Source organism: Momordica charantia (assembly GCF_013281855.1).
Source record: "Momordica charantia cultivar OHB3-1 chromosome 8 unlocalized genomic scaffold, Mcharantia_2.0 BLBB01000008.1, whole genome shotgun sequence".
NCBI classification, from domain to species: domain Eukaryota; kingdom Viridiplantae; phylum Streptophyta; class Magnoliopsida; order Cucurbitales; family Cucurbitaceae; genus Momordica; species Momordica charantia.
This window is the reverse complement of record NW_028275166.1, coordinates 3699952-3938422: the sequence shown is the minus strand read 5'-3', so window position 1 is coordinate 3938422 and position 238471 is coordinate 3699952. Positions and strand designations below refer to the sequence as shown.

Below are 238471 nucleotides of genomic sequence, written 5' to 3'. Positions count from 1 at the left end.
TATATATATATATATATATATAACAATGAGATTTTTTATATTTTTCATAAAGTTCTTAAACTTTTAATAACTTAATGGATCATTATCGATATACTAGTTGTATTATCAATACGAGTATAGAGCAACAATTAGGACATCTTGTTCATTTTATTGAAGTTGGAGATTCAATCTCTCATCTCCACGTGTGTTGTACTAAAAAAAAGAACATACTAATTGTATTGATTAGAGAGTATGTGACGTGGCTGATGGATTTATAAGGAAAATGCAAAGTCTCAAATATTATATAAGAGATGACAATTATCTTTATTGGTTGATGCATTTTAGGTGAAACCAAAAGCAAAGCTGCAAGGGTTATGCCTAAAGCGGACAATATAATATTATATCATTGTAGAAATATTCAGGATACTAGGGGTGCCATTGTCTTTAACAAGTGGTATCAGAGTCATGGTCTAAACTTAGTTGTATCGATGAATCATCAAGTGCCGAACAAAGAATTGGTGTATCTCGAAAGGTGTAGTCATGGTGTAATCGTTTCGGTCCGAGAGTAGACGGATGAGTGACTACTTGAGGGAAAACTCGATTGTACATTGTTTGAGGAGAGGATTGTTGGGTTTGTAAGAGAAATGTAATCAAAGTCTCACATTTGCTTTGCTAGAGAAATGAGTGATGCATGGTATATAAGAGACGATAATTATCTTCATTGGTTAAAATCATTTGGATGAAACCAAAAATAAAACCAGGACTATATCTAAAGCGGACAATATCATAACATTGTAGAGATTCTAAGGGTACCGTTATCCTCCCTGGCCTTAAACCATTTACATATCTAAAAATCAATTCGATTTTTTATAAAACCAAAAGGAAAAAAAACCTATAAAATTATCATCATTGGTATAAATCAATAATCATTACATCATGGCACACGTACAGATTTATCATCCCGTAAATTGTTACGGCCATAATCGCTGTTGTACGAATATCACCGTATACAGTTCCGCAGCGAATAATTACCATTATCCTCAATCCAACAGAACCGAATCAACGGCTCCAAGTTCGAATTACGGAGGGATATTTTTGGGAACATCGAAAAAGTGAATTCCATTGCCACGTCAACAATGACAAGCTGGCAATGGCGCGTAAGTTCCACGCGCCCAGACCCCCCCCCCTTATAAAACCATCTCCCCCGCCCCCTTCGTCCTCAACGCGTGCCGTTTCTCCATTCTCTCCCTCTCTCTCTCTCTAAGCTCTGTCTCGAAAACCAGAGGTTTCAGTAAAGTTAACGATGAAGAAGTGGGAGAAATACGATCATAAAAACCCATCTTTCTCCTCCAGTCTTCTCGACGAAATCTACCGATCCATCGACGACGGAGAGAAAAATTCCGCCGGAGAGATGAAGTTTTACAGAGAGACGGCGACGGCAAGGAAACAGATCAAAAGCAGGGCATTTGAAGACCAAGAAATGGCGAATCTCCGGCGGGCTTGCTTGATAGAGAAATGGATGGAGAAGAAAGTCGGCGAGAAGGCCGAAATTTACAGAAGACAAGAAATCTACAGAAAATCGCATCTCGATTACGACCACGATCGGGATGCGCTGTTTTTCAGCTCAACTTCGAGTTCTTCCGATTCCAGCTCCGGCGGACTGTCGTCGTCTGACACCGAATCAATGTTCGGAGCCAGATCGTTGACACCGTCGTGTTTTGCCTCGTCGAGACTCAAGGCGATCCGCACCGGCGCCGGCAGAAGAACGGCGGAAACAGAGAGGACGAAGAAGACTCTGTTTAAAGGAAAATGCGAACTCCACGTGTTGGACGATTATTCGCCGACTCTGAAGTCGAAATTAAGTGAGTTGAAGAAGGTGAAACAGCCAATTTCGCCGGGGGGTCGGCTCGCCGGATTATTGAACTCGCTCTTCACGGCCGGAAATTCCAGAAAGTCGAAGAACTCGCCGGAGGCAGAGAGGAAATCAAAGACCGGAGAAGAATCGACTTGTTCCTCGACTTCTTCGTTTGCCAGATCGTGCCTGAGCAAAAGTTCCGCTTCTTCGAGAGAAAAACCGGGGAATGTGGCAAACAGAACCGTCCGATTCTGCCCAATCAGCGTCATCGTCGACGAAGATTGCAGACCCTGCGGCCACAAATGCCTTTACGAAGAAGACGGGTCAAGTTTAATGCCGGTGTCGATTCCAACCGCCTGGAAAATCGGCCGGTCGCCGGCCGGCAAACACGAGGACAAAGACGTAAAATCCCAAATCACAGAGAAGAGCAGGAAAGCAGAGGACGCAGCCAGAGAACTCCTGAAGAAGAACTTAAACGCCAGAAATTACCAAGACTTCGTAGACGACGACGGCGACGGCGACGATTTCGACGACGGCGCCAGCTGTTCGAGTTCAGATCTCTTCGAGCTAGATCATTTGGAAATGATCGGGCAGCGACGGTACAGCCAAGAACTTCCGGTGTACGAAACAACCCACGTGGAAAAAAATCGCGCCATTTCCAAGGGCTTATTACTGCCGTCTTAAATCAAGTCAAATAAATTGTGTATCATGAATTATGATCTCTTTGTAACTTAAAAGAAAAATTTTCTTGCAAACGATTCAAGTATTAAATGTTGTTCAAGCTTCAACCACACAAAAATGGGAAATTGGCAATGGCACCATTTTGGGAAGTGGGTTTGTCTTGGAATCGAATTGTGACAATGGGCAAAATGGGTGAAAGAAAAGAAGACCATTTTTGAGGAGCATGTGTGTGAATTATGCATCATGATCCTCCTCTTTTGAGGAGAGAGAAGGGAAAAAAGTGATGGATCGATCGATTAAAAACTATAAAATAGAGGGAAAAGGGGGAAAATGGGGATGCGTTGTGATCATGGACAAAGGCCCAAGAAGTGACACAAGAGTGAAGAGTGAAAAGAAAGAAAGAAAGAAAGAAGAGAAGAGAAGGAGAAAGATTCGAGATGGTAATCACAAGCAAAATGAAAGAGAGAGAGAAGAAAAAAGGAAAAAGGAGAGATGTTAAGGCCATGGGAATAGAGAAAGTGAAGATAATAAAGCTTTGTGCTTTCCTTCCCTTTCCTTTTCTTCCTCTGGAATTGGACTCTCTTGCTTCAACATTGCGTTAGCATCTCCACCTCATTGTTTAACCCACAAAAAAAAAAAAAAAAAAAAACCATTTTCAGATCATATGTTCTTTAAAATTATGATTATTCGGGGCTGATAATGCTTTTGTTTTTAGTTTCCCTTTTTAAAAGTTAGGCTTATTTTCTACAATTTTATAGGTAAAATTTTCACTTCTATTGAAAATATATTTTCAAATCAAAAATGAAAATACGATTTTGAAAATGTTTGTGAAAACTATATAACAAATTAAAGGAGGAAAATTAATAATAATAATAATAAAGAGGAAAAACTAATATATCTGAACTTAATTAAAAAAAAAACAAAAATTGAATTCGTTATTTGAGATACAATCATTTCGATATGTCTATTATGTATCCAGTTGGAACATAGGTATCTTGACACGTTTTTAATTTTTCTTTTAATCCCTCTTAAAAAAAGTGAGTTCTTAACATTGTGATTTTTCTTTAAATCCTAGTTTGAATTTTGAATGCTATACAATGTTTTCAAATTTGTATGTTCTTGGTTGAAATTTTGTTAAAGATTTCAAAAAATATCTTCAAAACTATAAAATTGGGCATCGTTTTTATAAAAATAAAAAAGAAAATAAACTTGTTCGTTATCAAATATTGTTTAAATTTTTTATTTTAGAAGTTCATATTTGTGTCCATTTAGTCCCTAAATTTAAAAAATATTTGTATACCTCTTGAAACTTTTGAGTATAACTATTTTTTTTTCAAAGGTATATTTAGTCTTTCTTGTTATTAACACCATCTTCAAACATTAAAATGACATGTCCATAGAATCAATTTAGTTACCCAAAATGAGCATAACTCAGCGGTAATTAATATATATAATTAAAAGATTATGAGTTCGATCTCCCACCTCATATTGTACTATAAAGAAAAATTTTGGTTAAGCTTATGTAATGAAACTAATAAAAATTTAGACAGAAAATATTACACTATTCTATAACTTATTTAGAATGAATGGTGTTCATTGATAAACCTACCAACACTTTTATTTTATGATCTTAGATTTCGCGTTAAAGCTTTAATTTCTTCCGCATAATGCTTTAAAAAAAAAAATAATATGCATGCAATTAAAACATTACTGTAAAATTTTATTCTAGATTACATGGAAATATATACCATGTACATGAAAAAGTTGTGGCCAACGAGTAGGAAGCTAGCTGCAGTACGAAAATAATTGAGACCCACATGATGATAAAATGATAATCATGCACGACACGCGTACGATACTTTATGTTAGACAATTATTTGAAAATTGAGGCTCAATTATGGTATGTTTTAATAATTCATGCAAAAATAAAAATATTGAACGCGTATTTATGATACTATTCATAAGTTTTTTTTTTACAACGGATGAGTATTCGAACTTACAATATTTTAGTTAGAGATACATTTTAACTCGTTGTATATTGTGATGAAACTTAAGAAAATAAGGAAAAATAAAACAATGACTCATATTATCCATGAAGGATTAATATAAATTATCATATTATCTATTGAATTGTCAAAGCGAACATAGCTCAAATCTAATTTCAAATGGTCTTTTTTTTTTCTTTTTTTTGACAAAATTTCAAATGGGCTTGTAAACAAGGAAAAGACAAAATAAGTATTAAGAATTATTATTAAATGTTTGAATTGTTTTTGGTTGGGAAGTGTTGAAATTGTGGGGAATCGAAGGGCAATGATTGAGAAGAATAATGAAGGGGAAGGTGAAGAAAATTTTCAGTTTAGACAGAGGGACCTAACCTATAATTGGCTTAGGACCGAGGAGGCGACCCTATAATTTCTTCTTTTTTTTTGGACCATTATTTTTAATTTCTAAGAATTAATTATTTGATCGGGAGGTCTCTTGTTCATTCTTAGATTTCAATTATTGTGATGTGAAATTAATTTGCATCCATGGTCTGCTTTGCTATTTATATTGATATTTAAAATTACCAACTTTGAGTATAGTTTATTATTCAAGTTAATTAATGTATACCTATAAGTTGAAGCATCTATTTCATTTAAAAATTATTAAGTTTGAATAGGGCTTGACGTCTCAAACTGACAATTTTTACGATTCAGTCGATTTATCAAACAACCAATCATACTATTTTTTTTTTCAATTTAATTTTTTTATTTATTCTCATATTTTTCATTATTTTTATTCAGTTTCCCTTGTATATACTATTTTTTATTTTTGTTATCAAATTTATTGTCAAAATAAAGAAATAAAACTAAAAAATAAAAAATAAATCTAATAGATATATTATTGTTGGTCGGTCGAAATGTGGGAGTGCAGTGCAGGACCAACGTTGGCTTGATCGTTCCAATCCGTGGGATAGATTTTGTTGAGTCTCTTACTCTTAGGTTTGAAGAACCTTTTTACTTCCTAAATATTTATATATATATATATATATATATTATTTAAATGATTATATATATATATATATATATTATTTCAAAATCTCAGTTGCACTTTTTATGTTTATATTTTTTTTGGAAAAAAAATAGTTTTCAAACATTTATTTAATCTATAGGAATTCTTTTTTTTATCTAGTTTATAATAATTTCAACCATTGAATTCTAATTAAAATTACTACTTTCATTAGTTTTGTCTATTATTATTATTATTATTATTATTTTCTAATTTTGTTGTTTGGCCTGGGCATTCTCATAGCTTGAGGAGCCATTTTTGTTTTCTTTTTCCCTTTCTGTTTTATCTTGATTTTTTTATGCTAATTTTTTCATTCCAATCATGTTAGAGAGAGGGTGGTCTAACTCGTGGAAATAATTATAAATTATATATTCAAAACTACATCTATTTTGAAAGGTTTACTAAAATTAAAAAAATATTCATGAAGAAAATGACGGTATCGATCTGTTCTTCCTAAATACTTGGATTTAGTACCAAAGAATTTCAAGAAAGAAAAATGTTAGTGAAGAATTATAGTTCTTAGGAAGGGAAAAAAATGTAAAAACAAAAAACATTTAGAGGAGGAGCTCCTAAAATCAATTTTTTCTTTTCAAAATTTAGCAAGAAAAGAAAAAGAAAAAAAAACATTTCTAAAAAAGTGAAAAATGAAAGGTAAAATAATAAATAATAATAATAATAATAATAATAATAATAATAATAATAATAATAATAATAGGAATGAAGAATGTTGAATGAGAGAGGGAGAATATTGCACTTTGTAGGGAAAAGGGAAAGCTGAAAATGAGGTGGGGGAGTGAAAGGAAAACTCGTAGAAAACCCCTTCATCGGGATCGTCAACCATTCTACCTTCTGTCTTTTGCTTTTCCCTCCATTTCATTTTCCACCCAGCTGACGTGGCTCTCACTATTCTCCAAATTGCCCTCCACCCATCCTCATTATTTCATTTTTACCTTCTTCTTAATATCCTATGTTGCATAACAATTTTTTTTTCCGCGATCCTCCCTTCCTATATATTGTACTAAACAAAATTAATAACGTAGATCCAATTTTTTTTTGTCTGAGTTGAATAACATTGTGACAATAAATGACTTGAATTTGAGACCTTAAAATAGGTGGTACCTCAAAGCTTCAAAGACTTACAGAGACACGAAAGCTACAAATACTATCATAAAAAATAAAAAAAATATAAATATAGAATTATAGTGACAGTTTAAAATAAATTTAGTCTAAAATTATAGATCCAAGCGTAGGTAAATCGATCAAAATACTTGTTATTATTCTAAAAATTGATGATTCCGACCCTATTGTTTAACTCAAAAACAAAACATAAATTTGAAATTATTTTGGAAAGTTGAAAGAAATATTTTTTACAATCTATTATACAGGGTTTTTCCAAGCCCATCGTTATTGTTGGGTTACAAGAATTTGTGGACGGCCCAAGTGCCAAAATTGCAAGGATCTGAAATGGACCATATCTGGGCCAGGCGGATCCTTCTTTTGGATCTTTTTATTATTTTTATTTTTAAGATATATATTTATAACACAACATTAAGTTAAGCTCAAGTTGACTCTTCATCTGGATCAATTCATTTAACCAAATAAGCTACTTAATTTTATATTATACAAATATTTGTTATAAAATTCATTTTAGTCTACAAAGTTGTAAGTTTATTACATTTTGACATTTAATCTTATAACATATCAAATTTAGTTATTCAGCTTGTGAAAATTAATCAAGTTTTTGGCATTATTGCTATCAATTATTTAACACATGAATGATGTAATTATATAAAGAATGTATAAACGTGTTAATATATACATATATTAAAATCATACCAGCTAGTTGAAATTGGGCATAGGGAAGGACAAAATTTGATGGCAAATTAGTGAGTTCAAGAAAATTTAGAAACTAAAATAGATATTTTAAATTCAAAACTAAAATAGAATGAATCAAAAGTAAAAAATTGAAATAAGATTTAAACATTTTATATATATTCAAGGTACTTGTGTATTTAAATGTATATCGCTGCAGATGATCGGATGTTTTTGTGAAAATTATATTTTGAAAAATAAATTATAAATATATATAGAGAGAGTTTCAATATTTAAAATTAAATAATTGAATAGTATCATAGGGAAGATATTAATTTGATATCAAATAAATTAGTATATGAAACATTGAATGTACTATTTAATAAGTACTTTTTTAGTACAATAAATTAGAGTACGAGAGTTTGAACTGTCGAACTCAAGTGAAGTAAAGAGGTTAACTGTGTTCGGGTCATTAATAAGTGAATTAAGGAAAAGTAATTCTCACGAAAACATAGAAAACCCATCCATTCTAGTGGGAATATCTTAAATGTTCTTCTCATAAGAAAAATATATTAGAAACAAAAGCCAAAAAACACTACCTCAAAGCAACACGTGAGAAATCCCATTTGGACGTTCATCCAAGACAGCCTTTCGAAAGTTTTCCATCCAAAAAGCTTTTTGCGAAAGAGTGATTAAGCACTTCACTTTAATTTTCTTCTAGTAAAGTCAAGTTTCACATTTAGATTACAGGTAATTATGTTCTAATCGGTTCACCAACATGAGTTTAATTCATTTTAAGATATAATTAAAGTAACATTTTGCAAACTTAGAAGTCTAAATGTTCATCCCATCCATTGTGGATAGCTTCAAAAAAAAAATTAAGAATGTAATTCCAATTTGTTCTTCAATAGATTGAAAATGGGCAAAGAATCAAGTTCCCAAATAAAAAAAATCATAAGGTGAGTTTCACGTGCTTTTTAGTTTTAATTATTTTTTTCTTAATAATATTTTTAATCATTCATTTAGCTATATTTTCGAAAAGTATATTTAATGATAAATTTCCCTCGTTTTTGATTTTACTCACTATAAATGTGTTTATTTCAATCGATTTTTTTATAGATGTTGTAGGTTGAAAATGTCGATAACAGTTAACTATTACCGAAAACATCGAGATGTAATAAAAGAATAAGATGGAGATGAGGGAAGTGACCGAGAAGAAAAATGAAGAAAGAGATAGGAAGAAGAGATATAAAAGTAAAAAAAAAAATTTGAAAGAAGAAAATTAAAGAAAAAATGATAAGGGAGAGAGAAGTAGATTGAAAAAAGAAAAGAAAAGAAAGATGAGATAGAAAGAGAAATGAGAGAGAGGGAGAGTTGAAAGAAGAGGGAGGGAGCAAAAACTAGAGAGAGAGAGAGTGAGAGATTTAAGTAAATAAAAAAACAAGGAGAGGGAGGGAAATGAGGTCACTCACGTGAATCACGTGAGTTCTCACGTCAACAGAAAGCCTTAAACATTTGGTTCATCCATTAGTTTTTTTTTTCTTTTTTTTAGCAACCACGGTCAGGAATTTAACTCACAACCTCTTAATTCATCAATTAGTTGATTTTTATTAAAGGTGTGACAAAATCACTTTTGTCATTGTGAAATTCACTTTCTTTTAATTGATCGTGTTTGACAATTTTAAAAATTGATTTTAGGAAAACATTAAATCACTGTAGTGATTTTTAAGGAATCATTCGGTGGTAATTTTGAAAAATTAATATTATTCTTAAATTTCTTTTTTCAAAATTATTATTTCTACCATCACTCTCAAACACACTCTAAGTACAAGAAAACTAAATAATTTAGAGTGTTCTGATCATTTGATGTCAGAAAAAAATTGTTATAGTAGATAGTTAATTATCATGAAGTTTAGATTTATTCTCTCAATTTACTCTAGTACGAGGTTAACCTCGGTGCCATGGAACACAAAAATTTAGAAATTGTCAAAACAAAACGATCAGCTCAAATGATGAAATCAATGATCATTCAATTCCTATCCTAACTTTGTCAAATTTTACTTTAATCAATTCCGTTTTCATAATCTAGAATATATTAAAAGTATAATAGGATTTGCAGCTTACCAAATATTTATGAAAATATATGTCAAAGATAATTTTCTACTAACTCGTGATGCATGTGTTTTAGTTGGATTGCACAAGATTCTTGTTTTTTAGTGTGAATTATTTCACAAAGATTCAATGATATTATTTTGTCTGTCCCCCCAAAAAAAGATTTATTTTGCTGTCAAAACAACTAAACATGAGAATCACGTGGGTTCCTCCTATAAGCACGTGTTCATGGAATCGATCTTCATCACATCACAGGGATTTAATGTTTTATTTAAGGGTTAGTGCCAATGACATGATTTGAAAATTAATATTTCTTCGCATCCAAAAGCCACATCGAATGTAGCTGAATTTGATGATACGAACTAATTTTTATCATATATTTTCGTTTTAATCAAATTGCACCTAAATTTGAATAAATGTTGTACTTTTAACTTGAAAATCTATATATATGTACTTTTTCATACGAGACCAAAAAAATATATATAATAAGAAAATTATGCGATTCATACAAGACGATACTAGATCTATTTTCTTTTTAAATTTGTAAGCTTTGACAATATTATTTAATGATCAATTTTATATATTAAATAAAACTTGTTTTTGTGCAAAACTTGATTTTCATTAAATTAGTGAGTTTTTATAAATTTTTATATCCTTTTATTATAAATGAGCCGGTGAACTAATAAAAATTAAATAAAGGTTATAAATTACCCACCTTATCTAAATTTAGGATTTAAAGGGACGAAATTAAAAATTTACTATGAAATTTGATAAAATTTGTAAATTTTACGGATAAAGAATTCTTTTTTCCCTATAATTTTATAGGGGACTGTTTAATGGTATTTTTCATTTTTGTCATTTTCTTATTTTTACTTTATTTTCTATTTATATATCTTCATATTGAAAAGTGGCAAAGATTTAGTTTTCTTAGTCTATATATATTAATATAAATATATAAGTGAGCTTATGCAACATATCTAGTGGCAACCTACTCCATCCAACAAATAATAAGAAATGCATTAATTTATTCTCTATAGTGAAAAGGAGAGTAGTGAAAGTGCTTACATTTCTACAACAAAAATGTGTAATTTAGCTAATCTTATTAACAAAGACATATTGATTATTGAACATTACATGATATTCATGTAAATTACTTTGAAGAATTTGTCTCAACCATAAATGACTAATAAAAATATTCTTTTAATTGATTGTTGTGGTTAAATTAAAATAAACAATGAGTTTTTTTATAATAGAAACTGGAATCAGAATATTTATTTATTCAACCTAGGTGAAGATTCGCAAATAGAATGAGCTCATCAATCTTGTTCAAATCCTATGTGAAGAGGGGACTCTGTCTTTCATAGGGGAGCTTTGAGAAACGTTATCTTACTATTTCAGGCTCCATACATGGTATGTAGCGAATTTTAGGTTGATGACATTCGTGTTTTCATGTCGATATTGAGTTGGATTTTCGCTTGATCAATTTGAGATGACTTTGTTCAACATGTCTCAATCTCGACTTGTCCCAGTCGAGGTCTAGACACGTGCTTTCAAGCAAGAGGACCAACATTCCATCCATAACATAAATATCTATTTTTTCTTACACTGAACAAAATATTGTTGTAGTAAGATTTAAAATGATGCCAATCAATCATTTTTTCTAAATTAAAAAATGGCTAATTTAGGTTGGTCGAAGATTTTGCTTCGTTGGAGAATTATAATTTTGGTGGTGGAAAATACACATATTTAAGAAATAAAAAATGTCAATTGCGTGAATGAAAAGAATTTTTGGTAATTCTTTAATTTGAAGCTAACCGTCGGATCTACCAACCACCTACCACCTCGCTCTCTCTCTCACAGCTCACAAGGGGAATAATCCACTACTACTATTCATCGTGCACTCCAAATTCCCATTTATTAATAAAATAAATTCAAATTATAAGGCCCATTTTCACAATTATTTCTAAAAAGTTGTGTTTATTTTATATCCTTAAAAAACATTTTCGAAAACCTAATTTTGTTTACTTGTGGAATTTGGCCAAAAATTTAAAATTTTAAAAGTGACTTAAAAAAGTAAAGAAAAATGTGCTACCTGATTGATTTTTTTTCTTTTAAATCTTTTCTTATATCTACCAAATACTTCTTTGTTTTATTTAAATTTAATGAAAAAGTGTTTACAAAATCATTGCCAAATTTTAACAACTAAAGTAAATAGATTTGGTGATCAATGTAGTCTTTCTAAGTGAAAAGTATAATTAAAAAATCATTCACAAAGAAACTTAACTTTAAAACAAAACAAAAAAAGTTAAAAATGAAAATTTTATGGAATGAAGTTTAAACAAGTAAATGGTACAAATTAAAATTAAATTTCAAGAGCATAAAGATAAAAATATATAATCTTATTTTAAAAAAATCTAAATATATTATCAAAATCAAACATGGCCTTTTTTTAGTGTGTTCATTATTTTCCTTTAACCTTTATATCAAATTAACAAATTTTAGATAGAAAATTTACTTTAAATTTGTTTAAATTTTGGAGGATGATACATAAACCCACCAATAAATTGTACCTAACGCTTTTTTTATTCGTTTGAAAAATTATATCTAATAATAATATAAATGAGAGTGAGGAATAGGAACTTTAAATTGCATTTAATGTCTAAATAGAACATTTTAACTAATTCAACGTGTTATCATCCATGATCATTTAACATAATAAAATAAAATAAATATAAATGAATTTTATGCATTTTTTTTTTCTTTTTGTCAAACATCATGAAATAAATACATTGAAATTAACTTAATTTAATGTAAGTTGTTTTTTTTTCCCGGATAAAGTAGGATCTATTTAGAAATTTAACACTTTAAATTAGGTAGTTAATCGATTGTACTTTAAGTTTAAACAAAGTTAATTTATACATGGCAAAAAAATTTTAAAAAAATTGCAAAAAAAGAGAGAAATTCACGAAATTAGCTAATACTGTAAAAATAAAAATCAATGGAGTTCATGGTTGTGAGCCAACTAACAGGGGCCACGTGGCTGGATGCTGGATCATCCTCTTTATTTCTTTTGCGGTAGCTCTCCGGTCCTCTCAAGTCTCAACTGACCACGCTCACCTTCCTTATTTAAATCCCAATTCAATATCCTCCAACTTCCAGCACTCAATTTCCTCTTCCGTCGTATTTCTCGCCGGACCACCGCCGGATTCCACTCCCCGACTCCGAGTGAGCCTTCAGGTAGGTTTTCTGATTGCATTTCTGCCTCCGATACTTGTTTTGTTTTCGCCGTGTTTATTTACTTTTAATGGATTCTGGCGCCTTTCTCGATCTGCTTCCTGCTTCTATTGGATCCGAATTTATGTTTTCCTCTTAAACATCATGTTTTCTCGATCACGTTTACTCGGTGGTTTCAAGTTCCTGCTGATCTTTGAGACATCGTGGTTGCCGATCTTTTGCGAGCCAATTGCTGCTTGCTATTGAAATCGACTGAGATGTTTTTGGAATAAAGGTGGTTTATCTGAGCGTTTGATCTGGTAATTGAATGGATTGAACTTCTGTGGTTTTTGTTCGGCATTGATCTAAGACGGAGTTCTATAATTCCAGCCATACGAGTTCAGTAAGCTTGTGCAAAAACACCTTAAATGATGTATTCGAGTCGGATTTCCTAATCGAGACATTGCGCCGTATGCGTAGAAGGATCAATCAATCTCAATCTACTGAGAGAGCAGGTTAGAAAAGGCATTACGTGAGAGCCTGCTAGGTTTGGGCTTAGAGTGTTGTACAGATGAAAAAGAAAAGCCATAATGCTAATTAGACAACTCAGAGGATGGACTGTTTAGGATGAACAAGTAATTAGGATAATAACAGAAATGGTTGATGTGCGTGACCATTCGTCCGAGCTTTTTTTACAAGCCTATTGTTAAATTCGATTACGCTGCGATGATTCAATTTTATCCGTTTTTCTTCTTGAGCAGAAATCTGGCAGGTAGTAAATTCGAAGTACTATGTTCCTTTTCTACCGTCGGTCAGTTCACTGATGCAAGTCGAGTCGTTGGATTCTTCGATTTTCGGAGATCGATTTGTTGAATGATGTAGCAAACGCGATACCCTTTTCTGTCCACATCCTACGCTTAAACCTTCGATAGCCTTGGTTTGTACTTTCTAGGCTAGTGTCTTTAATGCGCGACGAGTTTTTGTTAAAGTTACTAATTAAAGCGAAGAATCATTTCGTTACGAGTTAGGTTACCAATCTACTATTCCTGAGTAGATAACCGACTCTTGCGGTGAGGGGCAACGTGTTAGGGAGAGTACATTAATGCTGACCTGATTTCAGTAATTGCTTGCATAGAATCTGTGCATAAACCAAAAACACTTTCTTTATTTAGTTTTTTGTTTTACTCTCATTTGAAACTTTGTTCTGTTAGGGCTTTTTTTAGGGAAAAAAAAATAAGTGAAAAGATACGCAGAATCACACTGCTATTTGCAGGTCCCTTTGACGCTCACCATGGCTACCGGACAAATATTTTCGCGCACGACACAAGCACTATTCTACAATTACAAGCAACTTCCCATTCAACGGATGCTTGATTTTGACTTCCTCTGCGGTGTGTATTAATTTTTGTAATTCGCTGCTTTCCCCCCTCTTATTTTTCCAACTGTTATTCTCTACAGGATGTATCAGTTCAATACAGAGCTGTGACAATGAATGGATTGTCATATTAGGTGGGTCTGGTTTATGTATCCTTAACTTGTCTGTTTGACTAATTTGATAGGGAGGGAAACACCATCAGTTGCTGGAATCATCAATCCTGGTTCTGAGGGATTTCAAAAACTCTTTTTTGGTCAAGAGGAAATTGCCATCCCTGTGCATTCTACGTGCGTAATACTTCTCTTATTCTTTTATAATAACAACTAGTTTTAACCTCTTGCTTTCATTGATACGTAATTCTAGATATAATTCTCAAAATATTGTTCACTATTTTTGGATGGTTTATAGTACGGGGAAACTGCTTGTAAATAATTGCTACCGTACCCAATGCCTTTTCATTTCCAAACAATGACGGATAATAACTTCTAATGCATGGATTCAAATGATCTTCTTAAATTGAAGGTTCATTAATCGGAGATAGTTACCTATACAATCTTTATGTTCTTTTATCTCACATGCAGAAGCTGTTAAAGTTATTACTGGCTTAGAACAAATGAATGTAGCGTCCTATCTTCTTTTTCATTCGTTTTCAGGATTGAAGCAGCGTGTGCAGCACACCCCACTGCTGATGTTTTCATCAACTTTGCATCCTTCAGAAGGTTAGTGATTGTTGTTTAATGATATTGCGATTGAAAGGAGTTTTCTGTTCCCACTTATTATTAGTTTGTACTACCATATGTGTAGTGCTGCTGCGTCATCTATGGCTGCTTTGAAGCAGCCTACCATCAGAGTTATAGCTATCATAGCTGAGGGTGTTCCAGAGTCGGACACCAAACAGTTGATTGCATATGCACGGGCAAACAATAAGGTAAGGAACGTTTCGATGCTTCCAGTGATATTGAGCTGTCCTAGCTTTAGTAACAGAAAAGCATATATGTTTGTGATCTTATGTACATCTTACATAAAGCCACACACACAAACCAAATTGTTAGTGATGTACAGAAGAACAAGAAGAGAAATGGAGTAAGGGTCAAGTAGTGGGACCTATCATTGAACTTGAATGATTTCTCTTTGCTTAATTCAAATGCAGGTTGTTATAGGTCCAGCTACTGTTGGTGGCATACAAGCTGGAGCATTTAAAATTGGTGACACTGCTGGAACAATTGACAATATAATACAATGCAAGCTTTACAGACCTGGATCTGTTGGTTTTGTCTCTAAATCAGTAAGCAACTGTCACCGAAATCTTCATCTATTTTTTCGTAACATTTTGTTGTCAACTTATTTCAACCAAATTGTGCTCTTATGCATGGAAGTTTGATAGATTTGATGATGCATAAATAAATTTTTGTGGCATTCTAGATGTTTCAATTTTTGTGTTAATGTGTTTTCACTATCCATTCAATATTTTCTCCACATTGACCAACTTTTTCGAACAAGTCAACGTTTTTCTTTTGCATTGTCAGATCCCATTGCCTTCTTCAAAATAGTTAACCTACTAAAAAATGAGGCTGTTTAATAATGTGTAATGCTGCAGGGTGGAATGTCTAATGAAATGTACAATACTATTGCCCGTGTTACAGACGGAATTTATGAAGGTAAAGTTCACAGCTACCTCAGTGATCTTCTTGTAGGGCTGTTTTAAAGCAATATTGATCAATCCTTTAACTGTACAGGTATTGCAATCGGAGGGGATGTGTTTCCGGGTTCGACTCTTTCTGATCACATTTTGCGGTTTAACAACATTCCACAGGTATTATGATTGACATCGTTTTGAGATATCTTTCAATTTAGCCAACCGTTCGAGTCATGAATAGTAGGGGTTCGTTATAACATTTTATCAATTTATCTAATTGGATGCTCCTGCACTTTGTCCTTTGCATTCAATATGCTTTTTTTGGCCTATTCTTTAGGTTAAAATGATGGTCGTGCTTGGAGAACTTGGCGGTCGAGATGAGTATTCTTTAGTTGAAGCCCTGAAACAAGGAAAAGTTAACAAACCAGTGGTGGCCTGGGTTAGCGGCACTTGTGCTACATTGTTTAAATCTGAAGTTCAATTTGGTCATGCTGTAAGTTGAATCTGGAGTTGTTCCGCTTACTGTATTGTTATTGTAAGATACGTTTTGCTGACACATTATTTGCTCCCTGAACTTCATAACAGGGAGCAAAAAGTGGTGGTGAGTTGGAGTCTGCACAAGCAAAAAATAAAGCTTTAAGGGAAGCTGGAGCCATCGTTCCCACATCATATGAGGCCATTGAAGCTGCAATTAAGGAAACATTTGAAAAATTGGTAAATTTTCACGTTAGGACTTTCTTCTGTGATAGCTATTTTTGATCATCTTGTTCTCATCTTCCTTGGGGAGGACGAATAAATGTTCCTCGATTTTATTAGTTGCAACTACCAGATAATTAAGTTGACCATCTGACTTACTCCTAGGTTGGAGATGGGAAAATTTCTCCAGTAAAGGAAGTGAAGCCTCCACAAATTCCTGAGGATCTTAGCTCAGCAATTAAGAGTGGAAAAGTTCGGGCCCCAACCCACATTATTTCCACCATTTCTGATGACAGAGGTATGCTTTCAACTTGATGACAAGATATTCTTTGAGGGTTTAAACTTTAATCTGTTATTCTTCAGATTTTAATCATTACTTTTTCGAACAAAAGGTGAGGAGCCAAGCTACGCTGGAATACCAATGTCTTCAATTGTTGAGCAAGGCTACGGTGTTGGGGATGTTATCTCACTATTATGGTTCAAACGCAGCCTTCCTCGATACTGCACCCATTTCATTGAGGTTGGTAGCAAATGATATGGAATTAATGATCTCTTTCTACCGAAATTTCTTGAAGAATCCCAATCTTGTCAGTTGTCACCAATTCTCCTCTCCCCCAGCCTAACAAACTGTACAAGGCTAGTCCAATTTTATACTTCTTGATTTCTGGTGAAAATTTAAATTATAGTCTTGGGTTGAGGTTTGACAAATTCGATGCGTAGCTGTCGACTCGCTTCTTTGTTTCTGATTATTAAGAAAATATAACAAAGATAAAATAGGAGCTTGTTTTATAGCAATAGCAATAATAATTAAGTGTTGTTATTCAGATATGTATCATGCTCTGTGCGGACCATGGTCCATGTGTATCTGGAGCGCACAACACTATAGTAACAGCAAGAGCTGGAAAAGACCTCGTGTCCAGCCTAGTCTCAGGTATGTTATTACTACTGCGATTTGTTTTTCCCGTCGTCGAAGAATATGTTTGAACTTTTTTAGGTCTGGTTTTTGTATAATGAGGAACTTTCTGGAATAGGTTTGCTTACTATCGGCCCTCGATTTGGTGGTGCCATTGATGATGCTGCTCGGTATTTTAAGGATGCTTATGATAAAGTAAGAATCTCTTTACTGCTAAATTTTGAATTGTGATGGTGGCTACGAGTTTGTACCCTGGAAGATTCTATGATGCTTCCTGCATTTCTGCAGGGTCTTACGCCTTACGAGTTTGTTGAAAGCATGAAAAAGAAAGGAATTCGTGTGCCAGGAATTGGTCACAGGTACACACTGATCACTGATGGTTGAGTGGTTTAAATATTTTACCTATTAAGCATTTGATTGATCCCCATGCTTTCTTATTAACACATTTGGATTCTTGGCCGAATTTCAAAAACAAAACCAAGTTTTAAAAACTTTTTTTGTTTTTGGTTTGCTTCTCGTATACAACGAGACAAACAAAACAAAGAATCATGTTTTTGTTTTGAATTGTGGATTGATTATTTTGGTGTCTGTTTTATGGTTTGATTGGCGTAAAAAAAGGATAAAGAGAGGGGACAACAGAGATAAGAGAGTGGAGCTGCTGCAGCGGTTTGCAAGAACACATTTCCCATCAGTGAAGTACATGGAATATGCTGTGGAGGTTGAAACTTACACTCTTTCAAAGGCAAACAACTTGGTTCTTAACGTAGACGGTGCAATTGGGTCTCTTTTCTTGGATCTTCTTGCCGGCAGTGGAATGTTCAGCAAACAAGAGATTGATGAAATCGTCCAGATTGGCTACTTGAACGGCCTGTTTGTGCTCGCACGATCCATCGGTCTGATCGGGTGGGTTGAAATTCCTCTCTTTTTCTTTTAAACCTAAACGAACTTTTTAAGTTTCAATCTTTTATCGAAGTTTAGTTTTTATTTTCACCTAATTGATTTCTCGTTGGAATTGAAACTGGCAGACACACATTCGATCAGAAGAGATTGAAACAGCCACTATACCGCCACCCTTGGGAAGATGTTCTCTACACCAAATGAGGAGCTTCCAGATAGAAGGAGCAACAGCAATCATTTTCAAGAAATATCAATTTTTGTATAATTATTATTAATGAGACTGCTATTTGGCGTTTTTCTTCTTCTTATTTTAGTTCTTTGTTTTCTTTTTCCTCTACCCATTTTAGAAATCGTATGTGTAATGCCTCTCTAAAATTTTCATGTTTAGTTCATAAAAAGGATTGTAGTTCAACTTTAAAATAAATTGTTATTTCTGATGTATTCTCTCTTTTAGTGTAACTGAATACTAAGCTGGAATCAAATGTGAGCAGACCACAGGCTTCATACATTGAATATCTTAAGTAATAAATTGTTAAAAGCTCGATTTATAAAAATTATATAGGTGTTGGTTTGATAATCAATATTTAAAACTAAACTTCTGAATTGAGTTATTTGTTTTATAATTTATTCAAAAAATATAAATTTGTAACTAAGCTAAAAAACTAAATAAATAATTTGTTTTTGAATTTTGGTTAAGAATTAAAGTGCATTTTGAATAAGATGAAAATAAACACAGATACTGAATAAGAAGGCCTAATTTTTTAAAAATAGAATCTTAGATCTTCTCGCACATGAATTATTTTTGTGATTTTTTTTTTTTTTTTTTTTTTTTTTTTTTGCAAAGGTGAAAACATAATATTGATTCTTCATCATTTTCTTTTTAAAAGAGAAATATGATAAAAATTATAGGTTCAAGATAATCAAGAAAAAAAAAATAACAAGGAACTGAATTTGAGAACTTCTTTGACATTTCAAAATTTTAAAATCAGTTTCATTTAGGAAAAAAAAAAAAACAAAACAAAAAAAATAATTAACCTCATCAAATTGGACCTATATAAAATAATATGTTAGTGGTGTGAAATAAACGTAAATATATTTAACAAATTTCAGTGTTGCATACTCACATTGAAGAAGATCGTTTGAGCTACGTTGAAACCTCAAATTCTCCTGATATTCAGATGCATTCTACTGAATATGGAGTAAATATCATAAAATCGACTCCAACTGCTTCAGTTCTGGGTCTACAATTTCAGTTTCCTCCTCTTCTGGGGAACTATAAGCATCAGCAATGGCCTTCCCTTTAGCCAGGACATCAGGAGGAACAGTTTGAAGGAGCCTGTAATACAGGAAGACATTTTGAAGGAATTTGATTCTTTAATCACGTGTTCTTGCTGGCTGCTCTATATCTCAACATGAACTGAAAGGATCTCAATTTAACAACCTACTATGTTTTGAACTTACAAACTAAGTCTGCATAGTTTTGGATTATGAAGTTGAACCTGCTTTTGTATGTATTTATCACTGATTTTGGGGTATATAAACCAAAGTCTATAAAACTCACTTTCTCAGACCAGACAATTACTTTAACAATCATCGGATCCTATAAACTAAAAACAAGCTACTTAAACTCGATTTTTTTTTACTCATTTTTCTACAAATCCAGGTACAGACAACACTAATTTAGGTTGTTCAACTTTTTGCCTCATATATTTTGATCATTTATCCTTACTAATGAATCAAAACAAAGAATTACCTGTCTAGAGCAAGGACGGCAGTGTCAATATTGGCCTTCATCGACTCAATTGAGGCTCCTTGATCATTTCTTGTGGCACGTAAAAGCGAAGAATCGAGTTCTTCCAAGGCTCTTCACAAGTTCAGATGTTTACTTGAGTTAGAAATAGATCATTCAATGGACGCAAGAAGTTTAAGAATCGGATGGGCCGTATCATTCAGAATAAAGTACTAGCAAGTGACTCATATCATCAACTACCACAAGCAGCAGAAAACATGAGCATGCTCCAACGCCCACGTTTTCTGCTATGTAAGAAGTTGAGATCATCAGTATGTTCTGTTATCACACTGTCAGTCTGATGCTATGATTTTGAGGTTGAATTTGACCTTGTCCCCAAAATCACATTCCTCTTGACCCAAAAGATGCTAAAGATCAAATAAGAAAGAACCTGAGACATTGATCAACATTGTCGAAGGCAATGTTTCCATTTCCTTCCTCCGAGGCATACTGTGCAACCTATTGTTGAAACAAAATTTCCATGACTCTTTATAAATTCATGAAAGGAGAGAACTCAAGAAGAGTAAATGCGATTGAGAATAGACAGTGTTCCTGCAAACAACCTCCTATATATTTACTAAGCATGATAAATACAATGAGGATTGCATTGGAATCGAACTCTCAGATAGCAATGAGGACTTCATATATGCCGTTTAAATGAAGCAAGCTTGTCTCAACGATCAAATGCAATTTGTCACCACTCAATCCAAAAGTTTAATGGATAGATTAGAGTAAATTTAGTCCTATCAATATATTATTTCCTCATAGGTGAGATCAACACACGGATTAATAAATAAAATAGAGAGAAAACAATATTATGAGTTTGATCTCATGATTTCAAGCTTCTTTTCAACATATTCTTTAACGAAAAGAATTGAGTAATTAAACGCTTCACAACAGTAGCTAACAGAATTCAGTAATAAACTCCTTAACAGAGTAAGAAAAGGAAAGATTGAATATCTAAATGCTTCAAGATCAAATGGAGAACGGAAACTTCAAAGAGAAGAATAAGGAATAAGGAATATTCAAAAATTCCAGAAGGCTTTCAACTTACTGCTCGAATGTTTACGCGAAGGGATGATGCAAGTCCAGAACGCAAGAGAGATCGGCATGTCGCGTATTCTGGTTTACTACTTCCCAAAATTTTCTCTGCGATCGAAAAAGGAATAGTTAACATTACATACAGTTGCGTCGATAGCAAACATGTAAGTTTGTACTAGTGAAATTTTGAACCGCTGATCAAGTCTCATCTCATACAACTTATATAACGAAACAAGCAATGCAAATTTGTAACTAAAAGGTGGACACAAAATCCTTGAAACTACAGAAATGCAGAAGATATCTTGTTTAATTACCGACGTCCTTGAATTGTAACTGCGTCAATATGACGGCTGGAACATAAACTTCAAGCGGATCAAGCTTTTTCCTGAATAGAATGTATCAGAATCAGTTTGATGAACCTCAGCTGACAGAAAAAGGATCAGACTAATATCACACGATCGTTTACTTCTTCACGTATTTGTCCATAAAGCTTCCTGCAGAGGCATCTGCAGAGAAAATATCAAAAAGCACGATTCAGAATATCAATCCATCGAGTTTTTCAATTTTTGGCTCATGCAGCAGGAAAGATATAAACAACATATAATTCAATGAACAGAACGTCGCATACGGTCAGGAATCAGGAACAAATTTGAGAGGACGAGAGAGATGGAGAACAGTCGCCTACTCTCCCGCCAATTGTTTGGCAATGCGCACCTCACTCGCCAGTGATTCTTAGTTTCGCCGGCGGCGAATTTCGACGGTAGATGTGGAAGAATTGAGGCGGAGGATTTGAACTGCTCCGAACTAATTAGCGCAGAAGTGGTTGGTGTCGCCATTGACGATAGGACATTCAGACGATCGTTTTCCCTCTCTCAGTCGCAGCCACGGAGTGGTCTTGCGGAGAAGATTGCGTCTCATCCATTTTATCCAGTGCTATGTTCCTCGCGCTTCGCGGGCCCTTTAAAACCCCGGTAACATCGCGGCCCAATAGCCCATTAATAAACTGCCTTTACAAGCCCGGTGACATAGCGGCCCAATAGCCCAAGAATAAACCGTTGACATCCCAATATCCCAAAAATTTTGAAAAATAGCCTCAAATAGCGAATTTATTATATACATAGCTAATTAATTGATATATTTTATTTTATTCGTTTACATTTTTATCGTGCATGTTCTCGCTTCTTAATACCAGTAAATGATATTAGATATTAATTGTTTCAAAATTAATTATAAATGTGTTAGTTTACGAAAAAAATTTGATCATGGAGTGATGATTTGTACGATTTGGTTTCATGTAATATGATAGTCGTTAATTTATAATATTGACTATATCCATGATACAAAATTGATTTACGTGTATGACTTTTTATTCCATACAATTTTTTTGTAATGTCCTTTTCTAAGATAGAAGGTTCAATGCTGAACAAAAAAATTTATTTATTTTCAATATTATTTTTTTAATATTTTATGTTAATTATGTAAGATCTAAAGCCACTACTCCTTTAGCAAGTTTTGGTTCTAACTCATTAAGGTTCATTCAATTATGATATCAACCTTAGTATTAGTACTCAATAGTATTTGAAACATTAAATTTTACCTTATCCCATTTGAACTAACAAAAACTGAAATAACACATCGAAGAATAATTGAATAATATTCTTTAACAACTAAAGAGTATAGAGTACCCAACTCACTACAGTCAACAAACTAGCCTTTTGAACTGAAAACCTTGCAGAATAATTTGAGCTTATCTAGATCATCACACTAATATATCCATTACACCAGTAATATCCAATATTTTTGTTTACCTTTGCACACAGAAGGAAGGGATTTCCAAAACAGAATGTGGAACCAAATCTGAAAGTTGAAATGACTATTAATTCCTTTCCAAACAGATCATACAAGGGGTTGATGAAATTCAGACTAAGTCGCTCCTGGATCCCTACCAGTAGTGTAATACTAATCACATATGAAACAGAGATGATGACAAAGATGATTCGTGACATTTAACCAAACCATATAAACTAAATTATATATGAAACGGGATGATAATCAATAAAAGCTAGCGTAGCTCTATTGGTTAAGACTTAAATTCTCTTACTAAAAGGTTCGAGATTTGAATTACCACTCCCACGTGTTGTTAGAGCTAGTTTTACACCATCTAAACCAAATAGTTCACAGTACAAATGTTGATTGGTTTTCTTAATCTGGGAAAAGACCACCTCTAAAGTGTTTGTTTTTGTTCTTCTTCATACGCGGCAACTCCCACCGTTCAGTTGCTTGAATCCAACCCCGTGGCCGTGTATGAATTTTGCAGTCGCCTCAGTGTAGATGTGAGTTTCATTCAACAACCTGAGGATGTCAAACAGGTTGAATGAAACAATGCTATAAATCAATGTAGAACACACAGAGTTTTCATCTTTTGTTTTGTTTATTACTCGAACTGTTATCCTTATAACTTTATGAATCTTTTATACCTTTAATCAGTTTTGGGAGAAATTATGATGGACTTACGCTAAAGAAACAATCTTGTTCATAATGGTGGAGGAGACGATTGAGGCACCGGTTAAATAGAGCAACTCTCCATCGATTCTTTCCTGAATTCTCTTATCCATTTCCTCAGCTTTTATACAGAAAGGATGATCCGATGCCTGTTTTTCAAACAGAAAACTCAGCTCACGAGTAACAAAAAAACCAGACTAATTTTCTGTTTCAGCCAACAAGTTCAAATAAGCTTCTAATTTTTCTCATACCATAACCCAGCCCCATGTGTCTGCAAAAGATGGTATGTAGGCCGTGTAAGCAATCACATCTGCAGCAGCAAACAGAGAGAAAAGGGTTATGAAATCTGACATTGGCTTCACACAAAATGGCTTAATTATTCACTGCTGAGAGATACTTACACTTGAAGGTCTGTTTGATTGTGTTGTAAATTGAGGTAAAAACCTCTTTGTGGGTGAAAATGCCGGCTGGTCCTGCCTGAAAAACCTTAAATTTGTCAAACCTTGTGTAAAATTTGCCTGTTTTAATGCACTAATTTTGGCAATAAAAGATTGGCAAACCTGAGTTACGAAGATGCCATTGTCATGGAGCTTTGGTTTGACGATTTCCTGGTAAAAGGATTTGGTGTAGAGCTTGTAACAAGGTCCATCTTTAACTGGGTCTGCTAGGTCTCCGATTATGACATCAAATTTCTCGTTTCTCGTTTCCAATTCGGCCCTTTTGTCAACAAATGAAGAAATTATTCCCAGCTTATCTTTTAATTAAATAATTTTTAAAAATAAATTTCAAATCTCCATTTACATAATTAAATTATTGCGTAGAATCTCATTTAGTTGGGAAAAAAAATTTCTAAAACCATCTAATAAATATATATATTAAAAGGGTGGAGCGGAGCCGGATGTGGAACACTTTATCTCCATTTTGTTATTTTTCATCTCCTTCCCTATTTGAGTGATGGGACAAAATGTTCTCCATCTTTGGCCACGAAAAAAACGAACACTCCTAATTGTCAGTTCGATTTAGAATATTAAACTTTTAAGCACGTGTGTGATAATTTTATTTTATCATCTCTATATTTTTACCAGTTAACTTTTTTCAATATATGGATTTGTTCTCAAAATATTTTTCTGTTTTTTGTTTTAAAGATTGTTTTTTGAAAGGGTAATAGAATCATTAGAACTATTAGAACTATTGTTATGGTATAGGTTGAATTTGCTATTTACAAATTTATAATTTTGAAAGGAATAAAAAGTTCCCTCATTCATAAATTTATATATATATAAAAAAGAAAAAGGTCCATAAATGAAATTGCACTAAAAGAAAATTTAAAAATTTAAAAGTTATCCAAACATGATTGTATAGAATTTTTGTTTTAAGAAACAAAACTTAATTTCTTTCTTTTGTTCAATTTCTAAAAATACTCTTGAAATTTTAACAAAATTTTAAAAAATATATATTTTTTAGTACAAATAAAAAATAATTTTTGAACTATGTTCTTATAGTTTTCGAAATCTGACTCTAATTTTTTAAATAATAGAAAAACAAAGTAACTAATTTACCTGGCATCGTTTATTAGAAGATGAAGCTTCTTGTGACAAAATGCTTCCTGATTCACAGTCAAATGCTTGCGGCAGAAATCCACCACATCCTGCAAGTAACCAGGGAAGTGGATCGAATAAAAAATTAATTAATTGATTAATTAAACTGAATGAATGTTTTAATTATTTAATGAATACAATTACCTGATCAATATCGCACATAACAACTTTCTCTGTTGATTTATGTTTGAGGACTTCCCTTGCTGCTGAACCTTCCCCACCTCCCATTATGAATACATTTTTCGGGCTGCAAAAATTAAAAAAAAAAATGAAGATAAAGTTAATTCCAAAACCAGAAGTTTCATATTTTATTTTATACCTTGATTATTCCTTTTTTCATAAGTTAGTTTCTGAAAAAAAAGAAAGGTGTAAGTATAGATTGTTAACTCTATAGTTTTTTCCTTTTTTTTTGAATTATGCTCAAGTTGACGGCTTTCTAGTTTATGTACTTTATGAATAGCATGTAAGTACTCTCAATAGCTTGCAAAATAAATTGCTATAAATATATCATATATATTAACTTCATTAAAACTAACTGTTTGAATAGTATGATATATAAATTATTTTCTTTAGTACGGAGTATGGAAATTTGAACCTACGAAAAATGAGTATGTCCAAATATTGTGAGTCATTCTCATGTTGATCATATTAGCAATATAATTTACAAACTCTTTACACTAATTAAAGGTTTGATTAATGTTTGTTTAGATGGACTATAAAAATACAACTCCGTGACATTAAGTTAAATTAAAAACATTATCATGTGAGACATTTTCTAATATATTTCATTTAATATTAAAAATAAACTGAAAAAATTATCCGTGAACATGAAAACAGAGATGGAAGACGAACTTTGAGTGGCATAATAGGGGTGGATGAATCAAGCTTTCATGATACACGAATTCATCGGCTTCAGCACTCTGCATCTTTCCGTCGATCATCAATGCCTGCACTCAGCCGTCTCACAAATGTTAATCAGATGATCTTATCCGGTTCCGACCGAATTGAACGGAAACGGAACCGATTTTCCGGGAAAATTTTCAGAAATCGTGGAAAATAGCCAAACAGAATCTGAATTCGGAACTTCATAAACTCACCTTGCCAAAACGCTTGGTGTCTAACAGAGCGATGTCCTGGAACTCGCTGGTTCCCTTCTGCAGAACGCTGAAAAGAAGAGAGGGATTATGAATCGCCGCTGAAATTCAGAGAAGATCTGGAAATATGCAAGCAAATCAATACCTGTTCAGTGCGAAGGACCATTTTAGGTTATCGTCGATGATTTCTTCGAACCAATGGCAATCGCTGCCATTGCTGATTACTGCTTCGTGAGAAGAATTGCCATTGATGTAATTGGATTTGTCGTCGAATTTTGAGAAGCCATTGGTGTGGGAACTAAGAACTGCCGGGCCCATGGCGTTGGTGGTGAGGTAATTAGGAGCGAAGAAGGAGAATGAGAAATGGGAGTGAGAGGCAGAGGTCTATGAAACAGGGAGGTGGAAGTTGATGGGGGATTTCTGGAGATGGTGGTGAGATCATTTTATAGCTGCAGCCTGCAGGGGATTTTAATTTAATTTTTTTTATTATTATTTTTGAAGCCCACTTTTAATTTAATACCCTTGATTTGGCAAATTTTTTATTTAAAACATAGTTTTATGGTGCTTCACTTTGGCTGCCATGTCAGCATTTTTTAAATGTGTAATAATTCAGTTCAATATTTGTGCTTTTTTTTTCTTTTCCAAATTTGGTCGGAGGAGGAGATTTAGGGGTTGTTTCACATGTTTGACAAATTTGTTTTTGAAAACTCTTTTTTAAAACTGTTTTTGGATTACGTGATTTTGAAAATAATTTTTTTTTATCTTTTCAATGTTTTTATATTCTGAATTTAAAATTTTAAAATAATATAGAATCACATTAATAAAGATAAAAATTTTGATGAATATATTATATCATGTTATTAATTCATTCTATTTTATTAAAACTAAAAAAATGTAAAATATAATATATTGTAAATATATAATATTGTAAAATAATAATTATACAAAATTTGTAACATATATGTTTAATAAATCAATTAATAATATTTTAGATTCAATTAAATTCTTTTTTGTTTAGTACTACAGGTAGAAGTTGGGATCGAACTCACAACCACTTGGTTAGAAATATATGTCAAATACCACTAATATCTCACTTTAGCAGGTTCAACTAAATTATAGTTGGTAATCACCAGTTTACAAATATAATATTAAACACCTAGAACAATTTTTTAAATTGAGATTCAATTTACAAATCTAATACTAAACACATATCTAAAAACACTTAAAACAATCATGTTTTCATTGAATTCCTTGTTTTTCATATTTCTATTTTCAGATTTCCTACCAAACGCACTCTATACTTTTCAATTGGTAAAATTTTGTAGCACCAAATACACTTCTTCTCTGATTAGAATAATTGAGATTTTAAGTTATGTGCCTTTTCATAACCCAATTAAATGCATTATCCATTTGACATGCTACCTGTAAAACTGTCAACCACTCTCCACAATTAGCAAGCCTTGCAATGGGAGTCAATGACACATCTCAAGTGAACACATCAAATCATCCATCCTATTTGCATTACTACAGCCTCAATCAATTGATTGCGATTAAAAACTATATATTATACAATCCATGTTGCCCGCGATTGTGTTTTTAATTTGAATCTCTCAAGTCTCAAGCATTACATTTATATTATATTTATGTTATGCTCCTCACTTCGTGTTTTTAAAATCACACTTTAGGCCAACACTACATCATTCTCTAATACTACAATCTTCTCCCAATTTAATTAGAATTAAACACAAAAGTCCTTTTTATCAAATAAATAAAAGAAAGAAAGAGTTTTATCTCGGTAAAATTCACTTCTACTCCTAAACTATATATTGCATGCGTAATAACCATTATCTTTATTTCAAAATTAATAAAAAGGACATACCATAACATTTTCTATTAAAAAAAACAACAACAACAGCGGAGTTCCTTTATTTACAGCAATTTATTTAAATATTCTAATATTGCACGAAAGTACAATGCAAAAATAGAGTAACACATGTAGAAATGTGTTCTTTTTAACAACTTTTCATGAAAGGGTCGGCAAAGAAATCTTCACGCATGAATCCATTAATCTTTAGCCATTTCATTTAGCGCACAATTGAGTAGAAAATTCTCTCAAAAATTAAAACAATGTTATAAACAATGATAGCATGTTTTTTTTTTCTTTATCAAAAAAAAAATGATCACCAAAAAACATTGTTCCTTTTATTTTCCATCATTTTTAATTTGTTAGATTGACTTCAACTCATCCAACAACTATTTATTTCTCAACTTTGTGGCTAGAGTAAGAAATTATATATATGCATTGAATATCTCTTTCCCCACTAGTCGTAATTATCAACATTGATAAGAAAAATGTTAAAAAGACAACCGACTTTCTCTATATTTCTACAAGAGTATAATATTGTTTACTTTAGACATAAGTTTTCATTGTTTCACTCTCAAAATATCTCATACCAGTAGAGATTGTCATCATCACTTAATATTCCATAAATCTTTTCTTTCTCAAGTCAAATGTTAAACTTTAATTACACTTAAAAATCTTCCTCTCGAACAAAATATCACTTTAGCACATCCTCCTTCAACAATCATTCGTTCGTTCCCAACTAACAACGAGAGCTTACTTTTGTTTAGTACAACAAATTGGGAATAAGAGTTTTAACTTCTGATCTCAAGGGATGAAATAAGTACATGTCAATATATTAACGCTGAAACTATACCTCGTATTGTCAATAAAAGAGTTTACTCTTGTCTAAACCCAGTAGTACGTCCAAATATGACATAACCACATATCACATTGTGAGATATACCTAGTGTTTTATCTATCAGTACACGCAGCTTGATAGAGCTCTACTTGCTCACCCACTCAAACAATTTTTATACGATATGAGAATTTCATCTACAATTACATGTACTATAAATCAAGACTCACCACTTGTTTTTGTCAGGACTCTAAGGATTTCACCGACACCTATAAGTTTAGACCATAGGTCTAATATTATCTTCCAAAGAAAATTCATCCTGATCCCCATATTTTCACGATATGATATATATTGTCCACTTTGAATAAAAGTTCTCGTAATTATGATTTTCAGCCGATTTGAGACTTTGGTTAACAAAAAGAAAACAAATAATAATAATAAGAAAGAGAGAATTGATGTGGGGATTGAGGAATAATTCTCTTTCTTTTTTTTTTTTGGTCCCACTGCCACAGAATGTTGGGATATAGGATAGGGTTGGAGAAGGCATGTTATTGCAAGCGTGGGGTGATTCCACTATCAAAATTTTGTTGGAAACTCCACTTTAATTTTAACTACCTACCACTCTCTCTCTCAAAAGATATTTTGTTTGATTTTAGGGTTAAATGGGTAATTAAGTGTGTGGGTATAGAATTTTAATATTGCGATGTGTGTGTCGTGTTCACCAAAAATTCATCTCAAGTTGATAAGAGAATTCATCCTTATGACATTAGCTGATAAGTTGGCTAGGTTGGACCAATCAAATTATTAAACAATTTCATGAAAGATTTTGCGATCGTGATCGTGTTGTGCTTAAAATAATACTAGAACTGTTATGATTGCAAGGAGTAGTACAAATACAAAGTCTCAATATTGGATATATTTCAAACGTCTCCAATATTTTGATTGATAATATATCTTAATCAATTGAGTTGTGGTTAGGTTACCGATAATTTAGTTTTCTCACGTGAAACGAAAATTAGAAGTAAATGAAAAATTATAGTGTTGATGGGAATTATGTACATATAAAAAAAATAAAGGGGTGGTGGGGGAGCCAAACCAGACAAGCAAGCGGAAACGAGGCACTGTCCTTATGGTGGGCTGTGAGCAGTGTCGTATGGTAGGCGGGCGGGTTCATTTCAATCGTTTTCAAAGTTTTGTTCTTTTTTTTTTTTTCTTTTTTTTTTCCTTTTTCTTTTTCTTTTGTGTGTTGCATTGAAACTTGAAAGGGGATCTCGCTTTAAGTCAATCAGCCATTGTGGGCTCCAAACAACAAAGTCAAAACCTTTTCCTAATTATCCCTCCTTTTAAAAGGTCAACAATTTTTAAGGAATTAATCGTCCTCTTAATTATTTTCAATTTTTTTATGGTACAAATTCGGTTCCTCAACGCTTAAAAATATATAATAGGTCTTTGAACTTTTAATTTTGTGTCTAACAGGTTTTAAAATTTTTAAAATATATCTAATATGTCACATGTAATTGAAAGTTCAGTGACGATACTAACGTAGAATCTTATGTCTAAGCTATGCTTGATTCTGGTAGGGGGAGAAGTCTCTTTTTTTTTTTTTTTACTTTTTCCAATGGATCAATTTCTTCTCCCCTATTTTTACTTTTTCCAATGGATCAATTTGCCTATGGTTGATTTTCTAGCATTAATATTTTTCTTCAGCTTTAAGATGTAGGGGCTGCATCTAAATAGGTCCTAATTAAGTTACTTGAAGCAAGGATCTCCTTACTTACTTTCAACCGTTTATAAATTGATTGGATACTTTTAAAATTTAGAGATCTATTAGGGCACAACTCTAAGAGGCGGTTTGGCTCATGTGGGGTTTGGTTTAGGATTGGTTTGGGGTTGAACACACCCTTATTTATTTATTTTTTCTTTTTCTTTTCTGTTTTGTTTTCATTTATTTCTGCTCCTATTCTCGTGTCATTTACAACATTTTATTTAAATTAATTTTTTTACAAAAAATAATAATATTATCTTTTTCTTAAAATTTTTTATTCTCTTCATTTATATATATCGGAATAGCAATGGTTCAAAATAAATAATATTTGATTCTCAATTATTCACGTTAAATAAATTGTTTGATTTTAATAATACGCAAAGTAACAAAACTATTATCTCTGGAGACAACAAATATTCAAATAAAATCTTACAGTATAATTTAAATTTTCAAAATTTTAAAGTAATAATTAAAATTAAGTAGATTTTCAAGTTTGATCCAACAAAAACAAAGTTTAAAAATTGAACTTTAAAAACATACTTTAAAAAATGTTATGAAAATTTACTTAATGATATAATTATGTAAACTACTTTCTTTGTTCCAATAATTTTTTAAATTAGGATATCAATCTTATATTTTGTTCCAAATTATTGTGAACAATTTGATTGTGTTTAAAATTTAATTTGTATTGGGGTCCATGAATAAAAAATTTAAGAAAATTATTGTTAGAAAATATATAAATGAAATACAAAATTCAATATGAATAAATTAATTGCATCGTACAAAATTATCTACAAATTTAATTAGATTAAATAAATGGTTTAACATTTTGCTAAATAACAAAGAAAAAAAACAGCTAAAAAAAATCAGATTACCCAAACCCAGTCTATAACCTCAAACACAGATTAGTGATGTCAAACAGGTGGGCCAAATGCCCCTAAAAGTTCGAAAACCAAACTTATAATTTAACCTTTCTTTTTTCTTTCCATCATAATATGTGTAGAACATATTTAAATCTCTCGTACTAGACTAAATAAATAATCAGGCATGCGAACTTTACCTCGTCCATTCATTAATTATAAACACATTTAACAAAACTTAAAAAGGTAAAAAAAAAAAAAAAAAAAGTTGTCCAGAAAATCATAATCATAGGAAAGGAAGAACAGAAAGGAAAAAAGGAAAAGTTCACACGTATGTGCACACATAAATAAATAAATGAATGAAAAAAAGTGGCATACTCTTTTTGAATGAATATGGAAGGTTTGGTGTTGAGAGAGCTGTGAATCATTAGCCAAAGCGACAGAAGGATCAGGCGTGCTTTGGTGCTGTCCACTACAATTCAAAATATGTGAGAGATTTTCCTTTTACTCCCATTATGATTTATGCACAATTTCCATACTTTTCGTTACACAAATTCAATTGGGATTTCACTTGAGAGAGGACTGAGTGCCCCAAATCTGTCTCAAAAAGTGGGGTGCCTCATTAGTGGTTTGCCGTTATGTTGTCTTCTTCTTCCTCTCCACCTCGCACCAATTAATTATTTTAATATTAGGAATAATTGGGAGGAAGATTATTTTAGATATACGAAGATAATATCTCTATTGGTATACGAGACCAAACTAGTTTTTTTAAAGTTTTAGCTAATTTTGTTCACGGGTCGAAACTACGAAATGATGGGTAACCTATCGCCTTTGTCTCTTTTGAATCGGGAAGGGCGCGAAATGTTACGTGATAGTGACGGTGAATATTGGATATATTTGACCTCATTTAATAACTATTTCGTTTTTTCACCTTTTTATATTTTTTAAAAATTATGTTATTATTATGTGTTCAAATTTCTTTAAAATATATTTGGATTATTCACCTAATTTAAAAAATAGAAACAAATTGTCAAGCTAAGCATTATTAGTTGATGAACTCATTAAGGCATATACAAATCTCAATCTCCACATATTGTTCAACTGATTAATTAAAAATAAAAACTACTTTTTTTAATTTTTAAAATTTAGCTTAGATTTGAAAATGTTTTTGAAAAGTAATAGCAAAACAAAGAAAATATAAGTGAAAGTAGTTTTAGAGCTTTAGTTAATTACAATATTTTTTTTAATTTTTTGTTAACTTTGCACAGCCTCTGAGTTACTATCTTTATTCTTTCTCTTAGTTTGTTTCAAGTCTGTGAGGTGACTGAAATTAAAGTAAATTGGGTTTCCTCAAAATGAAGCGTTGTGATTGGCCCATTTGTTTAACTGGAAATGGTGGAATAATGTTATTATTGTATGGCAATTAGATGTATGGATTCATCAAATTACTGTGTGAATAAAAAGGGATCAAAATCAAAAGATATGGACGAACGCACTTGAAATGGTTTGGTTAGTGCTGCATCTTCTCCAATTCCAATTCCGAGTGGGTTGCTTTTTTCCTGAATAATGAAAGATAAAATCAAAAAAGAAAAAGAAAAAAGTGCTATTAGATTAATTAATATTTAATAATGTGGACGGACATCCACATTATACTGAGTACTTTGTATCATTATCACGCACACTCCTTGAGGGAATGTATCTAAAACAAAACCAACCAACCAAAAAAAAAAAAAAAAAAAGATTTTGTGATGTTAACGTAAAAGTAAATTAAATGGTGTGAAGTTTTTGATAAATTCAATCTGTGTGCAAATAATTTCCTTGGTTTGTTTCTGTTTAGATTTCAGAAATACATTTAAGTGAATTTAGTTTACCTAGTTAATTAAGACATTAATCAATAAGTTTTCTAAATATGGTAAATTTAAATTGTGTATTCTCACATACCCTATAGATAACGAGGTCTTAAAGATGATTACTTGAAAAACAAAAGATTAAGATATAGTTTACGTGAGTTTGATGGGTTAAGGTACATTTATCCAACTATGAGGTTGAGAGTTCGAATCCCCTACCTCAATATGTTGTATTAAAAAGAAGTTCATGTGAGTACTCTAAAAGTGGACCAAATTGCAAGTAAAAAACATGACTTCTAGGAGTAAGAAGAAAAGTATCGATGCCGACCTAAATTGAGTTTAATTAGTTAAAAAATAAAACATATATAAACAACCAAAAGAGATTTAGTGTTTGAATTCATTTCCTAATAACTCACAAAAAGAAAATAATAATAACAATAATAATCTATCAGAACCAAACGCAACTAATAATTTACATGAAGATTAAAGTCTCAAGAGATAAGTAACACTTGTTATTCATTCATGGTAGCTCAACTAACAAACAAAGTTCAAAGTAGCTCAACTAACGAACTTCATATAACTTTCAAGTGTCCATGGTGAATGGTCGGTTCAATTCCTCTCAATACCCTTCTAGTATTTGTCTTAATTAAAAAACTAATAATTGTTGCGATTGATACCTATAACTAATATTTAATACTCATTAATTAATATTGTTATGCAAGAACCGAACTAAGGTGGGTGGATCACTCCAAATCCGTGTTGCACTAACGACCTATAATAGAATTTTGCATCGGTGTAGTGTTCTCTCATGCATACACTCTACTTGTTCAATTATGTACACACCGAAACTTAAGTGGGTAATTAGTCCAAATTTATATTGAACGGAATCAAATAAGGTTGCTGGGAAAACAAATTTAACTAGCTCCTCCTCGTCCTCGAGGTATTTAAGTCGAAACTCAGCACGTGTCTCAAAGCAAGAGGGCCACGTGTGTACCTTTGACTTCAATCCTAAAAAATATATATCCCAAAATGTGTTGGTCTCTTGGAGATCAGGGAAACCGACCCCAACACAAAAAATGAATATTATCAGTAGAAGAAATATAAAATGAAAAATGATTCAGTGGAGGATTGGGATAGCGACGATAATGACCTGAGAAATGCAATTCATTAAATTAACAGAAGTACAACAATATATTCCTCGGGGCCAGCGGCCGATTAGTCATTGAACGGCGAGTAAAGCCTCCACCACCCAATAAGATCTCGAAGTATCGCCGGGGGCCACGTGGCCGCATCGCCGGAACGGAGTAGAAAATAGAATACTCGGCGGCCACCAGACTGCGCGCGCGCTGCGGATTGTGTATTACCAAATTAAAAGCAGAGAAGGAAACCTTATAATAAATGAATTAGGCGGCTCTGTTGCTCCAATCACCGCACAATTGTTTGAAGCTGGGCGAACACAGATAAGTTAATTAAGGGAAATTGCAAAAATAAAATAACCCAACAAAAATTGGATTACAAGGTAACTGACCCCTTTTAAACAAATAAAATGCAGAGGCATTTATATGTATATAGCAAATACCTTCCTATACTTAACACCAATAAAAAACTCACAGATATTTAAAAAAATATATATATATTTTTTATTTTTTAGTTGATTTTTCAAATGTGGCAAGTAAGTATCACTTATTTACCGCCATGAACATCTCAATATTATTACTTCTCTTGACTGAAATAATGTTTTTCTGATCTTTTTTAGTTTATATATATAGTAGTAAAATTACTATAATATCTCCGCGTTAAAAAATATACAATTTAAGGGTAACAATGATGCGTTAATTATAATGTCAAAGTGAGTATATAACTCAACAGTAATTGACATATATATTGTACTAAAAAATGACGTGTTAATTAATCTCGAGCCTATATCAAAAAACTTGTTCATACACTCTTAGAACGAGACAAACATTGATTTCTCCAAAAGAACCAGCAAACCTCGTTAGGAAATCAAACTGGGAGGTAAAGATTTCTATGCCCCTCCCTTTAGACTTTTGAAAAATGAATGGTAGCGTGGTTGGTTTCTAGTTTTGAGTTAGTTTAAGGTTTATGTTTTAGGTTGGTTTTTCTCCAAAGAGCGGATAAATCCATTTTGATTATGTATTTGGAAGAGACGGGTTTAACATTTTCTAAAATTAGAACTTAGCCTGATTTTAATTTCGATCATCATTTTGAATTAGACGGATCCATTAAGCCAACTGAGAGAGGATTATAAATGAATTTCTTTTTTTTTTTTTTTTACTGGAGATTGGGAATCAATAGACTTTCCATAGGACACATTTTATCGAAGAGATTTATCACCACTTTAACTAGGTTTGTCGCTAAGAATAATGGCACACAAGCATAGGCCGAATGTGATTTGCATCGAGTCTTGATGTATTCTAACTACAATTCTAGTGATGATTCGACCACGTTTATCCCATCAAGGTCCCACCTGGATTGGTCATGAAGTCCCATTGATGAATCTTGGATAGGGACTTCATGACCAATCAGGTGGGTTCTCCAAGAACTTCATTTTAAAAACAAGGAGATGGTTGAAAGAAATTAAAAAGAAAAAAAAACATTGAGAAAACGTGAAAAAAAGATAATGGTGCTACATTCTTCAAGAATTTAAACTCCTTAACGTTAAAGTAAATGTGGTGAAAAAGTGAATTCTTTTCAGAACTGAGGCACTAAACCGTGCGAAGAAATGATGAAAACGTGTTTATTGAGAGTATTATATTTCAAAATTCGTTTATAAGAAATTGGTAAAAATAAATAAATAAATAAAATTTGGTGAGAGTTTATTATGATATATTTAATAATTAATAAATGAGATAAATGTGTATTCCTAACATTATCGAATGTCAGAAAAACTTAAGTGTGTTTGGCTTGGTTAATGGACTGACAAAAATATGAATCCAGAAACAAATAAAAACGAGTTATATTCCATGTTTCAAGTATCTATTTTATGGCAAATTCAAAAATTATGTTGAATTTAAGAATTTGAAACTATGGTGGTGGCGTGTTCTTGTACTAATAAAAATAAAATATTTCTTTCAAAAAATAATAATAAAAAAATAAAATTATAATATATAATAAAATTATTGTTTTAGTTGAGTTTGAAAATTTATGAATAGATATATGGATTTTAATTTTAATTATTTAAATTATTAAAAATAGTATACAACTTTAAATATAATATTTTATAATGTATAATATTGTTCTTATTTTTATTAAAAAAATTCATAATTATAATATTGTAGTAAATATTTTAAATCTTACTTTTGCCCTCAACTCATACATTGTATACGTATATAATATATTTCTGTCTATATATATATATATATATAAAGTCCTCTTCCATATTTAAAAAAGAAAAATGTAGAAATTTCAAGTTTTATTCTTTAGGGAGTCATTTTTTCTCTTTTAAATTTGCAAGAATCATGCCGTGTAAGTTTTTTATTGGTCAGTTTTAACATTTATCAATTGTAAAATGTTAGAACCTAAACTAATTCGAAAGTTTATAAATATTATATACTAAATTGAAAATGCTTTCAAACATTAGTAGACTATAATATATATTTAACCTTTAATCACTCCAGTTTGAAACTAATTTCTATTTAACCTTTTAAGTTCAAAGGGAACTTCAATCCTCAAGAACCCACACACAAATATGATGCAATGGTTTAACGCTAACAAAACTAACATATGATGGGGTAGTTTTATTAATCTTACATTATACGTTCTTCTGTCAATCTGGTTAAGACACGTCTCCTACAAAAATGTTATGAGCTTACGCCTCATATGTTATACTAAACCCATATGTTATACTAAAAAGGAAAAAAAAAACAGTATATCATTTCCCTCTGTTTATCTTATTTTATCCATTGTTATGTTGTTATCTTCTTTCTTTCTTTTTTAATAAGTACAACATGTGAGGATAGAGATTTCAAACTCACGATTTTTTATTAGAAATAGATGCCTTAACCACAAACTATGCTCAAATCGGCCATTGTTTGTTTTGAATGATTATCTATTATTTTAATTAAGGTTTCACTTAAACACTCAACATACAATGTTGATAAAAGTAAGAACTTATGAAAATCAAAATTAAAAGTTGAAAGACACAATTAAGACATATTAAAATTTGAAAACTAAATAAACACAAATGTTAAATTTCAAATTATTGATGATATACTATTCAACATTGACCAGTGACCCACCGTCAAAATTAAAAGTTAACGGACTCCTCCAGATCCTAAAGACCTGATCCTTGCATTTTCAAAGTAGGAGTGGAGTATTTAATCATTAATAAAAATAATAATAATAATACTCACCTCTTAACCGATCAGAAAAAGACTCCTAATTTTTTACAATAGGACAATTTAATGCAAAAAATAAAATAAAATGAATAATAGTAATAATAATATTAATATATTAAAAATATATATTTTTCTTTTTCTCTAAAAAAATTAATTAATAGTTGTCAAATTTTCAAATTTTTAATAGAGTAAAAAAAATTCATGTTAATCAGTTAAAGAATAAGCAAGATTCTTTAAAGAAAATGCATGGACAAACAATATACAAATTGAGGTAAGAAACTAGAAATTTATTTCGACAGAATAACTCATACAAACAAGTGACTAAACAAGTTCCGAGTCACCATTTTGAAGAGTGATTTTAAGGGTGAATTTAGTATGTCTTTTAATTTAAGCACTTTTTTTAGATAATCGAGTCACTTAGACTCATCACTTTAAAATCATTTTCTGAATAATTATTTCTCGAGCTCTTCAAGTGTTTTTAAACGATTTTGATTTTTTTAAAATGTCTTTTATTTATTACGAAACACTATAAATTTCTTCAAAAATCACTCTTAATCATCTAAATTTACTTAGAAAACTATACTAAACACATTCTAAACTAGTAACTCTTCCAAAAGAAAATGTTTATAGAGAAATATTTTTATTTACAAAAATACTTTTCTCAAAAGTCATTTCAAATATGCATCAAATATAACATTTCTTTTTATAAATTAAATAAAGAAGCTTAATCTTTAAAACCATAATTTTAAATTAAAAGAAAAAAGAAAAAGACAAACAAGTCACCAAATGTTATTTAAGGAATTTAGTTCTACTCCAAATTTATTACCAGAGCTTGTGGGCATTATTAGAATTCATACTGTAACAAGGGAATTTTAAAATTGAACTAAAAAAAAGTGAATTTTAAAATTAAAAATAACTCAAAAAGTAATATTGTAACTAAGATATAGCATGAGGCATATTTAGATTAAGTAAATCAAATTATTAACAATAAACCATTAATTTAACTAGGTCAAGTTTTAATTAATCAATCATACAGCTGGCTAAGTACTTTTACTGTCATCAAATTACAAATTAATTATAAACATGGATTTATTATCATTAAGTACGTTTTACTACTAAAAATAACTACTCACCCTAATGTCAGATTTTCCTTTCTAAGTAACCTTCTATAATTTTCAACAAAAAAAAAAGGAAAAACTCTTCTATTCCTTTTTTTATAAGGAAAAATCTCCAATTCCTGAAAATATTAAAATAACTTTATTTAAAAACAATATAAAATCATTATTTACTTTAAAGAGAGAAAAATAATAATAAAGTATGTGTGTGTATATATTATATATATAAAACCATTATTTAAGAAGATGCAAGTCACAGGATGGCATTCAATCTATCCATAAGAAACGTACCTTCAACTGCTTCAACAATCTCTGCTTACAAAAATTTGGCATAGCTTAACATCCGTTGCTCCATGAATTATGAACTTGTTTGCTAGCTTCCACACTCCAAACTAAAAAGGTCAAGAAAAGTTAGTCACACTATTACATTAGCTTGTCAAAAGGCCATCCAAACACCAATATCTGGTTATTAAACAAGACCAACAAGTTCACATTAGAGTTAATATATTCAATAAATAAAATTAAAAAGAAAACACACACACACACCACACTCAATCCGAGACTTGCTAGTCTAAGGATGTTGAACAGAAAGTATAATAAATTCTAATAGTAAACCATGGTATGCTGACACGGTTATGTAGCTAAAGAAGATAGAACGCCAAAAATATGTAACATGCTGTACCTATACATTTTTACCTTAAAATTCAGATCTGTAGTTTTTCACAAACCTTTTTTGTTTATATTTATGATTGCATTCTTCATGATTATCATTTGGCCTACCGACCATTCGCGGATGATCATGAGTCAGCTCATTACGCTTAGAACATCTTGATATGAAACCAGTCTCTTTTTGCAACAATTTCTGAGTATGTCGCTTCACGTCGACCTCAACTGTATTCATTTTGGCTTCCTTCTCTTTGCATCTTTTATGGTTATTCGAGCTAGAACGACTCCAACATTCACCTGTGCCCCCACCAACTTCCCTGAAACAGCTATGCTGATGTCCAGACCTCTCCTTAGTCAGTGATTTGGTGCTGCAAGGCAAACCTTCTATGTCCAACTTTAATCTGTGATTGAGTCTATTTATCATTCCATCTTTAGAAGAATGAGAACTCTTCCTTTTCTCGTCATAGAGACAGTTTATTTCGTACTTGGCATTTTCTCTACGTGGATGTTCCTTTTCTTCAAGAATTCTACAGTCTCTTGATCTTTCGTCCCACTCATATTGGCATCTCTTCTTAGCAACATCATCCTGTCCCTCACTCCCATCCTCATTTGTGAAAGACATTCCCCTGGTCAGTGAAAAAGTAAAGTGAAAAAATAAAAATAATAACAGCAATTTACATAAATGAATGGAAATTGTCGATTTAAAGTAAAATTTAAAAACAAAAAAGAGAGAGATAGAGAGAGAAGAAACAATTGATGCTTATAATCCGACACTGTTAAAATATTTCAAATCCCAACTTTTGACCAAGCTTTCAACAAAGATCCGAGGAAGTTCATGATAACTAAACAAAAGAAATGATATGATTTGAAAATAATATGTTTTGGAAATTTCTAAAAGACTGAGTGTTCTGGGAAAACCTAGAAATAAAACCTAAAAATGTAAAATGGAAGCATTGTCTCATATTAGTGTCTTTTCCATCCGTTTGTTGAGTTTGAGATTTTGGTCGTTCAAGACTTTCGTAAAGGGAACTCAAAGTTCTGCACCTGGAAGGGCTGGAAGCCGCTCAAGTGCAGTGTGTGTGTGTGTTTTTACAATGAAAGGGAAACCTAGAATTCCATAAATGCAATGGAACATACCAAAAAAAAAAAAAAAGAGGAAGCCTCCCGTACCAATAACAAAGCCGCTCAAGTGCAGTGTTGAGTATTAAGAAAAATTTCTTAACATGTGTATTCAGCTAAAAATCTATCACATAATCAATAAATTAGAAATATAAAACAATGCATAATTAATAACTCTATATAGGCCTCAGAGATATATATAGTTATTAATCACACATTGTTTTATCTTATAAAGTAGTAGAAAAGTTACCTCCTCGTACAATTATCGGGTATCTTCCTTACTTTATTACAGTCATTTACGTCTATGAATTCCGAATAACGAGGGCAGAACTCTTCAGTTTTCCCCAATGGTGGAGCAGTCATGCCTCCCATGCCCATGAATCCACTGCAAGGTCGGAGAAGGTCACAATTGGTAAGTATGGAGAAAAACATACTTTCGTTTCTGTCTGTGAACCGAATCATTTTGATCTCCAATTTTCAAAAATGAACATTTCAACCCCTAAAAATTGTTCAAGTTGGTCTCTAACACTACTAGAAATCAGGTTGGGCATCTTCTATAACATGCTGTTGTTAATCACTATTAATTTCAAATTTACTTATTTAGCTTTTCTTTTATAGGAAACAGAAACGTGTATATTCATCAAAAACAGAAAGAAGCAAAAAAGGAGATGAGATACCCAAAACTTATTTAACTATTATAATTAAAACAAACAAATAAGAAATTGTGATGTAAACTAACAAATAATATACTCTGGTATAATCTCAAACTAATTAACTAGTCACTTAATTTAAAATTGACAATGTAAGAAAAGTCATCCATATTAACACATCAGTCAGACTTCTGTACCTGTAACTAAAAAAACAGTAATTCTAGGAACCAATTCGAACCATTTCTCTCATAAAAAAATTTCAAACTATTTCTCAAACTGTAAGGTTAATGTCATTGAACCACAGAGACCAAAATAAATTATTTTTTTATGAGACAAATTTCCTTAATTAAAGAAATTTATATAACTCGTAATCATGAGGGAAGAGAGCAGCATTCCAATTGAAGTTAATATGAGGTGGGGACAAGTTACAAAAGTCTTTTTAACTAGAGCTCCAAAGATAAGCTACAAAATCATTGTTATGCCAAAAGGTTTGCACTATAATTCCTAAACATGTTGGACCAAAAATGTATTCCTTTATACAATCTCATAAACCCAAAAACATCGAAATTTACCTTGGGACAGGATATCCACCATAAATACATGCCCAGTAAGAATTTGCTTCAGGTGCCATCGGTGTATTGAAAGCCATGGGACAGCCATATGGGTTTGTGAAAGTGTTGACATGATGCCAAGGTAATGCATAATGTGGCGTAGCTCCTGAAAATATAATATTCAACACAAACTTAAACCCCCTCATAGTAAAGATTCCACCAAATTTGCAAGATATACACAGAGTCTAACTCATTACCCATTAGATGAATAGGAGGTGGCTTTGAAGCAACTGGACAGTCTCTAATGAAATGGTCCAGAGAACCACACATGTAACAAGCACGGCCACGCTGATTCAAGGGTGAAGTTCAAGATCAACTTGATGCAAGCCCCTACATAAACCAGAATCGCGAAAGGCAGTGGAATATTTACCTTCTTAGGTCTTCTAAAATCTGTAAGGTTCTGGATTTTGCCTGGTATATCTGCAAGAACAAAAGAAAATTGGCAACAATGAGCATATAATTTTTAGCTGCAAAGAAAATATCCATGTGTATATCCTACCAAAGGCATTACCCGGCACTTCATGCTTCCCAAAAACAGGCTGACTTTCCCCTTGACAATCATCAAAAGGAGGAAGGTCTTCAGGTCTACCACCAAAATTTTCAGGATGGCAAGATCCAGATTCTGCTCCAGCAACTTTAATCTTCTGAGGCAAAGTGAATTATAATGATGAGTGCCATGCACCCAAATGAAAGGAATGGACCTAAATGTGGTTTACCATATTTCTTTTTAATGATGAGTCATGGACGTAATCCACCACTTCTTGATTAAAACCACTACCAGTAGCATAAGACAAACAAGGCATGTCTTTTCCTTCAATTCTTGATTCTTCATCTGTTTTAGGAGGATAGATAAATGATTATACACTAAAACCTATTAAAGTACATTCAAATATAATTTTTCCACCTGGTGCATTGTTATGACAAGCATTATCTGAGTCGCCCATCAGGATCTGAGACTCAAGGAAACGGGCAACATTTTGCCTAAGAGATAAATTTGGCAACAAATCTTCTAGTTTATATTTGGTAGATGAACACTTGGGGCACTTTGTCTTTTCCAGCAGAACATGATGAATGCCTGTACCAGAAATCAAAAGTTAAATAAAGTATTTAATAGCAAGCCAAATAATAACCACAGAGGAAGCCTGTCACTCTTAACATCTGACAGGTCACGAAACGTACTTCTCAGTTAATTAATGGAGGAAGTAATGGAAACATACAAAATACTTTTTCTTAAACCCATCCCTGAACCAATCACAAGATATTCATTCAATCATATTCTCATCCACGAGCTTAGATCCTCTATTATACTGTCTCTCTAAGCCTAGGATGTTTGGTGGTGGTAATTGATGAACTTTGCAAGGGTTTAAGTTTAAGGTAACAGATTAGTTGGTGGTATTACTGGCTTCTCATTATCAGGTAAGGTAGTGGGTCATCGGGAAGTGGGTGTCAGATTTGGTAATATTTTTCTTATAAATTTAGCAGTTTTCTCTAGTGAGGACTAGTTTTTGACATATCAACAAAACTCTTCAAATTTTTGTTTCCCCCCTTGCTCTCCCCTGTCCTTATCCCTTGCTTTTCTCAAACCGTCAAACGTAGACAAAAAGTCAATGACAGTGACCTTTATGCTCTTGATTGAAAAAATTATGAAATAGTCAACAAGTCTGGTTATAGAAGCAGAGGCATTCAGAACTATAAAAAATTATTCCAACTTTAATAACACCAAGCTATTCAAGAACACGTGACACAGATGTGTACAAATTTCTTGTGCCTAAAATCCATGTACTTCAGACAGCCTATGAGATTAAAATTAGAACTATTGTCTAACCATACAGCAATTGGTGGTCTGTATAATCATTTTAAGGCCTTCTACCACTGCAGCCAACTCTTAAAGGTGTGAAAAATCATTTTTTTTTTCCATCATATTTTTTGAAAACATTGCAGCAAAGATTTTAAGAACAAGATGTTGAAAGATATCATTCACAGAATATTTCCAAATACAGAGACTATAAGAAATGTAAACATTAAATAATGAGTTCCAGAAACTTACACTTCTGACAAAAACTAAATCACAAATATTTCCAAATACAGATGCTATGAGAAAAGTAAAAAATGGGTTCCTGAAACTTACATTTCTCACAAAAACTATGCTTACAGAAACCAGTGATTACAGCATCCACAAAGAGTGAGTTGCAAAGAGTACACTTCAGTTCTGAAGGTATTTCACAATTATGAATCGCTGGAGCCAAATCAACAACCAGTCTACAAATTCCAACAGGTTATACAAGTAAGATTATCAAAGCAAATAACCAAAACCATTATTAGAGCGAAAGACAGTAACTACATATCCTACTTTTCCAGACCAATGTCATCGCCAATATTTAGGTTTATGTTCGTTTGCAGCTCAGTTCCTCCAGCTGTTGTACCGTGACCTGAACCTAAACATAGTGACATTTAGATAAGAAAGGGATAAGAAACCAAAAACATCAAAAATAAAATTAAAGTACCTACCTCCTTGAATGGCCTCACTGATGGCACTTCCTTCAGGTTCAATATAACCTCTCTCGGTCTCCTTATAACATCTGAAAACACAATAAAAGATTTCCCGTTGAGTAATCAAGACTGCAAATGATATATTTGATAATAAAAGGGAAAAAATAATAGAAAAGTACAACCTAGCAGCATCATTATTTGTACTATTGTAAGAAATGGATGAATTTGCTTTGCGAATAGGATATAAGTCTACACCAAAATCATCAAAATTGTCCGTCTCAGCAATCTGCATGTTGTCCAGAAAGATTACTAAGACAAGGAAATCAAAACATAAGACAATACAAGTTAATCATTTCAAGAAATGATGAAAGTGATTCCAACACTTAAAAATGCATGTGCTATCCTATGAACCAACCGAAGCATTGTTAAAAACTTGTATCCTTGATCATGACAATACCAACAGGGTCAGTTAATGGATGAGACCCCATGTAGGACTTCAAAAAATACACGATGGCTATCAATATGAAGAGCATACAAGTTGAACTCTTATTCAACCTTGTTGAGATCTGTCCAGATATAGTTTGAAGTTCTCAATGTAACAGATAGAACAAATCATACAACTTCAAATAGTCCTCTTAAAAATTAACCAAATAAGACATCAATTGAAACCATGTTGAGAAGCAGAACCATATAATTATACATTGTAAAAAATCATTTCCCTTCATCTAGGAATGATTCTAAATTTCTGAGAATAAGGCAAGCATAGTAACATCAAGCGTGAATGTCACAAGATTACATGGAATCGGCTGTCATTTGGGTTAACTATATTTCCACCAATCATGACAAAATAACACTCAGTTCCACTATCTATAGACCAAAAAAGTAAGATCATAGCAACTGACAAAGAAAGATACTAATCAACATACCAATGGACGAGATGAATTAACCATGTCAGTGTCTTTGACTTGAAAATTCCCAAACAAGTCGCGATGCACACTGCATTACAGTATCATTATATGGAAAATCACCGGTAATTTTCAGTTAGGATTGAATAATTAAAATTAATTGGAATTTTATGGATTCATATTGAGCTGCGTAAGGTTATATATAGCAGTAACACGGCGTGAGAACTGTTGTAGCAGAAAAAATTTCAGTAAAAGTAAAAGACATCACTCAAAAACACAACGGATTTTGCAATAACGACGATATAAATATGGATGCGGAGGCATGCGGATAACGTATTGGGGTTTTCAAATCCCGAAACTACAATTATTGTCATAACAACTCAATTCAGAAGAAATGATATCTTACACGTGTGCATTTGAAGGAACTGATCCCGCGGGAACTCTCTTGATTATCACGCATGAACCACTTGGAATTTCAAATTTCTCGTCAACTAAATCTGGAAAATAAGGAGTATCAGGAGGAATCTTGAACTAAACACCTTCCGATATGATGGAGTTACCCATGTAGAAATGTACTGTACTATGAGAACCAGGGATGTATGGGACCCCGAAAGCTAAAACAAATAGAATCTCAAAGCAAAAACGTCTTAGCTGCCTAATTCCCAGATGCATTAACCATGTAAAGAAGTCGTTCGACAAAGAAAAAACTCTTAAGGGCCACACAGTGCTATGAACTGAATAAAAACGAAATGGTAGAATCGAAGGACTCTTCAACTTAAATCCAAAACACGCCACCACTAGAGGCAGGGAGAGGATGGAATACCTTGACCGGTTTGGGCATCGGAGAATACGAGATCGAAGTTTTTGCAGGAATCGAGGTTCTTCATGCGAATAATTTTGGATTTAAGATCACCAACTGATATGGAAGGTCGACCTTCGATATCCACCGAGTCGAAGTTCACCGAGCTCCTGAACTTAAATTGGATCGCCATAGACGAAGAGAGAGAAACTCAGATCATTAGAGTTGGAGAATTCGGTCCTCAAAGGAGCAGAGATTTTCTTAATATCAGAACTCAACCGCCACGCTTGCAGTTAGGGCTCAATTCGGATGATCATAAAAATTGCGCGGGTATGACACTCCAAATGTGATAAATAATAACAATAATAGTAATACGTACATGTTTCTGATTTTCCAAAAAATAATAATAGTAGTAGTAACGATATAAAAAATATTTTAATTTCAAAATTAAATTAAAGTAGGTTATTAAAATAATATGCAAATGCATAGCTCAGCATATCTCCCGATTTTTTTTAAATAATATTTTTATTTAAATTTAATTTTAAAATAATGCTACATTAATTGAAACTAATTCCAAAAATAATGCTTTTGAATTTAGTCTCTCACTTGGTCGTCTCTCGACCATGTATTGAAAGCGTATCTCGAGGTCGTTTCTTCACGGAATGACCTGGATTCTTAAGGAAATAATAAATATTATTATACATTATATACTAAAAAGTAGAGTTTTGTTCACTATTTGATAGTCGAAAGAGCAATTTTCTTCTTTCACATTTATTAAAAATAAAATAATAATAATAACTAAAAAGTTGATTAATTAATAGTAAAAGAAAATAACCTGTGTCATTTCGAGTTCATGTGAAGTGAAGGAAGAAAATTGTACTTTTGTCCACTGCACCACTAATTGGTCCAACAAACAAAAATATACTTTTTATTATATAATGTATATATTATTTATTATTTCCTTAAGAATCAAACTTGTCCCACGAAGAAACAACCTCAAGATGCGTTCCAGTACATGGTCGTCGAGACGACCATGTCTTGATTTAGTGTCATGGTCGTCTGACAACCAAGTGAGGGACTAAATTCAAAAGCATTGTTTTTAGAATTAGTTTCAAAAGAAGTATGTAATTTTATTTAATGCAGCATTATTTTAAAAATAAGTTTAAATAAAAACATTATTAAAAAAAATACTATATCCCCACTTTCATAGTCTTCTCTTGGAATAATTTCAAAAGCATTATTTTTTAAATGAGTTTCAACCAATGCATTATATATTTAATATGTTTCAAACGAACATTATTTCACAAATAAATTTAAAAATAAGCATTATTTAAAAAAATTCCAAAGTATCGAGAGATGAGGGAGATATTTTTATTTGAAGACAAATTTAGTAACAGTGAAAATGTTTATAATAAAACACAAATTTGGTATAAAAAGTTTTTTATTTATTGAGGTGGTTGAAACTTGGAAATTGTATTCTCTACTTTTTGTTCAGTACAACTAGGAAGGATCCACAATTCGGGAATCCTCCTCAGTTTAAAAAGGCTATCGGATATGCCAACATATGAATGAGAATATTAGAATTTAGAAGTAAGAATTTTTTTGTATTTTTTTAAGGAAAATATTAGAAGTAAGATTTATTATAAATGGCACATTAATTCATATTTTGGTCGTTGAAAGAAAAAAAAAAAACTAATATTTTGCTAAGGAGAGAGCTTCTGTTAAAAACAGTCGATTATTTCAAAGGAAAAGAAGACAAAATTTACATAAAAATCCTTTATAATTTCAGAAACACAGCTCTAGAAATTCTACTACATGTAAAATCTATACACAACTTTTTTATATTTCTTAATTGCACATCACATAAGCACGTGGTAGAGATGGAAGAAAGTTGGTAGCCCACCAAATTGATTGAACACTACTTGACAGTTTAAAGTACACAATCAATAAAATTGGCACAAGCCACAAGGGCGTTATCCCATTCTCCCATCAACCACACTTTACAATAGGCAAGAACAACGAAAGAGTGTCACAGTTTAAAATGAATTAAGCTCAATTAATCAATGCAAAACCTGAATAAGGCTACCTTATCGAGAACCATCAGCATTTCTTGTTCCAATTCCCTGAAGTCTTCTCATCCATTTATTTTGTGATGTGGTAAGATCGGCAGAACCTTTCAAAGGAGTAGGATTTGCAAGAGACGTATTTGGCACTGGAAGTTCAGCAGGAAGAGCGGCGGCGGTGCTGGTAAAGGCGTTTAGGACCAGGAATGCCAATATTGGAGATAAATCGAGTGTCCCTCCAAGTGGTGGGATAATCCCACGAAATATGTTCAAATATGGGTCGCATAGCGTGCTGAAAGTGAAAAAAACCATGACAATTAGCAAAGCAACCATTGAGGAGCAAACACCCAATATGATGCAGAGGGTCGAAGCTAGAAATTTTCGTAGAAGGGTAAGATTTTACCTTAATACGGATAATGGAGAGAAAACACTAAAATCTAGACATTCATATATACTTTTTGTAATCTAAGATGAACTAAGTGGGACTGGGAGGTTGCCCCTCTCCTTCTTTCTTCCCTTCACCCCTACCAATGCACACAGAGATATTTGACAATAACTAATAGCTATGACTTTGAGGTTGTTTGATCAACTTCAAAGCTAATTACTGTTTTCTAAAATATAGGAACACATTTTTCATCCATAAATTTTATTTGACAGAGTAGTTTTGAAATATTGTTTATGAAGCAAAATATAACACATGACAGGAACAATAGCCTGTGATTTGTGAATTTAAATGTGAGTTTTATAAGCATGAACTAACATGGATTGGTGAATTCAAAATTTAAATAATATATAGTTCAACTTATAAATCACACAAGCCAGACGCCCACTGTAATTCTTTCCATCTAATTTCAGGCTGTAAGCATATATGGCCGATGGTTCGCTATGTTCAGTTCAAAAAATGTCATTCCAGGCTCACGGTCACTCGAATATTGTGAAGACGAATATATATATATATATATATATATATATATATATATATATATATATATAATTACAATAATAATAGTAATGTCAAAAACAAATAAAAGGTACCTTAGGGGACTAACAATGGCAGGAGGTGTGTTCGGAAACCAAGTCAAAACTAGCCTGACGACCAACAGTGTGTTGTAGATACTTAAGAAATTCTGGATACCATTAGAAACTACAATTCCTGCCAACGAATCTCCAGGCAAAACTGCAGCAAAATTGTGGCTGGAAAGAGCTCTGAAATTCCTGGAGTTCATACAGTGGATCTGAAATAAAATTCAACAGAAGTACTGCGGAAATTAGAAAATCGAAAACCCCGGGAAAAATTAACCGTAAGAAGTAGGTCATATTCTAGCTGAAAATCGAACTGTACAACGGATATAAGTACAAAAGACAGAGCAATTACATCGGAAAGTAGCATACATACACGAAGCAAATTTCACGAAACCGTTAGAATACAGGTGGTAACATGTAGTTAGCAGTTACCTGGTGGCGGAAACTCTGGAACTCGGAAGAAAGCGAGAGCAGTTTCTTCAGAAATGGATTCTCGGAAGCCAGTGAATGAACAAATACGATGCACTTTTCAGCAGTTGACGCGAAAGATTCGTGGAGGTCGCGAAGAAAATTACATGGAGGGCCGAAATCGGCGTGCCTCCTCCTGGATACTCCAAAAGCTGTTTGAGAAAATGCCGGAGAGAATGACGACACGCAATTTGGAACGAAGTTGAATCCCGTAGACCTCCGTCTAGGGTTTAGAACTGACGACTCGTCTGGAGCCATCTTGCTTCGCTCGTCTGTGAGAGAACCAGCCGAGGAAGAAGAGGATAAAGGATTGAAGAGTGATGATCCTGAAGCAAACACCGGAGCTCTCTCCCTTCCTCGAGTGGGCCGTGGTTTCTTAGCTATATGCAATTCTGATCCAATCGACTGGCCCAGATAACAATTATGAGCCCAATCCATAAGCCCATTATTTCCGGCCCAATATATGGCATGCCACTTGTCAAAATGGGTGTATCATTTTAACCGAGTTTTAGCTTCGTTAAACTGCACCTTAAAATTTGATGAGAATTATAGTCTCATCCTCAGCTAAAGTTGGTATTTTTACACTTATCAAATAAGAACCACACCCCTTTTGGTGGGGATACAGCTGCGTGTTTGATTTTATTAGTTATTGTTTCCTACAGTTACCATAGCTTGATGTTCATGGCATGCTATGGAGCCTCCATCGCGTCAAGGGACCAAGTAAGACATAACTACCGACACATGGCTTTTATTTCATGTCTTTATTTTATCATGGTTCAAATTATGGTATCCTAATTGTAGATGAACCATGTACAAAATTATTTAGAATTTATATATCTTATGCAACAACCTCGAAGGATGAGGTTATCACAAAATTACGTATCTTTTAATAAATATTAAATATGATACACGAACAAATATAGCGCTATCACTACAATAATTTGATTCTCGATCTTTTTCTTGGATCACTTCACAGTCTTTTCTTTCAATCGAGTTGCAGTTGGCCACGTTAAAATAAAAAAATGGAGGAGGAGGGAACAAACTTCTACTGGGGTTTTTATGTCAAAGTGTAGGTAGTCCACGTATTCATAAACATATTTATAAATTTGAATAGATGATAGATTTCGAACATTTATCTCATGTTAAGGTATAGATTGATGGAGTTTAACATTTATGGTGAAAATTTATACGATTAACTAGATTGATGGGTAACTAATGAATTTTCCTCTTGTAAACAAATCAATGCATGGGATATGGTGTGATATGAAACTATAATTATTTTAACGTTACGAAGTTTTAAAAGTTAGTGTATCGTCTTAAAATAAATTGTTTATAAAAAATGACTACATTGTTTCTCTTAATGTACCACGACTATAGCTCAACTAGTTAAGATATATATATATATATATATATATATTCGAAAAAAAAACGTGGACTCAAATTCGATATATTATACTAAATGTCACCAAATTGGTTTTTAGTTGGTCTAGCGTGATTCTATAATTTTGTCATCTATGTCATATGGTATTTTTGTAACAATTAAAACTAATGCTATATATAAAAACACACAATTTTTTGTGCTATTTTTCAACAAACAAACAAAGTTATTCAATCTCATTATTTTTACATCAAAATAATAGTGATTTTTTTAAGACAACATAGAGGGTGAGGTTCGAACTCGCAACCTCTCAAATTGAGATATAAGACTTAAAATAATGGTGATGTATCCAGTAGGCTACAAACAAACCACGTAATGAGCCAATTAATATTAATAAAAAAGCACTAGATGTCCAAATAAAGTTATTTAATGCACCTCATTATTAAGATAGGCGATTGAAAAGAACATGGAGAAGTTATTTATTCCCACATTATATAACTTTTTTATTTGTTGGTTTTCTAATTAATTGGTCCATTGAAAAAAATAAATAAATAGAGAAAGAAAAAACCTATAGAATTTACAACATACACTCATGTTCAACATAGTTCATGTGGTTGTCAAAGCTATAACAAATCGTAAATGTTTGTTTGTCTCAACGAGTAGCTCTAGAAATTTCAAACAATTACTTGGACAACGAGATACATTTACGTACTATCAATGTTAATATTGGTATGTTTGAGATGACAATCTCGACTCAACAAATCATTTATTCTGCAATGAATTAGTGGCATAAATCCCCTTCATGATCCGTTCGAAACAAACATAAATATAAATACAATTATGAAATAACTAACATTCCTCGTATGAAAATTGTTTCATAATAGTCATAACTAAGTTACAACCAAATTAAAAATCTCATCGTTCGAGATAATGATACTAATAAAACAAAAAGTATATAAAAAGCACAAATAACACTAATAAAAAAAGTCAACAATGTAACTAGAGTAGATAATCATAAAAAAAAACACATGTATGTCATAAATAATACATAATATGATACTTATTTATGAAAATAACTCTCCATAACACTTTATGCCCTTTTTGTCTATAAAAAAAAAAAAACTCAAGAAATCTAACTAATGGTCCTAAATTAGAATGAAAATGATCACGCTAAGCAGTAGAACCAACATAAAAAATGAAAATTTTAAGTAATCGGGTAACAAAAAGATAATTGTTTGGAGGAGAATGAGACAAAAGTACGAACATAATCATTTTAAAATTTCAAAATTTCAAAACCTACTTTTATATAAATATCAGTTGGCGGGTAAGACGCTCCCAGTGGAGCGCGTGGGAGTAAAAAAAAAAAAAGATTTAGCAAACGGAAAATAAATGAGGATAAAGGGAGCCGTTGTTGAACAAACCGCCGGTTAAAAAGAAAAAAGAGAAGAAAAAAAGAGAGAAGAAAAGAAAAGAATCGAGTCCATGTACTGGGAGCAGTAGCCGGTGACGTGTCGACTACGCTATAAATATCTTGCCCAGTTTCTCCGTTTAATTTTTCTGGGTTTTTTTTTTTTGAGACTCAAGTTTACACCTGTTAGAGCGGGAACCCAAAGGTTTTTCCAAAAACAATGCCTCTGCAACACCATTTTTTCTCTGGCTCTGTCTCTATCTTGTCCATTCTCCATTATTAGGGTTTCGATTTCAAATTCTCTTCGTTATAGAGCTTTTGATTTCACATTCTTTTTGTTCAAGCTTTGTCTCCAGCAACCGAATATGAGCCTACGCAAGGGCTCTAAAGTCTGGGTGGAAGACAGAGATTTTGCTTGGGTAGCAGCTGAAGTCCTCGACTTCGTTGGTAAGCAAGTGCGAGTTGCAACTGTTAATGCAAAGAAGGTGATTTTCCCTCTCCTTCTCCTCGGCGACTTTTCAGAATTTTGACGCCTTACGAAATGATGCTCTCAACTGTATTTTCTGCTGGTCAACTGTAGGTCTTGGCTCTTCCCGAGAAGCTATTGCCGAGGGACGCGGACGAGGACGACCATGGAGGGGTGGACGACATGACGAAGTTGACCTATTTGAATGAGCCTGGGGTGCTTTACAATCTTCAAAGAAGATATTCTCTCAATGACATATATGTAAGATATAGTTACACAATACTCTGAAGATGGACAGATTAGTTGTTTGTGCGAGTTTTGTCTTTAAGATAGTTAATTATGGCTAAATGTATACTTAATTATAATTTATCTTGGTTAATGAACTTATTAGTTATTTTTTTACCACAAGGGCAATAGTCATATAATGGATTGGATATGGAGGTTATTTGAGTATTTCATCTGTGTAGTCTTATGTCTGACATATGGTGCGGCTTCTGTTATAATTCAATGAATTAACACCACAAAGTTTAGCATCCCTGTTATCAATTAATGGAATGTTGTGAGTGCTCGAGTTCAACAAGCAGCTGACTACGTGAGCACTATTATACTATGCTGGGAAACTTTTACTTTGTTGGCATAGATAGCTTATTTGCTAAGCTGTCATTGAAGCACTTGTACCTTTAGTACACGTCGAAATCCTAGCTTATTTACTCTTGAAAATTCATTTATATAGCTCTGTGCCTCCTTATATCACAATGTGATTGGATTTCAACCTTTATTCGTAATACAGGACTTCCTTCTTGAATCTTCTTTAGGTTTTTAGTGTGGTCAGAACTTTACTTGATTGTTAAGTGGGACCCATACTCTTACATGCCATGCTTAGTTGGATCTTGGCATTTTAAGCGAAGATTATGCTAAAAGAGTTGGTAAACCTAGAAGTGAAAGACAGTTAATTTTTCAAATATTTGCTCATTGTCGAGGTTATAACAATATAAATATGATAATGTCTTGTCAAGCGAGAATCAGGGCAGAATTTTTACTCTGGACAAATTACTCTATCTGCCATTTTGGTTGTCTAGATTAATACTTTTTATTTTTTGCCATTTTTTTTCCTGTCAGACATATACCGGTAGCATTTTGATTGCTGTTAATCCGTTCACAAAGCTTCCCCATCTATACAATGTACACATGATGGAGCAATATAAGGGAGCACCTTTTGGGGAATTGAGCCCTCATGTATTTGCGGTTGCTGATGCATCATATAGGTAGGCCAAATTTTAGGAAAAGAAATTTAAATTGTGACCCAGTTATATATGCTATTGCTATGTTTTTTGGGGGGGTTAATATATTTTCTTTTCTCTCACAGAGCAATGATTAGTGAGGGTAGAAGCCAGTCTATATTGGTCAGTGGAGAGAGTGGGGCAGGGAAAACTGAGACAACAAAATTGATTATGCAATATCTTACGTTTGTCGGAGGTCGAGCTTCAGGCAATGACAGAACCGTTGAGCAACAAGTTCTTGAAGTGAGAGTCACTATATGTTAATCTAATTCTATACTGTACCATTTTGATTTAGATTTGTTTGTGGTCACCATAATTTTCCTGGAGGAAGTTTTAATTAGCTTAAAAACAGTGATTTTTGTTGCAAATAAGACACGTGAAATATGTTCTGGATGTATGTATTAGGACTGATCTTGCAGCAGTTTATTTTTCATTTAAAAAATGATAAACTGTTCATTTACGGCAAGAATGTAGGTTTTTGATGTAGTTGCATGGCATTAAATTTGCATTTTTCATCATACAGTAGTAACAACACTCTGCAAGTTATGGTATCAATGCTTTCACTTTTTGCATGTTGCAGTCAAATCCTTTACTGGAAGCATTTGGTAACGCAAGGACGGTAAGAAATGATAATTCAAGGTGGGTAAAATTTTTTTCTCGAACTTATTATTATTATGCACCTTATTTTATTATTAATTTTTAAAATTGTCATTGCTCTGAGTATCATTTACATTAGACCATTTTGAAGACTGGCTCTGCTGGTTTATGAATCTTTTTACCCCTTTACATCATGCTAGTCTGTAACCACCAACCACCTATTTCATGAGATTTTGTTACATTTTCTCTATCATTCTTCATCCTATGCTTTTTGTTCTCAAAGAGATACAATGTTTCATTCTCCTTTATTTTATGAGCACATGAATAGAAATGTTATATTGCTCAATGCAAGATCACCAAGTACTTTATTGCTACTGTGTATTTAGTTTTATCATATCAAATCTCATACTTTTGTTGCTTTGCTATCTTAGGTTGTTATACCTATCGACTTTTCCTATTCATTGACGATATAATGACCTTATCATTGTCCTGGTGCTTGTTTCTGTTGATTGCCTTTTATAAGGGGAAACCCTGTTTCAAGGTATAACATTGAATGGAAATATATAATCTTGAGACAAGGGGATACTTGCTCACCCCAAGTTATTTAGAGAAAGTATTTGGTAGGTAAAATGAACATTCTCCCAGTCTTAGGAAACAGAATAGCACCAATGCATGAATAATGCTAATAACCTGAGGTATGGTAGTTTGCATATACTTCTGTGATGGTTTATGTCGATACATTAGTTTAAGTTGACTCAAGATGTTACTACTCATTGGCTTGTTTTGTTCTTTTTTGATCACAGTCGTTTTGGGAAGTTTGTTGAGATCCAGTTTGATGCAAATGGTAGAATATCAGGTGCTGCAATCAGAACTTATCTTCTGGAACGTTCTCGTGTAGTACAAATCACGAACCCCGAGAGGAACTATCACTGTTTTTATCAGCTATGTGCATCTGGAAGGGTAACAACTTTCCTATATTCCTTATGTCTCATTTTAATTCTGTTGTTGTCATTGTTTGTTTGTTTTAAATGTTCTCTTCCCTAATGTCCGTGCTTTTACAGTGTGTTGATTGCTTGATTTCTTAATGAAAATATTGTATTGATGATATATCATGCTTTTGATGTTTAGCGTATTCTTGAGGGAAGTCAATATCTTTTCTTCTTCTTCTTCTTCTTCTGTTTCTTTTTTTTTTTTTGTATTCATGTTTAGGATGCAGAGAAGTACAAGTTAGACCACCCAAGTCATTTTCGGTACTTAAATCAAAGCAAGACCTATGAATTAGATGGCGTGAGCAATGCTGAGGAGTATATTAGGACAAGGAGGGCAATGAATATAGTTGGTATCAGTCACGAGGATCAGGTTTGAGAGAAACAGATCAATATAGGTTTTTCTTGTCTTTTCATGGTAAATTATACATGGCACAATTTCTTAATGTGTTCTGGTTCTATCATCTTATCAGGAAGCTATCTTTCGTACCTTGGCTGCAATTTTGCATCTGGGGAACATTGAGTTTTCTCCTGGAAAAGAATACGACTCTTCAGTCTTGAAGGATGAAAAGTCTACCTTTCATATAGGGATGGCTTCTAATCTTCTCATGTAGGTGATTGTGGGAAGCTTGGAAAAATACTGATTAGACTTTATCAGATTACAATATTTTAAATTAAGTTTGTAGTTATTGTTGCCTATTTTTTAAAATTTTGTTTTTAAGTCTTACACAAAAAAATGTATTCATGGTTTTAACTCTTCTTTTGATAACTTCCCCTTGTTTTTTTAATTACATTTAACCTGGTTCCTTCTTGTATTTGTGTGTGTTTTGTGTGTGAAATCCATTTAGCCAATATTTTGTTTGGGTGTTTTGCAATGGATGCACCAACATTTGCGTTGAGTCTACTCGGTTTCAATCCCAACTTGACATCACATAACTTTCGCTTGAGAATTGAGTGTGAAAGACTAGAGGTAACTCAAAGCCATATCTGTACTAACTCAAAGCCATATTTGTACTAACTCAAAGCGGTATCTGTACTCTTATCTTGATCTTGGTCTTAGATTAAGACTTGCATCTAGACTCAAAGAGGGTGAAAAGCAACTGTTTATTATATCAACACTTATGGTACAACCTCAGAATTGTTGGGTTAGGTTAAATTACCACTAAACTCAAGAGCTTATGTTGATAGATAAGAGTGTATTTAATAAACCTTATATTCTTATACTATATTAAATTAACATGAAATACAAAAGCTTATATTAGGATATATTTAATTTTTTTATACATATTCTTAACAAGTCGCACTTCATTTGGCTAGGTTAGGGAAGATAATGGGAAGAACTTGTCTAATTAGCTGAAAAAAAACTCGAATTTCTAGCATGTATGCAATGCATTCGACATTCCTCCAATCCCAAGTAGTTCCTTTTTCTTTGCTACCATCGTTCAAACATTTGTTCTTCCCACATTTACGTCCATAAATCTACATTAGTCCTCTCCCATAATGAATTGCCAAAAATCATGTCAGTCCCAGTACCTATATTAGGTGCATCATGTAGGAATTTGAGGCCCGAAATTGGAATATTTTTTGGCCCTGCTTTTGAAATATGTTACTCCACGAGCCTTTCAAGGAAAGGTGTACCTTTCCGTTCCTCAATTCTTGGCACCATCCACTTTGCTTCTTCCCTAATGATGTTATCTCAGCTTTGGCCATTTCAGCCTGTATCTAATATACCCTATAACTTGCCTCAAACCATGCCCAGCTTTCCGGGCCATCCAATCTTTGCAATTCCACTTTATTTTATTGATGATCAAGCTTTGATGGTTGTGATTAATTGCGTTGACTGTGTTATGAGTGCTCCTCCAATGACTTTTTAGTTTGTTTTGTCAAAATCGTGGACATCTATTGCATTTTGTTTAGGGCTTGCATTGGTGAACTGTGTGACTACAATCTACTGCACCTTTTAGGAATTTTACGATGACATGCATGGCTGATCTCTTTCCTTGATGTATCTTTTCTGCCAATTTCTAAATATGCGTTCTCACAATTAGGTGTGATTCCAACCTCTTGGTCACAGCCCTTTGTACTCGTTCGATTCAAACTCGTGAAGGAATTATTGTTAAAGCTCTAGACTGTGATGGTGCCATTGCTAGCCGGGATGCATTGGCAAAGACTGTTTATGCTCGTCTGTTTGATTGGTGTGAAGTACTGCAACTTCAATTTGTATTGACTTACTACACTAATTTGGGCCACACCTTTTCATGTATTAGTGCTTTTTTTTTTCAGGCTTGTTGATAAGATTAATCGGTCTGTTGGGCAAGATTCGAATTCTCAATTTCAAATTGGGTTATTGGACATTTATGGTTTTGAATGCTTTAAGGACAATAGGTAATCACCTTACCTCTGGCACTTATTTTTGAACATTTGTTGTTGCACTATCAGTCTCATATAATTTATTTTAAAATAAATGATTTCATAGTGCATTGAATTTGAAATTTAAAGTTGGACAAATCTTTGGTTTTCAAATAAAAACATCAATAATTTTAATGTTCTAAATAAAAAAGGGTAATCATCAATGATTTTTTTAAATTTTGTTTACAATACTAATTTAGTGATAAAAACTACATTAGATTTATCATTTTAATACTCTTAAACAATTAAATATTAATTAATTATAATATATTTAATACATATTGATCGTTTAGATATTTTAATGGTGACATTTATTTGAACTCATTAACAAACTTCATTTTTTAACATAGCAAAATACAACTAGCATTTCACGTGCGATTATGGACTAGTTTATAAAAATTGAGCCTCCACTTCGTATTTTGAAGTTGCTACTTATCTTCAATAACTAATAGGATGTTGCTGTATGGTGTTTTGAGTTTTTTCTGGAACGAGATCTTGACACTTGAAAAAATTCTTATGTCTTGCATGGTTCCTGCCCTTGTAATTGAAACTGTACCTATTTATTAGCTATTAAAATCTCTCATAATGCTTCTTTTTATTTTAATTTTCTATTTCGATGCATCCTTTTAGCTTATAGGATTATTTTTCTTGTCTTTACACAGTTGGAGTCAAGTATCTATCCAACTTGACTGCTCAAAATTAATTGTTTTTCTAGTCACAGTTGATCTTTTTGAGTTGTGTCTTGGTATACCATTGTTGTTATCCATCGTTCCATTAACACATTTCTTTCACACAGTTTTGAACAGTTCTGCATCAATTTTGCAAATGAAAAGCTCCAGCAACATTTTAATGAGGTGTGAAGCTTTGTTCTTTTTATTACATCTTGCAGATCATAGATAGTATTTGATATTTTCCACTTGTTTCAGCATGTAGAAGAGGGTCATGAGTGTCGGGGGGGCTAGTTCTCTCTCGGTGAGGATAGAGAGGAAGAAGTTTGTGTTTAGCAAGAGAGATTTTATAATGGTGGAGGTTGAAGAGTGCTGTAAGGACCAAGTGGGAATCATCAAAGTTAAGGTTTGTGTTGGGGATGATAGTGTGGGTGAGAGATTGTCTTGCAGTTCTCATCTCTAGACCGAGGGTATAATTGTTCTTCAGGAGGTGGTGTCTTTCATGGGTTCAACCAATCTGTAAGTAGAGGGGTTGCTATGTTATTTCTATGGAGCCTTTTAAGGGTAGAAAGTCTTCATTGATTATCCCAAGGAAAAGAAAGGGGGCTGGAGGTTGTTATGGAGAAGCTAGATGGCTTGTTAACATATGCTCCCTCTTCATCTATGCCTAGTCGCCCTGTTGCTGTAGTTAAGCCTTTCGTACCGTCCACTACCTCATTTGCTACTTTGCTTAAAAATTGAGAAATAAAAATTGAGAGTTAGGGGTGAGGGATGGAAGTTTGTATTTAGGTGAGGAAATTGACTTTGCCTTTGATGCTGAGATGTGTGTGTTAGTGGCTAAGAAGAAACCGTCTGACCCCTGGTTGAGTATGAAGGGTAGAGTAGGTTGTCTCGAGAGGACTTAAAAGATTGAACTGTTATGTGGAAACATGGTTGTCATTTGTTGTAGGGATTAAAAAACCCACGAGAAGATGTTAGTTTTTGGGGGTGGAAGGCATGGATCTGGAATTGCATCAGGTTTGCTAAATATTCCATACTTATTAATGATAGGCCTAGAAGCAAGATTTGGGCAACTAGAGGGCTTTGAGAGGGACTGCCTTTCTCATTTCTTCTTTTTTGAGTGGCGGGGGACATTCTCAGCTGGATGGGTTCAAGGGGGTGGATAAGGGTGTGATTGGGTTGGGGGTTTTAGGATTGGGAAGGATAATTTTTAACATCTTGCGATGGCAATTTTATGGATGATGCTATCTTCATCCATCTCAATTAGATTCTTTGTTTTTGAGTCTATCTCATGGTTGAAGATCAATGGAGGGAACTACTTTGTCATTGGCATTAATTGTGATAGGGGGAAGGTAAGTGGTTGGGCTTCTTTAGTGGATTGTGAGGCAGGTTTGCTTCCTCCTCTTATTGGGATTTCTCTTGAGCATAATCCTAGGTGTTTGGCATTTTGGAACCCCATCTTGAAAAAATTTCAAAAGCATTTCTCCTCGTGGAAGAGAGCTTATTTCTCCAAGCAGGTAGGTTAACCCTCATCCAATTAGTCCTAGAGTGGTATCTTGTCTTACAATACTTCCTCTCTGGATTTAAGCTTCCTATCTCGATTAGCAAAAATTTGGAGAGAATTTTTAGAGATTTCTTGTGGGAGGGTAGAGGAGGCGAAGGGTCTCATCTAGTGAACTGGGAAGTCGTGTTGAAACCGATAGACAAGAGGTTTGTGAATTGGTAATTTGAGGCTTTGTAACGAGGCTCTCATTGCTAAATGGCTTTGGCACTCTCTTTGGAGGTTGATTCTCTATGGCATAGGGTTATTGTTAGCAAATACGGGGTCCCCATCCCTTTGAGTGGGCCTTGGGTTGGGGTCAAAAGCGCTTTCAGAAACCCCTGAAGATCCATTTCCTCTGGAATTCCTTTCTTTTCTTAGTTTGTGAAATTTGTTGTGGAGAATGGTCTTGGAACTTCTTTCTGGGAAGACACTTGGTTGGGCATCACACCCCTTTGTTCTAGATTTCCTTTTAAAAGGGTGTGGCGCCAAGCCAAGTGTCTTCAACAGGCCTTTATACTTGGTGGAGCTGGTGACTGCCAAATGTTAGTGTGGGCTTCCTCATAGTTTGTTTCTTAGAAAAAATCTTCCCCACTTTTATGTGATGGACCTTCTTTCTTTGTTAGGAGATATCTTTTTGGATTTGGGGGAGGTTTGGGTCCCTAATTCCAAGGGGTTTTCCTACCGCACTTATTTCAGTCTTTTGTGTGATCCTTTCCTCTAGTTGCCATTTGTTCTCCTGTGGTGTGGAAGGTCAAAATTTCAAAGAAGGTCAAATGTGTTGGTTGGTAGGTTTTACTTCGGAGGGTGAATATAGTCGAGAATTTTTTTTTTCCGGTGGTGGGGCCGGGGTGGTGTTGTCTTTGTAGGAACGCGATTGAGGATCTGGATCATCTCATTTGGGGTTATCAGTTTGCTTGCTCTGTTTGGTGTTGCTTCTTCCAGGTGTTTGGTGTTTGCTTGGCTGGGAGTAGAGATCATAGGTCTATGGTGGAGGAGGTCCTTGTGCTTCCTCCATTTAAAGATAAGGGCCAGAGTTTGTGGCAAGCTGGTTTCTTTGCAGCCACGTGGGGCTTTTGACGAGATAGGAATAATAGAACTTCTAGGGATGGTGGGAGGAGATATGGTCTTTGGCGAGGTTTATGACTCCACGTGGGCATCCATCTCTAAGGATTTTTGTAATTATTTGTTAGTTCTCATTATTTTGGATTGAAGTTTTTTTTAGCCCCTTGGCTTGGTATTTTGTTCTCTTTCATTCTTTTCTCAATGAAAGTTTGGTTTCTCATTTAAAGAAATACTTCTTTCAGCATGTATTTAAGATGGAGCAGGAGGAGTATAGCAAAGAGGAAATAAATTGGAGCTACATTGAATTCATTGACAACCAGGATGTGTTGGATTTGATTGAGAAGGTTTTTTCTTATTCCTCTGTTTTATTTTGAATCTCATTTTCCTATTTATGGGTTGATTCCTAGGTTACTGAAGTTCAAACACATTTAGTATGATTTTAGACCTGTTCAACCTTTATTCTTTGATTGAGATGGAGATTCTGTGCATAATTAGGGTTGCAAGGAGTGAAATTAAGAATGATAGTTAACTTGTATTTATATAATTCTCAATTTTCATGATCTGGACTGCTTATTGAACTTATAGTAGTTGACTTTTGTGCTTTTTCATGTTGATTTTAATTGATGTATTTAGTTTAGAGAATCTCTCGGGAGGCTCATGGGGTTCCCTTTTACCCCAGCCCTTTGGCTGTTTTTTGCGCCTTTATTTTGAATATATTTGTTCCTGGTTTCTTATTAAAAAAAAGTTGAGAGAATCTCTTTCTCACACTTACATGTTCACGCATGCACAAAAACATATTTCCTTTCACCCGTTTTCTCTTTCTCACACATATTTTCTTTCTCCTGACTATTAATTTATCTCTATGACTTGCAGAAACCTATTGGAATCATTGGTTTGCTGGATGAGGCTTGGTACAGTTTGAGTTATTCAATATCCATTGGTGCGTGTTAACTATAAATCATTCTTCTGCCCTTTTTCCTTATCCTCATTTTCTTTTTCTTGCAGTATGTTCCCAAGATCAACCCATGAAACATTCTCAACCAAATTATTTCAGAATTTCCGTACACATCCACGGTTGGAAAAAACAAAGTTTTCAGAAACAGATTTTACCCTTTCCCATTATGCTGGAAAGGTGTGTTAGTATTTCTATATAAATGTCTGACCTTATTATTGGAAATGAATATTATTTACTTCAAAAGTTCATTTAGGTAAATTTGCTGTGTTTTTTAAACCTTCCTGTAGGTCACTTATCATACAGATACCTTTTTAGATAAAAATCGTGATTATGTTGTCGTAGAGCATTGCAATCTGTTGGCTTCTTCTAGATGCAGTTTTGTTGCTGGCCTTTTCTCTTCCTTACCAGAGGAATCTTCAAGATCATCTTATAAATTTTCTTCTGTCGCTTCAAGATTTAAGGTGAGATTTTGAAAATGTTTTTAATCTATGTACCCTTTTGTACCCCTTCTCAGCATTCTTAGCGTTGGTTAAGCTTTGCTAATTGTAATTTTGAGGTAATGTATTGGAAAAGATTTGGAGTTATTTAAGGAAAGAAAGTAAGAAGACGTTTGAATAGTTGGCTTTTGGAATTTATTCAAGAATGCTACTGCTTGCCCAAGAAGAAGATAGAGAAAAGAATGACTTAGTAGTTAGTGCATAAATGCATGTTTTCATTTTAAAGAAAAGTTTGTTTCTCGTTAAAAAGAAACAAGTAAAGCTATAACCATAATGTCGAAGTGTTTGGATAGCTTTTTCTTTGAGTAATAGAAATTTCAAAATTTTGCACCTTGTTATTTGAAGACTAAATACTTACTAGAATGCTATATTTGCTTATTTGTTTTGTTCTTTTTGCTATCTTATTTGGTCTATATTTTCACGGTGCTAATAGCAACAACTTCAAGCCCTCATGGAGACACTGAACTCAACTGAGCCCCATTATGTGCGCTGTGTGAAGCCAAACTCTCTTAATAAGCCCCAGAAGTTTGAGAATCTAAGCATTCTGCACCAATTACGTTGTGGGGTCAGTTTTCTGGAAATTTGTAAACTTTTATCTTCTTGTTAATCTCAGACGTGCAGATAGATATATGGTTTATCCATATATTTTCTTGAGTTGTTGCATTCGCGTGGACTATTGGCTGTTTACTTGGTGAGGCTGATTTTAATTTCCAACTATTATTTTTGCACTCACCTGGGATTTTATTATTTCTCAATTTAAACATGGTATTCTGTTGTACCCTCTATCTGTATTATAATAATTAACTTTTTGTAGGTGTTTTGAGTAGGAAAATAAAAATTAATAATGATGCCTCATATGGATAACTTTTGTTCCACACCCATGGAATTCACAACCCTTTTTTTTCCCCTTAATCCGAGCTGCTAAAATTTTAAAAGTTGAACCTGCTTACTTGACTGGTAGACATATTATTTTAACGCAAGTTCTATTTAGCAGACAAGGAGAAGCTTCAGTCAATAATGCTTCGTGGAGGAAGGCTATTGGATGTTTTTCTTAGTTCTATTTTTATGAAAAGCTTATTAAGATATGTGTGCATCTTTATATTGTGTGAACTAGATCACTAGCAGTGTTGAACATTGTCGTTAAGAAATAAGATTTGTAGCTTGTGGACAACTAATTAGTAAAAATTACAAGCTATATGGAAAATATATCTTCAAGTTCTTGAGACAGACAAACGTCCGATTTCTAGATTTTTTTCCTTATGCATATGTTCAGGAGACACTGAAACAATATCTTTCTGAGATAAATTTTCAGTTGGGCTTTTGAAAATAGGAATAGGGAAGATCGTTAGATATGATAACGATTAAGAAAACCTATGATGTAACATGAACCTTCGCTTAGTTATATGGGTTATTTTCTTGGTGTGTAGACCTTCAATTTAGCCATTTTTCGTATAGTTAGTCTGGCTTGGCCTTTTCTGTTGGGCTATCCTTTTATGTCCTTTTGTATTATTTCATGTTTTTTAGATTCTCATAAAAATTAATGCATGCAGATGGTTATATGAGTTAAGTGCAACAACATCATGTAGTTTTTAGTTTTAATTGTATAGGACACAATGTAATTTTTCTTTTACTTGTTTGAGTGAAGGGTGTTTTGGAGGCTGTTCGAATAAGTCTTGCAGGTTATCCCACCAGAAGAACTTATGCAGAGTTTATAGACCGTTTTGGTTTGTTGGTTCCTGATTTATTGGATGGAAGGTTTGTCTTATTTGTAGATCATGCATCTTGATACATTTTGGCCAGGTTTTATAATCATTTTGGTTTTTGATTCTTCTGTTTTATGTTAAAAAAAAAACCACGTAATTATTTGGTAACAGTTTTTTATTCTGCTTTTTTTTTTTCAAAAAATTAAACATGGTTTTGGTAATGAAAGTTAAGTTTCTTATAAAAAAAATCAACATGATTGATAATTGTTATTTGTTTTCTGTTTTTTAAAATGTTGGGGAGAAAAAGAGAAAAGTTAAGAAATTTTCAAAGAGGGAAATAAAAATTATTTGAGAGAAATGTCAAATAGAAATTTTTAAGAGAGGTTAGATAGAGTAAATTAAGAGAACAAGAGATATGAAAGATAAATTAGGGATAGGAAGGAAAAGTTATAGAGGAAAAAAGTTGGACATAGAGAGATATTGTAGAGAAAGATAAGTTAGAGAGAGGGAGAAGTTAGGGAGAGAGATAGGTTGGAAAGAGAGAAATATAAATTAGGGAGAGTGAACTTAGAGGGAAGGAAGAGAAAATTGGAGTGTCAAACATTTTTTAGCAAGAAAGGTTAGGAGAGACATTAAAGGGAACTTTTTTTTTTTTTTTTTTGTAAGAAACAATTTCATTGATGGTTTGAAATTACAGAAGTCCCATTCAAGGGATTACATGAAGCACTTACAATGGGCTAAAATGGAAGTGTAGCCATAGAGGTGAAACAAAGGGGAATATTTATACCAAGTAATAACTAAGTAAACTATAGCCTCAAAAAGCCTCTCATTAGGAAGATCTTTATCATTGAAGGTTCTGTGATTTCTTTCTCTCCAAAGTGATCCAAAAGAAAGCTCTGATAAAGTTAATCCAGAGTAATTTCTTTTCCATTTTAAATGGGTGGCCGATGAGGGTGGCTTCCAACAGAAGAGGGGGGTCTGCTGGCATCCTCTAGGCTGCACAGAACTTTTGCTTTCCTCTAAGCTGCCATCCAATTAGAAACTTCATCATCTAATCATAAATAGAACCAGGAGCACAAAAAACTAGCCCAAAAATAGAACCCAAATAGTTTCGAGCTTTAGCTGCAAAATCACAATGCAAGAACAAGTGATCCAAGCTCTCTTCGATTTTTGAACAAAGGCTACAAACTGAAGGAGATAAGGCCCAATTTCTGAACTTCGTTTGTAACCTCTCCTGGGTCTGAACTTCTATGAACCAAGCTCCAAAGGAACACCTCTAACTTTTTAGGAACACTAAAGTTCCACACATACTCATCAAGGGGGCTGTCAATATTCTGACAGCTTTACGAAAGCTGATTTGGAAGTAAAAGCCCCTGAGGGATCTAATGACCAACTCAATTTATCCATACCTTGACCGAGACTAACCGAATCAATTTTACCAAGTAGACCCAGCCAACTATTCACTTCCCAATCAAAAAAACCTCTTCTAATGGCAAGGTCCCAATCTTGTTGGTTTTCATTCCAACAATTAGCTACTGTGGCATGTTGCCTCTGGAAATATTATAAATCTTGTGGAAAGTCGGCTCTAATGCCAAGGTGCCTTCGCTTGTTCGAAAAATTCTTTTGTTCCCCACTATCCTAATCCTTCAGAGGATTGCTAAAATAAAATCTTCCAGAAGAATTTTTTTCCCCTTCCTTTTGTGAAGAATTGGCCCACAGGAGAGTGCCTTTGGTAGTCAAAATCAGATAAGACCCACCAGTCTTTAGAGATCTCACAACAAAGGGTTGACGGCACATGCCAGTTAGGGCTCGAGATGACAGTCAAGTTCCTTTAGTGCAAAAGGTTGCATGTATTAACTTTACCATGCAAAAGAGACCACACACAAAAAAATAATTTTCTTGGAAACTTGAATTTCCATATCTTCTTGGAAACCAATTTAGGGTACTTCTTGCACAAGAGAGTATTGAACAAAGATTTACAAGAACTGTGGCAGCCTCCAAATGCTACATTTTACAGTCCCTTTGATTGCTAGGAACAGATCTCTTGATAGTGGTTTGAAGGGAAGTCCTCTGTAGCCCATTCCTATATTTTGAGAAGCCTTTTGTTTATTTATTATTTTCTAAAGGAGTGGTACAACCTTTTAGAATTTAAAATTCCCACTTGAAACGTGTCTTTCTACTTGCCTTTTGTTTTTCTTCAAAATATGAAAGTTGACGCCTTTGTCATTCTCTGTTTTCTCTCCGAGGTTTCTGTTTTTCTTTTGGCATGATGATGAAGTCTGCTTAATTTTGTTATTGCAGCTATGAAGAAAGATCGATTACAGAGAAGATTTTACAAAAGTTGAGTCTAAAAAATTTTCAGGTAAGTTGCCATCTGAATCCTTTCTTCTAATTGCTCCTATCTTGAATGCGTATGCAAATGAAAATGTGAACGTGAATGTGAATGCATGTGATGCATTAAGGAATAATATGGAAAAATTGATGTTTGAGTTCTGTTCATTTTCACTCAGTAATGTGAAATAATTGTTGTAGTATACAGTTTCATGTTTCTTCTTGGATATTTTTGTTTTATAATTGTGCCTTTGATCTTTGTATTCGTACGTGTGGGCCTGATGTGTTTACTTTAAACAAACATGCAGCTGTGGAAATATTTACCTACTTTCAAATTATTATTATATTGTAGTTGGGTAGGACCAAAGTATTTCTTAGGGCTGGTCAAATTGGCATTCTGGATGCTCGAAGAGCTGAAGTGTTGGATAGTGCTGCAAAGTGTATTCAACGTCGATTACAAACATATCATGCACGCAAGGATTTTCTATTGATACGCTCTACTGCAATTGCACTCCAAGCATATTGCAGAGGTTATTTTACTTACTTTTATCTTCAAATTTATCTAGCGTGACATCCCTTTATTGCTTCTATGGATGTCCTAAACTTGGTTGGGCTTCTCTTACCCATTCATTTATTTGTTATTCTTAGCTTGTTCATGTCAATTTAAGATGGTAGCAATCATGAACCTGAACTGGCTTGTTCTATAGTTGTTTTGTATGGATTACATCATTCAAACAAGTTGACTTTACCATGTCTTCAGCACGTGGCAATTACCATTTGATGACAGTGGATTCCATAGGAATATATATGTTTTATAATTTCTTGTAGTCACTGAAATCTGGTCTCCAGCTGCGCTCCATTCTATGTGTTTTCACCATAACTTTTCATGGTTAATGGGATTTCATTTTTTTTTTAAATTGACGTCTGCCATATTATCAATCCCGATATTGCTTGTTAGAAACATCAATTTAATAAGCTTAAAGCACCAGAAAGGGTACCAACCACATCTTACTAGAGAGAGGAGAAAGGAGAATTGATAAGACATGTTTGGAAAAGAAAGAAACGTATTAGAGTACTTAATTGTAAAGTTAGAAATTAGCATCTCCGTTTGGGGTTTTACCACTAGCCCCTATTTCTTAATGTATTATCAGTCGGATAATTTTAAAATTTGACCTATTCCTTAAAACTCATTTATGACAAATCTGACTTTCCTGTTAAATTTTAATTTTGTTGCAACTTCTGGTTGATTGACATTAAAAATGATCGAAATAGTGGGTAAGGTAAGGTGACCACGTGTTTTCAAATTGATATAATTGGTTGCCCCATTTGGTACTGACACTGTGTACTGTGATGTAGGCGCTAGTTGATTAGTCACTTCTACTATAATCTCACCTAGTAATAGTAATTTCTTATGTCAACTTACGGAAATTGGCAATAACTTGTATCTTTGAAAATTAAGAGCTGTCAGTTTGCCTGGTCAATTTGGATGCGGTTTTTTTAATACTTTTGGGGTTTCATTGATGCTTAGTAGTGATTGTTGGTCGATGGTGGAGGAGATGTTGTTTTATCCTCCCTTCTATGGTAAAGGAAAAGTTCTTTGGTAGGCTTGCTTTTTTGCTATTTTGTGGTGTATTTTGCTGAAGTGAAATAGTAGAGTTTTTGGAGGGGCTCAGAGGTCTTGTGAGGAGGCTTAGGACATCACTAAATTTAATACCTCTCTTTGGACTTCAGATTCTAACTTCTAAGATCTTTTGTAGTTATTAGTTAGGTGTTATTCTTTTGGACTGGAGCCATTTTATGTAGGTTTGGGTTCTTTTTGGCTGGTGGTTTTTGTTTTCTCCTTTTATTTTTTTTTATGCTCTGATTTCTTATTATAAAAAATAAAAAGAAAAATTTCAAGTTACTTACCACTTTACCTTGAATAATTTGTATGTTACCACCCCAACCAAATAAGCTAATACACAAGGCATGAAATGAACGTAGACATATTTTAGCTATGTAGGTTTAGTGATGGTTTATTCTATTTATAGGATGCCTTGCCCAAAGGTTTTATGTAGCAAAACGAGAAAGCGCTGCTGCTACTACAATTCAAAAATATTTACGCAGGTGTTCCTTGAGGAATACCTACCTGGAACTCTATTCAGCTACTCTGACCATACAGTCCAATATTCGTGGTTTTGCTACTCGCAATAGGTTTTTGCATGATAGAAGAAACAAAGCTGCAGTATTAATTCAGGTAAATTAAATTATTTTACGTGTTAGCGGTTGTAGATTTTTTTATTTTTAGTTTGTATCTTAATTTGTACATATCATTGCAATTCTTGATTAGAATGTAGGCTTCAGTTATGTTTATTGAATAAAGTAAATTGTTGTCATTTCTTTTTATTTTTTGAAAACAAATTACTCATTTTTATTTTGGACTGACAATAAATGGTCTGTTTCTTGTAATTTGAAATCTAAGGCTCGATGGAGGACATTCAAGGTTCGTGCTGTTTTCCAGCGCCACCAAGCTTATATTATTGCAATACAATGTCGATGGAGGCAAAAGCTTGCAAAAAGGGAACTTCGAAGACTTAAACAAGTTAGTATTCAGAGAGGACAAGATGAAAGTGATGAGTTTTATGAGTAATGTGGGACTTAAATAATTTTATATTTTGAATTTCTTCATTGCACCTTTTCTTTTCCTCTTTTGGCAGGAGGCTAATGAAGCTGGAGCATTGCGTTTAGCTAAGAACAAACTTGAGAAGCAGTTGGAAGATCTTACATGGCGGTTGCATTTGGAAAAAAGATTACGGGTATTTCTACTCACCTTGGATACTGGTTCACTTATTTAAAACAGTTCCAGCTAGAATTATTTCCTTTTGATGAAAATGTTTCTGAAAAGGTTTATGTAAATTAATTATTGTTGTTGATGTATATCAAAAGTATGTATACTTTTAACGTGGACCCCCAGAAATTAGTATAACAAAAAAATTCTTGAAACCGAAGTGACACAAGAAACTAGAAAGACAGCTGCATTTCGTGATTGTAATTTTCCAGTGCTTGGACTGCTGATTTATGTCTGTTATATATCTAAGTGGTTTGCTACATTTTTGGTTTTTGCTATATTGGCCCTGACGTGGGATAGATTCTTCTTTCTACATTTTCCCTTTTTATTTGTTCTCTCTTTCTCTCTCCGTGGACTTATTTGATTTTGCATTCTCGATGCTCTTGGTTGGTTAGTAGCATCATTTTCTTACAGATCAGTGTTGTGAATGCAGGCTTCCAATGAAGAGGCTAAGTCTAGCGAAATGTTAAAATTGCAAAAGATGCTAGAATCGTTGAGGCTGGAGTTGGATTCAGCTAAATTGGCTGCAATCAATGAGTGCAACAAAAATGCTGTGCTGCAGAATCAAGTGGAATTATTGGCAAAGGAGAAGTATGCTTTTGAAAGAGACAGTGTAGCAGTGGCTGAACTAAAAAAAGAAAATGCTTTCCTAAAAGTGAGTTTTGCTATTGACATTTCTGTTAATATGGTGCTCTTGATTTTGAGATAATAATATTATTATGATATATTCAAGTATGTGCCATCTAGGTCTTCTTATATAAGAGAAAGACCCACTACAACATAAGGAAATAAGAAAGACTAAATATTTACAACTAATATTTATAAATATTGGAAATTCCAGCAGGTTCTTCTCGTGCTTTGTGTCTTCTGCTATGATTCTTGGAGTACTGTTTTTCTGACATTTCCATCAAGATTGAATAATTAAAGATGCATATAAGACACTATATGACAATTTACATTAGTTATGGCTAATTCTGCCACATTTTTCTTGCATTGGTAGTATGCCTTCTCTCTCTCTCTCTCTCTCTCTCTCTCTCTCTCATTGGTAGTATGCCTTCTCTCTCTCTCTCCCTCCCTCCCTCCCTCCCTCCCTCCCTCTCTCGCATTGGTAGTATGCCTTCTCTCTCTCTCTCCCTCCCTCCCTCCCTCCCTCTCTCGCATTGGTAGTATGCCTTCTCTCTCTCTCTCTCTCTCTCTCTCTCTCCCTCTCTCCCTCCCCCCCCCCCTCCCTCCCTCCCTCCCTCCCTCCCTCCCTCCCTCCCTCTCCGTTTCTTTCTTTCTTTTCTAGCTGGTTTTTTTACTATGCATGAACATATACTATTGGAATCAAGGATTTTATCTATCATGTGACCACCATGAGAAACATTTAGAATCCCATGGGCTGGAACTCTTTGGCCTTGAAATCTCCACCCAGGGAAGCCTTAAAAGTTCTATCTATCTCCATTATGGCTATAGATAGACACAAGGATGAAGCTATTGTATGTTGAGAAAAACTGAAAGACTATAATTATGCCCTTTATGTTAGCTATAGGAAGTAGTAAGACTGTTAGAGTAACAATTGCCTTTTTTAAGTTAAATGACAATTGAATCAGAGTATGGGCAAAAGTCAATCTTTCGAGTTTTTCTGGATTTCTAGTATTAATTTCAAGATTGGTCGTTCATGAATTCTCGTAGAGTGCTATGGATGCCCTGGAGAAAAAGAACTCAGCTCTGGAGGTTCAGTTTGTTGAGGCACAAAAGGATGGTAGCAACACAAATGAAAAGTTGCAGGAGGTTGAACAGGAATGCGTTAAGCTTCAACAGAATGTGAAAAGGTGTTATTCTTGAATCAAAACATTAAATGTTGTTTTTTGTACCACTTGAGTATCATGCCTTCTCTTATTTTTGTTTGGTTTCCTAAACAATTTTAGGTTAAATTACAAATTTTGTCCCTATGGTTTGGCTTAGTTTCAATTTGGTCTTTGTAATTTGGTGTGTTTTACTCACCTGAAAAACCTACTTATTCCCTTCTACTTTTTACTTCGTCCTAAATCCTAGTAAACTAACACAATTAGCCAAATAGAAAGTATCAACTCATTGCTGCATTAAAGGAATTTCTCAATATGGTAATATTAGGAATGACCAAAATTAAAACTTTTACAATTATAAAGACTAAATTGAAACTTTTTAAAATCATAAAACTAAATTGGAACTATGTCCAACCCATAAGGACCAAATTTGTAATTTAACCGCAATTTCATCATGGGTTCTTTTGAGGTTTTCTATATGTTACACCTTACTCTCCAGTACTTTTTCAGTTTTTTTCCTACCACATCTGAGTTCTTTTTCTACTTTTTGTTTGAAAATATAGTCTTGAAGAGAAACTCTCAGTTTTAGAGGACGAGAATCATGTCCTGCGACAGAAAGCCTTAAGTGCAACTCCAAGGAGCAACCGAGCCGGTTTTGTAAGGGCATTATCGGAGGTAAGATATTTTGTGAAATAATGTATGAACAATCCCATGTACTAATTTGTACGTATGAATTATATATGACTTTTCATTTGGTAATATAACCTACTTTTGCTTCATGACTTAGTGATAAATTAATTTTTCTGTGAAACAGAAATCCTCTGGTGCGCTTGTCCCTCATGTTGATAGGAAAGCTATATTTGTAAGATAATATAATATTATATGTATATAGAGGTCCAGTTTATTGCTTTGCCGAGTTATCCTTCTGAAAAAAAAATGTTTGTTACAGGAGTCACCAACACCTACAAAACTGGTTGCTCCTTTTTCACAAGGCCTTTCTGAATCACGGCGACCAAAATTAACCGTAGAGAGGCACCAGGTTTTACATTTTTAATTGAATATTCAGTTTTGAATTTAAACTTTCCATTCATGAAAATCCATGGAAAAATATTTATGATAAGTGGTAGCCATTTTAAATATCATATGGTGGAAGCTTTTCTATGGATGATGATGAGAAACTTTATATACAGGAAAACTATGAAGTCCTTTCTAGGTGTATTAAAGAAGATTTGGGGTTTAAAGGTGACAAGCCACTGGCTGCTTGCATCATCTACAAATGCCTTCTTAAGTGGCATGCGTTCGAATCAGAACGAACAGTTATTTTTGACTACATAATTGAAGGAATCAACGATGCTCTCAAGGTCATTCTCTTGTTTCAGTCTTTGACATTCCTCTTCACTATCTTGTGTCAACAATGCTTTAGTTGGATAAAAGTTCTTGAGCTGACTCCTGTATTTTTTTTTTCTTTTCCATCCTATGTTTACTTATAGTTTTTAAATTTGTCTATAATTGACTCAGGCGGGGGATGAGAACGTTACCTTGCCATATTGGTTGTCAAACGCCTCTGCATTACTATGCCTTCTACAAAGGAATTTAAAGTCAAATGGTTTTTTGAGCACAGCTACTCAGCGTTCCTCAGGTTCTACTGGCTTAGCTAGCAGGATTACTCAGGTGAGCTGAGTATTTCTTTTGAGTTTGTGATTTTTGCTGATGCAAGGGTTAAATGATTTACTCAGGTGAACCGTGAATGTTACCGTCCATGTTGGTACAAAGAAAATTTTTTTAGACTTGTTTAGAAATTTTGATCTTGCTAGGATTTCTCGTCCTCTGATTAAATTGTGTTATGTACGGTAAAAATATTAACTGCCGTTTTGTTTTCAAGATAATAGTTTAGTCCTGCTCCTGCCTCCATATGTTTATGGTGGAAACCATTTCTTAACCTAATTGAGTTGCTTTATCTTTGCACTCTTTGCCCTTTCTTTTGATGAAAGCTTTTGTACGTTCTAAAATAATGCATCATATTAAAATTCACCCCATCTAGGACAAGTATAGACCAATAATGATGAGAAAATACAACTACTTGTTATCAGAATCATTCATTTAAATTCAACCACTTGTTATCAGAATCAAAATTCACCCCATCTTTGGCCTATAATTCAGCATGAGTTTCTAGTTTTGTCATCAAATGAATTGAAAAATCTGTTTTTTCTTTAACTTTGTGGGTGTTTTGTAATTTTCATTCATTTAAATGTTTTTAACATTTAACTTAATAATAGCAGAGAGCCTTTTTTGTAATCTTTGGCTTTTAGGGGTTTTATCCCAGTATCCCTGTCTATTGTATCAGCCCTTTTGATGATGAAATTCTCTCGGTTCTTATAAAAATAATTATTATTATAATAAATAAATAAATAAACTTAATAATAGCGGAGAGATTGATTGATTCTTGCCAAGTGGTTGAAAAATTAACATGTTTCATCAATGGTAGGAAATGGTACTAGGAGAACTCTCATAAGCGTTGCTTGTTTGATTTTGGTGGAAGGTTTGTATTTTTCCTTCAGCTTACTGTTTCTTGTTTCCATGACAGGGACTCAAATCACCCTTCAAATATATTGGGTTTGAAGATGGGATTTCTCATCTTGAAGCAAGGTATCCAGCAATATTGTTTAAACAGCAACTAACTGCTTGTGTGGAGAAGATTTTTGGCTTGATCCGTGATAACTTGAAGAAAGAATTATCTCCATTGTTGAGTTCATGTATTCAGGTAACTGTTCTTGTCCCTGAATGAGAATCATATTGATTTTTGCATTATAGTCTTGTGAAAGAATAAATGAACCCACTTGGTGAAATGTGAACTTGGAGCTCGTTTAAATACAATTGGTAGTTGAGTTTCAGGATGACTAATAAATGACAAATTGGAGTTTATATCTTCAACTTATTTATTTCAACAATTTTGTTCTGGGTGACATGGCTTTTGCTGGTTTAATTTTAAGATTTTTCAAAAGACTAGCCGAAGCATTTTTGCAGTCTTCCCCACTGAAAAATATACTGATTGTTTGCATTGAATTCCTTTGTTGGTTTCTGCACTCTAGATTTTAATTGTATCCATTTGAAGCGATGTATGTTGATCATTCTTTCTGCATACTTTACATCGTTGACTGCTTTGTTTCCCTTCAAAGATAACACTGATCTGCATTTTTTATATTTTTCCATGCCCAATTTAAAGTTTGTGGGGAAATGTTACTGAGAGTAGGTTTGAAATGAATATTTTCTGATTAGCACCTAGTTTGTTGTTAAATGCTTCGAAGAGAATGTTTTCAAGTAGTTTTTACAATTATAATGGAAGCAACAAATATAGCAATTTTTTTTTTCGTATATCACTAATATACCAATAAAATATATCACTAATACACTGTTTTTGTATTATGACAAAGTTTATTAGTGATATTATATCATTTATATGCCATTTTTGTATCATTGGTAAAATCTATATTGATATACCTGTTTGATATCATTGATAAAGTATACCATTGATATATCTAATATGAAGTAGAATACTGATATACAAGTTATTACATTCGGGTCATTTTTGCAAAATATTCTATCACGTCTTATAAAAAAAAAACAAAATATTCTATCACGTGATAAATTTGCAAAAGCCCCCTTTTTAAATCTTCAAAAGTACCTTCTAACTATAATTTTTTTTTCTTTTATCATATATTTATGATATTCTATGCTTGCCTATTGTCTGGTCTTACTTTATGGACCCATTTTTTTTTCTTTTTATTTGTTTATTGAAATTCAAGATATACTCTTTTTATTGTAAATTGTAGCCACTTTTCTTTTCAAGTTTATGACTAGCTTCCTTCTACATTGATTTCTTCCTGTTGTCTCTATTTTAATTGCTAGAATTTCATTTTTAGTAGTCATTATGCACAGGTATTGGATAATGCAATATTTTTTGTTTATTTGTCAGGCACCTAAAGCTGCACGAGTACATGCTGGGAAGTCCTCTCGATCGCCTGGTGTTCCTCAATTGTCTACAAGTAGTCCATGGGATAACATTATAAAGTTTTTGGATTCTTTGATGAGCCAATTACATGAAAATCATGTATGTCTTTGAAATAATCCTCGTGATGTTTGATTATATGATTTATTTAGGTTTTATTTTTGCATGAATACATAAAAATATAAGATCAGAGGTTGAGAAAAAGCCTTTGCTATGTAGATTTTTAGTTTAGCTGGTGTAAGTGTTGAAAACCTTTTTACTTTTAAAGATGTTCCAGCACATTTTAAGAAAATATCGGTAGAACTAATAAAATCTGGAGATTTTCTATTATCCTACTCATTAACAGTTTTAAGAATTTCATCTTCAGAAAGGGTGAAAAATCCAACCAACCCTCTTAAAACATGAGATTGGGATCCAGTTACAACATAGATATCTATGTATTCATCATATTTGTGCCATAGATATTTTGCATATTCCATGAATTTTTCTTTGTATATTGAGTTATGTTCTTTCACGAGTTCATGTATTTTCAAGTACTTTATTTTTGGATAAAAACTTAATGATTCGACTATTAAGCATGAAAGAAGCAGATACAAGCAGCAAAAATGTTCCATGGGTTCCTGACCTTGTGCTCTTTATAGGCGAAAGCTCTACCAACCTCTCCACCCAGCTCCATCTACCGACTCTTTCCTTTATTTTTTTTCATATTCCTTGGCAGTTACTTGAGCAATACCCATGTACAAGTTTAATACACAACAATTATTCAACTTTATATTTACCTTTTATGTGAAGGGAATTGATAAATTGCAATCTGTTTTGCTGCATTCTTATGGTTTAGCTAGTAAATATGTGAATTTTGGGATTGTATTATCTGTTGACCTGAAGAATGCTTGTCAGGTACCATCTTTCTTCATTCGTAAATTGATTACTCAGGTGTTCTCGTTCATCAATATTTCACTTTTTAATAGGTATGTGGTTGTATTTCTGCCCCTTAGGCTGTAATAAACTGTTTATTAAATCTGGACGTGATGTTTTGTTTCAGCCTTCTTCTGCGACGTGAATGTTGTACATTTTCAAATGGTGAGTATGTGAAATCTGGTCTTGCAGAACTAGAGAAGTGGATTGGCAATGCAACAGATGAGGTAGTGAATAAATACTATAGTTGGAGTCTTGGAGAGTATTAAAATTTCTTGTCCGAAATTGAATGTTTAACTTATTTTTTAAATTTGAATCTCTGTAAACTGTAGTATTCAGGGACCTCTTGGCATGAGCTAAACTATATAAGGCAAGCTGTCGGGTTTCTGGTATATATGCTTGCTGTACTACCCTCCCTCTTTCTCTATGGTTGTAGAACTGTGGTTAATTATGCCATTTTGAATTATACGTAGGTAATACATCAGAAGAGAAAGAAATCACTAGAAGAGATACGACAGGATCTTTGCCCTGTATGGTCTTTACTCTTTTATTTGTTTGTCTGATATATTCATTGGCTGGCCAATAATTTCATTATTACCGGATATCTTGAGGAATCATTACTATTGGAACTTGGCTCTTCTTATGTTATGACTACTGAACAGGCATTGACAGTGAGACAAATTTATCGTATTAGTACCATGTATTGGGATGACAAATATGGCACTCAGAGTGTGTCAAATGAGGCAAGTTTTATTTTCCATTTCTAGTTGCTTGGTGAAGTTTGTTTCTTGGCATCTGTGTTAACTGTTAGCATGTTTTTAGGTGGTCGCTCAAATGAGGGAAATTCTGAACAAGGATAATCAGAACTTAACCTCAAATTCATTTTTGTTGGATGATGATCTAAGGTAACTTTCTTTTTACCTTTTTTTTTTAATTTTACCATATAGTGGTTGGTTAAATTTGAGCTATTGTTTCCCTAAAAGCTTGGATGCTATTAACCGAGCCGGTTTCTTTTTCTTTTTCCCCCTTTTTGTACATTGATGATCCTTTTAATCGTTGTATATTGGTTGCAGCATCCCATTCTCTACTGAAGACATAGATATGGCCCTTCCCGCAATTGAACCTTCAGACATTGAACTTCCCACTTTCTTGTCAGAATATCCCTGTGCTCAATTTCTGGTCGAGCATCAAAAGTAGTTAGTTAGTTTACACGACACATAAACAAACAACTATCCTGACAGAACCTCATCCTCTTCCTACCCGGGATTGGCCGTCAATATGGAGCCCAGTAATTTTTTTTCCCCCTATTCATCATGATTTTCAAACTTGAGGTCGAGATTTGACAATGGAGTAGCAAGACAACCGTACTGCCCAGGAGCTTGACCAGCTATCCCCCAAATACCCCGATGGTTGATTTTCGACATTGCTCAAGCTTTGTGCAGATGAAAAACTGGTCTCATTTCCCTATTCATTTGATTAAAGTAGTCGGTAGTATATAGTTGTTACAGAAATAGGAAATAGATAGCTTAGCTAGGAAGGCTTCCATTTCTTCAATTTGTAAATGATTTCACTTGGAATCCATTCGTTGTATTATGATGCTGGAAATAGCACTGTATGTAAATAGATGTAAATCTAGGCCCCCCCAGCATTCAGAAACATTGTTAGGTTCTTATATTAGTTTGAATATTTGCCTAATCCCCAGCGAATGTGACCCCTACCTCACATTTTTCTTAAATGTCTTTCTATTTTTCGTTTGAAGAGATTTGAATTAACCACCATAGATAGATGTGTTATATTTAGGCTGGACATTTTCTCTATTGCATGTGTTAAAAGAAAAAAAAATGAACTACAAGCCACATCTTTGAGATTAAGCTATTGTCTAGTTGCTGAATTCCTTAACTACCATCTTCATTCATCATCTTTATACTTCTGAGTCAAGAAGTAAGAAATCAGGAATAGAAGATGAGATGATATGCTCACATGTTATGAACACTCTTCAAGATGAAATTGTCAAATTTTCGCAGGATTATTTTTCTCTTTTCTTTTCTCGGGTTCAATAAATATAGAGATGGATATCAAAATGTCTAACTTTTAAGATGGTAATAAATGTCTCATTTATTGAACTATGCATGAATTTGCAATGCAAGAAAATTTTTAGTTTTATGATAGTGTTAGTAATTTTGCATATTACTATTCACAGGAAGAATGATGTGAAGGTATAATATGATTTAAGAATTATATATCAGAAGGATAAATAAATTTTCAATCAAATTATCTTAAAACAAAAACAATCAAATAAAACTAAAGGCATAATAGGGCACAATTAAAAATATGCATCCCTTCTAAATTCAGTTTTACTTTATGTGAAACAACCCTATAAATTCTAATTAGATTGAGTTCTTCCAATTCCATTTTTAATCGTCTACGTGTTCTTCGTGTACCTTGAATTCGATCGAAACCGCCATCTTCATAGAATTCATTAACGACGGACATCGGCACTCCGTTATGTTTTATTGTCATTTGTGTCGAATCTTCCCCTGAGAAAAACGTCCCTGTAAATTTCCTACGACTTTATGCACCAAAAAAGGAAAAAGCTCTCAGATTTCTCCATTTGCTCTTCAAATTCTATTATCGTACAGATATCGATTCGAAAGATCGACTGCAATTTTCTTAATTTTACATACAAAAAATCAAAACAAAGATGCTGTCGAAGTAAAGCTCGTTAACAATTTGAAAGAAAATGTATTGTTGGAAGAGACCGATTTGTCGATAGTCGGTTTCGCAAGGTCAAGTTAGCTTTGAATTGATGATGATCAGCTTTCATGGGGTCACGGAAGCCCTGAGCTACTGTATATCGGCCAGGGAGTATGATCGCCAGGTGGGGTATTTACAAAGAAGATGAACTGTAGAAGCTAAATTGCTGCGAGAAGATCGTCCGTTGGGGTGCAATGGAGGACGAATCGGTGGTGGCGATCTCGAATTCAGATCGTCGCTGCTGTGGCTTCCAGAGGTGTACATGGCGACAGCCAGCGCCAACGAGCTTCGACTTGAACTGATCGGCCGCTTCGATATGCCGCCGGCGATGAGGTTAGATGCAAGAAGATTTCTCCGTTTCCGGGAATAGGCATTCTCAGGCTTTGCTATGTCTTTAATGGTGGCGGCAGAGGAAGCTTCTGCCAGGCTCGTGAAGGATTTGGATTTTCCGTTGTAGAAATTTGAAATTCCTCTCCTGCAAATGATTCACGAGACAATACAAACTTGTTAAAACTCAACGGAATCTCATCATCAAAGCCGTCAAATCGAAATCGATAGGCGATCGATCAAGTTGCCCTAAATCTAGAATCCATGGAGAAGAAGAGAAAGAAGAAGAAAAAGAAATTGAAGATTACTTAGAGGAAAAACAAAATACAAAACACAAGCGCTAACCTCATAGGCAAAACTTCCTCCAACGATTCCATTCCTAGAGGACCTTTATAAGAGCTTTCCGCCTCATTATTTTCCCCGTCGTCGTCATTATCCGACGATTTTACAGACAAACCACTGTTTTCTCCGATCGACGACGATGAAGACGAACTACATCTATCCAACTCCTCCGCCGGCGCCACTGCATCACCGACGGCAGCCTCTCGTCGAACTACCGGAATAATTCCCGCCGTATTCAAGACGGAGCAGTACGACGGCAAGCCGCCTTGCGAGAAAACGGACGGCGGAATCCTGCTATTTCTATCCAAAGCAATTGACATGATGGCTGTTTCAGAGAGAATAATACCAAACCAAATGGATGAACGATGATCAAAACACGCCAAAATGGCTTCAACTGTAGACAATATATACCGAAAGAGCGAAGTTGAATATATGGATATGATAATTTAATCAATGGAGGACGAAGACCGCCATGGATTGCATCCGCAAATCAGATTCAGAAACTGGGATTTTTCACTGGAGAGGAGAGAGATTGTCCAACGATGAACAGACAGCAATTTATATATAGAAACGTGAATTTGAAATAATTAATGAACGGAAACAGTAATATCATCTTCGATCAGAGAGTTAAATAAAAGGATAAAGAACGCAGAAAGGGAAAGCCGAAGGCCTTATCCTCATCTGCCGGGCTTCCATGGATCACATTTATTTTTCTGATAATTTTTGATATATTTAGCGCTTATCTGCTGCCTGCGCTTCCACCACACAATCATGTACCCCTCTGACTTTTCTACCCTCATTCAATTTTCTCTTCTATCCTAACCTTTAAATGTGTTTGCAAATAAATAAATATAAATAAATGGCTACAAATCCAAAGCCATTTTAAAACCAACTCCAACCAACTCAACTCATCATCTTGATAGTAATTTTTCTCATAAAATAATTTCTAGGAATTATAATAATAAGAGAAAATAACTTATAAACAAATTATATTTTTACCTTTTATATAAATGGAAAGAAGATAAAATAAGTTTAACAACGAATTATACTCAGATGGTAAGAGGAAAAAAAAAACATTCTTACTAAATTCAATGTAAGACTAAAAAAAGACTAAAGTTGTAAAAATAATTCATATTAGATATTTATGGTAGATTACGATAAAAGTATATCAAAAGATTTAAACGAAGAAAGGATCACAAAATAGTACGTGTAATAAAAAATTGACGAAATAGTCAAATTATTGGTACTTTAATTCTTAAAACTTAAAGAAAAATCGATAAAAAAAAGTCAACGATTCGGAAAATCCCAACCATCCATCAGATTGGGAGAGACCACCAGAATACAGTAGACCTTTTACCCACCAGATTATTTACGGAGGCAACGTGCTTTTTTTAATGATATGTGCCACGTTGGCAGTTGGAAAAATTTAACGGTGCAGAGGCCGACACGTTGCAGCTTCTGGTCGGTCACTGTAGGAGAGAGAGAGATAGAGGGTTCTTGAATTTGGATTGGGTGGACTGACGTGGAAATGACGAACCGAAGCGAGTTTTGGTTGAGCCTTATCCAAAAATTGCCCTCACGAACGTGGGTCCCACGACAAACCTCCACTCTCCGCTTTTCTCGATAATCAATATAGTTCGATTCGAGTCCTCCCGGCGACAACTGGCAGCTGTCCGTTACAATCCGGCTCGGCTCCACTCGGCTTAGCTGTCAAAAAATCTTAAAAAAAAAAAAACTAAAATCGTGTATAATTCATTCACCTCATTTCTAATTATTTCAATTTCATAAAATTATTTTAGTAGAATAAATAGGAAGGAAAATTTAAACTCACAATTTCACTCGCTTCAATTTTTTTCATTTTTTTAAATATAATACGTAGGAGTATAAATTCGAACTCATGACTTTTTTATGTTAGAAATTAATGTTTTAATTAACTGAACTATGTTCACGTTGGCTTAATTCATTTTAGGCATAAAAATAGAATATAAGAAACAATATTGTAAGTTTTAAAAATATTATCTCAAAAAACCATTGGATGCAATTTAAGAAAAGAATATAACATCTGTCGGCACTTTGAAAAAATAATAATAATAATAAATATATATATATATATTATTATATATAAATATATATATGTATGTATATATTTATATACATATATTATATAAATATATATATGTATGTATATATTTATATACATATATTATATAAATATATATATAAACCAGTGGGCGTTTATCAGATTCCCGGGGCGTGGAGCGTGCCGCGTGCGCTTTTTGAACTGAAAAAGGAAGGTGGATTTTACAGTAATATCCCGAATCAAATCTTCTATACGGAAAGTGGGCCCAATAATAATTAATCGAATGGGCCCACAAGTTTACTGGGGCCCATGAGAACCTTTGAAGGAAGGTTATTGGGCCACGTGGCGAAGTGCTTCCATCTAATCGGGAATAATCTGGCAGGTGAACGGTCGCTTTCAACCCATATAGGAAGCTGTTGGAAAATTATCCCACAGCCTGCCTTTCTTTTTTCCTTTTATAGTTTTAATTCAACTAAAATTAAACATTTCGTCAGTTTAGAAATTAATCATTTTCCAACCAAAAAAAGATCTTCTAAGTCCCAACGAAATTTTTGAGAGAGTTGTCCTCCTTGTACTTTATTTTTAAATTACAATACAATATGATATATTTATAGCAATTCAATTTTACAAGGTTAAAAAACAAGCTATAATGCCTCTCGAATTAAGATTCTTTTAACATATTTAATAATACATGTGTTATCAAGTAAAAGTTTTATTTTTTTAACATTGAACTATCAGGTAATTTAAAATCTCACGTGGTTAGTTTCATTTTTTATTAGTTTTATAATTATAAGGGAATAATTATAAAATAGTTATTTTCTTTTCTTTTCTCCCTACATCCAAACAACACAAATTAGTTTTTGAATCTATTAAAATTTATTTGGATTCCAAATAAATTTGAAATTTGAAATTATTTTTTCATTTTTTAAAATGTTGAAAATTTAAATCCTCCTTCCTCTCCCTATTTCTAATCTCGAACAAAATATAAATCACTTTGAAAATTGACAACATGAGCTTATTTAACTGTCAATACATCAAGTTCATTTTGAGAGGTTTTATCCTAGATCTTCACATTTGTTGTATAAAAAAAATCACTAAATTTTATTTTGAAGGGAAAGAAAAGACCAATTCGTCAAGTTGATGTTTTGTAGAGGAATCGCATGAAGTAGAAAAAAAACAAATCCTATAAGGTAGGTGGCCATCATAGTATTTGAACTAACTCTGATCCTTTTGGACCAATGAATCATCCACGGTAGTTGTAACCAATTATTAATGGTAGATGTTTTTTTGGAGATGTCCGGTGGTTTTCTTAGGATTTTTTATCTTTTGTGTTTTTATAAATTTTTGTGTGCTTGTTATTTTATTTGTTTGCAGTTATAATGGTTAGAAAAAGGCAATTAACATTTTACCTTTCATTCTAAAAGATGGTTAAATAGTAATTTTTCTTCGTTCTCTTATACATATTTTTTAAAAACTTTTTAAAATCTTACACAGTACTATCTTATATTTTAAGATTTAATTAGGAAAACTTAAAAAAAACCTATTAGTGTCTAACTCTAATAGCAAGGTTCTTAAATAATAAAGGTTTAAATCCTATTTTGACTTTTATTCATTAGTTTATATACTTTGAAACGTTTATTTTGATTTTGTATTTTTTGTCATTTTATTTTATTTTATATATCATTTATTTTTAATTACAAATTCAATGCGACACTATATTCCATACATTTATTGAAATACAACCATAATTTTGTATAAAAAATGTATTTATATACATAATTTCTATTAAAAATTTTTAGATAGGAATTAAAAAGATTAGTAACCAAAATAAACAAAAAATACAAGGACACAATTATTGTATTCAAACAAAAAATATATAAAAGTGCGATAAGTAGGAGAGCGAAAATATAAAATAGAGTTAGCCCTTTTTTTAATTATTGATAAATATTACAATGAGTGACAAACAGAAAAATCTGTTACGGCTCTACTTCCCAGAAAGCATCAATCAATCGTCTTCTTTGGCTGCACAGAACGAAAAAATGCAAGACCACGAAGGAAGAAGATGAAGAAGAAGAAGAACATCGCAGAGAATTGTTAATTTCAAAAACGCCTAAAAAACCAGAGGATGCAGAGAATTAGATAATTAGGGCTCCGATTAGGTAAATTTGTGGGCGGCGAGCTTGGCGATGACTCCGACGGCGAGGGAGTTGGTGTAAGTGACGGGCTCCGTCATCGGCGAATCCCAACGCTTATCGACGAAGTTGTCGTTCTTATCGGGGCCGCCGAGAATGGCGCCGGTGAGCTCGTTGGGGTTGGGGGTGTTCTTGTTGAACCACTCCACGAAACTCATCGGGCAGCTCACTTCCGCGTTCGGCGCCAGAACCGGCACGGAGGCGCCGCGGTGGTGCGCCTGAACCGGCGGGTTGTTTCCGAACCCCACCATGTAAGATCTCCCCAGCGGGTTGATTCCCAGCACATAATCCATCTGCGCGCACCCGTTTCCGATTAGAAATCTCAAACACAATTAATCGCTAATTAAGGCGGTGGATTTTGTGGGTTTGATTACCTGTTTCTTAGCGAAAGACATGAGCTGGGTGGAATCGAACTGCTGGTCGGCGCACTTGACGGTCTGTTTAAAGGTTGCAAGAATGTCGCTGTAAGCACTGAACAAGAAAGCCGTTCCTGTAACGTATTGGGTGTTGGCGCCATCTCTCATGTGAATCATTCCTCCTGGGGATACGTAGATTTGGTGGTAAGGGCTGTTTGGAAGATTGGAGCATATGTAACTATCCGCCTGATCCTTCAACGTCTGTAATCCCTTCTCTCCCTCGAAATAGAACTGCAATTCCACAATTCCTTTTCAGAATTTGAAACGGTGTTGTTGTAATTTGATGAAATTTACCTTGGAAAGAAGAATTTGGGCGCCTGCATATTTGAGGTCCCAGCTGAATTCCGCTACACTCCCAGTAATGGCTTCTTCTTTCACGTACTTCAGATACACTGGCCTCTTGGTTGCGATGTATAGCCATGTCGCTGCCCACAACAACTCGTCCTGTGTGTCGGGTTTGTAAATTGAATCCAAACAAAATCTCATGTTCGAGCATGATTCATATTATATGGATGAGTATAATTATCTTCGTTCTACCAGGGCTATTATGAAATCAAAATAAAGCCGTGCAAAACAGACGTATAACTAGAGAGTTACATACATTGTAGCCTGAAAAAGAGCAATAGAAGGGGCACTCTCCATCATAAGTTCCTTTGTGCGCTTTAGCGAACTGAAAAAGCTGCAACAGAGAAGGGGGGAACAAGATTACCAATTAGTTAAAATTACCTGATCCCAGAGGGCAGAACTTGCAAATTTTGTGTGAAGTAATGAAATTAGTACCAATTTTGCTTTGTTTAGGAGTCTACGAGCATAGGTTTTATTGACGCTTCTGAAGACAATGGAAGAAGACGCCATGGCCGCGGAGGTTTCAGCTGCAATTTCGGTTCCGGGCGTGTTGTTATCAATCTGCAGCACAGTTCTTGGCGTCTTCATATTCTCAGGCCTAACCCAACACTCATGATCCTTCACCGGGTCTCCCACCTTCACCATCAAATAAATAATTTAATTTCATCAATGTTTTGTTCATTTCAAACCAATGTCAGGGCAAAAACAGGGGATGTCCCTGTTACCTGAACATAGAGACGATTGCGGCGAGAGCAGGCCTTGAGGAAATAATCGGTGCCCCATTTGATTGCGGCTCGAACATTTTCCATTTCGCCGGCGGCTTCGATCTCCGCTTGGTAAGTCATGGCCGCCCATGACAGAGTTGTAACCGTGAAAGCCATCGGAAGTCCGTACTTCACATTGTCGCCGGCGTCGTAATACCCTCCCTCAAGGTCAACCTGCAAATTCAAAGCGTGTTAAAATCAGAAATTTGAGTTGACAGAGAGAGCGGAGAAAATGGAAGAATGAGCAGACATTGGCGAGTTTGCCGTCGTCGACGGCGGAGTCGCCTCTCCAAGCGGGGCGGTGATTGGGAGGGAGCTTGCCGGACCTCTGAGCTTCGAGGAAAATGAGGGCCTTGCTGAGGGCATCTTTGTAATTCAATTCAGTGGCATCAACCAGAAAAGTTTGGAACAGAGCTAGAAAACCCACAGCAATGGCGGTGGTAGAAAGCTTCATCTTCAAGGCTCCCATGGCGAAGATCGAGATCGAGATCAAGAGGGATGGTGGATTGGTGGTGAAGGAATGAGGGGAATGGGGGGAATAAAAGGGGGAAGGGAAATTGAATTGGAGTTATTGGGGTGTTGGGTATATGCGGTTCGGAGAAGGGTGATTCAAAATTGGAAGGTTTGCGGTTGAAGATTAATGGAGAGTTGAGGTCTGAGAATGGCGGAGAAGTTAAAGTTGGTTGGAAAGGGGACAACATGGGACGTTCCAGATTCTAAGGTTATTTTCGGAGAAGACGATGTGGGGATTGGAGAAAACTCTGGCCGCCCCACTGTTTTAGGTTGGTCATTTCTTTTCTTTTTGGCTGTGTTTAAATCTTTTGGTTGCTAATTAAAAATATGGTGAAATTCATTCTCCTCTGGAGTCTATTTAAGTACAGGCTAAAAAATGAATTTGGTTGTGAAAATTTCAATTTACACATAATAAAGTTGGTCTATTATTTAGATTGTTATCAATGTGGTAATTTTTATCTTGGACTTTAATGAGTATTGCAATTTTATGTTTTGTTAGGGTTATGCTTTTGTTTAAAAAAATGATTCTTCAATGAAATATAGACTTGGTACAAAATTAATAGGATTTTAGTAAAAATATATTAATGGAGTTGAATTTGTATTGAAATTGGTGAGTCTTTTTTTTTAATTTATTTAATAGTTGTATGAGTATAGGACTTTATTTTGTGTGCTGATTTGTTGGAGACTTTATTTTGATTGTAGTTAGTGAGACTTTTACTTTCTACTTTTTTATTTCTATGTTAAAATTAAATTAGTGGGATTTATTTAGTACAAAATTTTTATTAGATTAGTATTTGAACCTCCCAAGAAATATATCTTAATTGCTAGATTATACTCCTGTTGGTAATTAAATTAAGTTGGTACAGCAACCTACTACAAAATAGTACATTTATTCGGGAAATAATTTAACCAAAAGTTTATTTATTTGAGAGTGAAAAATGTTCATTCCACATCAATAAATTTGATGAAATCAAAGTTACTAATTCCTTTTCTAACGTAGAATGAAGTCAAATAATCCAACTTCAACATCTCTCAACTAGTTATGTCCTAAAATTTAAATGTTAAAATTATAACTCTATGCCTTATATATAGCTTGAATTTATTAAAATCATTAACAATGTAACACATATGTAATATTTGTTTTTCACTATTTATTTTAACTTAAACTTTAAGATCTATATATATATATATATATAATCAAACCAATTGCGAATATAAAACACCAAAAAATACCAAATGATCCATAACCGTTACACAATATGGGGCTGGGAATTGGGTATGGGTATGGGAAAGGGAAATTGAGAAGTGTCATTGAGTCATCATAAGCTTAGAAAAATCAGATAGGAAAAAGTTAAACATAGGACCCATTTAAGAAACTCTTCACGAGACGATTGAATTCTGCAGGAGATTCAATCTGAGGCACATGTGAGGTTTCCTTCATCACCTCGAGCCTCGTCTTCTCGCCAAGAATCCTGCAAAAAAAACACGTTGGTAAGTCTAGCCCTACTGAAATTTCAATATCGATCGAGTCAATAAGAGATCTTATCAACTTTTCCATGTATATGTTCTATTTTTATTTTCTCAAAACTTTTTAAAATGAGTAGGAGTTTTTACTCCGATTATATATAGGAGAATGAAATAATTGTTCTATCGCTTACTCTTTCAGTTCTTTTGCCATTTGCAAGGGAAATAATTGATCGTGATCTCCCCATATTATCAAAACCTCCTGCACATCAATTCGTTCGCTTATCAAGTTAGGTAAAAACATCAATCTCTTTTAAAATAACCTTTTTTTTTTGTTAAATATGGTTATCTTTCAACGAATGTCAACGATGTAAAATTATCAGTCACGTTACCTTTTAATTTGATATTAAAGAAGAGAAATGTGACGCACCTCGGAAAGAGGAGAGAGATTGAGGGTGTCTTCCCTTCCAATTGTGAGTGACTTGAGGAGTTCAATCTTTTCCTCCCTGTTTTCCATGTACAATTTCTGAATTTATACACACAAGTCATTATTTCCATACACTATTTAATTTCTGAATAAAAAATGGACCTATAGTATAGGGACAAGAAGCATAATTTAGCTAAAGAAAAAAAAAGATTATCATATATATGTTGCAAACTATATTAATTAATTCCAAAATAATTTAACCACCATGCAGACGCAACTTGCAATGTTATTAATTTTTTTAAAATAAGGTCAAACCAAACGTCACCCAATTACCCCAAAAATTAAAATAATATAGAAAAAAAATGTGGAAGGTTTTCATTTCACCATCAAAGGAAAAGAAGCACACACATATCAGATCCATGCAAAGAGTCGTCGGGGACCATAGGGGCAATTATTTTTTAATTAAAAACTTAAACCTATGTATTAAAAAAATATAATTTGTAGAGATTTATTCAATTGGTGAATGGTTATAGAATTTGATTTTGTATACATTTATTGATTTATTGGGATTCATTTTTCAGTGGATATTTAGGGGTTTTGACGTTTCTTTCTTCTTTTTTAAATTAGTGAAATTTTTTATAATATATATGGTAAAAAATGACAATTGTTTTTTTAATTAAATATAAATAAATAAAAGCCGACTGATTTTAATTAAATGTGACGTAAACTTCGACATTAAATAATCCTACCAAAATTCACAAATTCCAACCAAAAAAAAGACTAGCTCTAATTTTAAAGAGCATACATGTCTTATAATTCAAATTATTTAAATGAATTTTTTATTAGAAGATAAATTTTGTCAATATTTTTGGTAAAATTGATTTTTATTCCTTTTTTTCCCCAAAATTTGAAATGTAAAAATATTTTTGTCCTTACATGGATAAAATCGTTCAAGAAGAAGTCGGGCAACCTTCTGCCTACTTCCTTGAATACGGCCAGCTTCATTAACGTCCGTAACTGTTCCGCCGTCACCGGCAGCAAAAAGTCGTCGATCTTCTCCACGTTTGCTCTTTTCAACATCGCCTCGTTATCTTTCCGTCTCATATTGACGCCGGAGCTCGCGATTATCACCTTCTCGATCCTCTCCGGCCAAAACCTAGCCATATGGTACGCCACAAATCCGCCGTAACTCGTCCCCATCACCGAGTATTTCTTCACGCCGATCTTTTCCAGAAGTTTTCCCACTGAAATCGCCTGAAAAACCTCCGTTCTCTCCGAGGATTTGGTCGTGGAGCCCCCGAAGAACACCAGGTCGGGGACGTAGACGTCGAAATCATCGGCGAGGAATTGGACTTGCTTACGCCATTGCCAGATCGCCATCGGACCGAAGCCGTGGAGAAGAACCAGGGACCGTTTACCGGTCGGTTTATTGGTGATGATCTTCGGGCCCCAAAAGGCTATGGTCGTTTCGTTGTCGATTTCGACGGCTTGACCCGAAAGGCCGGCGGCGGTGAAGCAGCGGCGGAGATAGCCGCCGTACAATGAAACGAGACTGAGAAACGACGGCCACATTGCGCCGATCTCCGATGGGGAGTGGATTATGGCGTGAGGTTTTAGGATCCAAGTTTTTCAAGTTTCAACTCTACTTGACCTTTTTATTTATTGTAAGCTATGAAAACACGGAAGAAACATGGGCCATACGCTTGGCCATGACCTTATATAATAATGAGTATATATATATATATATAATAATTAGGAGAATTTATTCGGTATGATTCAAAAGTATTTATTCAATTTTGGTTTGTTTACTCTTAATTAATTTTGGTTTATTTTAGTCTATCTTCTTTCAAAATATTGATTTTGATTTCTGTACTTTTTAGTTCCTTAATTTAATTTTTAATCTAAATTTTGCTTTAACAATTTTAACATGACATTGTATTTAATATATTTTTTGAAATGTAATCACAACTTTATAGTAAGAGATTCATGGTATGTATAGAATTTGTATAAAATTTTACAAATAAGGATCAAAATGTTCAATTTTTAAAATTACAAAGACCAAAATGAATATTTAAGAAATAAAAGACTAAAATGAACCAAAGTTAAAAATACATTGGCAAAAATAAACATTTCAAAATATTGGAACCAAATTGAACCTAGTATAGGCACTGAATAATATCTTAACGTCAAATATATAAGAAATGAATTTAAAATGTATATAAAATAAGTATTTTTCTTAAATTTATAAATAGTTTAATTTGATCCATTTACTTTTAAATATATCTTTAAATTTAATATAAAATACTATTTTAGTTTTTATTATTATTCATTGTTAAATCAAATTCTCTTGTGAGAACTCGAAAAAATGTATTACATACTGTATTACATTCGTTACGTTTCTTTTTTTCTTCTTTAGAACAACTTGTTAAGTTTAAAATAATTTGTCGATGCTAATTAACTACTACAAATTTTTTTTAGTAAAGAGTTAAAAAAATTAAAATATACTTATAAGTTAAAATTGCTATTTCCATGCAATATTTTGATAAATTCAAACGCTTTTAATGGTTATTATATTATGGAATTAGTTGAAGTAGTATGATGATGATAATAATTGATTCCATCTTTAAAGAGAACAAACTAAAAGGGAGTGGGCACAATAAATTGATCATGCCTAGAATGGGAGAAAGTCACTCCTAAGGGCGCGGCGGGTATTTAATTTCACCTACTGGTGACCTACCTTGAGAAATTATTCTTCGTACCATTAAATTTAGTATATGCCAACTACCAAGCTCCTTTTTTTAGTATGAATTCATTTATAAACCAACGTGCCCTAAATAAAATAATAATACTTGTCAAAACTGGGAGCAGTTCAGCAGTAATCGACATATATCTCAAATCAAAGAGATCGTGAGTTTGATTCTCCATCACTTAGTGCTTAATTGGTCAGTTATTTTTTAAAATATTGATAAGCAATCTACTAATAAAAATTTAATTTTTATTTATTTGGCATTAAAAAAGAAAACATTGTTGTTTTGTTTCTCGTTCTCTTAAAAATTAAACTATAAATAATAAGTTTTACAGAAAATTAGTTATAAAAAATAAAAATAAATCTCCTTAAAAATATTTGGTGAAACAGTTATAATTAACATCATCAGAATACAAGAACAGTTATTCTAAACGAAAGCATGAAAATGTTGATTAGCAAATATCTACCAATAAAATTGTGTTGAGGTGAGGTAGGGTGCGTCTTTAGTGAGGTCCGTAGGTGTTGCTCTTTGTCGGATCTGGTCAGCTTCTCCTTCACTCACTGTGAAGACAATATCGTAGCTCACAGACTAGCGCAAATGACAGTTGTCAAGATCACGTTTGGATTGAGGAGGTTCCATTTCAAATTATTCTGATGGTTCTATTTTCCTTTCTTAGTTGCATTCTGATGCACCGGTAATAAAAAAGATTGTGTTGATAAATATTGTTTCTGGTTCCCTTTTTATTTTTTGTTTGTTTACGGTTCTCTCAAAAATTAATTTTCAAAAATTAAAAGTTTTACAGAGAAAAAATATTATTTTTCAAACAATGCAACCAATAGCTATGAAAATTGACATAAACATACTAATATAAACTATATCTTTACATGTGCACGCTTATGTAATTTGCACCTTTTTTTTATAAATGATATAATATACGATGATATATTTGGTCGATAACCAATTGAGCATTATTATATATATTATTATTTTTTATTATATATATTGTTTATTAATTATCATGAGTGACTCATTGGTTTAAAAGATTAAGATTAATTAAGAGGGAGTGAGTTCAAATCCGTATGGCCACCTACCTCCACTAACTATTAATTATCCGTTAAGAGTTATTAATTAATGTGCATAATTTATAAATTTCAATAAGGGATGATTCTTTAATCATCCTGACAATATTAATTAATAATGTACAATTTTATACTGTACTGAAAGCAATCAATTTTCTCTTGTACTAAAAACCAATTTTCTATTTTTTATTTTATCTTATTATTTTTCTATTTTTTATTTTTTGAAAGAGATTAATTTTCCATGGCTGTTTTGTGGATGAAAAATGATTTCCAGATATTTTATTCCTACTTTTTGGAGAGAATTCAACCCCAAAGTTAGAATTTGAAGACGACTATTTCAAAAATTTATCGTGGCATGAAGGTAAAGAATAATGCAACAAGATTTTTCCTATCCCAAGAAGATAGAACGATGAATGATTTTATACATTAAAATCCAAAGTTGAAGATTGATGATGCCTTGTCTAAATTTTACACATTCAAAACGATTAGAAATGCCTCTTTCTGCAATCTTATCTGTCAGACTGAAATCGAAATTCAGCAGCAAAAGGGGATCGATCTAATGTATGGGTCTCTGCCCCCAATTTCTCATACCAATACCCAAATTCGGCAATGAATTTCCTCAATCCCACATGATTTTCTTCCCCAATCATTATATTTTACCGTCTTCCTGCACGAATTTCTTAGGTCAGACAAAATCAAAACAGATCTGGAAATTTTCAAATAGCAGAATTGAACCACAAGGACAATCGATTTTGCGAGATCGGGAAGAAACCTAAACGGTGGATTTTATAGACAATGAAAGAAACCACAACCATATCGTAATTGAAAGGAGCAGGAATAGCAATTGTTTCATCTGTTTGGTAAACCGAGGGGAAGAACTAAGCACAGGCACAAGGATTTTCAACGCTAACAGTAACGTCCTCGCCGTCACTCCTGAACGCTAAATAACCAATCGCGAGCCCTAAGACAACAGCAACGAAAACTCCGCCGTTGAAGGACATGATCGCCAGCATCAACAGGTAACCGATCGCGGAATTGACTCCGAAAAACAGCGCTTCGGCAAATCTGGCGGCCGGCCACTTTCCGGCCACTTTGGATTGGATGAGAGGGACCTCGATTGCCGACGGCGACGGATTTCTACACGAAAGAAGCTTCAAACGGATGCGGTAATTCTCCGAGTACTGGTAGAAAACAGAGACGATGAGACAGGCGAACAGGGAGAGGAAGTAGCTCAGCCATGAATTGGTGCGCCATGAATTGATCAGGAGAGTCACCTCCTTGCTCCAGTAGAAGGTCATGTGCATCATCTTCGCTCGATCTCTGAAACAAGATCTACAGAAATTGAATCGGAAATTTAGAGAGAGTAGAGAAGGCGATCGAATTTCTACAACGGGTTCGGATAAGGGAGCGGACGGAACAAGGAGGTTTATTTTGCTTGGTTTGTACTGTGACTTGCAGTTGCAGTACTCGTGTACGATACAGCGACATCTTACGGAAATGCCGCTGGAGACTTTCGTTAATTACGTTACTGCCATTCCGTTTTATTGGTTCGTTGCTTGTTTTACCCGTCCAGATTCTTCTCATAAAAAGGGTAGTTTGGGGAATAGAACACGGTCGACGGTCCGTCAAACTTGTCCAAGGGAAATAATCATTTTTAAGCAAAATTATAAAGGTTTAAAATTTATTTTAGTTTGTATTAAACAAATTATATTTTAGTTGTTGGAAGTTTCACTTTTTTTGTTCTTAAAATTTAAAAAATATATTTATAAAAAGTCTTTAACTTCTAGAAAAGGTAACCATTTTCATCTTTAAACTTTAAAATATTTAAGATTTGTTGATCACAGTGCTCAATTTCAATCTTTTTTATTTTAGTACTTGGTTCATATATATTAATATGTTAATACGCATTAATATGTTAATACGCGTACTCCAAATTGTGTTAGTAATTGTTTAAATCAAAATAAAAGTCAGGACCAAAATAGTAAGTTGATAGACTAAAATAAATAGTTTGAAATTTTAGAGACAAAAATATGATAAGCTTTTAAAATCCAAAAATCAAAACAGATGGATTAATTACAAATTTGTGTCTAATATTTTTAAGTCGTGTTGATTATAATTTTATAGTTTTTAGTTATACGTTTTTAAAAATCATGCTTATTTATTCACACGTTTGTTGGCATATTTTTTCATGTTCCTATAAATATATTTGAATTTTTCACTAAATTTAAGGAAACAAAAAAAGTTTTTTTTTTTTTTAAGACTACCAGTTTTCAATTTATTTTTACTTGGATTTTAAAAATTAGGTAGAAAAGTTATCTATAAACTTAATTTAAAAAAAAAAAACAGACCTCTGGAAACAAAATAGATATATAATTGGAGGCAAGTAATTTTTAATCTGAGCATTAAAATTTTAAAATTCTCCATTTATAACAGGTGTTTTTTTTATTTTATTTTTTTTTTAGAAATGCCATTTATAACAGGAGTTAGCCAGCATAAGAAAGTGACGTTGAAATTTATACTAATTTCTATGTCGTCTTGAAATAATAATTGAACAATTAGGGATTTATTGAATTAAATTTGTTTAATTTCATTATTTAATATGAGTACAGGTGTCATTGCAAGGCATTTTAACAGATTGTGTGACAGTTGCGAAGTGCATGCAAAAATGAAGTACAAATGTGCAGTACAAGAGATGATGTCAAAAGCATTATGATATATCTAACAATATAGTCACATATTGTTATCTCAAGGCTTGAAAAAGTAATAATATAATAAACCACAATATTCGTCTAATACAACTGATAAAATTAAAACTTCGGTTATCGAAGTTTCCATTAGGGTAAAAAAAAAAGATCCAAGGGATGACAATTATTTCTGTTCAGATATTTTGGATTAAATCAAGAGTCAAGTGACGAGAGTTTATATCTAAAATATAGAATATTATATATCTAAAATATAGAATATTATACCACTGTAAAACTATAAAATTATTTATTTTTTCATGAAATAATCATGTATCAATAGTCAGCTCAAATTAAGTTAATTAATATGTACTCTGGAAATAAGAATAAACAAACATGATATTTATTAACCAAAACGAGCATAGTTTAGTGCTAATTGATATATATAACCTCAAATCACGAGGTTATGAGTTCGATCCCCCACTCTCACTTGTACTAAAAAAAACATGACATTTATTATATAATATGCATAGGAGGAGGGAAATGGATAAAACTTGCTCCTCATTAGTAAGAAACAATATTGCCCCTACCACCATTAACTATTTGACAACTAATAAGCCAAGTTTTTATCCGGAGAAAATTGTGTATTCCATTTTTTCTTTTAGTTAATAAAATGTGGGGGTGAAGTTGAACTTTTAACCTTATGAAAAGGTTACACATGTTCTCATAAATTTAAAATACATATTTTGTAGTTCAACAATTGTGGGGTGAGAGGAGAATGATCCATCAATTTTTTTAGATGGTATTAATGCATCATTATTTGATTGATTTTAAATATCAACAACGGTTAGATCGGATACCAATGCGGACTACCTATTTCAATTGTTGTGCTTTCTTAAATTGCATACCTATACAAGGGGCCTTTTTTATTTTTCGCAAAGCTTGGCTAAAAGCCTGATTTTCCTAAATATTGGCTCATTCGGATTAGGTTTATCGTTGGATGAACTGCATTGCTGATATTGACCCCAAAAAAGAAAAGGTAGGTACAGCTAGTCCGTGAACAGCCAACCATCGCACTGTAAAAATGGGATAGGTTTTATCTATCATCATGGGGTCCTCCAAAAAAGATCGACTAAATTCATCGAGTTGTTCCGGCCAATTATTAATAGAATTCCTTGTCGGCTCTCTGTAAAATACTCGTTTGGACGAAGTCTAGTAGTCTAGTAACACACAAACAAAAGACAGTATGACTTTTACCTTTATCATAAAACTAAAAGTCAAAAGTCAATTAGTGTTCAAGAAATTCCTCCATATTATAGAGGTTAAGTTCAAATTTTCACCTCACAAGTTAAATACACAATATAAGTGATTTTATAATATCTTAGTAAAAAAGCTTCCAATTTTATTAAAATGGTATGACTTTGAGGTACAACAATAATACACCAAATGATATGACTTGAGGTATATCATGTTAGTATATCAGACACTAAAGGATTAGACTATAAGGTATATAAAAAATAAAATGAAATAAATATGATGTATATTAAAATGAGAGAAACTTGAGGATAAGTTAGATTTTTGTATATATTCTCGATGACTTGGGTCTCTAAATTGTGCAATTTTTCCAATTGAGACGTGGATGCTAATTTTGCAAATAAAATAGTATTTTTTTTCCCTAATTTCGCAAATGCCCCTAATTTTAATGACATTTTGTAAATTTATAATTTGTCAAAAGGACAAAATTGTGGATTCTCATATTTCCCATTTAACATAGCAATAAAGATAAAAGATTTTCTTGTTTCACAGAAAAAGATAAAAAGATAAAAACTTTTCTCAAAACCCGGCGAGCGACACCTCACTCCGCCGGTTAGACTCTCAACTTTGACTGATTCTCCGGCCACAGAACATCAGTTCATTCATTCTTTCTGCTGCCCGCTTTGTTTTACATTTACTCCGGCGGGAAACAGGGAGCAGACAACGGAGACTTCCGGGAGAATATAATTATTTTCTTGACGTTCTTCCATATTCTGTTAGGGTTGCGATAATTTCCCCTTACTTTCATCTTCCCCAGCAGGTAGCATTTGCAAATAATTTTTCGTCATTCAGTTGGTCATCAACGTTTGACATGCACGACCTCGAGGAGCAAAATCGCAATGGTGCACGCAAGCGAAACTTCAGTGACATGGAGCCCAGTTTTGCTTCTGATTTTTCCGATTTCAAACAACCCATGGACAAGGGCTTCATTCCTAGAAGGTTTCTTTACATTTATATTTTGTTTGATCAATTTCATTACTTCCTAAATCCCTACTATTATTTTTTCGGCTTAAACCTTGGTGCATTGTAGGTACCAAACGGAGGTTTTTGAAGTTGGGATGAGGAGAAACACCATAGCGGTGTTGGAAACAGGTGCTGGAAAGACCATGATCGCAGTGATGCTTATCAAAGAAATTGGACTAACTATGAAGTCCAGTGGTAGTAAGAAGTACATCATTTTCTTGGCGCCCACCGTTCATCTGGTTCATCAGGTATGCGTTTTAGGCTATCTGTTTTGTTGTTCCCAGCTTGGAAACAGATATATTATGTATAATCAGGCCTATGTCTTAGTATTTTCTTTCGAAAGTAATGTTTCTGCAAGTTTCCGACGGTTCATTTGTATTTTAAAAACTTGGTTGTTGCTGTTATTGCAGCAATTTAACGTTATTAAAGCTCATACTGATTTTGAAGTGGCGGAGTATTATGGTGCCATGGGGGTCGATGATTGGAGTTTGAAATGCTGGGAGAAGGAAACAAGTGAACACGATGTATGTCTTTTTTTTTACCAAAAGGCCGTATAACTATGTTTACATACTCCTATTTTTAGCGTTGGTTGCTTTTGATTTTTGCTTTCTAATGTGTTACTGTTGCAATCTCCATCACTCCCCTGTTTTTTTGGTCAAGCATTAATGTCTCGAATGCCTTTCCTCTTGAGTACGATCTCTTTCATGTGTAATGTAATATTATTAGAAAGAAAAGTTTACAACAATTTTAAATCTCGAGGCCTATTTGAGCATAGGTCAATGGATAAGGAGACATCTATTACTATCCCAATGATAGATTGTTCGATCTCCGATCCCACTCAAAAGAGAAAAAAAATCTTCAGTTAGTGCCGTCGATTCAGTTTCTTGTTGGAATTGTGCACGGTTCTTGTTTTTATTTATTATATATATTTCCATTGCACATATCTCCTCCCTATCCGGTTGGATTTTGAAGCAACGTTACCTAATGATAAAATTTCAAAGCACTACAGTCATTTGAAAAAAAAGTGGACAGTTTGAAGAACGAAGATATAGGCACCTGTCATGTTAATTAACTTAGTTTTGAAGCGGTATGGTCTAAATTAGAAACAAACTTTCATAGCCTATCATTGCCTAAATCTTTACCAGTTAAAGGTAAAGTTAGATTATAATATGCTCATAAGATAAGTGAGTTTCCTGTTAAAAAGAAAATTATGCTTATGAGTTGTTCAGTTCAGTTGAGGGGATGGGCCATCTAGTTGCCGTCTCCATTGAAATTAAAAGAATACGATTTGTTCACAATATTATTGATATGGACCATGATTGATACAAATGAATTTTTAAATTGGTTCCCATTTAGTGTGTTTTCAATCTTTGAGGGGAAACAGACTTCACTTCCAAACTATTTAACTTGCAAATATCTCCAAGCCCAATCTTGTGTTGATTCAGGGTATTATTTCTGTATCGTTTCATTTGTAGTTATTGTATAGGTACTTGTTATGACCCCTCAAATTCTTCTCGATGCACTGAGAAAGGCATTTTTGAGTCTGGGAACAGTATGCTTGATGATCATTGATGAATGCCATCGTGCTACTGGTAATCACCCTTATACAAAAATCATGAAGGTTAATATCTCTGCTGGGAATTTTTTAACTCTGTGTTTTGTGTTGTGCCTGTATTTTGTCATTTTTTTTGTTCCTTTTAGTGGAAAAAAATAATTTTCTTATCTTATTTTGGTGAAGGATTTTTATCACAAATCTGACAACAAACCAAAGATTTTTGGAATGACTGCCTCACCTGTTATTAGAAAAGGTATGATCTCAGGGTTGTCAAATATCTTTGGTAAATATATTATGTTGTGTGTCCATTTTATTTCAAGTCGTGCAAATATCATATACATATTGATGTGAATTGCGTATTTTTGTTTTATAAGAAATGTAAGTTTCATTAAGAGAGATGGAAGTATATGAGAGAACATAAGCCCACATATTATTTCCCTTCCTTTGAGAGCTTGTATCCTTGAACATTTTTATTCCTTTTCATATCATCAATAAAAGGTTTGTTTCTTGTTAAAAAAAGGGTGAAAAACTGAGAAAGACAAGCATGAAACCCCCCCCCCCCCCCCCCCCCCCCCCCCCGAATAAAACAAAATTACAAGTTATCCTTCAATTATTTTTTTTAACAAGAAACGAACTTTTCATTGATAAATGAATTTGAACATTCAATGAATATGAACATAAAATGTTCAAAGATACAAACTCCAAAGGAGTGAATGATTCTGAGACACTATATTGCTAAACATGTATAATCCTACATTAGGGGTTTCCTCTTCCTCCGATTGTGAATGCCAAATAGCAGACCTTGAAAGTATCATGGATTCCCAGGTACTTCAAAAGAGATTCAATCAATAACCTCAGTATGGTAAACAGGATTTTATACTCAAGTAACTCTGGTTTTCTGATGCAGATTTATGCTATTGAGGACAAGAAAGAAGTTGAAATATATGTTCCCTCTGCAAAAGAAATATGTATATTTTACGAACCAGCAAAGTCTCCAAGTATGGAGTTGAAGTCAAAGATAGAAGCCCTGTGGTTCAAGGTGTTCCTATGTGATGCAATTATCTAAATTTAACTTATATTTTTCTATGTTTATAGTAATATTATGGTGATTTTTTTTCTTCAAAATTATGTGAACAGTTCGATGCTTTGTTGTCAAACTCACAAGGGGCAGTGCAAGTTCATTATAAAGACGTGGACAGCAAGCTTAAGCCACTGAAAAAACGACTGTCCAGTGATCATTTAAAGATCTCTTATTGCCTCGACGAACTTGGCCTTATATGTGCTTATGAGGTACGATGTGCTCTAATGCGATTTATTTTGTTTTCATTAGATTGTAGTTTCAGAAAAACTAGCGAATGGAGTTGTAAATGGGAGAGGTAGCCTGTCAAACAGTAAGTAATTAAGCCATTTCATTATGAAGCATTGAAAATCAATGAATCTATATAATCTTTAAGATGATTTTGAGGGTACTAAAAAAAAAAAGGTGATTTTGCGTAAAGTGGATTGAGAATCCTATTGTGGTAGACTACTCCCTTGTAAATTTCATACATCAATGAGGGATTATTTCTTATGAAAAGATTTAGTAAATGATAGAAGATGGATCTTATATTAGTGTTACCCGTTGATAAGACCAAGATCAACAAATCAATAGAAATCTATCAAATCAAATCCTTAACTATGAGGAACTCATGTGAGTGAACATCATTGCATAGGCTGATATGTATTTCAAAGAATGAATATTCCTTCTTATCACAAAAAAGAAAAAAAGAAAAGAAAAGAATGAACGAATATCCGTTAAGCGTGCCCCCAAGAAGGCATACATATCTGACAATTTGAACTAAGTTACTGCAAACATCATAAATTAAAAAGTAAAAACTAACATGGATAGCCTTACTGCATCAATTATAATTAAATTAGAGCCGTCAGAATATTCAGATGATATTTTTTTTGGATAGGAAACAAATTTCATTGATAGCATAAAATTTACAAAAGAACAAGATCTATCCAATGATACAAAAAACTTCTCCCATTGGATATGAGAGAATTCAAACTGTAACTATTTAAATTAGAGCCATTAGAGTACTCAGATTATGTCAAAGCCAATGATGCATATAATATTTAATTTTCTTGAATGACACACACCAATGAAGGAAATTCTTACCTTGATTGAAGCCTAAAAATTCCCCAATAAACACCGGGTTTAAACATATCAAGCGTACTAATCGATTCTAAATTCCATTTTCCGACAATAAGGTGTAATGATTAGTATAAAGGCCATACAACTAAATCCATCAATTTTCCCCATTTAATCTTTCTTTTCTTCTTGGGAGTTTGTGTGAGTATGCCACATAACAGAACTCAGATTAAGAGTCCTGGATTTATCTGGTAGGATATTTACTGTTAATAAGTTGAGACTTGAATGCCCTTCGATTATTATCTTTATATGTTGCATTCTCTTAGTCTGATTTTGTTTTTGCAAGATTTTTTTTGTCTGATTTGTGTATTCTCTCTATAATTTTTGTAGGCCATTAAAGTTTTATTAGAGAACGTCAATATTACAAACGAGGAATATGAGGTTTTTAGAGAAAGTTCTTTGCAGTATAAATGTTTCCTTGAGGAAGCATTACTAGTAATTGGGGAATCATTCCCACTTGGTATGTGACTAGTTGCTTCATTCAACGTCACTGCATTATCAAACTATTTTCTTGTTTTATACCTCCATTGGAAGTCAATTTCATGCCGTTACAATTAACTTCATATGACGTTGCCTAATAAGAAACAAAATTTTTATTGATGAATGAAAGAACTTATCCCTTTTCATTAGAGTTTTTGTAATTAATTTATTTTATTAGAACCGAACTTTCATTAAGATAAAGGAAAGAATGTATAAAGGCATATAAAAAAAACCAGCCTAACAAAAGGAAGCCCAACCTACAAGAAGGGGCTCAATCCACAAGAAGAACACCTAATTGATAATCGGAGAACTCCTAAAAAACCAAGGCCTACAAAGAAGTATTAAATCTTATAAGCTCCCAGATAGCCTCCCAAGACTTCTCCAACCCTCTAAAACAAGAAATGAGATAAATTGGGTACAATTATCAATTGATTTATTGAATCTGAAAATAAGAAACAGAATTCAGATTGCTAACCAGCTAACCAAAGTACCAAACGTGCCCTAACTTTCCCATGTAAAACCTGCCAGATAAAGAGCTTAATCTTCTTCGGGACTTTAACCTTCCAAAAAAGATTTTCTATTGCTATCAATGTCAATCCACTGTCTCCCTATGTACGAGCTTTTGGTACTTTTGGTCAACCACCCGTTTGAATCCACCCCATAAATGGCAGCAATTACCCTGCGCCAAAGACTCTGAGTCTTCAGTGGCAAATCTCCAAAGCCATTTAAAAAGGAGGGCCCTGTTCCTCTAATGGAGGGAACCCACACCTATACCTCCCTGCTGTTGAGGCAACGAAGCCCAAGACCACTTCACCAGATTTCTACACGGTCTTTATCAATTGTAATCCACTACCAAAAGTTGCATCTCTTTTTTGCTGCTCACTGCTTACTGCTTTTGCTTCCTGTTTCAGGAAATGAAAATGTTCTGAATTTTGGTCTTGACATTTGGAAAGCGGTAGATTTGGGCTACATTTCTTCTAAGTTATTTGAACTTCTCCAACTTTTTGAATCATTTGGGTAAATACCAAGATATTTATGAACCATCAATTTTGCTTCTAATTTTCATTGCTTAATTGCCTCATGTTTTTGTATCAGAGTATCTAGGCAGGTGTTGTGTCTCATATTTGTTGAAAGAATAATTGTAGCAAAAGTTATTGAAAGATTTGTGAAAAAAGTACCCAAATTATCTCATTTTACGGTTTCATATGTGACTGGATGTAATTCATCAGTTGGTGCACTGGCACCAAAAGTTCAGAAGGAGACATTGGAGTCATTTTGCCATGGCAAGGTGTTCATTTACATCATTCAGATTTCATTCGGTTATGGAACTCTAATTATTTTGTAACTAAATCCTTCCATTGTTTGCAGCTCAATCTTTTATTTTCCACTGATGTAGTTGAGGAGGGACTTCATGTACCAAATTGCTCATCTGTGGTACGGTTTGACCTACCTAAGACCATTCGTAGTTATGTACAGTCTCGAGGACGTGCTCGACAGAACAACTCCCAATATATTTTGTTGCTGGAGAGGTAAGACCTTCCTTGTTAAACTGTTTTTCTCGTGTGTTGTTGATATTCAAACCATTATAATGCTTACAGAGGAAATCTGAAACAAAGAGATCAGCTATTTGATGTCATGAGAAGTGAGCGATCAATGACAGATGCAGCTATGAGTAGAGACCCTGATGCATGCATTTTGAAACCTTTTTCAATTGTGGAGACAGATTGTTACATTGTGGAGACAACTGGGGCATCGGTTACTGCAGATTCTAGTGTTGGTCTCATATATCAATACTGCAAAAAGCTCCCTGGTGATAAGTACGGATCATCATACCTTTTTAATTGTCTTAACACTGGTTTTCTCACAACTTAAGCCATTTCTATGCTTCCATACCATGATGATTTTGGTCTATCAATCACCACTATATTCCCTTGTTCTCTCTTTTTTTATTTTTGTCAACTGAATTGAGTCTATTTAACTTGTGTTCACATGGAAACAAATCGGAATTTATAAGGAGTTGGTTAATCATGCTTGACAACATGCAATTATTGTGAGTGCCTATTTGTTTTCTGTCGGATAGATCACAGGCCAAAATATAGTTAGAGCCCTTATGTGTTTAGAGCTTATATATATATTTGTGATATTCGTGTGTCCATACCAGCTTGCACGCACTTTGACTAATTACGGGCCAATCGCCTGACCCTACTAAATTTGGTTGACAAAGAAACTCATAGGATATCAAATCCTAGATAGGTGGCCACCATGGTTCTAAATTCTTTGCTATTTAGATTGACTCTTATCGACCACTAGGTCATCCCATGATGGTTGTGTCTAGAGCTATATTGAATGTAGTTAATATGAAGTTAGTATTTTATAATGTTTTTGATAGTTGCCAATTAAAAGGAATCACATTTTGATTTCTTGCTTTAAATTATAGATATTTCAGTCCCAAACCAATCTTTCAACTCTCATATGGTGAAGGATCATACGAGTGTCGGCTAACTTTACCTCCTACAGCAGCTTTTCAAAGTATAGTTGGTCCTTCAAGTAGGAATTCTAATTTGTCTAAGCAGCTTGTATGCTTGGAGGCATGTAAGAAGCTGCATCAATTAGGTGCACTTAATGACCATCTTCTTCCCTTGATTGAAGAGATATCAGAATTTGACACAGCTCTGAAAAGCAACGTATCCACTTCTAGAGCAGGTACATATCCATGAAGCCATATACCGAGTTTATTAATGACTGTTTGTATGGCACACCCATAAAATTGTCATACGAAGAATGGTCAAAGAAGTTTTTCCAAGCAAAAAAAGCATACCTTATAGAGTTTCTGCAAGTGAAAATGTGTCGATGGTACTGCATGGACATTACTTGTTTATATATTTGTGGGCATCAATGGCCTAGGAGTTAGCTTATTAATTAAATTATTCAAATTGTATATAAATAAGATTTGTATGATATTTTCTACTCTAGATAAAATTCTTTTCTTGTTAGAAAAGAAAAACTTATTTGAAACCTTATTATACTAAATTAAAATTTGACATTACTTGTTAATATATTTGTGGCCATCGATGGCCTAGGAGTTAGCATATCAATTAAAATTTTCAATTTGTACATAAATATGATTTGTACAATATCTTCTACTATTGTCCTATTTTTCTATTTTTTCTTTGATTTGTGTGATTCAATTTTACTCAACCTATATGTATCTCTCTTTTCATCAATCAAATTTCTAATTTTTTCACAAAAAGAGAAAAAGAATAAGACTTGAAATTGTATACGTCGCTGGTATTTACTGTGAATTTAACTGCCAAGTATTGTTAGCACTGTTGGGATATTTCTGTACGTGTTTCTACTACTTGATTATTGGCCCTAGCTAGGCGTCCTTGGCTAATCTCCTTTTTATGTTCTTAATTTACAATTTGATGGCACTATTTTTGGTTCTTAAAGGAACAACGAAAAGAAAGGAACTGCATGGCAGAACGGCCATTGGAGCTTTATCTGGAACATGGGGAGAACTAGTTGAAGGGGCCTCTTTTCAGGCTTATAAATTTGACTTCTCCTGTAGTGTTGTGTATGAGATTTATTCTGGATTTGTTCTTCTGATAGAATCAAAACTAGATGATGATGTGGGAAATATTGAACTTGAACTTTATTTACGATCAAAGACAGTTAAGGCTTCTGTGTCTTTTGGTGGGCAAGTTCATTTGGATGCCGAGCAGGTAAAACATATATCAACTTCCATCATCTTCTCCATTCTCCACCATCAGAGAATTGCTTTTAATATGATATCATTGATACAGATAAGGAAAGCAAAGTGCTTTCAGGAGCTTTTTTTCAATGGAATGTTTGGGAGATTGTTTATTGGGTCAAAATTAACCGGAGGCAAGAGGGAATTTTTACTTCAGAAAGACACGAAGCCTCTTTGGGTTACATCAAACATGTATTTGCTTCTACCAGTGGATTTGACGGATGCTTCAAGTCATGATTTATGGAAAATTCATTGGAGAGCAGTTGATTCTTGTGTCTCTGTGGTTGAGTTTTTGAAGAAAAACTCATCTTTGGATACTGAAAGTAATTGTGGTGCCTTACCTTCTAGGAACAACTCTGCTGAGACAGGGAGCAAAGCTGCAAGTTTAATTCACTTCGCAAATTGTGTGCTAGATGTTCATTCCTTAAAGGACTTGGTGGTATTGGCTATTCATACTGGAAAGATGTACTCAATCGTTGAAGTTGTGAGTAACACATCTGCTGAGAGCACTTTTGATGGGAACAGTGACAGAGCCCAATCTGATTACATTAACTTTGCTGACTACTTCAAAAAAAAGTGTGCAACTTCCTGTTCTATTTTCTTATGTGTTGCTTGCATTCCCTTGGTTTTCATTACTCTTCTTTTGAGCTGTTAATGACTGCACTAGGTGTCCAGGTACGGGATTACACTAAGATATCCACAACAGCCTATGTTGCGTTTAAAGCAAAGTCATAATCCTCACAATCTACTTGTCAACTTTAACGATGAAGGTTCGTCAACTTGAGTTGTAACGATCTATTGTTATCAGATTATTTATTTAATTTTTTTGGTAAGAGACAATTTCATTGATGAGTGAAATTACAAAAGGGAGGGATGATAAGGCATCCCTTGTTACAGATCTATTTTTACAGATTATATTTTAGTTTTGTACTCAAGCTCAAGTTCTAGAGTGCTACTTTGTAAGTTCACACAATAGTTCTTTAGTTTAAAATTATGTTTCCTATATTATAATTTTGAGAAGGGCTCGAGAAAGAACACTCAAATATCTGTATTTAAACTTCATTGTTATTTAGCTTATGTAGGATACTATATTGTCAAGTGTTTCATTTAAAATTTTCTGTTGTGTACTAAAAAACAGTCCTCATTTTTTCGGTGTCTCACACTTAAAAAAAGCTCCATCCTGATCCAAATGCCTTGGGCAAGGGCCATTCTTTTAACCTCAATGCGTTTAAACTACTGTTTGCTTTTTGCTTCTGCATAGTACTAAGTTTTCCCATACTTAAGTATGTATCTAGAATTTAGATATTCATCTTCAATCAATTTTTAAACATGCCCCGTTCGCATTACAAAAGAACTTCTAGATTTTTCTTGTTAGTTTCTCTTAAGTATAGCTTTTGTTTTTCTTCCATTTTCAGGTACCTTGATAAATTGCATGTTTTTCTTATTAGGACCATTCATGAATTGGATGATAGTGTTAGTCAGGTCTTGTATGTAATAGATGAACACCTTGCAATTTTAGGATACACACTCTTATTAAAGAGATAAGAAAAAGGACACCATTTTGTCCCTCTCGTATATAGGGCTCCAATTAAAACCTTCTAGAAAAGGCTTAGGAGTAGGTAGGAGATACTCCCAGTGCATAAAGAGATAAGAAAAAGGACACCATCTCATCCTCAATCTCCTTATCCCCACTCATAATATCACTTTGCAGTGTTTTACATCGGAACAAACAGATTGAGGTCCCTCTTGAAATCAATAACCCAACTACAATTAGTTCGGTCCCAAAAAGATCTTGATATAGCATATAACTAAGAAATCTCTAAGAATTCCTCACAATTTTTAAATGTCAAAAGTCATCACATTACTGCTGGAAGCTGTTTGACTATTATGGCTATCATGGAGTTTTACCAGGGAGTGTTAATGAGTATTCGATCCATTTTGTGTGGAGCATGCCTTCATAAGGTAGGAATTGGTTCTGTGGTTTAATGCTCTATGGATTCTCCATTGGATTGTATAAGAATCCAAGCAATGTATATACTAATGTTATTGAGAGGTCTCAGAGATTTTTGTAGGATAATTTCGTTTGGTGGCTTCTATTTGTGTGGGTTATCTAAGTCTTGGTGTAATGATCCTATTTCTTCCACAGCCAAGGGCGTGTCTTTGTAAAGGGTAACTCAGTAGCCAACATCAAAGTCTCAGTAGTCCATTGTAAGGGTGTCTTTGGGGAGGGTGTTTCAGTAGTCTCATTAATTTGTTCATGGTTTTGTTAATATATTTTTGTATATTTTATACTTATTTTCCTATTAACGAATAAATTGCTTGGATTTTTACGAAAAAGAAAATGCTTTGCTTGGATAAACTTTGCACTGTGAACAATCAAATATCTAAGAAGTCTATTTTGCCACTTGGTTTTAGAAAATTGTAAGTAATGTTTCTGAATTTTAGTAAGTCAATATTGTCATGTAGGTGAGACTAGTGATAAGTTGCAATCTGGCCATGCTTCCAAAAAGCCCCAAATGCATGTCCATATGCCTCCTGAACTTGTGGTTAGCATGGATGTTCCAAAGGGGGTTTGGAAGTCAACATACTTACTACCATCTTTGATGCACCGTTTGGAATCTTTAATGTTAGCTAGCCAGCTTAGGAAGGAGATTAATTATCATTCGAATAGCCTCTGTATATCAAGCTCATTGGTGAGTCCTTTTTGTTGATGTGCACTTGACTTTGATTAGTTTTTATGAGCCATTCATAATATGATTGATCTGAAACATCTTCGTTACTAGATTGTGGAAGCTCTTACAACCCTTGGATGTTGCGAGAGTTTTTCCTTAGAGCGGTTGGAATTGCTTGGTGATTCAGTTTTGAAGTATGCTGTGAGCTGCCACCTCTTTCTCAAGTTTCCTGAAAAACATGAAGGACAGTTATCTTCTCAGCGCCAACAGGTTATCTGTAATGCAACCTTACATAGGCTGGGAATAAAGTGCAAGTTACAGGTATTTCATCTCCTGTGGACACTGATGTCCTTGACAAACTTCTCTGTTGCTTCCTGTGCTTAGTGCGTATTCACAATATATACTCATGTTGTCTTTTCAATTAAGTATCTGGTACAGTTACTTTATTTTCTAATAAATTAGTTTCTACTTTTAGCTACTAGCTAAATCTGTAAATTCTGCCATTTGTCCTTCTAAATGGATCTGAAAATTTTTGTTTGAGGGGGTCTTGGATGTGCACTTACGATGGGGAGTTTGCCGGCCTCTAATAGTGGACAGTTACCTTCTATTATATTTGCCTTCCCCATAGTTCTGTTTGTTTGCATCTTTGTATACATCCATGATATGTTCAATTTAAAGATTCAGAAACATCCGTTTTTGTACAATATGGACACCATAAAGGACACAATTATGCCATTGACATGTTGAGGCATAAATTTTCAAACAATTAAGATTTGGGCATGCATATTGACTTCAAATATAATTTTGTAAGAACTTCAATTAAAACCAGAAATATATAAACATAAAATGACAAGTAACGATGCAGCTGAGCATCCGAATCTATATAATAATTCAAATAATGAAGTTGGATTGAAAAAATAGGAGAACACCATATTGATAGGTGCTGCCTCTTAGCTAATTAGCTGACTACCTAATAAAGCAACTAACTTTTTTTTTAACTAGAAACAAACTTTCATTGATATTATAAAAGTGAAGAAAAAATTTCAAGGATACAAACTCTCAAAGGAAGCGAAAAAGAAACAAACAAACAACAAAGAGCAAAGCTCCCAAGAATACAAGAGAATAGAAACAAAGAAGAACAAAACAACTAAAGTTCTGACAAAATGGCGATCCGAAAAACCAAATACCACTAGCTTATCTCATTGGAAGAACTATTGAAAAGCCTTCAAGTTTTGTATCCATTCTTATATCTTCACGACATATTTTTTCTTCCGAGGAAGGTACATTGTCCTCATTTGTTTAATTTCTGACTTCTAACTGCTAGTAGGACAGGTAGCTAAATTCTACCCCATAAATTTGATAACTCTGAACTTGCTACTTTTGTTACACACACACACACATTAAATTGTAACTGTTTCTTAATTTTATTTTAAGGGATACATTCGTGATTCTGCATTTGATCCACGTCGGTGGGTGGCACCAGGACAACGTACTACTCGCCCTGTTCCTTGTAAATGTGGAGTGGATACAGTAGAAGTTCCTTTGGATGACAAATTCTGCACTGAAGATCCAAAAGTCGTTTTGGGTAAATGCTGTGATAAAGGACACAGGTGGGTGGTTTCAAAAACTATAGCCGACTGTGTTGAAGCCCTTATAGGGGCCTATTATGTTAATGCTGGAATTGATGCTGCACTCCATGTGATTAAGTGGCTCGGAATTGATGCTGATCTTGGTGTATCATTAGTTGTTGATGCAATTACTTCTGCATCTCTGAGATCCTGCATCTTGAAAGAAACTGAGATTGAAACCTTAGAGTCAAAGATTGGATATGAATTTGCTGTCAAAGGATTATTGCTGGAGGCTATAACACACACATCTGATCAGGAGCTTGGTGTAAATTACTGTTACCAGGTAGTCAACGGAATTCATTACTCTGTCACGTATGATGTAACTGACTGTACTCACTCTCTCTCTTCACCCCTTTATAGTGTTTGTGAGTAGGGAATGGCTTGATTTCAGTATGGGGTTTGGACTTCAATTCGAAGATATAAATTGAATTATTTTTATGATTTAGTGAGCATAATGGTGAAGATTTTGCCAATTGCAACCAATTTAACAGTTGAACTTAAGTTTTCTTTCTCCTTTATGTTATATGTTGCTCCAGTAAATCTAAGATCAGAAGTTGTTACATGTCAAAAGAATGATGCTATAGGAGTGTGAAATTCCACCTGATTTCTCTCTCTTTTCCTCAGAGGCTTGAATTTCTTGGTGATTCAGTGTTGGACTTGCTCATTACTTGGCATTATTACCAGACCCACTCAGATATTGACCCAGGCGAGTTGACTGATTTGCGTTCAGCTTCTGTTAATAATGAGAATTTTGCTCAAGTGGCTGTGAGACGGAATCTTCAGCAACATCTTCAACATTGCTGTGGGCTTCTGATTGGTCAAATAACTGAATACGTGAAGTATTTGTCTGAGTCTCTTGATGCTGGAAAGTCACTGCATGGCAATAAAGGCCCTAAGGTTACTTGTCATTCAAAATTTTGTTATGTACTGCATTTATTATTATACCATTTTTGTCATTATTACACAGGTTCTTTATGTGGAGTTTCATTTATTATTAAAAAAAATTACATATTTTTTGTACTATTTTTTTTATATGATACAGTTGACTTCCTCCCTGATGTCATGGTTCTCAACTATTGTTTTTCTGCTCTCTACTTCCTTTTATGTCCATCATTCTGATTCAAATGCTCTTATCCTTTTCTACTACAGGTTCTTGGTGATATGGTGGAAAGTATTGCAGGTGCCATACTGATTGACACAGAGCTTAATCTTGACGAAGTGTGGAGAATATATAAACCACTATTGACTCCTTTTGTGACCCCTGATAAACTTGAACTTCAGCCACTCAGAGAATTAATTGAATTATGTGATTCTCTTGGGTATTTCATCAAAGATAAATGTACTAGGAAGGGAGAAATTATTCATGCAGAACTTAGATTACAGTTACAAGATGTCTTGTTGATAGGTGAAGGATATGAACGGACCCGAAAAGCTGCTAGAGGGGAAGCTGCTCATCGCTTATTAGTTCAACTTGAGGTAAAATGTTGCCTGATTCAATAGCCAGCATTTTATTATTTCTATTTTCTTTTATAAAAAAGAACCAGGCCATCAGATTGCACTGATTTTTTTGTTTATTTGATCAACTTTTATGTAATTCCTTTTAGTGGATTGCACTTGGTTAAATATCATTTATGTTCACTACCTTTTGAGTCCTTGTTTACGTCTTCAGAGAAAGAAAATATTAAAAGGTGAGATGTTCTGTTCCGAAGGGAAAGTTATCTTGTTCAAAGAAGTTCTGGGATCATCCACTGGGAAACAAATATTATTTCTTAAGTGAATAGGAACTTAGTGCGTTTGCTTGACTCTTATATTGAAAATGTCACTACTACTAAGTGATGATGTTTTGGTGTTACCATTTTCTGATTTATTTGACACTGCTTGCTTGTAATGAAATACGTGAAGGATGTGAGGAGTCTATGTCTTAGAATGAAGCAATTTTCGAATTTATATTCTCTGTTCCAAGGCAGGAACTATTGCATGTATATGTGGTTCTTGGTCTCATCAGCTGTGATTATGGCTTTTTAAGGAAAAGGTTGATTGCTGAATTACTAGAGTGCAGTCCCCTCTTGTTGTTGTTGTTGTTGTTGGCGGACGGGGAGAAAACCAAATCCCTACGCTGAGGAAGCTTACTAAAAGAAAACGCTTCTGGGTGGCATAAATAGAACTGAACAAAATTTTTATCTTCCTTCTAGTATATGTTCTATTTTTCTTTTTATGAGATTCAATTTCTTATAAATACAAAAATGGAATTCTTTTTTTTTCCTTAACCTCTCGGCTCTTTTGGGATAGCTTATCTACCCTTTTCCAATCCTTTCTTATATATGGAATTTTTATTCGTGTTTAACAAAATGTTTCTTATCCATGCTGAATGGTATTTCAACTTTTTATTTGTTATGGTGCTCATGCTGGGCTATTGTGATAACAGACTAGAGGAATTTATTACTCTCGTTCTGGTTCGAAGAAGAGAAAACAGAATCCCAATCATGTTGGTGAGTGTCATCTTCCTGGGAGCTGGTTAAGGCGTTAGGCTATCCTACCAAAAATCTAAGTCTTTTTTGGGTCTGCAATCCATAGGACAAATATGATTGAATTTATTTTTGCAGAGTCTGCTCTGGTTCTCCCGTCATCTATCAACTGTTCTACAGAAGCCTGTGATCCCAACTTGGAGACTCCTGGTTTGCTCCCCTTCTCATCTAATTTGGTTTCGTTTGTGAAGATATTTGAACGCTGTAGAATTTTGTAACTCGTACAATAGTGTAAGATCACTGCCTTTTTCTTCCCAGATTCTGTTATGGTTCATTCATCAGCCACCAACTGCTCTACAGAAGGCTATAGTCCCGGCATGGACATCCCTGGTTTGCTCTTCTCCCCATCTAATTTGATATTGTTGGTTAAAGACCCCTTGACACTTGAGGGAACTATATAATGTGAATGAAGCGTTTGGGTTTCACTTTTAATTTCAACCACGCCTCCTCTCCTTCTCGGCTCTTTTGTACCTAAAATCTTTAACCTATTCATGTGTTTTGAACTAAAAATTAGAGCTGGACAAGTCAATGGACCCATTAAAATTTGATTGTAAATATGTTCATCTTTTCAGCTTTAGTGGTCTCAATTATAATTTAGTCGACTTTACCCTCATGGGTAATCGTTTAGAACCTCGTAAAAACTGGGATAGTTCCGTTTTCAAGTCTTTCCTGCTTAGATTCTTCTACTTGAGAAATTTTATTTGCATTCCGTTCTCATTATTTCAATGTTGAGTTTCATCTTTGAACGAAGTATGTTGTATAGGATGAATGATTGATCAACATTTTACAATAAATGGAGAGTTAAAAGTGCATGTTGCGTTCTGTTGGTTTTTTGCAAGCTGCAATAGTTGGGAAAAGTTCGTCCTTTTTACTCTAAAAGGGTAATGCATTTGGTGGAAAGTAGTGTAAGATATAATTAATTACATAGCACTGATTTTGAGTTGAATTGAAAAAGTAGGAATTTCAATGCTTAGTTATGCATAATGATTTGAAAGTTGAAAATTTGCGTTCTGATTTGAACCTTGTTTAACTAGATATCTTGATAAGCCTCGGAGGCTGGGGGATACATGTTTTCATGGATTAAACTATTGTGCATTTGTAGGAAAAAGGAAAACGAAAAAGAAAAGAGAGACCTTGCACTTTACAATTGCTTCATATTGATATGTTAATTTCTGGAGTTCTACTGATGTCTTGTGGCTTGTACCCAAAGTATATTCTCAGCAATGTTCACCAAAATCCTTATCTCGTGGTCTTCGAGTTTAGGACCTAGATTTATGCAAATAAAGGAGTTAATATGATCGTATTTGCATCACTTGCTGCACTCATCGAGTTTACAACTGGAGTTTAAGCTCCTTTTCCTTGAGTTATTGCATTTGTTGCCCATTTTGCAGTTATTGGACCAGTCAGCCTAAAGAAAGGAGGACCACGGATGACTCTGTTTGAACTATGCAAGAAATTGCAGTGGCCTATGCCAACTTTCAATACAGTAGAAAATAAATCAAGGTCAGAATTACTATCTTCTCCATTTTCTTTGAATTCTAACTTTTTGTATTTGCATACATCTATACGCCCTCAGAATCTATCCTTGAAAAACAACTAAAAATGAAAATGGCATCTGTTGTGTTGACTCTGAAATATTTCTTCTATCGATTTGAGTCGCTAACAAGTAATTGCCCTTCCGTACAGAGTCCCAATGGAATTTGGTGAAGGCTCTGAGAGAAGAACAGGATTCAACAGTTTTTGGTCAAATATTATTTTGCAAATACCCAATGCTGGCAGTATTGAATGTGAAGGTGATGCCCGAGCTGATAAGAAGAGCTCGCTCGACTCTGCATCACTCGTCATGCTCAAGGAACTCCAACGACAAGGAAGAGTCAATATTAACGACTCATGAGCCTTGTCTTTCGCAGATCCTAAAACCAGTCTCATCCAAAAATAACTTCTCCGGTTACCTAAAATTAGTAGTTCCTAACAAAATTTAATTTTAGTCTTTTATGTCATAGGATTTTGTTGGTAGATCTCTAGGCGGGTAGTCTCCTCTCACCATTCTGTTAACCAAACCTTTCAACTATGATGTTAATATTAGAGCACCCAATTGCCAAACAAATATCGATGCAAATCACACCAAAGAGTAAACAGAACTTCCCAGTTTCCAAAGAATTGTTCTAAACATTTGGAGTAGAGCGTAGCTAAAGATAATTGAACACAGAAGTGAAGCGTTTTCTCCAAGACATTATATTATTTTCAAAATAGTTCCTATTTGTCTTCAAACTTATTCCAAAAAATTATAATATTCACACCAAAATTATACAAATTTGTGATAAACTTAGAAAGCTATAATCCAAATTTATATTTATTGTATTATTGTTCAAATAATTCTCAAACAAAGCCTTAAAATTAAAGGTGAAATGATTGTAAAACTTCACCCCTTCATAAGTTGAAGAGCATGCACTATCACTAAATCCAACAATGTGAGCTTGCTCTTGATTATCGAACATGCTAAGTTAGCTAGAAATTCAACATGGTGAGATAGCTACAACTCCCTGTAAAGATTGAAGTCTCATGCTCTGATCAATAACTCGTAGACGTTACTATTATTATCGACACCAACACGCTTCAACATTTCAAAACTTCTGCGGCTCCCCAAGAATTCGATCCTTTTGAAAGCTGTATAACCAGATTCTGTTGTTTCTCTACTGCAGTAAACTGACCGAAGTCGGTCAGCGTGCCTCGAGTCAGTGTGAATCGCCATCTCGACTTCGTGATATGACATGTTCTCCTGCCAGTGAGAGCAGAACGCTTCTTGTAAGAAGAATTAACCCACTTCCATACTGATGAACATGCTGTATATTTACATATGAAAAGAATTTAACTCGGAGGAAAGAATTTACTTTCGTAGGAATACCTCATAGAATGCATATATATGATCCAGAATTTGCAAACATGTGAACCCATTTTCGCTAAAGAAAGTCCTCGAAGATGGACCCATCTCGGAGAATCGATCCACTGGAAACAGTATGGTCATGTAATGGTTTTTGGATACAACTTCAGATTTCTCACTGCAAGTGAAGATGGTAAAAATTTAGAAAATGCAGTTGCTGTCCCGGGTTCAACATTGGTCAAACTATAAGGTCACATGAATTGTTTTGAGGAAACCAATCGAATGCATTGATCTCAAACCGTATAAGTGATCCGACCTTTCACTGAGCGGACGAGTTAAGTTAGAAAATGAAGCTTCTGATTCCTTGCCATCCCCAGTTGCATCAAAGAACTCTGGAGTATGATGCTCACTAACACCTTCACTACTGAAAGTGTCTGTGTAAATAGAAGCAGATGAACTTGGCTCAGATATTGACCAGCAGATTGAATCCAAAAGGCTACTTGGGGTTAATGGACGTATTGGGTTTTGACATGTCTGTAAAAGAAGATAACAAACCAATAAATGCCATATTTCTCTTCAATACTGCAGTCAATTATCCTATGGAAAATTTCCATTTTAAGCCATGTCAATATAGATTTTCAATTCAGAGACTCATCAAAGTGATGTAGAAAACAATCAACAAGTCCTTGAGAAGTACAATCAAACATAAATAACACACAAACGTAGTAAGGCCCCAAATAAAATTCAAATGAGGAACAACCTGCATTCGACAACCACGACGTTTCCTAACGCCGAGTTTAGCATTTGAAATAATCTGCTCGCGTTCTGCCTGGGTTGCCCTACTCCTAAAAGTTCCAGCATCTTCTGTTTGCCTATGTACTGTCTGTAGATGACAAATAATAACAATTAAAATACTAATTAACAATATTCTACAGATGTCACAAGTTATTTCTTACTGCATTATAGGTGCAAAAAAACTGGGTTAGGAGGTTCATCAAGTGTTTGCATCAAGTGTTTAGTGACTGGAGTTGATTTTAGTGTGTTCATCTTACTGCATCAAGTGTTTGCATGATGCAGTATCTGAGAACAACGTGTGTGATTTTCCTCTTTATGAATTTTTTGGCTAAATATGTGTTGTAGTCCTTAATGTTCGGAAGTTTTCCAATGTAGTCCCATAGTTTAAGAATTTTTAGTTTAGCTCCTCACTGTTGGTGAATGTTAAAATTAGCTGATAATAAAATTACATTACATAATACTTTGTGAATTTGTGAAAATTTAGAAGAGAAAATATCGAGGGAAGAAAACTCGAAATTTCTACAGTTTAGAGAGGGAATTATAAACTTTCCTCGTCTAAATTTCACCAATTCACTAAATATTATTTTTAGTAAGTTTATCGTCAGCCAATTTTAATATTTACCAATGATGAGATACTAAATTGAAAAATGTTAAAACATAAAGGACTAAATGAAATATTTTAAATAATAGGGACTAAATTGAAAAGACTCTCCAATATTAGGAACTAAAACATGTTTCTAGCCTTATTTTTTTTTATAACAGGACTTTTCCGGCTGCTTAATGGCTCCTGTGTAGGGTAAATTCAATCATTTAAATTAAACATTTACTCTGCCAGCCAGATTACTGCACTATCATGGTTCAGTATTAATACGGTGTTGAAGCATGCTTACTGAGATTATGTTAGAATAATTGTAATTATGAACTCCCTCCATATAGCAGGAAACCTTATCGATGGCAGAGATATTTGGTTAGTCACATCAAAATTACTAACAAAGATAGTTCCACGTTATATACTGCTCAGCAATATAAGGATTAGAGTAAGAAGTCGAATGCACCTCGATATAATTTTCGGCACAAAAATCTTCAAGTGTTGAACTAATCTGTCGAGCCAAGTCAGCAGACATGTGAATAAGTCTTTGCGCACGTTTTTCCTTCACCGTTTTCAGAATCCAGAGTGGCTGAGAGATTGTCAGATGAATCTCAGTGAAGCTAGAAGATAAAAAATCAACATGTAGTCTCAAAATAAAGATAAATTTTTTCGTGGGGTAGCTAGGGCAGTCAAGGGTTTTTTTTAAACAAGATATGAAAATTTTATTGATAAATGAATAGGGCGGTCAAGTTATCTGATACCATTGCAGGCCAGACATGATACAAAGACAGCAAAACCCCATAGTCCATATATATTTGAAAATTTCCTGACTCTAAGAAAATTCCACCATTAAGTAACATAGAAAGAAGGATTCAGATTTGATGAACATTGAATACAAAAAATAAAACACTACTTACTGTAACTAAGTTGCTAGAGTGGCCAAGATATCGATATATGGAAGTCCTTTCACAAACAACATGAGTTGTGCTGCAACCAGCAAACCATTGATCCACAAGTGAGGCACCAGCTCCCTTAGCAGCCTCGATAACCTACAAAAATTATGGAAACAAATTCCTCATGTGTAGCCTGCAAACTAACAATACCAACATCACCAGTGTGGAGTTCCATAATACTCGTGAAGCCTATCTTTATCATGCACCAATAGGCAATAGTTACTTCTGTGGCGTTAGAGCTATACAACCATGGTGCTTCTAAATTTCTAACAAGATTACCTTATGTCGCAACTCTGGTGAAATGTCTGTATCAATATACATGGATTGACTGGAGAGAATAGAGTCCATTCTTCTATCGTGATCTCCCTTAGGTAACATTAAATGTGATTCTCCTATTGTACCATTTTGCTCAACTACATGAATGCCCACTGGAAGGCAGGAGTTTCCATCACCACTGGACCCTACTAGTTGGTTCAATTCATCCAGGCGTTTACTATTTTCTCCAAGACTCTTGATATTATAAAGAGACTCGCTAAGTCTTACTGCAACAGATTAAAACAGTCATATTTCTGCTGCAAATTCACTCAAATAGAAAATTACAGTAACGCTAGTAACTGCATATGCTTATGCCACCTTATAATGTTATAGATTAACGTGAAACGTATAAAGCAATACAAATAAGGTAAAAAACCTACAAGTATCTCTACCAATACAAAAGAAATGAATAAAAAGGAAAACCTACAGCCTTCCAATAGAAATATATGAGAAAACAATCCTGATTTGTAGGATTGCTCTCAAACTTTCAATAACATCATTATATTGAACCTCCATCTAAATCTATTGAGTTTTATCTTAATCATTAATCTCATGTACTATAGTTAAAGAAAATACTGGACGATCTGCACTGAGACATAGGCAATTTATATATGATCCCACATACTATAGACACCCTCCTCTCCGTGGAAAAGCTTCTCTCATTTCAAAATCACATTAAAGAAATCTAACATTAACAAGGATATATGTGTTTATGGTTGACACAAGATCTAACATAGTTAAATAGAAGTTATAAGATTTTGAGAATCCATTTAAAAAGAAAGGTAAATACTGTATTTAGCATTTATGATAATGATTTGAGTATGGAATTTAATGCCCTTTGCAGAGAGCTGTAGTACATGAGAACAAAATTTTAAGAATAAACAAAAAATATCATAACCAGTTACAGCACTCAACATTAAATACTACATTGCTAGTTCTTACCATTTCTCCGTACGCTATCTACAAACCAGCCAAGAGTGACAATAAAGAGCCCATTTCTTGATCCATGCTTAAAAGCATGCTCAAATTTGCGTCCACCTAAACTGTAGTAACTGTCAAGGCATTCATGCCAGCATTGACTTTCAAGAATACCCCATATATTGAAAACAATGTTATATCCAAGTCTGATGATAAAATACTCGCTTAAAACTATGGAATTTCTACCACTTAGACAAAATTATAGGACATCCACGTGAAATAGGATCAGAAAGTATAAAAATATAGATATAATACATTTCTTTATGAGAAACAATTAAATAAGAAAAGAGTTCTGAAAGAAGAGGGAAGGACAAAAAATCCAAATCCAAGCTGCCACAAGAGGAAAATCTCAAATTGGTCTCAGATGCCTTAATTAACACCTCACAAAATCTTAATAAATATGCATTTTTTTTTCTAATTAACCTTGACAACAAGATCAGGCAATTTACTACAAGATAAGTAGGGTTCACGAAAATGTTACCATAGGGGTTAAAATATCCCAACAATATCATATGAAAACAAGAAACAAAGTTCAATACATCCAAGAGAAGCTAAAGGATATTTGAACCACCAAATGGCTACATTGTGGATGCAAATTGGGGCTGTAATGTCCACCTAACCTCTCCGTAGCTTCCTTAACTTGTTTCCTTGCTTCTGCAGAATATGATGCAAATTATTGACAGTTGAAGCAAAAACTTATTCAAAGAAAAATGTAAAGCCCACAATTCAACGATTTTTTTTTTTTTTTTTTGGGGGGGGGATAAAAGACATACTTAGATTTAAAACAGTTTAAAACAGCTCAAAAAAGAGAATACAGCCTAAGGGCAGAGGGTTGAGGAAACCCTCTCCAAGCACCAAACGATTCTTCAAATCTTCATCCCATAAAACTTGAGCAGATAGTTTAACAACGCTTCTTTGCATGGAAACTACCCATATGACTGGCTTAATTGATTAAGCAAGCTCAAAATCATTAGCGTTCTCATCAAATTAGCATGCAATGGAAATCATCCATTCAAAAAGGAGAAAAAGCACCTTTGGAGGAATTTCGTTTGAGCTTTTTTATGGGTCACTTGGCAAGAGCGGAATCACAGAATTTTCAAAGGAAAGGAACTTACTTTTCACCCTTTTTTTGACGCTAATGCTCTCCTCTTTTCCATTACTATAGCTACGCTTCTCTTTTATCCAATTGGAGATCTTTTATATAACTCCTTTGGATTGGAGTTTTCCCAAATTTTATAATTTCATATGATCAATGAATTTCTTATCCAGAAAAAAAAAATTATCAGGCAACCAGTTTCTGATTAACTCCATAGAGCAATTACCATCTAAACAACGAAACTAACAGAGTAGAAGCAGAAGATTCAATCTAATACACAAAACCAATAGCGAGCACAAAAAATGACAATGTTGAAGAAAAGATTTTATGGTATACATCCACACCTTTGGATAAACCAGTAACGCAAATTACGAGTCCAGAAAAGGGACCGGTTAACCGAGTTTTCACCGGTTCAGACCTTAAAGACGGTGAAGCGGGAGACATGGACTCAAGCTGTTGCAGGCCTCCCAATGACGATAACGGCGATGAGAACCCAAAAAGCAGCCTAGAACAACCTTTACTGCTAACCACTTCGACCGTACGACCTCCCATAACCACCACCACCACCACCACCACCACTCAGCTTACTGCAAAACCTCAAAACAGAACAGTTTCGGAAAAGTTCAACCCTAGAACGACAAAAAGGGTAAAGCACAAGACAACGACTAAGAAGAATGGAGATTAGAGAATATACCCATCACATGAAACTTAAAACCGTGCACATTTTGAGAAAGGGCGTCGAAGAACAGGCAAAAGAAACCGGAAAAGTAAAATTCGTTCAAAGGCGGGAAAATCTTTTGAAACATAAGAAAGCGTAATCCGGAACCAGGAACCAGAATTGACATGAAAAGAAGGTTTCGGAAGATTTGACCGAATCAAAAGAACTGATTCTCAGAAATGGAAAAGGCAAAAGGAAACTTTAATTGGGGAAGAGAGGAATCAAAAAGAAAAGCAAAACAGAGGTCGAAAAGAACGAAATCAGGGAATTTAAAAACAAAATGTGAATTTTTAAGAGTAATCCAAGTTTCTTCTTTAGACGCAAAAGCGAACTTTCTTGAACGAAGCGATGAGCTTTGAGAGTGGAGTAGTGGTACTGCTACTGGTGGCGTTCTTGGTGGCGTTCAAATGGAAAAGCAAATCAATTTTAAATTGTTTGTTTTTCCTGCTAAATTGGCAGCCCTTCGTGTTGGGAGTTGGGATCCTCGTGTCATTTCCAAATTTGTTTTCGAGATGTTTGGTATCCATAAATGAGGAGGGAGTAGGGATGTTAACGGGGACGGGCAGTGGACGGTTAACTTCCCATCCCCACCCCCGATTTAATTCCCAACGAAATTTCTCATTTTTTTAAAATTATTTTTCAATAAATATTTTTTTAAAGAAATTTTTACTTAGTAGGGTTGTAATTCTCTCAAATATATATATTAGGTGGCGGATAGTGAAGAATACATGATTTTCTTAATACATATATGTATAAAAAAAATATGATATAATTACTTTAGTATGGGCGTATATATAGATACATATTAAAAAAATTGACGCGGGGCAAGGAGGAGGAACCCATTTAAGTGGAATTAGGGGAGTGGACGGGATCTCATGGGAAAAATGAAGAGAATTTTGTAAATTCATTTAAGTTTAATTTGTATTATTTTCTATTTTAGTTGTTAAAGTTTATAAAAGATAATTATTTTAATTGTTGTTATTAATTCTACGCTAATTCTACAAGTCTCGAACATTTTTTTTTTCTTTTCAGAAAGTGCGATCTTAAACTTACTATTAAACACAATTATCACATTTCTTGCTATTTTGATTAAATTCTATTGTATTAAAAGTTTGAATGGATAATAAAAAAATTTTCTTGGAGTTCAGGATTTAAAATTGATTTTCTTTTTACTCATTTACATGTGTCACGTTATCTTTTTGGACTCCTTTTCATTTTTTTAATTAAGATTGAATTTAACTTGAGTAACTTTAAAAACAAGTATTTTCAGAGCCAACTTAGAGTTGGGACAGCACTTGCTTGATTCGAAATTCAATAATTAAAATGACTATTTGAAAAAAAAAAACAATAAACATAAAATATGTTGCACATCCTTTATAAATGTTCAAGCTATAATAAAGCTTTGAGTAACTTAAGTTACTAGATTTGTGTGGCTTATATCACTCCATTCAATTGAATGATCGGTAACTTATAAAAGTGTATAAAGTGAGTTTAGGATGACTTTTGAAACGATGAAAAACACTTTTCAAAATTTTCACGGTCCATGATTCTAAAAACATTTCAAACCATTTTTTTCGTTGATTATCTCAAACCTACTATAAGTCTAAAAAGCAGGTTTCAAACTTTCGTGTAGCTCGTGAAACCAATAAACTCACAAAAACTCGAACTCAATTTTTTTTCATGAGTTAATGACTCAAATGCCCCCTTAAACTTTAGAGAAAGAGCGACGGTGGCTGAAGGCTGTGGCATGGTCCCAAGTCCTTTGCCTAAATTAGTGCTTCTATATTGGATCTTGTAATGTGATGTATGCTAAATGGGGACACATACAGTTGTGATTTGTGTTAAAAGTAGACCATACGTATGATGATTTTAGACGTGAATAGCCAACCAACTACCCACTTGAGGAATTTTAAATATCCCAAATAGACTTCTCACACATTGGGAACAACCTTTCAAATTTGATGGGTGTTGAATCAGACAAATAGAGTCAAATCTATAGAGATTGATCATTAATTTGTTTATCAAAATAAAATTGGGAAGTTTTTGAAAAATTGTTGTAGATAAGAGATAAAGAAGTTTGGGTAATAATTGTAGGAATAAATCATTGATTCAAAGATAAATTTTCTTATCTTCTTAGATTGATTATGATTATTGGGAAGAGCTAGCAACCTATTTCTTGTGGGTGGTCTAGAGGGATAGAGAGCTACGGTGGTTGGAGTTGAGAATTTGAACCAAAATGATTTCGTTTAGGTAAGAAGTTCCAATCATGTAATTGTCAAATTGACTTTGGTTTGATCATTTGGAAAATTTATTCTAAAGCTCCACAAACGGCTAACAAAAACTGATGATATCTTTCCCTATTTTCACGCATTGAATTAAAAATAATGGTTCGATTTCAATTGGCCCAAAATGATGCTCTAAAGATTTGGATGAATTATCTTGAAATTAGGAAAAAAAAAATAAAGAACAAGAATAAAAGGGTTGACTTCCACCATGCCAAATGCCCTTCAGCAAATTTGAAAGCAAACAAATCTATTTTCAATACATTGCATCTACTGCTAAGATTCTTCAGTTTGGACATGAAAATGACAATATTCAATCAGTCTAGCAGCAAATGACCAATTAATTTAGGTCATAATCCACCCTCAAACAACCTGTACCTACTTCTCGATCACAGGTTTCAAGAAACAAAAAAAAGGAAATATATGTATATTATTTTTTGGTTAAAAATCACTTTTGGTGTTTTATTGAAGCAACGAGTTAGTTTCAGAAGTTTAATTTGTAACGATTTAGTTCCTATATTTTCAAATTTGTAATAATTTAATCTCTGAACTTTAGCATATAACAATTTAATCCACGTAGTTCAAAATTTGTAACGATGTAGTCCCTATCGTGAAAAATGTGTGCGACCAAATATGTACATAAACTGCTAAATCTTAAATTGTTATATAATAAAAATAGAAGCTTAATTTTGATAAGATTTTTTACGACAGAAACTAAATTGTTACATACTAAAGTTTAAGGACTGAATTATTATAAATTAAAAAAAATACAAAGATTAAATCGTTACAAATTAAAATTCAAGAATTAAATCACTACTTCAATCAAATTATAGGGAGCAAAATGAGCCAAACATATTTTTTAACCTAAATTTTTATCTTGTTTTCTTCGACTTGCCAAAAAGGAGTATCTATTTAGTTATTCTTCTACTTGAAATACCGTAGCTAACTTTTTAGTTAAGCTAGAACTAGGAAGAGTGTGGCTAAAAGTAAAACAGCCCACGCAGATTCAATAATAACTAAATAAGCCTATCTTAAAGTAATTGTAATTGAGACTCTAGTCGCCTCAGCCACCACAAAATAAAAAGAAAGAAAAGTAGCGTAGCTGTCCTTGTGTAAACTGTCAGCGAAAAACAAAAAGATGATTAAAGATATAGGATAAATGCTTATTTGGTAACGTTTTTGTTTCTTGTTTCTGTTTTTTTTTTTGTAAAGAAAAATAAATTGCTTAACCCCAACATCCATGAATTCAAGTACGATAAGAAAGAAATTATTTTTATTTATTTTTTGAAACAAATTAGAAACAGAAAGAAGAAACTTGTTTTAGTTGTTCCCAAAATTTCTATGTAATTTTGAAAATGTTCTAAAAAAGGAGAAATAATAAACATTTAAAAAGAATGAAAACAAAAAATAAAAAACGATAACGTTACCAAACGGACCCGAAGCTATCGATCTCCAAAAATGCTATAAAAGCAACTCAAATGTGCTTTCTTGAACTTTGTAGTTCTAATTTTTCCAATGGATAAAACTTCGTCTAGCTAAACCTATCAGCCTGCTGTCTCTCAACTATGGTTCTTCCGAGGATTTCCTTGATTTGAAATCGTTTTTCTAAATAAATAATAATAATAATTCTTCATGTCCAGGCAATGTAACATCAAATCAATGTCAATATCCTAATTAATAAATTGAAAAACTATGCTAAATAGAAAATGGCAGTTTAAACGTACTTTGGAACTTAACAAGGAAGTCATCCATGGCAGTTGTGTGTGGTATGTAACAGAGAAATGAAACAAGAGGAAAGATTATCTATACCTTGCCACAGAGGGGATATTGTGCTCCTGGTCCTGCCAATCAATGAAGCATGATCTTCGAGTACACGTCTATCTCACGGTTCTCCTGTTTGAGCCACCCCCATTAAATAAGGATCAGAACACAAATTTAAATAGAAAAAGCGGTATAACTAGTAATAGAGAGACAAGACACCCATCAGTCTGTAAGATTTCATGGAAAGCAATACTACTTCCAACTTTAGCCATGGGGTGTCAATGAGGTGATAACCGTGATAAATCTCACCAAAAAGCTTGATGGAAAAGAACTCACGGGCTTCAAGATCATCCATATGCTTTTCCACAAGTTTCCTGTGAATATCTGTTTTGGGCCTGTGAATAACCTGATAAAATTTTATAACGATCCAACTCCCATACCATCTTGTAATGAAATAAATAACGTTTTCACACGTTGTAATATGAAAATTGAGATAAATTAATCCGTCATATCTATATTGGGGGTGGGAGGGAGGAAAATTACATGGGAGCACTCGGTGCATGTTCTCTGAAAAACTTGGGGGAGAATGAGACCCCAAACAAGAAAAAAGGGAGAGAACTTGATACAACCAGCAGCGACTTGCAATGTAGTTTGTTAAATTGGTAACAGGCCATGAGCCCAAATCAAGATGAAAACATAAACTACAGGGATACTTCTGTATAAACACAACTTGCATTAATCACGTTATCCTTTTGATGTTGAAACTTTTCTGACCACATTGCATTTGCTTTGCATACAAACTTGAAATCTTTGACACAAAGAATCGATCTCCTGCTCCTTTTTCTCGTATATGAAGAAAGCTGTGAAGGCAAATAGAACCGCTGCAATATACAACAAAATATATGTTAGCTTTCTAGATGTTATATGCATCACGAAAGCTTTCATTATTACAACTTAAAATTACTAAAATCTACGGGAATGTGAAATTATGAAAATATGCATGGGTGAATTTTTTTTCCCTCTTTTTTATAAGAATCGAAAAAGTATTAATCACAACAAGAGGAAACTGTTAGACCACCGATTATCATACTTACGCAAGGAAGGGTAGAAAGGGAAATTGAGGTGCTGGCTGTAGGAGGAGGGGTAGAAAGGGAAGCTTGCTTTAAAGTTAGTTAGAGTAGGGATAGTACAGATAGCGGAAAAGGAATGTACGTAAGGGACCCCTTTGGCAATTGGGAGAGAACCTAGCCCTCTTGAATTGGCTGGTTTTATAAACCTTAGGACAACTTGCTTTTGAATATCAAGGAATATTGAGGAAGATACCTCACAGAAATAACCTAATGGCAGAGGGTAGAGATCACCCTCTCCCAAACCCTATACAATGAGAGTTTTTCAATCGTTAATAATCAAAGTGAGGCTATAGTTACAAAAGAATTTCTTGTGGTTGGTACATCACCACGACGAAAAAGTGCTGTATACTTCTATAAAACGAATCCACCAATGACTTTTCATCCTCAAACAACCTTCTACTCCTTTCCTTCCGGATCAACCACAACAGGGCACAGACTACACAGTTCCAAATGATAAAAGCTTTACATTTTTAACAGTGATCCACCAAAAATAAATGATATTCTTCTAAAATATCACACCCTCTGAAATAAATGATATTCCTCAAACACCATTTATGAACTTCTGTGACGCAAGTAATAATTTTACGAAATAACATGAAAAAGAAAAAACAACAAACAAAAAAAAAATTAAAAAATTAGGAGCAACGATAAGAACATAATGAATCTCGAGAGGCAAAAAATGGATATTGAGACTTCAATTATGATAGAGACTGCTAGAGTTCACAACATGAGGTGTGGACCGGGGGGGAGAGAGAGAACCTGTCTTGTATAAAGTTTGACGAGAAACCACTCCAATAAAGCTAAGAACCAACAGTGATACAGCAACCTGTCAATTGATGACAACAACATCTAAGTCAATCAAACACAATTGAAGTAATATAAATATCTCTTACATTGATTTCTCAAATATTTAATATGATTATTTTTGGCTTCTACGTCAACAGATTAAAGATGCTAATCAGAAATTGACATTCATGTCTCAAATTGTAAACAATGCAAAGAATACAGTTATATTTCCTTTTCTTAGTAACATTAACATTAATTTAGGCCAATATGCCAATATGAAGGAGGTGGATCTCTTCAAGATGGAGGATACGGAGGAGGTGGATCTGAGGCAAGGGACCCAATCCTCATCCTTTCTCTTTATGTTTGTAGCAGGTTTCGTAAGGCTTTTTTTCTTTTTCTAACAAGATAGAACTTCTTAAGCCATTTATAGACAAATTAAAAGAGGAATCTAGGATTGAGGGCTTCAATAAAATAAAACAGCAAGTTCACATTACCCACCGGCCACCATCAATAAGCATATGACACTATCACATTAGCCACCCTCCAAGTCGTATATTTTTTTTCATTGGCCCATAATGACCAATAGGTCAACCATGTGGCCCATGGTGGTTGAATAGGTCGAAGTGTTTCACAGATCTTAGTAGACTTTTTTCTTTACGAAAATTGAATAATCAAGTAGTTGCAATGCAGGCCACACCACAGTAATGCGAACTCAACTTTGTGTAGTGCATCAACTAGACATACAAAAGTCCATCTATGGAATATGCAAGGGAACCTTGTATTATCACATCCTCAATCTTTTCCATAGCAAGGGCATTGTGTGAAAGCAGACCAAATATTTGTTTCTGAAATAAAGGAAACGACAAAAAAGAAATGAAGAAGGTGGTTACCTTAATCAAGAGCATCCAATCATTCCCTTTGGAAAGAGATTTAAAATTTCTAACAAAAGAATTCCACAATGATGCTACAGAGACAGCAACGCTGCGTGACCTCTCTTGTGACAAGTGGAAACATGACGAGGAAATTTTCTCAACTCTATATCCCAACCTGCAACAAGATCCCTACAATTAGAGATCCAAATTTGATGCTAGGATATCTAAGCTGATTGCACATGCCATCCATCTACACCATGATAATAGGTCCCATTTTATTCCTATAGCTGTCAAATATGTAACTGCAACTAACAGCATGTCTAAGAGAGTAGGCAGACATACATTTTCTCTGGTAAATTCCCATTAATAAATAAAAATATCAATGCCACCAAGAGAAGCTTTGATAGTGCAGTGATCATGGTACATTCGGAAGCAATGAAGTTATAATAAATAGCCACCAAAACTAGCAATGCCATCAGTGTCTTCCTTTTATCCTTCCAGAGTAAAATGTCAGCAGCTGCCAAAAGTAATACAGCAGCAATGATAATTGGTTCATCAATCTTTCAGTACATACAAGTCAAGTTCACAAATAGGAAAGAGATTAAAAATCAGCGTGAAATATGAATAAGAGAACTGAAATCAGATTATTTTCAATTGGAATCAGATTACTAAAGATGTAAACTTATTGAGAATCAATATCCAATTCTCATTCTCATTGTTTAATAAACTCAGCAATGAGATCAAACATAAGTTAATAAAATGGTTGAACCATTCTTAACAATGTATAGCTTCTTGTCTTTAATGTAAAACATTATTAAAGAACGTATTTTTCTTTTCTTTTTATTTTCTATTTTCTATTTATTTGTTTTTCTTTTCTTGTAATTTATTTAATTTTACCTTCTAAAAATTTTCAAATAACATAAATTAATTACAATAAAAAATATTTTCCAAATTTGTATTAAAATAACACACTTGAAAACTAAAGGACAGAGCCTGAGTAGAAATATTAGTAGGGTTTTTGTTATTTAATATTTTCTACGAGTTTGTAACTCTATCTATTGCTAGTTAGAAATTATTTTTCCAAAAATTTTGAATACTTCTTACAAATTTCTTTTCTATTCTAAACAGGGGAAGGAGCAAAAAGCATAGAATTAAAATTTCGGGGTAGGCCACACTAGAAAATTAAGAATGAAAATGAGTCTTATTTTCCTAGAATATGAATATGTAAGTAACATTTTAAAAGAACAAAATAGGATCCATGAATTTTTTGTATACATGTAAACTTATGATTTATATGATATTTAGGAGCAAATATTGGAATTCATTTAGGTTTTTTCACAATTTATACCTTTCAATAAAATCTATGGTTTCAAACTATTAAAGGTTTACTAATAAAAAACATATTTTATATTCATAAATAAGCAATAATATCATATAAAGATTGATAAAAATGATTTATGATCCTTTATTTTTTTTCATTTATTATTTTTGGTTGAAACATTACTTTGTTAAATAAAAATGTGATACAGAAAAATTATATTTACAACTCAAAGTCTCAAATTATATATAATATTTAATATAAATATTAATTAAAAGCATTACATGACACGTTAAGATACACGATACATTAAATTGTAATTACGATTCACATTCTGATTCGTGTTAACAACCTTGTTGCTCAATAACAAAATTTCAGTCTCAAATTTATCTTTCCAAAATTAAAGTGGAAAATTTAAATTTGAAGTATTAAATTTAGATCAATAAGAATTTTACATTTAAAATATAATCATCTTAAATGTATTTATTTCGTTTTATTTGACCCGGAAAATAAAATTCGTTAGGTCTGCCCCTACATGGGCCCACCATAAAAATGTAAATCTTAGAAATGAGAAAGGTGGAAATTCGTTCTTATTCCTTGATTTTCATTTATTTGGTAAGTAGACTTGACCGCTTGCCCACAATCCAATAAGTGGTAAAGTACCAAAGAAAATTATTTTTCTGGTCACTTGCTAAGAGCTTAAACAAGCAAGATAGAATCAAAAGGAAAATCCTCATATATCCATTTCTCCTCGAGCCTTTAATTTTTGTTAAGTTGATAAAGAGACGAGGAACTGCTTTTTTATCCATCATGATTTTGCAATAAAAGGGTGGAAAACCAGCACCTAGAAACTAGTACAGAGGAAATGGAGGAAAAATGAAAACTTCAAAATTATTTTCTGAAAAAATGAAAATACATACCAGTTCCTCCCCTGAGGTATACTGAGGCTTTGGATGGCCCTTCTCTTTTATGTTGATGCTCGGCCTTTAAATGTGAGTATGCTTCTATTGTCCTTTGTATACCTTCCTGTGAAGAATAACTATTGCATTTCAACATCACATGGCTATTCGAGCATGTTTAAATACGGCAAATTGCTGATTGATCAGCAAACAAGCTAAGACTAGTATAGTAATACACCATATTCAAATTAACTGGTAATGGCAATAAACATAGAAGTTCATGTCCTGTGTAGACCCATGTGTGAAGAATAACTATTGCACTGCAAGCATTGATCATGGACATTCACAGCATCGCATGACTATGTAAACATGTTTAAATATAGTGAATTACTGATTGATCATCTAACAAGCTAAGACAAACCAACGCATTTTACCATGAATCATGAACGTCCACAGCATCAGGTGGCTATGTAAACATGTTTAAATATAGTGATCCTGTAAGGTTCCCTCACCCAAAAAATTGATATTCAAGCAAACAAGCTGATGAATACAAGCCCCTAACACAGAAGTCCTTCCAGCCTTTTAGAGAGTGCTGTCCTCTTCCTATCCAACCTTTGCCAAAAACAAACAAGACATACCTCCTTAAACAGAATCTGAAAAGATATATGGACCCCTACTAACTGTCAACATGTGAAATACCCTCCCTGCCCCTCCTAACGGAAGTATTTACTATTGGGGGCCTCACAGATGCCTTCGTAGTGAAAGTAAGCTACAACAGAAACCCATAATCATCTCTTCAGAAGTCTACAAAAAAGCTTTTCATTATGGAGTAAAAATTAAGCTACAAAGAAACCTATAATCCTCTCTTCAAAAGTCTACAAAAAACCACCAAAATTTAAGTTACTTCAAAAGGGCTTTAATTACAAGAATTAAACAATGCACTAGAGCAAGAACATTCGTATTTGGCTAGATCAAGAAAATTAAAAATTACACAACAAAAATTACCAAAAAGATCATAAGGCCAACGAACAACTACAAGGCGGTGGAACTGATCCAATGGGAAGAAATACAATCACACATCCACTTTAATTTTAACTTGACAAGCCATAGCTCTTTACTTTTTCCCCCCTTCCGTTTTTTATAAGAAACTGAGAACACATATTAAAACCCAATAAAACAACTTAAGAGCAAGGGATACTTTTTTAAATAATCGATAAGCTCACATAAAAGAAATAGGAAAGTGCAAATAAGCCTACACAAAAAATAGACAAGTCATAGTTCTTCATATTAGAAAATTCTCAGAATATTATTCTTTATAGAGCAAAATATGAATGGTTTTCTTTAGTTCCTACAAAAACATTGTTAACGGGAGGCGTTAAAAGAGTGTAGATTGAAGTGTTAGAAAATAGTGTTTACATGCACGAGTAAAAATTTTATGCAACTAATGATAAATAGAAGAACCTGAAGTGAAACTATGGGGGTATAGCCAATTCGGTCCTTTGCCTTTGATGAATTAAAAGTTCTACAACAAGAGAGGAGTCTTATTCGGGAAGGTGTGAACTGTGGAACAGGCATTCCGTAAGGACCAAAAAGCTTATAAGTCCAGTCCACAATATGTGCAATCGGCATCGCTACGAAGACGGGGATCTTTATTCTTGGCCTGCAACTCAAAGAATGCAAGATCTCAGTATCACATATCTTCAATTTACCAGGGCAAGAGAATAAAGATGGCTAGATACCAAATGATCAGAGGGAATACAATCAAATCTAAATTACAATAAAGAATACCTTTCATAACCAAGACCACCCACAATAAGTGAGGCAAACTCCCAAAACTTGATAGGTTCCATGTTAGTTATAAAATAAGCCTGCAAAATCCAATTCAAGTATAGGCTAAGCATCCTACAGAAACCTGAGTTTAATCCATTATATCGCTTCCTTATTAAGAAACCTGCAGTAGATATCTTAACATCATAATTTCTCCCTTTCTCGTGGACGGTACTGGATACACATGTCTGGTTTTATATGTACAATGAAAATTATAATGAGTTTCTAAGACAAGAAACAACCATACCATTAATATTCCAATGGTTTTTCCCCAATAATTAAGTGTGAGGAAACTATACCATTAATTTTTGTTTCATCATCCATTACATAATTTTTTTATCAGAAACCAATTTCTATGAATCCTTTTGGCCAATGGGAAAATTTATATATGTCATGCTTACACTATGGAAACATTTAGATTATTCATTATATTGAGAAGACATAAGGATAACCGGACATAAATGTATCCCTTCCATACCCTGACACATCACCCAATTTTTTGTTCTGAAAAAGTTACCTGCCCCGCAGCTTTTTCTGCAATTATTCCTCCTGAAGCTAGAGCTCGTTCAGCACATACATGAGCATGTCCCACGTTTTCAACATAAGTAAAGTCATAGGTGTTATTGCCATTACCAATAATGAACTGAAAGTTTAAAACATATGATGATTACAATGAAGGCCCAATTTTTTTTAATGCATAGGAATACAAAAAAAAAAAAAAAAAAAAAAACTGTATAGACATCCCATGCATAATATGTAGAACTTCGTGAAGAGAGGGACAGCAAATCAAATTCATCATATAATATTGAAGAGAGCATTAGATGAAATGTTATTTTAGAGTCTTAAAGGACAATGAGAATTTACATCTAAGGAACAAGAATGTTAATTAATGCAAATGTAATATCTGGTAATATTGCAGCTTGAAAGGAAGTCTTTTTCTCTGAGCTTCATCTGTTGGATGGAGAGGAGGTTTTAGTGTTGAGCAGCTTGGGTCTGGGAAAGAAATACGAGGAGCACAGGAACTGTCTTTTTGAAGGAGTCAAGGACAGAAGGTTGATATTTTGTGGAGGCAAAGATGAAAAATAAGACACTTAAAGCACAGTTGATTCTTTTTTTTTTTTTTTTTTTTAATTCCTTCGGGTTATCAAGCAAAAGAAAGAAGATTTTCATTTACTAAGAGATCTCCCATGGTCAATGATTAGGATGTGGAAGGGAGATCATCAACTTATATGGAAAGTTTTTCAAGTTTGAGGATAGTTATTAAATCCTCCCTGGGGAATTAACAGGATCCGATTGGAGAAAGACTTCAAAAGGCAATTAATTGGAGGTTCCTTTCCATGAAGAAGGGAATTGAAGGTATCATGTGCTATAAAAAATTTATGGTCTAACAAGACTCCTAGGCCAAATGGATTCATTTTGGAATTCTTCAAACAGACTTGAAAAATCGTTAAGGTTGATTTTAATGACATGAAGAACAGATGATTATATAACTCCAAAATCCTTTAATAACAAAACAGGCTCATCATCCTTTGTAATTTATCAGTCTAAGTTCAAAGATATAAACTCCAAGTTCCAAATCATAAGTCATTGAAATTTTTTACAAAGTGAGAAATATTGGAATAGAACTAACAAAAATAAGGAACGTGCTTACCTTGGATTTTCCTGCCCTTGCATTTGCAACTAAGGATGGAACCATTAACCTGTCACCAGGACCGAAGATGCCACTGGGCCTTAGGCTGCAAGTTAGAAGGCCATTCGAGCCATTTGCCTTGAGGATCAAAGCTTCTCCCTCGGATTTAGTGGCAGAGTAGAAATCATTGTGCTGAAACAAAACGACATCCAGCCAGTTCAGGATTTGCAACAACCGAAAAAAACCAACAAACAGAAAATCCTATAATTGATGAGGCGATAGAAAGCAGCAATCTGTTGGACGGTCGGTGGAGTTAGTACCTTCGCAGGGTAGGGAAATGACTCATCTGCATTAGTAAGTCCATGTATCCCATCAAATACTACACTGGCCGAACTCGTGTATATTAGTCGCTTTACGTTTTGCTTGATACAAGCGTCAATTACATTTCTGGCTCCTGGAAGGTAAAATAAATAAACAATCAGCACATCAAAAGCAGAGTTGCTAAAGCCAAATGCTTCGTACCTTCCACATTGACCGAGTAATGAAGTTTGTAATTGTTAATGGATGAATTTGGAGCAGCCATGTGGAAAACAACCTCGACTCCCTCAAATGCTGCATCATCCAAAATTGACATTGCAACCACTTTTCACGAATAGAACAGAAACAAATACAGCTGATAGAAAGGTTCAAAAGAATCCCAACCTTTAAGCACTTGAGCTTTGTCGCGAAGATCGGCCGAAACGTATTGAGCACGGCCGGAACGTAATCCCTCCCCGAGAATCCCTTGCTCCTCGCTTGCTTCCAATTCAATGGAGGAGCCTAAATCAACGATTCGGACGGAAAACATGTTGTATTTGATCAGCATTTCCACAAGATGCCGTGCAGCGAAGCCTCTCCCTCCGGTCACCACGCACCATCTCTCCTCATCCTCGCTCCCCATACTCCGCTATCCGCTCGCTGCAAACAAAGTGAGCAGACGAATTTTCCAAGATTAGAACAATGTGAAGTGTGATTAAGCAATGCAACAGGTGAATTGAACATCCATACTAAGTAACGACGCCGCCGGAGAAGATGACCTAGGACGGATGGGATCTGAAGCAGCAGACGGCACATGCGCTTGTGAGGTACAGTAGAGCTGAGGGGGGAAGCTCATAAACTTTTCGATTAAAGAATTCTTATGGCAGGCAGATGATGCCGCCGGCGTTCAATCGGAGGACCGGCGATTGGACCCCTTTTAAGGGCCGAAGCTTAAACGGATATTGGCCCAATTTGAGCCCATTTTGGTCACTGGCCCCATCTTGAACCTCCCTCTTGGTGACGGAATTTTAATGTAAACTTTTGTAAGTTCGTTTCCCATATATTTTTGAAATATTAAACTTAAAAGAGAAATAAATAAAATGGTAAAATATATTTATAGCTCCTGAGTTTGAAGACAAGTGACAATTTAGTCTTCAGACTTGTTATAAAATCCCTACATTTAAACTTCCGTTGGTTAGTAGTAACGGAATGTTAACATGGAAATTTTAAATATTATGTGGTATCGAGGATGTATTTATTTTAAATGAGATGACGCATGTGATTTTTGAATTTTCCCTCCTCTCTTTCTCTTTCACGATCCTTCTCTTTTAACTTCTCCCTCACGTTCTCCCTCTTCTCCTATTTTCTCTGTCACGCTATCTCTCTCTCTCTAACTCTTCACTCTCTCTCTTGTCCACATTATCTTCTGCGACTAAGAATTGCTACCACTGAAAAATCATTTTGATTAGGGCTCAAGTACAGAGTGATTTTTTTTACAAAAGAATTGCACATTTGGCACATATTTCGGATGTAGATGTGCTCGTGGGTGCTCAAATACATTCAGCACATATTTCGGGTTGGGCTAGATTGTCCCATTATTCCTTTGGTTGTTTCTATTTTATATAGCTATGTTACATAAATAAACTAAAGTTCTAACCCTTGCGACCGTGACAGCAGATTGCAATGGCAACGATGGGCTGCGACAGGAGAGGCGGGTGACGATGGAAGCTACAGCCGGCGGCAACGGGGAGCTTGAGTGAGGGAATAAAATGGAAGAAAATAGAGGAAGAAAATGGAGGAGGAAAATAGTGGAGGGAGGCTTGAGAGAAAATTGATTGAAAGTGAGATCCAAAATCAAAAGGTAGAAAGCACTTGCCTAGAATCAAGGACCATGATTAAAACTAATGGAGAGTTGAGATTCAAGATAAAAAAAATTGTTATATATTTATAATCTAAAAAATATATATATATGTATATATATAAGTACTATCGGATTGGGTCAGATCGACCAAAAATTTTAATGATGAACCCAAGATCCGACCCAACCCGATCGAGTTGGAAATTTCACAACCCAACCCGAGTCGGAGATTAATTGAACCGAACGCAACCCTTATGGGTTGGGTTGGGTTTGTTGGATAGTCGATTTTTTTAATAGTCTAGTCTTTTGTTTCTCTTTTTAATAATAATAAAAAAACAATAAACAATTATATTACCTAATGTATATCTACTTCTATTTATTAAAAAAAGGTGGAATTAGAAGCAAGATAAAGAAAGAGAAACAATAATAATAAAAAAATTATCAAACATGGTCTAAGATATTAGTTATCTTTCAAAAGTGACTTTTAACTAGGAGAAAAGGTTTCTAAAGGGTCAAGAATATGACATTTTGAAAGAATTTTAGTTTTAGAAAAGTCACATTTATTAAGTGTTTTCTCAATGAGTAGTCATATGTTTTATAACCATGCAAACAAATTTTCTTATTACTAATAGCTCCACCCACTTTCTTTCACTTATTTAATTTTGATGGTTTTAATTTAGTAATTTTATGGTCTAATTGTTTTCAACTGTTTGTTAAGTAAATATTAATCCTTCAAAAGAAACTGATAAGTTAGATTATCAATATTTTTAAAATACCAAAACCAAATTAAATTTAATCATTGTCACTAATTATATAAAGATAAAAATATAATTTGATTAAAACCCAGAATATTAGGATAATCGAAACTAATTTTATGTATGACTAAAGATCTAGCATAATTTTAAATAAAAAATAAAAACTAAAAATTTAAGAATATAACAAAAATAAAATAAAATCATTCAATAATTTATATAAATTAATAGCTATCATGTAAAATAAAAGCGTTAATCATTAAAAATAATTGTCCTGCAGGGATATGGCGTAGTAGCAAGGGCCTTGAACCTTGTAATATCGCCAACCATGAAGTCTTGGAGTCAAGTCCTGTCCATGATTCAAAATTTTTCGATTGGATTATTTGTAAGTGAAAGTCAAACAAGTTTTTCTAAACCTTCACAATCATGCCTATTTAATATTTTTAAGACTATTTGTATTTAAATTTATACGATTTAAATTTTTTTTCCGTAATACTATAAAATTTTCAAACGTATAGTGATGTTTGTACACACTTCTTTTTATAAAGTGGTACTAATATGATTTTCTTATCCCTGTAATTAGAAGAATATTAATTAAGAAAACCATCTGTTATCAAAATGTTACACTCTCCTAAGCAAAAAGTCAATAGCATGCATATGTACAATATTGCATACGATATTTGAAAATCATATCTTTATATATGATAGAATTTCAGATAACCAAAGATTCCCAAGACAAAATGTCAAATTTTTTTGAAATATCTCTCTCTCTTCCAATCCCATCATTCATTCCTATCCCTTGTATAATAACAATTAACAACCTATTGGGTTTTACTTCCCCCACATTTTCCATGTTTACCTCCCAAAAATAATCCTTTATTATAATTTTAACGCAACATTATATTTATCAAACTTTCTTTTTCTTTAAATATACCAATAACTTTGTATTAAAAAATTATTTAAGTTCTTAGGTTTGAAGACCTATTTTGTGATGACACCATTGAATGTTTGGTCATTCATTATGTTTTAATAAAATCGATAAGAAATCTTTTTTAAAGATATCAAATTGTTAAATATTGAATGATGGTCAACATAGAGATAACTCAATAGTTGTATTTTCCTAAAAATTTACATGATGTATTATATAGAATTTGTCGAAAAAATCTGACAGCCTTTTAGCTTTTGAAAAATATAAAACGATATATACTTTTTAAATTTCTTTCCAACTTGGAAGTGCTTTAAAAAAAAGAATATAACTAATTAATATTCCCATTCCTCTCTCTTCCATCTTCTTTCTTTGTTCTACTTCTCCTCGAACATTTTTCTGATCCGTTTCATCAGCTTGGGTTTTATCACAAAGATGCTGCAGTTTTTCTATATTCAGTGGACGACCAGGTTATTGCAGGATATTTCTCACTCAAGGGCCCCGGTTTCAACGACATGACAGTTTTAGCAAAAGCATAGGTTTCATAAAACCACATGTTTGTTATCTTTTTTCTGCTCTGTCCTTTATTTCAGTATATATATTATGTGCAAAATAAAAATAAAACCCACGTTTTGAAAATGGAAACCACTAATTGGGAAGATAAGAAAACATCAACTTGATAAGAGAGAGAGAGAAAACAATACTTGGAAAAAGATTGCCATAAATGAAAGCTTACGACATATACACCATTCTTGCTCTTACAAGCTTCACAAATGACACTGCCAAAACCCTTTTATTTCTTCCTAATTTCTCCTGATCCAAAAAGAATCGCACCCGTAAAATTTAGACCTTTTCGGAATAATATAATTTTTTTTAGTTTCAACTAGACATATATTTGCATTCAATAGCTGTATGTATATCTTGGATGAAGAGTGATATTAATTGTTTCCGAAGTTCCAAAGGAAAGATTGATGGGAGAAAGAGTCATGGCCGGAAACGTCGTCGTAATAATCCCCGTCATCCTCCTCCTCGTCGTGATCATGAAAACCGATCACGTGAGGGTCATGTGTTTGGTATAATTCATCGGTTATCATATTATCAAACTGGTCAGAGTAAATGTTAAACAAATTAGAGGCGGAACCCGAACCACCGCCCTGGTCAACCGGGTCGAGCTTGTTCAGGAAATTAGACCAATCCATATTATAATTTTCGTCTTTAACGGAGCTGGCACCCACGTGGCAGATTTGATCCACGGTGGCAACGGGTGAAGAATCATCAGCAGCGGCGGCGTGATCGTCGGCAGGAGGGGCGACAATAACGGCGTCGTTTGAGTACTCATTGGCGAACTTAGCGGCGACTTCCTGAATCTGCTGGCAAGTGAGGGAGTGGGCGTCGAGAATGTCCGGCGGTTGGTCCGGGAAGTTGAACTTAGCGTGGCGGCCGCGGAGGCAGTAGAGGGCGGCGTCGAAGGCTCTAGCGGCCTTCTCCGGCGAGTCGTAGGAGCCGAGCCAGATGCGGTCGCGGCTGTTCGGGAGGCGGATCTCCGACACCCACTTCCCCCATTTCCGCCGCCTCACGCCCTTGTACTTGGACTCTCCGGCGGCCTCGGCGGCGGACGGAGGAGTATTCATGATGCTGAGCATAATTTGGCGAGTGGGGCGGCATTTACGGGTTTTATATATACGTTCTGTGGGAAGAAATTTTTTACGGACGGGAAGCGTGTTGATTTCGGCCGGTCCAAATGCGGGAATTGAAACAAAAGTACACGTGGCAGTACCGGCTCTGTGAACGCGGTTCTGTCCATCATTGCACGTTGCTCATGGCATTTACATGTCTGTTTTTTTTCCCTTTTTTTTTCCACATAGACACTGACGTTAGTCAAAATTCAAGCTCATTTTTCGTTTGCGGCTCATAGGTCCACCTTCCAAAATATATATCTAAAACTTTTGAAATTTTGGGAACATTAATATAATTTAAAACATTAAAATGCATTTTTAAAATTTTAATGAGTTATTTTAACGAATGCATTGGGGAAGTTGTATTTGAGGATGCATTAGGGAAGTTGGATTTTCCTTATTCTAATGAGTTATTTTTTATGGAAGTAAAGTGGGATTCGGTCAAACCGACTTTAATACAAATTATTCCATTAGAGATATTAATAAAAGTTTGTCTTTTCCAATAGGTAGGATTGTTGATTTGTTGATTAGTCCAAAAGAGTTGATCAATGGACTGTGGGAGAAAGAGGGGGACCGCAATACAAAAAAGATATGAGATTGACAAAAATATATATATAAAACAAGTCATATCGACCAAACATTGTCGGCTCTGTATAGTCTATGTTAATTAAGATAGCTTTCATTAAATTCTAGTTTAGGTTATTGTTATGTACATGTAATTCATGATAGCTAAACTCTGAATAAATAGGATCATATGATTGGTATAGAGTCTATATTCGGCAGTGCAACATGGATTGGGTTGATATGGACTTAACCCAGTTTTAATTTCATGACTTGGGATGTGAAATGTCACTTTCTTGATTATGAGAGGGTTGAAAATTGTTGATAAGATTAGTGGTGTAGAGGGGAAGTATGTAGTTCTTCCTGTTGCGGCCTTTGGTGTCTTTTTGTCATATTTTAAGGAGTAAGAACTTTTCTTACGTTGTACACATGCTAATGAGCTATAATTGGTGTTCCATTATTACACAAGTAAGGCTCCTTCTAGTTCACATTGCTTTCCCCCTTTTACTTTTATAGTTTCTGTTTGGCCCCTAAAATGGGTTCTGGTTGTTCTCCCTCCATTATGTTCAATTTGACCACAGAACTCTCTCTCCCAAGGTTTTCTTTCATCAAAGCCCCCTTTTTTCTCTCTTTTTATGAGTAGAGTACTATGTTCTCATAGATATTTAGGACGGTTCAAAGAAAATAGCAAAACATCTAATGGGTTTAGGTCTAAGTTTCTCTAACTCCTTATTTGAACTTGATGTTGTCAAATTAATGTTGTTATTATATGGTAACCATCTTCGAAAAGTGGTATAAATCGTTCATGGCTTTTAGAAAAAATCGAAACTTTGTCTAATTTAAACTGAATTTTGAAATGTTCTATACATTTTAGAGATAAGTAGGTGAGTAGTTCATTTTGAGATCCTAATCTCAAAAAGTGTTCGAAATTATAAATATTATTACTATTAGATATTTAATATATGAATTAAATTTACCCGTCCTACAAGTTTAAGCTTTAACACTCTTCGATGTTCGAACACAAGACCTCCCGTTCTGATACCATGTTAAGGATGAATAAACCACCAATCGACCCAAAAGCTTAAATTAGTAGATCACGTAAATTTAATTCATATATTAGATATCTAATAATTAATTTTGTTTCGAAGAATCCAACTGTAAATTACATGAAATGCCCATGAAAAGGTATTTTTAATAAATAGAATATTGTAAAAATAAAAAACTGACTTTTGGTGTCATTTCATATATTTTCCTCCTAAAATAGTTCCTCTCAAATTTTTTCCACATTCTAATATATCAAAACAGCCATCATGAGATGACTCAAGTGGTCAATGAGGGCCTTTGTAAATAGTAAAGGACTTAGAGGGAATGAGTTCAAACTATGGTGACCACCTACCTAGGTACATTTTTTTTCTCGGTCCACACTTATTATGGAATTTTAATTGACACTTTTCTAATAATTTGATTTTGATTTAAGACAAATATATTTATTAATGGTTAAAATCCCAAAATTTAAATATTGATTATGTTATTTCAATTTATTATTTCTTAATAAACTAGTGTTCATTTAAGGCACATATTAACACTAATTAATGAAAGATTTTTTTATAAAAAAAATTATTCCATATTAATTAAACAGTAAAAAAATTCTCATTTCATAATTGTATATTAACTTGTGGATTTGTCTATTAACATAATTTTACATCATTTGTTTTATTTTGAATTTTATACAGCTTTTTGGGAAAAATCATTATGGGATTTATTTATCGTTTTTTTTCTAAAAATTACAGACATTCATCATTGATGTTATTTTTCAATTGAAATTTATTGGCTTTGTACCTGTAAATATATTTCATAATGTATATAATACATTAAGATTAGTGTGATGCACGTGATATAATTTGTGTATAACTTTAGGATTAGTATGATGATGCACGTGGTATGATTTGTATATACATTAGGTTGGGTTTCTTCCATGACGGGTTGAACCTTCCTTTCCTCTAATCTCTCCCCCATTTCCTAGAGTGAAGGAGGAGTTTCAACATAGGTTTCTTCCTCATCTACGTGCATGACGTATGATGGACGTAGTATAATTTGTATATACTTATGTATATATATTTTAATTATGATGTATGATGCATGTGGTACAATAGTTACACACCCAATAGTGATCAATATATTATATATATATTCAAATCAGTATACATATTAAAATATTTCCTAATATTAATTACTTATAAATCATAGTTGAATATTTGATATATACCCAAAATACATGACAATTAACTAGACCTGCAGCCACAAGTGCATTGACCACAATGTCGCTGACAACCTGCCCTTGTTCACCGACCAAGTAGGTCGACCATTAACCCAGTGCCCTCTAACGAAACAAGCATCAACAGAAACGCACCAAAACCCCACCTTGGGTGGCCCTCGGTGAAACCAAAGCCCCACTTTCGTCGAGTGCTAATAAGATCTGCATGGCTTCTCCGCTATCACTCGTAGAAAAAGCACAATGTTGTCGACGACTATAACGGTGTCGAATCCCTTCCATGTCTTCCATCGAGTGAAAATTTTCACAAAAGTTATGATCCCACTTAGCTTCCATCGACCAAAATCTCACTTCTGCCGCAGATACAACGTTCAGATATTGCATCGTACCACCGGGAAATAAATGTTAAGATATTACATCGTGTTGTCGAAAATAAACATTGCTTTACCATTATTTGAGAAAATTGATAAAATGCAAAGATATCTAGAAGCAGAAATATCGATACCACCAGCAAGTGGTGGTGTAGTGGGCTTGTGGCCAAATGGAGATAGCCCCTCTCCAGTTTGAGCCCCATGGGGTGCGTAGCCGAGATTTTCCCTCATCCCCTAATTTGGAGATGAGTCCTGTAACGTCAGCTACAGTGTTGGGTGGCCGTCGATACACCTTGGCCATACAATATCGATTCTAGGTTATTAGAAAAAAAATTATTAAAACAAAAATGGTAAATAATTACAATGCAAATATGGTAGAAAACCAAACATCACCATAGTTACGTTCAAAATATTCTTAATTTGTTTAATAAATTATAAAATTATAATCATTTATGCTAAAAATATAAAATTATAAACAACCATAAATTTGAACCTTCCTAAAATATTGATTCTAAACTAGATTCTTTAGGAAAAGTTTTCTGTATATTCCAAGGATGAAAGTAATGAGTATCAAATTTTTGACTTTTGTTAATATATATTTGAGCTCATGGAAGTCAACAGGATGTCCAAAGAAGCCACATAAGCAATTCACGGCCATTAGAGACATGGAAATTCCACGCAGAGATTTGCTACAAAGAAAGAAGAAGACAAAAGAAAAAAAGGATGCAGCAACAACAAACATTTTCCTCGAGACAAAAATGGCCGAGCACCGGCCAAGCAATTGACTTCACTTATGTGGCGGTCGGCGGCGGCCATGGGCGGTGGCAGGGTTGCGGCGGACGAGGAGGCGAGTCACCGACGACGTGGGAGTGGGCGTGTCGCTGGAGAGAGCGACAGACAGCCGAAGTTTGTAAACGACAGACAAAATAATTAGGGTTTAAGGAATTAAAACAAAATCTTTGTGAAAAACCAAATCTTCCATAGCTAATAAGATGCATCCTTAAAAATGAAATCGCCTTCTTTCGGACCCAAAAAAAGATGAAACAGATTATTGGAGCAAACCTCAAATAATGTGGGTAGTTTTGTAATTATAAATATTTTAAATGTTTAATCAAATTATTAAAATAATAAAAAAGACAAATGAATAGAATTAATCATTCAACTTTTTCTTTTTTTTAAGTAAAACATCGTGGGATGGGAGTTCGAACTCATGATCTTTTGGTCAGAGATAGGTGCCTTAACCACTTGAGCTATGTTCGGTTTGACCATTCTACTTTTTCTTTTAGCAAACAAACAAGTGACCACAAATAACATAGGTTTTGTTTTGGATAATCTCATTAGTATAAAAGTTATTTGAAAGACCAAAGTAGCTTAGAAATTTAATAAAAGTTATTTTTTAAGAGTATTTTATAATGAATTGTAGTTAACTAAATAATATTTAAGATGATATGGATAGAGTCGATGATGGCTCAGTTAATCAATGCATTATTTATCTTCAAATTATTATACTCTCATTGAAGTATAAAAAATTAAATTTTTTTGAAGTTTAATGATTAAATAAATAAAAGACTTAAGATTGAATGATCGTCCATTTTTTCTTTTTTGTTGAGTTCAATAATAATGAGTACTACGAGATTGAACTATCAGCGATTGAGATAATAATAGATGTTTTATCTATGCCATCAATCAAGATTCACCATCAAAAGAGGAGTCGTCGATTTTAGGTTGAGTCGGTTTCGTCATTTACACAATTCCTCATCCCATCGATCACATGAATCCGCATCCATTCAATTTATAAAATAACTCTATTCAGTATTTTATATTATATTTATTGAAATTCTTTGCTCTGAGTGGGCTCTCATCCACAATGGTTTTTCAAATATAGTCATCCCTATGTTTTATAAGTAAATATTTGTTGATTTTTTTTAGAATATTACATTGAAGGTAAATAAAGAAATTTACACCACGTGATGAGTGAATGATAAAGGGAGGTAGTCTACAAATTCTAACTAGAATTTAACCTTTTAAATTCAGTAAAAGAAAAAACCAGCATTTAAAAAATTAATAATAAATACCAGTATAGTTCGATAGTGAATAATATCTTGTCCTTTTTGATTGTGTGTATTAATGAATAATTTCTAATTTTTCAAAAGCAATTACAGGTTGGGCCTTCGGCCCATTGATTATGACATGGGACCATCGATACACGTGGCCCTGAAACACAGATGATGTAAGCAACGACATGGCGTTCTCTGGCGTTCTCTGTGCTGACTTCAGCTCGAACGTAATCACACCATAAATTGCGTTGCCACCTAAAATTCCTCTGTTATTAAATTTATTTCAGAAACTTTCAAAGTTTCATACTTGTGCCCCTTTTCTTTTCTCGAAAAAGAGAGATTATATTTTCATTCATAAAGTTTCCCACTTATTTAATTTCTTTTAAACTTTCAAATATTTTACTTTTTGAACTTTACTGTGTTTATTGCATACAAATTATTTTAGTTTATGAAGTTAATTCAAATAGGTTTGACAGTTTATTATTTGCGCAAAAAACATTTAGTAACAAAAAAATATTTTAACCCAATAAATATTATTCGTGGAACCAACCTAAACTATGATATTTTATTATTTCGATGTCAAAAGATTGTTTCTAAGTCCTACTTTAATTCATGCTCTCCGTTTGGCAGTTCGTCCTTAAGCTAATCCTAATGTATTAGATGTGGATTTGGGAAAGTCCTTTGACGACTCAAGAGGAATTACTCTAGGTAATTCCATCTCAAAATCAATCGGTAGTAAGGGAAGTAACTCATATCTATTATAAAAAGGTTTATTTTCTTTTCAATGTGGGATCTTCAACAAGCTTGAATGTGATTCCCTCAAAGTGTTCAATTGGTGAGCAAAGACCAAAAGGATGAATCGGAGGTTGGTACCGTCCTCTCCTCTTTGAGGCTCTCCATTTTGCTGCAGATTGATCGGGTGTCCTCCAGTTTCGTGGGTCGGGAGAGAAATATATGTAGCTATCCATCCCCTTACTCAGTTACTCTTGACATTGGATGATTTATAGATCTGAAAAATCGAAAATCTCTCAAGCTATTGCTATTGATGGTGGGCTGGTGTCCTTGAACGTTAAGGACCAAAATATGGTTCTCTAGAAAATAAAAAATACCAAAAAAAAAAAAGGATGAAGTAAGATTTAAACCTAAATATATTTTTAAATTTAAATCACATATGTTATTTTTTGACATTCTATTTTAGTTTTTAAATTTTTAAACATTCTGTTTTAGTCTCACATATCTATTTATAAAACTATTTTAATTAGTCCATATCAATAAATATTGTCATAAACTATTTTGTAAAAACCTAACACATGATATTTTTCTAAGAAAATATTTATTTAGTGATCAGTATATATCTACTTACTTTATTCAAATGAAAGTCCATTTGAGATTTTAGTTCATCCATGAACCAAGGAAATAAGGTATGTCACTCTAATGTCTTATTATTGTCAAAATCACACCCTTTTTCATTGTTTGGATAATTGATTTTAAGAAAACTTAAATCACTCTAAATTAATTTTTAAGATATCCTTAAATCTCTTTTTTCAAAATAACTTATTATACCATCACTCTCAGACACATTCTAAACAGTCAATATATGAATATAACACAATTTGTCTAAGACATTAATAACATTTTTAAAATATCAAAGATTCAAATCAACGCTCTACCTTCATGTTTGCAAAGTCATGAGAATATAAGGTAGATATTTTAACCTAACATTTTGCATATACAATTTCAATTATAAAATTGATTAAGAGGATCAAATTAAAATTAGAAATATTTTTGTTGAGAACAACGACACTCTAAGCTCCTCTATAATGGTATGATGTTGTCTACTTTGGACATACTAGAAATGGTAACGGGATGGGGAGGCCATCCTCATCTCTGCCTCGTTGGGGATTTTTTCCCCATCGACACCCCGCCCCCAAAATTTTAGGGACGAAGACGAGGAAGGGATTGGGATGGGGAACCCGTCTCCAATAAATATTTTTATTTTTTATTTTTTATATATATATATATATATATATTTTATGAAAGTTAAAAATAAAGAAAAAGTGGCTAATTGAGAATTGGCTTGAGTTTTTTTAATTAAAAAGTATTTATTAAAAATTAATACATTATTATTATTATATATAAAAAATATGAAAAATAATAAAATATTAAATGAGACAGAGTCGGGACGGGAACGGGGCGAGGAGACCTCCCCCATCCCAGCCTCGTCCCCACCAGAGATCTCGTTTAGGATCCCCGATTTGACCCGTCCTCGGTCAAATCGGGGATTATCCGACCCGACTGGGTCTAGTATCCATGGGTTTTTGTGCCATCACAGGCATAATTCTGGATCACTCTCTTCCCTAATTAACGTTAGACTTTGTTTGCATCTATTGAAACCCATCGTATTTTACATATTCATTTTAAATTTTAGGGGAACAGTTGCCGTTTCTTCCTTTTTTTTTTTTTGACAATGAGATCATATTTTTCCATGTGTAAAACTACCTAAACAAAACTAAAATTTAAACTTGTTAGACATCATATTATTGTAGCTGATTGAAAATGGTTCATTTTACATTTTGGCACAATATATGTTTTAATCTCTTATTGTGTGAGTGTTTTTTTTGTGTAGACTGTTACGATATTTATAAATGATTAAATATATCATAATTCATAAACTTGAGCTTTTGAGTTGGTGGATGATTTGGTTGGTGATTTAACATACTTAACCGTTAGCACGGTATCGAAGAAGATGATTCTCGTTCGAACCCTTTTATTGTCATTTCTTCCCTCTTAACTCAAGCTTGTATGTGATTTGGCAAAAATTTAGAAAAAGAATTAAGCAACCTAATAAATCAAAATTTCTAATTCTTCCTCAAATTTTCTAAGTAGTTGGTATAAATTTCAAATTTTTATGGATTCTCCCACAATATCATATCAGGGAAGTTTATCTTTAGCTAGTTTATAAATAATAATAATAATAATAAGCTAATTTTAACATTCACCCACAGAAAATAGTATCATTAAAAAACTAAAAAAAAATACAAGATACTAAATTCAAACTATTTTTTTATTTAAATACAAAAAAAACCAAAATATAGAGATTTAAATTCAAACTTTTTTTTTACGGAGAAAATTCAAACTTTCTTAACTATTAGAGATTAAATTGAAAAAATATACCAAAATATTAGGGACTAAGACATAATGAAGTTTTTATTTATTTATCTACTATTAGTATAATTTTTTTTAGTTAAACTAGAAATTAGATGATTCCAACCTCCAACTTCTCATACCCACCTTTATTAGTATGATTATTTTGAACATTTGTTACCATGATTATTTTGAAATGGAAGGTGGAATGTAAATGAGAGTCTTCAATTGAGTGAAAATTTTCTATAAATTAAAATAATAAAGTATCAATTTAGGGTAGATTTAGATCACTAAAAAAAATAAAAAAAAAATTATAGGGATAAAATTGGTAAATCAAAGAGGCACTTTTCTTATTCTTAAAATCAATTTTCTAATCTGTCAAACTATCAATAAAAAATGAAGTGATTTTGATCTTACAAAAATAATTTCGGTCTTTGTTAAAATTACTCCAAAACCTACCTGAATTTACCACAATTGACGAGGACCCGTCGTAGAAAAATCCTAAATCTACCATCTTTTAAAAGTCAATAACGATATAATTAGTGAATTAAAATGAAAAAAGTGAAAAAAAAAATTGACTGAGCTGTAAAAACAACGATGGGCAAGTGGACAATTGGGAACGTTATTTTCCGGTGGAAATTTACGCCGAAAATTCTGCCAATTATTTTTCTCTATCACAGAGAGCGAAATTTTAATAAACTCAAAACATTAGTTTTTGAAATTTTTTATTCTTATTCCAGATTCAGTAAATATACTTGTGCAAATTGTTTCTAGATTCCATGATTCAAATGCTAGAAATTCTCAAATACTTCTTATTTTTAGTGTTTTAAGATTTTAAATCTAAATTTTAAAAGGTAAAATTACATTAAAAAGAATAAAAATATTAATAAATATACAATTTATATTCACGCTATAAACTAATTTATTTATAAAAAAATTCAAAATATGTAAGATATAATATATTAATTCTACAAAATTAACATTAATAAATCAATTAATTTTTTTTAGATTGAACTAAATATTTAATTGATAACTCAACTAAACAAATTTTTAAATTAAGATTCAATTTTTGAATTGACTACCAAACACATGTCAAAACAAGAAATTTTTTTGTTATGTTTTTTTTATTGAATTTTTTACTTTTTAGATTTTTATTTTCCGATCACAGACATAATTGATACATCACATAAAAAGGTAAATAAATACAAAATTCATCGTGAAACTTTTTTTTTCTTTGTATATTATTTGGTCATGGCCATTATCAATGATCTAACATTAGAACGTGGTTTTGGTATAAGCACTCTTTTTGGCTGAAATATTTTAGTCATAGGTAAAAATTAATCTAGTTTTGAAAACATTTTGATTTATCTTTTATAGTTTTACATTAATTTCAATTTGGTCACTATGAGTTTAAAACCGCTCATATAGTTTTAAAAGATTCAATTTAGTCCTTATAATTTAGTTAAACTAAAAAAAAGCCTCTACTTCAATCAAATTGAGAAATTATCTTATATTTTCTATTTGACTAATTATGTTAGTCTACTTATTAAAGTTAAGAGTTAAAAGTAAAAAACATAAGAAAATAGGAGGATTTTTTTAGGTAGGCAGAATACAACCAAATCATAGGAATCAAATTGATACTTTTAAAATCACAGGGATCAAATCGAAACTAAACCCAGACTATAGAGACTAAATTAAAACTTTTAAAAAATTATAAAGATAAATTGAAACTATACTCAAACTATAGAACCAAAATTTTAATTATTTAATCTTAATTATATAAGCACTTTAGAAAAAAAAATCAATAATAATTATTTGATGTTTGATTTTACTAAAAATTTTTTTTGAAGTTCTTGGGCCAAAAAATTTTACAAGTATTTTATCACACAACACTTTTAAAGTTTATTTTAGATTGTACTCCAAAATCTAAAACAATTTTATGTTACTCCAAAATATGATGATTTTGAAGAAAAGGTCCTTTTGCCCACAAAAAAAAAAAAAGAATCTTTTTTTTCTCTGACAGCACTTCCAAACATGGTTTAAGAAATATTTTCCTTTCCTTTCTTTTTCATTTTTTTACTGACTACTTTTTACTTTTCTTTTCTTTTTCATTTTTTTTTAAAATGAGTTACTTTTCAAATGAAGTAAAATTTATAGATTCACGAGGAGATATTAATTTCTCTTTAATTATAACCAAACTGTGTAGCCTTCTAGACTTACACATATATACCTATATTCATAACAAAATAAAAAAGAAAAGTCTTTTTCCCAAAAATTTATTAACCCAGGAAAAAAATATATTTGATTCATGTTTCCCCAAAACTATCAAATAATATATATCTCATCAATTCATAAATAGGAATTTTATTCCATGCTCCCAAAAGGAATATTTTCTGAAAAAAAAAAACAAGAAGAAGAAGGTAGAAAATAGCAATAAAAGGAAGTTTTCCGAAACATGCAAAGAAGTCCACCAACAAAACAAGGGACAGATATATGGACCAAATGAATCTTTTAAGGAAGAGACAAGTCTTGTCTTAGATTATTTTGGAAAATGCAGGCTCGACTTGAGAGGAATATTGTTTTTCTAAGGGCTCAAATCACGACGAATAATTGCCTAACGATTGGTATAAGATTACTACCTATTTGAAATACTTAGGTATTTAGGATAAAGATTCGAATTTACGATCTTTATTAGGGATATAAATATTAAAATCTTATATATAATTAAATAATTAATTAATAAATTAGACATCTATTTTATAACGAAGTACATAAAGCATATGATATCAACGAAAATAATTTTATTCTCTTTGATGTATGATCATTAATGTTAGAGTTTTATGTTGGTAAGATAATAAATTTACTTTTTTTTCTCTCTTTTAAATTATAAGTGATTTTTTTTATATATCGGACTAGTTTATATGCACATCGACTAATCTCAAGGGGTAAATTATAAGTGATTTAGCGAATGAAAACAATTATTAAATCCAATCTAATTATTTTACCTTTCAAGATACCACAACCTCGATTTCTTTTAACTGTCACTCTACCGAAGTTGTAGGAAGCGAGATTGAATAATTTGAACTTGTTTCCATGTTTTTTACAGTAATATGAGATGATTTTAGAATTCTTCGTAGTCTTTTATTTTTTAAAAAAGTTTATAATTACAATCATGCATATATGAATTTGATCAATTGATAGCAAATCATATTACATATCCAACACTTTTTAATGAGTGTGAGATCCGCACGAGATTCAATGAACAAAAAGGAGAGGAAAACAAAGCTTTACCCCACAAATCAAAATCAAAAGGAAATTAATTAGAGTAGTGGTTTTCTCAACATTACTTTTGGTGTGGAAAATTTAAACCATTTTTAGACTATTTCTCATTCAACACAGTAAGCAGCATGAAGAAATCTTCAACATTATGGTGCTGAAAAAAAAAAGACTATATTATATTGGTCATCAAATACTGGACAGACAAAATTTTGATGGCTACAGATGCAACAGCAGGTGGCTGCTGGAAATTAATTCATTCATTCCATTAAAAAAAAAAAACTTATTTTCTCATTTTGATACGAAGGTAAACTTCAGAAGACCTATCACAAAAGAGTTGGTGAGAGACCCACTTTGACTTAGCCATTTTAGTGAATCAATGAAATGTTATAAGTTATCAATTTGATCCGTATCACTTTAAAAGTTTCACTTTAGTTTTCTTTTTCTTTTTTTTTTTTGAAAATTTACTTAAAATGATTGAATACATCATGTGGGGTAGAGAATCGAACTCACAACCACATGTAGTTTGCGGACAAACCAAGGTGGAAGCTGGTGGGCATGTGACGCTCGACTAGAGAGGAGAGATACATGAATAAACCGATACCACATCTGAACAAGAGGGATCCTGAGACCATGGAAGCATGGTTAAGATAAGACTTAAAAAAATTAATAGTCACTACCTATACTAACAAAGTGCACATTCCTCCTCTTTTCAGTGGCTCAATCATAAGAACTTCAAAGTTAAGTGTGCTTGACTTGGAGCCTATTGGAGATATATACCAATTACCGCTGAGTTATTCTCGTTTTGGCAGTTTCACTTTAGTTGTTGTTATAATTTGATGAAACTCATTAATTTTGAATACGCGATATATTTTTTTTAATCATGCATAGCAAATGAGTTAGGTGAGTGGGTTATAGTTTTTATGGTGGAGTAAAAGTGTATATATACATGAAAAAGAAGAGTGGGTAATAGTTGGGGGAGGATGGTAAGGTGTAAATAAATCACGAAACTAAATTGAAACTTTAAAATCATAGGACTAAACTAAAACTTTGGACATAATATAGAAACTAGCACTTCGGGTGTGACAGAGTGGTCTCAAGGTTGAATGTATTGGCATCCAATGTGCGGGGTAGTTTGGTGGTAGTTGTCGCAGATACCCCTCCAGTTTATAGAGTGCCACACAAGGAGTTAAAGCCAAACAACGAGCGATTTTTTTATATAAAAAAATTATTTAATGTAGACGTCACGAGATAGTATTTATACCTATTACGTAGGGGTTCGAACACAAGATCTCTTGTTCTAATAACATATTAAAGATAAACAAACGACCATTCAATCCAAAAACTTAAGTTGATAGATTTGGTAAATTTAATTCATATGGTCAGGGAATTGGAGTGTTTGGTTGTAATTTTTTTTTTCTTTTCTTCTTTTTGGATGTTGTGTGTATCCTTCGTAAAATATTGTGTTTCAAATTTTAATATATATATATATATATATATATATTTTTTTTCTTTTTTTTACTCTACAAACTTCTCTAAATTTTCTTTTCCTAAATTTATCATATAGCCTTTTCCTACATGATTATGTCTAAGTTAATGGTGCTGGAGGTTGTTATTCTTCTTCTTCCACATAATATTTTGAGTAAATTATATTTTTCATCTTTAAATATATCACTTTTAATTTGTACTTTTAAAAGTTTCAATGTAGTCTTCATATTTAAATTTAATAGTCTTCAAGCTATTTTGTGAACAAATTTAATTTAGATGAGAATTTTTGATGATGAATGGTACAAATAATATCAACAAAAACTAAAAGAGCCTCGATTAGTTCTTCTCCAAAATTAATATTTTTTGTTCAAAAATACCAAAGACTATTCATTATACTAAAACAATGCACGTATTAGAAAGTATACTATATATAAATATATAATTTAATCAATTTTAGTGCATCGCATAAATATAAATAAATTTTGCCAACATAAACATAACTCAAACTTTTTCTTTTGATAGATTCAAATCTCTTTAATTTATTAAATATTTTATATTAATTTTTTTTAAGTACGAGAGTGAGAGATTAAACCATGATACTATAAGTACCTTTGTCTATTGGTTTTTTTTAATAGCATATTTATATTGAGTTAGTTTAGTGTGAAATGTAATTTAAATAACATATGAAAGTGGATATGGTCAGAGATCCATGAGTGGTCAAAGGGAGAAAACATTAATTTTTTCTTAATAAAAAAACCAAAAGGATGCCAAGGTTACATATACTATACTGACACGATTAATTTAAATATTTTAATTAACATTATTATTAGACTAATTTTTAAGATTTAGTTGAAGAATTTGTTTTTATATCTAATTTTTAAATCTAAAGTCTTTGGGTTTATAATTTGTTAAAGACCATCCAAGAGATTGATATTCCCAACTTAATTTAACTTCAACTTTATAATAACTTTTGCTAATAACGGATAACTGACATATATATTTTATTAAAAGATCATGAGTTCGAATCTTCATCCAATTTAATGTACTAAAAAAAAAGCTCATGAAAGTTCAATTTCCCGTAAGTTTGGAGAAAAAAGAGCACATCGAAAAGGTAGGAGGGAGAAGGAAATTTTTTCTTCTTTGCTCAATTAAGCTTTTTGTTCTATACTATTAATTATCCGTCTAATTCATTTATCTGAACTGTTCTATCGTTTAACAAGTGGTTAATATTAGAGCTAAATAATTAACAAGATTTAAACACATTGATGATAAGAATTATTAAGTCGGTTTAATAACCTAAAAGTATAAGGACAAAATTGAAACTATAACAAAAAATGGAAATAAAATTTGACACAACTGGTGTATATATATTGTCGATAGAGATAGCGGGATAACTTTACCTAGTATAGTAGCTTTCAAATTTGACAGAGAGCTATGTGACTTGCAAGAAATTTCACTCATTATAAAGTTTTTATACCAAGTTAAATGCATTTGAGATTGCTTCCACAAATTTATCCCATTTTTCTTCTCCAAAGGCCTAACCCAAATTTTCTTTTGTTAAATTTCCTCTTCATTTCTCAAACATTTCCCATACATCTTCAACAAAATTAAGGCATCTATGCATATATCTTTATTTAATTTTGGTATTATATTCACCTTAATGCCCAAATAAAATAAACATCAAGGAGAATTAATCATATCCAACCATTCGCAGAATTTTGGTTACTAAAATAATGATCTCGAAAGTCTAAATTATATACTAAAATTATGGATACATATTATAAATGTATAACTATTCTACCACGAATACCATGTTCGGTTATCATTTAGAGTTTTTGGAAAAAATATTTTTTTAAAATAAAAATATTATTTTAGAAGGATCACTCCGATTTTTAAGTGATTTTAAATTGGCTAAAAATATTTTTAATAAATAAAATACATTAGTTTAAAAATATTTTCTGAAAAATCACAAGTAAGAATTATTAGGAAAAAAAAGGTGCTTGAATTGAAAGGTATATATTAATCATTTTATTATGTGTATATCTGATTGAGAACTTCTAAACTATTTAGTAGCATGTGTATGAGAAAAGAAAATATTTAAAGAAAATATTTAAGACTTGTAAGATTTCAAATGTTAGTCCCTCCAAAGACCAAAAATAAATAAATAAATAAAAATGCCAACTAAGAAAGTATTATTAAACTTAATATAGTTGATCAACTTGGTTGGTTGTGGATTAATTTATTTCTACAAATCTCATCACCAAGGAAATTAAGTAAATATTAAGGGCCGTCGATTGGTTGACATTATGCAAAAATTATAAAATATGAAAACAGTTTAATTTATAGTTGAATATTGTCGAATTTCTCAAATATTTTATTTTTAGTAGTGGGAAAACAATCCTTGTTGCATTGCATGGAAAATTCAATTGATTTCATACACATCAATCAATAAATAAAAGAGTAATAGTTTTAACAATAAACAAATAAAAGGGTTTCAATTGGTTGACTTAAACCCTATTGTAGTGAATTATATCAATATTTATGGAATTTCATCTCAACCTCAATTATATAAATTTTTCTCAGATCAATATTTAGGAAAAACAAGCTTGGGCTTTCAAATCTTGATCTGACCTTATTTTTAGATTGAATGTTTGTTTGATTTTTTTGGACTCTGATAGAATACTAATATTTATATGGAGTTATATCACAAAATCAATTAGCAATAAGGAAAAATTTTAAAAATTTTCATTGGATCCTTGGCACATAAAATTTCGTGCTTGTTTTATTTCGGTCAAATTTCAAACATTTTATTTTAATGCTTGAGTTTTGTAAATAAAAAAAAAACTATTAGCCAAGAGTTTATTTGGTAACGTTTTCCATTTTAAAATAAAGAAAAAAGAACTATGTTTGACGATCGTCGTCAAAAGTTTTGAATGATTTGAGATATTTTATTCAAAACTTATGGCGAAGTAATTTAATTTTCATCCCCAAAAGCTTTGAGAAAGCATGAAAATTTGACCGCCCAATTTTTTCGCGAAAGTTGACGCGATGAAATTAGAGGTTTTCCTGACAAATTGTATTTCGTCACTATAGGTTACAATTTAACCTAACCATTTTCCTTCCCCTTTCATTTCTCTATTTTTGTCCTCCTCCCTCTCACTGCCTCTGTCGTTGCTCCTCCGTCCTCCCTCTTTATCCCTCATTACATCCATCACGCATTCCCCCCCCATCCTTCCGTTCGTCCATCGTGGGTGTGTCTTCTCTTCGTCGTGCTCGTCCGTTGCTGCCACTGCTCATTGTCGTCTCTCTTTTCTTATAAGGTATAAATCTTACTTGATTTGTTGTTAATTTTATATATCTTTTTAGAGCAATATGAGCATCTCAAGCTATATTTTTAATTTCTTCCTTCTTCTTCATTCAAAAACTTGCAATAACCTAAATCTTTCACATATATCCAAAATTTTCGAGAATTGAAGACTTATCTATTATTTGTAGGCGACAGATATACCACACAAGGGAAGTGCCTCCTTGTTGTCCGTTAGAAGGTAAATTTATGGGACGTGAACTGTGGAGTGAGTTAAGCATGTTTTTTTAGATTTTTAAGTAGTTTGAGCAAGTTTTTGATATTTGGAGTGTCTTTGGATTAGTTTGTTGGATTTGAAGTGTGTTTGGTGAGTGTTGAGTGAATTTAGGTTAGGATGAGTTATGGACATGTTGGCTTGCTTGAGATGATTTAAGAGTACTAGAATTGATAGAGTTACGATTATGAACTTAAACTATGCTCTTGCATTAAATTTTTTTTCTAGAGTTGTTTTGATCTATAGTTACTAATAGTTTGTCCATGTTTTTCAATTAGACTTTTTTGGATCGTACAATGGCAAACGCACAGGTCCCTTGTAATTAGGTATGAATAATTTATTTAATGTAATAAAACTGTAATGCCCCAGACCGAGGATTCAGAATCTAGATTTGACTCAGCTAATCGGCTCAGCATTCCCCTACGTCCACTGCGAACTAGTTGTGCTACCGTCTAGTTCTGAGCTACTTAGACACATGTTTTGTCCTCACTCACATGGTCTAAGTCAAGTACACTTAACTTTGGAGTTCTTATGATTGAGCCACCGAAAAGGGAAGTGCACATTATTAGTATAGGTAGTGACTATCAATTCTTTTAAGCCTTTCTTGACTACTCTTCCATGATCTCAGGATCCCTCTCATTTGGAGGTGGTATCGGTTCATTCATGTACCCCTCATTTCTACTCGCGCTTCACAAAAACCATATTGAAACTTATTGTATTTTGCATGTTTGATTGTATGTTGCATCGTATAATTAATTATTATCTTGTATAACTATCTAACATGGATTAGTTCGTTCTTGATATAGTGGAGTTTACTTGGAATTATAGGGTTATGCTGCAGTTATGGTAGTCGTACTAAATCATAGAGAGTTAGGTTAATTACATGAGTTAGACACTTTTTTTTTTAATGGTTAGTATGAAGTTAGTGGGATTTGAATTGATGAGATTGGATGAGTTGGACACTAATTAGTTTGAGTGAGTTTGTGGTATATGAAGTGTGTTTTGAGTCGATTTTGTGGGATTTAGAATGAGGTTGGATGAGTTAATATACATGTTTATCTTTTGCTTTTAAGAGTTAGTTTGGTGAATTTATGGGATGTGGAGTGAGTTAGACATGTTTTTAAGTTTTTGGTACCTGGAGTGCGTTTGGATGAGTTCGTAGGATTTGAAGTATGTTTGGCGAGTGAGATGTCTGAAATGAATTTAGGTTAGGATTATTTGTTTTGCCTTTGAAGGGTCATTTTGCTTGTTTGAAGTTAATTCTTTTTGTCCCATTTTTAAAGTTCATCTAAAATATAGTGGAATGAATTTGGTAAAGTAACACTTTATTGTCACTCTTTGCACACATAGGTTTATTTTTTCATTTGTTTCACCGATTCTTTTTATTTTTCTTCTTAAGAAACTTTGGGAATTAGAAGAGATTTCATGAAGTCAAGAAGATGGAGCCTTTCTAACTAGGTTAGGTTTATATTTAGGTTGTAGTCTAAATTTAGCTTATATTGTATTTAACTTTCTATATTTAGTGATTACAAACATCACACATTTCGTTTAATATAAATCAAAGTTTATAGGATAATTTTGGATGTGTGCTTACGAAGTTTGATTTAAATCTGAAGAAATGTTTAAAAGTAAAAAATTTGTAACATGAAACAATTAGAAGGTGTGCAGGCAATTGTTAAATAAATTATATATATGATGACCAAATTGAATTCGTCATTTCATCGCCATAGGTACCTTTGACGACGAATTTCAACAAATTTTGTTGCCAAAGACTTCTGACGAGGAAATCTGAAATTTGTCACCAAAAGTCTACTGCAATAGGAATTTGCTGACGAACTTGGTGACAGAAAAAATCGTTGAGAGAGTTTTTCCGACGAAATATTGAGCTATGACGCTTTTTTTTTTTTTTTTGAGATAAGCTATGGCGATAATTTTGGATGTCGGGAAAACTCAAATTTCTTGTAGTATAATTTGTGAGGTTGCTAAACCAAGAAATTGAAACTATATTCTCCAACTATAGAAACTAAATTGTTAATTTAACGCCAAAGCAAGGCTTATCTATTTATTATTATATTTTTTTAAAGTTCAACAACGTCACGATTCACATTTTCGATCTTTTAGTTGAAAATAATAGCAGTTAAGTATATCTAATTTAGTTAATAGACAAATATTTCAAAATCTTGGTTCAATGTAAAAGTTTTAGAACAAATTTATACTTTTGTTATATGATTAACATATATAGAACGATAACAATTCGACATAAAAACTAAAATAAAATATCTAAAATTTGAGAGACTAAAATAGAAACAAAAATAATTTATTTGATAAGAATCGAAATGGTATTTAAACCAAATATCATCATCAACTGGAGAAGACTAAAAACAGTATCATTTTGACCAACCAACAACCTTAATTAAATTAATGTCTCCAAAAATTAGTATAAATACCCGCTTAAACTCCACTTATTTTCCATCGCTCAGAGTTCAAAGCTCAAATTTTTGCAGATTATTAATCTTCTATATCACCAACCCACCTTCATAAGCAGCTAAAAAAATGGCCGAAAACAACCGCCGATCAGTATCCAAAATTGGCATAATCGGGGCCGGCATTAGCGGGATCGCCGCCGCCAAGCATCTCTCCGGCCACCACCCGGTGGTGTTCGAGGCGACGGACTCGATCGGCGGCGTGTGGAGGCACTGCTCTTTCCGGACCACCAGGCTGCAGACCCCTCGCCGGGATTTTCAATTCTCCGACTACCCGTGGCCGCCGGAGAGTGAGAGCAATGATTTTCCGACATATTTGGAGGTGCTGGATTATTTGCATGGTTATGCCACCAACTTTGATGTGCTCAAGTTCGTGAAATTTAATTCCAAAGTGGTCCAACTCCGGTACATTGGCGGCCGGGAAACCGATCGAGAACATGACGTGGATTCAACGCCGGCCGGAGAGTACGGAAGCCTCCTCAACGGCCACCCCGCTTGGGAGGTCGCCGTTGAAGACACTCAGCTCAACACCATCCAGGTTAATTTAAATTGAAATTTCAAGTACTTATTATTATAAACTTTTCAAATTTTGAATAATTTCAAAATTTAATCACGGGTCCTTAACCACCAAGAAGTTAACTTTTCTTTTTAAATAATAAAACTAAATAATTTACCATAGTGAAGTCTCTTTAATATATGTTTACATATTAGACATTTATTCTTACAATTCTTCTGGTATTTGCATATATATAAAAATTAACCTGAGTTTATTCCATTGATAAGGTGCCTAACTTTTTTTTTTTTTTTTTTTTTTTTGAGATTCCATCCTCCCTCTCTACAATTTTTCTTTACAATTTTTTACTCAGAAAATTAGCTAGGTTCATGTATCTTTAAAATTTTAATTAATCAAAAGTATATATTAATTAATGAAAAAATATGAGTTATATTATATATATTAGTTGATCATTATGCTTATGAAGCATGTGCATGGATTTGATGGGGCTTGCTTTTTTGCGCACTCATGATCAATTGACTTGTTTTCAAGGTCAAACTAACTAAACAATAAAATAAAATCTTCTCAATATAGATATTAATATTCTAATTTATTTTAAATTCACTAGTGAAAAGTGACATATTCCAAACCACACAATAACCTTTTTGTGTTGACCTTGAAGAAGTCAAACCAATGGAACAATAATTTTGTTCCTATAAAGTTTGTTAGTTAATAATTTTTAATTAAAAATCATAATTAATTAAATATTATGCATGGATGTTGTGAGGGCAGTGGTATGAGTTTGAGTTGGTGGTGATATGTGTGGGAAGATATGGAGACATACCAAACATGCCAAAATTCCCTCCCAACAAAGGTCCAGAGGTTTTCAAAGGCAAGGTTTTGCACTCCATCGACTACGCCAAGCTCGACCACGACGCTGCACGCGCCCTGCTTCACCACAACCGTGTCGCTGTTGTCGGGTATCGCAAATCTGCCATCGATGTAGCGGTTGAATGCGCCGAAGCAAACCAAGGTACTTCCGTTCGTTCATCAAGATCGGAGCTTTACATCTTCTTAAAATCTGATTAAAGATTTGTAGTGATTTTTCTTTTGATTTTGTGTGTTTTAGGACCTGAAGGGAAGCCCTGCACCATGGTTATCAGGTCACTGCATTGGACAGTCCCATGTTATAGAATTTGGGGTTTGCCCTTTTTCTTGTTTTACTCAACAAGGTTCTCTCAGTTCCTCCAAGAGAGCCCAAATCAAGGCCTTTTCAAGGCCCTTTTCTGCTCCCTCATTTCTCCAACGGTACCATTTTGCTTCTTTCTCTATTAAATTATTACTTTTGTCGTTAAAATTATTATCATTAAAATTATTTGGATCTAAACACATGTGGAAGTGAAGACTCGAACTAGTAATACAGATTTAATTACCCTTTAAACATTAATAATGAATCGTGAGAACATAATTTAAACATTATTATATATTTTGGCGGGGTTGAAGTTTAAGTGTGGGGGTGTGTTTTAAGCAGAGAAAGGCAATATCGAAGTTCATAGAGTCATATTTGACATGGAAGCTGCCATTGGAGAAGTATGGGCTGAAGCCAGAGCACCCATTTGAAGAGGACTATGCTTCTTGCCAAATGGCTATTTTGCCTGAGAATTTCTTTGAGGAGGCTGAGAAAGGCAAGATTCAGTTCAAAAGGGCATCAAAATGGTGGTTTTGGAGTGGGGGACTTGAATTTGAAGACAACACCAAATTGGAAGCTGATGTTGTCATTCTCAACACTGGCTTTCTAGGCAAACAAAAGCTCCAATCCTTGTTGCCTCACCCTTTCAGAAGCCTCTTGGTTGACTCTTCGGACATCATCCACTTGTACAAGTAATATTCATCATTCCAAAATTTAAGTTGATGGATTAATGCTTTAGCACGACGTAACTACATATTTGAATGCGAAAAAACAGGGGTGTGATTCATCCACTGGTACCAAACATGGCGTTTGTGGGGTATATGGAGAGCGTATCAAACCTCCGCACGGCGGAGCTTCGGTGCAAGTGGGTGGCACGGCTGGCGGATGATCGTTTCAAGCTTCCGAGCATCGATGGAATGCTTGAACAGACTGCAAGAGAGGTTCAAGTTATGAAGAGGACCACACGTTTCTATAAGCGTCAATGCATCTCCACATTCAGCATTAACCACACCGATGAGATTTCTCAGGAGATGGGAGACACTTTGGCAAACAAATAAAATAAATAAATTATAACACAACCTTTATTTTCTGCCCTTATTAATGAGAGAAACTGAGTTTGTTATGTCATATTTATTTGCAATACAATGTATTAACTCTTAAGTATCGTTAATAAAATAATTAAGCCAAAGTTCTCCTCAATAGCTATGTTGTGTTTCTTCATGGCATATGCAGAGGGGTGTCTAGGATTAATCTGGTGGTTTTTATATTATTTGATATACCAAAGGGGAAAAGACCCAAAATTGCTGGGAAAGACTTGAAATTTTAGTATTTATTGTAGATTTGATGCATTAAAAGTAATAAATTGGACATGAAATTAAGAAGAGATTGAAAGATTACCGTCTTGAAAGGTCGGTGATTCGATCCACCCTTGCAATGGTTTAACTAAAGAGAAAAAAATGAATATAGAAACAAAGAAAGAAAGATTTAGAAAAAGGGGGAAAAGCACAAGCTGTTCTTCCCTTATTAATTTAACTCCATTGTTTCCTATTTTAAACTTTAAAGCAACTGCTTTTGGCAGGCTTTATTACAAATAGCGTGGATTCTAAAACTACCAAAATTGAAATATATATTCTTTATATATAAAAATAAATATAAAGAAAGAGCTAAAGATTTGATTAATAAAAAATAATCCAATCTTTTTCAAGCTAACCACTCCCCATCCATGCCTTCAAACTCTCCAATGTCCATGCTGCATAAAAAAAAACACACAAATACAAGTACAAAATTAATTAATAAAACTCATATTTACTTTAAAAAAATAAAAACAAAAATAAAATATTAATGGGCCGGGCCGGGCCCAACTGTGAAGTCAGCTGAAGTAAAAAGCCCATTGGCATTGCCTTCTCCCAGTCAGTTTGACCCAATCCCCACATTGGTCAAAATTTAGCAGAGAGAAAGAGTATTTCCATTTCCAAACAATTTATAAGATTGAATAGACTAATGTAAAATAAATTAAAAATATATATTGCTTCATTATTATGTATGTGAGAGATGGTTATTCTTTTTCTTTGTATCCACCCAACAAACTCACCCTATGAAAACGATTTACAATTGAAATAAATGTCAAAAAAAAAAAGAAAAGGAATCCAATAATAGAGGATACATATTAATATAAAAATTATAGTTTGTCTCTTGTATAAACTTGATGTTGATGCAGAATATATTTATATTTATTCATACAACATCATCACTAGTTTTCATCTCCAATTTGTTTCCAAGACATGATTCATTAAGAGTATAAGCATGTCGACATTTATTGAAATGGTTTATTACAAAGAAAAATCTAACAAAATTGAATCATCCCACACAAAAAAAGAAAATTGAAACACTTCCATATTTTTTTTTATAACAATAATATTAAATGATAATGCATGCGCGAAAAAAAAAAAAAAAAAGGCGTCCAAATGAATGTAACAGTGGAAAAAGAGGATGGCGAAAAAGGAAAAACTGCCCGAAAGTTTACAGAGAAAAGACTGAAAAATTAATTATTGGCGTTCCGTTTCAGGGAAGAAGATGAACTGAGAAAGAACTTTTTGAAAAGAATCGTGGTTTTGAAATGGAAAAATGCGAAAGGATTGGATTTTAATTCTTACCATGGTAAGGCAGGATCATGGAAGAACTGGTAATCGTGGGAGCAATAATCATTCAACAATTGTTCTTCGAAACACCTCTCGTTTCCATTGTTCATCCAATCTGGAAACTCCAAGATTTGATCGAACGGATGGCGAAACTGAAATCCTTCTCCTCCTCCGCCGCCCCCGCCGGCTCCTTCTTCCTCCTCCTCCTCCTCCTCCGCCTTCCCCATCTTCATGAACCTCAACCACCACGCCGATTTCACCAAATTCATCTTGTCGCTCCATTCCATCTCGTGTTTCTCCCCTATCGATCTTATCTCCGCCATCTCCTCCTCCCCAACCGCCACGTGTAGCCCTCCTCCTCCTCCTCCTCCTCCGCCATCGCCACCGCCACCGCCACCGCCACCGCTCCCACTGTTCGCTCCGATATTCGACTCTATTGCATCCGATGCGGCCGATATCGAATGCGGAGCTTCCTGATCGATCGCAATCGAAAGTCTGGGGGACGACGATGAAGACGAAGCCGAAACGGTGCCGTTCGCGAAGAGATTCGCGTCCAAATTGCTGAATTCGTGGAAGTTCAGATTCAGCCCTAGAGTTTGCTCTGGCAGTGCAATGTCGAGATTATCCGCAACGGATTGCGAATTGATTTGGAACGGCGACCAGGGGAACGAATTCGAAGGAAACGACGGATAACAGAAATTCTTCTGATTCGAACCATAGGCGAAATTATTTCGGGGATAATTAGCGGGAATTATAATTTTCTCAGTGCTCGACGATGGCGCTTGATACGATTTGGGGATTTTTCTCGGTTTGATCCTCCCTTCCTGGCATCTGGCGGGAGTCTCCGGCGGCGTCTGCGGTTGTTGCTGCGGTTGCTCACCGGCGACGGCGGCGGCCTTTTTCATAGCGGCACGGTGAAACTTAAGCGCCGTGACAATCTCCCGGCGCGCCTCGGCCATATTCAAGAGGCGCTCCTGATAAGGGCGAGTGGTGTGGAGGCGTCTCCGGACTTGCTTCTTGTGGTGTTGAATCGGCGGAGGAGCTCTGTGATTTCCGGCCATTTTAGAGGGAGCGTTGCCGGAGGTCGGTGGTGCAGCATCGGAATCTGCAGCAGAGGAGGAAGAAGAGGAAGAGGAATTGGGATTCATAGGGTCCTTTGTTCTCAATTGTTTGACCAGGCTACGGATGTAAGCGCCGGACATGTGAGGGTCTGAATCTTCCTTGAGCTTATGATCAACTTCCATAAAATTGAGATTCAAAAAAAAGAAAATTATTTGTATTATGATCTCTGTGTTTGTGTGGCTATGGCGATCGGGGGAAGAGAAGGAGAATCATGGGGGTGGGTGTGAAGATGATCTTCAGAGAGACAAAGTACGAAAATGGAGCAGAGAGGGCAGAGGATGATGGCCCGGGCAGTTCCGGACACAAATAAATAGCTAGCCGGGAAGGAGGGGCAGTCTAGGGTTTTTATTTGTTATTTTTTTTCTTCTTCTTTTGTTGGGGCAAGAAAAGAAAAAAGGAAAAAAAAAAGAATGAGAATATTATTTTGGAGTATTTCCAATTCTGGAAAATTACTTTTGTTTTCTATTTTATTTCGTGCAATTAATAAGATGCAGATGGGACTGCGAGTCTGCGACTGCGACTGGGACCGGGACGAGGGGTTTCGTGGACTCTTTTCGAATCTTTTTTTTTTTTCTTTTTTAATTAGTTTCTTTTTGTCATTAGTTATATTAGTTAATATTATTAATTTGGTTTTTATATTCATGTCCAAGCTTCTTCTTAGAGTTTCTATTCACAAATGGTCCCTAAACTCTCTTTTACATGCCTGAAATTCTATCTATTTTTTCATGTCTTTTGCTTAATACTAAACTATAGTATTAACATATTTAACCAAATAAAAACCTTCGCTCATAAGTACAAAAGTATCAACTTTAGAATAAAATTGAAACTATTTTAGAATTATATTGAGTAACAATGAGTGAGATGGAAATTTGAACATTTGACTACTTTTTGTACTAACAAAGTATATTTTTTGCGAGTTTAACTATGTATGTATCCAAGCAAATTAGAGTATAGCTCATCGATATAGATATAAGTATTTTTTTAAAGTTGAGAAGTTGAATTCTTGCTTCTCATATTTAACAATAACAAAGTTTGTTGCGTATATTCTTCCATTTCAAAGTTCTAAAAATTATTCCATAGTTGAACCTTGAAAATGTGATTGAATTACGTGTTTGATATTTGTCTAGTGTAAAAGGACTCTGAAATATATTAGAGGCTTTTTCGAGAGATGTTTCGATGAAAAATTGTTTTCGATTTCTTTTTCCAACGAAAATCATTGATTTTTCAACTCAATTGAGGAGTTACTCATGTCATCAATAGTTGAGTTATATTCGGAGTCTACGAAAATTTTCTTTTGATAATTAGAATGCAATGGTTTAGAAGTGTAGGAGCATGCAACCAAAAATTTCAATGGTTAAAAATCAAACGAACTTGAAACAAATGAATCGATTTTGATTGGTTTTTAGGCTATATTTGGCTGTTTTGGTTTCTAAATGAAGGAGACCAAAAATTTTCAGCTTGATTTGGTTGTTTATGTTATAAACTCAAAAAAAGAAAAAAGAAATCACATTGACGTGTACGTAAAAAGAATAAAGTGCGCCATCAAAAGAGGCATACTGCAATCGAATATGAGTTCATAATTGAACTTGACGATTAATTTTACCACATAAAATTACTTAAATTTGTAACAGGTTCACTTATAAACTAGTGGTGGCACATTATGCATTTTAATCACCTTAATTACTCTGGTGAATTATTCAAAAGAAGATTTTTACTGTCAACACGAGCATAGCTCGACGATTATTGACATAGATTCAAAGTTCGATCTCCTATATCTTTAAATTGTTGTACTAAAAAAAATAAATTTTATTATTTGATTAATTGATGAAGTCTATATATTAACATTGCGTTATTAATTTGATGTGAGTGAGACAAAAAGACTCTATACAATATACATAAAAATCTTTTTTTCCATCAATAATTTAGAAGTTAAAATTTATATATATAGATATATTAAAAAAGGCGTTATAATTAGGTAAAGAAGTAATAAGAACAAGTGTGAATTCAAAAAGAAAAAAAAAAGTGATGTACAATAAAAATTCAAGCTCAAGCATACTAAAATCTTTGATAAGAAAAATAAAGCTTAAGGATAGATCAAAGTTATAATATTCTAGTAATTTATTTATTTAAAGTTAAATTAGAATCGGTTTAATTCTTTCATAAATATATTTGACTTTTTAAAAAACGCAATTGACCATTAATAACTTGATCGATTTTTTTTACGTTAAAAAGGATTATTTGATCATCATTTCAATTTATTCTTTTATGTTTCTTAAAATGAAGTTTTAAATTTTTTATTTTTTTTAAAAGTAGACTAAGAAGTGAAATGAAGTTTTAAAAACATATAAAAAAGGGTCGCTAAGCCAAAATAATTTTTATAAACGGAAAACTAGAAAAAAAAATTATTATTTTTTTATCAAATCCGACTAAATTATTGATTTTTTTAATAAAAAAAAACTTATTAACAGCTCCACCGACTATTCCTTGACATTTTGGCAAGCTTTGTGCATTAAAATTTCAAGTAGTTTATTTAGATCAGTTTCTAAATGCCATGTTTTTCAATTCCTAGAACATGATTGACAAATAGAAAATATATAAATTCGGTAAAAAAAAAAAAATCACACACAGGTAGGTAAGGGAAAATTTGTTAGAAAGCGGAAATTTTGTTTTGTTTGTTTTTTTTTTTCCTAATATATAAACTCTGTCAATAATAATTCATTTGTTTAATCAATAAAAACATAGTTGAATAACTAAAAGGTTGGAATTTCAAACTCCTATTCCTCTAAAATAATAAATTTTAAAAGATTTAATTATTTATATAAATAGTATAACATAAACATATATTTTTAAATATAGTAAAAGATTTTAAAATTTACAAAAATAAAAAAAAATTAAAATCAAACTCAAACTTGAAAGGTAAATGAAAACACACCAACAAAAATCATATTATACTATATTACAAAAATTAATCAAATTATCATTGAGCTATCTTCTTATATTTATATTGTTATATATTAAATAATATTGGTGAGAAAGAAAGTGGGACCGGAGGAAAAAAAAAGGATACGTCAGCAAAAGGCTTCAAGGAGAGAGACTGACAAAAGAATCTCCATCTTACACTACAACCTTTCTTCTTCGTTCTTTTTTGTTTTTTTATTTTTTATTTTCTAAAACAAAATTGATTTTTTCCCCTTATTTTCGTCTTTTTATTTAAAATTTAATTTTGGTGGGTTGCTGTTTAAACAAATAATTTGACATGATTGGAGTCCGGTTTTTTTTTTTTTTTTTGGTTTGAAACAGTGAACTTGGCCCCTCCCCTGATCTTCATGGCAGGGCTCCTCCATACCCATTTCTCTCTCTATCTCTACTTTTGATTGCATTCGTGTGCCACAATCTTCGATCTTCCTACGCATGCAACTGACAAATTATGCTAACTAATAATTCCTATCTACCACTTTATTTTTACGTGTCTAAATATGTTTAACGTCAAAATACGGATCGAATTCATAACCTCTTGAATGAAAATGTATATCAATTATTGCTAAATTATACTGGGTCGTGTATCGATTTTTTTTAATGTTTATGAATAAATTAAAAATTATTATATTTAGGTTTGACTAAGAAAAATAGGATATGACGTGGTATAGACCAATGGGGAGAAAGACGAGCATTTATGTTTGCGTTTATTTGATGGGATTGCATGCTGAAAATTTATCGTAATGTGAAATGTAAAATGTCAATCAAGAAGTATAGGTTAGTAGTTAATAAATTTCTACCTCTTCTAAGATTGTTTAGGGTTTGAATCACCACCACCCTTGATGCTCTTATAAGAAAGAAAATTGTGAAAATGAATGATGTAATCAAAAATTAGTTATACTCAGGGTATTCAATTTATTCCCATCATCATTTGTATAGGATTACCAACCAACCAAAAAAAAATCAAAATTAACAAAATACTTTTAAAAAAATTATCAACCTAATATCATCGTAATATTAATTAATCACCTTAAACTTATTTAGAAAGGGTGGAGTAATGCTTATTTACTAATTTAAATATTTGTTACAATTTTTTTTTTGTTTTTATAATCTTTTAGAAATATCCATTGACGTCGACGTTTGCATAAAACTAAGACATCAACATTTATATTGATATTGACATTTAAAACATTGGTTTCGGCTCATTAATAGAAATTAATGGAGGGTAATTAGTCAATCAATAAGTAACTATAACTTTGAAAAATATTGCTTATGATTTAATTTTAGTCATTAAAATTGAATAAATAAATAAATTTAATCTATTATTAAGTATTGAATTAATACATTTAGTGAATAATACAATTAATAATCAACTTAATATAAGATTTTAGGATAAATTACATTTGTTGTCCTTAAAATTTTGGACTTTGGTTCTATTTAGATTCTAATGAACATAAAACAAATTACAAAAGCTCAACACATTATCAAACTACTGCATATATGCAATCTCTTCGGGCCATTTTTCTATCCACATGGAACCCTTCTTCTCATTTAGAGCGAGTCGCGTTGAATTTATGAATAAATATTTAATTAGTTTCCGTTGGAATGGTGAAGCTAGAAAAGCTAGTAGAGTCTCTTTGTTCATGTTGTACCTTGACCTTAGGCTGTGAAATCTATATTTTTTCTAACAATCCTAATATTTTTACACAAAAAAAACGTCGTCCTAAATCTTCGTTTGCTCTAAATAGTTCTTAAATTGACTAAACAAATAAATGACATGAACAGATAATTTAGGAGATTTTGTTGATATCCAATTCTCTCCCTACAATTAAGAAAAAAAAAAGGAAGAAATGCCAAATATCACCCCAATATTATATTTTATCAATGATATTAACATGGATGAAATGAAAAAACAAAAAAGAAACATGATTTAAAATGGAATAAACTCCTTTAAGAGTTACAATGACGTAATTTAATATAATTTAATCCGAAAATAAAATCGAGAGTAATTGCATTGCATGGCGATGAATAAAGGGCAAACGGTCCCCAAAAGAGATGCGTGGCAACCGGCAACCGGGAAGTGAGTGAGGTTACTGTTACTACCGGTGACTGTGTTGTGTCTTAAATATTGTTGAGGGTCCAATTGAAATTGTGGCAGAAGCATGGCATGGCTCCTGTGACTGTGACTTTAAAACCTCCCAGCTCTCTCACCTGCTCTCACTCTCAAAATAAAATATCCTCCCTCTCATTACTTTATTCCTCCCTACCATAAATTCCTTTTTTAACCCCTTAAATTATAACTTTTCACCTTTTAATTGTATTTTTTAAAAAAAATTAATTCGTGTGGTTGTAGCTATTTAGTAGTTATACCGTTTAATGGTCGCTCATAGTTTAATGTGTATATATCACAAAAAATCTAATGAGAATTTTATTTCGTACAACGGGATCCGAAACATCATCCGTTTTACTGGTTAGCATTCAACTTAATCAATAAACTACAATTTAATAATGTCGACCTATTAGATATAAAATTGAGAGTTTATAGAACCTAATTAGATTTTTTGTTTCGAAGTACATATCATAACCTTATATATTTAGAAACCTAAATTTTATAAACTATTTTAGACAACAAAGTTTTAATTCATTTAAAAAAAACTTATCTTCCAAATTAAAAATGAAATAACGAAGGGTAGATATCACATATTTTGAGATATCGTCTAATTTGGAGCTCTACAGTGGAGTATTGTTTAGTATAAATGACAAATTCTAGTTATAGAGATCCATCAGTATAAGCGAACATAATCGATAGATAGATAAATGGATTATTCATTTTTTAACATTGATCAGTTCACCTTTGGATCAGTTGAATAGAAAAAGAATGGAAATGGATGTGGCTCAAAATTTGATGAAAAATGGAGGATTATACAAATGAGCAAGAGCGACCACCGCTAGCGGCACCGGTGTCGGCGTCCGCGGCGAACACATAATAATTATCCGATATATCGAGTTAATAACCGAGTGGACTCAGTATAAAATGAAATCACAGGAGAGAGAGAAAGCGTTGGATAAAATCAAAAATCAAAGCCCCAAACGAAACAAAACGACGACGCGACACGGATCATGATCATGCAAAATGCAATGTCAAAACAGCCAAAACCGCCTCCAAATGCAACCAATCGCAGCTCGCCCACCTGCGCCACGGCTTTTTCGCTTAAGAAATTCAATATTTATTTTTCTTTTTTTTTTTTCCTTTTCTTTAATTCTATTTATATGGATATTCCATTATTTTCCACCAATCACAATCACCCTCAGCTCCCATTTTCTCTTTTTATTTTCTTTTCGAATTATGGCCCCCACGAAACGACACCAGCCGGGTCGTTGTGAATCTTAAATCCTGGCGCCGCGGCAACCCCCTAATTAAATCAAGTAACTTTCTCTCTTTTTTATTTATTTATTTTTTTTACGGGTCCATTTTTTTCCTTTTTACTCTGCAATCTGCGCGTTATTAAATATTTTAAACTATTTTTTTTTTATTTATTTTTAACTTAAATGCTCCTTTTCCCAAGTCTGCCAGACGTGAATAACATACATAAATACGGAATCCTCCGCACCCTTTATCACTATTATATATATCGTAATTTTTCATTTTTAAACTCTAAATTTACCTATTTACCCCCACCCTTATAAAAAAAGAACTAATTTTATATTCATACAGTTTTTACTTGTTCATTTATTCTACTTCGGTCCATATAAGAATATTTTGCTTCTTGTTTTCAGCATTCAATCAATTTGACAAATTCAAATAGTGAAAGTTTGAAAAACAATATTTTATATTTTTATTATTTTTAAAATATAAGATTGTATTAAAATTTTGTCATTATACATGTAAATTATCGCTGAGATATAAGTTCAGGTAGGTTGGTAGGATATTTAATTAAATTAACTATGCGTCATGAAATTAAATTCAGCAACAAAGGTTTGGCTTTCAAGACTATATAAAATTTGATTTACTGATATTATTTGGCTTCTTGGTACAAGTTATGCTAAAAACAACTGAGCATTTGTATTTCTAGAAAATTTAACATTCCGTATCAATGTGTGCTTTGAAATTTATGCAAAAAACAATGCGAAAGTCCCATACTTTTACAATAGTTCATAAAGCAAAATTAAATATGTCAACTTATTATAAAATTTAAGTTTAAGTTTCTCCCTCGGCTTAACTTGCTTGTTGAGACTTAATTCATGATTGTTTTCATTATTCTTGAACTTTCCCAATTTATCTTAGCACACTTTTTTTTTAGATTTTAAGAGTGAGATAAATATGTGTGGAACGAAACTATGTTATTCATATATTAAAATATAAAAGTAAGATAATAAATAAAATGGTTATTTTTTTTTAAAATGAAATAAATTTAAAATTAGTTCGTTCCATTAAAAATCATTAAAATTTATCAATAAAAGGCTTGATATATCAGTCTCGTTCAATTTTCTTTCAAGTGGCTCCATGTTACTAAAAATGTTATAACAATTTAACAATATTACCCTTTTTTATCAAATTAATTTTTTTTTCCTTTTTTCTTGAAAAAGACTCGATTGAACATTTTTGATACAGTAAAAGAAAATTTGAGACTTTTTAAAAAGACAAATGGAGAATTATCCGAAATAATAAAAACTATTTGGCATATTTAGCAAAAATTTTAGGAGGTTTGAAATTGAAATAATAATGTAGTGTGTGTTGAGTATAAGAAAAAGAGATGAAATTTTCAAGGTTAGTTATCCAAAACTTTGAAAGGGCCAAGCCAGGGGGAGTCGGTGGGACCGCTGACGGACCGTAACGTGACGGGTCGTAATCAAACGGCAATTGGTTTTTTTTTTTTTTTTTGGGACGCTGAGTGTGAGTATGGCTGCCACGTGGAATCAAATTTAAGGCTGTAATCAAGTGGCGGAGTCCACGTGGGATGCCAGAGATGCCGACAAGATATCACAGCGGGCCCCACCTGCAATCTCTCCTCTCCCTCCGCCGAAATAGAAAAGCCTGCCGCCCCCATCCATTCCCCGTTGCTATTTTTTCCATCTTCTTTTTCATCATTGCGTTTCCTTTAAAGGAAAAAAAGGGCTTATAAATGCAAGTCATATCAACAAACACAACATAATAATTAATAACTCTTTTTTTTTTTCGTATTTTTAATCTTTTGTTTATTTTATTTTTTAAACTTTTAAAATATTTATATGTGATATTTATACTTATTAGAAGTTTGTATTTCTCTTTAATACTGAGGTTCTTATTATATTTCAAGAAATTTATTAATTATAGTATTGTGTTGAAATTGTAATCAGAAAAAAAAATAAAAAAATCAAGAGATCAGAATAGTCACTTTTAAAAATATGAAAATAAAAAATAAATATTTTAAAAGTATAACAACTCAAACGGATCTTATCAAGAAACTAAAATAAATCCTAAAATAAATGGAAGCTAAAACTATAAGAAAGTATTTAAACTTTTTTTAAGTGATAGTAAAAATATCTAAATATATAGCTAGAGTAATCAAGTTCAAAATGTTAGATAAATTATTAATTTAGAAGAATTAAATTGAAAAAATTAAATCAATTTGATCCTTAAACAACATGTATTATCATTTCAAAGTTTTGATCAGGTTGAACTAATTAAGAAAATGTCAAGAAATTATATTAAAATAAAATGAAATAAATAACAAAATATTTTGTATATCAATACAAAATTAATTAGTAATGAGAAGGGTAGTCCACATATTATAAACTTTTGTTTAGTTCTTTTATCTTTTCAACGTATAATCTTGACATCTCCTAAAAAACAGCGGTTCTTTTGGGCGGGATCCAATTTTTAGATCGAATACTCATTTGAATTTTTTTTGGATTCTCATTTTATCTTTTTAATATCAAATCTTTAAGATTGTGTTGTATATTTTATAAGGTATACAAGGATTAAATAATAATAAAAGTAAAAGGAAGAAAATTACAAAAGAGAATATATTGGTACAAAATATGTGTTGCTTTGAAAGAAATCACACATACGTGTTTTCCCTTCTCTCTACTGCAGCTCCAAAACCCTTAACAATTGTATAACGTGTACATTATCTATTAAATATTAAATTATAGTAAATATCTCTAACATTAGGTGAAAATATGATATCAAAACAATAAACGGTTCTTATTTCTTAATACCAAAATTTAAAAAGAAAAATAATCTAAACATGAAATAGGTAGAGTTCAAATGTTTGACCTTAAACACCGAGTTACTTATATATATATTGAGTTGCATGGGTGCAACTGTTCTCGATAGTAATCAAGTATTCGGACTTTAATTCGAACACGTCATCAACGAGACAGATCAGAACAAGTCACTTAAGTCCACTTCAACACTGACTTGATAACACAGATACCCACAGACGTTAAAGTCAGTAATAATCCAAGTTGTAATTGGTTTAAAATTTCCATCATTACGGAAATTCAGTAACAAAATAGAGAAAAGGGAGATGTATTAAAGTGAATAAATTAAAGAAGCAAGGGGGAAATGGAGCAAAAAAAAAAAACCATTTAAAAGCTCCCAAATTGTGTGGTCACTTTCCGCTATTAGTGGGGGGTGCGGCGTGGATGCCTCCAAAACTCAAAACTCTAGGACCATTTCTCTCTCTTCTTCTTCTTCTTCTTCTTTCTAGAAATATGTTCAGAAGCATTATACCAAACTTGCCACCAATAAGAATCCATCAAAAACAATCCTCTATTTTCCACAAAATTACAACTTATATTATAATCCAGAGTTTGATATCATATCTATTCATAGGGTTCCATCTCAGAACCAATTGTCAATGAGAGTAGTAATCCACTTATATTATAAACACTTGTTATGTACCTTATCTTATCTTAACAAAAATATCACCGAACTCCCTCCACATAAAAAAAAAAGACAAATTTATAGATTTTAAATATGCATTCAACGATAATTAAGAGACAATCACGCAATACAAATTAGGTTAAAAAACACTTTTGGTCCCTGTACTTTAGTTTGTAACGATTTCGTCCCTCTATTTTCATATTAGTAACCATTTAGTCCTTGAACTTTAATATGTAACAATTTAGTCATTGTAATTTAAAGTTGGTAACAATTTAATCTTTATCGTGAATTTTTTTTTGTTAAGTATCTTATATATATAGATAGATAAACTAAAGATTGACCAAATATGTTTATAACTAGAAAGATTAAATTGTTATATGATAAAATTTGACACTTAATTTTAAAAAAAAATTTGTTTACGATAGGAACTAAATTGTTACAAATTTTAATCTACTCGAGCTAAATCGTTACAAGTTAAAGTTTAGAGACTAAATTGTTATTTTAGTGAAAGTAGAAGGACTAAATCGTTAGAAACTAAAGTCTAGGGACTAAATTGTTACTTTGATAGAAGTACAGGGACCAAATGTGTTTTTTAAGTTACAAATTAAGATTTCTAGATAGGACTAATTTTGTATTTTTATATTAAGTCGGGCTACTAATTGGTTGTTAGTTTTGAAGACGGGTAAGAATTGGGTTTGATAACGGTTTCATTTTTGGAAAATAGAAATGATTAGGTTAGGTTAGAGAGTTTTGTGGTATAGAATGGATAAATGGTTCATTGAATAGAAGTTAGAAGATAGTTTGGAGTATGGAGGGATTTTATAGTAGTGGGAAAGTGGAGGGGTAAAAGTCATTATTTGAATGCGTGAGCATAAGAAGGAGACATGCATGCATGCAACACAAACTATATAAACATACATACCCTAAGGTTCACGCATTAACTCTCTTTCTCACACGGATCCCTAAACTCTCTCTCCTAATTTATAGGTCCCTACGTCGTCTTCCTCCTCAGATATTTGAACTTTCAATTTTATGTACTTACCTATTAGATATTGTTTTCAAATTCATAAATTAAATATTTAATATATATTTGAAAGGTGAGGATATGGATGAAATTTATGAATTTTAAAAAATGTTGAATAGTCAGTTAAGGTTCAAGGACTTGGATTATTTAGGAGATAATGCAGTGACAAGGACTTGAAACTTTGAGGTATCATACGAGGTCTTGTGTCGAGCCTTGCAATGATTATAGTATTACCTTGATGATCACTACAAGAATTGTTCTTTTTGTCGATGGAATAATTTTCGATGAAATTAATTTCGTTGGGGAATTAAAGGCGCTTTTTTTGTCGTCATCTTTTTCAACGAAATCAAATTTTGTCGCGAAAGGTGTTTATGTCGACGAAATCTGATTCGTTGGCAAAGGTCTTTTTCGTGGCAATAGCAAATTCGTCGAAATAAGGGACTTTTCCAAATGAGATTGAAATTTTGTTGGCATAAGACACTTTTGAATCGCTTTTGCTTTCTTTTCCTCTGGCTACTAAGATGTTTCAGTTCCAAATTGCGAATTTGTGTTTATTTTCTCAGTTAATAACTCATAATCAAATCTCGGTAATTAAATATTTTCAACTTGACAATTTCAAAACTAGTCAGTCAAAAATAGGTGCCTTAACCATCTGATCTATGCTCGATTTGACAAAAGAATAAATATTTTAAATTACTAAGTTATATTCGTGTTTATACTAATAGTTTAATTAGTTGAGTTAAGTTTATACTTAGGAGTTTTGTAATCTATAATTTTTGTTCAAAATTGAAAGTAGTAAAGATAAAATATGTAAATTCTAACAAACAAGAAAGATAAAATATGCATTAATTTTATTTCTTTTAAACATGGGGATATAAAAATTGGGTCATTGTTCGCATCTTTTCAAGCCAGGCACTATTGTAAAGAAAAATATATGTGAATTACTTTTGAATATTTGGACTCTGTATTAAAAATTAAATATAAGACATATTATCGAACAAAAAGTTGAATAATCAGACTCAATATTATGGGTTGTCGGAGTCTTAAAAAAAATGAAGAAGAAAAGTTGTTTTTTAAAAGCCCAACTTTGGCTGTGGGTCGCTGATTTAATATGGCCCAATTACATAACATAGGGCATCCGGTAGCTCCAAGACAACCCAATTCGACTTTTGGCATTTTGAACAAAGTTCATAAGTAATAATACAACATTTTTCGACCTTCACAATCTTACAGTTTGAGGTATATGTCAATTACCGCTGAACTATGCTTGCTTTTGTAATATAACTCAACAACTTATTTTGTATGCACTCGTCATAAAATTAAAAACTTTGGTTTATTGAGACAAAATATTAGAACTTCAAAATTCTATTAAGATAAGGAGAGAGACTTAATTTGTTGAGAGTAAATTTAAAATTTTTAATTTACATTTTAAAAAACTACTTCATACAATTAATCATCTATAGACTAGAAAGGGAATTTTGTGGTGTACAAGGTCAGAATCTATGCACAAATATACACCTAAAAAAAACTTCCTATTCCCATAAAAAAAAAAAAAAACTAAATCAATTATTGACAATAATTTCAGTTATTTCTTCTCCACTAGTTAATTCCAACCCCACCTCCTGGTTGTGCAGAGGCGGCGTTTGGTTCCGGTTCATCGGACTCGAATCCCCGGACCCATTAAAGAACTCAAAGCTGGCGTCTTGAACCGAATAATTGGACGGGCTCGGCGGGCAATTGGAGCTGGGCGACGCGCCGTCCATCGCGTGAGCCTCAACATTAATATTATTACTCTTTCTGAAGGTGTGGGAAGTCAAGTCCCTGCCGTCGTAGGTTCTGAGGAGCGCTCGGAGTTTTCTCAAGACGGGGGAGTTGGAGCCTTCGTCGGCGGCGGTGCGGCGGAGCGTGTGGTGCTCTTTATAAAGGAAGATGGCGAAGTAGATGAGCAGCGCCACCACGGCGGCGGAGCCCGCGATGAGGAACAGGCCCCAGAAGCTGCTCAGGTTCAGCCGCGAAGAACCCACGTTCCCGCCGGAGGACGGCGAGTTGCAGTTCTCGCCCAGCCATTTCTTCTGTATTTGGTTCATCTTCTCACTTTCCGTCACATTTAATACCTGTCTTGATATGTCCGCCACCAGCGGTGACCCCATCGGAAACGCCTGCAAATTGTCCGACGTTACAGTTAATCAAAACCACCACCCAATTCGTTAAATGTCCATAAATAAATAAGTTTTTTGGTGGTTCAACGATAATTTATTCATCCTTAAAATATATCAAATTTGAATCTCTGCATTGTCGTTTGGAGTTCTTTATCCAAATTCTATTTTGGATCGGCTGCTTGTTGAGCTTGCTCGACTTTACAAGATATGAATTCTTCCACCTCAAAATTAATTGGCAAGAAACTCATGTATTATACACTTTTGTTAAGTTTTGTATTTGTGTTAGGGTAGAATTTCAATGATTATTAAAAATAGGTGATGATCACTCAAATTAAAGGTTTGAACAAATTAAGGGTTTGAACAAGTGTTTTTTTTTACTAACAAATCAATTTTTTACTGCATATTATATATAAAATTGTGATATAATCGTCGTAGAGTTTTGAAGAGTGAAATAAAAAAAATAGGGAAAAAAGGTTTTGTATACTCTTTTAGAAGTAAGTAATAACTGAAGTTAAGATTGGAAAAAGAGGACTTACAAATCCAAATCCATCAGCTTTGTAGATGGGGTCAGACATGGTGTACTTATCAGGAAACTTGGAGAGGAAGAGCTTAATGTAAGGGATTTCATCAAAAGCAGCATCAAAGCCGCCATTGGAGCTTCCACGTTTGAAAAACTTGTGGAGTTCATCAGGGGAAGCATAAGGCCTGAGATTCTTAAACCCCACAGATCTCAACAGCCCCAACACGAAGGAACCCTCCTGATATCCCACCCACGGCTGCCTCTTCATCAGTTCGTTTATATCCGTAATGCTCGGCTGCAACTGTTGCACTGTCAGAAGCGAAGTCAAGCTCGCCGTGTAGCTCTGAGTCAAAATGAACACCACGAAGAACCATATCACCACCACGAACCTCGCCAAATTGCTTATCAAAGTCTCCCCTAAAACAACCCATCAAACAAATTAAAGATCATGAAAATAGCTAGAGATTTGTTTTTTTCAGTCAATTTTGCTTGCTTACTTTGGGCGAAGACCATGGTGCAGAAGGAGAACCAGAGGCTGGTGCCGATCTGGTGGGAGGGAGGGCCACGGAAATCTTCATTGATTCGGTGCTCCAGAATCCAAACGACGAACCCCATGAACACGAAGAAGCAGAAGCTGGTGATCCAGAGGTCTAAAGTCAGCGGCTTCAGAAAAACCCATGCTCTGTTCTTCGAATTTGACTGCGTTGGAACCACCATTGAAACTCCAGATTCTGTGAACGGCAATGTGAAGTCCACGTACTGAGATCTGTTCGCTACGATCGTTATGTCACCTACGGCGCCGTCGAAAAACTGTCCACGAAATAAAAACAGAGCACTCTAGTAATTTGTTTGATTTCCTTCAAATAAATTTAAAAGAAAGATTTTTGTTGTACTCGCTACTCACTACTCACCCCATCGTGTACTTTCATGATGAGTTCATCGTAGGCGCCGTCGAAAGGAAAGTAATCAAACGGAACGGCGTACGGAAGTCCGGCCAGCGCCGCTTCGAACACGTCCGTACAGTACCCTTCCGCATCCGTTCCGTTTTTGGTGATTCTCACAAATTCGCTGTACCCGTCTTTTCTCGGAACCCCGATTTTCAGGCGCGTACCCATCGTCGGCATCTCCCACCCCCTCGGCTGCGCCGCCGTGTCCCCGGGCCAGATTATCGATCTCGTCCCACTCGCACTCCAATCCTTCGTCAACCCATTTTCCGGCGTCCAAAACCCGACCCGGTTCCCCCAATTCCCATTCACATTCACCACCTCCAAAGTCGCCGACTGCAGCTCCCCGTTCGCGACCCCGAAATCTCCGGCGAGTCCCCTGAATTTCGTCGTCGATAAGAAATCTCTTAATTTCTCCCCGTTTTCGGAGACCCCGAGAGATTGCAGATCCGTGAGATTTGGGTTTTTTAGGTAAGTGAAATTCGCGGGCCCGATTCGCTCCACGGCCATGGCCAGCGCCTTGGCGGCATCGTGGGCCCACAATCCGAAGACGTCCAATTGGGGGTCGTTGAGGGTGGGATTTTGCGAGAGGAATTTGCGCTTCCATCTGACCGTGAATTCGTCGAGCTTCATTGATTTGGGGACGAAGGTCTTGACTCCGAGAGCTCCGTCCATGGAGTGCAGAACAGAGGAGTCCATGGATTGGAGCAAATTGGCGGTGGCGCCGGTGAGAATCCAGACGAAGCCTTCCGACATCATTCCGATTTTGTCGGCGATGGCGAAAAGGCGAGCCGCGAGAGAGGGCAACATGTGCACCACGAACACTCTGCTCTGCATCGTCGTTAGTTTGTAGAGCTCTTCTCCGATCTGGTCGCCGGTGGCCGCCGGGTTTATCACGCTCCGGTACGTCACGCGCGCGTTTACGTCTTGTAGCGCGTCGATTAAGTACGGTAGGATGCCGTCTCCGAACTCGTCGTCTTCGTAGATTGGTACTACCTGTTTTAACGGTACCGAAGGATTCAGTGGTAGCAAACGAGAGAGGAGAGATTTTTTTTTTTCTTGAAAAAACAATGTCAAATATTAATGATTACTGATTAGTAAGAAGATTACTGGCACAGTTATTCGGAAGAATAAAATTTATATTTTTAAAATACAGTAGAAAGTTTGAACTTTTATTGAAAAAACATAATTCAAATTGAAATGTAATATATAAAATACAATAACAAAGCGACAATTATACTATATTAGGAAAAAAAACGGTTGTAACATTTTTATAAATACTCATTAAAAATTTATATTATTTCACCTACTGAGAGTCTATTGTGATGAAAGTGTAATAAAAAAAAAGATAATAAATAAGTAGGTCAAAATAAATATTTTAAAAATACAATAATTAAAATAGGCAAAAACTAAAAGAAAAATAAACAAAATTGATGCTTTTAAAAGTATATGAAGAAAAATTAAATATAAACATCAAGTACTTGGGTAGTTTAAGTTAATGAGTTTATGTCTTCTGTTGTTTTTTTTTTCTTGATTATGATGGTTAACCACGATTTTAGAAACATATTTGAATTGTTAATCAAATTTTAAAAATAAAAATTATTTTTTGAAAACTATAAAAAATAGCTCTTGCAAAATTAAAAATAAAATAATTATGGAGTGGGATCTTAATAATTACCTGCCTCCAGCCGAATGTTTTGACGATGGCACTGATGGCAGCAACTTGAACGGAGTCGTTTTGGGCGAGGCGGAAGAAGTAGGGGCTCCGGAGGGAGGCGAGGGCGGGGCTGGTGGCGGTGAAGCTGAGGATGGGGACATGAGCCTTCTGGCCGAGCTCGATCACGAAGTTGGCTTGCATTGAACTCGTCGGCCCCAAGATTGCTTGAACTTTCTTGTTCTTGATCAGGTCAACGGCTGCTCCATAAAAAAGTCAACTGTTTCAGCCTACGTGATCCATTATTTTATTATAGATTAGTTTACCAGATTTGCAAGTTTACATTTTCTTTATTTGTAATTTTATTGAAATTTTCAGTCAAGTTGGTTGTTTGATTGTTTATCACTTTAGAATGAAAGAGATATTTCTGTCGATTTTGTTTTCTAATTTTTTTTTTTGGGTTAGATTTAGTCGGTTCTGACTTTTTTTTTTTTTTGGCTGTTGTCCAATTTATCAAATAATTTCTAACAAAATAAATTTTGAAAACTGTTTTTATTTTAAAGTTTATATAAGATTCCCAAAGGTATTTTTAAAATTCAAAGAAAATAGAGACCATTTATTGAAAAAGTGAAATACATCTGATCAGTTGGGGCTTTTTTAATTCACTGTTTGATTATCTGATTATATATATGATTAGGCTGTTAATATTTTCATGATGGGATAGACTTGAGAATATATTTTATTTGTTAGATTTTGACTAATTTATTAGTCGAGTTAGTAAAAATAAAATTTAGATCAATTTTGAGGAGATATTAGATGTTATAACAAAGGGATAAAAATTGGAGATTTTCATGTGTTCCTTATTGTTATATTTTTTTCAAAGAAATAAAAATACATGGCCGTTTGTAAAATATTTTGAAAAGTGATGTATTTAATGAATAATACTGCTAAAAATTATGTTCAAGAGATAATCTCAATTCTATTTATTTACTCATAAAAATGAACTGTTTTCCTTTAAATTTAAATATTAAAGGTCGAAATTTAAATTATATATATCTGAATAAGTTGTAAAATTTTAATTTCATCATTTTATTAAATTTTTATTTAAGAAAAGTACCATGACTAGGTATAATATAAACATATAAGATGATAATATTTTAACTTATTTAATCCACATGATTTTAACTTGGCAACAATTTGACACATGTGTACGACGTATGTGATAGGATTATCAAATGGATGGAGTTGAAAATTGAAGTCAAATGGATCCTACAGTAAAAAATTGAATTTCTACTATTTTTCTAAAAGAGAAACTGTAAAAATTTATATATATATATATATATATATATCTTTTTTTCACGAACAATAATATAATTAACTGAGTCAATGGGTCTAGTTTTTGGCTGCAAGAAAAAAAAAACATGAATTATAGAGAGAGAGAGAGGAAGGGAACCTGCAGCCGCCGCTCCGACGACGTCGTCGTTGCCGACGTTTCTGGTGTGAAGAACAATTCTGGTTTTGTAGTCCGGATTAGCGGCGTAAAATTCCGAGAGCGACATGTCGATACAACTCAACCCCATCTTCCCGATCCTACTCTCAAAATCCATCACCACGCCCACGTTCACCGCCGCCATGGCCGTCGCATTCTGAGCAGCCGCCGTGAGCGCCGTCGTACCCAGTAAGAAGACGACGCAGCCTGCAAAGAAGCACAGCACCCGAACGGCGCCGCGATTCGGCTTCATTTTCGGCGGATCCTGTCGGTGCATCGACCCGACCCGACACCCGGCACAGAAAGAAGAGAAGAAGAAGAATGTTTTGGTATGGCCTTTTTGGTGACGGATAATTTTGAGAAAATGAGGTAAAAAAAAGGATGTGGCGGTGGGGATGTTTTTATATTCTATCTCTCGGGTCGGGCTCGGGCTCGGGCTCGGGCACCACCAATTTTATTGACCTTCAATGAAAGAGACGGTAGAGAAGAAACGCCTACGTCACTATTGCTTTTTTATTTAAATTTTTTCTTTTTACATTATTTTGTTCTTAAATTTTAGGTTTTTAAATACTACTTTAGGGAAGTTTGGGTTTATTTTTTCCTATTTAACTTTTTAAAGTTAGTTTATGTTTGTCTCTCTATTTTCAAAAGTTCAAAATAACATACACGATAGAGATGTTTTAATACAAGTTTTTTATTATATTTCAATAAATTTTGTGAGTGAGGTGCTATGTTGAAATTTTCAACGGAAAGAAATGAAATAAAAATGAAAATGAATAAGTTAAAATAATAACTTTTTAAATGTACATGTACCAATATATAGTATTTAAACTTAAATTTTAAATTTATGGAAAATGATTGAAGAAGAGTTTATTCGGTTAAAAATCACACATTGATAAAAGAAGGGACCTTGCATAGGTTTATAATAGATATAGACTACTACTCCTCTCATAGTCAATTGTTTTGAGATGTAATCCATGAATATTAATATATTCAAGGTATCCACCTTAAACTTGATTTAATTAGAAGTTCTGGTGTTCCGAAAAAAAAAGGATTCTTATTATTTATTTATTTTTAGATTTGTAGTACTTTTTTGAAAAAGAAAATGTATGGTTAGTGGTAATTAAACGTGTTTACTTCTATGATAAAGCGAAGAAGTTAAATCTTCCATCTATGAGAGAAAGGTTAATTTTAACCAAATTTAATCGATATGACCAAATTAGTATGAGATGTAATCAGTGTGGAGAAGCATTTTTTCAATACCAAAATAGGTTTATTTTCGCAGAAATTACATGAAGAAACACATAGTAATCAAATCAATAATTAGTATTTTTCATGGGAAATGGAAGATTTGGATTTTTTTTAGCTCAAGAGTTTGCAAGCCTGTTGGAACTTTGAGTGTGAGTAATTATTATTTGATATATAAATTTAAGATTTGTAAAAGAAATTGTTATTTCAACCTGTGAGATTAACAAAATGGAAATTTAAATTCGCGGACTTTTCAAATCTAAGAAAATGATCACCCTAATAATAATCATATGTATATTTTAGGTGAACTCCCATTTTCTAGGAATAAAATTTCCACTTAAGTGGAAATATAGTGATCTCAATATTACAGGTACGTTTTAAAATTTTAAATTTATTTTTTCTTTGAAAATAAAAAATCTAATATTTATATCGAAGAATTCAAAGAAATTTAAGGTCCGTACTCAAATTGAGGTTTTTTTTTTTTTAATTTTTTTCTTTGACCAAAATATTTTGCATTTTTTCAAAGATCCTATTTGCGGATAATACCTTGTATATCAAGGGAGGTTGACCCAATCTAAGACGCAATTTTTTACTTTACATGCAAATCTGGAGGGTCACGATTCTTTTGGACCAAATCAAAGCGTCGTAATCGTTCAATCTGAACTGTTGATTCCATGTCATTACTCGGAAAGGAAAGAGAGGAATATATTAAAGGCATGGATTTGAGCCACGTGGAAGACAGCTTCACGAGGAGTGGGCTCCATACCGACGTGTCGGATCGGCAATCTCGTTGCTGTAACGACGACTCTGTTTATATCGTCGTAGAAGGGAGAAAAAACAGATGATTCCGTTTCGTTCCTCTCCCCGCTATCCAATCCAATATTTCTTTGAATTTTATTTATTTTTCTCCTTTTAATGTTCCCTCCTCTCAGGAAGAAGAAGAAAAAAAAAAACATTACCAGAAATGATAGTAGATTTTTTGTTGGTCAAAATCTTCTTCGGATAGGAGACAAGCGCTTGTCTTCTGAAAGGATAATTACGTTGTTAGAGTTGGATTTTCCAAATACTTAGAGAAAATTTTGTTGAGTGACAAGTACGATAGCGGTATTGGAAAAGCTTTGATTTCCAATGTTACCCTTCTATAAAAAACGCATTCTCAAAAGTATACAATCTCTTGCATTTCGTATAAAGTCGACTAGATACTGACCCAAACTAAATATTAACTTAAGTTTTTTTGAGTGTACATCGTCAAGTACCATATGAGTACAAGATTTTATTTGCAGGTTGCTAGAAAAACCACATGTTAGAAAGCATATAGGATCTTTGCAGACCTAAAATCAAAATCACGCATCAAAAGTTTTAATATTGAAGACTTGACATCATATTATATACGAGTTAAAATATTTCTTCATCTATCTATCGATAAACAAAATATGTGTCTAATATACTAAATTTTTGTTAAACAATTTATTTAACAATAACTAAAATGAAAACTTTAATATAAAATTAACTAAAACAAAATATTAAAAGTTTTTATTGAAAAAATTATAACAAACATAATATTTAGGAACTATTTTTTAGTTTAATAAATGTGGGTGAATAATTAAATATTTGAGACAAAAAAAAATTATTGGTGCCCGTCTTATCTTTTCAATTATACTCAAATTCGTACTAAAGAAAACTATGCTCAAATTATAACAAAGACTTAGGGAAAGAAATAAGATTTAAGCTTATGATTTCTGGACTTTTCATGAAATATTATTCCAAGTTGGAAACTGCAGGTTCAAATTAAATACTACATCACTGATGACAGGTATGATGATATAGTACAAGTAATAAATGTTGCAAGTGGTGTTGAAAATGACTTTACAGATCATACTATATTTTGATATAACAAGTAAATAAAAATATATTTATATTGCATACTTTTTTTTAACAAATAATTTATAACACCAACCTAAATTAAGACATTTATGCCTAATCAAACTGTCGTAAATTCAAATCTCTCACCTCACGTATTGTATTATAACAAGCTTATTAACTTAAACGCAAGTTATAGGTTCAAATTATATATTTTCATATTCTAAAAAAAAATCAAGTTCTAAAAATAATATTAAAAACTACCTTTAAAATATCAATTTTTTTTAAGAAAATTCATATATGGTGGAGAAAATGCCACATTTTTTTCTGCATTCAGCAAGAATTTGAATTCTTCTTCCATTCAAGACGCTGACACCACTGTCCTTTCCACGAACCTTCTTTCTCCAACCAAACATTTTCTCTATTTATTATTATTTCTTTTTACAAAAATCTTTTTTTTTTTTGGTTTACTTGAGAGTTAAGTTAATAGTTAATGCAAAGGAAAGAACCTTGTTGATTTAAAAAAAAAAACAACATTTATTTATTTATTTATTTTTGGTCAAAACTTAGATTTGGATATTGATCATGATTTCTATTTATATTTGAAGTCTGGACCACCTACCTAATGTTGATTGTTCTTTTAATTTTATTATAAAAGAACCCTTACATTTTAGTGTCAATTTTAAATTGAAGTCAATTAAAATTCAGTCAAATTTTCTGTGTTATAAGGTTTTTTTCTAGCCTTATTTGCCTATCTGATATGACATGTGTTAATTACTTAAACTTTGATCATGACATATATTTAAAATTTTTATATGGTAGTTATATTGAAAGTGAGACTATAATTACTATATTGTATGTAACATTTTTGTTAATTTTTGTACCAAACACATAATGATCTTTGTGGAGAAATAATATTCTTTATCTTCTTTTAATCTTTTCTGGAATCATTCACGCAATATATTATTCAAATAAAAAAGTTCCTTCTTTTAATTACAATTGTTTCTTTGAATACAAATGATAATAGTTTTTTCTACGTATTAATCCATCCAATTATTTATGCCACTCGATTAATGTTACATTTAAGATTTTTCTTTAATTTTTAAATTTGATAATTAAAACTAATTATTATTATTTTTTAATACAACATGTGGGTGACGGTGATCGAATTCACAATCTCCCATTTGTCAATTATCGTTGAACTATGCTCACTTTAACAAAATTAATTGTTATTGAAGATTTAAGTGGTATCACAACATATATAAAATTTCATATTTTGATTTTTGGACTTGGACTCCGTTTGGTAATGATTTTAAAAACGTTAAAAGTATTTACTGACTCATTTTTAACTGTTTTTATTATTATTATTATTATTATTATTATTTTTGGTAAAACTGAATGTATATTAATTTAGATAGAATTCACTTTTTCTATTAAGTTGATTTTACGAAATCCGCTTAGTAGTAAGTTTCCGTCGTATTTACTACCTAACTTTAAAAAAATTATTATTTTATTTCTATTTAATTATTGAAATTAAATATTAACTCAAAATTATGGCGTAATTGATTTGGTTGTTATAATTAAATTACAATAATTAATATTAATTTACAAGACATTGTAACCTAATTTTTCATTTTTAAAATTAAAATTTACTCAACACTAATTTAGTTCATATTAATTACAACTAATTTAAAAAAAAGAACCAAAGAAACTAAGACAATTTCAAACACAACCTGGATAACTAAGTTGATTTTGTGAAACAAAAAAGCCGCCCGCTACAATAGGATCTTTTAATTAAATAATAGAACTTGACATTGTAGTATTCATTTTAAATTAAAGTTGAACTCACGACCTTTTTTTTTTTTTTTATAATTGAAGTCAATTAAAATTCAGTCAATTTTTCCAAGTGTTATTTGCTTGATTTCTAGACTTATTTCCTCTCCATGATGTATGGCATGAATGATATAAAAAGGTAGGAGGTAGAAAAAACATTTTTAGACACTTTTGCCCTTTACTAAATTTACAAATTTACAAATTATGCCATTAATATATTATTACAAATATTAAATTAATTATTAATTATTAATTATCAATACTATAAATGCATGGAATATAAAAGGTTAGAATGCAAAAAGTTTTCCAACAACATAAAATTAATTTTTTCTTTAATTAAAATTCATACTAGAATTTCAAGAGGTTTAGAATTTGAAAAGCTTTTGTAACGTTTTATCCTCTACTACTATAAAAATAGGTTTTCTTCTACATGTTTTTCACAAGTTTCAATACTTTTTTATTCTTAGTTCCTTGAAACATCTCTCAAAGATGATTCAATTTTGAAAACATCTCGAGATATTTGTGACATATTCATCAAGTTGCAAGAGAGGCATATGTTGAATCTACATATCTCGAATACTAGGTTTGTAACATTACCATTCCACAATTTTACAAAGTTGAATAATAGTATCTGTCAAGCAATCTTCAAGAATGAGCATATTTACTCTTAAAAGATGAGTGTATAGTAAGTACTTGGATTTTTTTTGTTACTATTGTTATTTTTCTAATTAGTGTGTTTTTTATTTGGAATGTTTCTTTTTTTAGCAATTTTATTTAGTTTAGGATTTGGACTTTTTTTTTTTGTTACTAATGTTTTTTATTGTTTAGTGTATTTTTTTTTATTTGGAATGTTTTTTAGCAATTTTATTTAGAATATTTGTTTAAAATATAGATAATTACAAGCTCATGTTATTATTGTTGAAAAAAAAACAATCATAGAAGCCAGTATATAAAAAAATGTTTAATTAATAAATTAATTATAAACAATAATTTGGGGAAATTGGGATTTTTGACCCCTCTCAATAACCACTTTGGACTTTTGACCCCCTTTTGATTTTTACCTATGACCCCTCCACCTCAGATTTCTGACCTCTCCCCTTATTTTGTTTTGTAAAATTACCAAGTTACCCTCAATTTAAAAAAAGAAATCAAACCCAGCCCTCCCCTCCTTTCCCTCCCTGTCCCGGTCCTTCCCCTCCCTCATTCACTATCTCGTTGTCCATCCCAGTTTTCATCCCGGTCTCTCCCTCACAACCAGAAAGTTCATCTCCGTCGTTTCTTCTTCGTCTCCCTCACTTCGTCTCTATCAGAGCTTTCCCCCTTCCCTAATTGAGGTAATTTTTCTTTCGAACTCGTGATCTTATTGTGAATGATTTTCTACCTTTTTTTTCTTCGTTCTTTGCGTGGGTGTGAATGATTTCAACATTCGGCTCTATCTGAAGTAGCCAAGGTTATTATGAAGTTTGATTTATTGTTGCTTCCATTGTTTTGTTTTAATTTTTAACTTTCAGGGTTCCATCTCGGCTTTAAGCCCGGTGGATTTAGGACCGGGATGAAACCCTGAAAGTCCATTCCAGAAGGATGGACTTTCTGGATTCCATCTCGGGCCTCATCCCGGTTCGAAATAGACCGGGATGAAGACCGAGATGGTATCCAGAAAGACCATCCTTCTGGAATCCATCTTGGGACTCATCCCGGTTCGAAATGGACCGGGACGAGGCATAACATATACATACATGGAGAAGAACGAAAAAAAGAAGGATAGCGAATGAGATCGAGAGCATAATATCGAGAGCGAGACATCGAGAGCGAGATATCGAGAGCGAGACAACGAGAGCGAGACATCGAGAGCGAGAGCGAGACAGCGAGATCGAGTCAAGGAGAGCGATACAGCGAGATCGAGACAACGAGAGCGAGACAATCCCTATCCCGGTCCCAATCCCTATCCCGGTCTACCCCAGTTTATCCCCATCTCGGTCCCGGTCGTATCTGGACATGAAGGACCAGGCTTGAGTTTACCTTCTATCTCGGTCTCAAACCCGGTGCTAAATTTCATCCCGGTACCAATCCCGGTCCAAGATAAATTCTAGACTTCATTTCTGTTTTCCGTAAAATAACGTTTTTTTCTAGAAAAATGATAAAATTTCGTATTATTACAAGTTTGAAGAAGTACAATATTCTAAAATGATGAAATGGACATACCTATATTGTGAAAACAATGGATTCGAGATAACGGATTATGTGGGGATCGATCGATTGGATAATGTGGGCCAACGATCACGTGGAGAAAATCTTGAGTATTGGAAAAAAAAACGTGACTTGCGTGTGTGTGGTGATTTGGAGTTGAAAAAACAAAATGAGAATTGTTAAGTTGGTGGTTGGTGGGTTGGTTGGAAATTTATTATATCATAAATGCATTTATTATGAAATGAGGGCAATTTCGTCAATTTACATGATAAAATAAGGGGAGGTGTTAGAAATCTGAGGTGAAGGGGTCATGAATAAGTAAAAAACAAAAGGGGGTCAAAAATCCAGAGTGGTTATTGAAAGGGGTCAAAAATCTCAATTTCCCAATAATTTGTATAGAATCGTAAAAGGTGGAATATAAAACTTTTGGTCATTTTATTTTCTAATATTATAATTTGAAGAATTTTTCTTTAATAATTTTAATTATAATATAAAATTAAATAAATAAAATAATTTAGTTTTAGTTACAAAATTCAACATATACAACAAAATGTGAGCCCTAAACAAATATTTAATAAACAAACAAAATATTAAAAAATAAAATAAAGGACCCATATTAGGTTGAAATAATTTAAAAATAAAAAAATTAAAATACCTATTTACTTTTTTATTAATATATAATTTTTTCCTTTACTTTTAATTTATTTATTTACAAAATATATCGTTAACAATTAACTATAAATAATATATTTTAAAAATAATTATAAATAGTACATTTTATTATTAGTAATTAGCTGTCAATAATAATAAATATATATAAAAATTAATGTTAATTATTTTTCAAAATAATTATACTTAAAATATTTTACGTGAAATTATATAAAATTTAAGTTACCTTATAATTAAAAAAAATTTATACGTGCATTGCACGTGGTAATACACTAGTATTTTAAAATTTATGTATTAGGTTTAACCAACGTTAAAGTATGGTTTACTTGTTAAAGCATAAATTGTATCCTATTTGATAATTATTTTATTTTTTAAACCGATCACTCTCTTGCATTTTTTTGTCTTGTCATCGATTTTTAAATACAAGCCAAATTTTAAAAATCAAAGCGTGCTAAAGAAAATTGAAAAATATAATAAAAAAATTGGAAAAAAATAAGCATAGTTTTTAAAAACATAAAACTAAAAAATAAAATTGTTTTGGAACTAAGAAATTAGAATTATTTTATTTTATCTAATAAATTTCTTAATCGCTAAGAAGTCAAGATCGTTCCAAAGTTTATTCTTAAGTGAGAATGACTAACACTATAAATTGTTTCACCCTTTTTGCCTTTCTTTTTTCCTTTCTAATTATATTTTTCGTAACATTGGTCGTTTTATCTCTTCCCATATTAACAATTTCATTAATTAATTAATACCATTTTCTTAATTTTAATAATTAAAATTTCTTATAAAATATACCCATCATGTTTTTATTTATTTGTTGAATCCAACTGTGGGATTAGAAATTTGAACAATCAACTATTTGAATAGTCTATTAAGTATGCTTGTGGAATTAAATATCAAAATGATTTGTTATTAAACCTTTTTTACAATTACTCAGCCTAAAAGCACTCATTTTCAAACTAAACTCCCTTTGTTTTTGTGATATTAACTAACTTTCTGCCTTTTTTATTATATGAGGGCCTTGATAGATTTATAATTTTGTTTTCCTAGCTTAACACTGGACTAAGATTTTTTTTTTCTCGAATTCATCGGTGGTGGGATGGAGAATTCGAATATTTGACATCTTGGTCGAGGATATATACTTTAACTAGTTGGTTAAATTTTTATCCATGAATTTGATAAAATTAATCATTTTTTACTTTGAAACTTTCAATTTCCATCCTATTGAATCTCAAAAAATAAAAAGATTAATAATAAATAATAAAAATGATTTCAATTTGGCTCGACCTAAAAGAACGATTTCAACGTCAAATTGAAATCCAAATATCACGCGCAGAATCGGTGAAGAGAACACTAGCAGAGATTTCTTTGGACAATGAATTTAAAATCCAAGAAATCACTACATTATTGCAGATAATCCAAGAATGTAACGATTCACCTGAAGGTCGAGGAGTTGTTCCGTCGATGAAGCCAATCTTGTTCTTGACCATGAGAGCAATGATCATTGCTCTGCTCCAAGCAGTGTAATTCTCGTCGGTAAGAAGATCCGAAACAAGAATTAAACTCGTATTGTCCGAATGATGAAGGAAATATGGGTTAATGTATTGTGCAAGAACTGATTGATTAAGAGAAGCCGAGGAATTGCTCATCGGAGCAGTTGTATTGATATATTCATGGGTAACAAGTGGCGAAATGAATAACCGCCAGGTTCTAAGAAGTCATATAAATAGACTACAGAATATTCACAAAGCCATAACTAACTGTAACAAAACAACTCATAGTAAATTCTAATAGCATTTATAAATTTTTTTCTCATCCAATACGTTTAAGTGATTTTTAAATTTTTCAAAAAATTGTTTTTATATTATGATTGTAAATTGAGAATACTTTCTTGACATATCTTTTTAACAACGTTAAAATCATTTCAAATATACTCTTCTTTAATCACATGAGTCTTGCCCATGAATACTACTTTTGCAGTCAACATATGATATCTTTAGTCTATTGAAAGAGATAATCTTAGAAAATTCTTTTTATTTGTTATCCAAATATAATTTTTAATGAGAAGATCTTAAAGGTTAGGTTTCGTGGAGTCAAAGTCAATTATAAAATTAAATAGGGAGTCCAAATTTATAGTTGAATTATATATGGTATCAGTGTATCACATGTTTACAGGAAAAAAAGAAGTACTTAAACAAACAAGTCGAAACTAAACTACACCCATATAATGAAATCAATTTTCTAGTTGAGACAGAAAAAAGTTTATAGATTGTTGAAGGTTTAAGAACCGTGAAGATACTCAATTATATTTTTCTCTCTTTCTCGTATCAATTGTCATGAAATTTGAACAAGGTATGTTCTATCCTTTTTTCTTTTGATATTCAATACCTTTATATTTAGAGAAAGTAGAGGAATTGTGCGTACTCAAAAAAAAAAAAAAAAGAGAGCAATTGTGTGCCACTCGCTTCCAACTAGAATCTCGATACTCCTCCCGAGTCACTTCCGGACAGGAGTGCTAGGTCAGAAAAGTGATAACTCCATATTCTCCCAACATCTAATTGAGAGCTATTAACTTGATGTTTCCTTTCACACAAAAAATCAACAACCACGAGAGAAATTTTTACAATAAGAGGATGCTTTTTATGTCAAATGAGAACAATATAAAATTATATATATTATATATTTATATCAATTTTGAAATGGTAACAAGAGCTTTGTCCACTAAACTAGGCTTGAATGAGTTGAATCAAAATATTATATGGTTGCTTTAGTCAAATTTCTAAATTTTCGTAAACTAGAGAATTTGGCAATTAATGGGCATATACATTCAAGAAAGCCCACGAAAATAAAGACTCTAAGCCCAAAACCAAAATGCCCAAACAAGATTCAGAAAAGACTATCAAAATAGAGAGAAAAGAATAACTATTACGACTGCACATCGGTTGGTGTCAGTTTTTGTCACAAATCGATGTTTTTTTTACTACTAGATACTGGAGGGTTCGAATCTGAATCTTGGATGCCAACACCCAAACCTTTTGCCACTACGAAGCGACCATTCGATTTTGATAGATCGATGGTTAGTGGTGCTGGAAGTAATATTGGAACGTGGATTTTTATTGGTCTAATTCTATTAAACTTGATAAATAAGGTGGGAAGTGAGGGTAGAAGGAGTTTGTTTGAAAAAGGGAATTAAGAATAATTAATTTTTCAAAATTACCATTCAAATGATACCTTAGAAATCAATTCTAAATGGTTTTATGTTTTCCTAAAATTAATTTTTTAATTTGTCAAATATCATGTCATTCCCAAACACACCTTAGATCTGCTAATATTTTAAACCACGAAAATTTCAATAGAAAAAAATCATAAAACAGTTTAATTAGTTTATTAATCAAAGCGTACAAATAGTACATTTATATTAATTTGTTTGTCCACATAGAAGTATTAAAATTATAAGGAAAAATCACTATTTACCCTTGATATATAATAATAAATTGGCAAAGTCAAGAAAACCCTAAAAGTTTTTATTTCATTTTTTTTAGGCAAAAGTTTTTTCCTTTTTTTTTTTTTTATAGTTAAATCCTAAACTTAAATAAGGTATAAATATCAATACATTCTATTAATTGAATTTTTATTTTTCTTTAAGATTATTATAACTCCACGTGGGTTGCACTTTCAGTTCTATTGGGGATACCTTTTAGCTGGGTTTTCACGTTTTGGTGATCACTTTAATTGGAAACCGTATAATAATAAAGCTATATTAATTTATATTTTTTCTTCCAAGCTTGGAAGTTCGAACACCAATACCCCATTATTTATACTAAAAAGAAGAAAAAAAAACTTTATATGATTTAGCTACATGATTAGATTTTAATGAGGTATTAATTTCATCCATAACTAAAGTAAAGGCCAATTTAAATTAGAGTTAGAAATCAATTGATTGAGCCATCCATATTGATAAAAGAAAATTATTTTTTACATAGAATTAAATATTCTAATGCTGCACCAAGATAAAGCTCAAACAATCTCATGCTAGGTAAGGTATTAAATTTCTATCCATATTCTCATACGTCTATGAATTTAACATCAATACGAGTGTGAATCGGCGTATCTACAGTATCACATAAAATATCGATAAAATATTAATAAAATCAATATAATATTATTAGTATAGACATATTAATAATGTTTACTTAATTAAAAGTAGAAAATGTGTATTGTTAATTTAAATATTTGTTACAAGTTTTTTATTTTTATAATTTTTCTTCAAATATCTATCAACATCAACATTTTATTAATAATTCTATAAAATTGAGATCTCGATATTCTCATCAACAACATAAGCTTTTAAAAAATTTAACTAGAAAAATTCATTTAAACTCATTAATGCCATGTTTACTTATCAACAATTACGAATGAACTCAAATCAAATCATTTGAAATGAATGTTGTTAGATGTTGTTTACTCTAAAATTTATAGAATCACATGTTTATTAAAAACTGTCTGGAATCATAATCAAAATGAAATATATAATAATTAATAATATACCAGTTTTTTTCTACTTCATTACAAATAAATTATTGTGTTAATATTTATTTAATTAAAATAACAAAAAAAATAAAATAATTGATAATAATAACTTTTATTATAGCGATTATTAATAAATAATGAATAACTAAAATAAAATTCAATCAACTAAAATTATTTTTTATTAGCATTTAATATAAAATATTATTAAATTTTATCATTATAATATTTGATAGTAAAATTTATATTTTAAAAATATTTATTGATATTAATTAATAATAATTAAATTAAAAATTAAAAATTAAAAATAAATAGGTGGAGTCCACAATAAAGAATAGAACTGAAATTACGACGCTGGATCAAAAAATTTGAGGTGAGTCCAATCATTCCGGTTCGATTCCATTCTATACTTTGGTTGATATGATTGACACGCTAACGAAATAAATTATAATTAATTATAAACAGTCAACTTTAGTAAAAATATATAAAGTATGATTGAGAGATTTGGTAGTGATTTGCAGATTGATATTTATAAATTGGGTCCCACTCGCAGGATCCGCTACCAACTCATTCCAGACCGCCGTCCAATAAATAATATTTCTTGAATATATATAATTGGTTTGCTTTCTAAACAAAAAAAAAATCCCTTGTTTTTTCAACTCAATAAAAATAATAATAATAATTTTTTTTAGTTATGTAGACACTTTTCGTTGGAGATATATTTTTCAACTATTTTTTTTGTTTTTTAAGTTAAAATCAAGTTTAATAGTTAATTAGAATTTATAGGGTATACTCCCTCTAAAAAATTATAGATTTACTTCTCTACCACGTATTTGTGATGTATTTTTTCTCTCACTTTTTAAGTGTAGATGTTTAATTTTACTTCAATGTTATTAATTATATAATAAAATTTGAATTTATTTCAAAAGTTGACCCAATAGTCTATCATAGATGATGACTATCATAAATTTGTTTATATGATAATTACTAATATGAGTTTAACTTAGCAGTACTTGACATATATTATTGATTAAGAGATTATAAGTTTTAATCTCTCACTCTTATTTGTTGCACTAAAAATATCATCTGATAATTTCTCATCATGTAAAGTAGGTGAAAAAATGTGGATAAATACCTTTGTAAAAAAAAAAATTGTGGATAAATAAACAAAAACATGCGGGTTAAGTTTTCATTATAACTTACTAGAAAAGTGGCATTTTGCAATCCTCTAGTATATATAAAAAAAAATTAAAGAGTAATATAGAATTAATAGAAAAAATTAAAAATAGTAAAACTAACCTAGCTCAAATAGGTAACATATATATCATCAATCAAAAACTACCATTTGATTGGAGAACGCTACTTAAACTATGTTTGTCAAATTAAGAAGAGAATTGATTAGCTCAAACTAAAAAAAAAAAAAAAAAAAACTCTATTTTTTTTTCATTTTTCTTTCTTTAAATCATCTGTTATCTTTCATCTTCCACCCACTGCCCCTTCCCCAGTCCCCCACTCACAGACGCAGAGATGTCCGACGCGCTTTCAGCGCTGCGGCTCCCATGGAGAGTGAAGATGATGATCTCCGCCATCGGCTTCGGCACCGATCTCTGCCGCCGCTCCGACGGCACCGTCAACCGCCGCCTCTCTAACCTCCTCGACTTCAAATCCCCTCCCCTGAACAAACCAAACAACGGCCTCAAAAGCTTCGATGTCACCGTCGATGCCTCCCGCAACCTCTGGTTCCGTCTCTACGCTCCTACCTCCGATTCAACCTCCGAATCCTTGCCGCTCATCGTCTATTTCCACGGCGGCGGATTCGTATTCATGGCTCCCGATTCAAAACTAGTCGACGATTACTGCCAGAGACTTGCTAGGCAAATACCCGCCGTCGTCATCTCCGTCAACTACCGCCTCGCTCCGGAGCATCGCTTTCCTTGCCAGTACGAAGACTGCTTCGATGTTCTGAAATTCATCGACGCCGCTGCGATCGAAGGATTTCCGGCAAATGTCGATCTGAAACGGTGCTTCGTCGCCGGAGACAGCGCCGGCGGAAACATAGCGCACCACATGATTCTGAGATCTGGAGAACACGAGTTTCGCGATTTGGAAATCGTCGGAGTCATCGCGATTCAACCGTTTTTCGGCGGAGGAGAACGAACAGAATCGGAGAAAGCACTCACCAAAGCTCCCCTGGTTACGGTGGACCGTACGGACTGGTACTGGAAGGTTTTTTTACCGGAAGGATCGAACAGAGACCATCCGGCGGTGAACATTTTCGGTCCGAACTCGGCGGATTTGTCGAAAGTTAGGTTTCCGGCGATTAAAATTTTCGTCGGAGGACTGGATCCGTTAATCGATTGGCAAAAGAGGTACTACGAAGGGATGAAGAAATTAGGTAAGGAAGCGGATTTGGTGGAATATCCAAATGCTTTCCACAGCTTTTACGGTTTTCCAGAGTTGCCGGAGTGGTCTCTTTTCATCAAAGACGTTGCAGATTTTGTACAAACGCAGTCCTCCAAAATGATCAGTCGGCGAAATCAGAAATAATTATGGATGCTGAAAACGGAACCAGAAAATTTCTTCATCAGTCAAAGGCAAGATTATCCGTTTTCTGCGTTGCTTGATTTTCTCTAGCTTTCTTATGATTTATGCTGTAATCACAATTAAACTCTCAACTCGACAAATTAGGAATGTTATCTGTTGAATTAATGAACGAAACTTTAGCTTTACTTACCTTTTTCTTAGTACATGTAATGTTTCAATTTTCTATGAAATTATTTAGCAAATATGACAGTTGACGTTATTCCCAAATTGTTGTATTAAAAAATATATATATAACTGTGGAAGTGTACACTAAATAATAATACATAAGCGAGTACCCATACTCTCATGAGTGCAAATACTCACCTATTTGTTTATTTGTGAAGCTATAGTGGAAAGTAGGCCACCGTTGAAAAGTTAATTCTTATTTATATGTGTTGGATGATGTGGGTCACATAGTATGAATTGAAATACGCATATTGGAATTCTTTTTAATCAATATCATATATTTTTAATAGTATTGATTGATTTAAAATTAGTAGTTCAGCAAATCTGAAAAAATGGAAGATTGAATTTATAATTTTTAGAAAAGTAGTAAGATGTCTTAATCATTAAATTATGTTCTTGATAGTGTAAATAGTAGGTTTTAGATAAGATTTAAATAGAATAAATTGCATATGGAATAACAACTATATCGTGAACATGTCATCAATACAATTCTAGAAACCATGGAGAAGCATATGGTCATTTGGTCGCCTTTTTTTGTATATTATCATTTTTGAACCATTATTAATGTTAATTGGTGATAATCTATCCTCGCAATGATTGTCGTTAACACTCTTTATTATTATTTTTTTGAAAAATACAAAATTTTTCTTTTTTATATTCCATCTCATAAATATAAAAAATTCAAGGGTGGTAATAAAAAGATAAGAGTGTTGAATGAGAGAGAAGAAATATATCCTTTTTCTTATCTCCCTCCCCCCTTTTTCCACTCAATATCTCTTATTTTTTGCTCTCTTGATCTTTCTTTTTGTTTCGTTCCACTCCCTCCTCCTGGTCACTTTTTCTTCTAGTTTTCTCTCTCTTTTCTTCTTTAACATCTACCGAAAATCGACCAATTAACTCACTGAATTACCATTCAATTAGTCTGTTTATACAAAAGTTGGGAAATTGCAAATTTTCTACCAATCCAAACGGACCGACATGCACCTCTAATTATATTGATGATATCTTCTTAAGTGTGTACATTGGAGCAATTTATTTTATTTAATACTTTTTGTTCCAACGTCATGATATTTAAAACTAACAAATATTGTTAAAATATATAATAATACTAATTAAAAAGAATCCCAAAATGACACGTGTGTATTTATACGGCACCTCGTCTATAAAAAATATAACAATGATGGGTAAGAAATAGGGTTATATCACTTTGTTTGTTTTCAAATATATTATTCTCTTTTTACTATAGCAATCAAATGTTGTTCAATACCAACCACCATTATGATTTTACAACTAAGAAAGAAGAATGCATAAACAAAAAGGCGAGAGATTTTTAATAAAAAAAGGTAAATAGCTATCAATATTTACCGCACTGAGCATTTTCGGGAGTTCAAATCAGAGAGGGTCTGAAAGTAATTGCTGATCATAGAATTTCTAACCGCCCACTCACTACTCCACTTAATGCTCCACGATCTTTAGACAAGGTATTGTGGGTAGTCATAATGATCTTAGTCGTTAGCCATCTATAAGTATGTTAATTCTCAAGTACTCAGTAGTACATCAATTTGGACTTTTCTACCCAACGCAAAATTCAAAAACAAATCATCAACTTTAACTACTTCTACCCTAGAAAATCTTTAATATAAAATTATGATTACATTTTAAGAAATATATTGAATTTAGTATTGCGGAACTCATGACCTTTCGATAAAAAACTAGTGTCAATTACTACTAAACTAAGCTAGTTGGTTTACCAAAAGTTTATTTTTTTTTTTTTTTGTAATTTATTTAACAAAAGTCTCGTTAGAGTATACTTCTAAGGGCATATATTATCTCCTTTGAAGTAAGAAAATTCAAAGAAGTCAGTAGAGGTACAAGTTTTCTTGATCAATTCAATCAACTTTGACCTTGACCGATTACATTCCGTGAGTTTGTTGAGAGTTCATTGAGATTAAGGCTCCAATTATAAACAAAAGGAGAGAAAAAAGGAAAATACTAGCAAGGGAGATTCTCCTTCCATTTTCGTCACGATTTTGTCACAACCATCCACAATTATTTCTAGAGTACTGAGAAACGATCAGTCCATTGAGTTGTGATTTGGATTCCGCCTACTGATCATCTTCGAGGACTGTGTTTGTACGAAATCCACGACGTCTCTGATGAACAGAGCCCACTCTGGCAACTCTGGAAAACCGTAAAAGCCGTGAAATGCGTTTTGATATTCCACCAAATACGATTCCTTACCTAATTTCTTCATTTCTTCGTAGCATCTCTTTTGCCGATCGATTAACGGATCCAGTCCTCCAACGAACACTTTAATCGCAGGAAATCTAACATTCGATAAATCAGCCGAATTCGGACCGAAAATGTTCACCGCCGGATGGTCTCTGTCCGATCCTTCCGGTAAAAAAGCCTTCCAGAACCAGTCCGTTCGGTCCATTGTAGCCAGTGGAGCTCTGATTAGTTCTTTCTCCGATTGAGTTCGTTCTTCTCCGCCGAAAAACGGTTGAATCGCGATGACTCCGACGATTTCCAAATCGCGAAATTCGTGTTCTCCAGATCTCAAAATCATGTGGTGCGCTATGTTCCCGCCGGAGGTGTCTCCGGCGACGAAGCACCGTTTCAGATCGACATTTGCCGGAAATCCTTCGATCGCAGCGGCGTCGATGAACTTGAGAACATCGAAGCCGTCTTCGTACTGGCAAGGACAGCGATGCTCCGGAGCGAGGCGGTAGTTGACGGAGATGACGACGGCGGAGATCTCGCGAGCAAGGCTCTGGCAGAGGTGGTCGATGAGTTTGGAATCGGGAGCCATGAATATGAATCCGCCGCCGTGAAAATAGACGATGAGAGGCAAGGATTCGGAGGTTGAATCGGAGGTAGGAGCGTAGAGACGGAACCAGAGATTGCGGGAGGCATCGACGGTGACATCGAAGCTTTTGAGGCCGTTATTTGGTTTGTTCAGAGGAGGGGATTTGAAGTCGAAGAGGTGAGCGAGACAGCGGTTGACGGTGCTGTTGGAGCGACAGCAAAGGTCGGTGCCGGAGCCGATGGCGAAGAGCATCAGCTTCACCCTCCATGGGAGCTGCAGCGCTGAAACTGCGTCGGTCTTGGACATCTCTGCGCCTGTCAGTGGGAACTGTGAGGAAGATGAAGATAAAAAATCAGAAATCGATCATTGATGATTAAATAATAATAAAATAAAATAAAATAAAAAAAGATAAAACCTTGTTGGTAAGTGTGTTATTTTTTATTTGAGTGGCGGAGATTAAAAAATTTTCATGGAATATTTTGCAATTAAATAAAAATAAAAAATGTTTGGTTCAGGTAAGATTATTTTTATTTTTGTTAGTAGCTCTACTTACTTTTTTTTAAGTTCGTGTCGTAGGTTTGAATTTTCTAACTTCAAAAGAAATTATATAAATGCTTTTCAACTGTGGAAGTGTACTCTAAATAATAATACATAACAGAGTATCCATCAACCAAAACTTCCCTTTTATATTCATCTATTTGTTTATTTGCAAAGCTATAGTGGTAACTGTTAAAAAGTTAATTTTTATTTATATGTGTTAGACGATGTGGGTCACGTAGTATATGAACATGCCATCTATACAATTCTAGAAATCGTGGGGAAACATCTACCCATTTGGCCACTTTTTTGTATATTATCATTTATGAACCATAATCGATGAGAATCTATTTTCATTTTGATCACCTTTGACAGCCATTTATTATTATTATTTTTTAAAAAAGAAGAAATATATATATATTTTTACATCTATCTTCTGAATCTTAAAAATTTAATGGCGGTGAAAAAAGAAGATGAGTTAATTTTTTCTCTCCCTCCTTTTTACTCTCACTCTTTCCCCTCTCTTATGTTTTTTTCTTCTTAGTTTTCTCTCTCATTTCTTCTTTCATCTGTCTCTCCCTCTCAGTTCTCTATCTCTATCTTTTCAATCATACAGTCGCAATACTGATCTACTTCTCCTCTAACATCTACCAAAAATCGACCAAATCAACTAACCAAATTAGCAGTCAATATTTGTGCAAAAGTTAGGAAATCACAAATTTTTGACCAATCAAAACCAAATAGTAAGTTTTTGATGTTTGTTTTGTATTAAAATCAACATTGAAACCGACCGACGTGCACCTCTAATTAGATTGATGACATCTTTATAGGTGTGCTAACTGGAGCAATTTATTTTATTTAAGTCGTGTCTAAAACAAACTAGTTTGTCTCCCGGTCATGATATTTAAAACCAACAAATATTGTTAAAATATATAATATTAATTAAAAAGAATCCCATAATAACACGTGCCTATTTATACCGCATGATCCACCTCATCTAATGCATGTCTAGGACTAGAAAATTTCTAGTCCTTTTGTACTACCTACATTTAAAGCGTAAAATGTGTAAAATAGCTTTATTATATAAATAAAAAATATTTATTTTTCTAACGTGAAGCACACATATTTGGAAGAAAATCACTCTACTCTATCTCACCTCCTCTTATGGTTTAATGGTACATTCTCTCCTATTAGATATTATTATATGTGATTATTTATTTTCCTTTTTTAAATTTATTTCTCTGTTCATTGTTATTCATACGTTCACTCATATCTCTAATTTCCTTTTTTTGAATTTTTCTCCCTAATTTTAATGATTCTGCACTAGACTATTTATATTATGTATGATTTTTCTATTTATTTTCATTTCCTTCTTAATTACTTTTTTTTTTCTATCCCATTCTAATCACATCTTTTTCATTTTTTTTTGAAGGTATAAAAATATTTGGATGTATTCATCTCACGTGAAAGAGTAAATGTCTATCTTATGTTTAATTCTTTACATTTTTTAAATTCATCATTTTTATGAATTTTTATTATTTGATTATAAATATACTTTTTTTTTTGTCTTTTAGTAAAAATATCGTTTAACTTTAGATCTAGTTAAAATTTTGTTTCAAATCAATGGAACTAAATCAATGGAACTATATCATTCAATAGAATGAAATTTTCAAATAAGTTCATGACATATTTTTGAATATATGTAAATTTATTATTCAGTTTTATTATTTGATATTTGTACGTTCATTAAAAAAATTGAATATCAAAACATATACCATTATCAGTGATTAACCTGCTGAGAAAATTGCACACTGTTGATAGCATACGGTTGCTTCTCGTGGATTTTCATAACCTTGCTGTGCAAAAATGGGATATGCATTTGAAACGGGTGCCCAAGTTATTATATATATCATGAGTGATATGGAAATAGATCGAGTAATCTTTTCCTTTACCGAAGAAAAGGTATTTCTAGTTTGCATGGTCCAATAATTGAGTCCAAGAATTTCTACAATAAAATTAGGTAGGTCCCAAGTATACTTCCCTGTATAGTAATATTGCATAGCTTCACAATCTCAAGAGATGCATTGTTTATTCATATATAGTACCTCTACTCAAGTGTCATAATCTAATAGAAGGTTATCTCAAGTTTCCATCAAATTAAATAGACACAAAATTCAGTTGGGGATTATCTCAAAGGATGCATGATTTTCATGGTACGGATCGCCAGTCTCATTTAAAGACTCGGCAGAGTGGACCGAGGCGTGGGAAGGACTCGGCGGGGCCATGGTGGTTGGGCAGACCTCCTCCGCTGCTGTGGCCGGTGGGATTGGACCCACCGGACGAGCATCGTTGAATCTAAAAATATGAAGAATAGCAGTGATGATTGCAAAGTGTGAGCACGTTTTGTCGAGGAGGAGGAAGAAATAGAGGAGGAGAGCGAAGACCGCAGTGGAGGCGGCGATGAGGAATAAGCTCTGAAAATAACTGAGATCGAGACTAGGAGAAGACGAGTTCAAACTGGTGCTGCAAGATTGATGGCTGGTTTTCTTCCCAAACCACTTGTCCTGTATTTGGCCCATTTCTTCACTCTCGGTCACTTTTAACACTGCCTTCGACATATCTTCTACTATAGATGAACCTAATTGGAAGGCCTGCAAAATTTCAATTTGTGAACTCAGAAAACAAAAATCAAAGTATAAGATGGCATTGATTTGTAAAATTACAAATTCAGTACTTTGAAATTTCATATAATTAGACTATGAAAACTTCGCATTACATTATGCTTTTTAATTTTGAATTGTGTGTGATTTCAAATAGTTTCATGTGACATGTTTATCTGATAAATATTGATTGATTTTACACTATATATTATAAAAATAGAAATAGAATAAAGAAGTAGATAATTAGAAAAAATAAAATGTTGCAGTACATAAAAGTGATTTGATACATTAAAAAGGAAAAAAGTATTTTGTACTTTCTCCTTCTGTCATTTGTTTATAAATCTTTGCCAAACTAGATCAGTAATTTGTCCTAACAAAACACTACATACAGACTTATTACAATCACAGTTCAACTTTTAAAAATAAAGGAACTGATTTAAAGTTTAAGAAAACTTAGTTTTATAATTTGAGCTGAAGACCCATTACTTCAACGAAATTAGAATCAAGGAAAATAAATGAAAATGGAAATAGAAAATTGAAATCACTCTCGGTGGTCTATTATTAAATATTAGACCAATAATTTAGAAAATTTTATATTGATGATGGTTGTCTAATAAAAAGTATATATATATATATTGTCTAGCTATGCAATTTTATTTTGATTATTTATTATTGGTTAATATTAAATAAATGTTATAATAAAAAATATTTAAAACAGTAATAAATTAAACTAAAATTTATTATTACGTTAATTAAAAATAATATAGCATACTATTTGTAATTAGTCAGATATAAGAAAAAAAAATTCTAATAATTTATAAATATATGATTTCGGACAGTTTAAGTAAAACAACTTGATTCCTATTCCACAAAATTTATCATCAAATAAATAACGTAATTCTCATCCTGATTTTTAAAGCTGCATTTGATAACGATTCGTTTTTTGCTTTTTTGTCTTTGGAATATTTTCAAGTGCCAAAGACAGGAAAAAAAATTTGAAATTTACTTTTTTATTTAATTTTTTAATTTTTTAAAATTTGATTTAGATTTTGAAAACGTTTCTAAAAATAGATAGAAAAAAAAAACACATGAAAATTATACTTATATGCTTAATTTTTAAAAATAGAAACTGAAAATAAAATGGTTAGGCTAATTTCTGTAACATTTGCGGAGAACAAAAAAAGAGGGCTTACAAATCCAAAACCGTTGCTTTTGAAGAGAGAATCAGCCATGGTATAGTCATCATAATGTGTTGAAAGAAAGAGCTTCATGTAAGGGACCTCGTCAATGACAGCGTCGATGCCGCCATTGCAGCTTCCTTTTGTGAAGAGCTGCTGCAGTTCCTCTAATGAGTCATAGGAGACCAAATTTTTTATGCCCAAAGATTGGAGTGTGTGCAAAACATAAGAGCCTTTTTGATATCCGACACCCCAGTTGTTTTTAATGATCTGATTGATGTCGGTCACCGGTTGCAGCTGCTGAACTGTTAGCCACGACGTTCGGCTCGCGGTGTAGCTCTGAGTTAGAATGAACACCACGAAGAACCATATCACCACCACCAACCTCGCCAGATTGCTCACCAACGTCTCCAAAGCTTTGAGTTAATGGATTAAAATCACCAATGAACTCAAAAATTTAAACTAATAGATTAAGGTAAATTAAATTCATTTACAGAATATCTAACAACTAAAATATCAATAGATGAGTTAATTAAGTTGAGTTGGCACTGTTAGTAAAGAAAAAATACATTTTAAGTCGTTATGTGGGTTAGGCTATATGTGAGTACTGCATTGAAATATTTACAGTTTATAATTTTTTTAAAAAATTTTCAATAAGTTGTCCAACATCTAACATAATCATAACCTAAATATTTTATCATTAATGCTTGCAGCTTACATTGTGCGAAAACAATGGTGCAGAAGGAGAACCAGAGAGTGGTGCCGATCTGGTGAGACGGGGGACCATGACGGAGGCCTTCGTTGTTTCGGTGATCGAGAATCCAGACGACAAAGCCCATGAAGACGAAGAAGCAGAGGGCTGTGATCCAGAGTTCCCAAGTCAATGGCTTCAAGAAAATCCATGCATGGTTCCTCAAGTTACGTCTTAGAGGCACCACCGCTGCAATTCCAGCTTCCGTGAATGGCAATGTGAAGTCTACCCACAAAGATCTGTTTGCTAATATTGTTATGTCTCCAACTGCTACATCATATACCTGTCCACAAACACCGCCATTAATTACATACAAAATTATAAGGGTAAAAATAATAAATATTGGGGACAATTATCTAAAAATTGCCATCCGTTAGTTTAACTTCCGGGACTCTCTAGAACTATTTTCTAGAGATTGGAATCAAATTGTCGATTTTTGAAACTTAGGACTAAATACAAGCCTAACTCTAAACTCATCCGGAACCAAAAAGTGTAGTATATACACAAATTATAATTAGGAGTTAAAATGGTTACGTAACAAGGTGAGTTGAAAATCTTTTAAAAATAACGAGGAAAATACTTCTTCGGATCTGTTTGCTAATATAGTTATGTCTCTCTTTTAAGTTGTCAAACATTAAATTGTGATCGGAGATGGTTTTTCACCGGTCAAGACGTAGAGTAATTTTCAGATTATAATTTAGTCTAAAAGAACTTGGCACAACTAGACCGCTAGACGTACCCCTCGAGACACTTCCATGATCAAGTCATCGTAGGAAGCCGATGAGCGTCCACGCGTATAATTGAAGGGAACACATTCATACGGTAGATCATAAGGAAGCTGTTGAACAGCTGCTTTAAAGATATCAATGCAGTACCCAACAATGGAGCCATTGTTCACTATAGTAAATTCAGTAAAACCAGCATTCAATGGAACTCCTATCTTCAGTTTCTTCTGTGAAGTCCCCCATCCCTTGGGAACTCTAAAGCTGTGTCCTGGCCAAATTATAGGTCTTAAATCACCTTTTTGATTCAAATCTCTGCTCAGATTCATTTCAGGAGTCCAATATCCCACCCTCATTACTTGTCCATCTCCCACTACATTCACTATCTCCAAATTTGGTGCCTCTAATTGCCCTTTAACCAAATTAAACTCCCCACTAACACCTTTGAATTTTGTCTTAGACAGTGACTCCCTGATTTTCTTGCCATTTTCAGACACCACCAAATTAGGATCCATTTCGATTCTCTCGACAGCCATTGCTAGCGCCCATGTCGCATCGTAAGCCCATAGCCCATAAACATCTAATTGCGGGTCATCGACCGTTGGGTTGTGTTGTTGGAACTTCTTTCTCCATCGAGCCGTGAAGTTTTGGAGCTCCGCGGTCCTTGGGACGTAGGCTTTTACTCCCAAAACTCCTTGCATTGAGCTGAGAGTTGAAGAGTTCAAAGTATTTAGGACATTTGCTGTGGCGCTACTCAGAATCCATGCATAGCCTTCGCTCATCATCCCAATTTCCTCTGCCTTGTAGAAAACTTGAGTCGCAAGACTGTGCTCCATGTGAACCACCACAACTCTCGTCCGCATCATCTTCAATCTATGAAGCTCTTTTCCGATCTGATTGTCAGATGCATCCGAGTCGATCACGCTCCGGTGAACACGGATGTATACTACCTGCAAATTCATAAATTTTTATAACTAACAAATTGTCGAAGGTAAATAAACCACCGCCTAACAAAAAGCTTAACTTACAAATTTAGTAAATTTAATTCATTTGTGGATATCTAATTAAACTAAATTTTACTTAATTTCCAAAAACCATATAAAAAAATCAAGTTTATAAATACTACTTGTACGAGTGAATTAAAAAGTAAAAGTAGGGGTGTCTACAAAAACTGAGCCGATGCTGAACTAACAAATAGGAGGAAAAATTTTCACAAAAAATTAAGAGTCAGAACCGTCACATAGCCAAAACCAAACAACACCGAGCCGATGAATCGTCGGTATGTCAGTTTGGTCAAGCAGTTTACTGTTTATTATGTTTTTGCACTGGTTCGGGTGGATATCGAGACGGTTCGGATTTAGTAGACTAGTAGTCATGCTGGTAGTAAGCTGGTAATGAACAAAACAAAAAGGGTGAGGAGGGAGGCTTTTCTACTGTTGCTTGGGAGATGAGAGGAGGGGATGGCTGAAACTGGACGACAACTCTTTAGAGTTACGTTGTTGCGGCTGCCAATTGGGAGAGATGAGAGTCGAAGAGAGAAGAGACAATTTACAGGAAGGAGAAAGAAGAGTCGAGAAGCTAAAGTTTACTAGGTGTTGCTTATAACAAGGTAATAACTACCTGCAAAGCCTGGATGAGATCAGCTATAATCCAGTTTCCAAACTCATCGTCCTGGTACATGGCAACGACGTACTTCCAAGCAAAATTCATAACGATGGCGTGAATGGCGTAAACTTGGGAGGACTGGTTCTGGGCTACTCGGAACAAGTATGGAGATTTGAGATAAGAGAAAGTGGAGCTTTTTGGTGCAAAGGAGATGATTGGGACCTCAGCTTTCTCACCCAGCTGCTTCATAGTGAAGTAAGCTTCCAACCAACTTCCCATTCCCAAAATCACTTCTACTTTGCTCTTCTGTATTACCTCCAAGCCTGTTTCATCAAACACAAAACACACAAATTTTGCATTCTCTCCAACTTAACTTTTGGGCCAATTAATTTCTGGAAATAAAAATGATGCAGTAGAAGTAGGAACCCAAGCTTATTTCGCAATTTAATTAACCCTGGTTCTTTTGGACCAATGAGCTACACCGATGGTTAAGTTGTTGTACTAATTAACAACAAAACAAGAAATAGAAAATCGATATGAAACATACAAACAACAGAAATAAGAAATAAGAAACGAAACGAGAACATTACGAAGAATCTTTTGAATGTTCTGGTTTTTAACAAAATAGAGACAGAACCAAGATGATCAAGCTGCTGTACCTTGAGCAACAGCTGCAAAAACATCACCCTTGGAGTCTTTGATGTGAAGGACAATTGTGGTGTTGTGTTCAGGATGAGAAACATAGAAGTCGGAGACCGACATGTCGATGCAACTCAAACTCATCTTTCCAACCCGACTACTTAAATCGAGAACGACGCCCACATTCACGGTGGTCGTCGTTTTGTTCTCGACGGCAGACACCATCAGTGACTGCGTCGTCCAGCTGATGCCACGAACTACAACAAAACCTACAAACAAATACCCCAAAAAACCAGATTTTGGCCTCATTTTCCAAAAGCGCCTTCTCTCCAAAAAGTTTGGACGACACAATCAAATACAAAAGATCAGTAGGAGCTCTCTCTCTCATTAATTCTTCGTTGCAGGACAAGGTTTCACCACTGGCTTTTCTTTTTTAAGCTCATATTATTTTCAAGCAACGCTCATTTATTAAAAACTGGCCCGCTCTCTCTTTCATTCCAACCATATATTAAATCATATTAAATTCTTTCTTATTTCTCGTACGTCTAATAACTATTTTTTGTTCTTTCTGTAAAAATAGGAAATATGTTTGGAACCATTTATTTTTCTCATTCTCTAAAAACAACTATACCAAAAGCTAATGTTTCTAAAAAAAATAGGACACGAGAAATAATAGACAAGAATCTGAAACATTGCAAAATGAGCCATAAATATTCAATTTTATATCTAATAAGTTATCGTCATTAATTCTGTGTATAAATATCTTAACCTGCTTAAAATCAACCATTTAACTACATGAATCAATTACTTACAAAATTAAAAGTTGAGACTTAACAGGGTCCAATTAAAATTTAGAAACTCAGAGTACAAAGAATGAACAAATAAAGTCAAAAAAATTTATAATCAAACTGATAACTTTTTTTCAGTGCAATAATATATGGAGCTCACAGTCTCTTAATCATGTAAATTAGAATTAGCTCCCTAAACCAAACTTATAACTAAACCTCTATAAAATAAACATGTTAGAAGCACGCTACAGTATATACAGAGAATTACCATCTCCCGAGTCCCGTGTTCCACCAGTCATATAAAAAAAAATTAAATAATCTTAAACTATACAAGGTCGTCAGTCGTCACCTTCCTGTGTATGATATCAACACTATTTTAAGTCAAAGTCTTTTAATATATATTGATATATTCAACGCTATTTTACATATTAATATTCAACAGCCAAAGTCTTTTCTCTTTATGATTCTTGAATCTCAACTTTGACTCAAAGTCTCCCTACATGTTATTTTTTTTTTTATCAAACAAACACGGTATTAAAAAGAAATAAGACCAATATTACGTCACAAGAGTGGTGATCACGCACCACAATAAGAATCCACGAAGGAAACAACTATCCCAAAAGACAGAGAAACGATAAGAAATGAGACACTTGACTAATAAAATAACTTGTTGTATATTCAAATAACTAGGAACATGAACAAATTTTAGCCCACTAAACACCTTCTCCAAAGTCACAACATCTTCAATCATATTTAATGGCATCAGGGGAGACTCTTGTCAATCATGGCACCCTTATTTAGAATTAGAAGGAAAATAATTACTTGTCTTATTCTTCACCGTGACAGGTAAGGGAGGATTAGACAAATTCTTCAAATCATGCTGGTCACGTATCTCGACACAATAAGAACTGATAGCCTTCACATATTCCAACATAGTTATTTATGTTTATACATTAATTTTTTTCCTCACAAAGACATGTTTAGTAACCTTGTCTTTTCTTGTTTTTTATTTTATTTTCCTTGTTTTTTAAGAAAGAAAAATAAAAATGTGTGCAGTCATATTTTGTCTAACTTTCTCTTTTGTATTGAAAGAAATATTTTCTCTAAAATTATAGATATAAAAAAATATTAAGTGTTACATTAAAAATTAACAAAAGGTAAAATTAATATGTTATATTTAATTTTTTAAATATTTAATATACATTTTACAAGTAAAATACAATAAAATAATACTTTAGTTTACTTCTTGAAAAATTGAAATCCGGATACAAAAAGCCAAATATTTTTGCTTTGAAAAATTGTATACAATTTTAGAATTTAAGCGTATCAAATCTTATCTAATAATGTTTGTTTAAATCCTCCTACTTATTATTATTTGAAGGTAAGTTGAACTAAAACTTTTATTTCGGGACAAAATTTTACATTTTAAATTATTTTTTACATAATCTTTTTATTTAAAAATATATATATATATATATTCCTCAGTTACTCTCAATTATTTTAAACCTTTCTATCATGCTCATATAATATGATCATTTTAATCCAAATACAATGTCAATTAATTCATGTATTTTTTCTACACAAAGGTCACAAAATATCCAACCTAACTACTCTAGTAGTTTTAATGCGAAAAAAGAATCATAGTCTCTTTATATAAAGAATCAGACATTAGAAAGATTCATGCGACCAAAAGTGAAATAACTTGAAGAGTTTTTAAGACAAAGTATGTAATGATTTCAATGACGGTGTATTATCTCTAAAGATGCTTGATTACCATGTTCCGAATTGCTGGAAGGACGGGACGGGGCAGTGGTGGTTGGAGAGGCATCCACCGTCGCCACCCTGCTCCCCCGACGGCTATATTCGAATCGGAAAATGTGGAAGGTGGTGGCGATTCTTGGCCATATTGTGTAGTAGTCGAGTGAGAGTGTTGGGAAGAAATAGAGGATGAGAGCGAAGACAGCCGTGGAAGCAGAGATGAGGAATAAGGTCCAAAAGTAACTGAGGTCAAGGCTTGAAGAAGAGGCTAACTGATAGGAGTTGGCGATGCAAGATTGTTGGCTGATTTTCTTCTTAAACCACTTGTCTTGTATTTTGTTCATTTTATCACTCTGAGTCACACGCAACACTGCCTTCGACATATCATCTACCAGAGGTGAACCTATTCGGAATGCCTGCACTTTCAAATCATATCAGCTTGAGGTTCGAACATCTTTAAATCTCAAGATAACCCGTTTGGAAAACATGTTGAAAATTAAACACAATAATTATCCTACATATATTATATACATGAACTATGATCCCTTTCCTCGTTCGAGAATCTCCTCCCTTGCCCCCCGAATTGCACGAAATGGTCGCCTATTACACAGCTGTCTTGAAGAGTGACCTGGACCAATTCAATCACATTTTCATTCATTTGGAATCTGGGCTCTTCTACGTCATTTTCATTTATTTATTTTTCCTCTTTTTTTTTTCTTTTTTTATTCCCTTCCATCATCCCTTAAGTCTCATAGGTTTGATCCTGTAGAATCTGATCTATTTTTTCATTGAACGAAAGGTACGAAATAAATCAGATTGATTTTTCGATCAAAAGTACTACGTGAAATCTTCACTTTTTCCCCCTTTCTCTATCCCTATCCTAGGAATACAATGTTTGAATCAATAGAGAACCTTCTCTGGTATCCGTATGAATCGATATTATTACATTCCAATTCCTTCCTGATACCTCCCAGAGAAAATTCCGAATTGGATCTAAAATTGACGGGTTAGTGTGAGCTTATCCTTGCAGTTACATATATTTAACTTTTAAGATAGACTAATTTGCAAACTTAACTTTAGAGTTCTCGAGGTGTGAGTTCATCATATACTCATGAATACTCTTCTATTTGAGTATCACAAATGGCTTCTAAGGACATACAAATTTAGATGAATCTACATCCACAGTCACATTTTATGTAGGCTACTACTCTTAATAAATTTTCCTCAAAAGCACACCTTTGGGCTATGATCTTCTCTTTGAAAAATTATTGAATGTGGCCGTAAACCGATGATCATCTCGGTTATACGTTGGTAGAAAGTTTGATTTTTTTTTTTTTTTATACCCATCTCCCATTAACATTAGTTTGCCTATTAAACTCTATACGTTGAAATTAAAAGAGACATCGAGATGATTCAAAAAGAGAGAAGTAGAGAAGGAGAGAAAAGGACTTACAAATCCAAAACCGCCGCCATTATATTGAGAATCGCCCAAGGTATAGTTATCAGGATATGTTGAAAGGAGGAGCTTCATGTAAGGGGTCTCGTCAATGGCAGCATCGAGGCCGCCATTGCAGCTTCCTTTTGTGAAGAGCTGGTGCAGTTGGTCTACTGAGTCATAGGGTACCAAATTTTTAATGCCTAAAAGCTTCAATGTGTCGTAAACGTAAGAGTCTCTTTGATATCCAACATGCCAATCATTCTTTATGATCTGATTAATGTCGGTCACCGGTTGCAGCTGCTGAACTGTTAACCATGACGTTAAGGTTGCTGTGTAACTTTGAGTTAGAATGAACACCACGAAGAACCATATCACTACCACCAACCTCGCCAGATTGCTTACTAATGTCTCCCCTGGATATACGTGCAAAAAACAAATTAAATTAACAACAATAGTTAATGCTAAAAAAAATGTCTAAACTTAATAAATTTTTTATATATATAAGAAAAAGAACTATAGAATGTGTTTAATAGTTTCTTTATTTTTAAATTTTTGTCTAATACATCTCCTAATGCTAAAAAAAATTGTCTAAACTTAATAAATTTTGCGTTTAATAGTTCTCGACATATATTCGATATTTTTTAAAGTTTATTATTCTATCACACACAAAATTTAATTTTATGTCCAATACATCCATTAATTTTAAAAGATGTCGAATAGGTCGAAGATATATTTGACACCAAACAAAAAATTGAAAGACTAGTTAGACACTTTAAAGTGAATGGAAGTTTAAAAAACTACGATAGGATAGTTTGAACGTTCTAGCTAATCATATTTAGATAGTGATGATTCAACACCATCACCATTATGCATTTCTCTCCTGCTTGTCAAAAAAATTTAATGACGGCTAATAAGAACCAGTAGACAGGTGGGTAGTTAAATAAGATAATATGATAATTGGAGGTTGAAGGAGGTGAATTACTCTGTGCGAAGACCATGGTGCTGAAGGAGAACCAGAGACTGGTTCCGATCTGGTGAGACGGAGAGCCGCGAGAAAAGTCTTCATTGTTCCGGTGCTCGAGAATCCAAACGACGAATGCAATGAAGATGAAGAAGCAAAAGCTCGTGATCCAGAGGTCCAAAGTCAATGGCTTCAAGAAAACCCATGAACGGTTTCTCAAGTTATGTCTTACAGGAACCACCACAGAAATTCCAGTTTCCGAGAATGGCAAAGTGAAGTCCACGAGCGAACTTCTGTTTGCTAATATTGTTATGTCTCCAACTGCAGCATCAAAAATCTGTCCCACAAACATATCACCATTAAATTAACAACCTAGTTAATTAGTAATTAGAATAAATTTCTGAACCCACCCCTACAGACACTTGCATGATCAATTCATCGTAGGTGCCGGCTGAGAAGGGAACATAATGATAAGAAAGAGGATAAGGAAGCTCTGCAACAACTGCTTCGAAGATATCTGTGCAGTATCCAGAGATGGAAATTGAACCATTATTCTTGAAGACAAGAGGCATGAAAACATTGTTTACTGGAACTCCTATCCTCAGTTTCTTCTGTCTATTCCATCCCGTAGGAGCTGTAGTTGAGTCCCCCGGCCAAATTATGGAACTTAATTTACCTTTTAGTTTCAAATCTCTGGTCAGATTCATTCCAGGCGTCCAATATCCCACCCTCATTATTTGTCCATCTCCCATTACATTCACTATCTCCAAAGTTGGGGACTCTAATTGGCCTTTATCCAGCCTAAACTCCCCACTAATCCCTTTGAATTTCGTCTTCCACAGTGACTCCCTGATTTTCTTACCATTTTGATGATTTTGAGACACCCCAGAAGTCAAATTGGGATCCATTTTGATTCTCTCAACCACCATGGCTAGCGCCCAAGCGGCATCGTAAGCCCACAATCCATAAACATCTAATTTCGGGTCATCGACGGTTGGATTCTGTTGTCGGAATTTCTTTCTCCATCGAGTGGTGAAGTTTTGAAGCTCCAATGTTCTCGGCACGTAGGCCTTTACTCCCAAAACTCCCTGCATTGAGCTGAGAGTTGAAGAATTCAAACTACTTAGAACATTTGCTGTGGTGCTACTCAGAATCCACGCATAGCCTTCGCTCATCATCCCAATTTCCTCCGCCTTGTCGAAAACATGAGTTGCCAGAATGTGCCCCATGTGAACCACCACAACTCTCATCCACATTGTTTTCAATCTCTGAAGCTCTTCTCCGATCTGATCGCCAGAAGAATCTGCCTCAATCATGCTTCGGTGAACATGAATGTTTATGTCCTGAAAATCCAAATAGTCTTTATGTTACATGCCACGTTAATTACGGAAGGAGAAGATCATGGATATATAAGACCTTCTGAACAAAACAAATAAATTTGTGAGAGTTGTGCTAAAGCCAACGTGAGAGTCCCTTATGTAGATGGCTCAAGAGTGATTGGTGAGCCTAACCGTCATTACTGAAATTATGGATGAATCTTAAAAATTATAAGATGCATTAAGAGGGAGAAATTTGTCCCTCTTTCATTCTTCGCTCTGCACATACCTGCAAAGCCTGGATGAGATCAGCTATGATCCAGTTTCCAAACCCATCGTCCTGGTACATAGCTACAATCTGCTTCCAACCAAAATTTTTAACAATGGTGGTAATGGCGTAAACTTGGGAGGACTCATCCTGGGCTATACCGAACAAGTATGGAGATTTGAGATAAGAGAGAGTGGAGGTTTTTGGTGCAAACGAGATGATTGGGACCTCAGCTTTTTCACCCAGCTTCGAAATGAAGTATGCTTCCCACCAATTTTCCACCCCCAACATCACTTCTACTTTATTCTTCTGTATCAGCTCCATGCCTGTTTCATCCAAACACAAAATATACAAATTTTTTTCCATTATGGCCACCTACATAGAAGATCCAACAAATCTTAATTTAGGTAGTGTCTTAACCTCTAAACTATATTAATGTAAGAGAGTTAAAGAAGATGAATAGCGTCAAAACAAAATACATATTAACTGTTACGAGAGAGAACCTTGAGCAATAGCTCCCACAACATCGCCCTTGGAGTCTCTGATGTGAAGGACAATTGTGGTGTTGTGTTGAGGACGAGAAACATAGAAGTCAGAGACCGACATGTCGATGCAACTCAAACTCATCTTTCCCACCCAACTACTTAAATCTAGAAGGACGCCCACATTCACGGCGGTCGTTGTTTTGTTCTCGGTGGCAGACACCATCAGGGACGGTGAGGTCCAGATGCCACAAACTACAACAAAACCTACAAACAAATATCTCAAAACACCAGATTTTGGCCTCATTTTCAAAAGCTTTTCTCCAAAAAGTTTGGATGACGACATAATCAAATACAAAAAATCAGTAGGAGCTCTCTCTCTCATGGACTCATCGTCTCACACTCTCTTGGACAAGGTTTTACCACTGACTTTTCTTTTTGTAAGGACAAAGGATTTAAAGCATCGCTCATTCATTAAAAAGTGGCCCACTCTCAATTTCAATCCAACCATATAGTGAAGACAAAAAGAAAATATCCAACCATATAGTATTTTTCAACTTTTACCCAATTTGTACGTTTAAATTCAATAGTTTCTACTTTAGTCCCTCTACTTTAGATAAGCCACTAACCTTCACATGTGTCTATTTAGTCGTATTCCAAAAAAAGAAAAAAGGATTTATCTATTTAATCTTTGTATTCTAAAATGTTGTTAATATAGTTTTATAAATGCTTATGCCTTTCATACTATTTGTTTCTCGTTTACTTTTCTTAATAAATAAAAAACAAAACTACATTTTTTTAACTGTTTTGTTCTTTTCCTTTTTATTGAAAAGAGAAACAAAAATATGTTTTGCAACCCTCTTGTTTTCCTTCTCTAAAATTTTAAATTAATTAAAGGAAACAATTTATAGGAAATTTATTTTTTAAAATAAAACATTAATTTTTTTATGTTATATTTAATTTTTAATATTTATTATGTATTTTTAAGTGAAAAGTAATAAAATAGTGCTTTTGTTATGTTTTGGGCAAAACAAAAACGGAAAATGATAATAAGAAAAAAAGAACTTGATTTTGCTATTTCTACAAATTCAACACAATATTGGAAATATTTCTGAAACAAGAAATATAAACGATTACCCCTAATCTTGAGGGGGGCGTAGATCGAGTTCTGGGCTAAGATTTCCCGCATGTGCTTTTGGAACCCCCCACATATTCAATCACTTGCTTTCGGAGCCCAACGCATCTGCTCCCGTTTATGTGACGAACCGAACAACCATCGTTAGGTCCCGAATTCTACAAACCACCACACTCTTTTAATTCAAAGTCTTTGTATATATTTTGATTATTCAACACTATTTTACAAACTAATATTCAACAACCAAAAGTCTTCTCTCTTTATGATTCTCGAGTCCAAGTCTAATATTTATATGAAAGGAAAGGAAAGGGAGTTGGAGACGGCGAGACCGTACGGACCAGTGCTTGATGGAAGGAAGGCAGTTCGGGGGACCCCAGTTATTTGGCAGAGAGCCTTTCTTGTATGCTTTATGGGGCGTGATGAAGAGAGAGTGTTTCTTAGAGTTTTCAACTTCTAGACGGCACGTTACTATTTCCCATCTGTTTTTTTGCTTAACTTATTATTTTTCAAAGCTTCCAAGGTAGAAGGTGAACAGTCAAAAAGTCCTCTTATGGAGTATGATAATTGATAAGTTTGTGATCTCTTTTAGTACTAACATTCCTAATTCTACTATGAGCCCTGTTGCGACCACACTATTTCTGTTAGAACAGTAGTGTGTCCTAAGAAGTATTTGGGAGCGTCTGTGAATACAACGGCAAAAAAGTTTATGTGGTGAATACGAAAACACAGAATTTATAAAATAAAACAAATTCATTTAAATGAGTTTCAAAAGTTACGCTGACCTGGTCGAATTTGGGCTTTTTATGTCCGTGGCCCATTTGTCTGCAAGCCCAACCAAGCCGATCACAATTTAAAAAGAAAAATACAACTGCATTTCGTTGATCTGGTCATTTTGGGCTTTTTCTGTCCGTGGCCCATTTGAGTCTGCAAGCCCAAGCCAGTTTGGGTCTGTGTAAAACTTCTGTCATTTCTTGAAAACAATGAGATTATTGGAACAGCAGAGTTAAGAGTGAGTGGTCATGATTCCCCTTCTGGACTGGGCTGGAGCCTCGGGACAATCCTCCACAACGCAGTGGAACGTTAATTTTAAAATTTAATATATTTTTAATACGATTTAATTTTAAAATATTTTAATAGATTATAACTGTGTTTTATGAATGATTTGCAATCAAAACAACAAACAAAACTTATAAGATATTAAAATATCAAGTGATAGAGTGAAATCTATAAAGGAAGTCAATAATTTGGAGCCTGTACCTACGTTTGGAGAGTATCTTTTGATCAACCATCTTTTGATCAACCGTGCTGCGGACAAACCACTTGCACCACTCACGTTCTTGAATGTAGGGTTAACTCTTTTTTTTTTTATATCCGTATGTCTGGACAGCTTACGTGCACCTCGACTATTCACGGATCAACCGTCTGACCCTACTACATTTGATTCACAAAGAAACTCATAGGAAATTAAATCCTAAGTTGGTAGGTGGCTAGGTAGCTATACCATAGTTTGAATTCATTCCCTCTAAGTCTTTTGCTAATTACATTGACTCTCATTGACCACTTGAGTCATCCCATGATGGTTAGAGTTAACTAATTTTAGAACAACATTAAATATAAAATATAAAAAATAAAAAAGATATCTCACGACTGCTCTGGTGGAATGAAGCATGAACTACCCTTTTTACCAATTTTTTTTTTTTTTTGGTTCTAAGAATCCACTTTGTTGTAACAAAGCAAGTCAGCCAAAAAGCATAACATTTCAAAGTTAGGGACTTCAGAACAAAAATAGGATTTAATACCACAAACCATTGTCCCTATCTCAACGTTACTCAATCAAATTTTGAAGTTCATGAGGCAAATCGTTCCTACCGTCAATTGCTTATTATATACAACCTACCAGAAAATCATTGAACATTCAAAATTCATATCAAACGAGATATCATACGATATTAAGTGATCATGGAATCCGAAAGAGGCACATCAAACAAAAATACTGCACACACAAATATCCCTTACCTTTATCAAACAGAAAGACTGCATTGGTCCAGCGTTACTATAAGCAATGGTGTCCAACCAATGTCATAATTGATTCGGGACGATTTTGCTTCTGCAATTAGCAGTATATGCTCCATTAATATTAATAACAGCTAAAGTTTCAAAGGTAAGTGAACCAAGTGTGTTTCAAAGGCAAGCAATGGTGTCCTTTCTAGCATAGGGAGCAGCAAGAAACTATTTGTGCCCTCCTTAAAAAAAGAAACAAAGAGAACGTAAAATGATAAATAAATAAATAATAATAAGAAAAAAAAAACCTACCTTTGTTCTCTTCCCCTACATGTGTCCTCCTTACAAAAGCATTGTCATGAATCTGAAAACCATGCTGGCAGCTCACCCTTTAAAAAACAAGCAAGATGTCTTTGGTTGAATATGATCGGAAGCTTCCTTTAAAACCTTTGGCTAGAGGGAAACCACAGATCAGCGGGAAGGAAAGAAATAATTTCTTTACTTCAATGGATCAGTCTCTTTGCTTCGTTTCAAAAAAAAAAAAAGGAAAAAACAAGGATAATTGATACATATAACCATTGGCAAAATCAAGAAAGGTAGAAAGAGTGAGAAAGAATACCTTTTCAATCAATCATGGGTTGGACACAGTTTCCATCATTCTAAAAATTGAACTCGAATTATCTCCTGTCAAAAATCAACACGAGATTTACCATCACAGAGGAAACAATAACTTACGTATCTCATTCTATCCTAACCAGTTTTTAGGTGGATCAGTTTTTACTAGTACTGTTGAAATTTATTTCCTAAAAACAAACCAGGTTCTCATTCAAATCATGCTTAGAGCTTTTTAAGGTATATGACAACCTTTTACCGTTCTCTTTTTAGGTAAGAAAGAAAGAGATGAAGATTTGATGGTCTGGTTATATCAAAGCCTAATGAATGAATGGGAAACATAGCTTTCATTTCAAGCTAGAAAAGTTGGGAAAATCATGTAATAATGCATGATGTGTGGGGGTGTGGGACTCAGCTCTTTCGAAAGTTGGAACTTGAACTTTGAACACCTGGGAATGAATGCAGTTTATGGAACATACATCAAAGTTGGTATGGTATACTTGATGATCCAAGCTTTCTTTTGCTCTTTTCCAGCTAAGAGAGAGAGATGGAGATTTTATGGTTTAGTCATATCAAAGGCCAATGAATGGTAGGGAAGGTAGCTTTCATTTGACGTTGGAAAAATCATGCACAATGAATCGTGCGTGGGTATGAGGCAGAGCTCTTTTCAAAGTCAGAACTTGAATTTAACATGTGGAAATGAGATACAGTTTATGAAACGTGTCAATCAAAATTAGGATACTTGATGATCCAAGATTTTTTTGCTACAACCATTTTTGGTTTTAATAATGGAATTCTAAAGAAAAACCATACTCCTCTCATCGGATACTTGATGATCCAAGTTTCTTTTTGCTCTTTTCTGCTTGGCCACGCAAAATTCAAACACTATCCACTTGGTTTCATAATCGAATTCTAAACCCCCCCCCCCCCACCTATCTTTTTCTCATTCTACACCCTCCCTTCGGATTAGTCCTCTTTCCCCTATTTGGTTGACACATGCTGAATCTAAGCCAACCAAAGACATGATCCTGATCCTGATCGTATCGAGTAACTGAATAAGAAAAAATTTCAATGCCAGAAGCCGCTACTATATAATCAAAAATTAAGAAAAACAAATTACGAAATAAACAAAACAGCAATGCATAATTCTAAAACATACTAAAAACAATAACCATGAAAAATTTATCGCAAAAAAAAAAACCAAAAAGAGAACCTGAGAACAACCGAAGCCGCACTTCCAAACGACAGCTGTAATTGAGTTGAGTTGCTCCATAACTTTAATACTAAATTTACACCCACATCCAGTATGAAAATATTTACCATCCAATGGAAAACGGAATAAAATAACAACAAATGTCCACTTCGCTTGAGCATACCACCAGTCTAATACCTTAACCACAAATGTACTATACCGACGCACGCCGTTTTTTTTGGCACAAGAGGATTTTACCCACATGGCTAAGTTAGGGGTATAACTCTGATACCACTAGTTAGGAACAAGGGACCACCCTCAACATCTCTACATTCGTATGATATTGTCCATCTTGCAGATAAGCACTCATGGATTAGCTATAGGTATCACCCAAATAGCCTCATACTAATGCAGATGTTGTCCCTCACTTAAACATAACGCGGGTCTAATACCTTAACCACGAATCTACCAACGCCCGCCATCTTGTTTGGCACTATAGGATTTTGCCCGCATTGATAAGTTAGGGGTATGACTCTGATACAACTAGTTAGGGACAAGGAACCACCATCAACATCTCTACATTCATATGATATTCTCCATATTGCACATAAGCACTCATGGATAGCTATAGGTATCTCCCAAATAGCCTCGTACTAATGCAGATGTTGTCCCTCACTTATGCACCAATGAATTTCCCCTTATCTAACCAATGGAGATGCAAGTCCCTCTTCACATGAGCATAACACCGGTCTAATACCTTAACCATGATTGTACCAACACCCGCCATCTTGTTTGGCACTAGAAGATTTTGCCCGCATGGATAAGTTAGGGGTATGACTCTGATACAACTAGTTAGGGACAAGGAACCACCCTCAACATCTCTACATTCGTATCATATTGTCCATCTTGAGCATAAGCACTCGTGACTGAGCAATAGGTATCACCCAAAAAGTCTCGTACTAATAGAGATGTTGTCCCTCACTTATGTACCAATGAATTTTCCCTTATATAACCAATGGAGATGCAAGTCCTCTTCACATGAGCATAACACCGGTCTAATACCTTAACCACGATTGTACCAACGCCCGCCATCTTGTTTGGCACTAGAGGATTTTACCTACATGGATAAGTTAGGGGTATGACTTTGATACAACTAGCTAGAGACACGGAACCACCCTCAACATCTCTACATTCGTATGATATTGTCCATCTTGTGCATAAGAACTCATGGATTAGTCATACGTATCACCCAAAAAACCTCATACTAATGGAGATGTTGTCCCTCGCTTATGTACCAATAAATTTCACCTTATCTAACCAATGGAGATGCAAGTCCTCTTCGCATGAGCATAACACCGGTCTAATACCTTAACCACGACTGTACCAACGCCCTCCATCTTGTTTGGCACTAGAGGATTTTGCCCGCATGGATAAGTTAGGTGTATAACTCTGATACAACTAGTTAGGGACAAGGAACCACCCACAACATCTCCACATTCGTATCATATTGTCCATCTTGAGCATAAGCACTCATGAATTAGCAATAGTATCACCCAAAAAGCCTCGTACTAATGGAGATGTTGTCCCTCACTTATGTACCAATGAATTTCCCCTTATCTAACCAATGGAGATGCAAGTCCTCTTCGCATGAGCATAACACCGGTCTAATACCTTAACCACGACTATACCAACGCCCGCCATCTTGTTTGGCACTAGAGGATTTTGCCAGCATGGATAAGTTACGGGTATGACTCTGATACAACTAGTTAGGGACAAGGAGCCACCCTCAACATCTCCACATTCGTATCATGTTGTCCATCTTGAGCATAAACACTCATGAATTAGCAATAGGTATCAACCAAAAAGCCTCGAACTAATGGAGATGATGTTGTCCCTCAGTTATGTACCAACGAATTTCCCCTTATCTAACCAATGGAGATGCAAGTCCTCTTCACATGAGCATAACACCGGTCTAATACCTTAACCACGACTATACCAACGCCCGCCATCTTGTTTGGCACTAGAGGATTTTGCCCGCATGGATAAGTTAGGGGTATGACTCTGATACAACTAATTAGGGACAAGGAACCACCCTCAACATCTCCACATTCGTATCATATTGTCGTATCATATTGTCCATCTTGAGCATAAGCACTCATGAATTAGCAATAGGTATCACCCAAAAAGCCTCGTACTAATGGAGATGTTGTCCCTCACTTATGTACCAATGAATTTCCCCTTATCTAACCAATGGAGATGCAAGTCCTCTTCGTATGAGCATAACACCGGTCTAATACCTTAACCACGACTATACCAACGCCCGCCATCTTGTTTGGCACTAGAGGATTTTGCCCGCATGGATAAGTTAGGGGTATGACTCTGATACAACTAGTTAGGGACAAGGAACCACCCTCAACATCTCCACATTCGTATCATATTGTCGTATCATATTGTCCATCTTGAGCATACGCACTCATGAATTAGCAATAGGTATCACCCAAAAAGCCTCGTACTAATGGAGATGTTGTCCCTCACTTATGTACCAATGAATTTCCCCTTATCTAACCAATGGAGATGCAAGTCCTCTTCGCATGAGCATAACACCGGTCTAATACCTTAACCACGACTATACCAACGCCCGCCATCTTGTTTGGCACTAGAGGATTTTGCCAGCATGGATAAGTTAGGGGTATGACTCTGATACAACTAGTTAGGGACAAGGAACCACCCTCAACATCTCCACATTCGTATCATATTGTCCATCTTGAGCATAAGCACTCATAAATTAGCAATAGGTATCACCCAAAAAGCCTCGTACTAATGGAGATGTTGTCCCTCACTTATGTATCAATGAATTTCCCCTTATCTAACCAATGGAGATGCAAGTCCTCTTCGCATGAGCATAACACCGGTCTAATACCTTAACCACAACTGTACCTACACCTACCATTTTGTTTGGCACAAGAGGATTTTACCCACATGGCAAAGTTATGGTTACGACTCTGATACAACTAGTTTGGACAAGAGACCACCCTCAGCATCTCTACATTCGTATGATATTGTCCATTTTGCGCATAAGCAATCGTGGATTAGCTATAGGTATCACCAAAAACCCTATACTAATGGAGATCTTGTCCCTTACTTATGCAGAAATGAATTTCCTCTTATCTAGCCGATGGGGATGCAAGTCCATTTCGCAGGAGCATACCACCAATCTAATACCTAAACCACGGATGTACCGACGCCCACCATTTAGTTTGGCACCATATGAATTTACCCACATGGCTAAGTTATGGGTATGAGACTGATACCACAAGTTAGAGACAAGGGACCACCCTCAACATCTCTACATTTGTATGATATTGTTGATTTGTGTATAAGCACTCATGGATTAGCTACAGGTATCACCCAAAAAGCCTCGTAATAATGAAGATGTTGTCCCTCACTTATGTACCAATGAATTTCCCCTTATCTAGCCAATGGAGATGCAAGTCCTCTTCTCATGAGCACCACTAGTCTAATACCTTAACTACGGATGTGCTGACACCAACCCATTTGTTTGGCACAAGAGGATTTTACCCACATAGTCCATCTAGTTAGGGGTATGACTCTGATACCACTAGTTATGGACAAGGAACCACCGTCAACATCTCTACATTCGTATGATATGTTGGTTTTTTGGCCGTTAATCTCGGTTAATTAATTTAATTAATTAATGTTTTGATGATAACAAACACACTTAATATTAATTGTTTTTTGTGTATAAGAATTATTGTTATAGAACATAAATTTATTATGAGCTTCAATAATATTATATGATTTACTGATAATACATATTTTGTTTATTTATAATTTTAGTGTTTTAAAGTGTCCACAGCATAGAGCTCGATACGATAATTCCAACGAATTTTGAATTACTCAAATCGGAGCTCAAAAGAAGAAATTATGATTGAAAGAAGTTGGAAGAAAAATTACCCGAGATGGATGACGTGGCGGCTGAATCAACTAAATGGTCCAACAAAATGTTGACATGTGGCATGGTGTTAAAAAAAAAAACAAAGTTACCGTTGAAGTTAACTTAAAAGAAAGAAAAAAAAATAAAAAGTAAATATATATATATATGTCACATCACATTAAATGCATATTTGTTTTAAAAAAAATTTATATATATTATATTATATTATATATATAGCCGTTTGACACATACATATATAATATTTTATTATTATTATTATTTTATTCAATTAAATCTCAACCTTTGATTTTCAATCATTAAAGATCTAATGGCCCAAATTCAATTTCGATTTCAAATTTATTTTCAACTTTTCCTCACCTATTTAAATCTCACTTCCTTCAACATTTTATACAACCTATTCTCTCCCAATTTTCTCTCCAAATTTCTACATTGTTAATCTCTCTTCAAAGCTTCAAGTTTTGTTCTATATTCTAGAGGGAGATTTTTTATTTGAAAGATATTTGAGCTTCCAATTTTATTTCTTTTAGCCAATTTGAGGGCTTTTATTTGTAAGAATTTTTCTTACAAATTTGTGAGCAAATATTTGTATACCCACTCTTTGAGAGAGTTTGTAAGTTTGTTCTCAAATTTCATATCCTTTGTAAGGGTTGCTCTTAAGCCCTAAAAAGAGCATTTGTAACGGTTTGATCCTGAACCGTGGAAAGGATCGGGTTTCTTCTTGCTCCCGGAAAAAGAAGGTTTTATACCGGTTTGACTCCTACCGTGGAAAGAGTCAAAGTTTCTTAATCGAATACCCAAGAGGCGCTTGGGGAGTGGAGTAGGCCGGTTGTTGCCGAACCACTATAAAATTTTCGGTGTCATTTTTTCTAACTCTACTCTATTTAATTTTTGCAATTAATTTTCTTTATTACAAATTGCATAAAATTAATTGTTCGAATTTGTTATTCATATTTATGCTCAATGTTTATATTTGAATTATGTGGGTGGTGACATTAATTATGGTGTTTGTATTTCTAATTTATTGTTAAAATTGTGATAAAATTAATTGTTCCTAAAAAGTTTACTTATTTGTTTAAATTTGGGCCCACCGTAGTAAAAAGTTTATAAAGTTTAATTAAACCCTATTCACCCCCCTCTAGGGTTGTCATACCGATCCAACATGATATTGTCCATCTTGCGCATAAGCACTAATGGATTAGCTATAGGTATCACCAAAAAAGCCTCGTACTCATGCAGATGGTGTCCCTCACTTATGTACCAATGAATGTCCCCTTATACAGCCAATGAAGAAGAAATTCCTCTTCGATTGAGCATACCACCGATCTGATACCTTAACCACCGATCTACTCCGATGCTCTCCATTTTGTTTGGCACCAAAGGATTTTACCCACATGGCTATGTTAGGGGTATGACTCTGATATTACTAGTTTGGGACAACGGACCACCCTCAACATCTCTACGATTATATGATATTATCCATCTTGCCCATAAGCACTCATGGATTAGCCATAGGTAGCACCCAAAAGCGTCCTACTAATGGAGATGGTGTCCCTAACTTACGTACCAATGAATTTCCCCTTATAGCCAATAGAGATGCAAGTCCTCTTCTCTTGAGCATACCACCGATCTGATACCTTAACCACGAATGTACTATATTGATGCTCTCCATTTTGTTTGGCACCAAAAGGATTTTACCCACATGGCTATGTTAGGGGTATGACTCTGATACTACTGGTTCAGGACAAGGGACCACCCTTAACATCTCCACATTCATATGATATTGTCCATCTTGCACATTAGCACTCATGGGATAAGCTATAGGTATCACCCAAAAAGCCTCGTACTAATGGATATGGTGTCCCTCACTTATGTACCAATGAATTTCCCCTTATAGCCAATGGAGATGCAAGTCCTCTTCACTTGAGCATACCACCGATCTGATACCTTAACCACGGATGTACTGTACCGATGCTCTCCATTTTGTTTGGCAAGAAAGGATTTTACCCATATGGCTATGTTAGGGGTATGACTCTAATACCACTAGTTCAGGACAAGGGACCACCCTCAACATCTCTATGTTCGTATGATATTGTCCATCTTGCGCATAAGCACTCATGGATTAGCAATAGGTATCACCCAAAAAGCCTCGTACTAATAGAGATGGTGTCTGTCACTCATGTACCAATGAATTTCCCCTTGTATAGCCAATGGAGATGCAAGTCCTCTTCGCTTGATACCTTAACCACAGATGTACTCTATCGATGCTCTCCATTTTGTTTAACACCAGAAGATTTAACCCACATGGCTAAGTTAGAGTCATGACTACATTCTTATGATATTGTTCATCTTGCACATAAGCACTCATGGATTAGCTATAGGTATCAACAAAAACCCTATACTAATGGAGATCTTGTCTCTTACTTATGTACAAATGAATTTCCTCGAATCTATCGAATGGGGATGCAAGTCCATTATACAGGAACATACCACCAGTTGAATACCTAAACCACGAACGTATCGACGCCCGCCATTTTGTTTGGCACCATAGGATTTTACCCACATGACTAGGTTAGGGGTATGATCATGATACCACAAGTTAGGGACAAGGGACCACCCTCAACATCTCTACATTCGTATGATATTGTCCATCTTTCGCATAAGCAATCATGGACTAGCTATAGGTATCACCCAAAAAGCCCATACTAATGGAGATGTTGTCCCTCACTTATGTACCAAGGAATTTCCCCTTACACAGCTAATGGAGATGCAAGTCCTTTTAGCATGAGCATTCCACCGTTTGATATCTTAACCACGGATGCACTGATGCCCTCCATTTTGTTTGGCACCACCACACGTCTAAGTTAAGAGTATGACTCTCATACACATTCCACCGTTTGATATCTTAACCACGGATGCACCGACGCCCTCCATTTTGTTTGGCACCAAAGGATTTTAACCACACGTGTAAGTTAAGGGTATGACTCTCATACCACTAATTAGGGACAAAGAACCACTCTCGACATCTCTACATTTATATGATATTGTTCATTTTAGGCTTAAGCCCTCATGTATTTGCTATTCATATCACCGAAAATGCCTCATATACTAATAGAGATGTTGTCCCCAACTAATACGCCTATGAACCTCCCCTCATCTAGCCAATATAGGACTTTGGTCGCATTTCATACTTCCAATGTACCATCAATTCTCTTCTCTAATAGTCATCCATTCATGTTTTATTGTGAGCATATCAACTTTAACAATGTGACGTCCTCTTCAACAAAGCATACCACCTGTATTATACCTTAACCATGAAAATCCCAAGGCTCACCACTTAGTTTGACAGTAAATGATTCTGATACCACTTGTTAGAGACAAGGAACCACCCTCGACATCTCTACATTTGTATGATATTTTCCATTTTGAGCATGCGCCCTCGTGGATTTGCATTGGTACCACCCAAAAAGCCTCATACGAGTAGAGAAATTGTCCCCAAATTTTATACTTGTGAACTTCCCCTTACCTAATGTAGGACTTCAATCGCATTCCCCTCTCTTTCCAAGTACCGCCAAACCTCTCCTCTTCTAGTAATTCATCCATGTTTTTTATTATGTGCACATCACCTTTAACCAAATACAAGTCTGCTTCCCCGGAGCATACCACCTGTCTAATAGTTTCACCATGGTTTTACCAAGGCCTGCAATTCTGTTTTGCACTAGAGGATTTTACCTACAATGGTAACTTAGGTGTACAACTCTGATACCACTAGTTAGGGAGAAGGGACCACCCTCGACATCTCTAAATTCATATGATAAGGTCTATCTTGTGCATAAGTACACATGAATTTGCTACTGGTAAGAACCAAAAAGGCTTCAAATACTAATGAAGATGTTAAAACCCTGACTTATGAACCCATAAACTTCCTCTTATCTAGCCAATTTGGGACTTTGATCGTATTCCCAAATATTCTCCTCTCAAAAAAAGTACCACCGAGCCTCACCTACAATAGTCGTCCATTCAAATTTTATTATGAGCACACCAACTTTAACCAAGTGCAAGTCCTATTCACCAAAGCATACCACCTACCATATAGCTTAATCACAAATTTCCTTAGTCTTGCCACTTTGTTCGACACTAGAGAACTCTACTCACATGGCTAATTTAAAGTATGACTCTGTTACCACTTGTCATCGAAGCGACGTTGGTAAGAAAGCGACTAATATTTTATGAAAATGTTCAAGACAAAATAATAAGAAACATGATTTTTATTCATAAAAAGAAAGGATAAAGGTAGGAATATAAAATTAAACAAAAACTATGAGAAATATTAATTAAAATAATTCAACAAAAATTTAACAAGCCAGGACTGCAAAGTAACGAAAGAGGAGACTATGGTTTTATAATAATTAAAATGAAAAATAACAAACTTCAAACTCTTAAAAAAAATTAAATCAAAAAACAAAATGAGTTTAAAAAAAATTAAAATTGTTGAACGGGAATGAAGGAAAATAATCAAATACCTATTAAATCAGGCTACCAAGAAACTAGTATTATAGATAATTCAGATAAAAAGAACACCTAAAAGAGAAGCAATGAGATGAATGATGATATCTAACCTGACTGCCACATGCTGCAACCTTCAGAGAGAATTGGCAAGTCAAGAAGCTTTCCTCCACCATAACTGGCAAGCGACCAAAAGAATATTTTTTCTAGATGGTCTTTGGAAAAAGTGAAGGTTCATGGCTCCCAGCCCTATCTGCTACCTTAATCATCTCAACTTCGTTAGAACATTCTGCACATTTAATCAAGATTAAGAACGAAGTTTGCCTCTTAATCGAACATGTAACAAATACAAATGTTGTTATGCAGCTATTATTTACTTGAAATGTGGTTGTAGAAACTTTGAATAAGGGAGACAATGATACTCTTCCCGGAACTTACTGCTACTAACAATAGAGATTGTTTTCTCAGAGCACAATGTCCTGTAGAGCAAAGTGAACAGTCAACTAAATTTTAGAACGGAACTTAAAAGAAGATACCTCACCTGCATCATATGCATGGGAAATAAATCTGAGAATATAACTTTTGCAGACGTAGATTGAGTAAATATTAGTTTCTTCTTTTCTATTTATAAATTATGCAAAGGCAAAGAGTTATAAATAAACAATTTAAATTATAATTTTCTAATAAAAATAAAATTATGTTTGATAAATTTAATTAACTAGTTTTACTTTTATAAAAAGTTAACATATTTAAAGAAAAAACAGAACTGATATTCTATGCTATGAAAAAGAAATGTTTCATTAGAGTTCGAAATAATTCAAGACGTAGGTATTAAAAAAACATTTGTGTGTCATTCTAAATATCTATAAATAATTGTTAAAATTTTTAACTTTATTTTGTATCAGATTTTTAATTTAGTTTCAATTATACCTTTTATGTATTAACCATTTTGAATCATGTCTCCACCAGATAGGGAGATAATTGAAAAATATGCATACAATCATAGAGGAAGTTTAAAAATGATGTATACAATATAAACACATAATTATATAATTAGCAATTATTTGATAGAAGTTTTATTAGCATTGTAAATAGTTTTTTCACAGGCGAAATATATAGTTTTGTTGGTCATTCTTCAATGATCTAGTTTCAGCATGTTGTAAACATAATTGAAAGTATTACTATTTTTGGATCCGTATAGAAGCCAACGTCTGCCTTTCACGATCTTCATTATCACGAGGCACTACTCCACCGAAAAACTAAATTAATAAAAGCCACAATGATCATCTAATCATATCATAACATCATCCAGTGTTTCAAGTTTTTTTTTTTTTTAAGAAAAAGGAAGTTTCCACCTCCAAAATGTATGAACAAAAAAAGACACATAAGAGGGGAAGATAAAGATGTCTACCTACTATACGTCAAAAGTGGAGAATCTTCCTCCCACTAGATCATGCCAATTGCCAACACTTCAATAGATTTATAATGCTGGTAATACATGCCACATCCAATAGAACCTGCCCAAATTAAGAAAGACACAATGATCATCAAATCATATCATAACATCCTTCATTATTACAAGTTTGAAAAAAAACTGTCCACCTCCAAAATGTATGAACAAAAGACACATAAGACAAAGATGCCTACCTCCTATAAGTCAAAGTGGAGAAGGTTTGTCCCTTGAAGACATAAGGAGAAAGGATTCTGACTGTACTAGACTAGACCATGCCCACACTTCAATAGATTTATAATGCTTGTAATACAAGCCACATCCAATAGAACCTGCCTGGCAACATACCCGCACGTTACATAATTTTCAGCACTTATATATTGTTCTAGTGCATGAAACCTTTTCTAATTTTAGGGAGGTTGTCATCCCATTTGAAAATTTTAAATTATAGGTTATGACAATACTCAATAATGTTAATTCAAGCATGAGGAAGATATCACAACACAAATATAAGTAGGCAACGTTATAGAGATATAAGTTCATAATACAGATCAATGAAAAGTTCGAAGTTAGAAGGAAAAACTTCAAGAGATGAAAAAAAAAATCTAAAGCGAGAAGATTTGGGGAGAAAAAATTACTGGGAGAATTTAGAAATAAGATTCTAGAGTGAGAACATTTTGAGAGATAAGAAGAGACAAAGAGAGAAAATTTGAAAAAAAAAGTTAGGTAGGTTAAAGGAGGATAAAACACAGAAAATTATTTTATTGTTGTTGTTTCATTCCATAAAATTAATGATAAGAAGATTATTACAGACGTTAAACTTAAAATCGTAAAATTTACAAATCAGCCACAATTTTTTAAAATTTACAAACCAGCGCAGCAGCAAGTCAGAGGCATTGATACCTTCATGTGGCACCAATCCATTCCACAGAGACTCCAATACCCAAATTCACAGAGCTCACAAAAACCCAAGCAATAATAAGAATCTTGTTTTCTCAGATGAAATAAAAAGAACAAACTGAGTCATCAAAATCTGTAATCGAGGACAGAAACTAACCTCTTCTATCGAACAATGTCAGGATGGCAGCTATGCCACGGAAATTGGGGTGGAATCGAATGTCTCCACAGCCCGTCAACATCTTCGGAGCGGAAAACTTTAGATAGGAGATAATGGCCGCTCCAGTATTATGAGAGAAGCAGGAAAAGATTGTAGGGGGGAGTGAATTGGGGTTTGGGGTTTCGGAGGGATGTGATCAAGAGACATGATCTGAGACGTAGTAAACGAAAGAGACATGAGGATTTGGGGTTTGGGGTTTCGAAGAAAGAGACATGAGGAACGAAGAGAGACGTTGGAACTGAGACGTAGTAAACTGATTGACGTTCGGAGAGTGAAATCTGTGGGACTGTCGTAGTAAGCGGATTGACGAACAGAGATGGGAGGGTCTGTGAATACAACGGCAAAAAAGTTCGCGTGGTGAATACGAAAACACAGAATTTATAAAATAAAATGAATTAATTTAATTGAGTTTCAAACGTTACGCTGACCTGGTCAAATTTGGGCTTTTTCTGTCCGTGGCCCATTTGTCTGCAAGCCCAACCAAGCCGATCGCAATTAAAAAAGAAAAATACAACTGCATTTCGTTGACCTGGTCAATTTTGGGCTTTTTCTGTCCGTGGCCCATTTGAGTCTGCAAGCCCAAGCCAGTTTGGGTCCGTGTAAAACTTTCTTTGTCATTTCCTGAAAACAATGAGGAGATTATTGGAACAACAGAGTTAAGAGTGAGTGGAGGAGCCGGTTATTTATATATATATAGAAGACAGAAATTTTACCGAGCCAAATTTACGTTTTACACGCAACTTAGTTAAAGTTAAATTTAATCTTCTCACATGTATTAATAAGCCGCCAATAATAATTATCCAGCGTTAATAATATGGAAGATTATCGATCGTTGTTGCACTAGTCTAGTAATTATTTTTTTTAAATGAAAAATATATATTTTTTACAATTACGTAATTCTTTAAATTTAATATATTTTTAATACGATTTAATTTTAAAATATCTTAATAGATTCTTTTTTATGAATTGGTTGCAATCAAAACAACAAACAAATTTATACGATATTAAAATATCAAGTGATAGAGTAAAATCTACGAAGGAAGTCAATAATTCAGAGTCTATACCTACGTTCGGAGAGCATATTCTGATCAACAGTGCTACAGAACCAACCACTTGCACTCACGTGCTTGAATGTCCTGAAATAGTCTAGAGTTACCTAATTTTAGAACAACATTAAATATAAAAATAAAAAATAATAAAGATATCTGCCTTTACGACTAATCTGGTGGAATGAAGCATGAACCACCCCTTTTACCCTTTTTTTTTGTTCAAGCATCCACTTTGTTGTAACAACTATCATGTGTTAGAGTTATTAATAAGAAAGCAAGTCATTCCTACCGTCAATTGCTTATTATATACAACCTACCAGAAAATCATTGAACATTCAAAATTCATATCAAACGAGATATTCATACGATATTAAGTGATCATGGAATCCGAAAGAGGCACATCAAACAAAAATACTGCGCACATAAATATCCCTTACCTTTATCAAACAGAAAGACTGCATTGGTCCAGCGTTACTATAAGCAATGGTGTCCAACCAATGTCATAATTGATTCGGGACGATTTTGCTTCTGCAATTAGCAGTATATGCTCCATTAATATTAATAACAGCTAAAGTTTCAAAGGTAAGTGAACCAAGTGTGTTTCAAAGGCAAGCAATGGTGTCCTTTCTATCATAGGGAGCAGCAAGAAACTATTTGTGCCCTCCTTAAAAAAAGAAACAAAGAGAACGTAAAATGATAAATAAATAAAAAATAATAAGAAAAAAAAAACTACCCATGTTCTCTTCCCCTACATGTGCCCTCCTTACAAAAGCATTGTCATGAATCTGAAAGTGAAAACCATGCTGGCAGCTCACCCTTTTAAAAAACAAGCAAGATGTCTTTGGTTGAATATGATCAGAAGCTTCCTGTAAAACCTTTGGCTAGAGGGAAACCACAGAACAGCGGGAACAAAAGAAAATTCCTTTTAATTTGTAACTTGTCTCTTAGTCATATATGTGCTAATTGAGAGGGCTTTTCATAACTCCCTTTAGCCTTTTATAATTTCTTTACTTCAATGGATTAGTCTTTTTGCTTCGTTTCAACAAAAAAAAAAGGAAAAAACCAAGATAATTTATACATATAACCAACCATTGGCAAAATCAAGAAAGGTAGAAAGAGTGAGAAAGAATACCTTTTCAATCGATCATGGGTTGGACACAGTTTCCATCATTCTAAAAATTGAACTCGAATTATCTCCTGCCAAAAATCAACACGAGATTTACCATCATAGAGGAAACAATAACTTACGTACTCATTCTATCCTAACTTATTCAAATGTAGGTGTAGGTGGATCAGTTTTTACTAGTACTGTTGAAATTTATTTTCTAAAAACAAACCAGGTTCTCATTCAAATCACGCTTAGAGCTTTTTAAGGTATATGACAACCTTTTACCGTTCTCTTTTTAGGTAAGAAAGAAAGAGATGAAGATTTGATGGTCTGGTTATATCAAAGCCTAATGAATGGAAGGGAAAGACAGCTTTCATTTGAACCTAGGAAAGATGGGAAATCATGTATAATAACGAATGATGTGTGGGGGTGTGGGACTCAGCTCTTTCGGAAGTTGGAACTTGAACTTTGAACACCTGGGAATGAATGCAGTTTATGGAACATACATTAAAGCTGGTATACTTGATGATCCAAGCTTTCTTTTGCTCTTTTCAAGCTAAGAGAGAGAGATGGAGATTTTATGGTTTAGTCATATCAAAGGCCAATGAATGGTAGGGAAAGGTAGCTTTCATTTGAAGTTGGAAAAATCATGCACAATGAATCATGCGTGGGTGTGCGGCACAGCTCTTTCGAAAGTCAGAACTTGAATTTTCTAACATGCGGGAATGAAATGCAGTTTATGAAACATGTGTCAATCAAAATTAGGATACTTGATGATCCAAGATTTCTTTTGCTACAACCACTTTTGGTTTTAATAATGAAATTCTAAAGAAAAACCATACTCCTCTAGTCGGATACTTGATGATCCAAGTTTTCTTTTTACTCTTTTCTGCTTGGCCACGCAAAATCAAAACACTATCCGCTTTTGGTTTTAATATTCAAATTCTAAAGAAAAACCAACCCCCCCCCCGCCACCTATCTTTTTCTCATTCTACACACTCCCTTCGGATTAGTCCTCCTTCCCTATTTTGGTGACGCATGCTGAATCTAAGCCAACCAAAGACATGATCCGGATCATATCGAGTAACTCAATAAGAAAAAATTTCAATGCTAGAAGCAGCTACTACATAATCAAAAATTATGAACTACAAATTGCGAAATAAAAAAAATAGCCGCCCGTCCAAATGATAGTTGTAATTGAGTTGAGTTGCTCCATAACTAAATTTACACCCACAACCAGTCTGAAAATATTTACCATCCAAAGGAAAACGGAATAGAATAACAACAAATGTTTAGTGGAAATTAAGTTCCAAACAATTTCCTAGGAATTTGTAAGGCTCAGTGATGTCCCTCCTCGATCAGCATTTTGGCATTAACGACCAACTTTATCAAAAATCTATTACATAAACAACGGATGCCCGCCATTTGGTTTGTCACTAGAGGATTTTGCCCACATGGATAAGTTAGGGGTATGACTCTGATACAATTAGTTAGGGACAAGGAACCACCCTCAACATCTCTACATTCGTATGATATTCCCCATATCGCATATAAGCACTCATGGATTAGCTATAGGTATCACCCAAATAGCCTCGTACGAATGCAGATGTTGTCCTTCACTTATGCACTAACGAACTTCCCCTTATATAGCCAATGGAAATGGAAGTCCTCTTTCCATGAGCATACCACCGGTCTAATACCTTAATCACGGATGTATTGACGCTCGTCGTTCTGTTTGGCACCAGAGTTTTTTACACAGATGGCTAAGTTATGGGTATGACTCTGTTACCACAAGTTAGGGACAAGGGACCACCCTCAACATCTCTACATTCTCATTATCTAGCCAAATGGAGATGCAAGTCCTCTTCGCATGAGTGTACCACTGGTCTAATACCTTAACCATATATGTGCCAACGCCAACCATTTTCTTTGGCACCAAATGATTTTACCCACATAGTCCAACTAATTAAGGGTCTGACTCTGATACCACTAGTTAAGGACAAATGACCACCATCAACATCTCTACATTCGTATGATATTGTCCATCTTGCGCACAAGCACTCATGGATTAGCTATAGGTATCACCCAAAAAGCCTTATACTAATGGAGATATTATCCCATACTTATGCACCAACAAATTTTCCCTTGTATAACTAGTTGAAATGCAAGTCCTCTTTGCATAAGCATACCACCGGTCTGATACCTTAACCACATATGTACTAACACCCGCCATTTTGTTTGGCCTCAGAGGATTTTTCCACATGGCTAAGTTAGGGTTATGACTCTGATACCACTAGTCAGGGACAAGGGACCACCCTCAACATCTTTATATTCGTATGATATTGTCCATCTTGTGCATAAGCAATCATGGATTAGCTATAGGTATCACCCAAAAAGCCTCATACTAATGGAGATGTTATCCCTCACTTATGTACCAATGAATTTTCCCTTATATAGCCAATGGAGATGCAATTCCTCTTCGCATGAGCATGCCATCAATCTGATACCTTGATGTACCAAGGTCCGGCAATTAGAGAGGTCTAGGAATCTCTGTTGCTAACCTAGCACCCACTTCCGCGATAACAAAAAGTATACCAAATCCTGAGGCTTCCCCCTACAATATATTCCTCTCCCCTACTTCCAGTACCTACCCCTAACTAAGGTTGAGGAATTCCCTTTGTACCCCTAAAGGTATCACCCAAATAGCCTCATACTAATGCAGATGTTTTCCCTAACTTATGCACTAATGAACTTCCCCTTATATAGTCAATGGAAATGCAAGTCTTATACTAATGGATTAGCTATAGGTATCACCCAAAAAGTCTTATACTAATGGAGATATTATCCCATACTTATGCACCAACAAATTTTCCCTTGTATAGCCAGTTGAAATGCAAGTCCTCTTTGCATAAGCATACCACCGGTCTGATACCTTAACCACATATGTACTAGCACCCGCCATTTTGTTTGGCCTCAGAGGATTTTTCTACATGGTTAAGTTAGGGTTATGACTCTGATACCACTAGTCAGGGACAAGAGACCACCCTCAACATCTTTATATTCGTATGATATTGTCCATCTTGTGCATAAGCACTCATGGATTAGCTATAGGTATCACCCAAAAAGCCTCATACTAATGGAGATGTTATCCCTCAGTTATGTACCAATGAATTTTCCCTTATATAGCCAATGAAGATGCAATTCCTCTTCGCATGAGCATACCATCAATCTGATACCTTGATGTACCAAGGTCCGGCAATTAGAGAGGTCTAGGAATCTCTCTTGCTAACCTAGCACCCACTTCCGCGATAAAAAAAAGTATACCAAATCCTGAGGCTTCCCCCTACAATATATTCCTCTCCCCTACTTCCCGTACCTACCCCTAACTAAGGGTGAGGAATTCCCTTTGTACCCCTAAAGGTATCACCCAAATAGCCTCATACTAATGCAGATGTTTTCCCTAACTTATGCACTAATGAACTTCCCCTTATATAGTCAATGGAAATGTAAGTCCTCTTCACCGGTCTAATACCTTAATCACGGATGTATTGACGCCCGCCTTTGGCACCAGAGTTTTTTACCCACATGGCTAAGTTATGGGTTGACTCTGATATCACAAGTTAGGGACAAGGGACCACCCTCAACATCTCTACGTTCGTATGATATTGTCCATTTGCACATAAGCACTTATGGATTAGCTATAGGTATCACCCAAAAAGTCTCGTACTAATGAAGATGTTGTCCATCACTTATGTACCAATGAATTTCCCCTTATCTAGCCAATGGAAATGCAAGTCCTCTTCGCATGAGCATACCACTGGTCTGATACCTTAACCACGAATGTGCCAACGCCAACCATTTTGTTTGGCACCAGAGAATTTTACCCACATAGTCCATCTAGTTAGGGGTATGACTCTGATACCACTGGTTATGGACAAGGGACCAACCTCAACTTTTTTTGGATAAACATTTCTACATTCATATGATATTGTCCATCTTGAGCATAAGCACTCATGGATTAGCTATAAGTATCACCGAAAAAGCCTCATACTACAATTAGAAAGGGCTGAGAATCTCTCCTGGTAACCTAGCACCCACTTCCACGATAACAAAAAGCATACCCAATTCTGAGGCCTTCCCCTACAATATATTCTTCTCCCCTACTTTCCGTACCTACTACTAACTAAGGGTGAGGAATTCCCTTTGTACGCCCCCTCCCCCTCCCCCGTGTAAGCATTAACAACTGGGGCCTAACAGATAACTAATTGCAAAAAAAGATAAGAATAGGCAAATAGAACAATTTCAGAACAGACAAATCATATTTGTGTGCTTAGTACATAGAGAATATTTTGTTTGTTATCATTTAGAGTAAATATTTTAAAATAAAATGTGTTCTAAATAATATTAACTCCAGTTAGAAAACGTCACGCAAAAATATTCAAAACTTTGACGTTATTAATAAATCTCATCTTGTTAAATTCTAAGCACCAATCTCATTACAAAGACACTAGAAACAATAAAAAATAAAAAAAAAAAAGGCAAAGCAAAGAGTTCTCAGGAAAAAGCATAAAGCGAAGACCCATGATAGATGAAAAATTAATGTTAGCACAAAAGGTTAAATATTACCTGATAAATTCTTTTGATAAATATCCTGTAATTAAAATTAGTAGTAATTATTATTTGCTGATGCAGATACATGTGGGTTGTCACCTTGTATGATTATTCAAAATTACAACCAACAGTAGGTAAAAGTGAAGCACTAATAGAGAAGATCGTGTAGAACGAAAAAGGAATTGAAACATGCCAGCAAAGCCTAATACCACCTACGCATTGCAGTTATATGATTCATTAAAGGATGAAAGTTAAATGAACCGTGTTCACATGCCTTTCGATAGTTGCCACTCATTTGAACGATTTCAAGATTAAATCAACCTCTCTTCGACCATGAAGCACCAAATACAAAGAACGACTATCTCCCTCAACCTCACCTTTGATACCCGAAAAAGGAGGGAAGGATAAGAAAAAAGTTTTAGTGGAATGAAATTAATGTCAAACCTCATAGTTGGGAAAGGAAAGCACTCAGATGGGAATGGGATATCGAGACATAGACAGAGCGGCCACGCGTTCAGCACCAATCTTCATATTAGTCGTCCCTCCGCCTACTCCGACTTGAGGCTAAGCAACCAAAATGGACTTCAAACTAAGAATTACAAAGTGAAACAAAATTCATTATACTTAACAAAATGAAAGAAAACAAAATTAATTATACATAAGTTCATGGTAATTCTAATTAAGAAAACAGATCATATGTAGACTGACCACACCTGAGTAGCTTCAGTCATTGAACCAGCATCATCGAGAATGATTATCTTGACTAATGAACAAAGATAACCCTATATTTAATAATAATAAAAAAAATAAAATTGCACTAATAAAGGGAATATTATAAAAATAGTAACTAAGATTAATAGAATTACCATTGAAGCTAGCCATTGCCTACTGCAACACCAAAAAGGTTTTGATCTCAGTCCAAACAATATTTACCTTGCAGTAATCACCATTTACATTCAACTCCAAAACTCTGGACTCGTAAAGTTTTGGGCTACAAAAAACATTTTATATATCAGATAGAAACTTCTTAAAAGATCTTTCAAATACAAATGTTTGGACATTTTAATAATAAAAGTAGGTTGAAGGGTTTCATTGTGTAACAAGAAATCATGGATGCTTTAAGCAAAAGCCTTCACGACTCCTGATAACTAGCATTTAATCATCATGATGGTGAGGCTATAAAATATTTTTAGATTCAAAAACCTAATTCCCCACCTAACTTCCCCTCAATGCATACAATCCAAGATATCTCTTAGCAATGATTCTAAAACATCCAACAAATTTTGCAACCTCCTCAAAACAAGAGAAACCTCAACGCAGAGAATCCAAGAGACTTTTGAAAAGGGTTTCTGAACTAACAAACATAAATTTATTACCGCCTCAAAAACAGTAACAATTGACCTAGCTGATGGTAAATCGCGAGTGAAATGGTGGTTTTTCTGGTACCAGGCGATCCATAGAAGCGCGTGTAAGGACACTGTACAACCAACAATCGAAGAGAAAAATATGGTTAGGTTGCGAAGAGAAATTCGAACACTGCTTTTATCAAAAAAGATAAATCGACATGTACATTGCTCTCACCAAGGCGGATTGATTGTCTTCATTTTTCGAACTGGACTAATCGGCCCTAAATTCACATATTATCTGGGAAAACCCATCGCGGATATTTGGCGGACGGATTAAATACAAATCGGATTAATCAGTTTCGTGACCGATAAAATAGAATTGAAAAACAAACCCGAGATAACTAACCTCAACAGGCAGCCCACAGGCTCTGATGGCTCTGGAAATTTTGCGGTGATGATTCAAAGCAATGCAAAACAACAGTGCGCCATTAGATGATAGGAAATCTGGAGAAGGAATCACACTGAATGCAAGAAGAGAAGGTTGTGGAAGGTTTGGGTTCCCGCCATGGGAGTGTGACTGAGCCATAGTTGTCGTTAAAGAGAGGCGGGAACCCAAATTGGTTGCGTGTTGAATACGAAGACAGAGAATTTATAAAATAAAATAAATTATAAATGAGTTTTAACCGTTTCGCTGACCTGGTCAACTTTGGGCTTTTTCTGTCCGTAGCCCATTTTAGTCTGCAAGCCCAAGCCAGCCCATCACGATTAAAGGAAAAAAAATAGAACTGCGTAATTGACAAACATAGACTAATAGACGCCAAAATATTTATTGAAAATTTGATTTTAGTTTCTAATTTTAAAAGACTTTCTGCAATAAAAAGGAAAAAAAATAATATTTTCTTTTAATTCTAATTCTAATTTTAAATGACTGATTCTACCCTCTGTCGTTACAATTTTTCTAGAATAATACTAAATTCATAATTATTTTAAAAATAAATTATATGA

General features: G+C 33.6%; 21 protein-coding genes and 1 pseudogene across 74 annotated transcripts; 6 read left to right on the top strand and 16 right to left on the bottom strand.

The window, feature by feature from the left end:
* The first annotated feature begins 1211 nt into the window (after positions 1-1211).
* On the top strand, positions 1212-2608 carry LOC148209395 (protein BIG GRAIN 1-like A). The gene has a single exon (XM_088127901.1). It carries the CDS (start codon positions 1283-1285, stop codon positions 2516-2518), a length of 1236 nt encoding a protein of 411 aa, XP_087984027.1. The 5' UTR covers positions 1212-1282; the 3' UTR covers positions 2519-2608.
* A 9958-nt stretch (positions 2609-12566) lies between these two features.
* Positions 12567-18658, top strand: LOC111004832 (ATP-citrate synthase beta chain protein 2). The gene is made up of 17 exons (XM_022276050.2): positions 12567-12724; positions 13974-14091; positions 14260-14362; positions 14729-14794; positions 14880-15003; positions 15226-15360; positions 15673-15733; positions 15812-15888; positions 16049-16204; positions 16297-16425; positions 16573-16705; positions 16800-16927; positions 17233-17338; positions 17439-17515; positions 17609-17679; positions 17939-18223; positions 18346-18658. The coding sequence occupies exons 2-17, from the start codon at positions 13992-13994 to the stop codon at positions 18419-18421; spliced, it is 1827 nt and encodes a 608-aa protein (XP_022131742.1). The 5' UTR covers positions 12567-12724; positions 13974-13991; the 3' UTR covers positions 18422-18658.
* A 630-nt stretch (positions 18659-19288) lies between these two features.
* On the bottom strand, positions 19289-21966 carry LOC111004595 (uncharacterized). Its single transcript, XM_022275649.2, has 7 exons — positions 21676-21966; positions 21514-21553; positions 21362-21432; positions 21061-21155; positions 20398-20465; positions 19971-20081; positions 19289-19553 (listed from the first exon to the last, which is right to left on the bottom strand). The coding sequence occupies exons 1-7, from the start codon at positions 21881-21883 to the stop codon at positions 19424-19426; spliced, it is 723 nt and encodes a 240-aa protein (XP_022131341.1). The 5' UTR covers positions 21884-21966; the 3' UTR covers positions 19289-19423.
* Positions 21967-22905: 939 nt separating this feature from the next.
* Positions 22906-26666, bottom strand: ACL5 (S-adenosyl-L-methionine-dependent methyltransferases superfamily protein). The gene is made up of 10 exons (XM_022275719.2): positions 26387-26666; positions 26245-26311; positions 26000-26094; positions 25292-25394; positions 25109-25197; positions 24110-24266; positions 23951-24026; positions 23801-23859; positions 23562-23698; positions 22906-23399 (listed from the first exon to the last, which is right to left on the bottom strand). Exons 1-10 carry the CDS (start codon positions 26557-26559, stop codon positions 23297-23299), a joined length of 1059 nt encoding a protein of 352 aa, XP_022131411.1. The 5' UTR covers positions 26560-26666; the 3' UTR covers positions 22906-23296.
* Positions 26667-34261: 7595 nt separating this feature from the next.
* Positions 34262-46455, bottom strand: LOC111004949 (uncharacterized). Of its 10 annotated transcripts, none has more exons than XR_015792925.1 (17): positions 46150-46455; positions 45733-45823; positions 45348-45417; positions 44604-44707; positions 44440-44510; positions 44282-44366; positions 44060-44190; positions 42836-43006; positions 42648-42763; positions 42431-42575; positions 42302-42351; positions 42129-42219; positions 41893-42037; positions 40921-41055; positions 39582-40177; positions 39177-39277; positions 34262-34858 (listed from the first exon to the last, which is right to left on the bottom strand). XR_015792925.1 is itself a non-coding variant. In XM_088127850.1 (16 exons), the coding sequence occupies exons 1-15, from the start codon at positions 46316-46318 to the stop codon at positions 39583-39585; spliced, it is 2169 nt and encodes a 722-aa protein (XP_087983976.1). In that variant the 5' UTR covers positions 46319-46455; the 3' UTR covers positions 39014-39277; position 39582. The 10 variants fall into 10 exon arrangements, 4 of the variants coding, with proteins under 4 accessions (XP_087983976.1, XP_087983977.1, XP_022131959.1 ...); XR_015792927.1 differs by having other exon boundaries at positions 34262-34758; XR_015792928.1 differs by having other exon boundaries at positions 39614-40177.
* Positions 46456-48006: 1551 nt separating this feature from the next.
* Positions 48007-50025, bottom strand: YLMG2 (YGGT family protein). 2 transcript variants are annotated; one of them, XM_088127062.1, is made up of 3 exons: positions 49644-50025; positions 49238-49423; positions 48007-48480 (listed from the first exon to the last, which is right to left on the bottom strand). In XM_088127062.1, the coding sequence occupies exons 1-3, from the start codon at positions 49935-49937 to the stop codon at positions 48346-48348; spliced, it is 615 nt and encodes a 204-aa protein (XP_087983188.1). In that variant the 5' UTR covers positions 49938-50025; the 3' UTR covers positions 48007-48345. The 2 variants fall into 2 exon arrangements, with proteins under 2 accessions (XP_087983188.1, XP_022131764.1); XM_022276072.2 differs by having other exon boundaries at positions 49224-49423; positions 49644-50019.
* A 2665-nt stretch (positions 50026-52690) lies between these two features.
* On the top strand, positions 52691-78277 carry XI-I (myosin). Its single transcript, XM_022276070.2, has 38 exons — positions 52691-52950; positions 53046-53192; positions 54051-54196; positions 54298-54454; positions 54792-54850; positions 55612-55768; positions 56018-56167; positions 56268-56404; positions 57843-57989; positions 58078-58179; positions 59000-59057; positions 61719-61820; positions 62350-62387; positions 62482-62608; positions 62719-62892; positions 63362-63493; positions 64574-64683; positions 66933-66993; positions 67315-67492; positions 68993-69198; positions 69424-69543; positions 69659-69757; positions 70223-70444; positions 71464-71603; positions 72140-72251; positions 72391-72438; positions 72526-72615; positions 72767-72937; positions 73095-73247; positions 74161-74337; positions 75550-75684; positions 76480-76550; positions 76625-76724; positions 76830-76886; positions 76971-77027; positions 77160-77240; positions 77320-77402; positions 77571-78277. The coding sequence occupies exons 1-38, from the start codon at positions 52831-52833 to the stop codon at positions 77692-77694; spliced, it is 4548 nt and encodes a 1515-aa protein (XP_022131762.1). The 5' UTR covers positions 52691-52830; the 3' UTR covers positions 77695-78277.
* An 805-nt stretch (positions 78278-79082) lies between these two features.
* On the bottom strand, positions 79083-80595 carry LOC111004861 (protein OXIDATIVE STRESS 3 LIKE 2). Its single transcript, XM_022276090.2, has 2 exons — positions 79924-80595; positions 79083-79726 (listed from the first exon to the last, which is right to left on the bottom strand). Exons 1-2 carry the CDS (start codon positions 80238-80240, stop codon positions 79342-79344), a joined length of 702 nt encoding a protein of 233 aa, XP_022131782.1. The 5' UTR covers positions 80241-80595; the 3' UTR covers positions 79083-79341.
* Positions 80596-84155: 3560 nt separating this feature from the next.
* On the bottom strand, positions 84156-86192 carry GH9A4 (glycosyl hydrolase 9A4). Its single transcript, XM_022276087.2, has 7 exons — positions 85968-86192; positions 85679-85891; positions 85389-85589; positions 85210-85287; positions 84903-85052; positions 84567-84839; positions 84156-84485 (listed from the first exon to the last, which is right to left on the bottom strand). Exons 1-7 carry the CDS (start codon positions 86184-86186, stop codon positions 84156-84158), a joined length of 1464 nt encoding a protein of 487 aa, XP_022131779.1. The 5' UTR covers positions 86187-86192.
* A 1232-nt stretch (positions 86193-87424) lies between these two features.
* On the bottom strand, positions 87425-89825 carry LOC111004859 (uncharacterized). Its single transcript, XM_022276089.2, has 4 exons — positions 89058-89825; positions 88125-88220; positions 87889-87956; positions 87425-87702 (listed from the first exon to the last, which is right to left on the bottom strand). Exons 1-4 carry the CDS (start codon positions 89691-89693, stop codon positions 87582-87584), a joined length of 921 nt encoding a protein of 306 aa, XP_022131781.1. The 5' UTR covers positions 89694-89825; the 3' UTR covers positions 87425-87581.
* A 2889-nt stretch (positions 89826-92714) lies between these two features.
* Positions 92715-93392, bottom strand: COPT5 (copper transporter 5). The gene has a single exon (XM_022275603.2). It carries the CDS (start codon positions 93252-93254, stop codon positions 92826-92828), a length of 429 nt encoding a protein of 142 aa, XP_022131295.1. The 5' UTR covers positions 93255-93392; the 3' UTR covers positions 92715-92825.
* A 3037-nt stretch (positions 93393-96429) lies between these two features.
* Positions 96430-113851, top strand: DCL3 (dicer-like 3). Of its 5 annotated transcripts, XM_022276318.2 has the most exons (27): positions 96430-96881; positions 96973-97153; positions 97316-97429; positions 98392-98526; positions 98644-98713; positions 99221-99285; positions 99368-99499; positions 99598-99750; positions 100985-101114; positions 102046-102151; positions 102230-102422; positions 102503-102663; positions 102733-102951; positions 103572-103837; positions 104585-104856; positions 104938-105461; positions 105561-105655; positions 107352-107578; positions 107669-107878; positions 108992-109468; positions 109810-110082; positions 110335-110661; positions 111611-111674; positions 111789-111860; positions 111969-112040; positions 113102-113213; positions 113397-113851. In XM_022276318.2, the coding sequence occupies exons 1-27, from the start codon at positions 96754-96756 to the stop codon at positions 113602-113604; spliced, it is 4986 nt and encodes a 1661-aa protein (XP_022132010.1). In that variant the 5' UTR covers positions 96430-96753; the 3' UTR covers positions 113605-113851. The 5 variants fall into 5 exon arrangements, with proteins under 5 accessions (XP_022132010.1, XP_087983582.1, XP_022132011.1 ...); XM_088127456.1 differs by lacking the exon at positions 96430-96881 and having other exon boundaries at positions 97012-97153; positions 97353-97429; XM_022276319.2 differs by lacking the exons at positions 96430-96881; positions 96973-97153 and having other exon boundaries at positions 97313-97429; positions 98381-98526.
* A 194-nt stretch (positions 113852-114045) lies between these two features.
* LOC111004985 (BRCT domain DNA repair protein) lies at positions 114046-124404 on the bottom strand. 3 transcript variants are annotated; one of them, XM_088127458.1, is made up of 12 exons: positions 124388-124404; positions 124127-124210; positions 119662-119904; positions 118784-118875; positions 118186-118288; positions 117208-117470; positions 116893-117024; positions 116442-116564; positions 115352-115474; positions 114908-115125; positions 114616-114769; positions 114046-114489 (listed from the first exon to the last, which is right to left on the bottom strand). In XM_088127458.1, the coding sequence occupies exons 3-12, from the start codon at positions 119867-119869 to the stop codon at positions 114271-114273; spliced, it is 1635 nt and encodes a 544-aa protein (XP_087983584.1). In that variant the 5' UTR covers positions 119870-119904; positions 124127-124210; positions 124388-124404; the 3' UTR covers positions 114046-114270. The 3 variants fall into 3 exon arrangements, with proteins under 3 accessions (XP_087983584.1, XP_087983585.1, XP_022132014.1); XM_088127459.1 differs by lacking the exon at positions 124388-124404 and having other exon boundaries at positions 124127-124259; XM_022276322.2 differs by lacking the exons at positions 124127-124210; positions 124388-124404 and adding an exon at positions 120012-120614.
* Positions 124405-124528: 124 nt separating this feature from the next.
* On the bottom strand, positions 124529-133748 carry LOC111004984 (3beta-hydroxysteroid-dehydrogenase/decarboxylase). Its single transcript, XM_022276321.2, has 13 exons — positions 133588-133748; positions 133243-133497; positions 133063-133152; positions 132861-132994; positions 132562-132732; positions 131428-131553; positions 130872-130951; positions 130545-130743; positions 129105-129210; positions 127209-127383; positions 126885-127041; positions 125968-126034; positions 124529-124959 (listed from the first exon to the last, which is right to left on the bottom strand). The coding sequence occupies exons 2-13, from the start codon at positions 133478-133480 to the stop codon at positions 124823-124825; spliced, it is 1680 nt and encodes a 559-aa protein (XP_022132013.1). The 5' UTR covers positions 133481-133497; positions 133588-133748; the 3' UTR covers positions 124529-124822.
* A 3322-nt stretch (positions 133749-137070) lies between these two features.
* LOC111004769 (uncharacterized) lies at positions 137071-138003 on the bottom strand. The gene has a single exon (XM_088127797.1). It carries the CDS (start codon positions 138001-138003, stop codon positions 137311-137313), a length of 693 nt encoding a protein of 230 aa, XP_087983923.1. The 3' UTR covers positions 137071-137310.
* A 19254-nt stretch (positions 138004-157257) lies between these two features.
* Positions 157258-160225, top strand: LOC111005056 (putative flavin-containing monooxygenase 1). The gene is made up of 5 exons (XM_022276412.2): positions 157258-157816; positions 158564-158804; positions 158901-159079; positions 159303-159652; positions 159736-160225. Exons 1-5 carry the CDS (start codon positions 157349-157351, stop codon positions 160016-160018), a joined length of 1521 nt encoding a protein of 506 aa, XP_022132104.1. The 5' UTR covers positions 157258-157348; the 3' UTR covers positions 160019-160225.
* Positions 160226-160607: 382 nt separating this feature from the next.
* On the bottom strand, positions 160608-163118 carry LOC148209394 (hydroxyproline-rich glycoprotein family protein). Its single transcript, XM_088127040.1, has 2 exons — positions 161615-163118; positions 160608-160710 (listed from the first exon to the last, which is right to left on the bottom strand). Exons 1-2 carry the CDS (start codon positions 162841-162843, stop codon positions 160662-160664), a joined length of 1278 nt encoding a protein of 425 aa, XP_087983166.1. The 5' UTR covers positions 162844-163118; the 3' UTR covers positions 160608-160661.
* Positions 163119-174974: 11856 nt separating this feature from the next.
* Positions 174975-180748, bottom strand: LOC111004591 (glutamate receptor 2.8). Of its 2 annotated transcripts, none has more exons than XM_022275646.2 (6): positions 180323-180748; positions 178894-179129; positions 177183-178211; positions 176769-177081; positions 176288-176688; positions 174975-175751 (listed from the first exon to the last, which is right to left on the bottom strand). In XM_022275646.2, the coding sequence occupies exons 1-6, from the start codon at positions 180633-180635 to the stop codon at positions 175155-175157; spliced, it is 2889 nt and encodes a 962-aa protein (XP_022131338.1). In that variant the 5' UTR covers positions 180636-180748; the 3' UTR covers positions 174975-175154. The 2 variants fall into 2 exon arrangements, with proteins under 2 accessions (XP_022131338.1, XP_087984430.1); XM_088128304.1 differs by having other exon boundaries at positions 178894-179159; positions 180323-180461.
* Positions 180749-194160: 13412 nt separating this feature from the next.
* LOC111004971 (putative carboxylesterase 18) lies at positions 194161-195414 on the top strand. Its single transcript, XM_022276300.2, has one exon. The coding sequence runs from the start codon at positions 194213-194215 to the stop codon at positions 195230-195232; it is 1020 nt and encodes a 339-aa protein (XP_022131992.2). The 5' UTR covers positions 194161-194212; the 3' UTR covers positions 195233-195414.
* Positions 195415-197254: 1840 nt separating this feature from the next.
* Positions 197255-198745, bottom strand: LOC111004992 (putative carboxylesterase 18 pseudogene; annotated as a pseudogene).
* Positions 198746-200789: 2044 nt separating this feature from the next.
* LOC111004629 (glutamate receptor 2.9) lies at positions 200790-206802 on the bottom strand. Of its 2 annotated transcripts, XM_088127099.1 has the most exons (6): positions 206376-206802; positions 205732-206039; positions 204129-205061; positions 203357-203672; positions 202654-203054; positions 200790-201451 (listed from the first exon to the last, which is right to left on the bottom strand). In XM_088127099.1, exons 1-6 carry the CDS (start codon positions 206662-206664, stop codon positions 200975-200977), a joined length of 2724 nt encoding a protein of 907 aa, XP_087983225.1. In that variant the 5' UTR covers positions 206665-206802; the 3' UTR covers positions 200790-200974. The 2 variants fall into 2 exon arrangements, with proteins under 2 accessions (XP_087983225.1, XP_087983226.1); XM_088127100.1 differs by lacking the exon at positions 205732-206039.
* Positions 206803-208638: 1836 nt separating this feature from the next.
* Positions 208639-238054, bottom strand: LOC111004946 (glutamate receptor 2.8). Of its 36 annotated transcripts, none has more exons than XM_088128030.1 (28): positions 237873-238049; positions 237702-237764; positions 237497-237597; positions 236987-237111; positions 236834-236883; positions 236565-236709; positions 231534-231598; positions 230839-230929; positions 230417-230498; positions 229781-229973; positions 229108-229678; positions 228433-228571; positions 228197-228302; positions 227968-228044; positions 227163-227264; positions 226899-227074; positions 222282-222311; positions 217122-217186; positions 216815-217025; positions 215759-216608; positions 215284-215561; positions 214504-214659; positions 213388-213633; positions 212906-213210; positions 211711-212643; positions 211322-211637; positions 210355-210752; positions 208639-209317 (listed from the first exon to the last, which is right to left on the bottom strand). In XM_088128030.1, the coding sequence occupies exons 22-28, from the start codon at positions 214553-214555 to the stop codon at positions 208880-208882; spliced, it is 2688 nt and encodes an 895-aa protein (XP_087984156.1). In that variant the 5' UTR covers positions 214556-214659; positions 215284-215561; positions 215759-216608; positions 216815-217025; positions 217122-217186; positions 222282-222311; positions 226899-227074; positions 227163-227264; positions 227968-228044; positions 228197-228302; positions 228433-228571; positions 229108-229678; positions 229781-229973; positions 230417-230498; positions 230839-230929; positions 231534-231598; positions 236565-236709; positions 236834-236883; positions 236987-237111; positions 237497-237597; positions 237702-237764; positions 237873-238049; the 3' UTR covers positions 208639-208879. The 36 variants fall into 36 exon arrangements, with proteins under 36 accessions (XP_087984156.1, XP_087984166.1, XP_087984169.1 ...); XM_088128040.1 differs by having other exon boundaries at positions 216815-217020; XM_088128043.1 differs by having other exon boundaries at positions 216815-216955.
* Positions 238055-238471: the final 417 nt, after the last annotated feature.

Excerpts from the sequence above, each read along its gene's own strand:
- GH9A4 (XM_022276087.2), bottom strand. The coding sequence starts at position 86,186 with ATGGGAGCCTTGAAGATGAAGCTTTCTACCACCGCCATTGCTGTGGGT. Across the intron at positions 85,590-85,678 it reads GCAATCGTCTCTATGTTCAG|GTGGGAGACCCGGTGAAGGA; the intron begins GTAACAGGGACA and ends TTGATGGTGAAG. Across the intron at positions 84,840-84,902 it reads CCCAAATTCTTCTTTCCAAG|TTCTATTTCGAGGGAGAGAA; the intron begins GTAAATTTCATC and ends GTGGAATTGCAG.
- LOC111004769 (XM_088127797.1), bottom strand. The coding sequence starts at position 138,003 with ATGAATACTCCTCCGTCCGCCGCCGAGGCCGCCGGAGAGTCCAAGTAC.
- DCL3 (XM_022276318.2), top strand. The coding sequence starts at position 96,754 with ATGCACGACCTCGAGGAGCAAAATCGCAATGGTGCACGCAAGCGAAAC. Across the intron at positions 103,838-104,584 it reads CGTATCCACTTCTAGAGCAG|GAACAACGAAAAGAAAGGAA; the intron begins GTACATATCCAT and ends TGGTTCTTAAAG. Across the intron at positions 111,675-111,788 it reads ACAGAATCCCAATCATGTTG|AGTCTGCTCTGGTTCTCCCG; the intron begins GTGAGTGTCATC and ends TTATTTTTGCAG.
- LOC148209394 (XM_088127040.1), bottom strand. The coding sequence starts at position 162,843 with ATGGAAGTTGATCATAAGCTCAAGGAAGATTCAGACCCTCACATGTCC. Across the intron at positions 160,711-161,614 it reads CATGATCCTGCCTTACCATG|CATGGACATTGGAGAGTTTG; the intron begins GTAAGAATTAAA and ends TTTTTTATGCAG.
- COPT5 (XM_022275603.2), bottom strand. The coding sequence starts at position 93,254 with ATGATGCACATGACCTTCTACTGGAGCAAGGAGGTGACTCTCCTGATC.
- LOC111004985 (XM_088127458.1), bottom strand. The coding sequence starts at position 119,869 with ATGGGAGGTCGTACGGTCGAAGTGGTTAGCAGTAAAGGTTGTTCTAGG. Across the intron at positions 117,471-118,185 it reads AGATAGCGTACGGAGAAATG|TAAGACTTAGCGAGTCTCTT; the intron begins GTAAGAACTAGC and ends AATCTGTTGCAG. Across the intron at positions 116,565-116,892 it reads ACTCTAGCAACTTAGTTACA|CCACTCTGGATTCTGAAAAC; the intron begins GTAAGTAGTGTT and ends ACAATCTCTCAG.
- LOC111004832 (XM_022276050.2), top strand. The coding sequence starts at position 13,992 with ATGGCTACCGGACAAATATTTTCGCGCACGACACAAGCACTATTCTAC. Across the intron at positions 14,363-14,728 it reads GCCATCCCTGTGCATTCTAC|GATTGAAGCAGCGTGTGCAG; the intron begins GTGCGTAATACT and ends ATTCGTTTTCAG. Across the intron at positions 15,361-15,672 it reads TTGGTTTTGTCTCTAAATCA|GGTGGAATGTCTAATGAAAT; the intron begins GTAAGCAACTGT and ends GTAATGCTGCAG.
- LOC111004861 (XM_022276090.2), bottom strand. The coding sequence starts at position 80,240 with ATGTCAATTGCTTTGGATAGAAATAGCAGGATTCCGCCGTCCGTTTTC. Across the intron at positions 79,727-79,923 it reads GAGGAAGTTTTGCCTATGAG|GAGAGGAATTTCAAATTTCT; the intron begins GTTAGCGCTTGT and ends AATCATTTGCAG.
- LOC111004859 (XM_022276089.2), bottom strand. The coding sequence starts at position 89,693 with ATGTGGCCGTCGTTTCTCAGTCTCGTTTCATTGTACGGCGGCTATCTC. Across the intron at positions 88,221-89,057 it reads TCTTGAACGATTTTATCCAT|AAATTGTACATGGAAAACAG; the intron begins GTAAGGACAAAA and ends GTATAAATTCAG. Across the intron at positions 87,957-88,124 it reads ATCTCTCTCCTCTTTCCGAG|GAGGTTTTGATAATATGGGG; the intron begins GTGCGTCACATT and ends ATTGATGTGCAG.
- LOC111004629 (XM_088127099.1), bottom strand. The coding sequence starts at position 206,664 with ATGAGGCCAAAATCTGGTTTTTTGGGGTATTTGTTTGTAGGTTTTGTT. Across the intron at positions 205,062-205,731 it reads ATCTCATCCAGGCTTTGCAG|GTAGTATACATCCGTGTTCA; the intron begins GTAGTTATTACC and ends ATGAATTTGCAG. Across the intron at positions 203,055-203,356 it reads CACCATTGTTTTCGCACAAT|CTTTGGAGACGTTGGTGAGC; the intron begins GTAAGCTGCAAG and ends ATTAACTCAAAG.
- LOC111004971 (XM_022276300.2), top strand. The coding sequence starts at position 194,213 with ATGTCCGACGCGCTTTCAGCGCTGCGGCTCCCATGGAGAGTGAAGATG.
- LOC111004595 (XM_022275649.2), bottom strand. The coding sequence starts at position 21,883 with ATGGCGACACCAACCACTTCTGCGCTAATTAGTTCGGAGCAGTTCAAA. Across the intron at positions 20,466-21,060 it reads TTCGCGTAAACATTCGAGCA|GTTGCACAGTATGCCTCGGA; the intron begins GTAAGTTGAAAG and ends TTTCAACAATAG. Across the intron at positions 20,082-20,397 it reads AATGTTGATCAATGTCTCAG|AGCCTTGGAAGAACTCGATT; the intron begins GTTCTTTCTTAT and ends GAACTTGTGAAG.
- YLMG2 (XM_022276072.2), bottom strand. The coding sequence starts at position 49,937 with ATGGCTCCAGACGAGTCGTCAGTTCTAAACCCTAGACGGAGGTCTACG. Across the intron at positions 49,424-49,643 it reads TCCAGAGTTTCCGCCACCAG|ATCCACTGTATGAACTCCAG; the intron begins GTAACTGCTAAC and ends ATTTTATTTCAG. Across the intron at positions 48,481-49,223 it reads GCCATTGTTAGTCCCCTAAG|CACGCTATGCGACCCATATT; the intron begins GTACCTTTTATT and ends TTTCACTTTCAG.
- LOC111005056 (XM_022276412.2), top strand. The coding sequence starts at position 157,349 with ATGGCCGAAAACAACCGCCGATCAGTATCCAAAATTGGCATAATCGGG. Across the intron at positions 157,817-158,563 it reads CTCAGCTCAACACCATCCAG|TGGTATGAGTTTGAGTTGGT; the intron begins GTTAATTTAAAT and ends TTGTGAGGGCAG. Across the intron at positions 159,653-159,735 it reads GACATCATCCACTTGTACAA|GGGTGTGATTCATCCACTGG; the intron begins GTAATATTCATC and ends GCGAAAAAACAG.
- LOC111004949 (XM_088127850.1), bottom strand. The coding sequence starts at position 46,318 with ATGGCGATCCAATTTAAGTTCAGGAGCTCGGTGAACTTCGACTCGGTG. Across the intron at positions 44,708-45,347 it reads TTAATTCATCTCGTCCATTG|ATTGCTGAGACGGACAATTT; the intron begins GTATGTTGATTA and ends GACAACATGCAG. Across the intron at positions 42,764-42,835 it reads TTGTCATAACAATGCACCAG|ATGAAGAATCAAGAATTGAA; the intron begins GTGGAAAAATTA and ends CTCCTAAAACAG.
- XI-I (XM_022276070.2), top strand. The coding sequence starts at position 52,831 with ATGAGCCTACGCAAGGGCTCTAAAGTCTGGGTGGAAGACAGAGATTTT. Across the intron at positions 67,493-68,992 it reads ACTCCAAGCATATTGCAGAG|GATGCCTTGCCCAAAGGTTT; the intron begins GTTATTTTACTT and ends TTCTATTTATAG. Across the intron at positions 75,685-76,479 it reads GCCAATTACATGAAAATCAT|GTACCATCTTTCTTCATTCG; the intron begins GTATGTCTTTGA and ends AATGCTTGTCAG.
- LOC111004946 (XM_088128053.1), bottom strand. The coding sequence starts at position 214,555 with ATGCGGGAAATCTTAGCCCAGAACTCGATCTACGCCCCCCTCAAGATT. Across the intron at positions 213,211-213,387 it reads TGTGGGAGCTATTGCTCAAG|GCATGGAGCTGATACAGAAG; the intron begins GTTCTCTCTCGT and ends TGGATGAAACAG. Across the intron at positions 211,638-211,710 it reads TCATGCAAGTGTCTGTAGGG|ATTTTTGATGCTGCAGTTGG; the intron begins GTGGGTTCAGAA and ends TTTGTGGGACAG.
- LOC111004984 (XM_022276321.2), bottom strand. The coding sequence starts at position 133,480 with ATGGGGAGCGAGGATGAGGAGAGATGGTGCGTGGTGACCGGAGGGAGA. Across the intron at positions 130,744-130,871 it reads GGTGGTCTTGGTTATGAAAG|GCCAAGAATAAAGATCCCCG; the intron begins GTATTCTTTATT and ends TTTGAGTTGCAG. Across the intron at positions 127,384-129,104 it reads ATACCTCAGGGGAGGAACTG|CTGCTGACATTTTACTCTGG; the intron begins GTATGTATTTTC and ends TACTTTTGGCAG.
- ACL5 (XM_022275719.2), bottom strand. The coding sequence starts at position 26,559 with ATGGGCCCGGCAGTTCTTAGTTCCCACACCAATGGCTTCTCAAAATTC. Across the intron at positions 26,312-26,386 it reads TGGTCCTTCGCACTGAACAG|CGTTCTGCAGAAGGGAACCA; the intron begins GTATTGATTTGC and ends TCTTCTTTTCAG. Across the intron at positions 23,400-23,561 it reads AACAAGATTGTTTCTTTAGC|GTTGTTGAATGAAACTCACA; the intron begins GTAAGTCCATCA and ends TGACATCCTCAG.
- LOC148209395 (XM_088127901.1), top strand. The coding sequence starts at position 1,283 with ATGAAGAAGTGGGAGAAATACGATCATAAAAACCCATCTTTCTCCTCC.
- LOC111004591 (XM_022275646.2), bottom strand. The coding sequence starts at position 180,635 with ATGCACCGACAGGATCCGCCGAAAATGAAGCCGAATCGCGGCGCCGTT. Across the intron at positions 178,212-178,893 it reads AAACATTCGGCTGGAGGCAG|GTAGTACCAATCTACGAAGA; the intron begins GTAATTATTAAG and ends CCGTTAAAACAG. Across the intron at positions 176,689-176,768 it reads CACCATGGTCTTCGCCCAAA|GGGAGACTTTGATAAGCAAT; the intron begins GTAAGCAAGCAA and ends GGGTTGTTTTAG.